At 42.3% G+C, this 227,236-nt stretch overlaps 2 protein-coding genes across 8 annotated transcripts; both read left to right on the top strand.

Annotated features, from left to right (window-relative positions):
* The first annotated feature begins 17,755 nt into the window (after window positions 1-17,755).
* TEAD1 (TEA domain transcription factor 1) lies at window positions 17,756-181,691 on the top strand. 7 transcript variants are annotated; one of them, XM_054826606.1, is made up of 15 exons: window positions 17,756-18,078; window positions 18,696-18,830; window positions 72,926-73,179; window positions 132,504-132,568; window positions 135,346-135,408; window positions 135,497-135,559; window positions 144,474-144,485; window positions 145,688-145,822; window positions 146,010-146,056; window positions 146,647-146,708; window positions 148,927-149,051; window positions 161,438-161,611; window positions 172,971-173,111; window positions 174,685-174,837; window positions 175,832-181,691. In XM_054826606.1, the coding sequence occupies exons 3-15, from the start codon at window positions 73,032-73,034 to the stop codon at window positions 175,943-175,945; spliced, it is 1,302 nt and encodes a 433-aa protein (XP_054682581.1). In that variant the 5' UTR covers window positions 17,756-18,078; window positions 18,696-18,830; window positions 72,926-73,031; the 3' UTR covers window positions 175,946-181,691. The 7 variants fall into 7 exon arrangements, with proteins under 7 accessions (XP_054682581.1, XP_054682583.1, XP_054682582.1 ...); XM_054826608.1 differs by lacking the exon at window positions 135,346-135,408 and having other exon boundaries at window positions 17,799-18,078; XM_054826607.1 differs by lacking the exon at window positions 144,474-144,485 and having other exon boundaries at window positions 17,799-18,078.
* Window positions 181,692-222,258: 40,567 nt separating this feature from the next.
* RASSF10 (Ras association domain family member 10) lies at window positions 222,259-225,949 on the top strand. Its single transcript, XM_054828851.1, has one exon. The coding sequence runs from the start codon at window positions 222,750-222,752 to the stop codon at window positions 224,094-224,096; it is 1,347 nt and encodes a 448-aa protein (XP_054684826.1). The 5' UTR covers window positions 222,259-222,749; the 3' UTR covers window positions 224,097-225,949.
* The last annotated feature ends 1,287 nt before the right edge of the window (window positions 225,950-227,236 follow it).

Here is a 227,236-nt window from a genome sequence, read left to right as displayed (position 1 = left end):
GTTTGAAGTTAGCCCTCCAACTGGTCACAAAGCCAGAAATAAAGCCCATGTTTCTGCAGGTTCCACCAGCATGTTTCACAATTAGGCTGAGTTTTTTCTAATATCAACTGCTAAGAAATGCAGTAAGACCTATTTCTTTGTGATTTCAATAAACCAGCCACGTGACTCCTTGGGGAGGAAATGCACAGTGCAAAATTACGGACTGCAGAACTGTGTTACTCCAGTCACCCAGACCGCAGCTCTAACCAAGGGCTGCTTCATTGACTCCAGGGAAGGGAAATGCTAGCTCTAGTCCAGTTCCTTTGGGACAGTTATCTCTAGCATGAATGTGGCACTACAAAAGGCTGACACTAATGCATACGCAAATTGAAGGGTTTTTTTCATCATCGAAACTTGGGAGCAGGGCTACACTGGCACTGTAGAGGTATCTGGTATTGCAGGGGGTGACAGAGCTTGATTGAGCACCACAGGTAGCCCAGCCACAGCAACCCAAAACACCACGTGAGCTCGTTAACCTGCAAAGCAGCTTTGTGGGACAACAATGAAGTGACTCTTGTTACCCAAGCCAGATTGCTTGCCTGGCTCTTCTCTGCTGCAGTGTAGGTTGCAGTGAGGGCATTCCCATGTCTCTTCTGTGGGGCAGCATGAGGAAGTTTATTATAGAATCATAGAATGGTTTGGGTTGGAAGGCACCTCAAAGATCATCTAGTTCCAACCCCCCCTGCCATGGACAGGGACACCCTCCACGAGACCACGTTGCCCAAAGCCTCATCCAGCCTGGCCTTGAACACTTCCAGGGAGGGGGCCTCCACAACCTCTCTGGGCAACCTGTTCCAGTGCCTCACCACTCTAACAGTAAGGAATTTCTTTCTAACATCTAATCTAAATCGACCCTCCTTCAGCTTAAACCCACTACCCCTTGTCCCCTACACTCGCTCATAAACAGTCCCTCACCATCTTTCCTGTAGGCCCCCTTCAGGTACTGGAAGGCTGCAATTAGATCTCCCCGAAGCTGCCTTTTCTCCAGGATGAACAATCCCAACTCTCTCAGCCTGTCCTCATAGGAGAGGTGCTCCAGCCCTCCCTCTGATCAGCTTCGTGGCCCTCCTCTGGACCCTCTCCAACAGCTCCATGTCTCTGTTGTGCTGGGGCCCCCAGAGCTGGATGCAGTACTCCAGGTGGGGTCTCACAAGGGTGGAGTAGAGGGGCAGGATCACCTCCCTCGACCTGCTGGTCACACCTCTTTTGATGCAGCCCAGGACACAGTTGGCTTTCTGGGCTGCAAGCGCACACTGCCAGCTCTTGTTGAGCTTCTCATCAATCAATACCCCCAAGTCCCTCTCCTCAGGGCTGCTTTCAATCCATTCCTTGCCCAGCCTATAGTCATGCTGGGGATTGCACCAACCCAGGTGCAGGACCTTGCACTTGGCCTTGTTGAACTTCATGCGGTTCGCACAGGTCCACCTCTCCAGCTTGTCAAGGTCCCTCTGGATGGCATCCCTTCCCTCCAGCATGTCGACCACACCGCACAGCTTGGTGTCTTCGGCAAACTTGCTGAGAGTGCACTCGATCCCGCTGTCCATGTCACCGACAAAGATGTTGAACAGTGCCAGTCCCAGTACCGAACCCTGAGGAACACCACTCGTCACCGTTCTCCACTTGGACATTGAGCCGTCGACCACAACTCTTTGAGTGCGACCGTCCAGCCAATTCCTTATCCACCACGTGGTCCATCCATCAAATCCATGTCTCTCCAATTGAGAGGCAAGGATGTCATGTGGGACAGTGTCAAATGCCTTGCAGAAGTCCAGGTAGATGATGTCAGTTGCCCTTCCCTTGTCCACCAATGCTGTAACCCCATCATAGAAGGCCACCAAGTTTGTCAGGCACAATTTGCCCTTAGTGAAGCCGTGCTGGCTGTCACCAATCGCCTCCTTATTTTCCATGTGCCTGAGCGTAGTCTCCAGGAGGGTCTGCTCCATAATCTTGCCAGGCACGGAGGTGAGACTGACCGGCCTGTAGTTCCCTGGGTCTTCCTTTTTACCCTTCTTAAAAATGGGGGTTATGTTCCCCCTCTTCCAGTCAGCGGGAACTTTGCCAGACTGCCAGGACTTCTCAAATATGATGGCGAGTGGCCTGGCCACTTCATCCGCCAGTTCCCTCGAGACCCGTGGATGCATCTCATCAGGTCCCATGGACTTGTGCACCTTCAGGTTCCTTAGATATTCTCAAACCTGATCTTCTCCTACAGTGGGCAGTTTTGCATTCTCCCAGTCGCTGCCTTTGCCTTCTGTGGCCTGGGCAGTGTGGCTCAAGGATTTGCCAGTGAAGACTGAGGGACAGAAGTCGTTGAGTACCTCAGCCTTCTCCATATCCTGGGTAACCAGGTCACCCGTTTCATTCTGGAGGGGACCCACATTTTCCCTCGTCCTCCTCTTATCACTAACATACCTATAGAAGCTTTTCTTGTTGTCCTTGACATCCCTGGCCAGACTAATTTCTATGAGGGCTTTGGCTTTCCTAACCTGTTCCCTGGCTGCTCGGCCAGTTTCTCTGTATTCTTCCCAGGCTACCTGCCCTTGCTTCCACCCTCTGTAGGCTTTCTTTTTTTGTTTGACTTTGCCCAGGAGCTCCTTGTTCATCCACGGGGGCCTCTTGGTGGTTTTGCTTGACTTCCTCTTTGTTGGGATGCATCGCTCCTGAGCTTGGAGGAGTTGACCCTTGAATATTAGCCAGCTGTCTTGGGCCCCTCTTCCTTCCAGGGCTTTGTCCCATGGTACTCTACCAAGCAGATCCCTGAAGAGGCCAAAGTCTGCTCTGCTGAAGTCCAGGGTAGTGAGCTTGCTGCGTGCCCTCCTCGCTGCCCTGAGGATCCTGAATTCCACCATTTCGTGGTCACTGCAGCCAAGGCTGCCCTTGAGCTTGATGTCCCCTACCAGGCCCTCCTTATCTGTGAGAATAAGGTCCAGCATGGCATCTCTCCTCGGGGGCTCCTCTGTCACTTGGAGGACAAAGTTGTCATTGACACATTCCAGGAACTTCTGGATTGCTTGCGCTCAGCTGCATTGTCCCTCCAACAGATGTCAGGGTGGTTAAAGTCCCCCATAAGGACCAGGGCTTGTGAGTGTGAGGCTGCTCCTATCTGCCTATAGAGGGCTTCATCTGCTCAGTCTCCCTGGTCAGGTGGCCTGTAGCAGACCCCCACTATGATGTCCCCTGCCTCAGCCCTCCCTTTAATCCTGACCCACAGGCTCTCAGTGGGCTCCTCATCCATCCCCAGGTGGAGCTCCATGCACTCCAGCTGGTCATTGACATAGAGGGCGATGCCCCCTCCTTGCCTGCCCTGCCTGTCCTTCCTAAAGAGCCTGTAACAGCTTGGGTTTGAAATTGGCCACTTCCATGGGGAAGGAGCAGGAGAGCTGTGGATTAACACTTGACATTGATTATGGTTCTAGATGTTATAACTGTTAAATCTGGAGTTTCACTGAGAGGCATCATGAGGGTCCCTTCCCAACAATTGTTGCTGTGAAAGAAATAAGGGTGTGAAACAAATAGGGCTACTATGCTCAGAAACAAAGGTAACAGCCTCATTTTAAAAGTAACATCTTTTGAGAAAAAAACCCCAGTCTTCCATCTAGACAGAGCAGGACTTGAAGCAGTTTTGGGGAATTTATGGATGAAAGGGTGAAGTTTTAATTACATTTTTAAAAAGCACAAAAGTTGGATGTCCTCATAATCACAGTTCACAATTCAGCCGGGCTGGATAGTTTGGGGGAGCAAGAAGGGAATATATGTTTACACTGTAGCAAATATAAAAGAAGCAATCTTAACTAAATTATGTGTGATACCTTTTCTGTTTTCTTTTCTTTGGTATGTTGTTAGGAAATGGACCAATTTCAGGAATGTAGTTTTTAATTTTCACTACTACAGTGGGTAAACTGATAGCCTGTGCAAAAATATGGAGTAACATTCTGGGGATAAGACCAGACCACACTGACTGACACAAGAAATTGTCTCTTTAGAAAACATAAACCTTTAGAACTGCAGAACTGTGAGTGATTTAAAAAAAAAAATCAGAGTCTAGCCCTGCACTGAGGTAGGATCAGATGCTCCCAGACCAACCTGGCATATGCACATCCTAACGTCTCCAAAACTTCCCATGAAGGAAGCTTCTCTGGCTCCCCAGTTGGTCTGTTCTGGTGTCTCACCATTATAATGCAACATAACATAACATACCATAACATAGATTCAGAACGTGGCTGTTATAGTAGGGACAAATTTGAACTGCCATGACAATGTAAAGGATTGCTAAAGTGAGTTTCACATTAGGTTTAACTTAAACTTTAGGACTTTTTTATATTGCCAGAGCAATATGAACAGCCCACTAATGTATTTGAAAGTGAGGCGCTCAGTTTCTGGTGATCTTTCTATGGCTGTAGACTAGGAAAGCTCCCTAGGACAATTATGGTATTGGCTGCATAAAGAAAAGTAGATCATATACTTCATCTCTTCTCTGATAGTGTTGTACAGTGCCAAAATTTGAATTGTCTGGAAGCAATAAAAAAAAGAACTGCATTGATAACAAGAAAGGGTGCAAGATTCTGAAACCATCTGTCACATATTTTAACACATATACAATAGACCTTTGATGCAATTTAATAGTTTTTTCCTATGCTTTGTGTATTCCATCTTCCTCAATTTAACATCGAAGGAGAGCTTTCGTATACACCTATGTCACTGCCTTGTGTGGTACATCCCATGTCCAGATGATACATCCCATGTCCAGGTGAAGCTGTACAAGATACCCGAAAAGGTAAGCCTGCAACTCTCATCATCTGCATTTCTTCCTACCCTCTCAAGAAGAGTAAAACTCTGCAGGAGACAACAGATTGCATTCCCTCTTTCTTTTGCTGAAAACAGTACAGCTCTTTTCCATTTCTTTCCCTACTTGAAATCACCTGTTGATCTCCAGACAGCTCCAGACCTGCATCGCACACATTTGCAGAGCAGCCCTGCAGCTTCCCCTCCTCCATGACCCCATATGCTGGAAGCAGCTGGTCGGTCTGATCTGTGATCTATTAACCAGCTGCACTTGGCACACAGAGTTATGGAGGAGAGGAGAGAGGCTGCAGGTGAGGGTGTGCCTCTGAGCATAGCCCCAAGCTGAAAGAAAGGCACGCTCTTCAGCTGCAGCACAATACTGGGTGGCCTCCGCTTGCACGTGACTTGCACGCAGTGTCTCGCTCAACACAGCAGCAAAAGCTGAGGGGCCTGAAAATCTGTTTTGTTGCGTGATGTGCCATAATTGACAGGAAGGTATCTGGTCTTCTTCTAGAATGCCTATTTTTAAGGATGTTTTCTTGCTCTCTGAATTGAATAAACCAGTTTTGCAATCTGCTACCGGCCCCACCCTGCCTAACGCTGGCTAGTTAACCTGTAACAGATTGCAAAACTGGTTTGAGTCACACAGTGAAGAAAGAGACATAAATTGGATTTTTTAATAGTTTAACTCTCCTTTTCACCAATAACATAAGCCATCAGTTGTTCATACTGATGCCATAGAAGAAGCATGACACGTGTCACCCAGTCATTCCTTTGCCACACTGTAACAGTTCCTTTCATGGTTTTGGAGATTAAAAACTATGTAAGCAGGAGTAAAAGTCCCTTCCCAGTGCTGCAGCCTGGATGTCTAATTCATATTCTGTATGTAAGATTCACATATATGCCATGAAGAGCTCTGACATAACTGAGCAACTGATATGCATTACCTTGCTAAGCCACTGTAACTGGCTTGTGTGTCTGAGCCAATGTTGGAATGAAATGCAGGTAAATATCTCACCTCCTTCAAACCTGGGCAGCAGAACAAACCCATGTCTCAAAGAAATAGTTTTTAGTTACTGTTTGCCACTGGCCTGAATTCATGAGACACCTACAGGCTAGGTAACAGTCACCTAGGAAAAAAAAAAACAGAACAAAAAGGTACAGACAATGTTTTATACATGCAGAATGTTTATACTGATATATTACTAAACCAACTTGATCTCACGCAAGTTTATTTTCCCCGTTCTTTTGCTCTAATGCATGGTCAGAAGGAGCATGCACACTTAGCCTACTCATATAAAATGTAAAGTCAATGAACACTCCTCCTGAGCAGGTGGCCCTTCCAACCAGCTTTAGATTTCCCATTCCTTCTGGCCCATTTTCAACCTTTAATTCTTTTATTGCAAAAGGGAACAGAGTGAGCAGGAGTTATAATGCAGCGATATCGTAATGGCTAATTCCAGTCCAGATATCGCCAACAAGTAAATTTTGCCCAGGCTATGCCAAGGCAACAAAATTGATGAAGCCCACTTACGTGTTTGAGAAGGTATACTGGTGTCCATGCTTCTGGTTTTGTGGAAAGGAGAGATGATGTGTCATTTCAGTTCCCAGTTTGGAGGGATACATCCACTTAATGGCTTGCCCAGAAAAGCTGGAACAGACTCTGAAGGAGAACCTACTGCTCTCTGACTGAGCTGCCTCCTGCTAGACAGTGCTTTTTCCCTGGGGCTTGGAGGGTTGTATTTATCTCAGGCAGAGATGGACATTAAACTCAAATTCCTTCAGTCCTGAGTGGTCTGAAGCTTTGGTGGACTTTGCTACTAGGGAAGGACAGTGAGTAGCAATGTCACCGTCTTCCTCTCATTGCTGTAAAGCATGGAGACCAGCTGCCAGTTTGAAAAGCGAGAGCAGAGACAGCCACCCTCAGCAGAGGCAGCTAGGGTCTGAATTGCAAGAGAACACCTCCTGTTATGCCAAACAAGGTGTCTTCATGCTGACAGGGGGCAGACCTCTAACTCCTTTCCTAAGGATTTTCCTTTTAGCTAGTTCTAGGTACTTCTAACTTACCTGTGGTGAATCTTAGGCACCTGGCTTTTCCCATGCATTGTCCATTGCATCTAACATGAAAGCAAACCCATAAGGCATGAACTGCAACACTGAATGTTGGGGAAGTTTATCCTTAAGAGCATCTGGGCTGGGGTCACCTATGCCAGTATGGGGAAAACATTTTAGGAAGGAAGGAAGGAAGGAAGGAAGGAAGGAAGGAAGGAAGGAAGGAAGGAAGGAAGGAAGGAAAAGACAATATCATGAACAAAAGTTCTTGCACTGTGTTTTTGTTCAGGTAATTTTTTGTGCAAATGGTATGACTCAAATGAGCGGAGGGCTGAAAGAGTCTTTTTGTGCTGAGGGGCTGGCAGGTGGTGGTGTACTAGCAGAGTTCAGCCATGTACCACTACTCTTTGCTAGTACGGACAAGATTAGATGAAGAAACACTGCCCAAGGAAGAGGTTACAGGCTTCTAATTTTGTCTAACTACTACCCAGTGTTTCTTCTTTATTTGCCTTCGGCAGTTAGAAGTGACTCAAAAGCCTTCACCTGCCTCTAAGTATTATTATTAATAAATCAAACTACTTCCCTTTGTATATGCTTGGAAGTTTACCATTGGTGAATGCTCTACTGTGCTAAGAATGCAGCCGTTCTGAGTTTCAGTTCTTTCCAACAGTTACTGATGTCAGTTCTGAAATACCTCTGTCTTATAAGCCATTTAATTGCTTATTTGAAAAATTCACAGAAGCTCAGCTGGACCCCGATTTTCAGTGAACCTCAGTTCTGTACCCACAAGGAATTCAGATGATCTGTGACACAATGTTAAGTGACTAAATTAAAAAGATGACTTTTTAAAACTATTGATTGTACCTGACAGACATTTGGGTTACTAATATCTTAAGGCACAAAAGTTGTAATTATTTGCTTTAAAGTGTTTTGGAAGTTAACTTGTGGACAAGTTGGGAGCTTGGCTCTTCAGCTGTACCAGAGACCAAAAAGTTGCAAGAACTAACCGAGCTGGGGAGAGGATTTTTATATGTAAATAAAAAAGAAAAAAGAATTACTGGAAAGCAGTGTGGTAGATGTGTTTGCATTAGGGAAGTGTGATGTGCTAGAGGCGTAAAGAGCAGTTAAAAAATTGGATGGTACTGAGTTCTGCTGTTACCTTAGCTACTGTGAGGATTGCTTTGACTTCCCATCACAATTTCCAGTTGGTAAAAAAGAAGTATTAATGCTTAGGGCACAGGGGTGGTGTGAGGATCAACTGCTTAGTGTTTATAAAGTGCTTTGAAAATGATAAATGTTATGTAAATCAGGAAATGCTGACAGACATCATCCATCTGGGACTGATTGTGAAAAATAAATTAACTAATTTCTTCAGGATCTAGAGGGTAAAAGAAGCACATAAAACATACAAGGCTGTGCAGGTGATAGAGTAACTGCATTTGTGAGGTCACCTCAGATGAAATCATATGTGAAATAAGGTCAGGATTCTCTATGTTTATGATAAGCATTTGCCCATTACATCATCTCATTGTTTGGCACGCTTCTACCCAACTATTTAATGACCATTTACAGGACCTCTGATTCACAGTTCCTTATGTGTCCCACTTACCTGTGACACCTACTGTGGGCAGAGCACTTTGCCCTGTGTGTTGTGTGGCACACAGCCCTGAGCTGTGAACACTTACTGACTAGCGTGACTTGCAGTCGTCCCTGTCTTCCTTCTGCCAACGCCTGTTCGTTAAGACTGTACAGCTGTTCCCCTACCTTTGGGAGGCATTGCTTCTCCTGCAAGCTACCTGTTTGAGGTGGTCCTCCATTTCCATGGACCATCTCAAACACTGGCAACGTGTCCTGGCTGCCTCTCTATGGGATGTAACGCATCATGAGCATATGAACAGAAAAAAACAGAATGAAGAGAGCATTTGCAATCGGGATTAAGCCTCACAGCATCTAGTCCATCCACTGGAGCTTGCAAAGCTGCAAAACTCTGAATTTTAAGAGCATTAAACAGTTAGTTTAATTTCAAGTAAGTAACACTGTCAGTTCCGTTAGTGTTTGTCATTACTGGAACATGACCGAGAAGAAGCAGTGAGAGAAGAGACAGTCCAATATGAAAATTAACAGTGGAGATCCTATACTGATAGGCTAGAGCACCAGCTAGCCTCAGTGGCTCCTGCATCTTCAGATGACTTTTCTTTTTCCTGTTTCCAAAACTGTCTTCCTAAATACGAGCTAGATGAAAAGTATCTGTGGTTCCCCCTGGGAAGGATGAGGAAAGGTCAGGATTTACATGGTGATATTTACTACTATGAATTCTGTAATGGCCGTTCCAGAAACTTGATTCAGCAGTTCTCATATCTGTGAACTGAGTCCATCTAACTACATACCCATACACCATTATGATTTCCCAGCAGCTTTAGGTAACTTTTTCTTCTTTCATTACCCAACCAACTGCAAATGACTGTAATTTTCCTACCAAAAAGCCATGTAAGCCTGGCCTTCAAGGATTAGTTGCAGTATGGAATGCATTACCTTTCTTTAGATTTCCTTTTATACTCATTTCAACATCCAAATAGTCAAGTTTAACAGGAAACACTCTTCTGAGTCCCTTTCCTTCACCTCTCCTCTCTGGCTTCCTCCCTTCAGAAGCAGAAAGACTGAATCCTGCTAGGTTTGCATCGCTTTGGAAATAGTGCTGTGCTCTCTGAGCCCCCCAGTTCTGCCCTGAACAATCCCTGAGCTTTGCAGGTGGAACAAGTTTCTGTATTATACCAGAAGAATATGCACTGGGAAAATAATGAGGCAAGAGGAATTCAGGTACTTTTTGCGGGTCACATTATACAGATGACATAGAAGACAGCATGACAAGACAACGTATCTCTTCCAACTTTTTCTTTTTTTAGCAACATCACCCTTAACACCTCTGCAAAGTTCAGACTTTCTCACTTTGTTTTTCTCCCAATTTTATTTATCACGTGTGATTCTACCTGCATTATGAATGGTGAAATGGGAAAATCAGTGTATAATAAGGGTAACTATAATCTAGTTGGGCCTTCAGTGTGCAATCTGCCCTGCCTGCCTTGATCATATCCCAGCTATCCCTTCCACTTCAGATGAAGTCTGGGTTTGTGTTTATTGAACTTCCAATGATACTTTGGACTCTGTATGGATAAGGAGTGTTAAACAATTCTTCCTTGTCTGGAACAGTTTGTTTTCGCTTTAGATGCTATCACTTGTGGTTCATTGGTTTTGGTAGCCTTTCCCAATATCTGGCAAATTCTCCCTTAGCATGTGGTTTTCCAGGGATTAGGTAAAGCGGCAGCCAGGGGAGCTGATGCACATTGCCCTTGGTGTGACAGAGGAAGCAGCCTTTGCACTCCTGACATGGGGCCGAGGAGCTTCAGCAGTAAATGCAGCTTAGCTTTCCACCAGTGGCTCCATGTCACCCGAGTGTCTGCTTACGCCCTAAGTTGATTATAAGCAGATAGGTCCAACTGCTGCACTGATTTGCACCTTTTGCAGTCTCAGCAAAGTCAATTGTGACAGTGGAATTTGTCATATTGCAGAAGGCGTTGCTATCTCTGGTGAAGCTGCCTGGCACTTTCTCTAGTGAAATTTCTCTAATTTCATAGAATCATAGAATCGTTTTGGTTGGAAAAGACCTTTAAGATCATCGAATCCAACCATTAGCCTAACACTGCCAAGTCCAACCACTAAACCATGTCTCTTAGCACCACATCTACACGTCTTTTAAATACCTCCAGGGATGGTGACTCAACCACTTCCCTGGGCAGCCTGTTCCAGTGCTTGATAACCCTTTTGGTGAAGAAAATTTTTCCTGATATCCAATTTAAACCTGCCCTGGCACAACTTGAGGCCATTTCCTCTTGTCCTATTAATTGTTACTTGGGAGAAGAGACCAACACCCACCTCGTTACAACCTCCTTTGAGGTAGTTGTAGAGAGTGATAAGGTCTCCCCTCAGCCTTCTTTTCTCCAGGCTAAACGACCCCAGTTTCCTCCACCGTTCCTCATCAGACTTGTTCTCTAGACCCTTCACCAGCTTCGTTGCCCTTCTTTGGACACGCTCCAGTACCTCAATGTCTTTCTTGTAGTGAGGGGCCCAAAACTGAACACAGTACTCAAGGTGCAGCCTCACAAGTGCCAAGTACAGGGGGACGATCACTTTCCTGGTCCTGCTGGCCACACTGTTTCTGATACAAGCCAGGCTGCTGTTGGCCTTCTTGGCCACCTGGGCACACTGCTGGCGCATATTCAGCCGCTGTTGACCGATACCCCGAGGTCCTTTTCCGCTGGGCAGCTTTCCAGCCGCTCTTCCCCAAGCCTGTAGCGTTGCCTGGGGTTGTTGTGACCCAAGTGCAGGACCCAGCAGTTGGCCTTGTCGAACCTCATAAAGTTGGACTTGGCCCATCGATCCAGCCTACCCAGATCCACGTGTTAAGATGGTATAACAACTCCCATGTTTGCTGCTGCTCTTTGAAATTTGGCTGTCAGGTTGGTTAATGACTTTACCATCCCACAACATGCTTCTTTCCTTACAAATTGTGTGGAAAGATCCTAGACCAGGCCTAGCAGGGAGCCGGGTCTGTGAGACCCACTGCCTTTGTGGTGGTGGCAAAGTGGCCACGGGATAGTTTGGAAGCAGCAGCATTCCAGGGGACAAAGGCAAGGCCTGCCCATGAAAGGACACGCCGTAGCCTCTGAGGTGGAGGCAGGCAATGGAGGGCTGGCCGGGCTGCCACAGGGGTGTGCTGAGACAAACTGACGCCATTTTGTTTCTGTGTCCTTCTCAGTGACTGGAAAAGGCCTACTTAGAAATAATTCATTTTGGAAAAAAGAAAGTCTGGCCCCTGTCTCTCCCTGTAGAAGCCACATGTGGAGTCATTTTGGTGAGCTAAACGAATGCTTGTGAATGACCTTGTACAACAGACAGCAAATGGTGCTGTTAAGTGCTTTGAATTATTCCTTGGATGTAGATTTTGAGCATGATCCAAAGGAAGCCTCTAATGTTACTTAGGTGGTTAAGACAAACATTAAGGTGTCTTTTACTATTACTATCATTATTGCTATTTTTATTGCTGTTACTATATTATTCAGGTGTCTAGATAAATACTGAGATTTCCAGAATATGTAGCCACCTAAAAACCATTGAAATCAAAGGAAATTAGGCATTTAGGTACTGAAGAGGATTAAAAATACCTACACCTAACTTCAAGCAGCTAAATGCCATTAGAAGTCTGGGCCAAAGCGAAGGGAGGGAACAAAATATGCCATTTACATATTAAGCAGATTGACAAGTGCTCAGAAATCTGAAATTTTGATGAATCAAAGAGAAGAGATTCTTAGGGAATTCAAATAGGGGGGTTTGTTCTACTTTTTCCCTAGCAGAAAATGATGGTAACACAATAAAATTTGTAGTGAAAAATATTTTTAAAAGCCCAACCACCCAAGTGGTTTTCACAGCAATTTGTTTCAATCAGTGGTGTTAAGAATTATTGCTATCAGTAGAAGGAATAGGCTGCTGTGCTTATATTGTTTGCTCTAAAGCAGGACAAGAGCCACACCATTTTGATGTTAGTGATTTCATCAATGGGAGAAATACACAGCCCTAGACTCTGGTCATGTAATTTTAGAAAGCTCTCAATTCACCTTTAGAAATAAACAACCAGAATTGACTGAAATTACATAGTTCCACTACGTGTACTATTTTAACTCAGTTGGGCTGTGAGGCCGTGGTTCATGTCGTGGCTTCCTCTTGACTCAATTATTGTAATTCATTATTAAACTATTATTTGTTTTCATTCTTTACACTGTCTGCTGCTTTACAAAGCTCAGCAGCTAGATTTATAATATGGAGAGCTCTGTTCCATTACATTACAGCTTCCTCATAGTATTTTTGTTGGCATGTTCAACTACATATTGATTTGGGTATTTCATGCTTTGCACACTATAGATTAACCCTAATCTACATACTGCTTTTAAGTATTTCCTAAGATTAGCGGTTTTCCTAATCTGAACTGCAATCCGAATTCAAAGTTGTAACATTCTTTCAGTGCTTGTAACCAAAATGGTGTATCCAAGCATTGTTGAGCTTTGAGGTTCATTCCAAGTCCAAAATGGGCTCTGGATCTAGAATTTGCAAAGTCCGTCTTGTTTTCATCTGCCAATACTCTCTAGACAGATGAGAGTTTACTTATTCCTAGAGTAAGCTAAGAATTCTGTTTACCCTGTATCTTTGGGTACCTTTTCATCTCTGGGAGACTTAAAAGCATCATCTGTCTTTAGGTGGCTGGGATGAAACATGTAAGTTATGTGCCCTGTACCTGGCATAGCTAACAGCAAAGGGAAAGGGAACGCCCCCTACTATTGGCGGTCTCATTAATGAAGACAAAAGTGGTTCCTATCTGTAAACCACAATCCAGCCTCCATCTTATCTTTAAGTATGGTCACATTGCTTCTGCACCAGTCTCAATAAGACTTGCACTGAAAGTAATATTTTACTGACAAATGTAAGACTTGATACTATTACAGACCTTTATTCTCTGATCGTATATTCTTTTGCTTGTTCTTTCTACCCTTCCTTACCTTACTCCTTTCATCGTAGAGCTAATTCTCTTTCCTCACTGCCTTCTGTTTCTAGTACTTCCTATTTTTATTCTCATAAACTACAGTCTCCCTTGCTCTCCCAGCTGGTTTCCCTTCAGCTGTTTTTTCTTCCCCATTGATTCCTTTTCTTCTGCAGGTTTCCCTTTCTCCATTTTTATCCTCCTTTATTAACTTTTTATTCTTCCTGCTTTCCTTCTGTAGTCACAAATATTTCTCTCACTTTCCCTTCTCTTCTGTTTTCTGTGTCTCTTCTCTTTCCTCAGTCTCTTTCCCTGAAGAGAGGTGTCCATCTCTTGAATCTCATTCTTTCTCTTTCTTGATATATTTTCCCATATTCCCCACTTGTATGTCTCCTTTCTAGCTGAGATAAGCATTTGTCCCCAGGAATTGCCCCTGTCTGGGCTTGTCCCAATGCCCCTTTGTTTTCTTCAGCTTTTGCAATTCTCAGCACACCTGTGTGCCTGAAGAAGCCATTCATCAATAAACACAGGGTAGGCAGTTCATCAGACCAATTTCTCTGTGTATGAATGTGTCTCACATGTTCCTTCCTTCTTCATCCACAGGGCCTCCAAAGCAGCCTACCCTTGCATGAAGGCAGTGGCTGAACTAACAGGCTGGATGATACTAATGTCTTTCCTCATCCTCACCTTATGTCACAATGCACAGACCTCTCTCTCCCCAGTACACAGTTTTTTTCTGTCAGAAATTCATTGAGATTCCAGGTATGTATTTTTTGAAGTGACTGCTAATATGGTATGGTAGACATGGCATGACATGGCATGACATAGCATGACGTGACATGACAGCCTACAGGATATATGAGCCAAGAGGCAAGAAAGATCAACACTTGCAGAGTTTCCCTACCTCTGTGTTCAGGGGCTATTGGTTGTATCTGGAGCTTGCTGGCCCACAGACCAATGCTCAGCAAGTGCCATGATTTAGTCACCATACTAGTTTGCTGTTCATCTTGGCCTCAGTTTAATCAGTATAGTTGCCTGTGAGCAAGATATTGTCAGGACAGCATTTCAGCCTTGAGTTGGAAACTGTAGATGGTGGATGAACTTTTACATTGTGCTAATGGAAGATCTCCAGTCTTCCCCAAGTATTTGTTTTTGAGACCTCACTGCCTGTGAAGACCACTAATGTACAAAATTTCAGAACCTGAGGAATAATCAGAATTTAGTGAGCTTTCCCTGCTGCTCGCAGTTAACAGCAAAATGTGCAGGCATCGGGTAAATTTAATTATTCTTCCTGAAAGAGTTCTGAATGGCAAAAGAGCTACTGAACTCTCTGTCTGCAGATACAGGCAAACCGCTTGTGCTGGGTCCTCCACAGGCTGCACCAAGGTCAGTGCAGAAGGAGGGGGAGGAGGTGCTCCAGGTGCCAGAGCAGAGATCCCCCTGCAGCCCGTGGTGAAGGCCATGGTGAAGCAGGCTGTCCCCCTGCAGCCCATGGAGGAAGGATGAGGGGGTGTAGAGCTTCCACCTGCAGCCCGTGGAGGACCCCACGCTGGAGCAGGTGGAGGCACCTGAAGGAAGCTGCGGCCTGTGGGAAGCCCACGCTGGAGCAAGTTCCTGGCCGGACCGGTGGACCCGTGAAGAGGGGAGCCCGCGCCAGGGCAGGTTTGCTGGCAGGACTTGTGACCTTGTGGGGGATCCCACGCTGGAGCAGTCTGCTCCTGAAGGTCTGCACCCCGTGAGAGGGACTCCATGTTGGAGCAGGGGAACGATGAGAGGAGTCCTCCCCCTGAGGATGAAGAAGCAGCAGAAACAACATGCGATGAACTGACCGTAACCCCCATTCCCCGTCCCCCTGTGCTGCTGAGGGGGGGGAAGGTTGAAGCCGGGAGTGAAGTTGAGCCCGGGAAGATGGGAGGGGTGGGAGGAGGTGTTTTAAGAGTTGATTTTATTTCTCATTCCTCTACTCTGTTTTGCCTAGTAATAAATTAGATGAATTCCCTCTCTAAGTTCGGTCTGTTTTGCTCGTGACAACAATTAGTGAGTGATCTCTCCCTGTCCTTATCTCGACCCACAAGCGTTTCATTATGCCTTTTCTCCCCTGTCTAGTGAATGAGGGGAGTGAGAGAGCGGCTCTGGTGGGCACCTGGCCTTCAGCCAGGGTCAACCCACCACACCACTACAGCCTGGTTTAAGTTTGATTCATGTTCATCCACAACCATGGGTGTAGAAGTAACCCCCTTTTTTCTTTTCCACTAGGAGAGCATAATCCTGCAAATATTTCTTCACTTTCATTTGTGAGAGCTGCTATAGGTAAGAAGTTTTCAAACTCTATTTATCCATTATCTAGAAATTTCCTGTTCTCCCTCCCTGTGTACAGAGCTAAGATACCTTTTGGGCCCTGCACAGGCAGAAAAGTTAGTCAGTAGTCTTGGTACTTTCTCTGCAAGTCTTATGGGAAAAAAAAATCCCATTCATTTAAAGTCGTTTCACATTTCTGTGCATGCAGTGAACACAGCAGAGTGAGTGCAGGTCTAGTGACTAAAAAATCTATGGCGTAGAGTCTAGGGGGCGATGGTTTTTCCCCATTTTTCTGTTCTGGCTTTGGAAAAGAGTTGGTAAACTTTGGGTACACTCAAGAGACTATGGCTTTCGTATAGGCATCTGCAGAGTGATTGAATTTTATGAACTGTGCAGGCACTTAGACCCTTATTAGACAATATTACTAGGGCTATTTGGAAAAGAAGAAGGGAAGAGAGAAGAAATTCTATGTGTGTAAGAAGGAGTTCCTTATAGCCTACTTTGGGAAAGAAATTTTTCAGCCAGTGTGGAATGGTGTGGGGAAAAATAGCCTAAAATATGTTCATTTTTGCATTCTCCCAATCCTTTGACCAACACCTGCTCAAACTTTAGCTCCATTTGATATTCTTCCTTGTTGTATGCCATTTCTGTAGGATTGAGTTTTAGTGGATTTCAGGCAGTATCATTCGTGTGATCAGCAGGAACATTGCATCCTCTGCTTGCACTGCCTATCATACACAGTCTGTGCTTGCTCCACAAAGGTAAAACCAGTCACAGGCTCTGTGAGAATTGCAACATGAGCTTTAAGTGACTCGTTTTCAAGAGGCTCCTGGGTCAGTCACAGGCTCAAATGGTGACTGTTACCAGCATGGCTGTCTTACAAGATTGGTACTGGGAAAGCACCGGGACAAGCATGTTTCTGGCATTCAGAGAGAGAGATGTGCTCAGCGTCTTTTCTTAATGTCGTACACAAGTAATATACAGGGCATTTATTGTGAATTCTACCAGCACGACATGAAGTACATGTGATGTGAGCATGTTAATGCTATCTGATTGCACCAACATGTGGTTCTTCTGAGGTTATAATGTGATTTTCCTGATACCTCCAAAAGTGGTAGCCCTGCTGGGCAAACTTTCAAAGGTGGATAGAAATGTATGTTTGCACATCAAAATAGGCAATTTATTTCACAAACAGGCACTGAGGTGTCCAGTTATCCACGTTACTTATGCAAATACAAGTTTTCAGGAGCACAACAGCTGTGCCTGCCTTGTAATTATTTCCATAAGGTAGCGGATTGTTAACTGAAGGAGACATGCCTTATGATAATGCTTGGGGAGCGTTTCTGGGGGATGGGTTGTGCCAGTACCAGAAGGGTAGTCTAACGGCACTTAGGCTCACAACTAGAGTGGTGCAAAACTTGCATTGTGAAATCTGAAGTTTTGTGAGAAAGGTCATGACCTGGATTCAGAGTGAAGACTGTGGACCCCTGGGCCATGCCATGTCCACATTGATGTGGGATGTGATGTGTATAAAGCCTTCCCGCTCACCCTGTTCCAGGACTCTGTTGGGCCCTGGGTGCTGCGGGTAGCCTCCTGGGCGCATATCTGCATTTCCTGGGGACTGGCAGCAGTTTGTTTGCACAGGGCTCTGCGGTGCACCCAGGGGTTGGATGAGCACGTGGGTAAGCTGGGCTCCCTGGGAGAGCCTGCCCATCAACGAGGGCCCGGGACCCAAGGTCCTGTGGCCCATTGCAGACCCCATCGCAACTCCATATTCTGCAACCCTGTTGCAGATCCCCATTGCACGGCACTTGCAGACCCCGTTGCGGGACCCCGTTGCACAGCACCGCAGACGCCCGACAAGCGGGTGGCAGCGGTGCAGTGCCCCAAGCTCCCCTTCCCCTCCCGCTGGGCCCCCTCCCGCGGGCTCCCCTATGAGGTCAGCGCGGCGCAGAGGCCCCGCCCGCCGCCCCGCCCGCCCGCGGCCGCAGGGGGCGGCGGGCCGCGCTCCGCCCCGCGGCCGCCCCGCTCCCGCGTTCATTTCATTCCTCCCCTCATTCCGCGCATTCCTCGCATCGCTGGCGCCGCGCAGCCCGGCCGGGAGCCCGGCCCGCCCCGCCGCCGGCCGGGCAGCAACTCATCCTCCGAAGGCTCCGTCCGCCGGCCCGCGGCAACCTACCGCCGCGGTATAAATAGCCAAGCGGCGGATTAAAAATAGGCGCGGGGCCATAAATAGCCGGGGCGGCCCGGGGGCGGCGGGCGAAGTTTGCCGTCGGAGTGCGGCGCGCTGGCGGTGCGCGGAGGGGGGCCGCAGCGCGGAGGTAAGAGGGGGCCGAGGGCGCGCATGCCGCGCCGCCGGCGCTTTGTGCGGTGGGGCGGGGGGTCGGTCCCGGCCGGGGTCGGCCCGGGGGGCCGGCGCCCCCGCAGGTGCCGGGGCAGGCGGGAGAGGGGCCGCGGCAGGGGAACAAGTTGTTTCCCGCGGAGTTTCTGCCGCTGCGGGGCCGCGGCCGGAGCTGCAACAGGCGGCTGCTGCCCGCCCCGCGCCGCTCCGCTCCCCCTCGCCGCCGCCGCCGCTGCTCGCACTTAGTTGCCTGAGTCACTGCTCTGCAGCCGGGCGCGCACACACACGCGCGCACACACACACACACACACACGCGCTCTCTCTCTCTCTCTCTCACACACGCGCGCACCGATCCTTGGCATTTTTCACATTTTTTTCCACGGGGAAGCAAGAAGTTAGGAGCAGTCCTGGGCTCGCCGCAGACGCTCGCAGCCCTCAGGAGCAATCCCCCGGCGGTGCGGGCTGCCGAGCGGCCCGGCCTGGCTCGGAGCTCTGCTCGGTGCGCTGCCCCGAGTTTTGCTTTCCATCCCCCTTTTATTTTCCTCTAAAAGATGAAAGAAGGAATGTCCTTTTTCGCTGCTTCTTCTCCTTCTCCAGAGCTGCCGCTGCTGCTGGTTAATTGCACATTCAAGTGGAAAATTTTCGGGAGTCAGCAGAAACATTGTATCCAAAAAAGACAAAGTCGCAGTTACAACAACACCGAGGAGATTGTCCCTGGAAAACTTCCTTTCGGTAGGAACCATAGGGTTTTTTTACTTATCCGTAACGTTTTAAAGAGATCTATTCTACAGATGTCCACAGTGCTGATGCGGAGGGCCGGTGGCAGCCTTTGTTCACAGAAGGAACGTTTTCAAAGGAAGTACACTTCTAAGGGGGAGGGAAAAAGTTATACAGTACGGCTTTTGTAACAAAATTAAAACAAAGCGGCCCCCTCCAAAAAGCTAAATACAAACAATGAGGAGAAATAAAGCTACGGGGGGGAAAAAATCTCTCTTTTTACCAAGTAAAAAAGTTTGTGCTCCTAACTGGTTGAACATAATCCTAGTCATGATTTTTCTCCTCTTGAAATCTGTTTTAAGTTGAATGGTGTTACAGTATAAAAATATTTATGAAACAATGAAATACCAGCCACCCATGTTTCTCAGGAGAGTTGTTAACTTATTAGAAACAAGTGCCTGCCTTTGATATGAAGAAATGAAAAGTGACCTCCAGAAGTGCCGGAAAGTTAGGGAGCAGTTCTGCTCTACGTTCTTTGAATGTAAATGGCTCCCAATATTTTTTAACTGTTCGTGGTTGAACACCATCTGGGAAAGAAAGGCCGAGAAACATCAGATTGTACTGGCATCTTCTGACGTAAAATAGTGTATTAAGAAATGTAAGCTGAAATGGCAGAGCCTCAGGGAAAAAAGGTACCTCTACCACTGTAGTCCTGTCTAACAGAAGCATATTTGCTTTCCCTTAGCGCTGATAAAGTTTAAAAACGCAATATTGCCAGTTAGCGGTTTTACAGAGATATCTAACCTAGATAATGGCAAAGTTTGGAGCTGTACTGATAAAATACTGTTTTCTCTAACTGAATGTTCAGTTATTATGCAGTACATCTAATATGGAAATCTCTGTGGGAATGCCTCTTACAGGAAAATTCATGTAAATAACTAAGTGCTACCTGCAATTGAATATGAAAACAAAAATGATTATAATTACATTAGGACTTAATTTAAAATTATGTAGGATTCTTCTTATAACCCTAGATTGGTAATGTGTGTCTGTAATGTATGATATATTTGTCTCTATAAATAGTTGGGGAATACCATTACAGGGATATTAGATTGTACTGATGGTTAGATGATGCTATCAAAAATGACATAGACCTGTATATTAAATTACTTCTGGGGGCGGGAGGGAAGCTTGCATGTTTGTTTGTATATATGTGTGTGTGTATATATATTTATATGCATATTTATATACACATATGCATGCTTTATTTGGGAATAGAAATACAGGAATTAATACAGTGAATGTTCTTAAAAGACAAAATTGAAGATTTTCTATTTAAGTCACATTTTGAACTTGCAGATTTTTAAAATCAACTTTTTGAAATTATTTTCATTAAGGGTAAACTTCTGTTTATCATCTTCATGGTAAAACACATCTCTTCGCACTGCACTGACTTTTAATTAGGTCATAAGGCGTTTTGTACACCAGTAGGGATAATTCTACATTTTGTTTGCTGCAGGCTTTTATGAACTGACCAAGCAGAAATTTTAGATGCAAAGGATTTATTTCAATTTTTCTTCTTGGTAATCTAGAAAAACCTTTGGAAAGTACTTTATTGCCAAACATGTTAGGTGTATTTTGAGCATCGATTTTACATACGCAGTTTTGGTGAAGTAAATATTATTAGCCTTCACACTCAGGAGAGAGTAACAACAGCTCTTGAGATTCAAATTATGGTTTTATATTCTGTATAGTTTCTTAGTGCTGAGTGGGATGTATGCAAGCAGTGAAGCAGAGGAAAAATTTTGATTTGACAGGAGTCTTAATAAAGACAGCCTCTGCTTAAAGGAGTTTTAATTAAACAGCTAAAAAAGAACAACAGAAACTTAATTATGAGCTAGACCCGCCATGAATCTCCAGCTGAGCAATGATAGCGTATCGTGATGTGTGGAGATGCATGAGCATACGTGTAACATGTTTGGTATAATTTGTAACTAGTGATTTTTTTTTTAATTGTTGTTGCTGGACGGTGTAGTGGTTTTGGATATTGTTAAAGTGGTTTTTAGGCTTGCTTTGTCCATGCCTGAAAAAGTTAAGCTCAGTGAAGTCACATGTAGAGGAAAAATGCTTTCTTCCTTCTTTTTTTTTAAGCTACCTTTGTATATCATATTGTAAACAAACTTTCAAGATATAGTACAGGCAAAAGAGTAAGAAAGACTTCTGAACCTAGAGGGAAATTCTGGTGCCTTTCACATAATAAAAAGTGGAAGGTAAAAATATATAATTGTGTATTATGATATAGCTGTCAATTTTCAATCTATAAAGTAGGATGGCTACACTGTTGGAACAATTTCAGTAGAAGTAATCTGATTTTATTGGAAAGTGCCTAAGACTGTTTCCAAAACACAAAGATCTTGTGTAGAGTTCTGCGTGTGTGTGTGAGAGAAGGTTACCTTCAAACATTACGTTTTGAATGCATGGTTTCTGACTGTATATAGACACGCATACATCACTTTCTTTATCTGGTATTTCTTTGTGATGTTAATATTAATGCTATATCTTTCCAGAGATGCTTTAAAAACTGTCTTTTTGAAGTGATTCCATTTATTTAAGAAGAAAAGGTTTGCTAGATCCAATTGTTACTCAGGTTAAAGTGACTGGGATGACTCATAGGAATAAACGTTCACTGGATCAAATACTAAGATACAGCATATGCTTTATGTGCATGGTTAGTGTGATATTTGATGTCTAAAGAAGGACATAGGTGCTATTCTGTGTCTTTGATTAAAAAGTATCAGATTTGGCACACATGCTTTTTCAAATTTTTGTACGGGGCTTATGTTCTACTTTGCTTGTAATCTGCATGAAACTTGCAGGCAAATTTCTATTAAAAGTTGGTTGCTCATTCCATTTCTGCTCTTATTCACAGTATGTGCAAATATGAGGTGAGGGCTGATTTTTAAAAAGCCGATCTAAATTCAGGTTAATTCCATTGACTTCATATGGCCTCTTTCTGTATTACGTTGGCTGTAATGAGGGTGCAAACTGGCCCTTTAAACATAATTTTGAAATCCACAGTTCATCAGAGGGATCTACCTTTGCATGAGAGAAATAGTAGTTACTTATTTCTGGGATTTGAGATTTAATTACTGTTTTGTCACCATGTAGCACTTTGCCATTAGTGCTTGCCTCAAGTAGGAATGTTTTATATTCTTAAACTACAGCCATTTACTATTAAAAAAAAATAATTTAAGTGAGTCTCAACAAAATTTTAGACCCTGCAAGACGTAAATCATCTCCCTGAAAGAAACGGCTGTTTGAGGTTTTGTGGCAGTTTATGCGAGTACTGTATAATTTAAATTGTATCCTGTGATATATGAACGGATTAATGGCATTATTTATTGTAAAGCCAACCAACTCTAAGCCACGCTGAAGACACATTTTTAGAAGAAAAATCTCTGCAATAAATTCCCACTTTATGATCATATCTTGCTCTCTGTTCTTGCACAAAACTCCTTTTGACTTTTGCAAGTGGAACAAGGATGGAATAATATTTCCTGGAATAATTTTGTGTTTGGTTTTAATGATTGCTCATTTCCAAAACATAAGAGAGTGAAAAGTTGCAGAGTGAAAAGTTGCAGACTTCAGTCCTTTGAGGCACCAACTTCAAATCTGTTCCTCAGATCTGTTGCATAAAATTCAGCTAGGAGTTTTCCAATTTAATACCTGAAACCTTTCTTGGTTTTGTATGAAAACCTGATCCCGCTGCAATCACTGTGAGTTTTATCTTGTTACTGGTAGTCAAAATTTCTTTCTGTGTTGATGCAGATTCAGCAACTTTTATACTGTATCAGGTTATTAAAGTTCCACCAGAATTATACTAATTTTAAAATACAGAGATTGAAGAAGTGGAGGGAAGAGAAAGAAGGCAATGAGCCTGTATAAAAATTTGGCTCCTAACAGCTAATTTGAGATATTCTACACAGGAAGTATATGAATGTCTCAGAGTAACCTGTCATGCACTACATGCCCTTATTTGTTAGACAAATTTTTGTACATACGTCAAGAACACGATGAAAATCTGCAGAGTGTGTAAAGGGTTTATAGATGCTTGCCTGGTTGGTGCAGGGCTGCAACCCCATTTCCTAGTCCCTCCAGCTTGTGACTGGGTTTGTCAGAGGCTGCACAGGCAGCCCATTTTAGTTTGGCTCCCGTCCAGTTGAAGGTATCACCTACAACTTTTTGTTCTTTGTCTTCTAGTCATTGTTTACTGGAACAACGTGATTACTCCCTCTGCATCCTGTTGCACCTTTCCAAATGGCCTTCTTAGATTTCTAGCTCTTATTAGCTTTTCGCTAAACTTTCGAGTCGGAGATAGTCTGTGCGGCAGCAGAAGCATATGAGCACAAAATACAAGTTTATTTGCTAGCAGGTCAGAAGGTAGAATGTGAAAGCTCAGTGTGCTTGGAGGGGGAAGGGGAGGAAAGTTTAGGATTATGTGTAAAACTATTAAAATGCTATTGACTGGGAATCTAAAACAATGACGAGTGCTGTTGTTTTTACAGATACATGAACTGAAAACTGCTGCTAATGATGGGAAATGTTAATTATGTGAGAACATATTGAACTTATATTCTCTGGCATGAACTTTTTTAAATGCATCAACTGTGCTGCCTTTTATGCGCACAGCTTTCTAATTATCATAATTCAGTACAGCTCTGGCTTTTGGAAAGAGTTCAAGTGCAATCTCAACTTAACATGAAAGGAGGTTTTTTTTTTTTTAACTGAGAATGTTCAAGAACAATTTGAAAAGATAATCTAAAAATGCTACGTACTTAGCTGGGTATAAGTCAGAAAATAAATATGTTCCCATAACTGTCTATCAAAACAGAACAGATTATTAGAACAGAAAGTTATCTATTTTTCTCATTATGTCTTTCATACTCCTACAGAACACAACTAAACCCACATTTTCATAATTGAATACCATAGACAGATCTACTATATATTGATTGACAGTAGTTTTTGTCAATTTTTGAAATGATTGAGTGGATTACTCTGTTGTTCTTAAAAGATTTTTCCTGAAATAGTATGCAAGTAACAAAGATTTCCTTTTCTTAAATAAAGCAAGAAGACAACTTTCATGATTTTTTTTTTTTTGTATTAACTGATTGTGTTTCTGTAACATATTAAAGTCGCATTGTAAATCTTCCTTATCTGTCAGTATTCACACCTTGTCTTCGTGGAGCTTGAGGGGGTTGTAAATATCAGGTCCTTCTAAAGCTTTCAAAAACATTTTTTGTGTTTTTTTAACAAAAAAGTAACAATTTTTTTTTTCATTTAACTTGTACTCTAAATTATCCTTTCACAGATTTTTTTTTTTTCCTATGTGATCAAATTGTTAGTTTCCACACCCCCCCCCCCCTATTTTACTCAGCTTCTATCTTAAAAAGACTCGGATTATTTTTTTTTCATACTTGTCTTTTCCTTTACTACAGTACATGCTACATTTCTAAAATGCAAAGAAAGCCCCAGTGAAATAAAATGACTTCATTTGAGCTGGCACTTAAGAGCAGAATTCACTTCCATAGTGCTGAAATAAAAGAAGCCAAGTGTTTTAAATAGCCACTCCCCTAGGCCAGAGTGTTTTTAGAAAAGCTCATTGTCTAGATTTGAGCTGTAGCAGTATGCCTGCCTCTGTTAAATCTCCTGATCCAGACAGCTCGATTTCTAAAGTTGACATCTGGTTTACTCTTTGTTCACCTGTTTAAAAAAAATGCAAATAGGCAAGTGTGCCATTGCCCTAGAGCTCTGCAAAAAAAATAAAAATGCTGTTGACAGTTTGTCAAATAGTGCTTCCAGTCTAAGACTGCAGTAGCCTATTGTTATGCCAGCAACAGGCAACAGAAGTTGTGGCACCATATGGCTAGTATATCCTTCAGATAAGCTATCTGTTAATTTAGCTTATCAGTAGCATTTTGATATGCTTCATGTTTGAATCACCAACCAGTATGGCCTTGGGTATTTTTGGTGCCAAATTATTCCTTAACATTATAGACATCGCAGTTATTCCCTTGGTGGAATCTCTCTCCATTCATTCACCTCATGGTGCCCTGAACAATGGTGCTTGTTTTTGGAATTAGCTGGCATGTTTTTTTACATGGTTGTCTTTCTGATGGGAGATTATAATTCAGGAGTGACATTTCGGTTTTGAGGGGAGAAAATGTCAGAACAGACTTTAGGAGAAAAGGTAAATTCATAGAGGTTTAATGGATTAAAGCCTCTGTTATGTGTATCTCAATTAAAAAATATATAGTGTTTGGAGGCATTAATTTATGGGAGAAAGGAAATTTTGTTCATATTTAATCCACCACCACCACCATGCATACATACTTTTTGTCCTAAAGGTGGTTTACAGTTTAAAATAAAAGGCAAAACTCTGTAAACGGTTTCATTTTCCACATCCCTGATTTTTACCGTTATTCTTTCAAAAAAAATTAACCTTTGAAAAGAATTGTGTCCCTATATCTGCTGTCAGCTGATCTTTGAAGAATTTTACTTTTTTATTTCTGCTTTTGCACGATCAACTGAAAGCCTTGTAGAACACTTGAAGATTCAATGGAAGTTTCCTCATCTTCACTCCCCACCCCTGACTTTCTTTGGCCATAATTATTTTGTCGCAGGAAAGGTCTCAAACCATAAATACAGTCTTCCATTCAGTGCCGCAGTGATGTCTTTAGGGTCGGATCTGTCTGCATTGCTCTCTGACCTTGTAGCACATTCCTCTGTGTCTTCTGCCCTACAGGCTATGTCTTGCTGTTCCTTACAGGGCAGCGCATCTGCCTCTGGTTGCATGGACCCTCCTCTTTCCTCAGATATGCACTTACTTGCTCTGGGGCAGCACTTGATTGAGCTCTCCTTCCTTTGGACCATGGTGGCTTTTTCTTTACCTCCTTTTGCTATCTATATTGCCAGGCCCTCCTTATCCTGTATCTTCTGCTGCTGCCCATGGTCTCTTTGCCCATCCCAGTCACCATGCTGCTTCTACTCCTTCCTCATTCTGGCTATTGGAAAGAAAGGACCACTTGTGCTTGTACAATGCCTTTCATGTCCAGGATCATTAATGACAAATAAAAGAACGAGATTCTCTCTCCAAGAATGTTACAATCATCTTCTAAATCTGTTTGCTGACACCAATTTTTTAGTAATGAAAGGAGGTCAAAGAGAAGAAGATTTTTCTCCTCTCCTTTCGGAACAGAGTAATATGATGGTCTGGGACAGCGGCCATTCTTTAATGGCCCACTGAAGTCCACCCAGAGAAACTGCATGGAAAAATGCAGGAGCTAGCAGAGCACCTAGAGGCCAGCCAGGTGAGTGGTGAAGTGAGAGGTGATGCTCCCACCTTACCGCTGTGCTCAAGTTGACATGGATACCTGCAGAAAATGAGAAAGGTTTTCTGCACTTGGCTTGGCATCTAAGACTGCTAACAAGAGGCTTTTAGTTTCTTTGCAGGGACATGAAATCCTAGTGTCTGTCTACTCAGAGCTGGTTTGGGGATCACCTCAAATTTTAAATCTGTTTCAAATTCAGATTTAGAGTTCAGGTCGACGATGTGACTTGGATGCAGTTGGGTGATAACAGCATTTTTTCTCTTTTGGCTCATGCAGATTAGACCTGTGATATCTCATTCTGGTGTGATGGGGGGAAGGTAAATGAAGGGGGGGGGAAGGAGAGGTATTGAGGTTTCGTTCTCTGTAAGGCATGTGCACATCTTCCCTATAAGTAATTTCTAAGTGCTTAACGGTGAAAGGCAATTTTCAGTCCACTAATGTATCTAGTTCTCACCCATAATGAGTATGGTTGTCTTTGAACCGATGGGGCCATTAAAACAAACAAATCTATGTTTATTTAGTACAGTAAGATGCATCTCTCATATGGTTGTGGGTTGTTTTGTTTTTTTTTTTTTGATTAAACTTCAGAGCCTGTGAAGTTTTACTAGATTTGGTATTTGATTGACTTGCCTTTACTAGTGTTTTGTTGGTTCCAGTTATTGTTTTGTGATAGGAAATCCATAGCTCCAAATAATGTGCATTTTGCTCTTTAAATTGACTATTATTTATGCATAGTGATTTCTTGCTCTGCTTCTTGGCATATTTACTATATGCTTACTGACCAGTTGTAGATAAGCAGTTGAAGGGGCACATTTGCAAGACAATTTTAAAATATGCAGCTTCCTATACCAATTCACTTTAGCCTCTAGCATTAGTAATATTTTTTGTTGGTGAAACAATGACCCATAAATAACTTTATCTTCCAAAATCTCTAAAAATAATACAAAGAAGTCCAAAGGGTAGTAGAATTATCATAGTTCTTGGTTGCTTGGAAAATTAACTAATATTCTGGCCTCTGAGATTTTGGAAACAAATTAAAGAACTCTTTTAGGTAGCAGGCTGCTTTTAATGGTTCTTCTGTATTAAGGAAAGTACAGTATTGTAGGTTATTTATTTCTGGGCATGCAGTACAGGGTGAAGAGCCTGCAATTCAGCTAGCAATGCCTCTGTGCCCTGAGGTAAACTCTATTTCACAAAGGGAATTTTGATTATGGTCTACTGCTCTGTAGCATAGTGGAGGCTTCAAGAGGCAAGTGGTAAATGCTACCAAAGAAAAGCTGGATTGGAGCCACTGACGTCATCTAAGTAAATCTGCTGTAGGACTATAGCCATAAAATGACTGCCAGCCACTGAGCGCACTTTGGCCTTTTCTTGTCAACTGTTTTAACTGCTGGGTTTTTTTTTTTTTTTTCCTCCAAGCAACATGGATTTTGTTTTCTTTTTTTGTGCTAGCTGTGCACATGCTGAAATATAGAAATGCTAACATCTCTTCCCACCTGCCCGCCCCCCCCAACACTGTACATAGCATCTGAGTAGCTGCAATTTGCAGTTGAAAAATTAAAAAGTAAACCAGTACTTTTCCATACATGAGCCTCACAGAATTAAGCTTCTATCTCAAGCTATTTTTTAGATGCAAGAGCCTGGCGGTTCAAGTTACAGCATACTGATGAGATTTGTGTTGTGGGCAAAAAGCATTTTGATGCACTGGAGGGCATGCTTCCCTCTGGAAGAAGTAAACGTGTAAAAATGGCTGGTTGTGAATTCTGAATTAGCACAAAACGCATGTGTGTTTGAGCGCTTACAATCCAGTGTTAGTCATTGCTTTATGATTGACCTCTGAGGCTTCAGTCACCCCCGAAACAAAACTTTCCTGTTGTTTCAAACACCCAAATGTATTGTTACTAGCCGATCTTTTGATGCTACTTTTTATATACACCACGTGCATTAACAATAGTAGCTCTAGGATTCATTGATTAATATGTAGCAGTAGATACATGTGTGCCTAAGGGTATATCTAAAAATGCAATTGCTATCCCACCTGTCCTCCCCTTGAAGTTCAGCGCTCAGGATTGCAACAAAAGTACTTGGGTTTTTGACACTGGATTTTGAATTCATTGTCAACATTCTCTTTAAATGAATTTCCAGGAAGCTTAACATACTATTTTTTTTTAACAGAGAGTGCACTGTAAAACACATTTATAATTATTAGCCAGTGTGTCCTGTGACAATATTTGTTTACTTGATTTATGTACTTTTTTTTTACTTTAAAATAAAAATTAAGCATCGCTGTTTTTGAAGTTTGAGTCTCATGATCAGAAATATATTAAACCCAGTATCTTATCCATGAATCATTAGATGAGTCAGTTCCTGAAACCACTACAAGCCTCACAGTTCTTGGCTACGACTGAAAGCAGGAAATCCAGGCTTCAATAACTTCCTTTCCCAGTACTGGCTATAGCAGTGTTAGTGGTTAGTATATGCTGCTTTTGTAAGCAATAGGAAGATGTATGTCTGAGGAACAAAGGCACTCAAGTCAATTTGCTGAAACTGTTTATAATTTGTGGTCTTGATTTGAATGTCAGGATATATTGGCATATACTACATTTTGTGCTACAGTACATTTTCCAGCAGTGATATTCAGAATATGAAATAGGGGGAACGTATTATGGCACAATTCTTGGACAAAGCCCATCTAATCAGTTTACCAGAAAACAGGAAGATATTTTAGTGATATCATCCAACTCCTGAAGAGTAATGGGAACGAGAACTGAACACAGTTCAGTTATAGGAGTAAATTTAAAATGTTTATTTAGCAGTTACTTTGTTTTATGCTTGTGCAACAAACTATTTTTATTCTGTTTCAGTGCTCCAAAAGGGCTTGAAAAAAACCCAACCCAAACTTGGAACTTGTAAAATAAAAACACATGATTTGTTTTTCAGTCTCCTTTTTTGTAGTGAAAACTGTTTGCCTCCTCATAATCAAGGACACATTGATTGTCTCTGTGTCAGTGGAGCATTGTTTGCTGCAGAATCTGTCTCTTTAAACGTGGAGTGCCTGTACACTATGACATTTGTGCAAGAGGATGCACTATTTACATTTTTGAGCTAACTGGGTCAGATTCAGGTTTGGTACAATGTTGATCTTAATGTGTTTACACCTGGAAAGTATTCAACCCTTTATGTTTTTCTTAAATATTATGAAAGATAGTTTGGTATCTTGTACTTATAATTTGGTTAACTAATTAGCAGCACATAAAAGCCAAACCTACCACCTTTAATTATTCTTTTTGTTCTTCCCTCCAAACAATCATTTTTTCATAACAAACTGGGAAGAACACAAGTATTGAGAGCAATAAATTAGTGAGGCACTGCATTAAAAAGCTACTTTTGACAGCATTGGTTAAACTGTATATGCAGTATTGATTAAAAACACAGTGCTCTTCATTTAAACAGGCAGAATGGTTATTGCACATTAGGCAACAACATCTTTTGTATTAGATAATACGTGAAATTGCTTTAATAAAGCAAACTACAAGTTGGATTCTTTCTTAGCTGGTGGAGTTCACTGTTGGTAAACTGACTTCACTGTAACTAATGGCCACTTAAAGAGTGTTGGAGCCAAACGGCTGTCATCTCATGCTGATGTCCAGTGTGGTGCTGCTCGAGTCTTGTGTTTGTTAGGCAGTACAGGAAGATGATCGGGCTGGGGAAAAGGGAGGGAACACAGGCCTCCTTGAAGGCAGCCAAGTGCTGAGATCCTTTTTGTGTGGAGACCCACATCCATAATAGAGGCTTTTCCCACTCCTTCCTCTGCCTGTGCAACTCCATCCTCATGGAGTTGACCCAGAGAGGGTCAATCCCTTGCTCAGACAATGAAGTCTTTGAAGGACTGTTTTGAGTTAGAGGTGAGGTTGCCCTTGAGGGAGAGGCAGAGACTCTTCTCTCCTGGTTGACAGGTTTGTGTCAGCACAGTTTTCATGGTCACTTTTCTGATAGCCCATGCCAACTGCTCTTTTTTCCCACAGTAGGGCTGGTAGCATCCATCCAGGGACAGGACACCAGATGTGTTTCGTTATAATGGAGCTGTGCCTGAGGTGGGTTGCTGGGACTTTTGGCGCAGCAGCAAGCACCCAAGCAAGCTGCTTTGTTGACTGAGGGGGATTGGGATTTCTCACAGAATATGTAATGGGATGCTATTGAGTCATGAAGGTGCAGATAGCATTTAAAAAAATGTAAACAGAGTAACTGGTCCATAACTGCAATTCTCACAGCACCAACACCTCTGGAACAGGAAGTTTGTAAAGATCTCAGCTGTGGATACTAAACTGCCCCAAGTACCTGCTGCTCTGCTTCTGAAGGCAAGTCTACATCAGGCAAGGGGGCTCAGCACAGAGTCGTGTCACAGGCAAGCAGAGATCTGTGTCATCAAGCTTCTGCAGTGCAAAGCATCACTGGGCTTAGCACAGTGTAGCTAACTATACAGCTAGGCTGTTTTGGAGGCATGCTGGCTTGTCTCGCCCTTCCTTCTCTGTCATGTTTAAGAAAAAGGAGCAGCCTTTGAAAGAAGGGCTAGATGCTTACGTCCAGGAAGGAGGCTCCTGGGGAAGCATGCATTATTTCTTCCTTTCTCTTGGCTAGTTTAAGTGGTGCTTTATTCACAGATGCTGTGCTACAGCGCCAGCTGTTTGTGTACACAGGACAAGAAGCATCCCTCAGGTGTGTCCCCTCTGCTATGGGGAGCCAGATGCTGATGCTTTAGGGATTGCAGCGTTCAGCATCACACCACCTATTGTGGATTTAACATACTGCATTGTAATTAACTTCTTGTAATAACAATAATTACAATAATTAACTTACTGAAATAACAAGGATGTTCTTCATGCTGCTTCTGCATGCTGCTTTTGGGACAGAAAACTTTCTTCTTTCTTGTTTTCTGTTTAAGGGAAAATTTAAGCACTTTAGCAGCAGAGAATAGCAGCAAATTTTCACAGGATCCAAGCGTACGTAAAAGGCATTGTTCATGTTTGTGACCATATGAAGTGCAATTTTCTATTAATTAATCTTAAACAACTGATTGTTTAAGGACAAAGAAACAAAACCTTCAAGTGGAATAAGCATCTAAAAGTTTAGAAGCAGGTTATAGTTGTGCTTGATTTCATTTATTTCACTTGCAAATAAATGTAAATCATCTAATATTGTTTTCCTAATTGAACAGTCCTGAATATGAGAATTGTAATACATAAGATCTGGAGATACATTTTGATCAAGTTCATACACTTTAAATGTGTATGAACTGAACATCTTTGTGTTACTATCGATCAGAGAGATGTCCTGTTGCTCTAATGTGGATTTTGGTTTGGGATTAGAGACCTGGGGCTTTGAATTGCTTGCTGTCTGTAGACCAAGTCGTCAGTAGCTAGTGATTGATTCATTAATTAAAATCAATTTAAATGGATTTGTAAGCCTCATGTAACAGATTATCTTATTAACAGCATGAGAAAGGTACTGTGATCTGCAAGGAATGTGTTGCTTTAGACAAAATATAGCATGATTTTTATGGGAGAATTTACTGAATTGCTGTTGCTGTAAGTGATCTATGTAAATGGAAGAGCCTTGCTTAAATACTGCATTAAACAGACTCTTCCTGTTGAACATGGTTTTGGTTTTGTTTTTTTTTTGTGAGCCTCCTCCAAAAGACTTGACTTTAATCTTAATGTGTGTGTGTGCATGCATGTGCCTGTGTTTGTGTACATATTCACAGTCACAGAGACATGTTAAGCATTGTTGAGCTTCTGATATATTCTGATCTTGGAGATTCTTATTTTTTCCTGTAATATCTCCCTCAATTTTAAAATATCCACAACAAGAAAATTAATTTTCTAAATTACTGAAAACAAAATGACGGAAAGAACATCTAATACTGTTTAATCCACGCTCCGCCTGCTCAGCAGTACTGTCTGGAGGAGATACTTTGGACAGCTGGAGGGGCCATGCGGGCAGAGGGGACTTCTGCCAGAAGTGAAAGTGTTGAAGAGATGGTGATAAAAGCTTTCCTGGCTGGGAGGGCGGGGGCTCATCTGTCATCTTTGCATTTGTTTTGTAACATCAATATGTATAGCAAGGCATTCCAGGCATCTCTATATATTATTATGCTCTGTGATCAGGCCTCAAGAATATCTAAGCCAAGGTGTCAGCAAAACCAATGCAAACTTTGAATTTATTTTCAAACAGAGCAGGGTTGTTGCCTCCAAATCATAGCCTTGCACACAACTTTTCAATAATCTCAGTAATGCGTGTACTCTCCAATCTGATTTGTAACCCAGGCTCCTACAGGAAAGGAGATTTTAAATTGTGCATCCTACATTGTACCATCACTTTACATGTTTCTTCTCTAGTTTGTACTCTCTGTGCATTTGCGTTTAGGGAGCAAACTGAATTTAATTATGAGATCCCTTTTTCATTACAATGAAGCTAGTTTCACTTAACGTTTCGTCTGCTGTATTGTAGAAATGGAAGGATCTATGAAGACAGGCAGTACTAAATTGTTGATATCAACTGAAAAATTTTAATGAACTTCTTAAAAACTACAAAACAAACCCACTACCATCATATCGCTCTGAATTGCCCCAGACACATAATCCATTCAATGTGTAGGCAATTCTTCAAAGCCAAGCATTGTTGATCAGTTTTATTTGCTAGATAATATTACTGTCATTGGCAGTATAAGTTACAAATCTTCAACCAAAGAAGGCCTGAAACTGGATCAACACAGTAAACCCAATTGTAACTGGGTTTTGGTGAAATTAAATGCATTGCCTGAGATGTGTAGAATTTGCCATGGTAGAAAGCTTTTTCATTGTTTGTAGGAAATTGAACAAGATGTTTGGGAGATGTGATATTATTTTAAAATAAGTGTAATACCTTACTCATTTAACTTGCAAGAAAGCTTGGTGGTTACCTCCAGTTTACTCCATAGTTATCTGTTGATATTCTTTGGATTTTGACTTTGGAGGACGGGTGATTCACCTCACCATGCATGTGGGCATGTTGCCAGCCTGCTGCTTACTAATGGCTCCAGTAAGAAATTTGGGGGACGACTCAGAAGTGCACAAGGACAGTGCAAACTACCAAAATAGCAGCTCTTGGGGCCCCTCAGTGCACGCGTACACCTTCCAAAAAGTCCATGCCACCTGCCATCCAGTCCCTTTCCTTCTGTGAGCCCGCAGCTGGTGCAGATGTGTTAGTGTGGAGGTTCGTGGCTGTGTCCTGCTAGGTCACTTGAGTCTGGGAACTTGGAAGCTAGCATTGAAATCCTGGGCGTGACAAGTTATTTCATCCTGGACGCAGTCCTTGAATCCAAGGAGAAAGTCTTCTTGCCCTGACTTACATTAACTCTTATATTCGTGTGCCAAATGGAAATCAGAGTAGTCATGCAATAATTATTTTTTTTTTTTAATGAATGCTTTGGTTTGGAAAGGAGCAAGGAGACTCTTGAACTTAGCAGAAATGTGCTGACTGGTAGCATTTTATTAAAAATGAGAGAAGAGAGTAAGGCAGGACATAAGCAGGATGTAGCCCGCTCAAAGTGGCAAACTTGCAGAGAGGTAACTCCAACGTAGAATACATAGGATATGACGCTAGACCTGTCTTCTAGCATTGAAAAGTATATGGAACTGTAGTCCTTTCCTTCAGCTGCTTCATCTTGCACATCCAATTCCTCAGTTGTAGAACCACAATTTCAATTAATTTACTTTCTTCAGTTGAATTTCTACCATCGGGCTGTGGCTAAATGGAAAAGGACATTGTTGGTGAATAGCTTTTAAATAGCATACAGCATAACCCTGCCATTATGACTTCAGGGAATGTTTTCCATTCTGTGTTTGTCTATAATGTGAATCTTAGTAACATTTGTCTTGTATTAAGGCTGCAAAGTTTTTTGTATGTATGTTGCAAACCTTGTGAAATGTTTTTTATTCTTGCAAATTATACATAGTTTAGTTGGCTCAACTATCTCTTTTGTAAGCACATGTTTTTTTATAATAAGACATAGTTATGGGGCAGTGTTGTACAAAATGCAATTGAGTTGTACAGTAATAAAATTTCCATGGTGTTCTGTGAAGGTCAGTGGTATGCAATTAATTGCTGGACTGATGATGGGTGCTGGGTAGGAAGTGCTGCTGCCCTAGATACTAAATATAATAATTAAGCTCAGGGGTTTGTATTAAAAGCACGGAAAATACATGAGACTGTTGTTAACACAGAATTTGTGCTGATATTTGTTTTAACAATACTCTGGTAGATGTAGGTTCGTGCCTTAACATTACACTTGCAATTTATAGTTTGCATCTTCAAGGAAAGTGTCTGTTCTGAAGCTTGGAGGGTCCAAATTAAGAGAACTGGGTACTTAAGTTGTTGCTAAATTTTTTGGTGCTTGGTAAGCCAGTCTCACTAAAGAAAGTTTCTAGTTCTCTGGATAGAGCTGTGTGCCTTTGAAGGCTTCCAGAGGGAGATCCTGGCCATCCACTCTGTGCCTGAATTGAGGTGGATGGCATCTCCCTTGTCTGAACAGGGAAAAGTAGGAGTTTACTTGGGTGGGGGTAAGGCTGTCATTAGGTGTGGAAATTCAGGTGTGGATTTGAGCACCTCGTTCTTTTGAATGCCTAGATTGTCTCTGCCTGTTTTATACTGTAGCTGCCCTTGCCCGGCCTAATGGAAGTATGGAAGTATCACTGGGCAAAGAAGAAGGGAAAGCTTTGCAGAATGAGGAACAATGTATACTTGAAAGGTGCCTATTTTAATTGCACCCGCAAACTCTTTGGTTTTTCAGGCTCAGCAAGGTATTTCTCTTTTACTTTACTGTATTTAGAAAAATTGTAAGAAACAGTCAAAATGTTAGTGTTTATTTTCCCCCTGTGAATGTAGCCTGCCAGATCCCATTGTATTTAATTCTGCTGCCATGCCATGAGGCTGACTTAGACAACTGAAGAGCATTTAAAATATACTGTGTGGTAGATTCCAGTGCGTGAAACTCTCATAGCGCACTTGTTATGGTGTGATGCAAACAAGGCATAATTGTGAGGAGCACAGACTGAATATTCTGCTGGAATAGGCCAGATTGAACACAAAATGTCATAACTGTGAAGACTGGGGGTAAATCTTGGCTCCAAATAAGTCAAAGTCATAAATGAATGGAGTCTCTTCCACTTACATTTATACCTTTATTCACAAAGAGTCTTTTAGAGCAGCCTTCACTCACTGGCAAACAGAGTAAAGAAATTAAGGAAAATTCAGATTAATATTTGTCAGTTCAATGTCTCTTCTCAATTTCAATCGTGCAGATTTACCCTCTTTAGACAAACTGCCAGAGATGATAATTGCTCTTGTTTCTCCCCTGATTTTAAATGTGCACATTTTATACGAGGATCAGTTGGTATTAATATAAAAAGACCAGTCTGCCTTGGTTTACTCCATCTTTGTAAGAGCCGTGTCTTGGAAATAGGAGAATGGTTCCCCATGGAATGCTGCTGCTGTTGAAGGCACTGAAAGGTGGTGTGAATCTGTGTGGCTAAGTGCTGTGGAAAATCATGAATTAACATTTCAACATAGGGTGCAGAAGCATTCATAGATACTTCAGTGGAGCAAAAACTTTTAAAGTGATGTTTTAGAGGATTTACCATTCCCCCTGTAGGCTAAACTTCAGTAAATAAAACTGCTGTAGATTCAAAATAGAAAGCTTAAAAATATTTTGCAACATATAAATATAGCATATACCAATTCTTACTAACCCATTTTTAAAGTCATTGGATTAGAGCTCTTCTAATCTGGTGATTTTAACATGCCTGGGGATTTTTTTACTGCTTCTGGGAAGAAAAGTGATCATGTGATTAAGGCACAAGTCAAGGGGCAGAGATTTGCATTTGGTTTCTGGGGCACAGTTGAGTGAGGAAGCTGGGAGAAGTGTTCATTGCTCATATTACTAGTTGGGGGCAGTTGGGGAAAAATCAGAGAAAAATCCATCCCATTGCATTGGGTGTGTGAGTTAATATTTGCAAAGTCCTTTTATATACCTATGTGAGAAGTGCTGTCAGTATAAGTGATTGTCTCCGAGATACAGATTTCCCTACTTCTTTGCTTTACACAATTTTCTGTAATTGGCTTGGAGTGGTGAGATTGAGTGTAATTAAGTCTCATAATTAATTAATATGAGAAAGCCTACGCAAAAGCAGAATAAGTATTTCAGATTTCATGATTTGTTCCCTTCTGTAAAATTGTAGTAATAATACCTTGTTACTTAATGCTGTAAGCAATAATTGGGTAATAGTTATAAAGTGCTTTATTATGAAAATGTATGTAAAGAACCATTTTTAAGCAGTGAAACCAATGCAGAAGCCTCAGTCCTTGCAGAAAAGCTGATTCTCCTCTGAAGTAACATGCTGAAACTGGTATATCCCAGGACCAGAAGAAAGTATCAAGCCAGTATTTAAGGCTGCTCACAGAATGATCACAGCTTTTTGAAATATTCTTGCTGAGGACTTGTCTTTTTTTAAAATTTAAATAACAGTTAAAAAATCCTTACTTAGAGGAGCAATAACAGTGATTTAGACTTCCCACTACGCTAACAGTCACCAAACAGGCAAAACAATCATATACATAATTTAGGAAATAAAATCTCTGAGCGTGTTTTATGATGAACTGTTAATAGACTGCTTTCATCATGCTCAGCAATTCCAGACCCGTGAGGATAAGGCAAGTTACAGGACCCCCTGGATACCTTTCTGAGAATGACCTGCCAGCAGCATTTCTTCTTTTGCATTTGTAAGATTGAGTACAGGCATTGATCTGGGCATTCACTCTGCTGATTAGACACCAAATGTACACCGAGGACTGCCTCCACGTATCCCTCCAGCAGCCCGTGTGGAGGAAAAATCACCTGTGCTGCCTGTTTGGCAGACATGTCCACTGGTGAACAAAATGAGGATTGAGTCAAAACCAGCTGCCCTGATGGCACCAAGGACAGCAAGCAAAGATCAATAGGTCTCTGCTGGCTGGTGCATTTCTGGGAATAATGCTTGGACTAGGGATGGGCCATCAAAAAGTTCATTCTGATCGCTCCCTGGAAAGGTACCGAAAACCATGAAACTGAAAGCTGAAGATTTTCAGTGAGACCGCAAATGATACGGCTCCTGTGCCAAGCAAATGCAGGCAGTTCAAAGCTGTGCCCAGACCATACTTTTATCAGGTCTCTGGCTTCACTGTACCAGCTGTGCAAAACTGAAGAAGTGCAGGGAGCAACCCTGGAGGAGGAAGGATGAACCTTAAGTAATTAGCCTTCCAACTGCGCAGCAAACCGTATTTGTGCCTGGCAGGAGGCCAGGCCACCAATACTACGAGTGAGGATCTGGTGAATGAAGCTTGCTTGCAAGTGGTCTATGACAGCCTTGCCTGAGTGGCTCTTGGAGGTGTTCCCTGACGGATCACTCATGGGACTTGTCAGACAGTGGTGAAGCAGTTCACTTTGTAACTCCCAGCACTCTGGTCGTATCCGAAGTTAAGTGAGGTGGTGATACGTTTGCCTATTGCTAACCTCAGAAAGAAGCCTCCAGAACTGACTTAGTATGGGGAATATAGGAAGGGTATTTCAGAATATGCCTCCTGTAGATGTAGTACTACTGATATTTAACTGGTATAAATGTAAGTTTTGGAAATGCATAATCTTGTATGATGTTTGGCAGAGAAATGTAGTATTCTTTTTTTATTGTTAGCTACATCCTTTTCCTGTGAAAGCTTATGAGAATGTTTTCATACTTAACATGTTTCCTCTCCTCACTATAGTTCATCTGCCAATCTGACCCTCCCAAGGAACGTTAGCTGGCTCTGATCATCAAATAGACAAGGGGAGTGTCATCAGGAAAAGAGCAGGCAAATTTAAGGTCTAACCCTTTCTGTAGAACAGGGTTTGGCTCTGTGTGATGCAGAAGGTGAGAGTCAAAGGCCATCTGTGTATCTCTGCACTGCTGTAATAGACATCAGATAAATACACTGTCCCTTTTGTAAACTACTTAAGAGAACTTCAGAGCGAACTGTTGTTTATAATGAAGCAGTGGCAGCTGCTGCATAGCTAACTCTGCAGTTGAATTGCCATAGTATATGAGCCTGGTGCTGTGCCCCTCATAAAACTGCCCTGAAAGAAAGTCATATTTATCTCAAAAGTGGCAGACTTGGCATGATGCTCTGGTAACTTTTTTCCTAGCAAACCTGAAGTGAAGCTTCACCCCAGCTCCGCTAGATTTGAGGTCACCTAACTTCCTTTTGAGAGAGGCTGACAGAAAGAAGAGGTGGGGAGAGAGGATTACATATAGTTTTTTAGATCCCCCTGGCACATTTCCACTATCCCACATGAAAGATCTTTTTAAAATCACAGTGAAGTTTGGAATATATTTAATAATTAAATTAAGATTGTTCCTATTCAGTTTTGGCTTTGCTGAGTTTAACGCAGGAGTCAAATAACTACTGGAGACATAAGAAAAACAAATGCTTGGCACTTCTCCCTGCAAGGCTGAATATGAGTCAGTATCTAAGAAGGCTTCTCAATGGAAAATGAGAAAATAATCTTAATAAAAAATTCAAATTATTCAGATGAGCTGCTTTTAAATTACGCCCATAAATATAGTAGTTGCCACAATGAGAAACTTCTCCAAACACTTTTTGGCAGACATTAACTTCAAAATAAAGACTGAGAGATAATTACTATTATTATTCTTATTACTACTACTGCTGTCATTTTGGTTTGTGCTGTATTAGCATTAAGAGACCCAAATGAGCATCCAAAATCCTCTGTTCCAGACTCTGCTCTACTGTAAAGACATATTCCCAGCTCAGGAAAACTTAGTTTTTAAATGCACAAGACCAGGCACAAGATAGGGTCTCCCGCAAGGGAAGTTAGGAGTCTTGCTGAAGCACTACAAGAACTTATGGCAAGACCAGGGTTTAATCCTGATCTGCTAAATTCCAATCCAGACTTCTAACTAAAAGTTGCATCCCTCATGTAAGCCTTTTGAATTCCTCTACCGGGATAAGGCTTTACATTTCTGCAATATCAAGATAAGGTATCGCCATCTTAGAAAGGTTGTACTGGACTCCAATTAAATAGTTCTTCAGAAGGAGGTCATGAGACATCAGGATGGTTCCTGATTGTTTTCTTTTGTTTCCCTTTTCCTTCCCCCTCCCCCCTTTATTATTTTTTTAATAACATCCACCAGTTTAATTTTTATTTCCTTTTCTGAGAGACTGCACCTCCCTCTCACAACTTGTGGCAAATCGTGGAGTGTGGAGGTGCAGCATCCAGAACCAAAAGAGGAAATGTGCTGATTTTGGCAGTGGACCAAAATGAGCTAATTTCTTTGCTATTGGAAGTTTGTGCACTTTTCTGGCAGGCAGCACAGTTGAAAATATGATTGCTTAGTTCATAGCATGTCTTCATTGAAAAAAATGCTTGCCAGATACTTAAATGTTTTATTCAAATCCCTTGTAGTAGCAGAGCATACCTGATAGGCATAGGCAGCTGGATAGCCTGGTCAGAGGGAGTAAGAGTGGGACGATTGGATTTAGAGGGCAGAGGAAATGGGACAAACTGTCCTGGCTTTGTGGATGAGATCTGATGCTTTCAGGGCTCTGCAGGTGCATGTGAGAGAGGAGCAGCATAATGGAACACCTGTGACCTTGCACCTGGGGCTCATGTGCCATCTCACCAGGTTTTGGAAATGTTCCCTACCTCCCTGTGGTGCATGGTCTGGCATTCCAGCAGCTGGGCTGTTGGTGAGCCATCGCCCAACGTGAAACTCTGCAAGGAACTGTTCTTTCATCAGAGCACTACTGCCTCCCTCTCCCCAAATGAAGCCTGAGACCATGGAAACTTCTGGTGAGTGGTGCAGGTGTATCACTAAATGAGATTATTGTAGGGATGTGCTTTGGCTTTGGCTTGCCCAGAAGCTCTGGTGGGAATGAAAACTGCCAGTGGAAAAGGACACGGGAGCCTGATAGACTGATCTAAAGCTGGCCTGCAAGAAAAATGGGAATTACTCAGAATTCACATTGAAGAGTCAGGTAAAAATTAAGTCTTCACTTCTTAAGTTAAAAAAATCGTGAAAGTGGTTAATTATTCCAGGAAAAGAAAGTAATAAAAATCTGCATGGAAAAATGGCTATCTAGATTTGAATGTTGATAACGTGATTGTATCAGAGGTACAGATGTACGTATACATTATAGTCTCCTAGAAATATGTCATCTTCCCAGAAGAACCTGACTGCAAATCACAGAAATCTTCTTTTACTACTTTCCACCCCTCTTGAAAATGTTTCGGGTGTGTCTTGTGCATCAGAAGAGGATGAGATTGTTGTTTGAAGGTTTGGCCTTGGAGAACATAAGGGCCACTGAAATAGTTTGGCAAAGGAGTTGAGCAACAGCAAATGGCCTATTTCCCTTCACCAGGTTAACTGTGTAAGAGCTTTCTTTCACCCAGCATGATTGATTCTCTTTTTTGATTGATTTTGTGAGGATACAACTTTTGGCAACCCACTAACTATTTTGATTACTTTTGGAGACTGAAAATAAAGTGACAAAAGCAAATCTGCTGCAAACCTGCAGAAATATTGATGGACCATTATCTTGCAAGGAGCTCTTTATGGGTAGACTCCCAGAATCTACTTGAAATACTTGAGAACTGCTGCATCATGTTGAACAAGTAGTCTATAATTAAATTGTATCAGGCTCTTCCTGGTAAAGACACTGCAATAAGACATTGCTGCTTTTGGGACATGAAACAGCTTTGTCATGATATCTATTCTGCTGTAGATACAAAGGTTTGCATTCCAATAATAGCTTCTTAAAGGTTGGTTAGATTAGATGTTAGCTGTTTAATTGTACAATTTTAGGTGTAACTGTAAATAGATAAAAATCTCAGCTAGGGACGCAGACATTAGAAATAACAAAGAAACATAACCCTGCTCAAAACTGCTTTCAGGTTAACTGAGAGTGATGATGAATTTGTAAACTATACAGAAGCACCATATTTAAATAAGTACTTTATCATGTTCCATGCACCATATGATATAGCTATGCGATGTTTTTAAAAGGCAAAAATCAGATTATCTTTCACTGTGTCACCAGATGGTGTGTAATGGGCAACAGAATTACAGATTATGAGACATAACTTTCACTCCTAGGTAACCTGACTGACAAAACCTTTGTGCCTTATAAAAACAAGATACTCAGGGACTGAGTGGATGGCAGAATTATCTTTTCCTACCTGTAAAAACTCCCCTTGACCAGGAAACAAGTTTATACGTGTTGTCAGAGAAAGAAACGTGCAATCAAATGAAAGTATTTCTACCTCACTCTTATTACTGTTTGCATTTTTTAACATTAAAACCAAAATTGTTTTAAAAAAGGCGCTCTCCCTATGAACGTAGTGAAATTTCATTAATTGCTGTAACTTGAACCTGGCTGATGTTCTTTGTATAAATGTACGCTAGAAATAAACTTGGGGGAAAAAAAAAGTAATCTTAAAATTGAAGGCCAAGCTGTAAGTGATTTGGAAAGGTTTCTGGTTACCTGCATGTACTGGTGTAAGTTTTGATTTAGCAGAAGCACTCACAAGGAAGGTGCAAGCCAGAGTCGGTACTCTGGAAACAGGGAAGCAGAGTGGAAGGGCCGGAGCAGCTGGTGGTTCCTCCTCCTTCTCTGGGTCCACTCACAAAGTGGCCAGGTCCTGCTTTGGAGTCAGGAGAATTGCCAGCAGTCAAGGGTTTGAAATGCCAGTATGTTGGATTTCAGCCTCCACATCTGGTTCAGAGAGTGGGCACTACCTGCCTGACCCCCAGGTAAAGTGGTGCAGTAAATCTGACACCACCAGTCCCCTGACAGCAGTGGGAAACGCAGATTTATGCCTTTGTTTTCTGGCAGCCAGGAGGCCTAGGAATAGGCACATTTTTGAAATGCATGCAAATTTAAATTCTGAAGAGATACATTTGGTTGCCAGAGAAGAGCTGCCTGCCCAGAGAACTGGCAGCACTGTGCCTTTAAATTGATGCATTCACATTAAAGAGAGACATTTAAATAATGCAAAGGGGTAAACCAGCTTGAGTTATGTGTGGTTTTAGCTGGGTGACTCTTACTGCCTTTTATGGAAATCTCTCATCTGAAGTCCTGCACAATTATCCCCAAGGGCAAGTATTAACCCCATAAAAGAAAGGATATCTACAGTTACACATCAGACATTACGTATCTGTGTGATGGCTGTGGTTGACTTTGGCCAAAGATGGTGCTTTATTAGAGCCGATGCTGGTAGCTGGATAACGGGAGGCTGGGCTGGCTTCCTTTATTCATGAAAGAGAGGGAAACTCTTCAGGCAGAGTGATTAATCCATAGTGCTAATTAAGCACTCACATCATTCTACAGTAATAAGGTGCTGTTCATAAAGGAAGGAAAAAAATAAAGGACCTGTAGAGGCCTCCTTTTTGAAGGCCGTAAGCCTGGCTGTGCTCTGGTGGGGCAGAGGGGGCCCAACGAGGCTCCTACGTGTTTCTCTGCAGAGCCGGGGCCAAGTGTGGCCTCTGTTCGGTGGGTGCAGAGTCGCAGTCCCAGGGCTCTTTGTCACCTCCCTATCACTGGTGCTGCCATTGCTACACGAGGATAACATCCTTGCCACCCTGCACGTCTCTCCGGCTGGGAGGGCACAAGTCGGAGCTCGGATGCTCCCATGGTGGCTGGCAAGGTTTGATCTATGCTTTGGTGGGGCCTTTGGGGCTTATGGAAGGGGCCGTATAAACCCATGGTTAGTAAAGCAGGCTTGCAAGGAAGTTGTTTATTGATTGAACCACTGTATAGAGCAGTAAGTTAGCATGGCATTATCTGATGCGTGGCTGCCCGTAGCCAGAGCTGCCAAACCTTCCTTGGATTTATTAATCAGGTGATGTCATGAGTCTGGGCCAGTACGTCTGCACTGGCCTTGGTGCCTGTCAAAACCAATCTCTGGAAAAAAAATAATACATGTGCAATGGGAGTAGTGAGCCACAGTCTGCTGTAAAGTGTGCATCCGCGTCTTTGGTCACACTGTTCTACCCCTCAGGACAAATGCTGGCCTCTGCAAACCTAGTTTGGAGCTTGTTTGGAAGCCGCTGTGTCCACATGCGTAATACCACGTAACAGCTACTAACCTCAGATAGCAGCAGTGTGCTTTCCTGAGGTAGGATGAGAAGAAAAATACTGTCTCTGGTTGAAGATACAAAGTGAAACTTAAGGAGGGACGAAGCTGGAAGGGAGCCCTGGCTGAGACCTAGCCAGAACATCTCAGTCACGGTAATGCCCTGCCGCACCTGGGAGGGAGCTTAACAACTGCCCGACCAAAACACAGCGGGTAAAAGTCTCTGCAGAGGGATCGTTGAGGCTTCGGAGAGATGGGAGGTGCTGGCCTTTGGGTATCAGCCATACTTAGCTTCCAGAGCAGTCAGTGCCTTGCTTTTTGCTATGGCTTTTCTCAGTCCTGGGGTTAGAGGCCAAAAAAATAGAGCAGCAGTAACACTGCAGGTCATTTTGAACCCTCGCATTTTATGTTAACTCACTCTCTGTTCTCATTAATTAAGAAGTTGCTTTCTATGATACACTGAGCTCGATCTCCCTCTTCCATTCTTTTTTTCTGTCTTCTTTCTCCACAAATTTCATTTTTCAGGAGGTAAAACCAGATAGAAATATGTAATTACAAAAAAAAAAATCTTCGAACTTATAAAATGCAGGTTGCTTAAATTATGCAGTTAAAGGATAAAGAAAATCACAGAGCAATTTTAACAAATTGCTTTTAACTGGATTGCACAAACAAACCTCTCATAAGGAATCTTAGAAAGGTGTGTTTGAGGGTGTAATCTTAGCTTGTGGCTAAGTAGAGTTAAACTTGTTTTTCAAGTTGGTTGTGTATAACTTTCTCATGCTAAAGATGGTGAGCATTCCAGAAGGAAAACAGTTCATCTGTAGCAGGGGTTTGATGGTAAATGTTGATTATTTCCAGTAATTCTGGCCCCCAGTCCATGTACAGTACTTTATACAGTGACTTTCCTATTGATCTGCATTCTCATTGGCTGAGTTCTAAAATACACGTGTGTATATATTTTTATGAAATAGCCTTGATGTTTGCAGCAAGTAGTGCAGTTTTCAAATGAACCTGAATATACCAGACCGGACACAGTCCACTCACACTTCCAAATATACTTGCCTTTCTTGTCAGATGCAAACCAATTTGTAAATTTTGCATGTGTGAAATACTGTCATACCCCAAATTCCCTTTTTTAGTGAACATTGCTACCCCAGTCTTGGGTTCCAAAGACCTATGAAGTTTCCAAACAGCTTTGTAGGATGGTCAACAGGCTTACTCTAACTTTTACATTTTTTTTTCCAGCATATACCATTTTTGTTGGTATTCATGTAGTATATGCAAACTAATGTAAATAGTAGAAGAATTACAATGTATGTATGTAAGAAAGCATGATACCTGCAAAACCTTTCTGTACAACAGCCAAGCGTATGTACATAAGAGAACTGTTGATCCTCTATTACAGTTTAATTTGTTAATGAAACAAGATGGACTGAGCTCCTACTACACCTCTTTGAATGTTTGAGGCTAGGCACAATTAATTTATTTGTACTGTCTGTGTAGGCGTATGCCAGCTAATGTACTGTAAGAGCTTTTATCTTTATGTTCATAATGAAGAGGGGCAGGTTTTTGGCAACTAGACAAGGATTTTCTGATGACTCATCCTCTCTGGATTGTAAAACACTTTCTTGTAAAATCAAAAAAGAAAAGTAGTTCCTATTAGAAGTGGGCTCAGCCAGAGTAGTTTGTCCTTCTCAATCAAGGTACGAAACAGGAAGAAGAAAGACTTACTGCTTTCATTTATTTTAATTGTAATTGGACCTCTGCTGAAAAATAAATCATGTTATTTGAGAGGATGTTCTCATATAAGGTATTAAAGCACCCTGGAGTAAATATGTTGTAGGTTACATTGTCAAATACCTTAGTTTATGCCCCTATGTCATTATACTGGTCTTTTGATCACCTTGGCAATGCATTGGACTTTTAGCTAAGTTGGAGTGGGCCTCCTTCAACAGTAAGTTGTACTGCTTGGCTTGTGCTATTCATCTCCCTTGCTATCTAGGAAGAAATGTAGAGTCCAGGATTTGATAGAAGCTGGAATGGGAGTTGGGTGTGAGTATCTGAGTGCAGAGCTAAATCCATTTCAGTATAATACTTAGTATTGCTTTCTATTTAAATGACACATTAGTTAATGCCAGTATTGGGTAATCAGAGAGTATGCTCCATGTTTCTGATAGTGGGGGGAAAGTATGAACATGGACTATTCTAGGGACCCTAGTACTAAACCAAATAAGAATAATTGGAATGCATGAGTAATCTACTTTATTTAGGTTTGAAGAGAGAAATCCTGCTTTTAATGAAAAATTATCATCACTATTTACCTCATAGTAGCTGTGCATGTTTTTATGCGTGCACACTCCTGTAAACACGTCCCCTCATGCGTTTGCTTTCTCTCTCTGTGGGAGAAACCAGAGGGTTTGGGCAGCAGAGGGATATCCATTCATGAACTTCCTCAGTCGTCCTTTGCACTCCATCACAATGCTTTTCCTGAATGACTTCTTGGGTGATGAAGCTACTGCTCCCTCTTATTAAGGTGATGTTTATGCAATCCAGAGTGGATTAATTCAAATCCTTGATTTTAATCACAATTTAAATCAACAAGCAGAGCACTTTGATTTAAATAATTAAGCATAATCTTGTTTTGCATTTTTGCTTTCCAGTTACTTTCCTAAACAAAGGCTCAGTTTTATTGGTCAATATCATTTGCTAACCAGAGCTGTTTGTTGTACACAATTGGGTTTCTCTAAATACGTGTGTACTGCTTACATACATTTAATCACATTCTTAAGTTTTACATTCTGCTTATGTTAGAAATAGTGAATCATATTTCTTAGAAATAATAGGTCTTTTTAATCTCATGTGATTCATGTGTAGCAAAATGTTGTCATTTGAATTAAATTAAAATACACAAAAGTGACATTTCAAGACTGCTTTGGTGGTTTAACTAGGTTTGATGTTCTGGCATACAAGGCAAAAAATTGTATTGGAACATGTTGTGCTAAAACAACTGATCTGTTACACAAAACTAATATCTACAGTTAGTGCGTTGTGCCGATTGTTTCTGGACATCAGGTACTTCAAGTTTTTTGAACTACTTAAGTAGTCTGTCATTTCACATCTCAATTTTATTCATGAATGGAAAGAGGAAAACATACTTTCCTCTTTTCTGAACTCCTAATTGTTTTCCTAACTTACAGTGAATTAATTATAAACTGAACTAGCTGAAAATGGAGAAAACTGTTGCTGTAACTGTTGCAGAACAAAAATACCATTGGAAAAAAACAGGGTAAAGCTTCAACAAAGTGTTTTAGATGCTTAGGCAGTCAAAGCTGTCCATTCAGTGGTTTCGCTTTCTCCAGAAAAATTAACAGATTGAACAGTGACACACATACAGCTTCAATATAAGATAAAATCACCTGAATGTTTTTCAAAAACTTAGAATAAGATAAAATGTAATATAGGTTATCATAACTTAATGGTTTTATTTAGAAATACAAAAAATGCACTCAATAGAAGGATCTGTATTTTAACAATATATATTTAAACTTCTTTTTAATACAGGTTTTTATATTCATGGTGGAACACTCCTCATCTGTCACTTAAAATTAAGGTTCTTGTCGTACGTACCTTCACACCTATCTAAATTTCATGACATTTTTGGCAACAGATTGCTGACTGTGACAGTCAATCTTACTTTAATGTTTTGCTCATTAGAAGCATCATGGTCTGTATTCTTAAATTAGTGCCAGTGAGTTGTAGGTGGAGTCACAGAACAAAAGATTAAAGGATTATATATTCTTAGCCACTATACTGGAGCACGTGAATTAGTGGGTCATAGCTACCACATAGATGTTAACACCTCCATTCACAGAATAAGAAGGGTGATTGAAGGATTTGACACAAAGTATTTAAATTGTAAATTTAGATCCATTTTGCTCTAAATGGGAGAACTACAGCCACATCTAGATAACATGCACTCCAAAACATTATTTAAATGTTCTCTTTCACTGGTTACTCATAAGAGGACTGTTAAGACAGCAAGTCTGTAATACTGCACGTGGGAATTTCAGTATTTAGTGTCATTGGGGAAGCTGCACAGCAGAGGTGGGAGCTCGCTCAGTTTAAGATGTCTGAATTTCCTTCTGTTTCTTTTCTAATTGTAGATTTTTCTCCTCTGATAGTGTAACTAGGGAGTGGGAGGTTGATTAAATTTAATTCCAATTTATCTGGGTTCAGTCATGTTATCTCTTAAAATGTGTCTCTAAAGGTTAACAGTCCTTTGGCATTTTCATCTTTGCTTTCCTACCCTGAAGGAAAACTTAGTGGCTTGAATGTCTAGGAAGTTGAAGATAGCTGGTTGTATTTTTCCATATCTACACAGTGATATTATATCTGGATTCTTATCTGCTCCTGGAAAATTTTTTAGGCTTAATGTTTAATTTCCATATGCTTAAAAGGGAAAGTTGTTAAATCCCAAGGGTTCCATTTCGCTTTGCCTCCAGGCAACTTATCAGTCAAGAAAAGGTCCAAAGTGCTGCACAACCCCATTTTGTGTTTTGCTTCCTGCCCCACGCAGTGTGGAATAAAAGCTCACCACAAAAGGGAGCATTGAGGGTGCATGTGGTGTCTTTGTGGTGAGGTTGAGGGGGACAGTGACAGATGCACGTGAGGATGCTGACGCTGCCTGTGCTGGCTCTGCCCGTGCACCCGTCCCTGTTGTGGCTCTGCCTGGGGTCTGCTGGGTAAAGTCTCCTTCTGTGACACTCTACTACAATCAAGGGTTAAGCCTTAGTGGTCCCACCAACTGTGAGCTTCCAGTAAGTGAAATTATCCACTGAAACACTACCTGGAACTTGATACCCCAATATCTTTATCAGAGACAACCTGGGGCTTCACCCTGTAGTGGACTGTGCTTTCCAGTTTGTGAGTTTTGCAGAAATACCAGACACCTGTAAAATATTTTCAATAGATTTTTACCTGTAAGGGGTTTTCTTTTACCTGAAAAGAAAAGGCAAATGAACTGAGTTTGGGGGGTGTTTTTTCCTCTCCGAGATGAGAGGATCTGGTTTCTTTCATGATGATTTTTTTAAGTAGAATTCCAGCAGTCTTCTATAGAAGACAAAGTATTTCTGGAATGCAACACCTGCACAAAGAAAATGAATTACCATGTGCCAAAATCGTTCAGTAAATGCTGTGTTGTGTGGGTAACTTGACAAAAGTTTTGCAGCAAACCATAAACATCTGCAAAACATTTGAAAATCTGGCTCAGACTTGGGGCTGCTTGAATTCTATGGCATTTGTAATAATTTACTGTTCCACAATATGTAATTATTTGTGTGCACCTTAGGACTAATTTTCTTGGCAAGAGTAGAAAAAGGCCTATTTTATTAAATATGGAAGAAGGACTGATATTCTTTACCTGTACAACTCCAGGATCCATCTTTTACTTCTGGAATGCATTTACTTGTCCCTCTGCACTTGACTACGCGGCATGGATAGAAATGGGAAAAGGGGCAGCAAGTCCAGCCCAAACTGTGGACATATGTTGCTTTTTTTTTTCCCTTGGGGAAGCACTGAAAGGATTGAAGTCATTCAGCTAGCTTTGTTCAGCTGAGCTGAACTTTGAAAAAAACACACCATGTGTGCTTTTAGTGAACTCTGGGCCTAATCCTAAATCTTTTGAGTTCAGTGACAGGTTAGAGTGTCCAAGAAGTGAATCATCGGCTGTACGCTAGCTGCAGCTACGACGCTGTGCGGGGCATTGTCCTCCTCAGCCCGCTCGTGTGAATAAGTATGTACGGTCTCACGCGGGAGTTTTGGCCTGGGCAGGTTCAGCAATGCGTAGTGCAAAAAGACCAAAAGAGCTGATGCTTTTCTGCTGGGGAGAGCACACAGATAGGTGGTTTCATCGCTTCCCGAAGTGCCTGGTATCTACACTTGGTGCCAGATTTCTAAAGACCTCCGCTTCCTGGAAGGCACCTAAATAAGGGTCAGACTTTGAAAAGAGCTTAGCACCCAGCCTGCCTAGCTTTTCAGAAAATCTGGCACCGAGTGTCGGTGCTGAGCCTCTGTGGAGATGCTAGGAAGAACGCTGCCTTCCCACATGCCGCGCCTGGATAGTGCCGCTAGCTTTGCAGGGCTGGCAAAACATTGTTAAAGGGAACAAAAGCAACAGGGAAAAGAACCCCCCCAACTCTGTTTTAACAGATCCTGGGGGGGGAGGGTCCTTTCCCTTTTTAAAGATTCAGTTCAGGCATTGTCAAAAGAAATAAATAAAGCAACATCATTTAAAAGCTTTTGGAACAATAGTCTCTTCCACTTCCCTCCCTCATTGTAGAGCCCTGGGCCCAGCTTTTGTTTATTTTGTGCTGCCAGCCTCATGGTGCCTGATTGGTTGGTGTCTGATTTCATTCCTATGGGTGATGTCAAAAGCTGACCCAGAAGTTCTCGGCAAGTTTGCTTTTAGCTTTTAGTTGTTGTTTTTGTGCGTGTATCCGTGTGCACAAGAGTACTTTTCAGTCCTGGGAGGATTCTGTTACAGGCTGAATATTATTCAGCTGCAAAACTAATAAGGAATAATATTTGTGTCAGGAACTGCACGGCTTGTTTCCTACAAATGCTAGGAATAGCAGGCCATTCAGGCACTGTGAAATTATGGAAGTTGTAATTAATATTAGTTATAGTTCTAGTATTGCCATAAGACATAAAAGGAAATTCAAAATCTGTATGAGAATTTTATAACACATAACTGAAAATTGGGATGATTAGTTAGAAAGGCTGATTTCACATTCATATGTAACACTACTACCAATTTTCTTTTCATAGCTGTACTAGAACTGTAACGCTAATCTTTATTTAATATCATTTTTATCAGTTGTCAGACTGACAATTTAAATAGCAGGTTCGCACAGAGGAGTGCATACCACTGACAACAATATTCAGTATTTATTTTTATAGAAAAATAAGCAGTGTTTAAGGGGGTTTTTTGTGCTCTATCTGCAAATGCTCCTATCTGTGTTAAACTTTGTTTTCCATTTCTCTGGCCTTAACACTTGGGTATTTTCCTTCAGCAGCCTCTGACCCTCTCCTGTGTTTCTCTTTGTTAGATAAGTAAAAGATGAGTGTTACTTTATAAGGACATAGTTTAATACCCTTGTCCTCTGTTAGAGTACAGTCAAGTTGCTTGTATAAACATGAACAGTTTTGCTTACTTTTCAATTTATTCAAATGCCAATGTAAGGTTCTTGAGTCGTGTGTGCGCCCCCCCCCCCCCGTCTTTTCACCTCTTTGTCCCCTTGCCTCTAGGGAACTGTGTTGTACAACATCTTACGCACATGTAGTAGGAGCGTGTAACTAGTTCCATAGGGAGGTTATATTGGTGCTTCGTATTGCACAAGGTGTGTTTAACCTCTCCCATTACAGAAAATACTATGTTACAGTCTGGAAGAACATTGTAAAATTACCTTCTCTGTCTCTCTCTCCATATATATGTACATGGTTTTGGCAAAGGTTCGTTGCTGTGTCAGATTACACAGCAAAATACTGTTAATCAGAGTTTTACTTAAAGAAAATGAAACATCCCTCCAGCTCTGCAATTCTGCATCCAGCAAAACATCCCTCACTTGCCTGCTCATGGTCTTTTTTTGAATTGTCAAGGCAAACAGAATTCTTGCTCTGAGTTTCCTTGGAAGCAGGATGCTTAGAGAAATTTGGGTGCTTCAGAAATACTCCAGTATACAGAAGAAATGCAAGGCTTAAGTGCTTTCCACCTAAAGATAACTCATTGTACAGATTCAAACATGTTATTTCAATGCCTGTAGCTTTATGTTCATAAAGGATGCCATTCATTTAGGGAAGTCTGTACAAAGCCCACCAAGGCGTCCAAGGGCTTAGACTCCAGAAGTTGGCCAGTGGATTGCATTGCATAGTTGTTGTGTCTCCTTTCCCCTGGTTGGGAGCCGCTTGCGTACAGGGCCTGGGGCTGGCCTTGCCGCTCGCCCCGGTGCCTGCTGGGCCCAGCTCCAGCGTGCGTCCCAGCTTTGCTTCCCAGGTGCTCCGTTGTTTTACGAGTGGCTACTTTGAGAGATGACCTCCCTCATCTCCCCTGGCCAAAAGCAAACACTACAGTACAAGTGACATAAGCTTTAACAAAGAATTTGTTAGCTGATGGTGCCCCCAGTTCTGGTGGAAATGTTAAGAAGGAAAAATCATTTTATCTGCATTCTGAATCTGTTTTAAATACTATGCTTTTTATGATTTCCATATGATTCTTGGGGATTTTAACATCAAAAGACCCAGATTATCTTAATTGGTGTAAGAGGTTGGAAAAGTTTTCTTCATGCTAGACTTAAATAGGGTTCCTGCTTGGCTGCTTTTGCACTGGCTTAGTCCTTTTGTGACATGAAAGCCAGTTGCAGTTAAGCAGATTCCCCTTTTTTTGTTTAATAAACTGAAATAACTATACTGTTAAGTATTAAAATGCAGAAACATTGTGCATTTTTAAAGCTTCCAGAAATAGCCTACAATGCATTGCAGAAATTAGTGAAGCCATACTTGTAATGAAAAACATTTGGTAATGGACTCTGGATCAGTTAGTAGGCTGATTTACTGCCTGTCCTGTGTTTTCCCTCCTCTCCGTAAACTATCACTTACAGATAGGAACAGCGAGGATTTTTTGGAAACTTTTTTGAGGAGAGAGGAAAACCCCTTAGATTTAAAAGTGCAGTAAATAGCTTTGTATGGTTTTGCTCCCAATAATTACTTTCCCTGTTTAGCAGAAAACCACCCTTTTATCTTGAGGGTAGTTTTCCTACAGAGAAAGATCACGCCTGGGTCGCTGCTCCCGTACAATGGGCGTATCTTCACCGCACAGATGGCTGCGCTCGGGGTTGGTACCTGGCCTGCGCTCAGCCACCACCTGGTGCCGGGAGTATTCCCGCCACAAAACCCTGCCAGCCCCTCGCCCCCTCCCTGGGATTGAGTGCCAGGCTCTGGAGGTGTACCCCGTGCTGTGGGGTGTGCTGTGCTGGCAAAATGTCCAAAATAGCCAGAGAGGAGTCCAGATCTGCCGCATCCCTCTGTATTTTGGCTCCATGGCTTTGCACCTTGAACAATGACCGCATGCTCCTCTGCGAGGTGGATTAGAAATCTTCCCTCCGATAGCTTGATGTCTGGGCATAAATGTCCATTTGAGAGGTCATAATTTCTATTTACGTCCTGATGCGTTATTGGGTAAACACGTGAGGTAAAAGTATGCTCTGCTGTTTCAGCAGATGCTAAGAGTCTACGATGCAGATTTTTTCCCTTTATCCCTTTTTTACACTCTGCCGTACTTGCTGAAGGCGGTTTGAATAAACTATATTTAGCCTGCTCACTACTAGCAACATCCTCTTGAAAAACTGGGCACCAGAACTTGTTTTGGGGCTGAAAACATTGCTTTGCTCCCAATATATTTCTTTGTGGTTTTGAATAAAATTGCAAGCAAAAGAATAGAACAAAAAAAAAGAAGATGGGGCGGTCAAGACAGGCATCTACGCATGCAGGTTAGATTTGCAGCATTTAAATAACTACTCATTTTGTTGTGCTCTAGCTTCTAAGCTATCTCTGTAAAACATTTACTTGTTTGGCTCTAATCGCACCCTTCACTAAAAGTTTGCTTTGCACATGAAACAAAGCCATCGTTAAGACTGTAATGAAGCCATTAGTTAGTGTGCATTTTTAAAAAAAGCAAAAGCCAAAATTAAGTTAAACATTCAAACATCAATCAAGAAGGAAAATAATAGTAGTGTTTCTAATGTGGGAATCTCAGTGCAAATCTTAAATAGAATCTGCAGTGTTCTCTGCAGATTTTAACTGATTTTGGCTTCTGTGACCACAGGTGTGAGGTCACAGCAGCCTCCTGATGTGTCAGACAAGAGACAGTTTTTATTATCTGCATACTGTTCTTTTTATTTCTGATTTCCATCTTGTGGTGCGTAGTTACTGGACTATTTCTGCAATTAGCTAGGTATTTACTTGCATATTTGAAACTTGCTTTTTCATTCCCCCTCTTTCACACGAAAGTAAATCATTGAAAGGAAAAGAGTACCAGATAGAAATAGATAATTTATATAGCAGAAAAAATAAATATAAAATAGAATCCTACAGTCCTTTATGCAACAACCATCTTCAAGAATGGAAAAAAGAGTGGAGTGGAAAAGCAATTGGAATTTATGTGAAACTCTCAGTGGGCTCATAGACACAGATAAAGATTCAGTGCTAAATGCCTGGAAAGAACATTTCCTAATTTTTGCCCAAAGAACAGTTGTTTGTAGAACTTACAGCATTAAAATTGTGGGAGAAAGACACGAGAAAGATGAGAAAGGAGAAGATACAGGGATACACACATTCTGATTTTGGCATATTTTTTATAGAAAAAGTTTTTAACAGCAAAATACCATGCACACAGTTCCAAGTCCCTGGGAAAGAAATCTTAAGTTTTGCTGAGAGACAGAAAAGACTGACACAATTTCAGAACTCTTAGTGAGCTTATAAAGCATGCCGGGGAAAGTCCCTCATGCAAATCATTCATAATCACGTCTGTCCAATTGTAAAAGCCAAACTCTCTGAAAATCAGAACAACTTTGTTGGAATAGGATGTAGAAATAAAATATTCTGTGCTCCACAGTGCGTATGAAGTCACTGACAACATCTGACACTTTCTTCACTTTGCAGGATTAAATTTATCATATTTTCCAGTTGTGCATGAATGTGTGTATGTATTTTTTTTTTCTTTTGTTCCTTAATATTCCTGTGAAATCAGTCCATGTATTAAGCAAAACCTTTACATGTTGCCAACGCTGTGTGCCTCGATAGCCACTTCCTGGCTTAAGTGGAGGTGTGGTGTGTCCGATACTAAGGCCATTCATATGGGCTATTGTATGTGTCTTGGGCTGCTTTTCAAAAGTGTTGTATCATCCATTGAATTCACACTGAAACTGGTAGGAATCATTCAGGATTGACTATCCCTGACCCACAACGCCTAGTGACAGACATCTCGCGTTCAAATTCTTCCACTGTTATACAGTTTGTGCTCAGTTAGCCCTGACTCACTGCTGGTAGTCCTTTACAAGCTTCATTACCTGAATGAGAAGAGAGAGGAGGCCAGGCATGTGATACGGCAAGCCAAGGTGCCCTTCCCCTACTTGGAGTATGCTGAAAGCCTGAGAAACCCAGAGGGGAAGGTTTTTTTGCCAGCTCCTAACTGATGTAGCGGAGGGTGCAGGGCAACAAGAACCCACTTGTGGCTCCCTCGATCTGCATCACCAGGTCCCACTGTGCAGCTCCGCTTTATGGTTTTGGTGAGAAATCCCTCTTAGCTCACAGCTACTGAAGTTACACCACCTCTGGATCAGTCCTGGTGATGAGCTGGACTGCCACGAGCTGGCTTGTGTGTTGCAGCAGGAGCCTCCCAGACAATCTAGTTCACAAGCACAATGTGGGAGATAGGAAACACCCTTCTTATCTTTGAGATTTCACCCTCTGTTTCTGGTGCTGATGGGCTGTGCAGCCAAGTCTGTTTGGTGTCACCAACCCCCATGTACTCACTGTCCTCTCCCTTAGCCTGCTAGAATATCTGAAATAATTTGTAAAATGGAATAGAAGATTCAAGGATGGCTTGAGGATTTTTTTCAAAATTTACCATAAATTTACTGTAGTAAAGTCTCAAGCCATTCTCAGATCTTCCGTTTTCTACATCAGTTGTCTAACCCTGATGTAACCTAGGAGGAGGGACCTATAATTCAAACTATTATTCTGTCTTTAAAGGGTGTAAACTTTTTTTTTTTCCTCTGCATAGTGTCTAGGAAGGGGTGTAATCTGGACATTCAGCTGTCTCCTCCTCAAATTTCTTCTTTAGCTGATCCACGGTGGTTTCTCTGAGGGAGGATCATCAGGATATTCAGAGACATTCAGAGTTTCTGCAGTCCCTCTACGTCATTCTTGGGAGTCTGGCTCTGCTCTTGTGAGTCTGTGTCTGCAGTGTGGGAAGCAGGACACGTGTAGGCAGGGGCTTCTGGAGCGGTCAGATCTTCCTATGTGAACCTTCATGCATTTGAGAGCATTAGAGAGTGAAAACCAGAAGAATTTGGTCATTGCAGTATCCGTAGCTGGCATAGAGGTGTTGTAGCTGTACTTCTCCTGGAGAAAGATCTCTCCTGGCAACGTCTGATATAGAGCGCTCTCATTGCATAGGGAAGGGTCAGAGTAACCTTAGGTGTCTTAACTGTAGAAAGCAGGCAAAGATAGCCTGGGGAGGCCTTGGAAATTAGGGAGCCATAAAGACCTTTGCTCCTGTTCTATGAGTTGTTTGTGAATTTACTAGTGGGAACAAAATGAATCTTAAGCCCAGGACTCTGAGCTGATGCAGTCATTCCCACAGTGTGGTGCAATAAATAACCCTTCTTCTACATGGACATGGCTAGTAATCAGTAGCTTGCTAGGTACTTCTGGCTTCCTAAAACAGCTGCACGCACTTGTGGGAATCTAAACTTTACATAGCCATTTTCTGTCAAATCTGGGAAGCGGTGCCTGTGATTCTGCACCTCACATAAGCAAACTCAGTTCTTGCCCTTGAGGGGTGGTGAGTTCCCTGTGATACCAGTTGGCTTCAGTGGAACATGTGGCGCTTGGCACCTACTGCACTTGTAGGTTGGTTGGTATTTGCGAAGAAGGGCGAGCGTGAGGTTCAGGGCAAGAGGCCCCCCTAGGGCCCTGGGAAGGACTCAACAAGCCTCTGCTCCTACAGGACAGTTTGCAGAGTGAAAGTCCAAATCTTCTTGTAAAGCAGTAGGAAATGCAGCAGATGCAGTCTCAGCATGACAATCTTCTAAATCTGAATCACAGCTTGTAAGTCTCTGGTGCTCTTCAGTCCTGAGATATGGCCTCCAAGAGGTCTGAATGCAGACAACCTGCTCCAGTCACCTCAATGAGTTGAGAGCTGTGTTTGCCACCTAGGAAGCAAGGTTCAGCTGCAGTCTAGGAGATACAAGGGTCCTTGCTCGCTTGGGCCCACTGCTGAAGCCACAGCCACGCCAGTCTCTTTGTAGTGTAGTAGTCTGTTCCTTAATGTTTTGGCTTTTCATGGAAGCTGGTCCCCCACATACTGTTGTTATCTCCAGGCCAGCCCCCAGTGCTTTCCTACATGATGGCTGTTGAGGGAGTCCTCAAATGGCAGTGTGCAGCTCATACCCAGCTGCACAGAGCCTGGTGCCTCTCGTATGGTCTGTATACTGTGCCACCGCAGCAAGGATGGGTGCGATGTTTCAATGTGTATAAAATAGATAAGGCCACACCTTCCTGGTGAATTGCCAGTATAGTCCTCAGGTGGACAAACTTTATCAGTTATGGCTTCAAAATCCTTTCTTGTGGAGATCTGTAACACTCACCTGTAACTTTTATGACATCCCAGCTGGATTAATATGAAGTTACAGAGGCAGCTAATTTACAGTGGACTTAGGAATGACACCTAAAAATGTGAGGAAGTGCAAAACGCCATCAGATGCTTGTGCTGGGCTTACATATTAAGTTATTTGGTGAATAGACATGGATTTAAACACATGCTTATGTGTAAGTATGAGTGTGACTTACTTGAACAAAGCTAAATTTCCCATTTGCTTCCTGCAAAATCTCCATACCTGTAAAGCCCTGGATCTCCTCGGACCTTATTATGTGTCTTGGAAGTGGCCACTGTCACCACAGTGTACAAGATTGACTAGGATATGCCCGCAGCCTAGCTTATGGTACCTGATTGATGTGTAATTGTTTCTATCTGGTTAAAAATTGTTACCTGAGTTAAATTTCCTGATGAAAAGCAGAACAGCTCATAATGTTCACCCGCCATCTGCTGTCATTTATAATTAGACTGTAAACTCCTCAGAGCAAGAACTTGCTGTCCTTCTGTACTCCTACAGTGCCAAACACACTGGGGTCTTGATATTAGTTGAGTTGCCATTAATAATAAATAGAGAGTAAAAGGAGAATGTGTAAATGCATTCAAACGTGTAGCGATGCTTTTAAGTATAATTGTTATCGCTGCAAATCTCTGTGTGGTTGGCAGCTGGGCTGCACTGGAAGTGCAGAGTCCCTGTAATTGGAATTTGCACATTTTACTGGTCTGTCAGAGCCTGCCTTTGATGGGTAGTGTCTGGAGTACCTATAAAGAAAGACCCAGGGGCAGGGCTACTCGGAAGTAAAGACAAGCCTTCAGCTCCCTTTCTGAGAGACTTAAAAATGCTCAAGCTCATTACATTAGGATATGGCTCAAGGTTAAGTAACTTTTCAGTAATTAATACATAAACATAGGGCTACAATTTCATCCTCTGCTCTGCCTTTTTGAATCCCTGTGTAACACTGAAGAGGCAGCTCTCCGCTGGATGGGGCACAGGGCTGAACAAGCCCACAGAGTTCAAGCATGCCCTATGCCTGCACCCAGGTCTCCTTCACATCTGTACCACTGTGGAGCAGTCTTACGGGGAAGGAGCTGAGAGCAGGCTCCCTCGGTTTTCTTCATTATTTTACCTACTAATGTCATTTTGTCGGTCCTCAGTGTTCGCTTGTTCTCTGCTTTGTTTTGATCTGGTTTTCATTATTTACTTGGAGTGGTTTGTATTTTGGATCATATTTGTGCTACTAAGGTTCTCTGGTGCCAGTTTTAACAGCAGCAATACTGATTTTGAGAACGGGATATTTGGGGCTTGTGACTATATTTATGTAACTCAAGCAATTATTACGTACGGTGGTTAGTGTTGTAAATACCGGAGGCGGGTAAATTCCATAGAATCTGTGGGAGAGTTACTGGTGTGCTGTAATGACTTCTGATGGTGGAATCTAAACTGAGAATTTTTAAGCTCTTCTAAATTTGAACCTCTAGCCTTCGGGTTTGGGTTCCCCTCCACTTCCAGGAAAATTGTTCCCTTCAGTTCTGGGCATTGTATTCTTGTTGTGAGAATTCTTTTAATTTCACATTCCCAGAAAAATTTTGTTTTAGTTTGGATCAGCTGCAGGAATAGGTGGAATATGTAGAGTGAGAGTAAGAATCATTTGGTAGGTACAGCTGTGAAACAGAAATAAATCAAGGTGGCAGAAAGGTGAGCTAGAGAGGGAAAGAAAATGGAAGAGTTTGCTATTGTAAATCCACATGGCTAGTAAATCCAACTGTCGAATTGCAGCTGCAGTGTCAGAAAATATGAATTACATTCTGTTTTAAAAAGAAAAGCGTATTAGTAAACCAGCGTGTAATACAACATCTTCCATGGATAACAGATATAAAACCACTTTTGAGCACAAATGTATTCATTTTAGAAGTAACATTCTTGTTGATCTAAAATCTCATACACTTACATACTATCGTATCTATCTGTGGTGCAATGACATTGAGCCAGAAAATGCTGTTCAAAAAATAATTCAAACGTGAAAAATAAATGTCCTTGGCTCTAAGTCATAATGTTTCTCTACCAAGAGCCAAGCTTACTTCTATTGTAATGTTCATCAGCATATTTTTTTAATGCTTTCAAATAAAATAAATTAAAAAAAAGTCATTTGAGGAAACCAACTGCTAGTCTGAGAAGGAAAGCCAAAATACTTTTTTTCTGGGTCATTTCCTGGCTCATTCCCTTTCTGGGTCATTTTTTGCCTGGGTCACTCTCTTCATCTTCTTCATATTCATTTAATAATAATAACAAAAATACTCAAATGAAATACATTTGCTTAGGATTTCCAAGGATTTAACTGGCAGTAAGTAGAAAAAGGCCTGCTTGGTTTTGAAGGCACTGGATCACAGCCTGACCGAGCTTCTCAACAAAGAGGATATGGCAAATGGTAAAGCATAGGAAAGTTTAAAGAATCATATAGCAAGACAATGACTAGGCAGGAGAAGAATCAAGGGAACTCTAATCCTTTTCTTGAAGTGTCAGATTCACTAGGAACACCATTAGGTAGTTCAAGATTGATAGTCAGATCTCCCAGAGACTTGCCATTTTGACATTTGCTTACCGTGCAAGTCCAGAATTTGTTCTAGCTTAAAGAGTGGTCTACCCTTCAAGCACTGGAAAGCCTTTAATTTAAAAAGAAAAAAGTGCAGGGTTTAATGGTGTTTTGTGGTGGTGAATTAAATTGCGAAATTTGAAGTCCTGGCTATCAACATGAAACCACCCTTAGCCTCTAATTTGAAATGTTTTGGAAAAGCCATGCTACAAGTGTTCAGTTTTCCCTACAACAAAAGCATCCATTGAGTTAAAGGAATTTTTGTGTATAGATGACATTATAAAAACAGAGGTAATTTTGAAGAGCAAATATGAATTAACATAATTAAAAAGTATAAATAATTGTGTCTGTCTTTTTCTGAGCTTGACAAAACATTTTGGTATAGAACTGTGTGCATGCATGAGTATTAACTGTTCTCTATAAACAGATGTTGATACTGTCTAACCTTTGGATACTAAATAATGCTTGTGTTAGAGGCATTTTATTTATGCCAGACAGTGCAACTTTCAGCTGGTTTTAGGGAGGTATTCTTAACCACTGTGGACAAGAGACACTTTTCTTTTGTCATTGATGAAGTTATTGAAATTTTATTGCATACTCTCCTTCATGTGGGGAATCTGTAGAATTTAATATATTTTCATATTACTACAAAACCATCTCCTGAACACCTCAATTAGGATGGTAAATCTATATCAAAAGCATTGAGAAACCACCTTCTATCTCCTTCAGAGACCTTGCATTCTAAATAACAGCATTATTCTGGGAAGGTATTTCTGCCCACGGTCAGAGAGCTGAGCTGGACGCTGCAATGCTTGTGCCGTTTCAGGAGTAGCATGTGCAATGTGTGGCTGACACAACCGCTTCAGGTCTTCCTGAACCTGAGATCAAAGTCTTATGGAGAACACATACAGTAAAATTAGTTACGGTAGGCAGGACCAGCACCCTGGTGACAGCACTGGTCCTCCAGCTTAGATGTGCCTGTGGATTCTCTGCGAGCAGCTTGGCTAGTTGCTGCCTTGCCACGCAGGAGCAGGTGCTGAGAGGAAAAGCCAGTGTGCTCTGGCCACAGGAGCCCGACCAGGCACGTGGCCTTCACGCGTGAGTGACAGAACAGCCATGGGCTTGCAGCACACAGGTGTCTGAGGGCACAGTGGCAGCTCCGGCTCTGGAAAAAGGAGAAAACATGAGCCAATTGCTGGGGCGATTGCCCGTGCAGAGAGAACCAAAATGAGCCTTGCAAGGGTACGCTCTCCTTTTCTGTCCCTCCTGCTGAACAGAGGAGGACTGACAGACGAGAAGGTGGTGGAGGGTCTTGACTGAGAAGCAGTAAGGGCCAGCGCATGTCCATGCGTTTCCTTCCTGTTTTTCTAATATACTCTGGGTTTCTCTCATTGCTTTGAACAGGTTCCTTTTTGCAAGGCTTTCAGTTCATGCTCATTTCCCATCCCACATGTGGCAGGAACAGACATTAGTCCCAGTCACGAGTGAGCAGTGAAAATCCCCAGCACAGACCTCCACATGTGGGGTCAGATGAATCTGACACTCCCTTTCCAAGAAACAACTCCAGCTGCCATGTGGCAGAAGGGTGACTCAGGTGGGGGAAAATGGCAGGGGTCTGCCAAGGTTTGGCATGGACCTGCTCCCACACGCCCAGCCAGCTCAGGGAGATCCTGGTGTTATGGTCTCTGCCTCACCAGGAGGCATGCATACCTTTATCAGAGCAGCTTGTGAGAGGCACTTGTGCCCACTGATGGAGCTAGAAGAAAGAAGTGAAGCCTTGGACAGGCAAGCCATTCTTCAGGCAGAGTGAGAGGCAGGTGATGATTGCCCGTGAAACTGTGAACGGTGAGTGGAGGGGAGGAAAGGGTGCTGTGGCAGAAATGACAGTGCACTGTGAAATGGGTATTTCTGTTAAATTCAAGATTTTTAAAGTCCAGTAGAATTATGAGGATTAGTTCCTAGGCTTGTACTTTTTGTTTGGGTTTTTATGTATGTTTTGTTTTCTGCTGCCTGGATTGCGCCATCTTTTCTTTTAACTCTGCCGGTGTCCAGTGAATTCACAATCCTAATGGTTGCCAGCAAAGTTATTTTCGTGGAAAATTGACACCTCCTGAAGCAGGATTAAACTACAGTGAACAAGGACTTGAAATAGACTGGAAACGTAAGTCGGAGCTTAAGACAGAAATTGCTTCCTCAACAGGCAATAACTACTAGAAAAGTGTAAAATAACTACATAACTATTATACTGAGTTTTGAAAGTGCTATAGCCAGTTATTGTAGGTTTTACTTATGTTTAGCAATTAAAGATTGCCACAGTTTGGGATTGTTTCAGTATCTCAGCAGGAGAGTCTTTCCTACTCCCTTGTAGAAGATGTAACTCCTGCTGCATAAAAGCATCCTTACCTCTCAGGAGAATCTTATTTCAGGTGTCAGAAATAAATTTACTATTATGGACAAAATGTATGCTATAGATCTGTCATTATCTATATGAGACAGTCATACCGACAAAGTAAAGCTGATGCCAATGCATTCACTACCTGTGGAAGGAAAGGTGTTGGAGATAAGTGTGAGATGGAAGAAAGAAGTTGGAGTGTAGAAGTGCTGCAATAGTAATTCTCATTTCCTTACATTGGAGGCTTCCTTTGTACTACACAGATAAACAACTCAGACTTAAAATTTAATTTGGCAGGTAATTTGCCCATAACACTACTGCTAGCAGTTGGAAAACAAAGTAAGTTAAAATATTTTTATTTGACAGCTAGTGCACTTGCAAACAAAATTGTTGCTTTGATTTTTCTCTATACACAAAAACACAAGGTGGGGTTTCCAGTTTTGGCTTGTGATGAAGACAAGCCACTAGACATGTTTTGACTAGTCGACATGGACCCCAAGTCCTATCTGATCTCACATGCTGGTTTCTGAAATCTCTTTCTGTTTAGAGTTGGTGAGAACAAGGCCAGAAACCTGGGATTAAATCCCAGCCCTGCTGAGGGACATGGTGCTGTGATTTTCACCCGTTCCTTTTTTTTTTGGTCTTGCTATTCTGTGTCCTGTCTTGAGAAAACCACAGCCTTTCCCAAAGTGAGCCTCCCAGTATTATCACTCCTCTGTTTCCAGGCTCCTCCAGGGCTGATTAGGCAGGGCCTTTTTCCAGCCAAAACAATTGCTAATGGAGATGTGAGGAGCTTCATTAAACTTGGAGTGATTATTCATATGTATAAAATGGCTCTGTGTTGGCAGAATCAGAGCCCAGGGCGGTAGCTCAACTAGTAACACCAAAGCAGAATAAAACTGTTTTCTCCTGGTTTTGCCTGGTACCAAATGGGCACATTCAGGTGAGCACAAAGCATTCACAACCTTCTCTAGCAGCTTTAGAGTAATAGAGCTTATAGATGGTGTTTGGCAGAGTTTCTTAATTTGTAACATGAATTTTAGCTAAATTTTAGCTCTTTCAATGGATGTTTGAGAAAGTATGTGTGTGTGTGTGCTTGCACTTACGCGAAGGAGTGTTTGTATAACATCTGCAAAGCAGAGAACAAGTGGGCTGAAGGATGAAAGTTGCCAGGGCTGGATTCCAGAGGTGGCTTTGGCCAATTGGGTGTTGCAGTTGTTAGTCCAAAACTTGCCTTTCTCCTGCTTCATAAAAGAAGGATCCTTCTTCAGCTGGGTATAGGGAAAGGGTTAATCTTGTGGCTATTTCTTGTTTAAACAAATGCACCTGAGTAAATGAATGAACCTTTTACTTTACTGTGCCTTTTTTGTACCTTTTTAACAGAATACTTAAATCATTATATAAAATATTTTTTATATAGACAAAAGTTTTATGTTACATATGAACCAGTCAGACGTTGGACCACCCTTCAAATAGCGTTGGTTTTCCCTTTCCTGACTGAACTTACATAAAGTTGTTCAAGCAGGTGGTTTTCTGTCCCTTTTCCCACCTCACTCAGAGCCGTTAGAGGGAACACTCATGTTTCTGCAGCCATTTGGAAAAAACCCTTTCATCCTCAAAACAAGTTAAAGAAAAAAAAAAATCTAATATTGGAGTAGAGACACCAGTTATTCATATGCCAGGGATAAAATAAGAAAGCTATAAGCATCAAGGTTTGGATCTGGTTTTGCAAATGTCCGTCTGACATGGCAACCCCAATAAAATTGGGGAGGCTTAAGGAATCGGGGGAGCAAAAGGTTTCAGGGCTACATCTGGACAGAACAACTTGCTGCCAGATCTGTCATGTGTGAGCAGAGGATCATACGTGGTCCCAGCAAGAAGCTAGTAACACACCAGAAATCAAGCATGTACCTAATTGTATTATTTATAGTACTTGGTATGTGGTATTGATAGTTTGTCTGTTGGGGTAAAAAAGAACTAGTCATGCTCAGGGATGCTGTGGGAAGGCAGTTACAACAAACTGCAAAGAAGATATTATCTGTTGGCACATATGAAAATCACTGACTGCGTTTACATTATTCACATACTCTCAGGTAGATGGGACTGAAACACCATTAGATGTACAAGATGGCTAGCTCCGAAGGCAGTCGGTGTTTGTGTCTGTATCCAGGTCCGGATGCCAAAGTTACGTGTATGGAGGGATAGGGAGAGGTGGACATCACTGGAGCTGAAGGAAGGCCACTGTCTGTTTTCTTTGGGCTTTTATACTGTAATTCATAATTTGTGGAGTCACTGGGAAGGCACAGAGACTGTGCAGGCTAAACCCCTGCTTCAGCCTCCACTGGGTGACTGAACTTAAGCATTCAAGGAAGAGACAGTTGTTAGATGTAAGCAAGAACTGCAGCTATTTTTGTGTCCCTTTTTCCAATCTTGTATGTAAAAAAAGCCCATTGTCCTGATAGCTACATATAGTAGTTTTTATTTTCTGTTTGCATGTGTTGGCAGTGGAGTGAATTATAGTGAACTGCCAAACTGTTCTGTAAACACGCCCCAAGCAAAGCAGTGGCTGCAGACCTTGCCCTGAGGGACTATACTGTGGCCTCTACTTACAGGTCTTGGGGCTGGGGAGTGTTTCTTACAGCCATTTCACCTGCCCTGGGAGCAGAGCCCCCCAGGTGTGGGCAGACGCCCCTCGGTCACAGAGCATTTTTCTAAAAGCTGAATAATTGGCAAATAGGTGAAATATTAATAATCCTCATTTCACAATGTAGCAGCTCTTGCCATAGAAAAGTCACAGCTGGAGTACATCTGGGGTAAGCACGCCATGGCATTACACTGGTAATAGATGTTGCCGTTGCCATTCACAAGCCATCCCTGTTGTGTGACAGTAGGTGCAGGCTCAGCTCCTGCTGCAGAGCACAGCAGCTGGGTTGTTGCACAGTTGCCTCCTGCAGTTGCAGGAAGAATGGCTTCTCCTTCTGAGAGCCGGTAAATATTTTATCCTTTCCTTTGCTTCATGTTGGTAATTAGCAAAAGCAAGTCAGACACGATGCTTGCTATTCTTCATTCCACTGAGTGCCAAGTCATATGTAGAATAATCTTTGTTGGTTACCACCACAATGCAGTATTTGAGCGGGGTTAAATCCCAGGAACACCCTTAGAATTGAAACCAGCTGGGCATAAATGAGTGCTAGCACCTAGGATGAATGCGACTGCTTCAGTATCACACGAAGAAGGAATTGCTTCTCAAACAGCTGTGACCGTAATGAGACACGGATTCACAACTGGTACGTTAGGGTTCACCTACCCAGTGATAAGTTGGTAATCAGTGCAGACCATGGACCACGAGTAAGTAATGTGTAGTGCCTTACAAAGCACTTTGCATGCTGGATTGCTGGGCACTAGCTAGATGTTGTGGATGGTTTGAAGCTGTAGCTGCTCGCAGAAGGCGTCCTGGTGAGCCAGCACAAAGCTGATGGAGCCCGCAAGTGTGGTGTAGTCACAGTCAGAATCCAGTTGTTTCCCCACCGAGAAGATGAACCATTTTATTAATTGCATGAAATTAAAACTAATGGAAAAGAAAATAGGGTTGGAGTCAATGACTCAGCATCTGTACAACAATAATTATACATAAACAAAAGCAGCTTTTGGAAAAAAAAATTAGGGCCTCAGAGTGGTACGAAATACTCTTTTCAGTTGCATAAAGAGTACAGAGGGACGAAAGCTGTTTGTGAAGGGAAGAATTCCCATGTATTAACATCAGCCCACTCTTCACTGAGTAATCTGTTTCTATAAGCAAAAAATGAGCAATTCAAGGAGAATGCATGGTTTCTTTTTAGAAATAGTTCATATAATCCTGATTTCACATTTGGGCCTATATGCTGCCTACTCTTGCAGATCTAAGTAATTCTTTGTTCAGTAAGTTTCCTCACAGTTTGTGAAAATACACATGTAAGTCTTCTCAGATGAGCAGAATACAGAGTTATATTTGAAGGAAACTCACTTTACTGATGTTAAGTTACATGTTTTTGGTATTTTATACACTGGCATGGCACTGTCTGTCTTCCTGCTACTTTTATGCATACCCTAAGTGCGGTAGTTGAAGGGAAGAAAGTAACGCCTGAATTCACTCACTGTGTAATGCGCTCACTTCAGAAAAAACATTGTGCTGCTTTTCACAGGTGCTCTCTAGCTGTAGCTGAACTGATCATGTTATTCCTCTGCAGATCCCAAAGACAAATCTGAAGTCAGTAGCTTGCAGTTAGTAAATAGGTTGAATCCCAAGTGAGAAATGGTAACTTGAATCCTAGGAGAACAGAACTAGTATATATGAATGATAGGAAGTACATGGAAGCATCATTACCTGCAACTATTTGGTTTGCCAAAAAGCACAGCATCAGAATTTCTCCTTGAAGCGTTCATGCAGTCAGAGAAAAACTCTTTTTATTTCATTTCAATGGCAAAAGTGAATGGCTGAATTAGTCTGGCTGAATTTTAAAGGAATACTTTATCCTACAAATGGGTGGCTTCTCTCTCCTGGTGCTCTTTCTTCTTAGAGGGAATAATTGCTGATAAGTAGACCTTGTAACAAAAACACAATATAAAGTCATTTTAACCTAATAATTTTGCCATTGGATGCTCCGTAGATGATTTAAATTTTTATTCTCTGTACTGTGTTATATCCTTTCCTCATAAAACTAAATTATATATAAAATGGCTTGAAAATATATATATATAGTATTTTCCTGAAAGTAATGCCATTTGAAAACCTCGAAGAATCAGAAAAATCCATACATGCTTACACATTACAGCTACAGAATCCAGAGTATGACTTTGTTTTTAAATAAAAAGTGGGGTTTTTTTAAAGGCTTGAGCATATCTCTTGATTTGCATAAGCACTGCAAAGATACTTTTACTGGCAAAGTAGAAACTTTAGCTTGTTTTTTATTGGAAAAAATAAAGTTTAACAAAAGCTCCACTTTTAATACTTAACAATGCCATATGCTGCTTTAGATCGGGAGAAGGCTCCTATCTGGCATTTTTTCTAGGGGTGCTCTGTTAGGGAGAGTCAGCAGCAGTTTTCTGTATGCCCTTGGAGATGCTATGACTCCCGTTGATTTCCTCCTTCAGGAGTAAATCCAGCCGTCATGGAGACCTGCAGAATTCTGTACTGATAGCAATAGCAGCACTGTTTTATTGTAGTTTGGAGTTACACTGACTTTCTATTAGGGATAATATAAAATCCTAGTAAAATTCAAGCTTTCCAACAATTCCACATTTACTTTAATCAGTGCAGAGAGAGCTTGAGAAATCCAGATGGGTATGGCGTGTTGGGCAGTTTGACAGATATCTGGAAGGAGAACAGGGTAGCTGGGGACGAGGCAGCCTCATCTCTCAAGACTCCCAGGGAGACCATCAGCAGGAGAAGCAGCCCTCTTCTCCCCAGGCTGACAGTTTGCTCTCCCTCCCCATCCTGCCTGTCTTGATGAGTTACTTCACAGGTGGCTTTTGCCAGTGATGTTCACCCAGCAGACTGCCCAGCAGCTGTGCAAGGAAAACATGCAGAGCGAAGGAACACGTAACTTCATGGGCATTGGTGGTAGGAAGCCTGCCTTCCCCTGGATTCCTGCCCTGCAGCTGACAAAGCTGTCTGATCACTAGGACATCTATGAAGTCTCTTGGGTTCTCCCATGGGTAGTCAAGGCTGTGCTCCCACTGCAGGTTTCCCTCTGTCTTGGCTGCTGAGTCTCATGACATCATCTAGTTTGTTGCTCTACCTCAGACAGGGCTAAGCATAGCTGCATCATTCCTGAGAAACATTTGTGTCACCTGTTCCTAACAACACCTCTCCCCCCAGCAGTGCCCCAGTACCCCAAACTGTGATTGCTTCTGGTGTGCGACTGTAGGGTCAGAACTGTCTTCCAAATGCCCAGCCATGGTTTTCTTGCTGCAACTTAAGTTCTTGCTTCTTGTCCTGTCCTTGGTAGAAATGGCCAAGAGCTGCTTCTCTGCTTTGCTGTTACCTTTTCCTTATTTGAAACTGGTTATCTTCTCACATCAGTCTTCTCTAAATTTAAACAAACCTAATTCCTTTCCTGGTAGGTCATGTTTTCTAGATCTGATAACTTTCTTCCTCTGGATTCTCTCCAGCAGTTCTTTCCTGAAGCCTTAGTGTTCCAGCTGTGGATTTGCACTGCTGAACAAAGCAGAAGGAAAATCCCATGGGCCTGTAACTTTTCAAGCCTTGAGAGAAAATTTGCCATCTGCAAATTTAGAATTAGTTGGTTTTTACTCATCTGCTCATTATCGTCTTGATGTTTATGAAAAGCTTGTTGGATTCTTGGTCCCATTGTTTTTATATAACTGAAGCTAAGATGACGTTCACAAACTAAAAATAAAATGTATTCTTAAAAGTGTAATTTACCACTTTAACACTCGAAATCTTTACCTCAAGAATTAAGATTTTTCAGAAAAAGACCTGTTTTAGAAATATTGGGCTGTTTGTAAGAATTATTTGGTAGCCTTCTGCAGCCATTCATAACCAGTAGATCAGTGTGGGTAACTACACTGATGCTTTCTCACCTGCAAATTCTTGCAGGTGTCATTGCAGGTTATCTCAGAACTATCTGCACTTGATCCCCTTCAAGCAGATAGAATTTAGAAAACTGGGGAGACATAATCATTTTTTCTCATACTTCTTTCAGAACCAAGATGTGGTTTTAGTCGTTCTCATGTTCCCGCACCGATACCTGCAGAGTATTAATCCTCTTCCAGTGGTTATGTACATATACAACTGATACCTCAGTGAAGGCACCATTTGGCACCCATACACTGAAATTCAAGAAAGTAAATTAATTGAACAGAGAAAACGGTTTAACTTTTGCAGGATGTTGTAAAGTTAAGATTCAGCTTCAATGACTCTTGGAAGACAATGTGTCCACGTTCGTTCATTGTGCAGGTATTGAAGGATATGAAACATATCAAGGCCTTAAATCTGCACTTGTCCTACACTCCTGTGAAGAGCTATTGATCTCAGTTGTTGGTCTGTGAGCAGCAACTTTCTGGGCAAGTCCAGGTTTGCCTTGCTCATAAAGTGAAGGCATATGAGCATGCTTTATGCAAGCAAAGAAATCATTCCCTTGATAAGGTGTTGCAGACTATAATTTGGTTTTAGTTAAATTCATTGGTTTGATCAGCTCTGACAATAGGTATCCTTGTTTCTCTGAGTTTTTAAAGTAACTTTTCAAGTTACTCTAACAAGTGAACATAATGAAAATAAGTCATATCTTGTACCTCATGAAGCTGTATTGAATGGATTAGCTATAAAACATATTTATAAAATCCAGTATTGTCCCTAATACCTTCTCCATTCCTAAATGGAAAACGTTGCGTTGTTTGAGGGGGGAACATACCTTCGTCATGCATAGAAAAAGTGTCTTAATAACTACATGAGAAAACCAGATATACTTAGAATTGACTTAACTGGAGAGAGTAGAAAGCAACTGCAAAAAAGATGCATTCAGGTTTGCAACTAAGAGAGCTTTATGCACAGGGGAAGCTGTCTTGAAATAAATTTGAGAGAGAGAAACTGGTGTTAAAAGGGAAACTGAAGGGAGACCTCCTAAGCTGCAGCAAGTGTGCTTTGGACACTTGGAAAGTACAAAAAGGTTAGCCAAAATCTGGTTTTGGTTTTTGAGGATATTTTTTATTATTATTATTTTATTTTTTTAGGTTTTGAGGTTTTTTTGGTTGGTTTTCTGGGTAGTGTTAAGGTGTTTTAATTTTGTCAACAGAAAGTACAAGCAGGAAATTGGTTCTCTAAAAGTTAACATGATAAAAAGCAAATACAGAACTCTTCAACTTGATCTGTCATGTGTGCAAGCTCTGCTTTTGAGGAGTGGAGTGGGTTAATTGCCTCCAGGAGATTAACTCTTCCTCCACTGAAAGTTGGTATTGTAAGATTTGGAGTTTGCTAATATATGGAAGGCTTGCCTGTTTTTATTTTTAATTTTTTATAAATTTAAATTGGACTGTAAGTCCACATTTTTCACATGAGATGGCTCATTAGAAAAGTGCAACAAAGCTCATCTTTTGACAGCTTGTATTTTTGATAATCACGTTGAACTCCAGCATAACAGGTCTGAAATTTTTCATCACAGTTGGGTCCTTAGAATTCAAGCTAAAGAGGAGGTGGAATTGCCTTTTGATACGTAGAGCTGAGCTGGAAGTGATTAACTGAGTAGCTCATTATTTTCCTGAAATAAGAGGGAGCCATTTAGTCATCATAATACAAGGGGTTTTGCTCCTTGGTCCTCTAGCTTGATCTGCAGCGTCAGCATTCACCAAAATGGAAATCACTAAAAGCAACCTTCAGTACAAGAGGGTTTTTTTCCAGCAGGTTGCTCCCCACCCCTATTGTACAGATGTTCTGGAAGAAACACTTGGTTGTCTTGCATTTCAGAGGGTGGAATAGTAGCTACTAATGCCTGAAGATAATATCCAAGTAGGGAAAAAGGAATGGGAAGGGAGATAGCACAGTAGTGAAAATTCACCAGTAAACACAATGCAAGATCTAACATGAATATCAAGTAACATTAATTACTTTAGAGCCTCTCTGTTTTCCTTGTGTGCATTTTAATTATTATTTCAGCATAATGTAATAACAAGGGCTGGTTTATAGGACGATACTAAGACTTGAGGCTATGACTGTGGCAGATTTTGTAAGCAGAGGGTGGCTGGGCTGAGCAAAAGATCCCCGTGGCTGTGCTGTGTGTTGCATGCCGTCATGCCCGGGATCAAGGAGGGGAAGGATTCCCTCCCTGAGTCACCTTTGAAGAACTGACCCAGCAAACAGTCCCACTCGGTCCTGTCTTCTGGTGAAATACTAAACCGTGGATTCGATCACGTGAGGCCAATAAAATCTCCAGTAGCCATTTTTCCCTGCACTGTGGCAGTAAAACTGAAACCCCCCTAATTATCCCAGTCAACATTCAATTACCTCTCATTTACCTGAAATTCCCCCTGCATTTGAAAGCTTAAGTGGACATGATTGTTTTTGTCAGTTCTTTCCCAGTATTGGCGTGTTTATGTTTTTGCTAAACCTTGCATACAATGGTCAAATCTTGCAAAGATTGAATCAACCCTTTGGCCTTCTGAGAATTCTGAAGGATGTTTCATAAAGGTTTACATCTCCCTTTCTGTGATGAGACTTGAAAAATACTGTACATTTTGGACTTCCCAGACAATAAGTGGTATATTCGGCCAGACTTCCCACTCACTTATCAATTGCGTGTGGTTCCCTGTGAATCCATCTGCTCCCTCATTATCAGTTATTAAAAGTTTGAGACACTGATAAGCCTTGAGATTACTGGTGGGTAGGCACTAACATTTTCATAAGCTGTGCTGCATATTCGAACCGATGTGAAGTTAAGAAATGCCTCTTTGTAGAAACAGACGTGAGGAAGGAAAATGGGAGTCCATTGTGCATGTACTGATCCCTCTGAGCTCCTGTTAGAGCCTGGAGAAGTGGAAATACCCCATACTTTGGACATCAGACTGGTAACATTGGTTAGTGAGCCTGAGAGACTACTCCCCGTTTCCCCAGTTTCAGGTCTGGTTTTTTTTTTTTGCAAGGCGCTGTAGCCTCTGAGGGACCGGACTATCAGGTTTTGGTTATCTCTGGTGATTGGTTGATTGGCTAGGTGAGGTGAGGGCTGCTGTAAATATTTCTTCTTTCAGGGAGTTCTCCAGCCCATTGCTGTTTCATCAGAGCTGTCGTGGCATCCGATGTATGGCCTCCCCTTCTATCTCTGCGGGGTGAATGCTGTTCTGCCGCTTGTCACCTGTTATTTTACGATATATTGAGACCCCACTGAGGCATATCAGCATGAGGATGGAGGTGCGCAGAAGGGGAAGCTCCTCTCTTCTGCATGCGGAAAGGGCCTACTTTCGTCTCCCCCAGTAGAATAAAAATGTTGCAGTTTAGGGTTTTTTGAGTGTTTAGCCAACTAACTGGATTTTTAAGTGTATGTGCAGCTCATGCATGCATGTTTGAACACTCCCATCCACTTAGATCAGTTAGAGTCACCAAACTTCTTCGTTTTTCAAAATAAAACTGCATTATGCCTAGACATGTTGAGCCAAATCTGTTCCTGGTGTTATTTCACTGACTTCCCGAAGAATTACACCAGAGATGAATTTGGTCTGGTATAGCAGCTTTTTTGCCTGGAGCAAGCCTTTATAGCAGAGTTGTATTTCTCTCAAAAATATAAAAGGAACACTGACAGATCTGCAGCTCTGGTGGTGTGAGCAGGTGCAGCTATATTAAATTATTTCTTATTAAATTGATTCAGCAACTTGAAGCTTGTAATTTTTGTTCTGCTATGGTTCTGTGACAGAGACCTTTTAAAACAGGCAAAGTATATATCTTTTCTTGTAATTCCTTTCTGTGGTATTACAATTTGAAAGATTTCTGTTTGTATGTAGCTCAGATTCTGATTGTATTATTTATTTGGGTAAGATCTGAAAATTACAGCCTTTTCCAGTTAATCGCATTGAGCTGTGTCATTGCTAGTGTAATTCCATTTACTCCACTGACATCCGGATGAATGTGAGCAATAGGTTTTTGCGTTTGTTTTTAGATTTAAGTGGTTTTAGGCTCTGGTGGTCGCTTTGGCATAAATTGGTGTGCTTCCCTTCCAGCCAGTGGAAGTATGCTGATTCCCCCCACCTGAGGATCTGGCCCGTTATTTTAACGGTGCAAATCTTCAGCAGATGAAATGTGTCATGTGCTGCAGAGTTTTCCCCATTATTAAGACCCACTTTGACTATCTGTGAAAAATAACCTGATGCTCTGTGCCTTGACGTAATTGTACACAGAAAATATGCGGTAAAGAATTCCCCTTTTGACAACCTTATTGCTCCACCTCTGCTGATTTGAGGTAGAACAGTTATTAATTTTTTACTTTTCCTGTGTACTTCCCATGCTTGTCTGATTGCCATTACTGCTCAGCTGCTGTTATCATTCTATCAAAAGTAGATAGAAATGTTTGCCTGAAGTTCCATGTCTTTAATGCCTTTTGGGATTGTTTGTTTGTTTGTTTTGTAGGTATATTTCTTTTAAGACTCCAGGCTTAGGCTTGGAGACCCCAGCCATCACCATTGAGCCCAGCAGCTGGAGCGGCAGCGAGAGTCCTGCCGAAGATATTGAAAGAATGAGTGATTCTGCAGATAAACCTATTGACAATGATGCAGAAGGTGTCTGGAGCCCTGACATTGAACAGAGCTTTCAGGAGGCTCTAGCTATCTATCCACCATGTGGGAGGAGGAAAATCATCTTATCAGATGAAGGCAAAATGTATGGTAAGTGGTACATATTTAGCCTTTGGAAATAATTGTCCCAGTCAGAACTGTAAAGCCCGGCTTGTTTTTATGCAAAGTCCTTGGCTCTGATTGTGGTACTTTTGGAGTAAATCTTGAAGAAATCTGTGAAGTTGAGGGAGCTCAGCTGGGCTGACGCGTTGCTCAGGACTGTCTGAACCAGCGCCTTCACCACTGGCACTAGGAAGCAATACTGATGCAGAATTGTGTCTTTAATGAATGCTGTGCTGTGGCTGAATGGAAATGTTTAAAAGAAGCTTTTAAATGTGTCACTCCTTGAGCATAAAAAAAACCTTTAAGCATTTTTATTTTTCAATAAATGATGCAGAAAGAGAACTGGGAAATACAGTCTGCATGATCACATTGCAGAATATGCAATATTAAATTGCAAAGTGATAAAGTTCTTGTTGCGTTCAGAAGCCTCGATGAAAGAAGCAAGTTAGGGGTGCTTTTGTGCCTTTTTCTTTTTTTTTTTCTTCTTTTCTTTCCCCTTCCCTCCATGCAAACGGCTATAAATCAGATGACGTGCTGACAGCATTCCATAAATATACTCTCCGCGGAGGGATACTGACGTCTGCACGCACTATCCGAGGCTCCATAGCTTTCGTCCCGCTCGTCCGAGCTCTCGCTCCGTCCCTTTTTCTTTTCCATTTTGCAAACTCCTCTTTGCGGGCGGCGGAGCCCTTGCTGCGTCTTCTCGTTCTGCGGGAGCCGCTGTGCCTTGAGGAGGGAGGACACTTACAGGCGACCTTGCCCGCCCCTACCTGGCCGGGCTGTCCCCCGGCAGGGCGGGGGGAAAGCGGCGGGGAGCGGCCGGCCCGGGGGCGCAGCCCCGAGCAGATGGTGCTGCAGCTGCCACCAGCTGTGCCCCCGCACCTCCCCCCCCCGCCTGAGGTCATGGAAAGAGGGACACTGCTGCTGCCGGCGGCGGTGCGGGGGGTCAGGGCAGGCAGGACCCGCCCCCCTCCGGCTCCCCTCGCAGCTGCCATGTGACCCTGGCGGCCGCACGAAACGTCGAGTCTGGAAGAAGAGAGTTGTGGTGAAGCATCTCAGCTGCCCTTCGCAGAAAGTTGCCGGGCCCCGGTTTCCTGCCTGGGTGTTTGCTTTTTTTCCCCCCTCTCTCTTCCCCCCCTCCCCTTCTCTCCCTGCACAAGGGAATATAATTTCTCTTGTCCTCTCCTTCTCACCCGTTTCCGCCTATTTTGATTGCATTTCGCTGTTGTTATTTTCCTTTGGAAAGGGGAGATGATTTGCTTAATTAGAAGGTTGTGCTCTTCCTAGGAGGACATAAGCATGTATATACAAACAAGCTCATTGTGTATTTATGCTCAAAAGCTCTACTTAGGCTTGAACAGCCTCATCAGCCAAAATAAGGGTGGCTGCATTTTTTTAAATTGGGATCCCTGCAACCACAGTAATCACCCCTGAAATCTGATTTTTGGTGTTTTGGAGTGTTCTTTGTGCCATTGTATAAATTAAAGAAATTAACATATTTATCCATTCATTTTGACAATCACTGATTTAATTTAATGGTTCTCTAATCCTGAATGTTAACATTTGTTAAATTATATATGTAGAAAACTATTTATGCATATCTAATTACTGATTAATACTGCTAACTAGTAACACCATAAGCATATATGCACATTTCATATATTTATGCTCATCCTAAATCAACTATGGTTTCTTTTCAATTGAAAGAGGAGATATGCATGCATGATGCTGAAAACTTGACTTAAAGTGTTGCCCTGATTGGGAAGGAAAAAATGTGTTAGGAAGTGCAGGGTACTGTATGAGCAGAATTTACATCCTGACTTTGCAGTGGATGAACTCATGTTTTCATTCTTCAAGCTGAGTAACTGCTTTGTAGTGTTTGAGGATTTATTGAAACCATGCTAGGTTTCTGAGGACTTTCTAATAGAGTCTTATGGCCCTGAGAGCATAATTGTTCTCCAAGGATTTTGAAATCAAAACAGTGTAAGTGTTTTAGATTCTGTGTGGCATAATGAAAATAATTTAATGCCTTTTAGTGGCATACCAAGTTTATTTCACTTACAAGAGAGACATTGCAATATCACTAAGCTTCCACAGTGTTGGGGGATATTGTAATGTGTCAGTAATTCATGAACCGTGTAAGACAAAAGGTCAAGAGAGCACCATTTCATTTTTGAACTGAAATTACCTTTAGATATAGGCACTAGAACAAATATGATCTTTATGGAGGCAAATATAATGATCACTGTGTGTGGATTAAGTTAAGCAATTGTAGTTTTTTTGTCTTTGGAGAGATACTTTGAGAAGAGCAGAGATTTTGCTTGAAGAAATATTTTAAGTCTCTGCCTTTCATTTAATGAGAGCTTTGTGACATTCATGTGTAAGCAGAAGCCAGAGTTTCTTCACTGTTCTTTGTGGTGGTCTAAAATCGTCCTTAAAAGTGGCGTTTCTAAGAGGGCTGTGTACAGGCTCCTGGGCAGTTGGCTCTGGGGGACCCAGAGGATTGCTCGAGCAGGACTGGGGGCCTTGGCATCCAGGGGGCGTGCGGGGTGGGTGGCTGAGGGGCGCCTGCCCGCAGTGCCACCTGGGCAGCAACAGCGTGGCCCGTGCTGGCAGAGCAGTACCAAGGGACATCTGTGACCTCTCTGGGCAGCTTGGACTGCTTCAGCTGTTCCTCTACAGCTGCAGTCTTGGATAAAGGAGGGAAAGGGAGGGGAGGGCCTTTTCCTCTCCCCTTGCCTTCCGAAAAAAGTAACTTAGGGCACCAGAGGAGGAGGAGAACAAAAGACTTTCCATCCTACCCCCACAGAAAAGGGTTGCAGGGCCCTGTGGCTGGGGAGGGGGAAGTCTTGACTCTTTTTCGGCCCTGTCTGTATGAACAAAGTTGTGACCTGTGCAAGGCTGGGAGCATTTCAGGGTGCTGCTGACCCTGCTGCCAGTACAGGGTTATGGCTCCTTGAAGAAACCATCAGAAAACAAAATAAAAGCTTAATGAAACTCTTGTTTTTAAATTTATAGGAAATGATTGGGTAAGAAGCAGCAAAGACACTCATTTTGGTTCACAGGGGCAAATTCCAGGAATCATAGTTTGGAAATTCTTGAGAGAAAGGGAGTGTGCTGTAAGGCTAAGGGACCAGTGATAAGGTTTCTGCAGGAAAGCACTATCTGCCACTGCTTTCCCCCCTTCCTCTGTGCGTGTGTGGTTGTGGTGGTCTTACAGTTTTGGTTTTCCTCCTAGTACAGTATTGACTAGTGGTAAATAAATTAAAAAAAAGATGAAGGGGAATAAATACAAAAGCGTGAAGGAGGGTATAGGAACACATCTATGAATTGATGCTCGCTCTCTTTGTGGAAGCAGTTGAGTGTAGCCCATGGAGGAAAGACTTGACTCAGATTTTCATTCGTCTTGCAAGGTATTGGCAAGAATTTTTTTCACCTGTGCTGTTTCAAAAGAAGTATTGCTAAAACGCAAAGATCATCTACTAGTGCGAAGCAGGACACCTTATAATTTGTCATCCCTCTCAGAGATCAGTTACGATGAATTTCTGTGTCCTTGTTTATCCAGCACATAGTAAAACTCTAGCCCATTAGAGGGCATTGGCTGTCCTGTATTTGTGCTTTGTTCCAATTGTTGGTCTTTTACTGCTGACAGTTTAGTTACTCGTAGCAATTCCTGTGAACTCACTTATTGGCAGGATATTTGCCTGTGCTTGTCTTTGCTCCTGGGAGAGTGTTTTGGAAAAGATTACAAGAATGAAAGCTGCTGTGAAATGCAGCCCTACTTTTATCCCTGGTGTAACACTGAAGTCACCGGAGTTACCACGGGAATGGATCTGGCCCCATGTGCATGTTTTCATCTCTTTTTTGAAATTTAGCTATAGCAAGATGTAACTTTAGTGCAGCTCCAGGGACAATGCCAAAGTAACATAAGTTGCTAACAAGTGTAGTAACGCCTGCAGACATGTTACTATCAGCATTGCTAGCTTAGCCCCAAGGTAGCAAAGATGGCTTTTGCCTTTAAGACAAAAAATAGTTTGTTCTTAATTTTTGAGACCTGTAAATAGCTCTTCAATTATGAATGAAATTAGTCATCATGATTTGCATCGGAGGTATACATCTCTGCAACAAAACTACTTAAGAGTGTATTAATGATTATTTAAAAAGGAAGTTTTGTAGTGTGGTTAGTTTTACAGAGAAGAATGAGTACTAATTAACAAGAGAAGGTGCATAGCAGCCTTTCAGAACTGTTGTATATGTTTATTAGGTCATGCATAAAATCTCTTGGCCTGCATTACCATGACAGTAAAGGGAAAATGATACTTTCATAAAAAATTCTGCTCAGATGATAGAATTTTTGTACAATGAGTAATAATAGTCTTCGTTTCCAAAGCACCTTGTATAAATTGAATATTAGAATTGAACTTTGAACTAGTACATCAGCAAAAGAAATCCTGTTCTGTAGGCTTGTGTGATTCTGTAGCTAACTGCTATTATTAGGTGTCTTTCTGGGTTTCTGTTAGGAAACTGCAAGGTAACTAGCTTTATGAAGAATACAGTAACGTGTTACAAATTATTTTTACTATTGCTTTTAATTTTAAAAGTTCCATGCAAGTTACTGCCTCTATAAAGACATCACTACCTTATAAAGTTTCCACAGTATTAAATATATTTGAATGCGAATAAGGTATTTGGAGTGATGAAATACCAGATGTGAAGTATCAGGTTGCATGTTTATTCATCTGTTATTGCAATCATTGCACAAAGATACACTCTCGTGTTTTTTTATTTTTTTCTTTTTGGTCTCACAGCAACATACACAAAATGCACTGGAGATAGGACTCCTATTATGAAAGTTACTATTTGGGTTTCTTAGATTGTAAACAAATCTGTCTAGAAACATTCTTGCAATCCTGTGATTGCTTACTGTATTACGTCATGGCACAGTGCATGCATGAAGGCAGGCTGCAGGCGTGTGCTGAGCAATCAGTTAAAAGTGAAGAAAATGAAGGTCCAAAGATACAGTGTCTGTTTCAAAAGTTACTACTTAAATTACTCAGATTATGAACAAATCTACCCATAAACATTTTTGCAATCCAGTGATATTCTTGCAACATCAGGCTTGCAAGGAGGCAATCTGCTTTTGTGAGCTGAGCAGTAGGCACTGCTGTCATTAGAAATGAAGGGTATTGGGCTTACTTGTCGAGGATTTCTGGAATGTGGGGGAACACAGTTTAATCTTTCTGTTTGGGCTTTCAAGAGTAAATTGTCAATGGTTTGGGATGAAGTGGAAGAGTCTTCACAAGACGGAGAATCTTTCTTTTTTCCCTCTGCCGTAAGCTGCCATGCCCAAGGGAAAATCTAAGTGGGACTGTAAGAGCTGTGCATGATAAGGGTATCAGCTCCTACCTGGGGAGCAGGCAGAAGAGTGTGGGAAGCACCACATCTGAAAGTATGAGTAATATTGTGCAAGGTCATACATGGCACAGTGATCAATATTCCATTTGGCTGTGTTGGGTCAAAAGAATGATGTATACCAAAGGAAATGGGAAGTTATACTTGAAAGTTTTGCTGAAAAATTATGCATCAAAAAGAGCAGGATATCCTTTGGAAATGCTTTTTAGCACTTTGGGTTTTGTCCTCTCTCTATATGGATGACTGAAGAGAACATACTTAGTAGAGAGGAACTCACAGAAAGTTGTTTATAGCCTAATTATGGGAAACAACATCAAGTAAACTGTATGGATGCTGCCCAAGTCTTCCAGTGTTTAGTAGGTACCCTTGTAAAAAGGAGTTACTAGCAACATTAGTTCTTGCCTGGAACTACAGGAAACTACAGGGGCAGGTTCACATCAGGCATTTGACCACTTAAGAGTCATTTAATGGCTAGTCCTATTCAAATGGCTACACTAAACAGAGTAAGAGGATGTTTTTCGTTTATGACATTGTTCCTTTAGTAAAACCCTTGTTTAGAAATGACGCATGTTATCATGAGAGCACTGAAGTGACGCAACCTCACTAGAACATCCAGGATACATTTAGGTGATTGTCTAGTATGATTTATATTAGCTCATTTTTTCTCCCAGCACTGATTTCACAAGATGAACTTGTGATACTGTAATTGCAGAAGGCATAGTTTTGCAGCCTTAAGAAATAGGGTTGTCACACTAAGAGGTAGTTAAATCAGCCTTGATCAGGCTGATGTGGTGTGTTAGTTGGTTGCACAGTACAGAGCAAAGGTAGTTGCAAATCCTTCATGTAGATAGCATAAAAGAAAATGCACTCATTTATTTGACCTCATTCCTTGCAGAACTGGGATCCCTCCTAGAAGCATATCAGGGTAAACACCTTCTGGTTCAGACAACCTGGGGACAACTTGTGTTAGACAAGTAAAGCCAACATAGAATGGTTTGGGTTAGAAGGATGGGCAGGGACACTCTCCACTAGACCAGGTTGCTCAAAGCCTCATCCAACCTGGCCTTGAACACTTCCAGGGATGGGCCATCCACAGCTTCTCTGGGCAACCCGTTCCAGTGCCTCACCACCCTCATTAGGAAGAATTTTTTCCTAATATCTAATTCTACTCTCCTTCAGTTTAAGGCCATTAACCCTTGTCCTATCATGCTCTTGGGGGTTATGATGGGCTGTCCGGTTTGGATTCCTCTTCATGAGACCACTATGAGATTATGGTAGAAGTGTTTCCTTTCTCATGAACTTCAAATACGAGCTGAATTATCTCACACAATCATAGCAGCAGTCCATTGACTCACATCCCCAGTAAAGTGCTTAAAGTGGGGATGTTGAAGATGAGTTATATTCATGTTAGACACGCCTGTTCTGGGCATCCTTATGGAAGCAGAAGAGGTAAAAAACCATAGAAACTGTTGTTTTATAAAGAGAGAGACTTGGGCAGTGCAGAGAACGTCTTACATGACCAGTAACAGAAAAAAATTGATCAAACATTGACCCCTTAACCACCAGCAGCAGCACCACCACAGCCAGCACCATCACCATGGCTTGCACCAGCATCCAAAAGCTGCTGGAATCGGAGACTCCTAGCTGGCTGTTCAAGCCAGGCAGAGCTGGGGCCAGTGAAATGAGTAGTGAAAGCCAGGCATCTGAACCATGTTGGGAGGGAAACTTCATCCTAATGTTCCCCCTCTCCCCTAGTGTATTTGCTCAGTGTGGGTGTGATCACAAGTAACACTACAAGGAACAAGGGGCAGTGGCAGCACAAAGAACTTTTTACAGCATCTTTGGTTTTCTGGGGACATGTTGTCTCCTGAGAAGTGGGCTTATATCCCAGCCCACACCTCACGGGAGTGAGCTGGGGCTAACTGTTGGAGAGTAAATGCTGTGGCTGTTGTGACGTGAGTCTTACACAATTCACTGAGGGCCATGCTATTCAAAATTAGTATGTGTCTTAACTGTGTCCTACAGGGATTTCCTCACGGATGCATGCAGGATTTTTTTTGTGATGCCGTTGAAAAGTTGTAGTCATACCACTGTATGAATATTTTCCTATCCTATAAGCAATTTAATGTGGGACAATTGGTCTGGAACATGAGAGGGAAACACTTCAGAATCTGGGCTTCCACATGACCGTATAGTTTAAAGAATTGGACGCTGCTGGATTAACAGTTTACAGACTTTCAGTAGAAGTAATGATTTAGCTAATAGAAAAAGCCTCCTCTGAAGCTTTTTTGGTTTTGTTCTAGGTGTACTAAAATTGTTACATTGGATGATTAAAGGACATGTTTTTGTAAGCAAAAATAACGTGAATTGGCAAGGAGGAGAGAGAGGAATGCAAACGTGCTAATGCTATCTCATGAATGCTCTTTTAAACATAGGAAACTAGCATGGCTTGTTAGACCTATTGCAAAAGGGACAACAGTGCATCCCAAATTCATGATGAAATTGAAACCCTGAGAGAGCAGTGCACACTGTGGAAGTTGCTGGGATGTCAGTCAAACACCATTACAATTTTACCTACAGAGGACTCGAATAAGCACTGTTAATAGAAACCATGGTCAACACGCACATTCTGTGGTGTGAGAAGTCAGCATCACTATTGCAACTGCTTAATTACAGCCTTCATACAACAGCCATCTCCAACTAGCTCAAGCCTCCTGAGGATTATCCTGGATGTAGGCAGATTTCATGCTTTTATTGAAATCTCCTTTCTATCTTGTTTTTAAAACAAAAAAGAAAAAAAAAGAGAAATCCAGAGATTGGGCTGTCATGCACCCACACAATCTGATAGAGTTTAGTAACTTGGCACAGAATTAAAGTTAGCACAAAATCTGGCCTGCCTCTGTAAGGGGGCAAGAAGCTTGCCAGAGGTATGTATGAGCCATGAAAAAAAATCAGATCATCAACCCAGTTCCTTGTTGGGTTGCCCTCCTTGGAGTGGATAGACAGGGGACCCAACAGGCAGCGATGGATTTGGCTTGGGCTGAATCTTCATTTGTCTGTAGGCAACAGTATCAGACTTGATATCTGACAGTTTTGGGGAGGGCAGCACAGAATCTATGCCTGGGGGCATATTCCAGTAATCTGTGTGGAAGTAGGTGAGCTAGATTAAACTCCATTTGCAGATAAGGAACGAAATGCTTTTTCAGCATGCCTAATCATTGCAGCAAAGCTAAAACATTTCAAGCTTATTTGCCGTAAGCTGCTTGACTTTTGCTTACTTATACCTTAACATCAACTGGTGTTTGTTTAGCATGGAAAAGAAAATCATTACTTAAATAAAAACAGTTTAAATTGCCTTTTATGGCATGCTAGCAATGCAAATGAGTAGGGAACACAGATGAAAAAAGCATCTTCAGCCACTTGGATTCAGCATCAGTTTTATCCCTAAACTAACAGGTAACGCTACTATCTTAGACACTGGGAAAAAGAAAATGTTAACCGAAATGATTCCAATTCTATGTGGTTGGGGACAGCAGGCTTACTGTTCTTTATGGGTATTGTTGACAACTGTAGATAAGTAGTAAAATAATTTTCCATACTGAAAGTAGTCTGAATCATTTTAACAGGTGACTTCATGTGATTTGGTAACTTCAGCATTTAATTCTTTGAACAAGAATTGCATTTTCATCTGTTTAGTTCTTCCTTGGATAGACTGTCAGCAATAAACCTTTCAGTACAATTAATGGTGAAATAAGTGCTTACTAATAGCTACATACATATATGCACACATATATGTGCAAATATGTGTGTGTGAATATAATGCATTCCCTTCCAGCCAATTAAAATGTATTTAAGAGACCTAAGAAGGAGATCTACACACAACGAACTGGCTGGGACCTTCCTTCTTTGCTTTGGTGACTGAATGCAACCCACTGTGAGAGCAATCTGCAAAGAAATATTATGATTCATATTCTTAGTAATTATTAGATAAGTATGTAGGCATATATTTAGATAAGTGAGATATGCAGGCATATATTGTCTCTTACATATTTAGACTGCATGGTGTATTTTTAGTTATGAGAGGTCTAATCACCAGAGGCTGTGAAAGTGCTGAGGAGAATTACTGTAAGGGATAGCATACGGAGGAGTGACCCGCAGAGTTTTCCATCCTGCGAGGCAGTGAAAAAAGACTATTGGGGCTATATAGCTGGGTTGCCAGAGGAGTGTCATTAGCAGGTGGGACCTTCAGAAACCCCTTTGGCCTGGCCTGGCTGCCCCAAAGGCTACGGATCTCTCTCAGCCCCCGTTTGGTAGCAGTTGTCCCGAGTTACAGCCTCCCACTGACCTCTGTGAGTGTGACATGCACATAGCTGGTGGGGACAGGGTGGACTCTGACGTACAAGGTTAGCAAAGCGGGAAATAATACGAAAGATGCATTAGAACTGGAAATACTGAGCAAAGATAAAAATGAGGTAAAATAGCCACGAAAAACCCACTTCTATTAAAATTACAAGACAGGAAGTTTTACAAGCTGCCTTTACCCCAATGAAGAAAAGAAGTCTAGAGAGATTAAATAACTTGTCCAATGTCATCAAGAGTTTTATAGCAGAGCTGGGAATTGAACCCCCTTTCCCCCAGTGCCATCTACGTTTTAATGCTGAAGGGCCTCCTTTCACAGTTTATCCAGTGACCCTTAGGGAGCTTAGGGCAACTGTGGCAAAACTGTGTTTCCTGCACCACATCCTGAGCACTGGGAGAGCAGGCCGCATCTTCTGAAAAGTACAATCTCTGCATAATGTGACCACAGGATGCCTTGCACCTCTAATAAGGGAGTTGGCTAAATGCCATTTTATTATTATTAGACATTTGTTTAACATAGTCGTTCCTTGAAACCAAACAAGAAGAAGTCCTTGCAGTGCTATATACCGCGTACAAATAATGGACAGCTATAAATAATCTTAACATTTATATGAACAAGAGAAAGTGGATGGGAGAGTGAAACAATATTTAGCCCCGTGTCGATGCTCCATGAGCTGATGTGAAATGTGGCCCTTCCACAGAGTAATATAGAGGCTGGTGAAAATAAGGCGATTTAATTTGTTCATAACATCATTATTCAAGAAACAAAAAAGTATATAGCCTTATCCAGAGACGTAATCCAACAGGTCTTTACTCTGTGCCAAGCAAAAATTCTGCTATTTAATTACCGATTTAGAAAATATCTTGGGCTCAATTTCCTCCTCAGTTAAACTGTTATAAATCTAATAGAGTTCTTAAAGATTTATGGCAGTGTAACTGAAGGCAGAATTGGGTCCCTTATGTTTAAAACTTAGTTTGCCACATAAGTAATAATTTCTGTTTTCTAGGCAAGAGTTTAAGAATCTTGCAGACCTCTGTTTCTGTAAAAGAAATATGAACTACAGTAGTGTGGGTGAGTGATTAATGCTGGAGGGGATGTCTAGGGGCAATCTGAATTGGCTGGTGTGGAAAATCCATGTGCAATTCAGATTTAGGATCTGTTTGCAGATGCCTTATATTTTAAAATGTCAGAAAACTCCCAAACCTTAGACCTTTGTGTAGTAAATTAATATACTGCTTGTTCAGTGTGCAGCAAGCTTTGCTGAAGTAATAGCCTCATATGAGGTGTGAACTCATCCCGTTCCCCTTAGTAAGGACTTAACTTCGAAATTGATTGTGACCCTTTAAATCCTAACAGTATCTAAATCACTAAAAAAATCTCTGATTTTATTTAAATCATATATGTAATGACTTAAAAAGGAAAAACGTTGCCTTATTTATCCAGGCCTAAAGAAATATCGTGTTAGCACAGATGTATTTTATCCTTCGGCTTTTCATCTCTAATGGAAGGGGCTTTCTAATAAGCGACTGGCTCTTTATTGGTTTTCTCCACTTTCACTTAGGAAAAGAGGTCAACTATTTAAGTCTTTGCCTGAAAAGCAACTCAGGATCTGCCCATATACCTTACGGAGGTGTCTGGTCCGACCCAAGCACAGCCTGTGCAGCTCTTGCCCACCGGCAAGGCTTGTCAGGTCTCTGTGAATGCCCTGGCCCTCAGGTTTGCAGGGGGATGCTGTGCCCCAGTTTCCCCAGTAACACACTGGGACTCCATAAGCTGGAACTATGCTGCTCTGGGGTTTATGTCACTTTTGACAAGTTGATGCTTTTTCTAGAGTACTGTCGGCCTACAGTTCATTATAGAAATAGTAAAGAATACATCCCAATATATAAGCCCTTTAAAATAATGTAATTCAATGTCTGTTCAGAATAGCCCATTTTAATGTAAATAAAATATTTAGGTCCAAGGTATATTTCTAAGAACTTTGTTTAAGAAGGAATTGAAGAATTAATTATTCTAAGCTTTCCAAGCATTGTAAGCTCATATTTTTTAAGATGCAAGAGAGAATAATAGATTAGGTACATTATGTTGTCTTATAAGTGGTTTTTCAATGGCATTTTTTACTAACTGTGAAAACAGTAACTCTGAACATAAATCATTGCAATGTTTAATACAGTCCTGACTTGATGCATTGATTCATGATACCTGTGACTTCGAAGTATGGATTTTGTTTGTTTTTTAAATACTGATAGATCATTAATTACCTAAAAAATAGTTCAAATTTAAAGAAATAAACCACCCCGTTGTCATTTCTTGAGGTATTTTGCAACCTAAGCAAAGGCTGAGGTATTCCAGATATGATAGATGTGCAGATTGCATAAGACGTTATGCATTGCTCACTCTAAGATACAAAGTCCTGTCTGCCCTTAAACCCTTTGTTCTCTTGGCTGAATGCAGTTAATTAGCAACCGTCTCCATAGCAACTGCCTCATAGTCCAAAAACATTGTCTCGTTTTTGCAGTTTAGCTTATCACACTGTTTACCTGAAGGGCTTTTCACTGCGTTGAGTCTCATTTGAGTTGGCTGCATGCCTGCTCACGGAAGTGAATTGTCAAGATAGAAAAACACCATGGCAGCAAGATGCTGAACAGGGCCCTGTGTGTGAAAGCAAAAACATTTAAAAAGTTCTGTGGAAACAAAAGTTGAAGTTTGCAATGTTTTACATCCAGGTTTAAAGCATGTGACTTGCCAGGAATACCGTGCAATTTAAAATGCTGCTTTACTTCTGGGCCTTTTTTGCTGCATCTTGCAGCCCACCCCACACATTGTTCCCTTACCTGTAACACACTTTCAAGCCCGTGAGCCTCGCAGGCACAGACCTTTGTCTAGGTTCGTGAGGAAACTTGTCTCCCTCCAAACCTGGGCTGTTTCAGGCAGCTCCAGCTTGGTCATTAAGAGGATATTGCTGTACACTGGTCAACTGTGTTGAACATTGTAGTGCTATGCATTTTCCTTTACATTAACATCTTTTCAAGGGAAATCTGTCAGTGTTGGTTCCATATGATAAATTAATTGGGAAGTGAAGGAGAAGAACTACTGTGGTCATATAAATAAAAGTACTCTGGAGATTTAGGCTTATTTATATTAGCCATCAAAAATGGTGTTAAAATACCTGCCATGTATTCATATGACTCAGACAGTTACAATAGGCATGGATTTGTACTAATGCAACTTTGTCATTTTATTCCAAGCAGACCAGGAGCCAGAGCTTGTTGTTCAGCCACGCCTGTACGCACTGACCTCCCTTCTCTTTTCCAGTGACAGTTTCACCTGGCAAGGGTCATTCTCCTTTTTAGCCCCAAATGGCATGTGGGGCTGCTGCATCTTGATAAAAAGGCTTCATTCAAAATGATGTACTTGAAACAGTCGTGCCATAGATTTGAGAAGGTGTTTTGGGCTCTTTCAGGATAAAAAGCAGGATGCGTGCAAACCCTGCCAGTATTGCTGGTGTACTCCATTATTCGTATAGAGCTTCTGGTTGATAGAGGGTTATTCTCTGTTCATGTTAATGTCTCGCTCATACTATTCCACATTCACTATCATTATTAGTAGTATTTGAATTATAGCAGTGCTGAAAGTCTGCAGGCAGGATAAAGGCTCTATTGTAGTAGGTCTTGTGCACACAAGATGAGACAATCTCTGCTCCGGCTGTTTACAGTCTGTTTTAAGACCAGTAGCATAAGTGGGTTTATCATATGAATAGCAGGGAGGGAGAGAAAATGCTAAAAATGATAGGAAATCTATGGCTACATGGCTCATTTAGGTATCTCTGAGACATTCAATGTTTGTTACATTTGTTACTGTAGAGTAGAAACTAAATAAAATGCTTTTCTTTTTCCCAGTGGGCAGTTGCTGCTGCTCATCTCCACAGCCAGCATTGCAGCTATAGGGCACTGTGAGGAAGCCGGAGGGCTTGGGGCAGGAAGAGGCAGTGGGTAGAGCAACTTTTGGAGGCACTGGACCAAAGGGTAGGCAAGGTTGGTGACGCAAGGACTGCTGAAGGGGGGAACAATTCAACGTGATAAATAGCCTCACTGTTTATCAGGAGCAAGCTGTCTGCACCCTTCAGTCTACCACAGGGCATTACACAGGTTTGTTTCCCATGCTATCCGACTGTGGGACTGATCTACTTGAAACAACAGATACTTGAAGGCAATCCCCCCATAACTCCAAGTGCGTAAGATTGTTTGCTCGCATTCACAGATCTTACACAAACTCACTTTGGATGGAAACCACAGAGAGTGGTTTCTGACTTTTAAAAAGGCGTTTAGCATTGTCAGCACCTTTGAATCTATGGATCAGTTCTCCAGAAGCCAGACTTGCTAGGTACCTGTAGGGGTCCAGAAATGGAAAACTCTAATGGCCTGAAAATGCCTGCTTAGAACTTGACGTTATTTAATTAGCTCAAAGTAGAACTTGGCAGATGGCAAAACAGTGTAAAGGACCTCCCTTTTTAAAAATATGGGCCACATCCTCAGCTTGTGTAAACTGGCAGAACTCCACTGAAATAGATGTTCAGCTTCTGTCAATTAGTGGGAAAGAGGAAAAAATTCTGGAAACAGGAAAAACAGTTATAACGCCACATAAATTATCAATGGGGTTCAGGTACAGAAATTGTTTTTAACATTTTAAAGACTGATCCATTTCCAGAGTAACTGTATCCTTTACAGTCTTGTTTTTGTTGATGTGCAGTCTTTCTCTAAATGAGAAAGAATTCGGCTTGCTTTCCCAGATCTGCATTAAGTCTACAGAGCTTGCAGCAGTGAAATGTACTGTATGCTTGTTTTTGCAAGTCATTCACTTATGAAAGACAGACATCAATAATTCATTCTAATAAAGCCAGTCTCTAAAGTTGTGTAAATTCACCTATTATGTGATAACCTTAACCAACCTCAACTAAGTTTTTTGGAACTAGAGAGATACTTGATTGAAAGTTGTGAGCTCACCTCAGTCTTTTCCAGGGAAAATTCTTGCTGAGATGAAAGCTCCCATATGTTTAAAAGCTGTTGCATTCTTACATTTTAATGTTTCCCATTAATTGCTTGGGTTTTTTTGTTTTTAATTGGAAACATGAAAACAAAGCCTGAACAACAAAGCTGACTGCTCACTTACCCTGTTGTATGGTATCAACCTGACAGATTCATTAAATCTATAAAAATACCAGATCAGAATTGGAAGTGAATTGAACTTGTGAAAGCAACGTAGTCTTTGCAATCTGCTTTCAAACTGGCTTTTCTGTACCTGCTCATTTTTCTTTGAATTAAACCATCCGTGTAATTTAAGAAGATACTGCAGGTTAACCCCATGCTATAGTATATTGTAAGGCTTCAAAGTTCACTGACTCCAAGCTGCAGATTAACTGCAGAAATAAAAGCAGTAAGAAGTAAGCTAACTTTAAATACAGCAGTAAGAGGGATTTGAGATATTGTTACAGGTTGCTAAACTTGGGCCATGCAAACAGTTGTGAAGTCACATTTCTGGGGCGGGTGCTGAGCTATGTGTGGGCAGCTTGTCTCTGCACCCACCCACCAGGGCATGTGGTGATTTAGCCAGTACGTGAAGGAGGAGAAAGTGGGAGAGAGATCGTGTCTGGTGATGCGCAACAGCCACCATTGCTGCGTGGGTACGGCCAGGCCAGACTGCACTCTGGTCTGCCAGAGCTGGGCGGTTGCCTTTTTAATTTTTTATTTTTATTTATGATTTCATATAATCACGTGATGTTTCATAAGTTCTTCACATTCCATATATCATGTGATTTATGATCTGTTATGATTTATTTTATTTATGATGCCGCCACCTGCAGCATCATTGCTGCCAGGAGCCCTGGTCCCACCATGGGCACCTGGGCACCCCGTCCTGGCAGCTGGAGTAAGGTGCCACCTCCCCAGCCCCCAGCAGGAGCGGGGGCTCACTGCCCTGTGATGGTGACTCATGCCCCAGCCATTCTTGGAATTGCTGCCCCCTCCCGCCTTGTGGACCACCTTTGCCTCCAGGAAGTTATTTTCTCAGCAGTGGACATGTGCAAGACCTGCTGTGGCCAGTCTGTTCGTCATGAGCTGGTGACAAGTCTTCTAACCACCAGCAAAGGGTTGGAGTGGGCAGCCACGGACGGTGGCTTTCCAACCTGTGCTGGTGCTTGACTCCAGGATAGCCAAGCAGTGGGCCTTTCTCATGCAGGACCAAGGGGGAAAGGCAGGCCACCCTTCTCCTCGCCCATTCGTGACAGAAGTCACCAAGAGCAGAGTCCAGCTCTGTGCCTCTAGCAGGCTTCTTCTGTCTTTCCCATCAAGGAGGATTCATATATCCCCTATTAATGAATTACAAACCTTAGTAAATGGTTCGAGAGCACTATTTAGTGGCTGGAGGGCTCTGCTGTTTATGAAACCACCCATTAAAAAGAACGTATTTTGCTGGTGTATCCTGTGAATTAGAGAAGGTTTGATGAGTGCCGGCATGTGTGCAAGCTGGGAGACAGACACATGACATTTTTGTGAGAAGAGTAATATGACAGGTTGGCCTGTAGTATGCCTGCTATCGAAACATCTGAAATTACCTGAAAATTCATGGTTAAATGAGTAGACTTGCAATGCTATGTGTAATTCCAGGTCTCATTATTTTTGCAGTACTAGACTTCATAACATGCAGTGCAAAATACTCGCAATTGTCAAATTGCTTGTGAGAATTGGAAGTTGTACTGGACAATCGAATGAATTGGTGGGCTGGCTACCACAGGCAAAACTTGATTTCTAAGCTTGTGTAGATTAAACTATAATAGATAACCTAAGGTCATAGATATACACCCTAATAAGAGCTTTCTTTGAAGAAAATTGTCTTGCAGGTTGTTAAGAATGATGCTAAAATACAGAACAAAATTCTCTGGACAAAAATGTGATAGCAGGTTACACATACAAAGCCAGATTCACCCGTACAGCTCCACTGGAGTTTCTTCAGCACAGATGAGGTGAGATTCTGGTCTGAAAACCAGCTCCTCTGGGAAACTGCATCATGAAAAATCTGGCCCATAGCCACTGCAGTCAGGAGAGTGCTGACAAGGATTATTTTTTTGCATATATTCTTACTGTCCGTTTTGGGATGTCACAAGCCAAGATTTCACGTTGTACTGAAAATTGGCAGGGTGCTTATTCTATTTCACATATTGAATATAAGTAAAAGACCACTCTCAGGCAAAACTGTGTGGTAATGGAAGGTTGAACTGAGGTCATGGGTTATTTTTAATGGCATTCCCTCCAAATGAAGGTTGTGGATGTGAGGGTGCTGCATGCATGAGAAACCTAGCCTGCTCTGCACAATTTTCCCGGTGGTCCTGTTGTCCGGGTAGCTGCTGCTCTGCCGGAGGTCTCTTCAGGCAGCTGGGGCTGAACACCTGTGCCATGCATGGGTTAGTCTGAATACCCCTGGAGAACCCATACAAAATCAGTAACTTGTTGAAAATGGAGGCTCAAATTAATTTCTGGCCAAAGGAATAATTGTTCATTATTATATGAGTTAAAAATTCTGTTCAGGGCTCTGATATACTACCTTAAATATAAAGCCACTATGCCTAATAAATAGGGGTGTGCGTGTGTGTGTGTGTCTGTATGCGCCTGACCACTTTGTGTGTGTTTTAACATAATGGATTTTATTAGGAGCTCTGGGAGAAATCAGCAAGGAAGAAGCATGTGACCAGTGAGTTTATTTTACAGCATTGCCCTCTCGATTCATAATCTAAGATACTAAGACTGTGGTGGAGGCTGAAATGCAGTGGCGTGTTGAGACAAAAAGCAAATCCCCAGGTCTGTGAGTGTGGTGAACCTGGGACAGGAGGGGCTGGTACCCGGGGGACAAATGAAAGCCCAGGAGAGACATAGTTTTTGTGTCTGGGTTTTCTGCACTGGTGCCTCGCTTAGAGGGAAATGCAGGCCTATGTGTAGAAACAGAGCAAGGCTGTACCAGTCTAGTGAAAACTTGTAATACTGATATGTACAGTTTAAATACCTGAGTTCAGTTCTCCATGGCATGGGCAGCTCCACAGATTTCTGGGTCATCAGTGGGATTTTAGGCTTCGTGAAAATTTTCTGAAAGGGTGTTCAAAGGGAAGATTTTACGCCTTCAGAACAAGACTGTCCTCTTCAGCTTCCTGGCGTACCTATGGCAGCATGCCGGTCACCTCTTTCCGTGGCAAGGCATCCATGCTAGGCAGCTTGGAACATCAGCGCCAGCAGCAAGGTAAGAGGGGTGCCTGCAGAAAGCCCTGCAGCAGCTGATGGATCACATCTCTCACTTGTGGGGAGCGGTGAGGGCAAAGGCTTGCGGAGTTTGGATGGCAGGGCTTTAACAGAAGCAGTCAGGGCAGGTTAAACAGGAACAGCTGCTTTGTCAGGTGTGGAACATAGGAACAAACTGAAAAAATCCACTGCAGAAATAAAGAAATGGGGAACTGGAGGAGGAAGTTTCAGAAGGTGAGGTGAATTTGGTTTTTGTCTCTGTTTCTGTGCTGTAAGTAGAAAACAGGGAGTGAAATGGCCATGAGAGAAATGTAAAGCATTTGGTGCTTAAGCAATGGAAATTTGGTGTGAGGGTTCTTGACTCTAGGTTGGTACTAAACAGACAGAGGGAAAGATGTCCATAACGTACAAAGTTACTAGGTAAAGAAACATCAGTGTATTTGTAAGCAGTGGAGTCCTTCATATATATAAACTAAGATATAAACAGATTTTTTTTTATGCGCTATATTTCTTAACACTTTAAGTCACAGTGAATATTTGTGATAACAGCCAGATTCAGACCCAAAAGGCAAAATATACAAAACTGGTTGCTTAAATCTCAACCTCTAAATCAATACAGGCAAGAACTGAAAAGGACCTGCCTGTCAGAGATGCTCACAGCGAGTTGCTGTGCCACCTCAGTAACCAGAACTTTACAAATAACCGCTACATACAGGATTGTAGCTGAGGATACTTCACATCCCAAACGCCACCCAGAAAACTTCCAGGCAACTAATGCTAGACAAGTTCTTGCATACTTTGCTGAACTGCAGTCTATCAAAATTAAACACTTTTGGTGAGCTCCTAGTTTCATTGAAATCTGCAGACTTTGAAGGAGGTTTCTTGTGTACGTGTAAAAATCGAGTGATGTTTGGTGTGTGCTTGAAGGGGGCTTGTTTTTGTAGCTGAGATTAGTGAAAACTCATCAGTGTCTTCAGTGGGATTTGAGCTTCTCCAACTCCTCCTGAACCCATTTATATCAATTGAAAAACTTCTCTTGACTTCTGAGAGCATAAGGGGTGGTCCTCAGAGCAAGCTTTTGAACACTTACAGTAATATATTCTTTACTCTTATGTGTATTAAGGTAGCATGTAAGAAACACAGAGTAGAGTAGAGATCACTACCGTCCAAGACTGTTCAGCTGAACCATCTTTGAACTGGCAGGAGTGGAGCGGAGGCATCAGGAGCCCGTGCTGCCGTCAGTCCTTGCTCAGGCCAGACCCCCTTTTCTTGGGACCTGCAGAAGGACTGGAGTGAACAAGGGAATTTTTGCTCATCTTGGGAAAGGAAAGCAAGCAACTTTATTAGAACTGTCTGTTTTAAAGATAATAGGTTTATATAATTACTTTGTTGCACAGGTGTTGTTTTTTTTTAAATCCTTCAACTGTAGTTCCTATAATTATGACTCTGAAGTTCAGTCAAGTTACTTTTGAATAGGTGCTCCCAAAGAAAATAAGTCTATTGCTGCTAGTGATGTTGACGAGGTAAAGTGTTCTATCACTTTGCACATTTTTATTAAGCAGTGGGTTGAAAGGCAGCATAATTTGAAAGCCCTGTCATATCTTTGATAAATGCTTTCTAACATTGCTGTGTTTTGCCCACTTATGACAGAACCCATTAGAATGACATATATTTCAGCTGTCGTCAGTTTGGATCTACATGCGCTCCAGGAAAAAAAAAGTGTTTCCTCGAGGAAAAGACCTGTGCTGTGGGAGGGGAAGACGCTTCAGTATAGGCTTTGGGTGGCGGGCCACACATGACAGACCCCCACAGGATCTTTTTGCCTTGTTTTTGGGCATGGACTTTTTTGTTCTATAGCCATGGCAGAAGTAGGAGGCAATTAGCCCTGCTGGCCCGCCAGTTGGACCTGCTGCAGTGTATTTATTCATTTATTTAATCTTTTTTTTTAATCTAGCGCAGTGAGGTTCTGCTCTTGGATTTGAAATGGAGGGTGCTACTCAATATAAATAATAATCAGATATGTATGTAACAGGCTTCTTAATGCTAACATTCAGTTTAATGCAGCATTTTTTATGAATAATTTCCACAGCTCCTCTAGCAAGGAGAATTTATGTACCAGGTTTCTTTTGGCAAATATAGAAGCTGACTGAATTTAAATATAGGCATTATTTGAAACTAGAGTGCCAGCTGCAAGACCCTATGTTGTGTCTACTATTGTGTAAAAATTATAATGGTAGTTAAAACAACATTATTTTCCCCTCAAAATTATTAATTTCAAAATTCCTAATAATACCTATTTGTCACTTTTGGGGGAAGACAGACAGGAACCCCACTGTTTCTCCCCTGTGTAGTCAATTTATTATGGTAAAGAGCTTTTTACATAAGAAAAAAAATCAAATACACTTACGAATAAAACTAGAGCAGGTTTAAAGACTAAAACTAATTATTGTCAGAAACTGGATTTAATAAATGAAATTGGTTGGTTAAAAAATAAAACGGATTTTGCCGCTTTAATTATTAGCAAAAAATACAGTGTGAAATGCCATCATAACTAGAGTTGACGGTAAATTCAGCTCTGGATCAGACTTCACATTGCTTGAAGTAAAACAGAGATATTACTCTGACTAATTTTGCATTGTAATAATTATTTAATGCTCACAATGAAGCCTTGTCCTTAGGGTTTTATGCTTTAGTTGTTTCTTACCCACGCCTTGGAGTTATTAAGTCCAGACAAAGCTGCCATTTGTAGAAATGACATAATGTATATCAGTGTGTGTCAATGAAAAACATCAAAAATAGGCATTTTCTGGTATAATACATTAACTGCATGAAATCTGGAACAGTTCCTCCTTCATCTTTGGAAGTTTCTTAAAGCTGTACATAAGCCAAAAATAAATTTCTTTAAGTACCAATGGCTGTCATTTCAAAATTTAACAAATCTTAATTTTTAGAGAAGTAGAACTGCTCCATTTGTGTTCTGTCACATGCTTTCAGTTAATTCCAAACTCCTCCTTTTCATATTTAGGACACTTATTTCATCCTATTGATCAGCAAGCGCTTTGGAACGATTGCCTTTTTATTTTAGTGAAAATGCTTATATTTTGCATTTCAGTACAAAAGCGTTTGCTTGCTGCTGTGATGTTTAGTGTTAGACATCTTTTACAAGCCTGTAATGAAGGGCTTAATGCAGTATGGAAACTGAATTTTGAGTGGTTGGGGTGTTTCTTAATGTCAAGACTGCACGATTAGACCTAAACACTGTGTGTATCCCGCTGATCATGTGATGGGAGTAAATGACAAGACTGATTTCAATACATGTGTGAAAATTCAGAAGTCCCAATGCTCAAGTTAGATGTTGATGGTACAACACTAGTGCTTTGGGCCCTAGCTGGGGGCCTGAACGTTTTATGGCCAAGGTAATTTCGGTCTGAATAATTTCATTTGAAGTCGAGGTCAGAATCTTTCCTTCCTGAGGGTGGGAAAAGCCACGTGGGAGTTACCAGTAATAATGCAGGGAAAATCATGTACCCACGTGAAATAACGTCATGGGCTGTTTCTTGCCCTTGGGCGGTAAGTCCTTGCCCTTGGAAAAGAGCCAGATGCTCACATCGTGTAAATCAGCATGATTCTCACTGGCATGCATGAGCGCGTGCTCGTTTACACCACATGAGGATGTAAGATCTTTTTTCTTCAAGCTCCTTCTAGTTGTGTTTCTTGACATATACTTAGATATCATCTAAGTGCCGACACTGTCAAATATTGTATTGAATATCAAAAGGCTTCTCCATCTCAGATGGCAACTGTGAGACTGAACAAGAGTAGTGTGAAATTGTCCTTAGGCTGTTGCAAGCTCTGTGCGTGGATGTAATCTGTACATGCAGAACAAATACATATGACCTTTTCTGTACTAAATTCTTGTAATTATGAAAGCTATGTGACTCATGAAGTTTAGCACTGTGGCCAATATTTAATAACTGAATTATAGATGATCACACAAAAGATGCACTAATTTGAAGAAAATCTTCTTTTCACAAATACATGTAAGGTAGTATTAATATGCAAAAAACCTCCAAACAAACAAACGCAACCTATAGCCTGTCAGTGACTTACTTATTTTTGTAGCATTAGTCTTAAAACTACCTCAGTAAACTGGGCTGAAAGAGGAAAATCCACAGATGTTATTTAAAAACACCAGTTCTAAGGACATAAATGTTGCATGTTTTTATGAAGTTCACAAAAGAAATCCATTCATTGGCCTCTTCCGTGGGAGTTACCCGTCTGCATGTTCTGTTTAAAATATTTCTGTGTACTCCTATCACACCATTTTTAATATAATATTACCATGGAGGTGAGTCCTTAATTTTAACTGTTCAATTTTCGCTATCCTTAGCTAATTATAAGGACCCTGTACTACTTTCCTGCACAAGATGCTCCTAATAGGAATGCTTGCTCTGACAAATTGTCATTAATCTGTCAATAATGAGATTTTTCCATTTTATGCTTAGATGTAAGCTCTTTGGGGAAAGGATCATCTCTTTGCTCTCTATTTGTACAGTGCTTAGCACAGTGGGGTTTGGGTCTGTGATGGGGCCCCCTGGTCCCTCTGTGACATGTACCACTCCTGTAAATAATTGTGTTTGATGTGGAGTAAGATGAGAGGAATTCTTTGTGTGAGGAAGACAGTTCTTTAAAACCTAAACAGCCAGATGAAATGCTGGATTTTTTTTCTCCTTGAGGGGCCTGTACTTTTCTCCTTACAGCGTACAGCTGGCTGCTGGCACAGACAGGCACGGCGGGGCCTCGTGCACTGCGAGCACAGCCCTGGCGGGAGAGCGTGGACAGAGCCAGCCCGCCCTGGGACACCGCCGTGCTCTTTCGCAGGCACGCAGGAGCCGGACGCCAACCAGCAGTCCTGGGAGCGGGGGTTATTTTCAGGGCCAGGGTGGCGTTGGTTGACTCTCCTTGCCTCAGCATGCCAGCGAAGTTCATAACATTTACGCAGATTTTTCTGGCCGGCAGACACCCGCCCAGAAAGGTGATCGCTCTGCGCCAGGCAGCTGTTCCCCGGCGCCCTCCCAGTGCCCCCGCACGCTTTTCAGTGCTGCCGGCACGGACCCGCTCCCACAGCGACATGCTGGAAAGCTGAGAATGGTGTGGCCTCCCACAGCCCCAGGAACTTGAAGATGCCTGTGAAAGAGCAGCCAGCCTGGTGCGTTCAAACAAGGTAGACCCACATTTATGAGTCCAGGAAGTCATGGGCTTTGAAAGGAGCTGGTTTTCTTACACAGAGCTGTGACTTGGACCCAACCCCGGCGGCACAGTGAGTTTGGTAGGCACAGGAGAGTCTGAGAGCGCTCCTCGAAATGGGGAGAGCTGACAGTCAGGGTTAGGTAGCCGTTAACAGCCGGCATTATGTCATGTCTGCGCTACTGCTGCCAGGACAGGTTGCTGTTGGAAAATAACTTAAAAGTTCAGAAAAGTGAAAAGAAAAAAACAATACAAAAAACCACAAAGAAAACCCCCAACAGTCGGGCTCATTTGCAATCACAGAGAAAGATGTATTTGCTTTAAATTACTCAAAGATTAAAAGTGCTGATAATGGAAAAAATCTTACCTATGGCACTTTCAGTTAACTGAGAAAAGTTCAGCCAGCGATTAAACTGCTGAGAGGGAGGAGAGCACAGATTGCATTTCAAAGGAAAATTCAAGAAATGCATTAACGATTATTAATGTGTGTTATTGTTAAAATAATCATATTTATTATGGTCTAGCCTAGGGAGAACCAGTAAAAATGGAAGCCTTGTTCCGGAGACTGCAGAAACATGCACACAGTAGGTGGTCCCTGGCCTGAAGAGCCTGCAGTCTAAATAGTCGTAGATGGAGTGGATAAAGCACCAGCCCGGTTAAGGAAAGAACAGCAAGAAACACTTGGTTTACATCTGCTTTGCAAGGGCCTGGATAATATCTGTTGCTCGGTTCTCCTTCCAGTGTTTGCTATAGATATGTGAGGGCTTCTGTATGATCCTGATTTAAAAACAAACAAACACCCAGATGTGAAAAGTAGGGAGTTACTGATTTATTGCTGGTATTGGCTCTCATAGACATAGTGGAGGCCAAGGATGGGAGACAGGATAACGTGATTGCCATTGCAGCATGAGCCACAGACTTGGTTCCCCACTGCTTTGCCTTAATAACAAAAGAATTTTACACCCACTTGCACAGATATAAACATCACCCATGATTAAAAGCAGCAGTTGTTTAGTTGTCACTCAAATATTTTTAATTGTGTTCTGCCTATTTTAATAAGCCAATTCTGCTTGGACGCTTGTGTCCAGGAATGCTCGCTGTAGTAAAGGGTTACAAATTTCATCAGTGATACCAGTTTCCTAGGTAGAATAGTAATAGTATACTGTTTTGACATGCAACCAGACAAAACCAAACCAAACTGGTATTAGGGCAGTCTTCCCTGTGCATCCACCCATGCCTGCCATTACAAGCAGCTGTTTTTTCCTTGTCTTACAAATTGACATTTCTAAGTATGTATTCCCCTTGTGTTTTTGTTATGCAATCACGATCAGTGACCCCTAATAAAGAATAAATTTGGTGGAAAGCATTTTGAAAAGCTTGGGCTGGAGGTGCATCCCTGTGACTCTTTTAGGCTTGTGTACACTAGGAGAGGTTTGCTAGTCCAGCTGTGCTGATGAGCCCTCCACAGGGAATGCAGGTTGTTCTGGCAAAAGAGGGCATTTGCCACTGCCTGATACTTGTTCTTTAGACAAGATGTAGCTGCTGTCGGGCTGCTTTTCTAGATGGTTATGGCTTCACTAGATTCAATTGTGGGTCCAGTTTAGTTATACAAAGTTGAGGTTTCTCCCTCCTCCCCCACAGCCCATTCCCCAACCCCTTGATCTATTGCCAGGGCTTCACAGCACTGGCCATGCTAACCTGGAAACCAAGATGATGTGTCAGCATGGCACAAAAAATATAATATTTATAAGCAGGAAGCTCCTTGCTTCAGGGTGTGCTTCTGTGGCAGCTCAGTTCCAGCAGACTGTTTCAGTTGCTTTGTGAGCATAAGGCCAAGTACACAGTTAGTGATGGTGCTAACACAGCCGTACAGAAAAAGTGCAGCAGGGAGGTCTGGTGAGTTCTGCATGAGGAATATACCCCAGTCACACACACTCAGAGAGAGCTGTGGCTTATGAAGTTCTGTCCTTTGTTTTGCTTTGGTGCTGAGGAGCTGCCTTTACCTGCAGAGGGACATAGCTATGCTGGCTGGGGCATTGCACAAGAAAATTAGGAGGCTCTTCCACCCTCCCCACCTGGTAAGGAGGGGAGGAAAACCAGCCCTGTAGCCCCTGCTTTCTCCTTTGTGCTACGATTGCACTATAGATGGCAGAGGCCCCTTACCCTGGCTTTGTCTTCTTTGACTTACAATTCAGCCAGCTCTAATTATTAAAAAATAAACAAGCCCTGTAACTGCTTAAGATCCTTAAATCCCCTAAATGACAGGGAAATAGCCCCTGAACACCACCGAAATAGTCTCTTCTATGTCCGCCTATCCTGGCAGCAGATACAAATCATCATTAGTGGGTCACTCTGACACAGATCCCTTAATGTAACTGCTACGTTACATTAACAAGCAAGTCAACAATAATATTAGCAATAAATGAGAAATTAAATTCCTAGTCATTCATCCCTCTGGGTTTCCCAGTGTGTCTCTTGTGTTTTTCTTGTTTTGATCCTAAGCATTTTGAAACAAGAAGTGTCTTTATTTTGTGTCTTGTGGCGTGATCCCAGCCCATTAAAATGGATGACAGTACTGCTGTTGACTTGTTAGCAATTATTGTAGGGAAGAGCACATGGTGTGATTCAGAAATTAATAATAACCATATACACTAATTTTAAAGAGGGGATGTCAAATTGAACGTTCCTGCTAAACGGATTTTAATTCAAACTGTTTTTTCCAACAGTTTTTCTAACAAAACAGATAAAAAACTAATTTGCATTGAATTGGAATACTTTTACTTCTCTGGACCAAGACTGGTAGTGAGGGAGTCACCACTGCTAAGCAACAATAAAAGATGATGTTTTGTACACACTAAGAAAACTCTAAATGTGAGTGCTCCAAAGCAGAACTGGAGTTTTTGGCTGCTAATTTTAATGGAAGATGTGGCTAGACCCTCAAATGCCTTGACAGCCAAAATATTTAAATTGTTGTGCCTGTGTTTTCTGTTGATATATGTAGACTGGAGCATTGTTTTGTTTGGGTTTTTTTGAGATTACAGCAGTAGCTTAGTTCCAGTATGTGCTGGAAAATTGCTTATTGGACTCTGCTGATTAGAAATCACTGATTATGGGATATTATCTGTAGTGCTTTTATGATGAAGACTATTAAAGACTCAACTGAAACCACAACCTCATTCCTTTCAGAATTAATGCTCAGAGTAAACCTGTCTTGTTCCTGAAAGGTTAGTCTTGAGTGCACTAATTCTTTGTTTCTGTCTTGCCAAACATATTTATTCACTGAATTGCACTGGTGGCCTGAGCATTTCTAATTTTACTGCCTCTACATCCAAAGTGAATCTGCAGTACCTTGTAGCTACAGCTGGTACAGATTGCATGTAATCAATTATGCAACATTAAGTATTGCAAATATAACAAGGCAAGAAAGGGGGAAACTCAATGCTGAGCGCTGTCCTGGCACATGCCTATAATTAAACATCCATAAACCTTCCAGAAAAGGGAGTGAGGTGCTCAGTCCTGCAGTGAAGGCTGGGGTCAGGCCTGCACATGGAGACTCACAGCACTACTGGGGCATAGGCTGGGTGCCTCTGCTCTGTGCACCTCCGAGGTTTGGCTCGCTGGGAGCAAGTGGGCCACTGTTCCCTTCTCACCCTCCTCTGTGTACGTCCAGGAGCTCACAAGGATGGTTCTGTCCCTCAGTCTCCAAAGACAATTCTGATGGTGGTGTTTATTTAATTGTCATTTGGGATGGCTACTTTGTTACTGGATGTGTCTGTGTTCTCATTGATTTGAAATATCATCCTTATTTAATGGCTTGATGGTTGTCGGTGTGCACTTGGAATAAAGCATCCACAGTGGTGATGCTGTATGGCTGCCTGGGGTGGGAAGTCTTGACAGTCTCCTTCCCTTTCCCTGCAGTGCTCTGGAGATGGACTGAAAGGTGTTCAGGCCTGACTGAGCACCATCACCCATTTTGTCTTCTCGTGCTTCTGGGACAGACAGCAGAATAACTCCACAGGACTAATCCCATTAAATGTAATGTGTGAAGTTAAGTAAATAGGGAAAAATAATAATACTACTACTAATAATAATGAAAAAAACCCCCAACAAGTCAAAAGCAGGAATTGGTTTTAATTACTACCAAGTCAGTAAAACTGGATCTGTAGGTACAAAATAGAACTGTAGAATGGAATACCTGGGTCATTAATTAAAACAAGTCACATGTGCACATAAATATTTTGGGGAGGCTCTTTCAGACTTGGCTCCTGAACCATAGAGCTGGAAGGAAGCAAATTTCCTTTAAGAAGGATCCAGTGGTAATCCTGGGCAATGCAGGTCCTTCTTCAGTACTATGACTCTGTAGCATGTGAGATACAAGGGAAGATCAGATATTTATGTGGATAGTAAGAACGTGCAACTATGTTAGAGGAAATAAATATTTTATAAGGAATATAAACTTATATTTTTCGTGTTACAAACTGGGCATAAGCTGTGGGCAAGTTATTCTGTCATGTTTTTGAATCTTATTTGGAAAATCTAAAGCTCGTAACTGACAGAAACAGGGTACGAAACTAGGTGAGTTACTGATTGAGGCAGGATTTCTTACATTTCCAAGGGACTACATGATATCAAATGCTAAAAGTGTTGCCATATTCTTCCATTGTAGAGTTTAGGGGATTTTGTTTGGATTGTTCTCTTTCACCAGACTTTCTCTCAGTGTAAACTTTTTTGCGGCTTCCTTAGATCTACCCACAAGTCTAAATAATATAAAATAAATATTTATAATCTTTAGATATGTAGATTGTAAGTATCATATTTAGTCTCTGCACTGCAGCCTTTCTACCAAAGAGCTGTTATCCTATGTATTTTTCCCCAACATATGGGCTCAATCATTTTCTTTTCCATAACTCAGGCCAGTCAGTCTCACCTCTGTGCCTGGCAAGATCATGGAACAGACCCTCCTGGAGACTGTGCTCAGGCACATGGAAAATAAGGAGGCGATTGGTGACAGCCAACACAGCTTCACTAGGGGCAAATCGTGCCTGACAAATTTGGTGGCCTTCTATGATGGGGTTACAGCGTCCGTGGATAAGGGAAGGGCAGCTGACATCATCTACCTGGACTTGTGCAAGGCATTTGACACTGTCCCGCACGACATCCTTGTCTCTCAATTGGAGAGACATGGATTTGATGGATGGACCACGCGGTGGATAAGGAATTGGCTGGACGGTCGCACTCAAAGAGTTGTGGTCGACGGCTCAATGTCCAAGTGGAGAACGGTGACGAGTGGTGTTCCTCGGGGTTCGGTACTGGGACTGGCACTGTTCAACATCTTTGTCGGTGACATGGACAGCGGGATCGAGTGCACCCTCAGCAAGTTTGCCGAAGACACCAAGCTGTGTGGTGTGGTCGACATGCTGGAGGGAAGGGATGCCATCCAGAGGGACCTTGACAGGCTGGAGAGGTGGACCCGTGTGAACCGCATGAAGTTCAACAAGGCCAAGTGCAAGGTCCTCCATTGTGGGTTGGTGCAATCCCCAGCATGACTATAGGCTGGGCAAGGAATGGATTGAAAGCAGCCCTGAGGAGAGGGACTTGGGGGTATTGATTGATGAGAAGCTCAACATGAGCTGCAGTGTGCGCTTGCAGCCCAGAAAGCCAACTGTGTCCTGGGCTGCATCAAAAGAGGTGTGACCAGCAGGTCAAGGGAGGTGATCCTGCCCCTCTACTCGGCTCTTGCGAGACCCCACCTGGAGTACTGCATCCAGCTCTGGGGGCCCCAGTACAACAGAGACATGGAGCTGTTGGAGAGGGTCCAGAGGAGGGCCACGAAGCTGATCGGAGGGCTGGAGCACCTCTCCTGTGTGGACAGGCTGAGAGAGTTGGGATTGTTCAGCCTGGAGAAAAGGCGGCTTCGGGGAGATCTAATTGCAGCCTTCCAGTACCTGAAGGGGGCCTACAGGAAAGATGGTGAGGGACTGTTTATGAGCGAGTGTAGTGACAGGACAAGGGGTAATGGGTTTCAGCTGAAGGAGGGTCGATTTAGATTAGATGTTAGAAAGAAATTCTTTACTGTTAGAGTGGTGAGGCACTGGAACAGGTTGCCCAGAGAGGTTGTGGAGGCCCCCTCCCTGGAAGTGTTCAAGGCCAGGCTGGATGAGGCTTTGGGCAACGTGGTCTAGTGGAGGGTGTCCCTGCCCATGGCAGGGGGGTTGGAACTAGATGATCTTTGAGATCCCTTCCAACCCAAACCATTCTATGATTCTGTAACTCCAACATTTACCTTTGAGTATCACATTAGGTTTTGAACTAGTTGAATCCATCTAAATGCCATTGCTAAAATACTGATAACTCTGTTGTCTTCTAGGTTTTAGCATTGCTGTTGCAGTGAGGTCAGCATAATATTTTCCCTGTAGGTCATAGCTCGCTGACCAGTGTGGAAATTTATGAATTGCTGGAATTGTGATGTCAGGTAGTAATAAATTCAAGCAAATGTGAAATTTTCATTCTTTCAATCAGAATTTTTCCAGTTTATGATCTACAAAGTTAGGCAGGGCTAGTTAGGAGCAATAAAATGGTTAAATCTATAGGAATATATTGACTTTGTCTCTTGTCCAGTGATTCCATCTTCATGGGTGATCCTTTGCAACAGCAGCCTCAAGCCTTCCATTATGGGCATCTCATAAAATTTATCACTCAGGTTTGTAACGTTTTGTTTCAGTATAATTGCTGATCTACTCTGGTCTTGCTTAAATTTACTGACCCTTTCTTACAGCTCTTCCAACTTTTCAAGGAGTCATAAAAAATTGCACATAGGTCAGCTACTGTGAGAAAATAGTTGAAGTTTGTTAGTATTTGCCCTAAAAACACAGGCATGATGTCTCTTACAGGGTTTTGGCCATATTCTTCGTGCGGTGTTTGGGGGTTCATAGCTAGTTCAGCTATGAACCCTGTGGTTCTTGGGTTTACCTCCATATTAAGATGCATCCTCACAAGCAAGTATTAATCTCTCTCATGCCTCAGGTCCAAAACAGTGAACCACGCTCGAGCATACACGTGTGAATTTAAAGCATGGGAAATGAGCATCAGATTATGTGTAAGTGGTTTTGAATATATACAGAAAATTCCTGAGCAGTTAGTCGTACCGTAGAGGGCAGTTTGAGTCAAACTTGTTTTGTCCCCTTAACTCCCGTTCGGCTGTTTGTTAAAGCACTGAACAGCAGTGTTACTCAGCATGTGGTCTGTGGATGTCTGGAGGTCCATAAAACATCAAAAGATACTGTGAGAGGACTACACATTTCAAAAACTGAAACAATCCAGTCCATGCTAATGTTCCCATACTTGCAAGTAAGCATAAAAATGTGAGGAAATAAAAGTGGCAAGTGATTATTTGATTTTAGCCTTAAATTTTATTAGGTGATAGAAGTGAGAATCTTTGTGGCAGCATTGCACAAAGTGCTCCAGGATTTTTTTCAAGAAGTCTGGCTTTTCCTTGGTGCTGCAGGATTGAGGTTGCTGTGTCTGGAAGCCAGGGCAGCCTTGCATACTCTGTGCACTTCAGTTCCTCCTCTCAAAAAGGAAAGCAGCAGACCTGGATAAGATTCAAAGATGGTAACAAGGAGGATCAAAGAATTTCCCTATGAACAGTTTCAGCACAAGCAGTGACTCAGTGGACTGCACCTCTTCAGTCCAGAAGAGGCGTCTCGAGGGGGATAGGGTCGAAGTCTGCAAAATCGAGTTGCACAGAGAAGGTGAATGAGGAGCAGCTGCTCACTGCTTCTTTTGCAGCAATTTAAAGTTTAGGTGAGAGGGTCAAAACAAACAAAAGGTGATAACTCTTGATACAAGATCTAGTTGGCTATGAAGATACAGTGGAAGCTAAATGCTTACGTAGGGTCAGAAAGCAAACAGACAGGAGAAAAATCCCATTGTATATCCAGAGGCACTGCTTCTGGCTCAGGCAAGTTACTTGAATTTGGGAGAACTCTCTTGAGCTGTCCCCACATTCACCCTCCTTTACTCAGGGGGGAGATGCTGACCTAACTGGACTTTGGCCAAGTCCATCACCCTATCTCCCATGTCCAGGACCATATTGCTCTTCTGTGTTTTTTCTTGTACAACTGGTGGTCTCCTTGCTGTTCTGCTCCTCGTTGTCCACCTGTGTGTCTTTCTTCAGGATCCTCACGCTTCTCAGTGCTTTTCTCCCAGTCCAGACTTCCTCTGTTTGTTAGAGATTAGAGAGGGTGATGCTGGGGCACGTTCCCTGTCCTTGGAGGTTGTGGTGTGTTTTAGAGGAAATTCGTTTTTTCATAGAGAAGCAGCACTCTGTATAGATGTCAATAGGGCTCTGGCAGCGTTTGAATTGCTTTGATTTGCCTGCCCCTACGTGTGCCAAAATTTATTTAAAAAGAGGAAAATACTGGTTACTTTATATGGCACAGCTGTCAGGCTATTCTTACCTCTCTGCTGTGCCTTTCGCCTACCCATTACATCTACCTGTTGTCTCTGATTTTCTGTGCTAAGCAAGCTCTTTGAGAAACTGTGGTTTTAAACAGCCAGTACCTTGGAATTGAGACCTCAGAGTAACTGCAAATATTGTAAATAATAGATAATATTATAGCTGTGTAATTATAATGCAATACTAATTCCTTTTAAGAGTGCCTTTGTGTCAACCTGAGAGTGTGCTGTGATTAGAGCAGTTCATTTTGGAACTGCTGTGTCATCAGCAGTTTAAGATGATGTTTACAATAAAAGGAAACACAACCATGAAACAAACTGGCAATTATTGTATATGCTAATTTTTGCCTTCTATTTACAGTAGACTGACTGCAGTATTGATCTTAGTATTTGCAAACCATTTGTTTTGGGCTCAGTTTTGTCTTTTTTGCCGAGAGTACCCTCAAGACCATTCATATGAATGCCATTATGTGCAACCAAAGCACAATTACCAGACGCCTGTGAAGGGAGATGCTGTATATTGTATGGTCTAATGGTTTGTTACCTAGCTGAAGCACTGAAAATATGATTGTCTTGCAGTACTCTAAGCGTTATTTTTCTTTATACTATAACTGCACAGTCAGAAGGAGGAGGTGGTCTCCAGCTGAACAACTCACCGTTGCAGAAAAGAGAATGGGTTTATATTACAGAAAAGATAAAGGAAGCCAGAAGGGTTTGATGATCCAGAGTCACAACACATCAGCCACCTTCCTGTTGGAGGGGCTGCTTATTCAGTAGAGGTCGTGCAGAGCTGGACTGACACTACAGCCTCCTCCGCTCAGCAGCAGCAGGAGAACAGTGGCAAAGTCGCGTTGCTGGAGCGAGTGCCTGCAGAAAGACTTTACTTCAGTCTCTGCTGCAGGTCTGTTAGAGTAAGCGCAGCAATTATGGTCTGGAGCAGGACCTCTTAGGAGCTATTTTGAGATTTCACCTATGTTTCTATATGCAGAAGTTCGTTTTTTCCCCCATAAATTCATAGAGGCTTTTGAGAACTGGCCTGTTGCATTCCTGGGGCAAGAAAGGACGATGGGACTTGTCAAAAAAGGTATTGTGGCCTCCTCAAAAGGGTGGTTGCTGCTCATCAGAGGCCCAGCAAGATAAAACCAGCCTTAGCAAATCAAAGATCTGCAGGGAACATCTCTGCAAACACAACCATAAAATTTGCTGTAGTGTGGTGCTTGGAAAACATGCTTGTCTGGTTTATCTTACTTTTCACCTGACGTTGGCCCTCACAGCAGCTGAGAGGTGGCAAAATCTCATCTGTCTCGAAAATTAGAATGTGCTTTGCTGTGACTTGCAATTGATCCGATTAGCTAAGTACGTTTAGGGTTTATAATTAAATTTGAAAAGCTGTGTTCTTCAGTGAATGATATTGCACCTTTAATTATGGATTTTTTTCCCCAGGGATTTTACTTATGCAAAGTTCATTTTAAGCAAGAAGTCACCTCTTCTGTATAAAAATAAAATCTGCATGAGTGCAAAAGCAATTGGACATATTTCTGTGAATAAGTCTAAGGAGACAACTTCATTGCCTTAGATTGACTTAGAATAGATTTCACTGATTTACTCTGATCTAACATAAAAATATAATGTTTATTATGCTAAGCCTAAATCATGCAGGCTATACACATCTGTCTTACAGAACATCATCAATATGATGTGGCAATTCTACATCTTCATCAACATCATGGAATAATTTGCAACACATTTTTTTAAATCTGACACTGCCTTGTGAATAAAATAAGTATCAAGCAGCATTTGCATACTGAGTGCTTTTGTTCAGTGTATCTGCTTGACTAGAACTATGCAGGGTTCAGAATCAGTTATGCAGGAGCATGAGTAACTTCTCAATGGTTTCAAAACCAGTCTCCTTTTCTTTCTTTAAGCAGAGTTTAGGATGCACTAGGTTCCATTTTGACCTCGCATGCTAGATTTGAATTGTAAATAATCAGATACATTTTTATGACTATTCTAATTAAATGTATGATATAAAATTGATCACAAAATGATTGTGTTTAGTTTTGTATTGTTATTTAGTTGCAATGATCTTCCTGGTTCTGGTGTCTTTTCTGAAGTGATGATCAGTCAGGATTATCGTGGCCCTCCATTTTGGCTAACAGCAGCACCACGTCCAAGCAAAACATGAACAGGTCATGGTAAAATACTGATCTCTACTTCACAGCACTATGGGAGAGAAATTCTAGTTGAAGAAAGAATGTAGAGAGTTGTGATTCTGCTTTTCAAAACATATAATTTTGGAAAGAAAAGATTTAAATCTTTGAGTATATTTTTTACATGGCAGAAATATCATAGAAAGGTTTGAGTTGGAAGGGACTTTTAAGATCATCTGCCATGAGCAGGGACATCCTCCACTAGACCAGGTTGCCCAAAGCCCCATCCAACCCGGCCTCACCACCCTCACAGTGAAGAATTTCTTCCTAATACCTAATCTAAATCTATTCTACCCTCCTTCAGCTTAAAGCCATTACCCTTTGTCCTGTCACTCCATGCCCTTGTAAATAGTCCCTCTCTAGATTTCTCGTAGGCCCCCTTTAGGTACTGGAAGGCGGCTGTAAGATCTCCCCGAAGCCACCTTTTCTCCAGGCTGAACAACCCCAACTCTCTCAGCCTGTCTTCACAGGAGAGGTGCTCCAGCCCTCTCATCATCTTTGTGGCCCTCCTCTGGACTTTCTCCAACAGCTCAATGTCTTTCTTGTACTGGGGAATCTAGAGCAGGATGCAGTACTCCAGATGGGGTCTCACAAGAGCAGAGTAGAGGGGGACAATCATCTCCTTTGCCCTGCTGGTCCAGCTTCTTTTGATGCAGCCTAGGACACGGTTGGCTTTCTGGGCTGCAAGCACACATTGCCAGGTCATGTTGAGCCAATATACCAATACCAATATACTGGTAACATGATAGAAACAATAGTAATAGTAACAAATATGGTAAATATTAGATTATGTGTAGCAACACACTTGAGAATCTTGCCTTTATTTTCTTTGTAAATATTATGTAAATAGTTATTACAATGAGGGGAGCTGCTCTCCCAGCTCACCCTAGGGTGAGGGGTGATCACCTCATGTCCTCTTAAGGCACAGTTGAGGGCTGGTGTGCCACGCTCTGGCCTTGGAGAGAAATCCTGCTTCCTGCTTTTTCTGTTCCCTAGACTCCTTATTCTATAAACGCCCTACTAAGATGTTGTAGCAAGATCTAGATGGATCATGTTGATATCAGAGGAGCTGAAAAGAAGTTGGTCTGTAAGGCTGGTTGACAAGGAAGGAGAAATCTCGTTATGAGTGTTCTGAGTCATTGCAACGTTAGAGTCATAAAATGGGGGATGGGAGGAGAGTCAGGCCTCAGGTACGTTAAAGATCAGTGAACACTAAAGACAAGTTAAAGACAAGAACATTAATTGCAGGTCAGATTTAAGTTCTTGTGTCAAATGTATGGCTGACTGTATAGGTCAATATCTTTTGTTAGTGTAGGGCTTGAAGCTTCAGCAAGGATGTAAGGAAAGGAAAAACACAGGGTCACTTTTTTGTGAGCAAACTGTTGCTAAGTGCTTTGAATTCAATGAACTTAAACCAATGTAAAATCAGATGCAACATGTAAATATTTCCTCCTGTGGTGTGATCCTCAAACCCTGCCTTTATTCCAGAAAAAAAATGTCTGAATTGAATCATGTGCAAGAATTTGACTGAATTGAATCATGGCATTGCTGGTGACTTCAGGAGCAGTCACTCATTTGTGGGGCAGGGACAGCTGAGACCCTGAGGTGAAATCCTATCTTGAAGTCCATGGGGATGCCTGGCCAGATACTGTTTCTTGTTGGTGGTGTCAGAAAGCAGAGGGTATGACGTTCATGGGCTCACTGGTTTGTTATCTTCTTTCTCATTTGCTTAATTTATCTAGCCAAGACCTGGAAATTAATTTCTAGCTTGACCAAAATCATAGATCCTGTTTACTGGGTAGACAACTGCTGGTTCCCCCTTAACTTACGTTTGTGGGGATTTTAAGTTATGTGTCTAAAATCTGTGGAATCTGATAAATATTTTAGAGCCAATTCTCCTCAGACAGACCCCAGTTTTACATCAGTTTGACTTTGTTGCCCTGTTTGGTGAAATTACTCCGTATTTAAACCAGAAGAACAGATATGAGAAGCTCAGTGACTGTGTGGAAACTTACTTAGAATTATTTTCCTGCTGTATGGTTTTTCCTAGATTTTCAGAATTTTCAATAGGGCTTTTCATATGGAAAATAAGGATATATTCTATTTTTTCATATAATTATTCATATAATTATTTCTGGAGGAAAAAAATAACATTTCAAAGATATCATGAGCCTTGTGTTTTTAGACTTATTTAATATCCAGCTTTATATAGCTCGTTCTTAATTAATAGCGAGTTCTGTTATGTTTGAGATCTAAGAGCAGTGTTTGAAATCAGAGTTTGCAGAATGGGCTCTGACATAAAATTTCTCCCTTTTATCAGCAGCAGAATTGATTGATGCCTTTGCTTAGCAGAAAGATTGCCAGAATACAAAGATAGCACGTTTCTTGCTCTGCTTGAAGTGCATCTCATGCCATTTTGCTTTTAAGAATATAGTTCAGAAGACTGTAAATGGTAGAGCCCTTAAATCCGTCACCTTGGGCCAGGTACAGCAGAGGTATTCTCCTTACGTTTCTGTGGCAGACAACCCTCCCCTCGCACCGCAGGGAACTTTCATGTAGATCCAGTGCTAGAGTTTCCCTCCAGCCTGGTGAATTTTACTGGGTCAGAACCAGAAAGTCAGTGAAAAAAATCATGCTGCAAAAGAAATCAGATGGAGGTACTGAGTGGTATATCAGTTTCAGTCTGACAAGATTGACTTTGTTTACTCCAGTTTCTGTCCGACTGTGGAAACCCCAACTCAAAGGTTGTTACAAAGGAAGTTAAAGAATATAATTTCTAGATGGAACAAAAATGCCACGTTGTGAAGATGAAAATCTGTTGCTGCGTGCAGGGAGAGGAGGCATTCTGACAGGTCTGTGAGCTGGCGGCAGAAGGTGGACCAGCCCCGCTTCTGTACTGTCTCACTAAGTCCATAGATGGTAGAGAAAAATATTAACAATAGCTGAACTTAAAGCTGGTTTGCTATTCTGCTGCCAATATATCCTACTGTTGGACACACAAGTACTGAAATTATGCATTCTTGGTCCCGTGGCGTCTGGCTGGAACAATTGCGGCGCTTGTTCAGTGACCGGCACGTTGTTAGACAGCAGAGTCTTTTAATGCAGTCAGCTGAGCTGTATGTCCGCACTGTTCTTTATGCACTTTATTTTATAGTTGCGCACACAGAAGACGATTGAATCAATTAGCTCCTTGTCTTGTGAACAGGGCACAGCTTTCCAGAAGAGCAGCAAGGGTGTGTCGGAGAGTGAGACAAGCTGGAGATTTCTCTTGGGCAGTGCGTGGGCTGGTTTCAAGTTACTCCGTATTTTATTGTCTCCTATTTGCTGAACCTTGGTTTCAAATAATTGTGCTTATTCACTGCGCTTCTTAAAGGTGTAGTTTCTTCGAGCTCCCCCAGTCCAACACAAGTACCTGTACGCTGTATCCTCCATAAAGCCAGCTAATGGTTTTCACCTGAGGGTGTGTACAGAGAGTCAAAAACACACGTTGTTACTGATACATAGCGCATAGATAGAGGGGTTAGGCAAGAAACAAAATCTATTGGATGTGTGTCTTGGATTAAAGGGTTTATCTGCCCTTTAAATAAATATTCTTCAAAGAACAACTACATCATTACTATGATGAGTTCTTTCTCTTATTTTTGGTAATTAATAGGGGCCAATTTAGTAGGAAGCACTGCGATGTTTTGCATTCCCATAGTTTATCATACTTGTTTTATACTGATAGCGTATCTGTGTACTTTGGATCTGATGCTTTGTGGTGTGGAGCACCCCTCATGTTGTGTTAAATGTACATCGAGAAAAAGGTCTTCTTGACAAACTTATTGCGCAAATCAGACAAAGCTGCAGTGAGTTAGACCTTGATAATAGATTAGCTGGGCCAACCCTAAAATAGGGAAATCCACTTCAATGATATTTTTTTTTTTTTATTTCATTTGGCTTGGCACCCTCGTTTTCCCATGAAAAGACTGAGAAAGAAGAAATATCTCCTACTTCATCTGCAGCATCTAATGTAAAGCTTTTAAAGGGTTTGCAGTTTCTTGAAGTTCAAGTACTCTTTATTATTTTGACCTGTATCAGTGAAGGCTGCAACTATTATTTCAAAACAGCAGCTAGAGAGATGTTGCTAATAACTTTCTGTAGCAGTGGATTCACAGGTTGACCATATGCTGAGCAAGGATCATTTCCCTGCTCTGAGATCCTTTGGATGAAAGGCACTCCAGTCAGGTGAACTATTTTTCCAATATTGTAATTATTGTTATCTTCAGAATTAAAGAACAGCCAACAAAGAACATTAAAAAACGATATTTCTATCCCTGACAACTGTGAAAGAGGAGCTTCTCCTACCTCTTCACTCGTCTGTGCCCATGACCTGAAGTCCAAACACTGAGGATGATATAAAAAATTCCTATACCAGCCAAACATATAGAGAAATGTATTCATGTTTGAAGCATAGGTGCTTCCTTTAGGCATATGTGTTTCAAAACTGTTTTGTTGTGTTTCCTCTTTTTAATTAACCATCAGGGCTTTCTTTTTGTTTTCCTAATAAAAATTGCTTTAGTTTTGTAACATGAAAAATGGTTCATATATGGTTGAAATAATGGACTTAAAGAGTTGGATGTCTATCATGGAAGTAGTTTTCCCTGTCACACCTGTTTTTTCCCCAGGTACAATAATGTTACTTGCCAGCTTTCTGCTTCCAAATCCCAGAGATTTGGCTGTGCCCTGTCTAAACTTTCATTTTAAGGGTTTGTTTCCCTAACTCAAATTTAAGTGTATTATCCAAACCCTGATTGTCAGGGTAGCTGGAGATTTCTTTTTGTGAAACAATAATAAGATGTAAGGGTGCATTTGATACCTTCGTGTTAAAACTAAAGAATATGATGCCAACGCTTTAGGTCCTGCTACAGGCATCTTTAAACCCAGCACTGATAAATGAAATCAATTTGTAAGGTCACTTTTTTCTTTCTTGTTTAATTGGTAAAGGATCACTTAATTATCGTAAGGTTCTTCCGTATGAGACAGAATAAATGTGAAGTTGTACCAAAGATGTCAAGCTGCATTCCTGGTGAGGCTTTCCTAAAGCGATCAAGGTTTCTTCTGCTTCTTGCACTAATCATTAATAACTATGCTGTTGTCACAGCTCAAAAACTTTCCTATTGACACTTCAATCATTTTTAAAGATCTTGAATGTTCGGCATGTATTAAAGTAACCTTTTGCACTCTATTAAAATTTAAGAACTGCTAGATTTTTAGTGAATGCCCAAGCAACTGGATCATGAAAGCATTACCTTGTGCCAAGGGCATGATGCAGAGCACTGATTTCTTTTTAACAAATAATAAGAAGTTTGACTTTTCATTTACACATTCTGCCAATTGCTAACAAGTTTCCATCTTGTTCAAACACTGGATTGATCCTAAGAAATTGAAAATATTGATTTAACCCTCTGCCTGATTTGTGCTGTGGGCACCTGCTAGTACAGTCTTAGCACATTACAATTGCTTGGCCGTAATTCCTCAGGGGACCACTAATAACTACCACATTTGTCTTTTCATCTTCTGAAATTATGCTAGCAGTTGTCCAAGTCAATTGTGATTCATTTGATACTGCTCTCCTTCAAGACATATTGCAACCAAATAGACTTGCTCACCAGTAATATATCTGATGACATAGTTAGTTCTAGTTAATTGACAGAATGATTCAAGCTTTTATAGATGGCATTAATTGGTCCCTGGTGTCTATGCAATAATTGACCAGACAGTGTAGGCTACATTAGCTTCTCATCCAGTCAGAACAGTGGTAAGATGAGGTAAATGTGGTACAAATGATAAAATGGCTATATTTTAAATCAAACATTTATAAACTATAGAAGTGGGAGATTGTGGCATCAAGAGGGTCTGAATAATGGGAATACATAAATGTCCACATTCGAGGGTTGTGTTTTCGTTTTTTTTTCCCCCACCCAATTAACACATGTGGTAAGTGACATTTAGATGCCTTAATGGACTCTGTTTGAATCGTGGTTTAACGTGTAAAGCAAAGTAGATGGAACGGCTGCTTGTGGTGTTTCAGCTTCTGTGTGTTCATGTGGTACAATTTTATACCTGATGTTAAGTGTTAGAAGGAAGATAAAGGTGGGACAGCCCCTTGCATTTACAGAAGGTCCTTAATTTACAGTAGGTCCTTAATTTATTTTAGTTTTCCCTCAAAGAGAAAGAGATGACTTGTGGAAGTATTTTGGCATATTCAGGGTATATAAGAAATGCAGAGTCTGTACTTAAATAAAAAGTGTAATTTGTTAGAAAAAGTGAGATAAATAAGAAAAGTGATGTCAATAAAATACTAACTTGCCACAGCCATTCTTGAAGAGGAATCATCCAGTGATTTATCACCTCCTACTCTTCTTATTCTCTGTTTTGTGTAAGAAAACCAGAAAGATAAGCAAGGCATGTCTTCTCTCAAGCTTATAGGAATGTAACTGAAAAGTGTCATAGAATCATAGTATATCTTGAATTGGAATTGACCCATAAGGATCAAGTCCAACTCAGGGATCATCCAGTCCAACTCCTTGCTTCTCACAGTAATACCTAAAACTAAACCATATGAGTTGAAGTAAGTAACAGTACTGGTACCGAGGTGTTTTTGAGTTTGGGCTGGTTCAGGGGTATTTGTGTTACAGGCCTGTCGCATGGTTTATGGTCTGCCTAGCAACTGGGGCTCTGTTACAGGTGTAGATTTTTACGTTATACAAGAAGAAAATATTAAATATACATCGACTGAAAAATAAAAGAATTTGTGGAAGGTTCCTTCTGTCAGTATATTTTCTGGTGCATTGCCCAATTTAGTTTTTAGTGCCTCAACATGGGACCTTCTTTGTAGCTTGTTTTAAATCTAAAAGGTATTTACTTGCTTAATATTTAAACTTTGCTCTGTTGAGATCATCCTTCTGTGTATATTCTCACGTATCAAGTACAAAAAAAAATCTTTCTGCTTCTTTTCTGTCTTTATGCAACTCACATGTCTTCCTTCATGCTGTAGATTGCAGCACTCTTGCCTGTGCCCATGAAGTAGTCCCTGGCCCCCTGTGCTGCTCTCCCCCCTCTGTTTATCAGCCCCTTTCACTCCCACCCGCGGCGGGTATGTCCTGCTGTGCGATCCCCCCATGAGTGCAATGTAGTGCTGGAGCTGGCCCGCAAACCTCTCCACATACAATACCCACAGCCCTCTAGATTACAGCCTTCTGAAGCACACGAGAAGCACTTTTACTGTGATTTGTAGGAAATGAGTATGTCAATAACAGGTAGGTTGAGCTGCTTAGGGAGTAGTCTCTGCCCATAATACAGAGATTGCTGTATTCATAGAGAATGCCAACCGTCATCAGCTTTGATCACTTTATTCACTTGTTAGACCCCTTTTCTCTACCCTATCCCTTTTGCTTAAATCTTTCTGAATTGCAAAGTCGTTCACAACATAGATCATGCATTCCTTCAATGTCTAGCTCTTAGAGAGTACTACCAAGAACAAACAATAAAAACACTCGTTGCCCTGCTTTAATTTTTATGAATTGCTGAATGTCCTGAGCTCCCACTGATTTCAGTCTACTAGTGGGAATTGAGCACGTTTAGAGATTGCTGGGAGACTCTGCCTTTACATCATGTACATGCTGATTGCAATGTCTCCACTTCGGTGTAACTTCTTCACAAATCAATCCTCCCAATCTACTAGTAATTTACTGCTCTTCCAGATGCCTTCAGCATGCTGGTATTTTGGGGGGGACTGAAACCTGCATTTGTATTGCAGGTTGAGTGGATTGATACAGGAAAAATGATAAAATCTCGACCAAAGAAAGTTATCTGGAAATGGGTCCATTTCTTGTGAAATGGGTCCATTTCTCTGTTCTTACATTCGGATGAGACTGTTCCTAGATGAAGTGGTATAATTTCTTTGTTCCTGAAAAAAGTGTTGCGTGTTTATACTTGAGGCCTGTTCCTACATGGCTCAGTAGGTATTTCTGCCTTACAGATGTAAGCATATACCATCCTTTGGTTTAGTGTAATCTTCTTGTGAATACAAGAGGTGTTATATTTCCATAGGTCACTTTAAGATTATGATCCTTCAAAGTACCCATTTTGTGCAAAGGGGTGTTATTTCTGGATAAAGAACCCTGCCCACTGGTTAGGTCAAATTTTAATGTAACGTGTTATTGGATGCATTGGATTTTATGCTGTAGAAAGCAATGCCGATCGGGCCAATGATTTCTGCTGAGCCCAGTATTGAATGCTAGATGGTTTTACTTCCCATATTTTAGGAAAAAGACAAAACATTTTTATACACTTTTTAAAAAGTGTATTTTATTTTATGACAGCAATTAAAAAAGCCCATGTATTTAAAATCAAGCTCTTCACCATATACACACCTTAAGATGCTGCTGACAACAACTTCAATGAAACCTTTCAAATTCCAAGGAACCCAATTGAAAATAGGAAAGTGCGTAGACGGGAGAGAGACCCTACGAGCACCTTGCTGGGGAAAGGCTGAGCGTAGCCCTTGGGAGGCAAGGCAGCAGGATCCATGCAAAAGCTCACTGTCAGGACCCAGAGCCACAGGAAACCAGGCCTCCTTGGTTCTGCTGCTTGCACAAATACTTGTTCAAACCTACTGTTGGCAGCAATGCAAGGACAACTCTTAATTTAAGAGGTAATGCTGGCAGGGTGGACTATGGGCAGGGGATAACAGTTGGCAGCTCTTCAGCAAAGACAGAGACTAAGAAAAGGTGTTTTAAAGTGAGAGACCTTGATCCTGCCACAGCATGGTCCTGTGCCTCCCCTGCACAGCGTGTGTATGTACACCATCAAGTGCCTGCCTGGTAGGTGTAGGTGAGTCCGACAGCATTCTCTCTTGTGCAGATACCTGGGTATTTACACCCCTCTCTTGAGAGGCAGGCAGGAGCTTTAGGGGTCTTGCTTGGGAAGGTACAGAAAAAAGATGGACAGAGATCTGATTTCTGTGGAGATTCACTTTCTCAGATGCACAAGTCGAAGTCTTTCCAGTGCTCAGAGAATCAGCAAATAATTCAGGCATAAAAGTTTGTGAACTAATTTTTAGAGCTCCTGAGGCTGTTTTGCTCATATTCACCCTTGAAAGACTTTACTTACACACATAGAAACGTCTGATATTTTTGTTTTTTTAATCTGGAGAATAAAAGAGAGCCCTTTGTCCAGGTAAGAATGAATGGGAAAAGATGCAAACAAAAGCCTGCCGTAATGGCAGATGTTACAATAGAAAATAAATACTCGGATGGAAAGATCTGAGTTACTGAATTTTAAAAACTTTTATAAATTGGCCTACATTCTAATTGAAGTCTTTAATTAATCTAGTGGAAATGAAATGATAGAGGAGAAGCCAGAGTGATCATTTTAAAAGCAGTGTAATAACACTTTTGTTTTCAATGTATTTACTTGGGTTTTTAACAAGACTGGAGTATCAAGCACTGACAGGTGCAGCAGGCACTCTGGATGAGTTTCTTTAGCTAGAAGAGAGTGCTGTGAAGACTCAGGCGGTTCAGCTTCAATCATGATATTACAGCAAGACAATGATTTGCCCTGTATGGATTTGAAAGGGGTTTGTCCATATTGACTTAAGTTTATGGAAATAATTGCGTTGGCTGTTTTCTGTTTCATCAAACCTGCACACTCTGCACTTGTGTCTTCAGCTATTTGCAGCAGTTGCTGTAGCAGAGATTCAGTTCTTCTCTCCTGAAGTATTAATGTGGAGCATGAGAGTTTCTGAGGGACTATTTTTGTTACTCAGATCTATGTTTCTTTCAGAAAATGCTATAGTGTAACTGCAAGCCAAGTGTCTGATGTGATTAAGAAAACATAGTTTCAGGGATTTGCTTTAATGCTTCTAAGAGAGTCCTTTTCATATCTGAGGATTATGTTGTATATACCCTCTTTGGGAGGACCATAGGAAAGGTTTGAAGACCTGGAAACTGCTTCTTGAGATAATGGACAAAAGCTTACATGATAAAACTGGCGTACAGTCATTTCAGTTGGCATTGGCATTGCACTCTCCTCAGCCTTCATTCTGCTAAGCGTACCTCAGAAACGGGTGCTGCTGTGTGCCTGTGGCCCTACAGAAGCAGGGAAGTTCTCCAGCTGGATGGAGGGATGCTGGCATGTCCCTGTTTCCTTAATAGAGTTTCTGTTTCATTCTGGGTTTTGAGCAAAAACTGTTTTTCTTGCTCCCACTCAAGATCTTGTTGCTGGTGTGCTTCTAGATATGAGACCAAAGGGACAACCCTGCTTTGGACTCAACATCTCCCATTTAGTTTTCATCTTCAGCAAAAGAATCAAGTTAACATCATTTCCCAAAACACCTGCTTTGAGACTGTGGCTTTCACTGAAAATAAAAAATCAGTAAGGACTATACAGCATCAGCCTTCTGATGGTTCCACCTCTGTCCTCTTTTCAAGACCATTGTGCTGGACCTTGGCATCAATTCTGTGTTTCCTTTTTTAAAAAAAACAAATCCAGCTGGGAACAAATGTTCACTTATAACATTTTCTAGCTTTGATTCTCCTACCATTCTCCTGGTAAGAGTTGGAAAGGTCATTAATTGCAAGGCATTCTTTTGCACCCATTCCCACTTGAAAGCCTCACACCTTAACATACAGCAATCCCAGATAGCCATAAGAGAGATCGTTCTGCTTCAAGCTTGCAGAAGCTATCCTGGAGGGGGTCTTTGCCTTTGAATGTCCTTTTGGCACTGGGTTGCCATCTCTGTGAACACACTGCCAGATGGTGAGGGTGGTCTCCTGCACAGGAAGCTGTCCCTGGTGCTCACTGGTATCCATATAGCGGTACAGGTCCCTCGGCTGTCTGCTGGTGCGACAAGCTGTATTTACAGGTACAGGAGAAACCTGAACATGTTTTTCCATTTATCTTCTGTGTTCCTTTTAAATCTCTGTTTTCACATTCATAGCTGTTCTGAGAAATGTCATGGCAGCAGTTCTTCCACTCCTTTGACTGACTTTCTACAAGTGAAATGTTACTGTTTGGCAGAGCCAGGTTTTCTCACTGACAGGGTGCAGTGTGCTGTGGGGATGCAGCCCAAACTATTACTGTCGACATCAGTATAATCAGTATTAGGCCCCTGGAGAGTGCTACAGTACAGTCTCCCATCTGGCTTAAAAAGAAAGGAAAAGAAAAAAAATCCCCATCTCTTAAGTCCAGGCAAGGGGGCCACACATGTTTTAATGACAGATACTTTTTAAAGCTTGTTTGCGTTTGGGTGATAATGTACTTTAGTATAGTAGGGGAAATGAGAAACTTCGCACATGGCATCTGGAAATCCTTGTGGCTCACTACCCTCCTTGACAGCAATAACGTGGCTATAAATTTCCCCCAACAGAAAACATATAACTGCATCAGCCATACCAGAAACAACCTTTCATTTTATTTTAAATGAATGTGTTGTTTTAAATCTCAACTTTTTAATAGCTTCATATAAATATTTGTGAGCCTCTGAGGTAAGTATATTTTTACTTCTTGTTCTTATGTCATAGAATCATAGAACCATTTAGGTTGGAAAAGATCCTTAAGATTATTGAGTCCAACCATTAACCTAACACTACCAAGTCCACCAGTCCTTATGGAAAATCAGCCTGTGGCTCAATTTAGTGTCTAGAGGGGTGAGTACTGATATATTCATATGCATCTCACAAAAGATGAAAGAGATGTCACTCTTGCAAGCGCTCTTGATAAGTCTCTGCAGCACTAATTTAATCTCTTCATGCATATGTTATAGCTATGCCTGATGTCAGGTAAAATTTCTTTGGCTGACCCAATGACCATTTCTTTATGTCTTTTATTAGCAAAAAACTAGTGTGTGCTAAAATGTTGATACTAGTGCGATTGCCAGGTTCAGAGTGGATTTGCCAGTTGCCTGAGTGAAAATGCCTTCGTGACCAATACATATACTATAAAAAGATCAAAATGTAGTAGAGTGCTTGGAAGTTTGTAGAACTAAGAAATTTGGTGCCAGGTGGACTTGGCAGAAGTTTAGGTACAGTATAGTACTCTGTACACTGCTTGTGTTTTAGCAAAGCACTGGATGACTATTTCTGTGCTTGCATAGGCAGAAACTTGTGAATTAAGGAGGGGGATGCCGATCACATTGCCACTGATCTGAAATACCCTTTTGCCAAGGAACTCATCTGAATTCATACCAGTGTCAGAGGATTGAAACCAACTATACAGTATTTAACACTTTAAAACCCTTTTTCATTTGTCGGTCTCAGCTGCGCACTGGTGAAGCTCAGGACCACTCCCTCACTCGATACTGCAGTTCTCCATGTGACCAGATGCATCCATCCGGCCACTGGCCAAGTTGGAAGTAAGATGCAGGAGTCTTGTGCAGGGCTTTGCCCATTAGGAAGTAGCACCTGCAAAATAACCTTCCCGTGGTGTGTGTTCATTAGGGTAGAGTCTGTACGGTATGGGCTGGGCAGAAGGACAGTGATCTTTAAAACTGAACCAATATGGGATTGAGGGTTATTCTGGAAACAACTGTGGAAGCGGAAGGATTGGTATTACTTGTCCTTAACTGTTTGAGAAGAGAGGGGGGGAGAGAGAGAGAAAGAGAAAGCGCATACATTGAAAGAGTAGAGAGAAAAGTGCATAAAGAGCCATCGTTCAAAAGAAAAATTAAATTATTTTATGCGTCAGCGACTACAGTTTACCATATCAGCAGGTTAGACTAAACAGATGATAAAGTCACATGAGCAAACTGAGAGCTTGGTAGGGGTAGAAATCTCTTAAGTGACGTTAATAAATGTTGAGTGCAATTCCAGATCTGTGTGCATTTAAACCTTCCTTCATTGCTGCATGAGGCTGCCATGCTTATAGCTCCTGCCAGTGCACCCGTTATGGGTCTGTGATGTTAGCTGTGGAAACTGCACCAGGACGTGTCATCCCTGTCCATGTCCTACTGCCAGCCCTGGGCCCACAGCCCCCAGCGAGACATGGTGGAGCTGAGAAGCAAAGTCCTTCTGCTCCTCGTGACATGTCCATTGTTGCTGTCAGGACTAGAAGCCACTGGCAGCTGAGGCTGGCCAGTATGATAACCGTGCTGGCATGGATGCGGGTGGAGGGGAGGTGCATCAGGTAGAAAGTGGGATTGGTCTTTCACACACCTTTTTCACCATGATTTTTAGAGAACTAACCTCTGTAACAGGCAAAAACTGTGAAGAGAGTATAGGGACTCAACAAGGAAACACAGCAGAGCTGCAGCTAGAAGCCCAGTCTCCTCTCCCAGTCCCACATCAACAGTACTCAACCATGAAACAACCTGGCTGTAAAGTTTCTAATGCATCAAGCCTAAAGAAAGTGAGATTAAGAATTACGCAGGAAACTGTGTCTGCACTCCATTACTCATTTATCCAAAACAAACAAAGCAAAGGTTTCCAAATGTACACTTTTTGGATAAATGCTATGTAAAGTAAAGGCATGAGCTGGGAAGCAAAAGAAAGTAGTGATTTACTATAGAAACAAATAAGTGGTAAAAAGATTAAAAATAACTGTAATTTTCTTTTGGTTCTCTGGCTTGTCCTACCCCTTAAAATTGTTTTTAAAAGAGCCCTCCCATAATCCTAAGCAACCACTTTAAGTAAAATAGTTTATAATGAAAATTACAAATGTTAGGACTCTGATGCATTTGGTGGATACACAAAGCAAAATTTTCTTACGATTCTCCAAGATAATCCTGCAGATTTTGAAAGGCACAAATGGGTGTTTTCAATAATAATGAAATCAGCAACACAGTATTTACACTGCTTGGGACGTGCTGTGGACTGCTGGAGGCCATGGAACCTGGGGCAGAGGGGCAGGAAGAGCCAGGCAGGTATTTTTCACTCTGATGAATGAATAGGTTATAAGGAACACTTCCAAATTTAAACAAAATATATTATGGTGCGGTATTATTTGATCACTCAGCTCTTCATTGCTGTCTCTCGTAGCTGAGCTTCAAAATAAGCAGTGGTATCTTCTGTTCTTTAACAGCCTGTTGTGCTCTCATACCTGAGTTAAGGATGACATTAAGGTTTCTTTTTCTCCCCTTGGGCTGGTGTCCTGGGGATCCGTCAGAAGTGCAGGGATATTGTTCTCCTCCACTGTAGCTCGAACATCAGTGATCCAGATGGGATCAACAGGGAGGCAGGAATGGGCAACTGATCTGGACAGGTTCATATCACATCTGGAAGTATGGACAGGTCTTTCTTTAGGCTAAAAAAAGAGTAAAGGAGTCCCAATTTGCAGGATGTTTTGCGACTAGGTTTGCAAGAAATAACTTACCCTGTAGCTCAAGTATGTTGTGGGTCTCTCTTGTGGGTTTGTAATTGGAGCAAAATATTTATTGTACTGTAGCTAGAACGACATTGTTAGCTATAAAATCTCCACAAAATGTTACTCTGTGCTTGTGAAATAACTTGGAAACCAAGGTTAGTGTTGGATGTATCCCAAGCTCTTTCATATGCCGGTCAAACGTTTCTCCACTTAGCCCATCTGCTGTCAGAAGCTGTCATCTAACACAAACTGAGTCCAAATACCCTGGACATAATGCAAATTTAAATACCTCTTTACACCTGCTGTGAAAATAAAGCATCTTAACTGCATGGGACACAGACACCAAATAATTCATAAGCTAAATAAACAGTTTTTGCAGAGCTGCACGAAATGCCAGTGCAGGGTCTGTGGAGCTGAAAATGAAGACAGCTCATGGGGCACTCCCTCGCCTGCAGATGAACACCCCTTCCTGGGAGCTGTACGGTGGGACCCCATCCCTGGCTGCAGGCTCTGGCATTGACCTGTTTTATACAGCCTCTGGATCTGGCCAGAACCCTCATCACTGAGTGAGAGAAGTGACCTGCTCTCTTAAAATCTCATTATAGGAAATGCTGAGTTGAGAAATCATGTCACAGCTTTTCCCTTTTGTAATGTCATCAGTGGAAGAAATTTACCTCCTTAATGCCTCAGCTTTGCTTTCTATTAATGCTGTTGTGGGGCACAGTGGAATATATCACCAGTCTGACTGTAGCCCACCATTAAAACAGGCGAGGAGTTCTAACACATATTTGGCAGTACACAGACATGTTTTTTAAAATGTACTGGATTTTCTGGAGGCTTCTTGCTGTTTGCAAATTGGATGAGTGAGCCTTGCAAAAAGGGGGACCTCCATTTCTTTTACAACTCTTGTTTGAATGACAAATCTTGGTTGCTCTCTGCAGGAGTGAGGGGAGACGGTCCATGGACATTTCTGGACTTTCTACATCTGTTTGCCTGTTTGTGTGCACTGACTTGTTCATACAGATTTCTTTCACAGTTAGATTGTATAAACAATATAATGCTATTCTGTAAGGTGAGTCTTTCATTATGTTACTTTGTGCAGCCATTTCTGAGTCTTTTAAGCGCCATCACTGTGTGCAATATGAATCCAGTCAAAAGAAACATGCAGTATTTCAAGCATCTGCCTCTTACAGTTTTTGAGTCATAGGCCCATACTCAGAACCTCAGTGAAGCATCAATACACAAAGTAATTTTTTGGTCTTTTTGATCATCTCTCTCTGAACTTAAAACACTTTTTTGGGTATATGCAGCCTAGAAACATGTAAGCATTAAGATATACATACAGTTTAAAGTGGTTAGAACATTGTAGCTGTGCAATGTTTTAATATTAAACATGGGGGAAAAAGGATATTGTTGTAGTGATAGTTAAAGTGGATTTCTTAAAGAGTAAACAACAGAAAGCAAACTGGCATCCAAAATTTCTCCTCTGCAAATGAGCGTTACTTAAACAATCGTAATTCATTTAAAAATGAACTTCATTTTGCCTAAGAGAACAAACAGAACTGAAGCCACCTACTGAGAAATTCTATTTTGCTAATTTTTATCTATTATAATGCAAATAATGGTTTTAATCCCCTTAACTCATCCATCATGCATGACAGGTCAGCCAGCCCATTGTCTGTGTATTTGAAGGATTCCTGTCCATATCAGACTTTCTGTCAGTACTGTTGGGCAAGTCGTCGTCTTCTTTCTGAACTGCTTGTGTTGCTGAAAAATTGCAACTACCTTGGAAAACAGCACAGCGATTACACATGCATGTGGAAGTCACACAGGATCTTCGCAGATAGGTTACTAAGAGTTCCTATCATAGCAGGAGGAAAAAAAAAGAATGTCAGATTAAGGACATCTAGGTTTTTGTATAATCTACTAAACGTCCGTAGCTGATCCAGAGAGATGGCAAAGGTCAAGTTTGGGGATTTTTTTTTTTTCCTATGGGGATTTCTTTGTATATTCTGAAGCCTAAAATTTGCTGTTTGTTTTGAAATGCATTTTTGGTTGCAGTAAAATAGAGTTTATAGTAAGTAGAAAATAATGTAATTACAAGGGAGCAAAAAATTTCCATATATTTTTGTAACATTTAAATTTTAATTAAATGGGGCTTAGAGTAAATTGTAAAAACCTTCTTTTGTTGAGACAACTGACACTGACAAAATATTAATTAATGAATATTCAGAGACATCTCTGGATCACTCCTCTCTTTGAAATATGTTCTGTCTGTGTTTTTAAAAACTCAGAGGAAGAAAATTAATAAACATTGCTTATGTGGAATATTTCCCAGTATGAAGACCTGCCAAACAGAATCCAATGCATTGCATTAGTGTCAATGAAGACTTTTGAACCAGATGTGTCTATGGGTCTTTGTTGTTGTTTTCTTTAAAACTAAAGCTGGGATAAAACCCAAAAGGTTAAGACTTGACATGAGGAGAATATCTTTCCATGCTACTATTAGGTCATTTCCTTTTTGCTGTATAAATTAAATTGTGGTATTGCTTCAATCTGGGATCATTTTATTGTTGTTGTTTTTAATACAATACACAAAAAGTTCTTTTCTTTGGAAGTATCATTATGATATAACTTCAATGAGTCATTGTAATTGTTCACTCATTAGCATCCAAAGGGATTATTTCAGTTATTTTGTTTCTTGGATCTTTTCTTTTCCCTGTCCTCTTGGGCAACCCAGTTACAGTACACTTTGCAAACAGTTAATTTGTGTATAATAATACTTAAGTGGCTTATTGTAATCCTGTGTGTGTGTGTGTTTGCATACACACACACCACTCCGGCAGCCCTTTTAACCCATTTTAGAAGCCCTGCAGTCTTTGTCTCCGGCCGGTCCTGTCCTGGGATGGCCACTTTTCTGCGTGGTCTCTGCCTAAATTCAGAGCCAGAGCCTTGGCTCTTGAAGGACTCGCTGCAGAGTTAAGCAAGGAGCTCCAGCAGTTCTAAGACACTGAGTTATATTTTTTTTTGCCCCCACCCCGTTCCCTGGGGGACTGTGGGGACCTGCCTGCATCCTTGGCTGTGGGTGAGCTGGGCAGCCCCGGCCCCCCAACAAGTGCCCGTACAGAGAGATGGAAATCCTGTGCTTGATGCAGTTTTGAGGCTGATCATTTTCGCTACAAAGCAAGTAAAAAGCAGCTCCCGTTCTCTTCCACAGGGCCGGAGGAGTTACCTCCTGCTTTATATTCCCATTATTAAAGGCTGCCTAAACTGAGTGGTCCCACAGATTTGCAGATTTGGGCTAGGGAATAGTAAATTTCCTAGATAGGATTTCCCCTCTTTAAGGCATTACATATACTGCTGCTTAAAGAGGAAAAAGAGAAAAAAAAGGTGGAGGGGGATCAAGGGAGTGTTTGCATTGGTTCACTTGGCAATTAGAATTACGTAAGTGAAAAATTGCCTTGAACTTGCCCGAAGGGCTATAATAAATAACATCCTGCATAACTAGTAAATAAATTGTGCTCTATGGTTTTAAATGAAATGACTGTGTTTGTTTTTAGGGTTGTTGGTTGGGTGTTTTTCAGAATTGTAACAGTTGTAATACAAATAGGCTTATGTTTCTGTAATTGTGGTAAACATATTTTAAAAATCACTGTTTGATCAACTGTAAATATTACCAGTTCAGAGGTTAAATGCTGTTGTTGAAGTCATTCAGGGAAATCCAGCAGAAGTGTAAATATGGCAGAAAAAGCTAAACAATATGGCAAAGGAATATTTGCTGATTTAAGAGTGCAGGATCAACACCAATATTTTTCCAGTGATGCTAAACCTCTTGTAACTGCTAAATTGGATTTGTAGTATTGAAGTATCAGCTGCTGTTGGACAAGCCCATAAAGGCCGGATGGCTGGCCTTTTGTAGGCAGGGCTTAAAGGACGATTGATATGTTTTAGCACTTTTGGGATTATTGTGATTAGGAGGAAGCCATTCTGAATGATAGAGAAAAGGGTGTAAAAAACACAGTCCACAGCTGGTAAGCAGCATGTGTTTGCTGTAAGGAGAGGTCACGACTAGTTGATCCTGCTGGTTCTGGCATTGATTGACAGTCAAGAAAACTTGATATTATGAAGCAGACCCTTATTTTTTCTCCCCCCCCCCCCCCCCTTTTTTTTCCTTAAAGAAATGATGCTTCTGTTGTGTAAAGCCAAAGTATTTTGAAAATCTGGAACACTCACCGCTTGTAAGCTAAATGTTCAGAGACACAGCTGCAAATTTGGAGTTGTTAAAATATCATCTAGAAATTAGTATTCAACCCGTATCTGTGAGAACAGTAAATAGGAGTTACCGAATTAGCTCTGGTGTCACTGTGTTTGCCTTTTTCATATGTGTTAGTCTTAACTAAAACCCTCTTTTCCATATAGTAGAAAATTTATGCTAAGTATGTGGAAATTTCAAGTTTGCTGAACTTGTTAACTATTATGCCTCTGGTATATCTAAGATATTTAGTGAGGAATAAAAAGTGTGAAAAATATTTCACCATCTGGAAAACAGTTTTGTCATTTTATTTCTATTAAACACCTGCCCCAGAAAACATGTAGGCTATTTCATCTTATCTCCACTACCCACTTGGAAACGTAACGCATCTTTTTTTTTTTTGTGAGCAGCCATCCGAAAGCTCGCAAATGCACATTTAAATAGTTGGATCTCTGACTCTTTTTAGTGGGGCTGTACCTCTTTCAAAATTTGAGTTTAGCATACCACACAGGAAAGAACACAAGCTTGCCAACTCCCGCTGAGCGTTTTTTCAAGCCTGTGAAAAGAATGAATTATTCAGCAGTAAGCATGCTTACAGCTGGCCATTTGGGAGCTTTGATGTGCGAATCAGGCGGTTGCATGAATGCCCTTATTGTCATGTTATGTGTACACAGTGTGTGAATTATTGAAAATAGTGAGGCCTGAGCCTCATCTGGTAGAGATTACAGTGCAGGCATGCTGGGTGAAGGTCTGTAATTGAAAATCCCCAGATGCTGTTTATTTGGCCTGCGTCACGTGGCCTTCTGCAGAAAGCTTGTCTGAACAAAATGCTGCCCGCTTGGGAAGCGCCGCCCAGCCCCCTCCGAAGCCCTTGCAAAACCCAGTGTGCGGACGACTTAAACACCTGCCCATAATATTTTTAAAAGCTTAAATTAGATTTGCCTATAACGTTTAAATAGAGGATGCCTTACTTAGGGGTTTAAACTGCTTAGCCAGTTGTTGACTTGCAGAGCTCTTTTATCTACAAGAGGCTTTTTGTTAGCCAATTTAGCTTTAAAGCATCTTCAGAAAGCGGCACTGGCACCTTCTAGGCGAGCTCGCCCAAAGCCAGATATTCTGCCAGCAAAATGGAGCAGAAAAGCACTGGGGCCAAGCATGGCAGCAGAGCGGCTCTTCCTCCATGGGCTGTGAGCCCAACCGCCCAAGGGTCCCGTGGCCACCTTCTGACAGAGGAAAGTGTTCAAACCGGCCCATCCCTGCTGATGACGTCCACGCACAGACCCCTGCAGTGTCGGGTGGGATCCGTATCGGGCCTGTGCTCAGCCGTGAGACAAAGGGCTTTGTGCTACTCACTGTGACTGTCCCAAGAGAGCACTCGCCTGAGGTGCAGCAAGCTGTCAGCAGTCTCCTTGTCGAGCAAAATTCCTGCTAGCTCTCCAAATTTGGCCCCTGGGCACATGTGGAGCACTTTGAAATCACCAGGCCATGGTAGCAGCTTCAAGCAGAGGCGACCTGTAATGGAGTTTACCACAACCAGCTGAAAAGCTTTGCTGTGGTGAAAATATGGCCGTGAGCATGACTTGGGAGATGAAATGTTTGTGCAGGTCTGTCCCCAGACTTTATGCTCAGGATGTGAAATACCTGCTTCAAGCCACACTCCTGTAGAACTTTGAGGAATTCATAGTATGCCATTATCTGAAAAGAATAGGCTTTTTTACTTGGTTGTTACTTGAATTATTTTGCTGAGTATGAAAACTTTTTAAAATCAGCTGTTCATTTTCAAATTGCTAACCAGCTTGATTTCCCACACTTGCCTATTTTTATCACATTCGGATGGTGCCTATTACTGGGAGCTGGGAGGGTGGAGGTTTAATTTGTGTCATTAATGTTCTAAATGAAGACACCCACCCACCATGCGGCCAGTGGCTCCGCAGGGATGTGATGCGCTAGCTCACTGCCCTGTTGCTGGCGGAGACTGGGTTTGAGAAGCCATGCCTGTGGCTGGGACCTGGCAAAAGGGACCTGGCATGGCTGGAGATATGTCCACAGCTCGTGTAGGTCGTGGTAGAGCTGCCTGGTGGCTCCTGTGCAGAGGCGGTGGTGCCGGTTTTGGCCCATTAAGGGGTTGCCAGTTATGCCCTCCTCACCCAGGGGATGATTTTCACCTTCAGGGGCCTTGACCATGCTGGGTGAGTGGGGCCAAACCCACCCTCAGCACCAAGGGTGGCACCTGGGAGCCTTGTGGAGACCTTTGTGGAGGGTGATGCTTGGCTGCTTGAGGCTGGTTTTGGAAATAGCATTAGTGGGGGAGGCTTCCCTGCACAAGGGCCCTCTGTTAGAGCAACAACTGCCTCCCCTGGGGAGAGGCGGGCGGGAGCCTCCCCACTTAGCAGCTGCTTCTACTTATTTTGAACAAGAAGAGCAGAAATGTCAGTCCTCCGTGCTGCCTGTGAGGTGTCTGGGATCACCACACACTCCCTTGTTTTGGGTGATGCTCCTCAGGGATTGGGCAGAAGTTTGGGAAGGCAGAGGGAGCCTGTGTCCCGCTGGTTGGCAGGAGCAGGGCTGCCCTAGGGGCCTGCCTGTTCCCCCAGAGGGGCTGCAGTGAGGCTTTGGCACCCTGCGAATCCTTGCAGGTTTTCTAACATCTGCACTGTTTTCTAGCTGAACCCCCTTTTTACTTTCTGCCATGATAAAAAAGATGCTCTGCTGTGTAAAATCCCTCTTCCTCACCATCAGTCCAGGGAGAATGATGCTTTGCAATTGCCCTGACAGTACATAAAGGCATGACAGATAAAGCCTGAATTTAAAAGGGAGAAAAAAAATGCAAGAAGCAGCCTATATAAAATATTTGTTGTGGTCCTCTCCTGATCTTTTCAAGATCCTTGGAAAAGATACCTGTGCTGTGAAGATATTTTATCTGACCGCGCACTTCCCCATGCCTCTCTTTGGTACCTGAACCAAAACATTCAAAGTAGGAGACTGTCATAGCGGAAGACAAGAAGAAGGAGCTGAACACTTACAGTTCATAAACCTGACCTCTTCTCTTCTACCAGACAATTTCCCAGATATATATGACAGAGGGAGAGAGAGAGGGTGTGTATGGAAAGTATTTCCACAGCCAAGCTCTTCTTAGAGAAAAACAGATCTATTTATTAATGAGCATTTTTGATCCTCAGGTTTCTAATGGCCAATTAAAGAAGTTCCTTGAACCTCCTTTTGTTTCAGACTCTTCTCATTCCCAAGAACAGGAAAAATTGTTTTTAGGATTATTAAGCCTTCCTTTCTTTAAAATCCTCTCTGGGTCTTAGTTGATGGGGAGATAAGATCTTTTCTGTTAGTATCCCTCAGAAAAGAAGAGCCATCAGTGTTTGGTAGATAAACATAACGGCTGTAAACTTTTAGTTGGGATGTCTATCTTGTATATGTCAGGCAGTACTTATGTTTGTGTTTGTGGCTTTTTGGTAGTCCAAAAAAGAAGTTATGTCTTTTCAGATCTTTGTGGCTGGGCAGAAGGTATTTAGCGTGCCTCATGAGGCTACAGTATCTCCTGCTCTGGCTAAACCTGATGCATGTTTCTTTGCTGTGTTGAAAACATGGCTGCAAGGAAAACATTAGGCTGTTGCCTCAGCCACTTTGCATGGTTCCTTGTAGAGTTCCTCCTCCCTGCAAGTTAAGTCAAATTATTCTGCCTTGTTGACTCTTCTCGAGCTAGGCTCCAGCTAGACTTCACCTTAAGGGGAAGTGATCACTTTGCAAAAGCACAATCTTGTTAGTCATACCCCTGCCTGGCTAGATAGTGGCTAGAGACACACACACACACCCCCCCACACACACCCCGACACCCCGCCTTGATTTAAGCCAAAGCACTTCATGGATGGGCTGGGGCTCAACTGGAGACAGCACTTGACTGGTATTTTGAATAATACAGTCTAGACTTTCAGTGCTTGGTGTTTTTTATAAAGCTGCTTTTCCTGTCAAGTGGCTGCCTGGGAATCTGAGCTTTCCTTTAAAAATAGTTTTTTAGCTCTCTTGACTGAGAAGAAAACTGTGAAACCATGAGAAGGTTTAACCCTTCCTCAGCTACAACTGAGGGTAGCATAGGACTGCCTTAATGGGTAACGGGTGACTGAAGTGACCTGTGCTGTGACCATGTACCTGAAACATCTTCAGTACAGATGGGGGGACAAGAGACAGCAACACATCCTTTACATCACCTTATAGAGTCATTGACCTTGCAGACTCACCAACTGCTTATAAGGACAACCTGACAATGCTTTTGCACTAAAAAACTATTCTGGTTGCTTAATTCATGCACATACTTAAAGATACACAAAAAAGGTACTTTTTGGAGGGCGGACATTCCCCAATTAAATCAAAATGTGCATTTAGAAATACGAATATGTTCATATCACCTATCCTGCCAGTGACTATAGGAATATGGTGATCTCTGAATCTCACTGGATTGCAGAGGGCTGCTCTTGCAGGCTGCCACCCCTTTGGGGTCTCCGTTGGCAGGTGGTGAAATGCATCTTCCTGGTTTTCTTTTAATTTTTGTGTACCTCCTTACTGTCTGCTAGCCAAGTACTCATTAAAGGGACACTGCAGAGGCATGAAAAGCACAAAGCAAGAAGGTTTTGGAAAACTCTTGTCCAAAGCACATTTAGTGTGATGTGCCATCGTCGTATACCTTTTCCTCTTCCTTCTCGTTGCCGTGGCCTCAGGCTCTTGACCACTGTTGGTTCCTTTTCCCAAACTGTATAATATTTTCCCACTGTAGAACTTTTCCATCTAATATTAATGAAGAATAGAGCACCTCCATTTCTGTCCATGCCCAACACCTGCAAGTGAATTTGCAGTCCTGTCACTGTGAGGTAGCTGCTGTTACAGCATAAGGACATAGGGGAACAGCCACCACTATGGAAACTAATTCTCCATATTTGAAGTGAACTGTTTGGATTATGAGAAAGAACATGAGCATAGAGAGAGACAGAGATTGAGCATTCCTTAGTTTCACCCCATGAACACAAAGGCTCTTGTTCGCTGCAAATGGCAAGTTCCTTGTGGGCACAACAGGCTGCAGAACTTCTGTCCGGCCAAAAGATGAGGTCTTTGCATGAAATGAGGTAACTAGCTGCTCCTCTGTTTGCATATGGAAATCCCTCATTTGTGTGCAGAAATGCTGCTTGTTTGTGTAACTCTTTGCTCACACAAAATTTACCTCTTGAAGTTTGTCCTGAAGAGACCTGCGGAAGAGTTACAAACCTCATGTCACCATTAGAGTGGCACATTGTGGGAAAACTGGCACACGGTCCAGACCAAAACAAAAAGGGAATCAGAGAAAACACAGCTCTACTCTGAAGCATGTTATTTCATATTCTAGTACCCATTTAGCAAACAAATCATGGAAAAGACAGGAACCATGAGACATTTGTTACAAAGGGTGTAAAATAAGGCTCAGAGGGGGAGACAGAAATAAAAAAGAAAAAGGTCTAGTTTGACTAATTGTGTTCAGTCTTCCAGTCAACAAAATGCCCTTCAGACACAGGCAGGCTACTTCTAAACTTGCCTGTCTCTCCCCCACAACATAAAACTGAAAGAGTTTGAGTCCCTGGCTGATACAATAACTTTCTGCACTCCCCAGCTATGTACTCATCCACTTTAAAATAACTTGGTGGGTGACAAGTTATTTTCTTAACTTCCCCATTTTCAGCTTGCTGCTAAATCAATTTTCTCATTTTCTACACACAGACTGCTTATCCCCTGTGCTGAATGCAAATAACTCCATAACTTAGGACTTGTCGAACAAGTATATTTAAGTTATTACAACTCATGGAGAAGTAACATAATATGCAGTGAAAATAAACAAGGCACCACATAAAACTGTGTTATCTTCCATGTCAGCAATATTTAGGAAGGAAATAATTTGGAAAGAAATTGTTAGTTTGTATTAGGTAGCATAATGTGTGACTGAAGAAGAGTCAAATAGCCATTTTAGAAACTTGGAAATACTTTACATTTCCAAGAGAAATAGAGCTCTGAATAACAAACCACCGTGTTGATCAGCCCCACTGCAGCAGGAACTTAGGCACCGCAGGGTGACCACTCTTGTGTGTAGAGTTAAGGGTGTGATTGATAACCTGCTGAACTGGGACACTGATTTCCATCAGTGGAGGAGGCAGAGTGCTTCCTGACAGGAAGGACAGATTTTGCTATCCTCCTCATAGAATTAAAACTTGGAGAAAAGCTGATGTGAAACCGTAACATCTGGGTGATTGGCACTTCGGCTTGGGTGGCACACGACCTTCTCAAGGGCAGCTGCTCCTCCTAGCAGGGGGCTGGAGGGCAATCACCCCCCTGGTGCGGTTGGAAACAAAACCAGAGGAGTCCAGACCCATGTCAGCCCCCAACATAGGGAGTTCTCCAGCAAGAGGTCATCCTGGGCACCATAGCTGGCCAAGGAGGTGCCTCTGCCTGCAAACAGCTGCAGGACTTCAGGGCAAAAACACTGAACCTGTAGCCCTCTGCATAGTTCTTGTGGCCCATACGATGTCTGTTAAGGAGAGGGAAGACAAATGCTGGTGAACAGTGAGAAATATCCATAAATAGTTTGCAAAGGACAAGTAGAGTAGGTGTAAGAAAACATAAGCCTCATATGCATGGAGCTCATAGGTTTAAATGTGGTATTTCTATGGTGTTTGTGGATGTGATGCTGCTTGTCCCTTATAATGAATTTTTCTTTGTTTCAGGTAGGAATGAATTGATAGCCAGATACATCAAACTTAGAACAGGGAAGACACGGACCAGGAAGCAGGTAAAATAACCCAGTTGGGAAGTATGCATGTCAGTGAATGACAAAACATGGCATTTTTGGCTGTGGTGGCTGTCTGTGCTTCAGCTCTGATGAGATGATGTATTGACTTCACTGTTCAGATTAAATACATGCTGTTTAGAAAATATTTAAAACTCCATTTTTTTATGTTGTGCATCATTTCAGTGGTGGTTTGAGGATGCATTTTTATTAACCTATGTGTACATGAAGCTATTATCCCCCATATTTGCAGAAAAAAATATTCAAAAGTTGAAGCAGAAGCACAAAGCATTGTGCCTTGTTTCTCTATAAGGACAATTACAAAATATGATTATTTTGAGATGGTGAATATGGAACTTCTAAAAGTCCGGCCAATTTGCCTGTATAACAGAGGTTATGATCCTTGGATATGAGAGATAAATAAATAAAAACTATCTGGCAGGACTGATCATAATCACGCTCTCAGTTCATGGGCAGTACTTGCTACAGGATGAAAAAATAAAAAAAAAATTCCCCTAAGAGCCTTCAGGCTCCTGGTCTGTGACCGCAGTAACATTTCATTCGTCAGAGAGTCAGAATAAACCTCTAACCAGCCTTAAGTCTTTTTCAGATGATTATCACATAACCATTAACTTATCTCATATGACTAAATCCTTTAATTTATAATATCCACGGTGATCAGCAGCCTCACAAAAGGCACACGCTCTGTAGTTTATGCGGTGGTTACTAAACCCTTGCACTGTTTCAAAATGCTTTGCAGAGTCCCCCTCGCTTTCTCTAACATCAAGTGCAAGATTCCCCTTCTCCCCATCCACATGCGTGACAAAGGGGAAGGCAAAGGCTCGTACACTTGCATGCTATGTGTGTTTTGTAGTGCAGGGAAAGGTGATGCTGAGTCGGCACACACAAAGATGGCCTGCTGCCAGTGCTCAGATTTAAAGCACTTTGAACTGGGTGATGTTTTGCCCTGGGTGGTGTCCTTTGTCAGTTAGGAAGAAAACATATGTACCAGGGATGAAAAAAGACATGGGAAAGGAGAGGAACTGCAGCGCATGGAGAAGGAACAAACAAAAGATTGGCAAAGAAATCTGAAACAAAGTCCCAAGTTCTGCCCTGCTATGCCCATGCGAGCTCCAAGAGTTGGGAGTTACACTGGGATCTTAAAATTGCATCAGGAGTCAAAATGCAGACCTTGGGGTTAGATCCTTGGCCAGCATGTGCTGGTAGAGCTGCGGTGAAACCAAGAGGGCTGTGGTGGCTTACATGTGGTGATGTTCTTCCTCCAAAATTGTACATCCCTCTATAGCAATTCATAAATCACTTTAGACTGAGTGTTTAGAAAAGCTTGATTGTTGTTACTTTTGAGTTTCAACTGAGCAACTAAACGTTAGGATTGTGCTTCTTGTATAACCTTTAACACCACTAATATCCCACTGAAAGCAAAACAAATGAACACGTGTGAAAACTTGATTTATGTATTTGACTACAAAATTGCTTAGTAAGCAACAGTATAACTCTGAATTACTGCAAACTGGTTCCTGAGCTGCTTCCTGAAGAAGTCTCCGAAGGTGGCCTTCAGGGGCTATGCTCATTTATGCATTACTATTTCCTTCCCTACTGAAAATACAGGCTTTTTGGTACTATTGTCATGGAATATTCTTATAGAGGGAAGAAATCAAGCTTTGTTTCTCCTTTTCTTTTGCTTTGTTTTTTCCCAGACAGGAATTGTAACTAACTTAGGAAAAATGTACACCACCTGATATGGTATGCCCTGGGTCAGACAAGAATAAGAGGTTTCTCTTTAGCAGTTTTAACCATCACTGCAGGTTTTAAACCTTCACACAGAGGGCTGTAGGTTGCTGAGCACTACCGAGCAATGCTGGGCAGCATCATTAAACCCTCATCATCAATAGCATGGATGATGTGCCTGAGTAAACAGGAATGTGAATCCGGGCCCGGACCCTTCACTGCACAGGCAACAACATCTGACCGATAACTGGTCTAGTGCAGGGCTCAGTTTACACAAATTTCTTATCAAAATGTAATGACAATGGGCCAAACCTGGACATCACTCAAGCTGCTGTCAAGTTACTGGTCCCCACTTACATGAGTGTTTTGTGGGCAGACTTGATGCTGAGGTTACCGAGGAAGCCAGCACAGGTTCAGGGACATGTGTTGTGCCAGCATTTTATCATTTATACCAGAATTTAAAGCATTTCAGTGGGGTCAAAATGCAGCCTGAGGCTCCTCATTGGAGCTGGAGAACACAATAAATAATGGATAAAACTTCTCGGTGCCAAGTTATGTCTGGAGCCTAGTGGCAAATGGTCAGAGTGGGCATCTGCATCCCCAGCAGATGGGGTAGAAATCCTGTCGGCTCACCGTGCAAGAGCGCAGGGCCTGGCCATGGATGGGATCCGTACCAAAGCACATGGGCTGCATCCAACTGCGAACTGTGTCTTGTGTCTTGTAGCTGAATGCACAACCTGGTGGGTTACACTTTATTTGGTTTGTTTTTTTTTTTGTTGGGTTTTTTTTTCCTTAATCAAGTCACTGCAGTGATGACCTGTATTGTTAAGCCTCGGTGCTAAGAGCTTGGTATCTGGCTGGGAATGTGGTATCTTTAACAGCAGAACTTACTGAAGATGCAAATAATTTTCTCCCCTCAGAAAAGTTATTTTTTTTAAAGGAAAAAAAATAGACATTTTAAATTTGATTTGCTTTTTGTTTTTCTTTTGTTTGTTGTTTTTTTTCCCCCCCTATAAACCTGAACAATGTAGGTGTCTAGTCACATACAGGTCTTAGCAAGAAAGAAAGTTCGAGAAATTCAAGCCGCCATTAAGGTACGTTTGGCTTGCCCAGTTGTAGGGGGCTTTTCATCTCCATGGTTACAGGCTTTTCCTTTGTTTCCTCCCTTCCCCTACCCTGCAGGTGTCTAGTCACATTCAGGTTCTTGCCAGAAGGAAATCTCGTGATTTTCATTCCAAGCTGAAGGTATGCGCTTTTCTGCTTTTGGGCTTGTGGTTGCTATGCCTGTCCCTTCCTCCTCCCCGCGGTGATGGGCGAGCGCCTGGTGCTGCCGTGCCTGTAACCTCGTTTTCCTGCATGTGGTAGCTGTCTGTGTCTCTTTGTGTTTAATCTCCGGTTTCTGCACTAGCATCTACATTAAAAACGTTGTTTTAACACTGTCCAAATGCAAAGTGAACTACTCTTTGTAACAGCTCAGCACCTAAACCTGATTTTTAACCCCTTAGTCTATTTTTTTTTTTTAACAGCTGAGTGCTAGGAGTGTATTTAAATACACAGGGTTTTTATGCAGTTGCGTAGACGCTTTTTCTTTTTTGCTTTTTCCAGAGGGGTAATTGGGGTAATTGTTTTCCATTCCCAAATGTTTTTTGTCTGTGCTTTTGAAATGCTATCAAGAATACTTAAAATAGATTGTTTATTCCAACTGCCAGAGAGCACAGCTTATCAAGATTGCTCTAACTATAAGGTGTTACTAGAGTACAATCTAGTATCACCTCAAGTTATGTATTATTTACAAGATTCCCTGAAATTTTATTTTTTAAAGTAAAATATTGGCATTTAATCTTTGGAGACCCTCAGTCAGAGTCCTGTTCAGGGAATATTAAATATGTTTGCTTAATCTGACGTGATGAATTGTACATGTCCCTGTTTTCCCTGCTTTCCATAAAATATATACTAAGGCTAAAAAGAAACTCTTGGAAATGCTTAATAGGGGTTTCTTGGATTGCTTGTTTTTTCAAGTTTTCCAGCGAAGATCTTGAGACCCTTTTTGTTTTGTTTTCACATTACTTAAAAGTGGAAGAGGGGGTTTTGCTGTTGATTTTTTTCTTTTTAATAAAAAGCGAAGGAACTCGTAAATCTTTTACTTCCCACCTTTTTTCTTTTTGTCGATATTTTTTTTCCCCCCAGACGAGAACAAATCACGTTTTTGTTCTAGCTGAAAAGCAAAATGTTTCAGAAAGTAATTTCACAATACTGAGCGGTGAGCACTGCGGATGCTTACCACGATCCTGGAACTGCAGCGTATAAATAACAGCCTGGCTTTGTAACAGGCCTCCTTGACAGAAGCACTGGGTTTTTCATCCGCAGTGGGCAGCATGCTGGCAAGCTTGTATGGCTGTTGGTGGCTGGCTTTTTAGCTGCACTGGCTGAGCAGTTGGGGTTCATAAAGAACGACTAAGACAACTTAAACATACTGCTTTTTAACCGAGGGTGCAATAATACAGAGATATGTAGCATTTTAAGCTTAAATTGTCAATCCTTGATGCCTAAAATTCAGTATGTAAATAGGTGGCCTTACTTTCAGAGGTGCTCAGCACCAGCAGCTCTCAGGGAGTTTTACAGGTCTGGTGAGGGCTCAGGGCTACAAAAATCAGGAGCCCACTTAGATACCAAAATACAGGCCTAGGAGCCTCACAAAAATACTGGATTTACTGTTCTAAAATATTTCCCTTTCTGAATGCCCAAAATAGCTTAAAATATGAAGACACTTATAAAGCAAAAAAATATTTTTAAGTACTTCACCTGCTGTCTGATTTTTATTGAAGCTTTCCAAAGAAGAAAGAAGCTAGCTAAACCCTAATAATATTTGAGACCTCTAGTCTAGATGCCATTTGCAGTAAATAGAGATCCAGAGGGATTTTTCATTTTAAGGAGTCACCTGAAGAAGGAAAGATCTGTTAGGGCAACAAAATACTTTGTAAGGGCTTCAGACTTTGCTGCCCTTTCCCATCCGTTGGTGGGTTGCAGCTTCCCTGGAGCTGAGTAGAACGTGGGGGAGCTGCCATTTTGGTGCAAGGAATTAATTGCTTCAGGAAGAGACTCCCACCTCCACCCCCCCCCCCCAACACTCTGCAGAGGCATTTGCTTCAACTCTGTATGACTACACAGTGAGGACAGAGTGCACATTGGTGACAGACATTTGCTGGCCCCTGGCCTTGCTGCCCTCCAGGCATCACTGATGGCAAAAGCTGCCCAGCCCTTCCCCAGCAGATCTTGCTAGCCAGTGAGTCCCAGGCTGCTCCTCCTGCCCTGCCTGGATACTCATGCTGCCCCCAGGATTTAGCTTCCCCAGGAGCCTCGACACAGCTCTGGTGACTTCTCCATGGCCCTCAGCCTAAGAGGTGCCCAGAAAGGGCAGAGGAACCAGAGTCTCCTCGTCTTCCTCCTCTTTTTCTTGCCATTGTTGGTCTCAGCGAATGAGGTGCCATGGCACAACATCTGCCCCTTTGCACAAGCCCCTTCTGGAGAAGTTGCAGCCTCCCACAGACCTTTTTCTCCCCACATGGAAGAGATGAAACTTTGATTGAAGCAAGAGGGTGCTGAGAAAGAGAGCCCTCGCTTTTTGTGCCAGGGAGCTGCAATTACTCCCTGGAAGTGGGAGAAGCTGCTAGTTTTGGACCTGCGATGGAATCTTGCTCCTTTAGATGTTTTGTTAGCGCTACTGCTTGTTTTCTTATTATTCCTGTATTGAACCATCTGTATGGTCCAATGTCCTTTGAAAACTGCCTGAGAAAGATATCACTGATGTGAAAGGAAGACAAGATGAATACATTTTGGCATCTATGAGTGCCCACTGTTTCAACGGGGGCCAGTTGGCAGCAGCCTGGACTGCCCTATCAACCTTCTCAGGAAGATGATAAAATCATAGAATGGTTTGGGTTGGAAGGGACCTCTAGTTCCAACCCCCCTGCTATGGACAGGGACACCCTCCACTAGACCATGTTGCCCAAAGCCTCATCCAACCTGGCCTTGAACACTTCCAGGGAGGGGGCCTCCACAACCTCTCTGGGCAACCTGTTCCAGTGCCTCACCACTCTAACAGTAAAGAATTTCTTTCTAACATCTAATCTAAATCGACCCTCCTTCAGCTGAAACCCATTACCCCTTGTCCTGTCACTACACTCCCTCATAAACAGTCCCTCACCATCTTTCCTGTAGGCCCCTTCAGGTACTGGAAGGCCGCAATTAGATCTCCCCGAAGCCGCCTTTTCTCCAGGCTGAACAATCCCAACTCTCTCAGCCTGTCCTCATAGGAGAGGTGCTCCAGCCCTCCATGATGGGCTCTTGTTCTTCTGGAATGGGTGCTGCCCGCATTTCCTGGTGAAGGGGCGACCAAGAAGATAGCCAAGGGAAGCACTGCTTCCAACCCAGGTCAATCTCGCCCTTTTAACAATGAGCTGGCACTTGCAATTACTCTGTAAAACCTGTGATTGGTGGCATCCAGGGGAGCAGTTACTACTTAAAAAACCCTCATGCATCTGATGTCGTTTCCTACCTACAGCGTGAGGGGAAGTCATTCTGTGGATTAATGCAGAAATCCTTCATGCCAGTCCATAGCTACGAGTTCAGTCAGCTCTGACCCGAGGTCATCTCCACCTCCCATATTTCTTTCTCTTCACCACCACACATCCTTCCTGTGCACCTCCCACGCGTACACGAGGCATGGTATTGCAGAGAAGCTGGTCGTTCCCTGTGTGCCAGCACTGCTTTAGCTGAAATAATCATGGGCAGGCTCTTGAGGATTGCAGGGGCACAGCGTGGAGGCTCTTGTTCTCTAGCAGACGTCCGTTGCTAGCAGTTTTCTTCATAATGCCTTTTCTTATCAATCTTTCGGGATGTGGCTGATCTGTCCCGTTAACCTCAGTTCCTGGTCATATGCTTTGATGAAGGGTACAACAAATAACTCTTGTTCCCCAAGTACCTACTGAGTTTATTTTATACCAAGAGATCTTTCTGTCTCACCTTGGTCTGAATCCTGCTCATGGCGAGGAGAGGACTTGCGCAAATCTTCTTGTGTTTATCTTCTGCAAAAATCCAAATGGATGGAAGGAGTTCCAAGCTATCTGCACCCATGGCATTGGATAGAGTATTACTGAAGCTTACCTAATAGATTGAAATCTCACCTGCATGCCATAAAGTCTTCTTGGTCCAGGAAAGTCCCTTTTCTTTGATGATAAGTGCCTACAGTTGCTCTGGATGGATGGGTCATTAGCCTGCAAGAAAGAGAAGTTTTGCCCATAAATGCTATTGCTGCATTTTAAGACCAGCAGTAGAAAATGTCCTATGAGCCCTTCCAGGGATGTTGTAAATTTTAATTCTTTTTACAGCAGGAAAGTACTCCTATTTTAGAGATTTTAATCTTAATTTTCTGAGGTTATTAAAATCTTCCTGAAGTTAGAGAAATTTCATCTCATGAAAATGGAAAGAGAGGCTGAGATAAAGCTGTCCTTGGAGACAGATCTGAAGACAGCTCCTGTTTGTGACATTTCCTCTTACGCAGAGACTAGAGGAGGCAAAGCAGAATTTTTACGCTCTAATGTTGTATTTCCGTGTCAAATATACCAGTCCATAGTGTTAGGTTTCAGCATTTCCCACCTTTGCACTGACAGGGAGCCAAAGTCACCTCTGTCTATTCAGCAGAAAAGATGGATTGGAAGTTGTGCATAAATAGAGAGTAAAGGTCTTCACAGCAGGATATACATCTATTTTAGACTTTCATTTCAGATATTTTTTTCATAGTGCAAGATTAATTAGACAGAGACAAAAAGAAGCATTAAAATGCCTACAGTTCACACGTATTACATGTTTTAAAATCCATTATTCTACATTCCGCATTGAGGAATAAAAAGAAAATATTGTTGTCAATTATAAAATGCTAAAGATAGCTCTATACTTTTTAAATGAACAATGATAAAAGCCTTGAAAAATTCCCTTTGATGTGAATGGAGTCTTCAGCATTTTGAAATACAATAAGATGGATTAATTGCTACTCATTAGGCAGCAAGTTGGGACAGCTTTGAATGCGCATTCTCTTCTTGGCATTAGCTATTGCCTGGCTGAAATAGCCAGCTTTTGTATTTACTCCTGTCTTCTCTAATAATAAGCAAATTGGAGATCAGGGCTAGAAACACTGAAGTGCTCTCTATCTTTTGTCCAGAACAATTGTATATTTTCATGATTTGTTTATCTTTTTTGAGCTACAGCTAATTATTGCAAAGGTTATTTGAATCAATATGAGATCTGAGCAGAAATAACATCTGCAAAATTGCTTATTAGGAATCTATTTTATGTTAGTGTTACTGTAATATCCATTTTGTGAGCAAATTGTTGTTTCTTCTCTTACATTTTTTTTTTCCTTACAAAAAAAGTTTTGTATTTTAAATATTGGTACAGATTTTAGGGTTTCTTGAATTAATCCTGTGTTCTGTTGTGCTTACTTTTCCTCATACTGTCTTAGATTTTTTTTTTCCCAAAGTCATAGATAACATGGTATTCAAAGCACCATTTATCATTCTAGGATAACAGTTTTTATTTTTTGCTGTAGAACTTGTTTGAGCTGATTGATTGAATTATTCTTCTGTTTATGTTGGATTAAAAGAAAGTCAAGCACAAATCCTTTTGTGCTTGTCATGTATAACTCTTGTTTCATGTGGGGCTTTTATAGATATTAAGATTTATAATTGGATGATACTGGGGAATTTTTATTATCTGATTTAACTATGTATTTTACATTCCAAAACTAATGGGTGAAAAGTAAGCCTCAAGGGCCTGATTCATTAAAAGTTATATAGTCTCCTTCCATTAGATTCTTAGCACTTATACCTTCCAAAAACAAAGTGTTTCCAACTGCAGCCAGAAGCAGTTGGCTAAAGCATGAGGCAGATCCTGAACTCCATTACGGTGATGATATTTTAGGGGTTTAGTGGAACTAGACCAGATTTCCACTGATTGTACTCTAAATCCACCTCGGTAACATTCATTTCTAATTACATACCACAGCACCGAAGACTTATAAGGGGAGGGGAAGGCAGCAATCTAAGAGTGCAGTCTGTTACTTATACAGTGTCATTCCTGGGCAGCAGCAATCCCATCAGAGCTCATAAATTAAGTAGGGTCAAGCCAGGTCAGGGCCGGATGGGACCTATCCAAGGAATACCTTAAGCTTTAGCAGGATTTAATGATTCAGTAGGCGATACTGTCCCTGCAAGCCTCTGCCGAACCTCAGCACGGGACTCTGCAGCACGCTGGGCCAAACTTTTATTTTACATACATCAGTGTAAACCTCATTGACCCAAAAGGATTTATTCCAGCTTTACGCGGCAGTGCAAGTGAGAGCAAAACCAAACCCTTTCTGTCTTGGACGAGATAGGAAATCAAAGTCTTAACTATTTGCAGTCATTAAAAATCCCACAACGTTCCTGTTTAGAGTAGGGGTGTTAACCCATTTGTCCTGGCCAAATTCCAGCCTGGGTAATTACTGTAATCTGCCTGTTTAAATTACCCCTGCCGTTTTAATTGGATATATTACTTCTCTTGCTGCCTAAACTGTGATGTAATACCATTGTGTGTTATTAATCAGTTACCAAGTTTCATCCCAGAAGCGGCTGTGTTGCAGTGATAGGTAGAAAGACTCATTCCCTCCTGGTTACAAGTGCTCTCCATTACAGTGTAAAAAAACCCCAACATATACTTGTTTTTTTAAGTGGCAGACAAGCTAATATTTCAATTTAAATAAACAGCTTTAAAATGTGGTTTTCCCATTTGTTTTTTAAGACTATGAAGTCTGCCTGATTATACAAGCATAGGCCACCACCCTGCAGCTCTCTAAAACATTCCTGGAGCTGAAGGTGCTCTTTTGCCAATGGAAGTCAGGACCCCTTATGTATTTGTGTTTGATTTTGAATTTAATTTCTTCATGTTTGAATGTGAAGTTACAGTTACTTTGAGAAAAACTGACCTTCCAACTATGCAGAGGTTCCTAAGCCTACAAAAGGTGAAACTTCCCATTGTGTGTTGGCCTGAGTCTGTTGATGTCCAGTGGAGCTGGCAGATTTGTCACGACTGGGAAACTTCGTAGGAGTCATTGAAACTCCTAAAGACTAGCCCTATTGCAGGGGCTGTATTTCTGAGATGTCATCCTAAACATGTAATCAGTCAAAGAGGATGAGATGAATGGCCACCACAAAACGCAGAACATTCTAGGGTGAAAAGCAGCAATTGGTAAGAAGGAAGGCACATCCCTTCTCATCATGAAACAAAATCCCTGTCACTGTTCCTAAAATTCAGGATCATCAGACTTATTGCTAATGGAGGCTAAGAGCTCCACAGGACAGTCTTAAGTGTCCCTCCTTCTGTGAACAGAATGTCTTGAAGGAGGTGTAGATCTTCAGAAATTTTTCTTTAATTCATCTGTTTTGGTGGGATTTACCTGCTGTAACTTGCCATCTAGAAGTTGGGTGTCCAGGCTCCTATTCTAGTCCTTGGGCAGCGATAACATTACAGAAAGTAATGCACTCCAGTTGGTTTGGTTATCTGGTGAGCAAGAAACGTATCGTCTCCTGTAGGTGCTTGCTGCAGTAACAATAGCAGGGGGTTAGCCAGCTGCCTCAGACTGGAGACTTTAGATGGCTAAAGTGAGGCAAGATGAACTATGTCATAGATATCTAATTTACCTTGGGCTCATGCAGCTCCCAGGTCTGGACTCTTATATCCTTAACAAAGCTTTTACTTTTAAATTCTCCTTTAGTTTAGATCCACCTAATAGCAAGGCCATTGTAGCAGCAGAAGAGTATGAGTTTGGGAACTTGGCAGAAGCACAGACACTGGCTGCACCTTTATGTGGTGGTGCTGGCATGGCTGGCTGCAGCCAGGAGGCAGTGCAGGAGAGGAACCTGTAGTGCCACAGCGGTTCTGGAGAATAACAAGGTAGTTGCAAAAGCAGCGCTCACGTAGTTTTGGAGGTTACTAGGACCCAGAGGCACACATGTCTCTTGAATCATGCATTTCACACACAGGATATCGATCCCCTATATGTTCAGTTTTGTTATGATTCAGCAGACTACGAGTGAGACTTGCATGGTTTGGCATTTCCAAGCCAGCCCACCTAACAAAAAAAGGGAGGAAAAGGAACAGAAAATTCTGGCGAGGCTAGCATCTCCATATTGCTTAAGGACGTCTCCTCATTTTCATGTTTTCATAGTGGAGGGTCCTTTTTACTGTGCAGGAGGGTAGAGGGGTTGGCTTTCTGGAGAGCTGTGTGAATCTCAGGATACTGCCACCTCTTAATGCCCACCAAAGCGTTTTTTAGCCCAGTGGTCTGCAGACATCCAAAGGCAGCCAGTAAAACATGATGTGCACAAACCTCCTGTGCACAGCCTCCTACTCTGGGGCAGGCAGAGGTGAGTGCCAGAGCTGACTTTCAGCTCTTACCCAGCGAATTGGTTGTGGTTGTATGGGAAAGCTACAAGGTGGAGAAACGACCAGGTTTTGTTCACGCACTGATGGCTAGCATGTCCCCCCACCTGCCACCCACCACACAGCAACAGGGCACAAGCTGCTCTGCAGAAGCACTGCCAGCTGTGGCGAGACAGTCCCGAGGCTTAGACGGCTCAGAAAGCAGCAAATGGTGCCACTGTGCAGGAGGCAGCGCAGGTGAATCTTCAGGTGTTGATGCTGCTGCAGGCAGCGCCGCACTTCAGGCTCGCATCCTGCGAGGTGCGGAGGGGTACGCTGCTAGAGCAGCTACTCCCCTGCTCCACCTGCCGCTCTCCCGGGCTGCATCCCACAGAGGCACCCGCAAGGGCTCCTTGCACAGCTCAGGGAAACGAGCTTGGCCACAATCCCCTTCATTCAGTATAAGCAGCTTTCACACAGGGAGGTGGGGGTATTCCTCCCCAGTGTTTTGCTGTTGGGTTTTTATCCTTTTTTTTTTTCCTTTTAATGAATCAGTCCCTAGGTGAAAATAATGCATTTGTTTAAAGCTGATATTTAATGTTGAGCAAACTGCTCTTCCTTTGTCTCTTACTATTTTGTTCATATTTTGCTAAGAATCTGCTATTCTACACAAGCATTTTAATAAACTGTTTGTTGTTGTATCCAGGTAACAAGCATGGTAAGTATTTTAACTAAACCAAGTATTATGTACCTTAGCTGTGCTTGGCAGAATTTTTGGCTAGCTTTTCCTGTACTTTCAGCCTGTGCTGTTTCTAAAGGAGCTATTCAAAGGAAGAAACTGCTCACCTATAGTACTACTACGTACAAGCTTTAGAGGGAGCATATGTGCAAAGTCATATATCATATATAAAAGCATGCATCTCTTGCCAGCATGCTTGCCACTTTGCTTGTAAAATAAAACTAGAAAAAAACAAAAAAAAAATCCTTGCCTAATACTGCTTGTGTTCCTTCATTCTAAGTCACGTACCTAAATATTAGCACTTATTAATACAGTACTTCTGGATGAGGAACCCCACTTTACCAGATAGTAACAGTCTGTTGTTTACTTATTTTACCTGACCTAAGATATCCACTTAGTTAACCCTGTTGCATTAAGAGGCTTTCCTTTTCTATTCTGTGATCATACATGATTGGCAGTGACTAGGACTCCAAGCACTGCTCTAATACAAGTAATCGATAACAACCCATCTTTTCCTAAACTTGTTCCTGTATGCTTGAAAACAGCGGAAATTTTATGGCTGATGATTGTTTTCTTTGGGAACACTGTAAATCAGTAAAATACTGCAATTGGAAGTTTAAAATGTTATTTACATTTTTGTGATCTAACTTTTAAAATACTTGCTGTAAAACTGAATCCAAAACGTTTCTAAACCTGTAAGCATGAAGAAAAAAAATCTGTCATTGTTTGCGAGTCAGTCGCAGTTCTGTGTTCTCATTTTACAGTGTAATATGAAAGGCAAACTTCTCTTAGATTTAAATGATAGAGCTCAAATCTCAGTGCTCCCTGTCCTGCAGGCAGAGCCTTAGCAGCAGACCGTGTTTAGTCCAGCCTGATTTAAAATCAGCAGAATTTGCCCAGATAAACAAGTGGGCAGTAGTTTGCTCTCCCAGAACTTCCTGCGTGTTGGCAGAGCAGACTGTGAGAATTCAGGTCTACCATGCATGTCTGAGAGGAGGTTTTGCCTTGAGGTAGTTTGAGTGTTAGCCTCCGTGCTGTATTTTTTTTTCCTGCATGGTTTGCTATTTTTGCATTTTCTGTGTGGCTTTTTAAGTTTTTAGTTATGTGCTTGTAGCTGCAGTTATTTAACATCATTTGTTGTGCCAAATGTTTTAAGACTCCGTGTAATTGTCATATTAAAGGATCAGACAGCAAAGGACAAAGCACTCCAGCACATGGCAGCAATGTCATCAGCTCAGATAGTCTCAGCTACTGCTATTCACAACAAGCTGGGCCTGCCAGGAATTCCCCGTCCTACATTTCCTGGGGCACCTGGGGTAAGTTGTTAGCCGAGTCCCAAAAAAATCCCTGTATTCTCTAACAATGTTCAGTAGAAAACTGAGGCTGAATGAATGGATTAATGCTTTCAGTTGTGTTTGCAAAAGGAATTATGCTTGTTCAGAAATATCCAAAATCTTTCAACAAAGAAAACAATTGTGGGTCTGTTTGTTTTTCCTCTTTCAGTTTTGGCCGGGCATGATTCAAACGGGGCAGCCTGGATCCTCGCAAGAGTAAGTCTGAAAATTAAAATATGCTTCTATATGCAGTGTGGGGCTGGCTTGTGCACTTTGCTGCCAGAGGACATTGATCAGGCAAGAATTTGCAAATTTTTCTAAAAAGGAGGAAAAGATAGTTCCAGGGAAAGGAAGAGCCTTTACAGTGGTGTGAACTCACATTGAAAAAGTTATAAGGCATCCCAGACCTCAGAGCTGAGGCTGAATACCTAATGGACAAATTCCTTTTTCTCGCATTGCATGGTGAGATGCAATGATAATGCCAGGGAAGCAGCTGGTAAGGTTTTGCCTGTGAGTAAGTTTCCAGCACAAATACTTCCATCCTCTTTTAAATATATGAGCAATACTGGAGGCAAGGGGGACGTATTTTCGCGGATGAGCTTCTCGCTTTAAGATATTGGGTGCAGTTCTCATCCGCCCCCCCTTCTATTATCTCTTTACTGTCTGTCTGTTAAATATGGTATTTGAGGAAGAGATATGTTTGTGGGTAAAGATCATTAACCATATATTTTCTTATACTATGTGTCTCTAATGGAATTTACTGTGGATGGTGTGATGTATGATTTTTGTGTAACTCTTTATTCCAGCGTAAAGCCATTCGTTCAGCAGGCCTATCCTATACAGCCATCAGTCACAGCTCCCATTTCAGGTAATTCTTCCATTTATACTCTCCTTTAAAAAGACTTAAATTGTGTACTGAATGTGATGTATTCATTCCTGAGATGGAGAGAGCCACTACTCCATATCTAATGCTTCTTGTAGACAAACCAAACATTAGTCCCAATGTCCTATTATCTGGTTATGTATGAGTAAAAATCATTGGGTTTGGAGGGGTTTGGTGTTTTTTTTTACATTTTAGGTAGGAAGCAGTAATACATATGCAAAGAGTTGTGATATGTGATCTCCAATCAGCATTCTATATTGTAGGAAAACGCTTTGTAGAAAATGAGTAATAGGATGCATGTTTCTTTTTTAATAGCTAAATCTCACTTCCATCTGTAACAAGAATAGAATCATAAAATGGTTTGGGTCGGAAGGGACCTCAAAGACTATCTAGTTCCAACCCCCCTGCCATGAGCAGGGACACCCTCCACTAGACCAAGTTGCCCAAAGCCCCATCCATCCTGGCCTTGCACACTTCCAGGGGTGGGGCATCCACAGTTCCTCTGGGCAACCTGTTCCAGTGCCTCACCGCCCTCACGGTGAAGAATTTCTTCCTTAATTAATAAGCTTTAATTTATTTTAAACTGAGGCTAAAGACTCTTCCAAAACCATATATGTTTAGCCTTAAGTATGAAACATCTCTGTGTATCTCGTGGATAACTTGTTCCCCTCCTGAATGTCCTGCTCTGCCTGGTACCACTTTGATAAGTACCTAATGTTTATTCTGACTTCCATTGCTCAAATTGATCAAACCTTTCCCATGACTACTTCCCTACTCCTTTCCCAAGTTGGTTTCATGGCTAATTTCGGGAAAGATCATTATTTCTTTGCAGATGATAACTAATTTTACCTCTCCCTTGCCAAATGACACCATGCTTCTGACTCAGTTTTAACTGCAGTTTCCTGACTCTTACGCAGTTTTTTATGATTTTCTAACTTGCTGCTATTTAATGCTTAAAACTAAGGCTATCTTTCTGCATCACTGATTGTTTCCTTTTTTTTTTTATAATTCTGATTTATAACACTGTTTTTTAAGGCAGACATTTTGAATCATCTTCTTTTATTCTTCCATGTTTTGTCTCAGAATAGGATTATAAGTATTTCTAAATCAGTCAAAACTCATGCATGAGTTTTTGCTTCGTTAGAATTCCTGTTCATGTCTAACCAGTCACGTTTGTAATTCCCTATTTCATACAAGCCTCACACCTTGAAGGCTAAATGTGAGGCTTGGAGTCAGGTACCATACTCCCATTACGGGATATGGATACTCTACCTGTGACCTCTCCCTGGTTCTCAACCTAGTTCAGGATTATCTGTGTTTGCTAACCTTTGGTGCCTCTCCCCTGCCTTCCTTGTGCCTGTGTCTCTCCCCAAGATCAGTTTTGTCTTTGAGCTGCTGCCTTTCCCTTCTTCTTTTGCTGTTTTGTTTCCTTCTCATCTAATTTTCCACAATGAGGAGCAAGAGGTAGCATTTATTCCTTCTCTTGAGGTGAATTAGAGATGGTGGTTAACATCCCTTCTCTCTCTAGATCATGTCATTCCCTCTTTATTATCAATTTAAAACCTCCTTTTTCTTTTTAGGGTATGATTCAGCTCTCTACAGTAATTATTTATTATTATCTGTAATATAATGCTGCCTAAAAGCTCCAAAAGAAGTGAAAGACCCAATGTGCAAATACATAGTGAGAGACAGTTCCTGCCTTGGAAACCTTATACTCTAAATAGAAGTGGGGAATTGAGAGTGCAGAAGAAATAGGCAAAAAGAGAGGTGATTTACTTGTAACATGTGGCACATTAGGAGCCAGAAATGGAGGCCAGTTCTCTTGACTCCCAAGGCAGTAATATCTCCTGTGAGTCTTGCTGCCAGTTTCTGAGGAAGGGTCAGCTGTAAGTCTATGTGAAGTCTCAATAAATCTCCATAACCTAGTATATAATTTAAACAAAAATTCTACAGTGAGTTACAGCCCCAAGGAAACAAAGAAGTAGATCTTTTATTTGCACCATTATTAGCTTGCTGGGTTGGAACCTCTTTTTCTACTTATTGTTCTATGTTTTTCCAATTTTAAATCATTCTGAATTAATTATTTGCTAAAATTAATACAAACATCCAAGAGCTACATGCATAATTCCCAATTATATTTAATTCAGAAAATATAAACTGAGGAATTTTCAACTTCTTCATGAAAATGATTCCTTTATTTTAGGATTTGAGCCTACATCAGCTCCAGCTCCCTCAGTCCCTGCGTGGCAGGGCCGATCGATTGGTACGACCAAGCTCAGGCTGGTGGAGTTTTCGGCCTTCCTTGAACAGCAGAGGGATCCCGAATCAGTAAGTTTTGCCATCGTGTCCGCTAATCTTCAGCTTTTCTCTGTTGCTCCCCACTGTCTGAGGATGCTTTCCAGGGTTAAGCCTGATGAATACACCTGGTGTTTCTGCATTTGCTACTGCTCAGTGTAATATTCCTTTCAGAGTAGTGCTGTATTTTCCTTTCTTGCCCTCCTTTTTCCTATTTGCAGAAGTGAGAGGCCTCTCTGAAAGCAGGTGTGGTTCACTACGGCGCCTGTCTCACTGTTGACCTAGTTTAGTGGTTGTACCAAATTGCATTGTGGTTTTGGCAATAATTCAGTACTTAAAGTTTAATTTAAAGCCTAATCTATTTCCTAACAAAAACAAAATTAAGGAGCTGCATAGAAACTATGCATATTATTTTAAATATCTGACATTTAGGATAGACTCTATCAGAATTGTCCTTTTTGGTTCCAGCTTCCCAAGCATGTACCATTTAACTGTTATCACTTTTTTTTTCTTTTTTAATTTTTATTGAGGTTACCTATCTAAATGTCCAATCATTCAGTCTTCCTTGATCTTTAATTGTGTCTTAGGGACCAATCCAAGGTTTGGATTTTACTTGGATTTTTGTTTTAGGAAGTTTTTGGTTTTGTTTTCATTTTTAGTCTGCATACTACACCTGCAAGGATAGTTTATGAAGTTGGCTGTAATGTTTCATTTACTCCAGTAAGCCTCAAACCTGAATATTAATCATCACACATTTACCAAGAACATTTGTTAGTAGCTGAGCACTGTTTCTTCTGCATCACAAATAAATCAAAAGGACTTCTTTCAGCTCGAAAACCTGAGAATTTTTACAGAGATAATTTCTGAAAAGCAAATACTGTCATGAATGGGTGATATAGACCGACCATTCTTGTTCAGATTCCTGGTAAAATATGGTAGCTTGGAGCAGAGAGAAGCTATCGCTTGCTCTTTATAATTCAGCGCTGGAAACCATAGCATTTATGGGCTCTGGCCAGAGGTGTTATCCAGAGAGTGTTTACCCAGTATAATGGAGATTGGAGACATAGCCCAGAAACCTTACAACAGAGGAATGCTCCTGGCGGAGAAACATCCCAATGAAAATATACCATATCTCAGCTATTCATATACTAAATATGTGGCAGTGTGTTGGTTTGCTAAATGTCACGTTTTGAATTAACTTTGAGGGAGGCAATGTTTGGCAGCAGGTACAGTTATCTGAGCACTTACATGATTTTTAGATACTGCATGGTTTCCTTGGAATCCCTCTGCCTTCCCCTGGTCCTGATTCCCACGCTTTCCCAGCAATCCTGGCTCTGCTGGGCTAAAGCTTCATCTTGGTGTCCTCCAGACTAATCCACAGCTGGAACACCGCCTCCATCCCCAGCCCCGAGTTCATCCAGATGGCTGTTTGTATTTTTGATGCAGAAACACAACGTCCAGGTTTTCTCATCAGGCAGCCTTATCGATATGCAGCTTTCGGAGTCCGTGGCTTGCTGACCCCATGTACCATATCCTGCTGATTTATGGGCTCTGCCATATTCAGATTGCTGCACACTAGGATGTTATGCGTGTGCCTCGAGGTTATCGGGAAAACAGGATGTGGCCATGTAACGATCAGCGTTACTGTGCTGTATGTGAATGAAATGGCATTTCAGTGTATTTTGATTTATTGGTTTGCTAGTATACCACTTAATTATCCTTTTGCCATAGGTTTTTATAACGCAAAACTGTTTGCAAAACCAATGGGCTTATATGGTGTAGAGCCTCTGTGTATCTGTGTGGCTTTATATAAAAGAGAGTGAACAACAGTTCAGGAACTAAGTAACTTGTATGTCTTTCCCTCTAAGAAAAATCTCCCTTAAACCAAGTACACTCTTAACAGATAACATGTGGTTGCCTGTCACACCACTAGTGTCTGCGACATGAAACCAGCTGAGTGACGTGAATATATCTGCAACGTGACCAACAGACTGAAAATGAGAAGATGCTGCTTTGGCAGAGGAAGGAGCTGTGGGTCCCGCTCTGCCGTGGTGGCACGGCTCGGACCTGGTTGTGCTCACACACGGTGTGTGGGCTGGCAGCTTGGGGACGTGTTGGGGTCTCATTTTTCAGGCAGGTGCAGGCTCTGGGGAATGCAACGCATCCACTTGCATTGCAGAGAAAGAGCGGGGGCCTGAATAGGAACATGGTTACCCAGGACAGTCCCATAAATACTGTAAAGCCTTTGTTGGAGTAAACTAATATTATTTGGAATTCCTGAGGGTGCAGCGAGGCCCACCAGAGCTTGTCCCAGCTTGTGAACATACTGCTGACAAACTCACCTTTTAAATGTAGAGCATTTATGCAGGAGGGGTACTAGAGAAGCAAGAGCATCGAGCATCGAACTACCCAGACTTGTTTTGAAAAAAAAAAACCAGTTTCTTGTGTGCAGTAACATTGCGAAAATGAGACATGAAGAAAAATCAATTCCCAGTCATGCATTAATCCCAATTTAGATCATTCTTTACACCCATGCCACAAACACAGTGGGGCAGCGCTGTGCAAGGGCAACCAGCCGGGTGGGCACTGTGGGGAGCCAAGGGATGAACCCCCATGGGCAACGTGTCACCACCACTGCCTGCCAAAGGGGAGTCAGGAGAGGGGGAAGCATTGTTTAGATAAAGTTAAGTAAATTTGATTATTTGAATCTTAAAACAAGGGGATAGAAAAAAAAAACCCAAGGCAGCATGACCAGTTCCCAGGGCAAATGCAGAAGGACATTTGCTGCAGAGGTACTGGTGCACACCTGTCTGCAGGGACAGCTCTGAGGGGCCCTGCCTCCTGCCAGCCTTCCTCGTCTGCAGTGCACAGACTTTTCCAGCAAGCACCAAAGTCCTCCTTGGAGATAAGAGCCAACCCCCAGCTTCATTTAGTGCTATTGAAGAAAATATGAATTCTACCTGAGGTTTTGTACATCTTTCTTTGTGTTGATACAACATTTTATTGCAGATACGGTTTGTGCAGCATAGAAAGGAAGAGGTTTTATTACTTTTTAAATAACAAAATCATCAAGCCAGGCAAGATGTCTGTTTTGCACAATGTGCGTATGAAGTCGTGTAGGCATGTGCTGTGGTTGCAGCGTATCCTGTATGCCTTTGTGCCTTTGCTGACCTCAGAAATGAATACACGTATACACTGCTACATGAAAGCCATGTAAGAGTTCTCGTATATCTTCTGAAAAAAGATAGTTATATGTTACTACACTTCTGACTTTTTACAGAAAATGGCATAAAGTAGTATTTTGATCAAATGTGTTTCCAAATTTTATGTAAAAAAAAAAAAGATCCTTCTTACCTCTCTCCCTCAACTCAAAACCAGGCCAGAAAGCCTCATAGTAGTGGGGACAAATAGACCAGTTCCACCTTAAAATGTAACCTGGAAGTTTATTGAAAAAGGCTTATTTGACATGGCACCAGGGGCCAGGACTTGATGATCCTGGGAGGCCCCTTGCTGTCTATATTCCTGTACAGCGATTAGACATTTAGGTCTGTCTGCCGGTGGTGACTCCCAGCGACTTCAATGGGGCTGTGCATTGGCACAAAGGTCCACCCACAGGGAATGCATTGTAGGAGTGGGGCCTTAAACATTTCTGGGGATCTTCCAATGGCAATTGGTGTTTAAAAGTACAAAAGCCCCTCAATGTCAGGCAGTTATGTTAATTTAGAGTGGGCATTCTGGTGGGTCGGGAAATGTGCTCCTGTGCTTCGTAGAGTGGAGGGCTGTTGACTTTTTTCCCTTGCCTAGCCACAAAATTGTTCCATTTACAAAAGAAAAAAATTATAGAAAGGAAACAATAAGCAACCCTCACTGTAACTCTGCATGGCAGAAGATAGCCTGGGAGACATAAGATGGCACAGTTGCAAAATCTTGGAATACTGACTCTGCAGTTAAGGATGGGTAAAATTACTCCTCCTTTTATATGAAAATCAATTCAGTTTACAAATGTCAAGTTGTATTTTCCTTCTGTGGCATTTTGTGCTCAAGTGCAGTTCCTAAATGGTGCATAGAAGCTGCCCTTGTAGGTCCAAGCACCAGCGTTTTAGTTACCTTTAATTATATCTACCCTATATAACTATATTATCAATGGATTAACAAGTTTATTTACCCATCTGCTGCTTTCAAGACAGATTTTCCTTAATGGAGGCTTTCCATTTTTACTGTAGTGCTTCTGTGAAAGTTCAGGGCAAATGCTTAAACCAAGTAATCCCATGTTCTCTAAAAAATATAAACTGAGTATGTAAGCAGATTAGAAGGGAGCTAAGCAATTGACTGTTACACACGTAGCTATAAAATTCAAAGACTATAACACTGAAATGATAATAATTCCAATTATTTTATAATATATATTATATATATTGCTTGCTTTCCAATCAGGGAAAAAACCCTGCCACCAGCCAACAAAAAAAGCCCTTTCTTCTCTTCCTCTTCGAGGTTTCTCACTCTTGCTGCCACATTCATTTCAACTGCAAGCACTTCAGACAGTTTTACATCTAAAATATCTATATGGGGCTATAAAGAACATGGCTGATGGGCATTTTCAGTATTAATCCACCTATCTAAACTGTCAGATTGTGCTAGGTCCAAATTTCAAAATGTATTTTTAAAAGTGGTGAGGAAATAAAATATTCTTTATGTTTTAATTCAGGTTTTATTGTTGTTGTAAAAGGGCTTTGTGAGCCCAGGGAGAATTGTGCCTGAGAACCAGCAAGTAAAAGCAATTGCTCAAGCGCCATAAAAACAGCCTGCCATCATTAGTCAAACGCAGTAAAATTCACCAAAGTTAACCAAACCACCTAAGTGATGAAAAATAAATGAGAATTTTCCAAAAGAAGCCCTCCATCTTTGAACAATATCCATTGTTACAAGCATTGTTTATCCTTTCCGTATTCCCTGTAAACAGCATAAAAAGCATTTCAGCATTTCAGTCATGAAGTCCTTGGTTTAGCACCTTTGTGATGTGAAAGGATGAGGAAGGAAGCAAACCAATATTTGGATGAATGTCTTGGTGTGGCAGAGTTAGGATTTGAGGTCATTTTAATCTAAAATCAGACAAAGTTTAACTAAATGCAAGGGTCATTTATTTTGCAGTGCTGGAGAGCTACGTGCTGGTCCTGGGAAGCTAATGTCATACTCTGTAAAGTGTTCATATTCAGGTGTCTGTAGTCAGAAATGCCAAGAAACCACTTTAAGGGGGTCCAGTATTGACACAGGCTCCAGTCTTGAAACTGTGGCATCGCAGAAGAGCTCCCGGCTGGTGGCAATCCCAGGGGACCACATGGAGATGTGGCAGGAGGTCTGGGCCAGCTCCCCCAGCCCAGCTGTAGGGTCAGGACATGGGCTCTTCCAGGCAGGGTCCTGAGGTGAAAATACGATGGAGTGGGTAGAGAGACCGACCACAATTTATTCTTCAAAGTCAGCCCACAGTAAGCGCTGAGGACAGACAGAAAGACTCCTGGGGCACAACTGTGCTCTCGCTGCTGCCTTCACACGCACTCTCTCCCTTTTCTCAAAACCCACCATTGCTGCTGGAAATTTCCCAGAAAATTAAAAGTGCTGCTTTGGCATAACTGAAGAGTTGCGCCGGCGCCAGCAGCCATGGTAGCTCCCTCTGCCGGACCCTGCGCCATGGCCGGTGCCCCAGCCCACACTCACACAGCCCAGGCGCTGAAAACAGCCAGGGTGGGGGTAGCTGCCTGACGTTATACAGGGCACCGGGTCTGACCAGGGAAACGTGAAATCAGGGAGGAGGGAAGGAGCGAGAGAGTGAGGTTGTGGGGTAGCTGGAGCAGCGCCCGGGCACACAGCCCCTGCGATGAGCCCAGGAGAGCCATAAAATCAGGGGGGTCAGCACAGTGGGGGGCCCTCTGCCTCCCACAGCCTTGCACAGCACTGTGCTGTTCCCGCAGGGAGGAGGAGTGGGGGGATGCGTGGGTTGGGCTGGCATTGGCAGTGCAGAGGGCTGTGGCTTCGCATCTCCCCCACACTGCCTGCCCTGCCTGTGTGCTGAACCCCAAACATCCACCCTCACGCTCGCCCCAAGGGGCTTTGTGCATGGCCATGCCTCTGCCCTGCATTTTCCTATCTCGTTCCACTGCAACTTCCCCCACCCCTACAGGCCCCCCCCCCCCCCCCCCCCCAAATTGCTTAGCTGGGCTGCAAAGTCAAGCTCTCAGAAGATGGGAAATGTCCTTGTGTGTCTGCTCTACAGTGCAGCAGTTAATTACATGCTCACTGCTTCATTCAGTGTAGATGTAGATGGCCCTTCTTCGATAAGCAACTATTCAGTAGTTTGTTTTCTTCTGTTGTTGAAATGTGTGGCCTCGTGCCCTGCTCGCTGTGCACTGTCTAACCTCTCCTCCAAACGGAATTAATAATTCCTCCCATTTGCATTTCGCAGATGTATTAGTGCAGTCATTTTTTAGATGAAGAGGCATTATTACTCACATTTGACAAACCAAGAAGTTCAGGTGCAAAAGAATGAATGGGCCACTGATTTTGAGGGTCCACTTTCATTTGTCATGAGCCTGATTTTGCAGAATACTTAGCGTTATTGAGAGCTTCCTATGTTCAGGCATAATTTTCCCATCTGAGCACTCAACACTTCTGGAATTGGGACTGCAGGGTCTCAAATCAGACAGGCCAGAACTGAAGGATGCATCTTCAGTGTGGCAGGAAAGCTGATGAAAATGATGTGTGAGCACCTTGCCCAACCAGCAAGTCCCAGTTTCACACTGGGACTTCTGCGGCAGTAGGTGGGAAGTGCTGGGCCACATTAATGTGTCAGGGCTGGGGACTGCCCTCACTCGTCACCTCCCTCTCCACTTCTACAACCATAAAGTAACCAAAGATCTCCTTTTACTTCACATTCCTGATTCAATCCCTGAGCAGATCCAGGCAGGAGTCTGAATGGGTGGAGGTCCTTGAAAGAGTAGGGAGGCCATGCAGGTGTATGATAGCATACCAGCACAGAAAGGTTGATTGATGTTTCACATGAAAGTGTTAAAACCTTAATAAAAGGAGTTGGTACAGACTCTAGTTATAGCATTAAAATGTTATAAATACAACTCCCAATCTGCTTCAGTGGAGGATAACAGCAAAAGGAATTAAATATTCAATTACTAGTGTTTTGGTAGAAATAAGAAAAATTGTTGGCAGACCAAGTGATTTTCTTACATCAGCAGGAAATTAAAGAGCGTCAGATTTACAAGATACAGCGAGGCAGCAGAGCTGAGGCTGGGTAGGGTACAGGTTAGAGCTGCGCGTAGACTCCTGATATACTAGTGATCATTTTTAATCAGTCCACCCACCTGGTTCCTTTTTCCTCCAAAAGCGCAGTTGCTGCACAGGCAGTGGTACGTTTTTAAAAGACGGGTTGGACTGGTCTGTGGAGGTACAGAGGGAATCACTGCACACTGCCAGGCACTTGAGCAGTGCTGGTTTCTCTCTCATTTCAGCCAAAACTCAGGCTGTCCCACCTGCCTTCCACTCACCTGTCCCTCTGAGCTGCGGCAGTAGTCCTTGTGACCTGCAGTACAGAATATATTCGGTCCAAAGAGAGCAGAGAAGCTCTCTCTGTCTCAGGGAGAGAGAAGACCTGCAGCAGAGTCTTTTTAATGTACTTCTCCTTTGGGTGGTGGAGTTCCTTTGGGCTCGCAAGACTATGATCTGTTCAAGTTGGTTGCCAGCCTCTCCCCATGGTATTTTCTCGTACGGATTTGTTGCTGCAAGTAATGGTATAGACGGCCTCACCCTTGTGGTTGTTATGCTTGAAATTTGCAGGAACTTACAGATCTCATGAAGCAGCCCAGCTAGCAAGGTGCTGTTATTGGGCCACGCAGGGCAGACAAGGCAGCGGAGTGCTGCCACCTCCCTGTCCTGCTCAACTGTCCCATGAGTCTGCAAGATCCAGTGAGCCACCAGCTCGCTGTCCCGCTGCAGGGCCAGGGTTGTTTGGCAGAGGAGTTTGCACCACCCGTGCCTGTGCAGGGACGACTCCCAGGTGTGAATGCAATTCAGAGGGGTGAAATCATGGCTGTGTCCCTGCGTGCAGCAGGAGGGTGCAGCCTTTTTGCATTGAGGGTGCTGTGCCCATGAGCAAGGTCATCCCAGCAAGAAGCAGCTGCTGTGCAACCTTCCACCTTGTTCCGCATCCATGTCACCCAGCCTCGGCAGGGCCCTGAGAGCTGCTCGCCCCAACATGCTGCTCAGTATGGTTATGTAGGGCCACGCAGCCCCAGTGGACAGGAGCAGCAAGGGATCAGGTACCCCAACAGCTCTGCATGCCCCGCTCACTCGCAGCAGGAGCGTGAAAGGGTTGGCTTCACTGCCACGAGCATCTTGGCCACCACTGTTTAATAAAATCTTGGTCCTATACCGGCTTGTCAAGGCTTGGCGTTAGCTCCACAGGTGTGGGGAAGCACAGAGATGCAGCAGAGAGAGCTGTAGCAATTTGCAAACCTGCGTTTCATGGACCAGAAAGGCTGTTGCCTTAGAATATAAAAGCAAAATTGGTGAGGAGCTGTTACAAATACATATGCTGGCTGATAAAACAAATGTAGGTGATTTGTCTTTGTTCTGCACCAGCTTAAATACTTGCATCCCCTGCCATTGGCAATTTGTCTTGGTTCTTTTAAATTCCTAAGTGGATTATAATTTTTCTCGTGGTATTATTTGACAACAGTCATATTTCATGGCTTTACTGCATTCTTTGGATAGTTAGAATTTTTTTAAGGAACGGAGCTCAGTAAGAGGCGGCCATCTCCAGGGCACGTCATGTAATGCAGATGCTGAAGATGTAGCTGAAAATGTTCTTTGTATATTTATGTAGTTTTTATCCTCAGAAAACACACGATTTGACCTATGGTAGTTTACAGCGTCTAATGCATGTTATTATCCCAATGCTGGATGCAAGTCCTTTAAATGCTGTAGCATAAGTAAATTCCTCAGCACCTAATGTACTTCAGTGACTCTGGAATATTTAGTCTAAAATAACAGTGAATTCTAAATATAATGAGGATGTTTCAAAGCTTTTCAGATACTGATGGGCTCAAAAATACAGACATAAAACTTAGTGTCTTTGCTTATACCTATGCATAAATTCCTGTGATGGAGTATATTTGTATAAAAAAGATAGGGATCATTTCAGCATCCATTTACCTAGCTCTTAATATTATATTAGTGTTTGTTAGTTCGTATAAATATGCCATATCTAATTAGGTTAGTAATGATTGTACTTAGCATAGGAATTGCAGCAACATAAGGAGAAAATAATCACACATTGCAATATCAAAATAAACATTTCTGTCCTAAGAATGTTATCAGGTGATGTCATACCATCTGTCCTACTGTACCCGCTCGGAAATTTTGCTGCAGCAGCATCTGGTGCTTTGGCGAGCTGCACAGACAACTGTGGTAGCTTTACAGCTGCCTTTAACTTTGCTTTTATATTTAAACAGTATTAAGACTTCATGCTCCATGTTCCTATAAATGTGTTTGCTTTTACTAAAGTTTGGATACTGAGCAATTTGTATATTTTCCTGGTTTGCAGAATAATGTACAGTGTGTGAATTGTCTTGGGAATTTGCAGGTGCCAAACTGTAAAATACAGCTCTCCCTTCCTCTTTCACTCCAGAGCCACCTTTGGGCCTGGGAGAGAGACACCCTTTTGGGAAGGACACTTTCCTGGGCACAGGAGAACCTGAGCCCTCAGTTCTGTTCCTACCAAAATGTGGTTATTTGTACAACCTGGAACAACTCCAGCAGAGAAGAGTGAGAGAAAACAATCCCCAAATAAATAATAACCTGGTCGCTAACGGTGGGAACGATTTTTCAAGCCCTTGCTCTGAACGAGGGAGAGCAGAGGTATGCTTTGGGACTTCTCACATCCCCAGGGAGAGCAAAACGGCTGGGCCCTCTTAGGCAGGCTACAGGGGTGCTAAGGGAAGCAAAATGTTTCCGTTTATTTTTTCAGAGAAGGCTGAAGCACTTACCTCTACTGGGGAATTCTCATCATTCTCCTTGAAAAATGGAGATGTTTGCCTGATCACAGATAGGCTTCCGTTCATAGCTACGTTTGGTGACCCAGCCCATGCCCTGTCCTCCTGCACTTCACCCCGGTAGCTTAGGAAAGCAACAGGAGCAGGTTTCTGGACTCCCTTTCTTGTGTTCCTGGCAGTTCCCACGTACATAAGGCACTAGTACATTTTACTGAGATCTAAGTTTTTCAGTAGACAGCGAGATACAGAAGAAACGTTCAGCATGACTTTTACTTATTTACTCACAGTAGTGCAAGATAAATACATGACAACAGTGACAAAAAAACCCAAAAGTTTGAGCTATATTATTTCTCATATTATTTTCCATTTTTTGTTTTGTTAGTTTTGTCATGTTCGAATGTCTCTTTAGTCCACTCTTGCCACTACTGCATAAAGTAGCATGCTAAATCTGACCACGGACACTGTTCTGGTAGGCACTCATGGTTGCTAACCAGTACAACGATTTCCTGCGTCATGTGTAAATGATCAGTGTGCAGGCTAGACCAGTGCCGGGTGAGGGCTAGCTGGCACACGTTCATGGGCATACTCACTCCTGCCTGCATGCATTCAGCTCCCCGCTGCCCATTTATTTCTCTGCCATGCCTGTTTTCCTCTTCAAGGTAGAAACAGCTTCTCTGGATGAGCTCTGCCCCTTTTGGGCTCCACATGCACTAACTAAAGGCTGGGCAAGTTTTCCGCTTGTGCACAGAAGGAGCTGTGATGGCATTATTTTGAAAGAGGGCTGCAAGGAAAATCCCTGGAACCAGTGCTCTCAGACTTGGACTTGCTTGTGCAAACACCTTAATAAAGTGTTACGCTCTCCTTTTTCCTTCCACAAAATTAAAAAAGAAATACAACCCTGTAAAAAGCATGGAACATATCTCCGTTTTGGCCCCATACACAGATGAGTGTTCTCTGATTCTAAATTCAGATTTCACTGTGCTAGATGATTTTTAAATAGATTTCAATTTAATTTCCTAAGTGCAGAAATATAGCCAGTCCATTTTCTTTTCCCCAGAGATTTGGACATCTGCTAGGGAAGACTCTGCTTACACCGAAGGAAGGCTCTGAGTGGATGTTCAATTAATTTAGATTTGTCATTTCAATTTGTTGATTCGGCAGGTATATTGTAAACAAAATAGCTTAAATGAGGTCTGCTTTGGGGTTTTAAATATTTTATTTGTGCTTAGCTTTTGGGAATTGCTCCTTATATACAGCATCTGTTCAATATGACAGGGTTTTCTAGTGTTCATTGACTGCATGTCAGCTTTCCTTTAACTGAGTTAGCAAAATGTTTTGTGATCTGCATGGTTAAAAACTCCAATGTTTAATCCTGCCATTCTCGAGCTCCTTCACTCTGCTCATATGACACTGTGAGCTGCTGATCGACTAGCAGAGGGTATTCAGGGTTCGTCCTTCCGCTTTCATTTTGGGTGCTGAAAGGTGCTCTTGTCTTGGGGAAACGGCAGCCCCTAAAAGACCACATTGGACTCAGTAGGGGCTGCTGTGGACTTCACTGGGCCGTGGATTTCCCCCAGGCAGGAAAGGGGTTGCTGAGGTGATTCCCATGATTATAATGAGGTGTGATGGGATGAAGTTAATAAATAGGAAATTGAAGTTGAATGTGTTTTGGCAGAGATGGTCAGCTGTAGAGCTAGCTCCTGAGAGAAGTGGTAAAAGTTTGGCTTTTTAATATTACATAGATCAAAATACTGGAGGACATACAATGAAGACCATTTCTATCGTAACAGCAACACAGAGTAACTAGCCTTCTCGCTATTGTCATTCCGGGGTTAAAAGAAAATCCCTTCCATCTCTTTTAGTTAAGCGGCATTAGCATATGCTATAGATAGAGCTTTAGGGGTTTAATCGACAAACAAGAGGTATATATGTGTGGGCTTTGTAGCACTAGCAGAAATTCAGGCTCTGAGGACACGCAACATTAAAAGGCATGGTTTAAAGAGGTAGAAATAGGCTCTCCTTGTGAGTATATTCATCTTATTATGCTCTGCAAAGGACTCTCTATCACCGTGCTGCCGCTGGATCTTTCAGTGTAAATTACTCCCTTGAAGATGACCATGTTTTGTGGTTTGCAGTAGGGACACAGGTTTTTTGATGTTGACCCTTGTTCACAAGGGGCTACGACACAATCACTAAAGTTGTTCGTGGAAATCATACTGCAGAAAATCATAGTCCCAGGAGTAATGTGCGAGTCATTTAATCCATCAAAGCGCGCTACCCTCCACAGGAGCACATGCAGACCCATGCCATAATATACCTCTGTTCTTTTTGTACAGCACTGATTTTCCTGTTTCTTTCTTGCAGTACAATAAACACCTCTTCGTACACATTGGACACGCTAACCATTCTTACAGTGACCCATTGCTTGAATCGGTGGACATTCGTCAGATTTATGACAAATTTCCTGAAAAGAAGGGCGGTCTAAAGGAACTGTTTGGGAAGGGGCCCCAAAACGCTTTCTTCCTCGTAAAATTCTGGGTGAGTAAGACATGATGTGGAGAAACTCTCTTGTTGATAAGGCCTGTGTATTTAGGTATTTAGGTATTTAGCACTCTTGAGAAAATTGTGGAAATTGCTTCTGTCGCCATTTAAAAGCGGAAAGCTGTACATCCTTCAGGTAGGATGCTGGCCCAAAGCTACTCTTGTTGACAGCTCCACAAGAAGTCTGTGTTGCAGGTGACATGCAGAGGCAGATGTGTGCCTCAACTGTGCTTGACACAGCTGCAGGGCGGGAGCGAACAGGTAAGGAGAGCCCTTGTTTGTAAATGGGGAACTGCCATCTAGTGGTCCAAGACAAATCAGGGAAGCCATAGAAATGGAGGCTGCTTTTTCGTGTTTCAGATGTTGAACTCTTGCCAAATGCAAATAGTACGAGTCCTGCCATCAGTCCACACTTATGCAGATAGGACCAAGAAGGATTTGAACTGAGTGTGCAGCAGGATGACTGTGAGCCTGGGAGGGTTCCAGGGTTTTTCTTAAACATTTTTTGGTTGCTAGAGCACATTTGCTTTCCCCTTGCCTTTTTGATAGTCATCCATGGGACTCTGCTCCGAAAGTTATCTCTGTTCATATCAGTTGTGAGCAAGAGTGAAAAAAGAATTTGAATGGAAGGCTGAGATGTTGTATATTGATCTAGTTTTGATAAATTTCATTCATGCATCAGACTTTTCTTATTGCATTTACAAAATCTCATGTTAGTGATGCTATAGGTTCATCCAAAAGGATCATCAACTCTCCAGGCTGGACCTTATGCTTACACTAACGCTCTTTCTATTCATTAATTTGTTGGAGTATTTTCTGTGGTATACTTTTCACAGCAACAATTATTATCTAAACATTTTAAATTTGTCTTTTAAAACCTCAGTGAAAGGGACATATTCAGGGTCTAATTACAGGGTGGACAGGCTGATGCTGAAACCAGAAAAGGTTGATCTGGAATCACTGCTTATGATCAGATTTCCTGGTGTTTATTGCTTTCAGTTAAAGTTTATCTATGTGACCTGAAATACTCTCCAGTTTGTACATACCCACGAGTTTCTGTGGCACCAGATTTGGAACTGGAAACTGGGAATGAAGGAGACTCTTTTCTCAAATCTGGGTGTAGAAGGGATAAACAACTGAGCAGGAGCTGTGCTGGACTGCAGAGGAAATCCATTGAGAAATTCATGGGGCTTAAAACTAGGCGTGGGAGCTGTAGACCAAACATGTGAGGGCTGCCTGAGCAAAGAGGCCAGGAACAGGAGGTGGCAGAGAACTGGGAGCTGAAACACACCAGGCACCAGGAACCTGGAAAAGGCAGGTGAGAATGCAGGGTCAAAAAGAGGGAGGTAGTGGGAAGAGGGAACACTTGGGATGTAGGGATAAAGGCACACAGCAGAGACAGGTATGTAAGAGGTGGGAACAGGGCAAGCATGAGGGCAGAGGAAATCTGGCTGCAGAGGAATAGGGCTTGGAGGTTAAGGGTCTGTGACCACTAAATATATTTCCTTGCAAAACCTGGGGTTAAACTGAGGCCCGTCATTTCACCAATCCACTTTGCATAATAAATACTTGCAAAATCCACTGGTAAAATGAATGTCACCTCACTTGCCTGTTCTCGGTTCCCACAGAGAATGAGAAACCTCAGACTTTATATTAGACATGGAAAGAGCAGAGATTTGTGATGTGGTCATTGATATGTGTGTTGTATGTTCTGCTTTTTCTCCATGTGGAAACTGATTTTCAAGCATGCTGAATGCTCAAAGATGTATCTAAAGCCAGTAGAGATCTTCTCTGGATGATTAAGGTCTGTGTTGCACTCGTGATTTTGAAAATTCAAGTGCCAGCCTTCTCTGCTTGATCTCCTATAAGCAGTGCACACCTTTAACACTCTTGCCTCAGTTTCCCATCTGTAATATGGGATGATGCCATCCCTTCACCTCAGGTGGTCATTGAGAAATCAAACTCATGGCTGTTTATAAAGAATCAAGATAATGCCATGAAGAAAATGTTTATAAAATTAATAATTCTGTGTTCTGCACATGTTTTGAGTAGTGTGCGGGAAATAGGGACTGAGCCACACTGAATAAGGAAGACAGAGAAATATTGTATAGGTGCTCAGAGGGTGAGTGAGCAGTCGGGGAGCTAAGGACTGTTTCATGGTGCAGTTCAGCAATCATGATATGCAGGCAACTTCGACCCAACATTTCCTAACCTCACTGTGCCTTCCTACATAACGGTCTTTTAGTACAATTTTGTGTTGTATTAACTTAGAGATTAAAAAACATACAGTGCTAACATCCTGCTGAGTTATATATTAAAAATGTGGAGAGAATGCCTTCCTGAGCCATAACCTTAAAACAGGCCAGTGGATTTTCTCTGTCATCAAGTGAGTGAGGCAGAGGGAAGGTGCCGGAGGCAGTGTTTGGGTGTAGCGAGAGCCACAATGAATGCCCTTCTAGTAATAAACTTCATACCAGTGCCCCTCAGCTAGAAATATGTATAGGAAAAACAGAAGGTGGCTGTGTAATTAGTCATGAGAATTAGATCCTAAACTGTCAGCTCACTGTCCTTAATTTCTTTCACCCCAATAGGACATTTCTTCATAAAAAAGGTCGTTGTTCCCATTTTTATGGGGAGTGTTGAGAATCTGTTCTAAACAGTCCTATATTATCAGTGTAAAGCTGGCAAAGATTGCTGACAGTCTTTTTGACCCTATTAGTAACTTCAAGTTAATTAATATGAAAATAGATTAATTTATGTTTTCTTGTCCTTTTCTTTTAAATTAAATATCCACATCTGAATCAGTATCCACTCTCTCCTTATCATCTGCTACCTCCTCCTACTCTCAAAGTCAACTTCTCCCAGGTTCTGTTCACATTGTGTGGTTATTGCTTACTCACAATACTCTCTCTCACCCTTTATTTAACCATTTCCCCTTCCCATCCTTTCTGTTGTCTTCTCCCTTCGTTACCATTTAACCATCGATAGTTTGCTCAGCGCTGTAAGTGCACTGAGTGCACCCTAGCATTAGTGTCCAGTGACAGTCCACATTCTGGTGGAATTTGATTGTAACGTGAGTAAAAGACGAATATAAATTTTTGTTAGGTAAGTAAGTACAGGTGAGAAAGCACTGCAGGAGAATCAATAAAAGAAAAGCGGGGACTATGGGTGAAAGGAGTCAAGGGAAACCAGAGAAGGAAAGCAGGCAGGTGTCGTGACATGTGGAAGCTTGAAAGCAAAGGTGAGGATTTGATGCCAGAAGGGATGGTGACCCTGTAAACGGATTTAAAGAGAAGTCAGCATGTTGCTGGAGGCAGCAAAAAGGGTATTTTGTTTAGACATTAAATCTAGCATGGAAAGGAAAGATGGGAAATGGGAAGACCAGACCCAAGCACTCACATTGAGGATGACTAAGACAGAAAGTGGCTTAGCTCTGGTAGCCGGGAAGAGTACTCCTCTTGCCCTTTCCCATTTAGTTCTGCTTGAGGCTTCTCAGCACCGTGGTTTTCTCTGTGATAAAGGTAATAAGGTTTGATTACAAAAAAGTGGGAGGGGAAGATCTGAGATCTTGCAAGAAGACATTTGGCAATTGTGGAGTTGACTTTGCAAAGCATCACAGGTATGGACTACGAAGCAAAGTGTTGCTTTACTTTGCGGAGGTTTATTGGTTCATACAGATTGTATCTCCTGTGAAATACAGCCTGCTGCTGGGAATGGATGAGCTTCTGGCCTTAGTCCTGGTGACACATCTGGACATCACACTTTTGGGCCTCTTCCTACCTAACAGTGCAGGTGGTATAAAAGGGAGAGACTTCTCCTTTTGCACTGCCTCAACCAACCGTCACAGCCCTGCGAAGCAATTTCCAGGTCCTTGTCTTGCACCTTGAATGCAGTGACCCTTTGCTGCTGTTTATCCCAGGTAGTCACTGGGAACCAGAGTTCAGGGAAGTCACCCCAGAGACGGGCTTTTACAGTAATAGATAGAAGGAGCTTTACTTGGTATGTTGTACGCTCAGTACAATGAGTAAATAAGGAACAACGTACTAACGCTGTGGCACAGGAAATTTGTGTGACAACAGTACAAAACCGGAGATTACAGGGATATAAAATGAAAACAAAAATAAAGGCTCCTAAATAAATGTAAATGTTATTAGCTAGAACACTGACGAGGAATTCAGACAAGGCTGCAGAACATCTGCAGATGAAACCTTTCCCTGAGTGCATGTTGAGTGCACAATCCTGCTTCTGGTACCTTAGTTACTAACAAAAGAAGTCCACTCTGTGTAAAACAATCAGGTATGATTCATGCCTTCTAATCTTAATCAGAGTAAGGTTAGTTTGTTGGTTAGTTTGTATTTGAACTGTTTTTGTAATTTGAGACAAGCCCCAAAGTTTTCTGGTCTTTGAAGTTCTGATTAGCCTATCTAAAAGCTAAGTCAACACGTGTTGCCTCTGTTGGTTTCTTTTATTGGTTGAAGTTCTACTCCTATTGATATATTATGCCATCCCCACTGACTATTCACTACTATTCTTAAATTATCTAATACTAAATAATACATTTAGACCTCCTGAAAAAGTTCAAGCTAAATGATAGACTGCACCTCTAGCTTTACCCCAAAGTGTCTGCCTAAAATATTATTGCTGGCCTTGCCGCCTTGGCCCCCCAGTGCTGATTGCCCGGTGCTCTGCCTCCCCAGCTCTCCACTTTCTCCTGCAGGAGATTGACGGTAAGTCTGTCCCACTCACGCCACCTCCCTTTGGAATCCAGTATCGCTCAGCCACATCTCCCGTACCTTCATTTTGAGTCTGCTGTTACAATCACAGACATCTCCATTGACTCTGGCAAGGGAATTGCTCTAGGAAGGCACAGCGCATCATCTCCCATTATGCCCCTGCTAGGTTTGTTAGCTCTGTAACTTGCCTCTGTCTAGCGCTAGTTCATCTGGCAAACGCTTTTCACTACTAGGAGCACCTTTAACGTTAATTCAGCAGTACGTGTCTGTCCGCTGCAGCCTAGACTAAATTCTTCTGGTTTAGCTAATTTTTTCTCTCTCAAGTTTTGCCTCACCCCCCCCCAACAGCAGATTCTGAGGCAGGGATTCACTTTTTGCATGACTTCTCTATGTAAGCTACAGTATCATGCAGTGGGTCCATGCCTCTGTTGGGATCCTTAGTGCTGGGGTAAACACACCTTGCAATAATGTGGCCATGGGGTTTGGGTGTCTGATGCTGCCAAACACTCTGCGCCAAGCCTGAGCTCTGACTTCTGCAGCTACAGGAACAGTTATGGGAAGCAAATAGATCTGAAAGGCGGAGGGATGGTTTCTAACTAGTGACAGAAGGAAAAAACCAGCTGATATAAATTAATATTGGGCTGTCGAGCTTTCCACTAAGCTGATCCGCTGGCTTAATTTTAAATGTTTGCAGTAGCTTGAACTATTCTTCAAACCGGGGAAAGCTTAGTCAGAGCCCACTGCAACTCTGAAATAAAGACCCAAACTCATCTGAAGATGCATGGATGATATTAATTGATGTTTAAAATGAATGCCTCTATTTGCAGGAATCTGCAATGCAAACTAGGAGTTTTAGAAAGTAATGCATATTATAATTAGGGCAAGCTTTTAAAGATGCTTTGAAGTCCTAAACATTTTTGAAATTCAAATGTGGGATGGAAATAAAGGAATCTACACAATAAAGGGGCATTAAAATATGTCCCCCCAAAATTTCACTGTTTGATAGATGTAAATATATGCCATAATTAGTGGTAAGTAACATGAGGAGGATGGTTAAGTTTATTCCTATTCTTATTCAAAACAGCTGTGGCATGAAAAATAATGCTCCTTCTCTTTGTGATACACTGGAACAAACAATTTACCCATGTAATCAGTGTTCAGAAATGGCTTGCGCCTGTGGTCTCCTCCCACCCCCTCCTGAATTTATCCCCATGTGCCTCCAGCCGTCTTAAAAGGTGCAGAGATTCTTTGTGCCCTTCATTCATTCACACACACACAATTGTGGCTACTGCCTTTTTTTTTTTTCCTTTCTGTTTTTTACATGTAATTTATATTGCACAATCTAGACTCTTGGATTTCCCTCCACACACACAGACACACACATGCACACTCGCCAGCTTTGACTGGCAAATGATCTGCAGCTCACAAATGGGATCTGTAATGTGAATGGGTCTATGGCCAGCATGCAAATGTATGCAAAACAAATTAGATATGGAAGAAAGCAGACATCTATTTTCTTTTCCCCATCACAACCCTCTCGGCGCAGGGAGCTCACGTGGTGCCTGTGGAGGACCCCTTTGCAAATTGATGCAAGGGCATTAGCGCTTGAGGCTGGATAATGAGTGGAAGGGGCCGAGCAGCTGGGAAGCCAGAGCAGCTTGGCCTGTCCATCACAAGCCCAACCATGTGGCAGACCTGGACACAATTCCTGAGCTGCAGCGTAACGCGCGGTGAAACGTGCCAACCACCCAGATGCTCCCGTTGGAAAAAATTGCTTCACAATTTGGAATCTCTGCTCTTTGATCACTCTTTGGAGAGGAGGAGGGGAGGCATGATGCAGTCATATGAGTAACACACCTCCCTGTAGTCAGCAGTTGTTAAAACCTATATGTTGTTAATAAGTGACCTTATGTGCTTAATGTTAACTACTGAATGCCAGGGTAAATTGTTCTGGCCCTCCCCAGATCCCACTGTTTCCAGTAGGTGCTGTTTTCCTTCTACTCAGCAGGAAGGATTTAGACTCTTCTCAGCGATTTTTGCTGGAGTTGCTTTTTTGTTAGCCAGAGCTGTTATTATTACACAAGCGCTCTGCCCTCTGCCTTTAACACAGAGCCCGAGAGCTCTTCTGAAGTGAATGTGAAGAATAATTTTTCCTTTTTGTTCAATTTTTACTCTTTATTTTGGTTGCAGTCCGCTCTGTGTTGGTGCTTGCTCTGGCACACTGGCAGTGGCTTCTCTATGCAGCCCGTCAAACAGTCAGTGCTCTTAATATGTAATATTTTCAGTGCTACCCATTGACAAGCTATGCTTTATTAATGAATTAATCATACTCTTACACAACCACTGTAGATAGGGTGCCAGAAGGCTGAGTGCCTCTCCCGCCTCCGAATGCATTCAGCTAATATAAATCTCAGCTCTTAGAAATAAATCAAAATTAGAGTTTTAATCTTGAAATTTAAAAAAATATATATATTCCATTTGTATTTTTAAGTTGTTGGGGGGTTTTTCCTAAATTGTATTGATCTTGTATTTTTAAATTCAATGCATAAATGGACTCTTGTTCATCACACGTGATCATACCATAATATTTGAATATGCTATTTGAAATCATGCCAATATATTTGAAATAACCATTCAAAAGGTTATTTATCTGTATATGCTACAATAGTGCTCACCGACCCTAATTCCTGGAGCCATGGTTCAGAGCACAGTTGCATGAAAAGCTGTATGGAAGGGAAAGCTGGTTTACAGCCCAGGAAGACTTGCAATCTGAGTCTGAAATGCAAGAGAACAGCTAGAGACAGAGTACCAAGGAAATAAAGAGACCAAGCTGGTTGCACCATGTGAGGCTGCAAGCACAGCACTCCAGAAGCTCGACTGTTGTCACGTTTTTCACAGGGATCATTGAAAAAGGAAATTATAAGGAGAGGGTTAATTGAGGTTAATAAGATAAATTCCTATATTTCAATTTTGCTATTATTATACTTATCTAGTCTTGCCTCTTCTGTAATATGGCAGTGAACCTCACTAAGTAATGTCTGCCTCCAGACAATAAGCCTACTTGAACTATCTCTGTGAGTTAGATATTTAGCTTGGTTAAAAAAGACCCAAGTAATGGTGAGTCCACACGTTTGAAAGTGATGCCAGCATCTCATTGCCATCAGGGTTACCAGCCCCTGCCTTGTTTCTCAGTTAGCTTTTGCATAGCTTTAGCTTTCTGTCTTTTAATGTCCTTTTCTGCAAGATTTAATCAATCAGAAGACTCTTCCTCATGTAGCAACTTGTAGGCTATGACAAAGTCGTGGAAAAACTTCCCTTGGAAAAAGTAAGTAGATGGAGTTTCATTAGTCATTCACTACAAAGGATGTTTTCCAGACCTGAAATCATTCTTGTAAGTCTTTTCTGAATACTTTCCAATTTTCCAACATCCTTTCTAAAATGTAGACACAAAACCTGGAATCAATACTGTAGTAAGGAGCCTGCTAAAACTGAATACCAGGGTAACACATAACCTTATTCCTCCTCAAAGCTACATCTACAACTCTCAGTGCTCATTTTTAGCACAGCCTTTTTATTCTTTTTTTGTTGTTGTTGTTAGTCTCATAACCTTTTGGGAGGGTGAGGAGTGGGAATCCCCTGAATTTGAATTGTGACCCACTTTCATCTGTTAGAGAAATACAATTTTGCTTTCATGTGTATGTGTTTAGAGGAAGCCCTTCCTACTTAAGCCATATAATTAGCATAACAATATCATTAGCAAGTCTTTCACCATCATTTTGTAAACAAAGTTTTGTTTTTTACTAGAAGTTATAGTCTTTCTTTCTTTTCTAAAGGTATTCAACATGGAACAAAGTTTTTAACACCTGGTTCAGAATATTTCCTTGACACGACAATCCCCTCTTCGCAATGATACGCACTCCTTCTGGTATTCACGTAGTTGCCCTCTAGTGAAAAAATTGAACCCAGACTGAGAGGCAAGATTTGTTATAGTACATGAGAACAGACGAAATTCTTTCAGTATTAAAAGAGGCTTTGGTGAAGCTTTCATTTAAGAGCATTTGCCATTGCCAACTCTTACGATTTTTTTATGTCGGTGTTACCCTTTTTGGAGGAGTCTTAAAGCTTCAGCTTGCAGCAGTTTGTAATTAGTTGAACATGAAAATTCTGTCTTTCCTTGAAACCACCTTTATTGTGTGCTAGACTCAAAAAAACCCAAATAGCAAATAAAGATAATTCACATCTGTATTACCATCATGGGGTTTTTGCAACAATGTTGTGATTGCATAAGACTAAATCATGACATTCAAGTGATAATTTCAAGCATTCCTCACTCAAACATCAGGGCCCCAGTGTGTATTTTTTGTGTACGCGGGACCCCATGTGATGTCAGCAAGAGTTGGAAGAGCTGTGGGAGTGATCAACAGGGTGCTGGTGGCCACATGTGTTACTTTTCCAGGTTAAGTGTCAGCATGTAAATGCGACAAGTAGATTCTTTTTCTTTCAGTGGGCTTCAAAATCAGAAGGCAGCCGATAAAAAGTTATTCTTATTTTTTAACTTTATAAACAGTTGTTATTCCAGCTTGCAATGTAAGGTCTATGCAGTTGGCCTTTTCAACAACATGAAATTGTGAGGAGCATTTTAGTTCTGATTTATTAAGTATTTTGTCCCTATCTGAAAGGAAAAAAAATATGTTTTGATGGTAAAATTGTAATTGTGGTAGCAGCAGGAATAACCACTTTTTAAGAGATTACTATTATTATTGTTGTCATTGTTGTTACTATTGTTAACAACAACGCTACAACTGTTTTATCAGAAATCCCTGTTCTTCAGAAATTCCAGTGGAGCAGCTGTGGCATGGCTGATGGCTCCTACAGTTTGTCACATTTAGATGTTTGTCGTGTTTCGATTGCAAGCCAGCTGTGATCACAAATTGCTTATTTACTATTAGCTTAGAACAATTTCTTACAGCTCACTGTGAACACGCTGCTTTAGATGTACATTAAACATTAACTGCTGACCTCATGCAAAACATGTGCAAGAAACAAGGTGTAATAGCGATAGGATTTCTTTCTGTTATGCAAAATACGTGACTATAGGGCTGTTTGTGTTGCTGTGTGGAAAGCTCAGGAGACTTCTCCACTGATTAATTTACCAAAGCCAGCCTGAAGTAATCTTAGACCTATGTCTTCTCTGTACCACAAACTAGCTCAGTATGTGCTATTATCAGCACATTGCCTCAGAATGTTGTACCACAAATAAGGACTGTAGACACTAAGTAGAATTAATGAGTTCTTGCCTAGTTAAAAATTAAATAGCAGTTACAAATGACCTGAACTATATTGAAGGCAGGATTATAAATGGTCCACGCTAACTAGTAAATAAACATACCTGTAAACTGTTTTTTTAACAAGTGTCAAGGTAGACATGAAAGTATCTGTCAAATATTTTGTTACATTTCTATATTAGCAATAAAAACAAGCAGAGCATGACTTGCGAGTGAAACAGCTGCAAAAGTGCACTTCCCTGCTAAAATGCTCATCTCTGAGTAAGTTAAAAATTCAGACGATTCTTAGATGTTATGCTGCAGTAGCTGATCAGCTATTTCCACATAAAAAGAAAACCCTGCCCACTCTCTCCTTGGGCACCAAAGATGTCAGCAGAGCTAATGCCTGAATCAACAAATCCAGCTGCGGCTATCCCTAGACTCTGCCTGTGTCCATATTAGCGCTCTTTTAAGTTGAGGGCTTTTGAAAATGAATTCATGATGACAAAGAGCACAGTGGCAGAACAGCTTCAGTGCTGCTGGGGAGGCCGGATTCAGCATGTGACCTGTGCTGTTGCTTTGTCACCAAATTAATCATGCTGTGCACAGAACATGGATTTGGATATAAATAATTAAAGGTAGCACTGTTCCGCATTTGATCCTGCAAGTCTCACTCTCTGTTGCTAGATATCAAAGGCAGCTGGGCAGTTACTGAGGCTGCAGAGAAATACTGAAAGAAATCAAATACTTTCAGTAATATTTTATTGGTGCGGTACCACACAGCTCATGTGAAGCCTGAGTTGCGTCATACAGCCCTGTGAAGTCAAGTATTTTGCTGAATCAGGGCCATATGGCTTGACAGAGCCTTATCAGAGATCGATTCCCGTGTTGCGCAGCTGTCTCCCTTTGCCATGAGGATTTTGTTGCTTTAAGAAAGGAAAAAAGGAAGAGGAGAAAGTGTACGCTGGCCCCTCAGGAGCAGGATGGCTCAGTCGAGTTGGAGGCCACAGGGCAGGTTCCCTCCAGAGGAGTCAGCGCTGGAGCCAGGCTCCTCGCAGGGGATCATTCCCTTTGCTCCAGGGACTTCATCAGCTATCTGCCAGACAAGCACGTCACCTGTAGCCCAGAGAAATAGCGTTGTCTTCGTTGTTTAAAGTTTGAAAAAATTGCCACTTCCCTAAGGTTTTTACTGCAACAATTAGGCAGGTACTTTCCTGACAGACTGTGACTGTTGTCACTGTAAAACTCTCTCCTCTCTCCCTTATTTCTGAAAAGAACAGTGAGCTAATTACAGCTTATGCTACTGACATTGTCAAATGAAAAATAAAATCTTCAACATCTATTACTTTTTCCCAACAGGCTGATTTAAACTGCAACATTCAAGATGACACAGGAGCGTTTTATGGAGTCACTAGTCAGTACGAGAGCTCAGAAAACATGACAATCACCTGTTCCACCAAAGTCTGCTCATTTGGAAAGCAAGTAGTAGAAAAAGTAGAGGTGAGTGTTGTGATGGGATGTGTGGGGTGATTCTCTGGTTCCCTTTCACTTTAATTAGGGTTTTCTCTCGCTTGTCTTTACTTTGCTCTTACCTGTCTTTTCCTTCCTTCCTTCCTTCCTTCCTTCCTTCCTTCCTTCCTTCCTTCCTTCCTTCCTTCCTTCCTTCCTTCCTTCCTTCCTTCCTTCCTTCCTTCCTTCCTTCCTTCCTTCCTTCCTTCCTTCCTTCCTTTTTCCTTTCCCAGCAGTGTTTGGGTTCATTTTAAATCACTCTGTGAATGGTGACACTACAGTTAAGTAAAATCCTAGTTACCTGTTGCTCTGGAGACCCTCCTCCACCCTGCCTGTGGCACCCTTGGGTGAGGAACCTTCAGCTGACACCAGCACCGCCTCCTCCATCACCTGGCAGGAAAGAGCTGAAGCAAAACCGCTTTTGTTCCCATTTCCAAACAGTTGGCCAGCCACACGGCCTCTTTGGAGCCATACTACAGTGACGAGCTACCCTCTGTCATCTAGATTTTTTTAATTTTTTTTTAAGATTTTAAAGCCATGGATGGTGTACTATGTTTCACCTATAGCCACGCTTCTTTTATCTTACTTTATGCACAGAAAGGCATGCTTTCCCCAGTCACCAGCAGCTTTTAAATACAAAGTTAAAGATTTTTCTGAACATGTGAGGCCCTTTATTTATTTTTAACTTTTTTTTTTTCCAAGCACAGAACTGTACGGCATGGTCGGGTGGCTAATTGGTTTATAATACAGTGGTACTGCAGCTATTTAACTTCTTCTGCATACTAAGCCCCACATCTGTTATCTGCAGTATAGTTTTTGTACGGGAATTTTAGCCTAGAGCTGCAGGTTGAGCCTTTATAGATGTCCTGGTCACTATCATGTCCTTCTTGTACTAAATATGTTCTCTGTGCTTGGTGACCATAAAAAAGTTTTGCATCATTTCCATTATTCCAAGCTTAGAAAAAGCCAAAGAAAAAAAACCCCACAAGCCACTCAGTAGCTCATCTGAGCAATTGGCAGCTGGGCAGCAGGAGTCCAAGAGTCACAGCCCCTTGTGAGCCCCGGCGATCTAAATCAGTCTGGTTTTCTTCCGACTGTAGACTTGCATCTTTCTGTAATTCATAAATTGCCTATTAAATCATGCAATAATATAGCTATGTTTATATGTGTATATTTATGCATACATACGCTTATTTTTGCTGTTCCCTTTGCAGACTACTGTAAAATCATCTTACCACAAGGTTTTCTGCTTAATTCATTTTTACTTGACTTGAGCTTACCTTTGTGTAATGCTCATCTGTTCAGTGTTTTAATTCACGAGTTAGAGAACAAGTAGGGATATTATAACTTTTAATAATTAAGTGCCCTTGAATTTTTAGCAAGGCATTGCATAGCTTGGGCAGGGAGTTAGCAAGTAGCGGGGGGGGGGTGTCAGAGACACTTTCTCTTTTTTTTTTCTGTCTATGCAAAGAAAGAAAAAAAGCAGAATTAGTGTTCCCTTTTTGTTATTTCTGAATTATCTTATTCTAAATGAGGTTTTGGGTGGTTTTTTTTTTTTTTTTAGACTGAATATGCAAGGTTTGAGAATGGCCGATTTGTGTACAGAATAAATCGCTCTCCAATGTGTGAATATATGATCAACTTCATACACAAGCTGAAGCATTTACCAGAGAAATACATGATGAACAGTGTGTTGGAAAATTTTACGATTTTATTGGTATGGACTCACTTTTTATTCTTCCATTTCTAAAATACTCTCAGGCTTTGTATGGCTTGCTTAACTTGTAATATTTAGAACCAGTTTCCGAATCCCTTAGTCATGTTGCTTACTAAACAAATCATCCCATTGACTTCAGAGTAATACTCTTGGCATTGCGCACTATAGACACTAAGGATGAAAAGGCTAAGCTGGCTGAGAACGTGAACAAACATCTTTGTTACTTTCCAAAAATTCAGCTTACTGCTCTTTTTTTTCATGCAAGCCTCTATGTGGTGTTTGTAGCAAGCCTGAGGCAGTAACTTTGAACCATCCCGTTCACCCAATGTGTTCTTACTGAGATGCCGGTTAAAATACTGCAGATGTCAGTGGTGTTAATTAGTTCTTGGGCCGGGAAAGCATGCAGTAATGGATACACCCAACAGGTGCTCTAAAGCATGAAGAATGGTCCCCATAGCGGCCCTTAGGCCAGTTTCACCCCATTGCCCAGCTTGCTTTTGCTGTGGCTTTGGGGTGGCGCTTCAGCCAAGCACGGAGCCATGCGCCGCTGCTGCTACCGCAGGATTCACGCAGGACCAAGGGCTGGTGGCACAGGCAAGAGGGAGGGTGGTGAGCAGCCACATGCACCCCCTCAGCTGCCTTCTGGCAAGTGAGCACAAGGGATGGGGGGGTGCGCTTGGGGCCCTTTGCTGAAGCAGGGCACAGTTCGAGGAAGGCTGAGCTGAGAGCGCATGATTCTGGCTCATGGTCAAGCAGCCAGGGTGGGATGAATCTGTGTCCTCCGCTGGGCGCTACAGCCACGCTGCTCAGCCCCAGAGCACAGTGCATGGGCACCGCCACAGAGGTCAGTTTAACTTGCCAAAGAGAGAGCGAGAAGACACACATTTAAATGGGCACCCTAAAGACTGTCTACATTAAGCCAGCCATTTCTTGTTTTGGCCCTGGTGTTTCCAAGTTTGTAATACACTGTTGCCCTCTTCCTTCCCCCAAACAGGTTGTAACAAACAGGGATACACAAGAAACCCTGCTCTGCATGGCTTGTGTATTTGAAGTGTCGAACAGCGAACATGGAGCACAGCATCATATCTACAGGCTTGTAAAGGACTGAGCAGTTATTTATATATACACTTCATTTCACTTCTTTATCAAAACACAGACTGTAAACCTCAACACTAAGTGGCAGTGCCTCTGGCCCAACTTTCACCCACATTTTTCTAAATCCTGTTCTAGTGAAGTCATTTTTAATGTGTTCATATATAATTGTAGCTGTGAAATTCTGGTACAGTTGTAAAAATTATTTCTAAAACTAAGTGTTCTTCAAATTTGTAAACCACAGTTCTTTGGGAAGACTGTATTTAAGAACCTAATGCCTCTGTCTGTGGAGGCCTATTTTTAATTCTGATAGAAAAATGTATGACAGAGCATTTGCCATGGGGAAAAACTGACAGCATTTATAAAAATTTATTTTGGGTTTTTTTCCAACATGAAATACTTGTTTTACGATGCAAGTGAAATTGAAATGAATCTTTAGCTATAACTGTAAATGAGTACACAAAGTTAATAATCTTTATAGAATTATCTTTGTAACTAATTAGGGTGGAAGATATGGACGAATGTAATTCACTAAATTATTTTTTAAAATGAAACGTTTTTCTGTTTGAAACCAAATGAAAAATATAGCCTTAAGAAATGCCTGATAGAAACAAACAGGTCCTAAAAATTAGGCAAATTTTGTATTTTTTTCTCAACGCTAAAACTAATCTTCTAATCCATTAAACTTTCAAACAGGTATTGCAGAGAAAGAAAACATCATCCCTTACCCCTAACATATCTAGTGTATTTTAAAAGAGTATAAAGTTGTATTGTACTAATATGAAAATTTGATTATTTAATGAAAAAGATGGCTCATTTTGCAATAAGTAGGTAAATACTGAAGATTTAGACTCGGATTATATGTAGTCTTGTGTGTGCAGTTATATTTTATATGGACAACTACGTTTTCTAATAAGTTGAGTGAAAAACTTGCAACTCTGAAATTAACAGATGAATGGAAACAACTGACATTGCGACAGCATTGAGTAATTCGTAACCTGAAAGCAAAACGCTAATGTGTTTAAAAGAATACGTACACCTCTGAAAGGATCAACAGCTTTAATATCTATGAGGCGCTAGAAAATCACAACCAACATCAGGCAAAGATGATGGGAAAGGGGAGGGGTTTTTTTTTTTTTCCCCCCTCCTTTTCCTCTTTATCACGGTGCTCTTACACCTCTCCCAGTTGTCTCTCCAGTTCCAACTGGCGAAGACCTTATATGAAACAAACACATACATACCACATGGGGTCTGACGTCCTTTTGCGTTCATCCTTCTGATCTATTCAGGGAAGACTCCAGAAGTGAAGTACAGCTGGAGATATTTTAATACTGTAAGGTTTCAAACTGTGGCTGCGGGTGTGAGTGATAGTCTGAGATACGCACAGGTGAGAGAAGTAGTGTCGTTCCTCCTGGCCGCACCAGAGAGCGTTGCTCAGTTTCTTCTGCTGTGCAAACAGCGCTGCCCCACAGTTGCCCAAGCAGCAGCAGTTGTTTCAGCAAGTGCTGGGCCAGCAGCAGGCTCTCACGCAAAACATTTGTCAGAAAGGCTGAGGACTGCCCAGCCAAGCACAAGCCACCTTAAAGATCAGTCATGAGGTCTCGGCAAAGAGCATTCTTGGAAAGGTCTTCTGCAGTCCTGAATCAGAGAAGTTAACACTGAGCAGGTCCATCCTCCCTGCCCTTTACTGATGTGTGCCCAGGCACAATTTAAGTCTAAAATTTACTCCCAGGCACAGTGCTGTAGTCTTCAAAAAAAATCCAGTCCTAATTTTTGAATATTGTATGTCTGCATAGTACCTTCTGTTAGAACCACCCGCTGTTGAATTATCTAGACTAGAATATAGCCTAGACAGGGTAGCGGGTTGCTGCGTGTCTGCGTCAGACCGGGTTGATCCTTAATGCTGGTCAGGACTCGGGTTAGAGGATGATACAAACATCACTGAGGGGAAAGGAGACTGCTTACAATCCTTAGCCTGTCTCTCATCGAATGCTTGTAGGTAGATGATTGCTGTGATGTCTAGCTGTTACCTGCTTGTGGATATTAGGGCTGATGATCTTTCAGTTTGTGTTCCATGAACTGAACAGAGAAATATGTCCATGGTAAGGTCTCTTTTAACACTCATTTTTAACACTAACAATCACATCAGGAAAAGCACTGCATTGTAACAGCCTAACGGTAGCCCTTTATTCTAAGCACTTGGTGTTACAAGTCAAAAACTACTTTTTTTGCTTTATTTTGTTCTAAAGTTGTCTTTTATTTAGGGTTTGAATTGTGGTTTTGGTGATTTTATTTTTTTTAAATAACAAGCAAACTCTTTGAGGCATATAAAGCATGTAAGTGAATTCGCAAAACCAGGTACAGTTTTTTTTTAATAGAATCTGGCACACTACATATGCCATAACTATAGGGTATAAAAAGTCACAATGTTTATTGGTGTTCACATATGTAATATTAGGGAAACTACTTCCATTGTCTTTTCTTTACACTTCTGTAAATGATCCATACCCTGTATATGTTAATTCTTAAAAGCCTTAATCCTTCAACTGTTCGGTGTGGGGTGTGTAGTCCAACAGGCTGCCTGTAAACTGTGAGCTCTTTTGTAAGCTGGAAGTACTTATCTTGTTACTGTTACTTTTTTGTAGGAACCTTTTAATTGAGAGCTGCCAAAGCATTACAATATGCAGTGCCTTAGCATTATATTAGAAGTACCTTTAGCCTCTTAACATAAATTTTATATATTGTTTTATTAATTGGTTCCATTTTTTAAAAATATCTGTATTTTTTCCCACAGAAACGCTCTTTGACTGCCTGGTCTAAACCAACCTTCTGTACAAGTCAGTCCCACTACTACGCAGTTAAATGTCTATACCAAAAGGAAAGGTTACAGATTCTTAGTTCTCCATGAAAAGTGAATTGTATTAATAAATGCTGCCTTTTTAAATTTCATGACCAAATAATTAATTGTGACTCTTCTGCACTCTAGCATGAAAGTGCCTTTGGTTTGAAATTCCAGCTTAGAAAAGTGCTGCCATAATAATGACAATTTGTAGAGAGACCAAAAATATTTAGTTATCACCGTAATGCCTTTGGTTTATTGGAATAAGTTGAATCTACAGGCTTCTATTCACAAAAGAGCACCATTTAGAGCAAAGTAATTTTGCTAACGATCAGCCTGCTGAAGAGTAATCTACTGTTTGCCATTTCTGACAGCATTGCAAACCAGCAACTGATTTGTCTGTGATATAAAAATGAAAATTATTCATATTGATATTCTCTTCATCCAGTCATGCATCTGCATAATGAGAGATCCATATACTGCAGAATTTCAGACAGTGGACAAATGTGACTTTATTGTTCTCCTCTGATAATATTTTGGTATCTGTGAAGATTTTTTTTTTGTTTAGACAGAAGATTTTGTTTACAAAGTTGTGCATGCTGAAAGTCAGATGCATAAACCAAGATGAAAATGGAGAACAGACAATAGCTAGGGTAAATGCAATTGCGTGGGTTTAAGCATTGAAATGTTGAGTGTGAGCATTGTGGATGAAGGTGCTGTTAGATAAACTCTGGCTAGCATGATTCAAAACACAGGGTTGTTTTGTTTTGTTTTTCTCCCAGATGATGTCTTGGAAAAAAAAAAAAGCTCCTCTTAATAATGTGTCTGTATTTGATACCTTCTGTGAACGGGGGCCAATACTGTACACTACAACTAAAATTGATGGGACGAGGAGCAAGATTTTAAGAAAACTATGTTAGAAAGAACAGATATCAGCAAAACCAAAAGCTGTCAGAGGGATTATATAGTTGTGAATACAATTTTAACTTGATTTTTAAAGTATTTGATGAAAACTAAGATTAACTTTTTATATATAGAAATATTGTGACACTGTGTGGTAAATATTGTGATAATTCAAGTTCCCTGTCTCTAAAATATTATTTTTGTTATTCCTTCAAGGTCTAAATCTCACTTACCTCTATAAGACAAGTAATCCTGTTGAACTCAATGAGACTGAGGTAGGGCAAAGACACTTTCGCCCCACAAGTAGAGCATATATTTTCAGTTATTACCAAACATTTCAGCTGTACTAGTAAATATTTGTGACAGATTACACTTCTGTCTCATTAAAATATTAAAATAAGCATAATGGTACCATTTGGGGCTGTTAAAAATTACTACTAACAAATGTAGTTTTACTTACTTGAATTCCAGAATGATTTTATGTAGGTACTGCACCACTATTTTGAAGGAATTGCAGACATAATGCCTGTTTCTCACTTTCCCTTTCTACTGCAGCTACAGCTCATTAAGTTTGGCAGTAGCTCCTTCCGTTAAAACCTCCACGGTATAGGCTATTGGAAATAATGAAGGGTGTACATTAATGTTGAATGTAAGTAACTGGCCAGTTCAAGGCAGATACAACATTTGACGTACTAATCCATATCTATTTATTTTTTCCACTGCAAGTCCCAGGGCATACTCGCTTCCTGAAGCAGTTCCCCTCACAGTTTTCCTGGGTCACTCAATCACTCATATGAGAAACTTTTTGTCTACCCTTTCCTTAACCCATACTGATACACGTACCCAGTCACACAGCAGATGTGAGTAATAGAATCCAGTTTTGTACTTTTCTCAGGATGATCTCTTTTCCCCTCCTTATCTTACATGACGAGATGTTTAGCCCCCTAAAAAAGATTGTCAAAGTACAAGAAACACTTTGGACATCTTAATCTTTTAACTTTTCAGGTCATTCTTGCTGAGATCATGTATTAGTTTTAGTGTGTAAATTAAATCTTAAATGCACTCAGTTGACTAAAAGGAGATGGATCCCTCTTACCTCCTTACAGAATATGTGTTTTTGTTTTTGTTTTGTTTTGTTTTCTGGGCCTCTGATTCAGGCTCATGACTGCAGACAAAAAATACAATATGTGCCTGAAAAAAAAAAAAAGACAAAAGAATTTTATAACATTGAAAACCTGAATAGCCTTTAATTCTTCAGTACATTTTATGTAAAACAGGTTGGGGTTTTGTTTTGGGGTTTTTTTGCCATGTGCATTTGTTCACATTTGTAAATGACTTAATGGAATTCTCACTTTATGTTTATTTGTGTAATGTGTATAAAATGGGTTTGTGACTTAAGCATATTCATATATGGTCAGTGGTTACTTTAATATTGTACTGCTGCTGGTAACTTTTGATGTAGAACTTGCCTTTTGATGATAAAGTACCTCTAGGTTAGACAGGGAGGGAAGGCTCTTTGAAAAAAGTGAATGTTCTCCAATGTTTTCTTAACATATTTGCAGAAGCTTTCAAAAGGAGTTTCAGTCAAACCTCTTGGCAGTACAGTATTCTTGTATTTGTTATTGTCTGTGTGTAGGTACTGGTACCTTTTTTTGTTTAAAATGTTTTAAGTGTTGGCTTTAAAGTGAATTTATCTTTAGTATGATAGTAATATGAAAATTATAGGTTTTGTGTGCAGAGAATTTTTTTATAAAGTGCTTTGTAAAAAAAAAAAATGTATTCTAGCTTTCGCGGTACATATGTGTGATAACTTTAATATCCATGACAGTTAAGTGCAATTATTTCATCACTCTAAAAATGCTATTTTTGTGTCGGTTACTGCAGGTGTTTTCATGTCTTTGCAAAGTGACACATTTTGATGCCTTCTTGATAAAGTGGTAGAATTTTTGTAGCTTTCTAGAAACTTTGTATTCATACAGTATCGATTGAAAATAAAGAAAATGAAAGTGTTTTGTGCATTTATCTTAATCTCTTACATCAATCTCTTTTTAATGTTGGGTGCAACTTTCAAAAGCGTTTTCCAAAGTAGCACAAGGCCAGATCTGCAGTAATATCTGTGTACCTCCCTAAAGGTGCAATGGAGACCCAGCAGGATTTACAAAAACCTGTAGGGATGGCACTCAAGGCTGGCACATCTGGAAGCCATGTTCAACAAATATATGTTCTGGCATTTTATCAGCAAGAAAGGTGACTACCCTTAGCTGTGTGTCTTCCTAAAGGAACCATGGTGGATTTTTGTGAAACATCATTTAAACCATACTTTTTTAAAAGGAAAAGCCCTGTCCCCCTTTCTTCCAGAAGCAGGAATGACCTATTCAAAATCTTATGTAATAAATTATGTCAAATACATCGCTAACTTGGCAATGAGAACTGACTGAGGAACACAGTAGTTATCTGAGGTTGAGGTGTTTCTTCCAGAAGGTCACTGAGCTCTGTGGGAACTGAGGTCCTAAAAATGTGATGTTTTTCAAGAGACTGATCTCTAGTTTTTCTTAAACCACTTCCCCTCAGCTGGCAGCTGTACCTGGTATGATCAGAGAATGAAACAGGATCAAGTTACTTGCCGCATTCATGAAGTGAAACCACCTAGCTAGGGGAAAAAAAAGGCAAGAAAAAGAGAATAAGAAGAATATCCTGGATCAACTGAAATCAATGGGAACATGACCAGGACTTGGCAGAGGAAAAAAAAAAAGTACATCTGGCTCATCTTCTGCTTCAAAAGGAGAGCAGTGGCTTTTGAATAAACCACATGCCCCTCCCACACACCCCACTTCTTTTGGGTGGCAGATGTTCCACTGCCATTTTTAAAATGCCAGCAGAGCACCCCCCACGTGCAAGATGAATGGGTTGAGAACAACGCACAGACACGGGCCTGTTTTGACCCTGTTTTCTCTTCTTTGTTCCCCATTAAGTATAAGGCTTCAGCCCTTTGAAGTGGGTTAGCTGTTTCAGAAGCAACCTGCTTCTTAATTAAGTTCTGCTTCTTAATTAATTTAGGTTAAAAACCCATAAATCTTCCACCTTTGGGAAAAATGTCATGCAGCGTTTCAGGTTGGAGTCCCCATATAACGTCACACCATTAGTTTATTAACAAGCTGCCCTCAGCAGAAGCAGCGGCCTCTCCCTGACTAAGCACAGTCTGGTTTATGCAAACATGGCAGCGTGGGGAGGGAACGAAGACAACAGACCAGTTACTCCGTGCCGTTTTATGAGGTGCAGAATGGTGAGCTCTATGCAGTCCATGCACTTTTCTGTGGATTTTTTTTTTAAAAGATGCAGCCTACTTGACACTACAAATACAGAATACACATAATGCTTACAAACCCAAGAGGAAAAGGAGGGTTTGGAGCTAAGCAGCGTGTTAGCAGTAGTTCCCCCACACAGCTCTAGCTGTTCCTCCCAACCCTGACCTTTCACAGCCATACTATTGTTGTCTGGGGCCCTTCAAGAAGAAACAGCTGAACAATCTGTTACACCGAACAGCAGTAGCTTTGCAATGTTCATAAATAATTACCTACCTTGTAGAGAAGTGTGACACTTAATTGGTTAATGGTTGTAAATTGTTATATGATTGCTGCTGTTTTGTGAGAGCTAGAGCTGTGCTGCAGACACTAGAAACTTGGTGAAGGTGGGAAGGGTAGGAGGGAGTGGGTAGAGAGACTGTACTGGGAGTGGAGGGAAAAGGAAAAATTGTAGAAACCCTGAGTGCAGGTGGCTGTGAAAAAAGCAGTAGCAAGGTATTGCTTTTCAAAGAAAATCAAAAGCTGAGGACAGGAGAAAATAGGAAGAAAGGAGGGAAAGGAACATTTGAAGACCACCACAACCAACAAAGTCGTTCATCAGAAGAAGGAGGGAGAAGCAAGACTAAGAAAAAGGCTACAAAAAAACCAGACAAACATTCACCTTCTAGGTCAGGGAATAGAATTGCCTTTTTTTTTTCCCCCCTCCCATATTGCTTCTTATTAGCCCTTTCCAGTTTTGGTACGTATCCTCTTTAAGCTTAAGGGAAAGGGCTGCTGTAGGCCTCCATTCTTGTGTGCCTCACTGTGGAGAATCAACAAAGCCCAAAAATCTCAGCAGCAAGGCCCCCTATAGCCTCCCTGATAGATGAAGAGCTGTCAGTTTGGTTTTGGTTGGAAAGCAGTGAGCATGAGCTATAGCCGGAAGAGTACCTGAAACAATCAGCTGAGCAAAGACACTTGAGTACAAGTGACTGGTCTCAATTTGTCCAGCACTGGTGATTTCTCAAGCCACCTTCCTTCCATATATGTGTGGTTTAGGGTGCGTGCACAGAGTTCATTATAGGTTTAGGTTGATGAATTTCAAAAATGTTGTTTTCCATGCTCCTCACTCTATCCTAGAGGTGACAGCATAAACAGCTAACCCTGATGTTATTAAATTGGAGCAGAAAGAGAAAAAAAAAAACCAAAACAAAAGTTTTTTCATAAGTCTGCTTCCAAACTTCTTTATCAGCTGTTAGAGAAGTCCACACACAGGGACCAGTTTTGGAGCCTTAGGCATTATAGCTTTCCCTAACTGGTAAAGTCAGTGTCCCTCTATGATGGGGGTTGGGGCCATCAGAGCAAGTGGTGCAGGAGCCGTGATTAACGTGTACACGTCCCTTTTCAATCCTCTCACACAGTTCAAAGAGGGGATTAGTTCACTACTCGTGCTTACCTTGCACTGCACCTTACTGCTTTGCTTTCTGGACCTCCAGCAAAGACAGAATATGGCAGCAGCTTTCAGACATACTCTCTGAACAGAGTGCTGAGCTGTATGTGCAGCTGACTTTGGCAATGGATTAACAAACTACAAACGGATTTCTTTTTTCTGCCTGAAGCACAATTAGCCATATTTAAAGATCCTTCTCTTGTTTTGGTTTTTTTTTTGTTAGCAGAGCCCAAAGAATAAGATTTCTTTCCAGACTTTTAGAAATTCCTTTCTGCTAAGATCATATATTCTCTACAGTGTTATCAGAGAATTTATTTTTTTCCAAGACTTGTCTTTTCTTATCCTTTCACCTGTGATGTTGAACTTCCTAGTGAGCATTACACTTGGCAAAATGTACAAGAACAGCATTCAGGTTATAACCATTCCCTTCAGTACACTGTGAGAACACTTCCTTTTTGATGCAGCTCTATGTTAATTGGAGGGGATGGAGGGGACATTACCTGTGTCTTCACGTGTTTGGCCTTTCCATTAGTTTTAAACTGAACCCACATATGACAAACTCAGCCAATGAAGTACTAGATTCAATCACATTGCACACATATTGCACCATTCCACAGCACAGACAATTTGATGGCTTCATTGTAAAATATACGTACTGGTTTTACTATGATTATATTGCATTTTTAAGAGGTTTTAAGCTAACCTTTATCATCAGAACACCATGATGGGTGGAAACTCAACAGTGCAGTCACCTCCAGAGTTTACAGCAATAAAGTGGGAGACAGAACACTAGTCTCAGCAGGGTTTGTGCTCCCCTATCTCCCCCAATGATCTCCTGTTTTGAGGGAGGTGGTGGTGAGTAATGTTTGGGAGGTGCCCCAAAACTTTCCCGCGATAGGCTCTGGATAAGTGCGAAGGAGCAGGTTGATGTGGTGCAGCGATGAGCATACTCCAAACCTTTTAGTTTTCCTGCCCACTTTCACCTGTTTCCCAGCCAACAAAAGGACACAATGTCATGTGGACAGTGCACTAATACATGAACACGGGGGTCTCGAGATCTGACACCCCCCCATTTTTGCAGAATTTTTCTCCAACTGCTCCCTTCTCTGAAAGGCTATTACTTGAGACTCACAATTCCTCTTCACTCTGGTTGAGGCTCCGCAGGGCATGCAGAGCACTCAGACACAACTATGGCATCAGCTTAGCATTTTTTTTCCATGCAAACAAAACATCTTCCCATTAAGAACATCACTGCTGGAAGTGGTACAAAGGTAATAGCCACTCTGAGAGAGCAAGTCTAAAGGCTCAGAGCCACTGAGAGGAACCAAACAGGGCAGCCCCAGGCAGTCAGGCAGGCTCTCTCCATGTGGCCTGCTCTAGGGTAATGTGGTTCCTCAGCAAAGGAGGAGGTGGGAAGAGAACTGTCTACCCCTGCAAACTGTAGCACCAAGGGAACAGGTAAGAGCACAGCGGAGAAAGTTAGCTTGAAGGTACCCAAATACTAAGGGAAGGAAGCATTAGCCATGAGGATTAGCCATGATTTGAAGATGAAGCTGATGAAGCAGGAGATAGGGTAAAGGCTGTTTCAGAGAACTGCAGAGGAGAAGGCTTTTCCACTACCTCTGGTCAGACACATAAAAGAGCAGGGACAAAAGTCGGTGTTAATCAGCTGGAGGCAGCTGGAAAAGTATCAAAGAAAGAGAAATTAACTCAGAGGACAAGACTGAGGAAAGCATACAGGGTGCTCATTAATATGAATTAGTATGAATATGGCCAATAACCTGGTAGGGAACCACTGAGTGGTGGAAGGGGTGAAGAACATCAGACAATGCCCAAAATACTGAAAGAACAGGTGCAGAGCTCTGCGTGTTCAAGTGGCTGGATAGTTGTGAGTGACCATTGCCAACATCAGAAGTTACTGCACAAATGAGGCTTTCTCGGGTGTGCCTGAGACACATGGGAAAGCTGTGGATGCAGCAGTAGACAGATTTACAGATAAGAAAGATCTGGGATGAGATGGAGAATTCAAGATCAGGGCTGCCCACAGGTTCCACAGGAGGGAGGCAGATGGGAGGTCGAGGGGAGCAAGGAGATAAAAGCCATGGAGATAGAGCTGCACAGTACCGACCTGTGAAGTGGTCTGTCAGCTCCAACAACTAGCTCTTCCTTACTAGAACAGTGTGTGGTGGTAGGAGACAGCATGGTGTGCTTTTGTCTGCAAAATGGGGAACAGGGAAGTCGTGAGACTAACGGCTCTCCAAACACACACTCGTGGCTGAAAAAACAAGACGTCATCTGGAGCTCATTTTCGGCTGCCTGTTGACAAGACAGACAAGTATTTGTGCGTAAGAGATGGTCACGATAACAAAGGAGATCTGTGGATACTGATACCTGTACAATATAATTTAGAAATTTGTGCAGTGTGGATGGTTTGTTACCTTTGTAGTCCCCAAACAACAGGCATGTAATCATGTAATGGGGGGTGTTCAGTTTCTTTAACAAACAACAACAAAAAAATCTGTATAATATTTAAGCTTTCTGTTCAAAGGTTAAACACAAAGATGCTGCTCAGCCATTAGAAAAGTACCTGATGAGAAGCTGGGACTCTGGGCTCAGAGTACGTGCTGCTCAGCTCTGCTGAAAACTAGGAAACAGTCTTGGTGCTGAGAGTGTGCACAGCCCCATATCATGTAGGAAATGCCAGGCATACAGAGGCCATGCTAAGAGGCAAAAGAGTAGAAACCTCTCTGCCAGTAAGTGAACAAAAAAGCTTGAAAGTCTGTCCAAGAGACAACCCAAGATGTCTTTAAAAGAAACATTCATTCTTACTCCCTTTCATTTCAAGATTGTATCAATCTGTACAATAACTGGATTTAAGCCTCCATACTATAACAAAGTCAGGTTTTGTGCTTATACAAAGTATCACTTTGTGCTACTAACATCTGACAAAGTCCCTCAGCCAGGAGCCCGGGAGGCTCATGCATATTCCAAATTTTCTCCTCAGACCCTCCACCAAAGTGGCCCAAATCTTTGGGGATGCCCAAGAGAAGGATATGGCCCTAAGACAACAGCTAGATCTTGAAGGATTCTGGTGCTTACTGCTGCAACGCAGTCTAATGTAGAGCATGGAATGGCAGTGAGTCTCATCAGGCTTTGCTGTAGTCATTTCATGACTACAGCATGTCTCAATCTGTTTACCTGCAAGTACTAGGTATAATCAGGTTAGATAAGACCATTACCATGGTACGTAACCTTTGGACTTTGGCTTGAGGCTTCTACTTTCCCTTCTGGAGAGATCATGTCATATTTCACTGTCTATTTTATTTCTTTCTCCTTTATTAGAGTCGTGTTCAGTACCCTACACAGATTGATTTTCCTGGAGGCACAAACAAGCAGATAGAATCTAGAGGACGCTTAAATAAAGGGAATCATTTTAAATGGTCTTTGAATTAATAAATATATATAAAGATAAATAAGAAATATAGAGATATATAGGACATATAGGTAGTACAAACAAATCATGATCCATCTGTCCACTGTGCTCTGTTTATGTGTGCACTCAATGCTAGGATATCCTGGAAAGCAATAGCTCTCTGTTCTTCATCTTTCTGGATGCACTTGTGATCCCAGCTGGGACACAGGAAATTTTCCACGATCTCAAGTGAGTGAAGGCTGGATCTCTAGGTAATATATTGTGCCTAATAGGAAGAGTTTACTCTAAAAGAATACCTAAAAGGCAAGTCTACCTTCTCAACTAACTGAATTTAAGCTGACAGAATATGCACTTCTACTGTAGCAGCTACTAATTAGCACAAGAGAAAAGAACTACCAATTTAAACATTCTGGTGACCTGCAGGCAGAGGGGGTCACTGTTGTTTTTTAACAGAAACTTCTCACCTTACTTCCCCCCTCCCGTATTCCTGCCAGCCTGACCTTTCTTTGATCTGCTGTAAATCTTGAAGGTCATCTCCCTTCTACTTTCTGGATCTGTGTTCAGAAAGAACAACTGCAGCACTCATCATGAATAACTATGAAACAACTCCTTCTGAGTCTGCTTTGGAGATGGGTTGATCCCTTCCTGCCTAATTAACAGAATACGGAGTGGGACCCTCAGCACAAGGTGAGCAGGATTTGGTAAGATATTTGGTTTTCTCAGTCTTCTCTAGCGCACAGTCTGAATACGTAATGTAGAAATTTATTCATAAAATAGGCACCAAAGTGGAAAGATTTGATCTACCTAAACAACTACTACAAAAAAATACCTGCTTGTCTTCCTCCCCTTTCTCACTATGGTCTGGTTCAGAAACACAGTTTGGTACTTGAGAATAGCCTGTACCTACTACCTCAGTCTATATGTATTTTTAGGGACCTACTAATGTATAAGCAAATGTCATACATTGTGTTTTCCATTCTCTTCCAAAGCTGTCCCCTGGACCAACAGCATCCTACCTGTTACTTTCAGTTGCTAAATCAATTCAACATTGGCCCAAATCTCTGTTGAAAGGAAGGAAAACTGTACCAGTTACCACAACATATTGACTTCTGTCAATGTTAACAAAGTTAACGTTAAAAAAAAAAACAACCACCAACCAAACCCTCTAGTTTTTAGATCTATTTCAGGTTGATTGTTTATTTCTTTGTATTTCTTCACATCATTGCCAATAGAGTCAGCCATGTATTCTCTTAGCTTGGTTCCAAATTCTCTATCGCCTGGCCTACATGATACCCTATGTCACATGGCACATAAAATAACAGAGGCTCTCTCTCCTGGAGACCTCTATGTACCTCTGGAGTAGTTCAAACAGAAATTTAAAGCACCAATTTAGTTCCAGACTTGCTTCCAACTACTGTTAAAGGTAGGTCACTGGAGGAATCAGACTTGGATTTTAGTCAGTCAGACTATCTTTGTATCCCTCGAAAGAAGATCAAGGCCAAACGCTGCAGATACTGGCCTTGCAAGAGATGCTCAGTGGCTTTGCCAGTCTGGGAATACAGCTGTGCTGTGATACACTGGCATGAAATGGTTTAAAAGCTGAGTGAGGCACCTCAATTGAATTACACAGTTCAAGGAAAACTAAGACTACTAAGCATATAGAAACCATCTGACTCTCCACAGAAAAGTTATTACTCAAAAGGCTTTTGTGCTCTCCAAACAATCTGATCTCTAGTTACTGCAAAATTGTTTGCCTTCTCTCTTTGAACTGAATTTCAATGTGTCCTTGCATGAAGAACATAATGAAGTACATGCCTATGGCAAGTACTGTTTAAAGCACTGTCCTTTATTCCTAGAGACATTTCCAGGAAATGCAAAGCACCTCTGGCTTTATCACAGTCTCTCTCTTCTGTGTCACTTTTTGCTCAGGGGATGACACTTGGCTAGACAGGATTTAGCACAAACACAACCCGGCAGATCTCCCCCACTCAGGCAGGCAGGTGAGAGTCGTGCCTTGCTGGAAGGCAGACACGACAGGGCCTGTAACCTGAAGGCAGCACAGAGCATTTTAGAATTGTGAGGCATAAATCCAAAGATCAATTCCTTCACCTCCCAAAGGTGTGCCTTTGAACAGGCAAAGATAAACACCAAAGAGACAGATCCCACTGTTGGTGTCAATGCTATAGAAATGTAACTGTCCAAGTTATAGAACAAAAGCTGATGGGGATTGGTATTCCTGTTCAAAAATCTCACCCTCAGGGAAGTGGGACATTTGAAAGCGATTATCAGGCACACAGCTCATTCTGGGGGTGGCTGGTGACTCACCCCGGGCATTTCTTGTGGCACCTGAACATAGCATTACAAGCAAAATATGAAGTGGCGCTTTTTTGTCTCTTTCTGAAATGCTGTCCAGGAAGGGCCCCTCATGTTACACACCTTCCAAATTGCTGGCTGGTTAGATACAGAAAAAGCCCAGTGGTACCAGGCCACTCAAGACAGAGTGGCAACAGCATGGAGCAGCTTGCGTAAGGGGCCAGGCTCTCATTAGCATCTCTTAGTCACACGTGTGAGATCTCTGCCACTCCACCCTGAGGCCCAGGGAGGCATCACTGTTTTTCCAGCTCTGCCTTTACTGAATAACTCGGCTAATAGCATCAGATGAAGTAGTGATTTTCTGATGTTTGGCCAAGCTGTTAACATTGTCATTCTAGCACATTTTAACAAGTATAGACAGGTCTGGGCATTAGTCATATTTCTACAGGCAGGTTTTTTTCTTTGTCTCTTTTTTTCTTTTCTATCTTACCCATTTTACTGGGCTTCAAAGCCCTCAGTGGAAACAGATGTGTGAATGTTATAAAATTATGTTGCTAAATCAGGGCTTTTTTCTGACTTTATACAAGTTGTATGTCAAAAGACACTACAAGTAGGAGGGCCAACTGCTTTGCATTGAGAAAAGCTCCATGTATATACAACTTATTCTACAGGCTACAATCTCCAAATGGATGCTAGTGGTTTTGGTGGTACATCTGAAAGTACAAGCTTTTCAATACTTTATCACATCTTCACTGGTCAACAGATGGCCCTAGCATCATTAACTGTATCATGGAGATGACTTTATGATATGTGAATACCTCGGAAGCATGTATTTATTTTCCTGGGGCTCCTCTGAGCAGAAGTTCAGCCTGCAATCCTCAGCAAGTCTGTGACACTCAAAGGTTTGTTTCAGTGAAGTTCACAGCATGAAAGCCTTATATGCCTCCCAGACTTGAATTAAAGGGTGGTACACAAAGAGTTTCTGAAGAAACTCCTGCAGTGAGCGCTGTTTCTTAGCAAAGTATTGGGCCATTACTCTACCTTGCCTATAGCAGCTGTTTAAGAAGTGCTTCAAGTAACGTAAGAAAGTATCCCGTTTCTTCCCTTTGTGCAAGTCAGACTGACTCACAGTCTGGGATGGGCTTGTTATGTGCAAAGCAAATACAAATAAAAATCATTAAGGAATGGGAATCATTAGATATGGACAATAGAGCTGTGAAGCTTGTTACCAGCACCCATCACTCCTGGTATGTGACTGATTCCTGCCGAGGAGCCCAGACGCTGTACAGGGGCTGTACGGCTCCAAGACGGCAGCTGAGCACAGTGCGTCCTTGCCCGCAGTCCGCCTGCTCCTTTGTGGCCCAACAGGCTGCAGCAAACATGACAGCAGGGCTTGCACTCGTCAGAGCAACAGATTGCAAAGCATCCGGCGATACCGGGGCCACGCTTATGTGGCAAAATGTGCTATGATACGAAGAGGCGAGCTGCCTGCTGCACTACGGCAAAGCAGATTGCATAGCATTAGCACTGGTGACAACAGGGCACTCATTGTGTGGGACAACAAGTCACACAGAGAATGTGCAAATGTGATTGGTTGGGCCCACTTAACATATGCACAGCAGAGTGACATATGGCAATTGGTGACTTTCCTGCTGCAGATGCTGAAAGGCTTTGTTTCGGTACAGTGCGTGGTGCAGATCCAGTACAGCATTCCCCCTTTGGTGAGGAGCAGCCTGAGTGCCAGCAGCGCTCTCCCCCACCTCCAGGCACCACAGACTTCTGGTGCCGTGAGTGCTTCTAGCTGTGCTGAGCAGACTCTCTGTTACTGAAACCCTTCCCATCAGCCAGAGCCTGGGGCATGCTGAGAAATATGTGTAATGTAAAAACATGATGGAGATGGACTCCCATTTGAACTCCTTGTGCCCTTTGCATTTGGGTTTCAATTCACATAAATTCACATATATATATATATCACATCACAGCCTGAAACAAACTGTATCTAAAAGTGTTTACTTTTTCATTAGAACCTTTGTTTTCAAAAGTTTCTCTCTATTAATGATATAAACAGATAAGTAGATTATGATAAATAGTGACAAATAGATTTTTTTTTTTACTCTGTTAAGCAAAAGTTTACATGGACGTTAAAAAAGACAAAGCAAAATTATCTTTTCCTGGCTGTGGAACTGAGACAAAATGGAAAAAAAGGTTCTATCAGCTTGCTCATGCAGGAAAAACATGGAAGAAGATTTTGAAATCCTGGCACAGGTTGTAGCTGTGCTCACCTGTGCAGAGCCATGAGATGAGCACAGTCTGTTAACTACAGTACCAGACTAGGGCAGAGATACAGAGATCTATTCTCCTCTCTGCCACTGATCACCTGTGTGATCACTGGCAAATCACTTCAGCTCAACATGCCTCAGAAATAAAGATATGATACTCATCCCAGTGCACTGCTTTGCAACTGTCTGCTGACTGTAGAACGGAAGACAAGATAGGAGCTGATTTTACAGCACTGAATCATTTCACATGGGCCACATTCCCCATCCACCAAGTAACAGCATCCACCAAGCTGAGGGCACAGGGGTCAAAATTTTTTCATCTTATTCCCTATTGCTGGCGTTATCAGTCTTTGCTCACTTGTCATTTTATGTGTTGCTATGGTGAAGAGGAATCAAAATCTACATAGATTTAAAACACTTTGTATACAGACACACAGTCAGGGGCCAAGCGACCAAAGCCAGATGATAACTAAATTCCACCTCCTGCCATGGGATGGGGGTTGATACAAACTCTGTCCTTCCCAGATTTCTGCTTGACCAGACCACAAGATGCAGAACCAGACTGGGACATGGAGTTGGCAGCCACTGCCGCCTCCCATAAGAGAGCAGCTTGAGAGCTGCCCAGTTGAGAGCAGTTTTCTTTGCTTTATGCTCCTTTTGTTTTTTAAGAGCTAGTGAAGGAAATATGTTGTTTCAAAGTGAGGCTGTGCAGTAGCCATACTCTAAGTCAAGCGACTTAACATAAGTTGCTACTATCGTGTTGCAGGAGCAAGAGGCGAAGCAACAACCATGAGTGCTGAGAACACTTTGAGTATAACTGGCTTTGCAACTGCAAATCTCCACTGTATCCAGGCTGCCCAGAGATCACCAGAGGGCTGGGCTATGCTGGCTCTATGATCCTCAAACTAATTTGTCACTGTGGTCCTCAGTGGATCCCTGAGTTGCTGTATTTCCATGCAGAAATACGAGCACGTGCGGTAAGTCTGACTAGTTCTGACTGCATCATATTTACTCTGCAAGCACCGACCATCTGTGCAGCAACTGTCCAATACATCCAATGCTGCATCAGACCCTCTGAACCTGTACTGCGGTGTTGGTGCACACACTTGCAGTGCTTGGCCAATACCTCTGGCTGACTGGCTCATCACTCAAAACTACTGATTCACCTACTCTGTTGTAACGAAATCCCAGACAAACAGCCTCAATTCTCAAACCTGGCCTGGAAAACAGTCCTGCTGGGGAACAACACAAGATATATTCAGGGAAAACTGGATTTTCAGTAGTCCTATCTCTATGGGACTGACAGCAACCTGAAGGGATCACATCAACTTACATGGAGCGGGAATATGGAAGAAGAGTTTTACCTTGAGACTAGCTCCCTCTGCAGCCTGATTTTCAGCACCTAGAACATGGCATGTCTTTTTAGACAAATATTTGTTTAACTGCTATTCACAGCTGGAAAAACCTTCTGGGAATGAATGGAGTCAGCCTGGGAAATTTGTGCTCCCTATCCTTATCAGGTTATTAGCTTGTCTCATGCTTTCCAGTATCATAATGACAGTGGACAACTATCCCAGACTGAAAAGCAGTCGGATTTGCAATTTAAAATTATGTCACTGGAAGTAATGTCACATCACCGGATAAGGTGGTAAAAAAAGAGGTAATTTCTGAATTTCCTGGAATAACGGAGAGCAGAATCTGGCCCCAGCAAACGGACCATGCAGACTTTCTGCAGCACTTCACATTTCTTCCCTCTGGCAGGTAAAAACCATTCTCAGTAGGCACTTCCCCAGTGTGGTGACAGGAGAGTTAAGCGTGGCTGCCTCACGGCAGTGCGGGAGGGGAGCGGAGCTGAGCGATCGCAGCCGCGCAGCCCCCGCACCTCCGCGGCCCCGCAGCGACACCCAGCGGCCCCCGTGGCCCCGGGCCGGCAGCGGCTGCCGGGGGCTCTCGGGGGGCTCCGCACCGCTTCAGGGGCGGGCGTGCATCAACCCCCGGCAAACACAGCCCGGGGACCCTGCGGCGGCACTGCTAAGGGAAGGAGCCGGCCGTCTCCAGCTCCTTCCTTCACCGTTTGCGAGGCTGGACGGCGCACGGCACTGCCTACCCCGCGCCTGCTCCTCACCGTACAACCTTCTGTCAAGGTCTGCAAGGGAGCTGCCATCCCTGGAAAGGTTTAAATTGCAATCGGACACTCATCTAATAAACATGCTCTCATTGACATGCAGGGTGAGCACGAAGCAGGACTTAAGCCAGGGAAATTCCACAATTTATATTATACAGGAAATCAGATTAGATTATCACTGTGCATCCTTCGGGGCTTAAACCTGTGAATCTGCTGGCAGGTTAATAGCTTCTCTATCTCCCCTCATGAGAGTAAAAATCCCAGGTCTTTCAGCCACACAGGGAGGTTAAGTGCTCACTCTTTTTATTACACAAGACACCATACCCGCTGGCCACCTTCCTCAGTTCTCATCTGCCTGGCACCTGGTACAAATTACACTGCTACAAGAGGTAGTTAACAAACTCCCTAGAAGTGCAGTTGTGCTTCATCAGCCAGGTCAACAGGCAGGAGGCATCTCCCTGTGTCAGTGCTTTTCTGCCCCAAAAGCCACCACATCCAGTAGCATCATTTGTGTTGAGCATAAGCTACAGCTGATATGTGATTGGGTTAGTGCAAGCCATTTGCTGAGCCAGTGAGCAGAAAGCACCATGAAGAAACATTGCTCTGCTAAATCTGTGATGCATCAGCGCATAATGGAGCTCAGAGCTGCAGGCATTGCCAAGGCAGACTCTGACTTTACCACGGTTTCACTGAAAACAGATGAATGCAGTATTGTCAACTTCAGCCAGCCAGCAACCATGTCACGCACCCAAAAGTCATGTGATAGAATTTTTTAAAAGCACAATTTCAAAGAAAATTTTGCTTTTACCTTTTGGTGTTTCCAGTCCGCTGTACTCAAGAGAATGGAGAATATCCCTTTTTATATTTATAATCATAAGACCTCTAGACATCTCACACAATGCCCCAGGTCTGGCTCTTAGGCCAGCACTAAATATTGAGCCATATCATAAAACTGTGGGAATTGTCAGCACTGAATAGAGGGCACATTTACAGAGACAAATAACCCCATGCAGGCAGACACAAATAACCCCTTTCTTTGCTGGACAGCAGCCAGTTTATTGGCAAGTGCCTCTTCCAAGCTCTAGACTCAGTGCTGAGAGCCAGAGCGAGCATCAGCCCAAAGCAATAGGCAAATTATGTCAATTCGACCAATACAGCTAGAGCATTTAAAAGGAGACAGCACATTTACTTGACTGTGTGAAGTGTTCACAATACTTGTAAAGTTCAGGGCTCATGTATGCCTACAATATAGAGACCTTATTTTTCTTTGTTTAATATCTTCAGGATTTGTGCCTGGCTATTTCACAGCCACTCCTGGAGGCTGAAGGGATGGATTGTTATTATATATAGAAACCTTTAGCTAGCTAAGAGTCAGAAAAAAACCCTGAGTAATTGTTCTGAATGTTCAAAACACAGTCCACCTAGTGAAAAGGCTGCATCATGTCTCCCACAAAAGGAACAACTACCTGGTAGCATAAATTGCTTGTTTGCTTTAGAAAAATAAGACCCAAACTATAAAATACAAAGACTAGTCCTGAACACGTCATGTCTTTATCTCCTGCCAGCTATTAGTTTTGTAAATGGGCTTAAGCAGCCACACCTTATTCTCTCACATAGATCTCCTCACATCTCTTTCATCTGCAGATGCACTTATTAAATTTAGGTGAACACACACCTTTTCAGTGCCTCCCACTGGAGTAAAAGCTCATTAACAACATCGTGACAATAAAAGTTTGCGCAGACTACCTTTTCCAGGCACAGAGAAAGACTAACAAAAGGGTAAGGCAAACAGTTATCCTGGGGTAACCACTGGCTAGAGACCAAGCTGAACCTGGCCACCAAGCTGCAAATTGGTACAAGCAAACTCAAAGTAATCTGTCCAAGTTTGGCAATTAAAAACTGCAAATAGACAGTTAGGAGATTCCAGTATAGGCTTCCCATGCCGCAGCTACTTGCCAGAAGATCCCATCCTCCTATAGTCCACCCTCAAAGGACAGTTGGAAGGAGGCCTGACCATCTGGAGAAATTGTTCATGATGTTATGTGACATCAAAAAGCAAAGCAAACAACCTGGCAAAATATTAGCCTGCTATCATGCTAATTCCCATTTGTTTTCTCTTTTGTCTCTTGTGGAGCTGCATATGAGCCTCTGAAAACTGAGAGATAAAGCTTCAAGTTTGGTTCCTCCAAAGGCACCATCCCTGGCTACAGGTTGTCAACTGGGGATTCTCAGCCACCTGGCTTCATTGCTTGATTTGCTCCAAGGACAAGCCCATCTGCTGGCTTCTGTGGCCAGCCTTCTCCTGCCATGACTGCCTCATCTCTAGCACACAGAAGACACGCACCTGGGCTGGCAGCACGTTTGTAAATCTTCAGACAGTGTGCTACCATGCAGCTCTGCCATACGGCAGGATGCATGTAACTGACATTTGTGGATATGGTGAGAAGCAGCAATTAAACTTCTTGGACCTCCAAATACTGTGTATATATGGGGCCGAGATGTGGGGCAGTTCAAGCAGCTTAATTGCATATCTTTGACAATAATAACTATCCACAGTCTTTATTAACAGCCTTGGCCTCTCCTGCAGACTGATAAACTCCACATGGGAAAACACCTGCAATGCTCCTAGTGCACACTTCCAGCTTCCCCTTCCTACTTCTGCTACCAATTTTCTTTTCTCCCAGCTATCATCATTCTATGCAACACAAAATAGGAGACTAATATATCACAAGCCTAAATGCATTGTGGTCCAGACTGAAAAGTGTTGCTAAAAGCTTAAACAGCACATTTGTAAGCAATTTAAATATGGAAAGACACAATCTAATGTTATGAAAAAATAATCTACCACTTTAATGCTTTTGCAAGATTTCCATGGAATTACGATATCATCTCAGGTAAGAATCTTACCATGTAGATGGCAGAATTCAAACCAGCTTATGCTAGAAGATCAGTTTTCAAAGAAAATGTTTTGTTCATGATGTGCTTCAAGTGAATCATAAAACTCATGTCCCTCCCTGCTCACATGTGAGCGTATGATTACCTTTCTGTTAACAGGCACCTGAACCTGTTAATACTTTGGAGTGCATCCTTGAAACAGAAAAATAATTATATCCAGAAATTCCAGGGGCCAGAGTTTTCAGGTCCCGTGTTATTTCCTTGTTTCCTTATTATCCCAGCCTCATTCTTTGAAGTTTATGTATCCTTTATTGCTTGTGAACCTTTTGAAGGGATCCTTCTGTTCTGCAAACAGTTTATCTTCTTTATTTGCAGACAGAGCAACAGACCACCTTCAACAGAGTATGTATGCTTATTCTTCTAAACATATCAGTAATTATTTTGCTATTTTAATACATAGATAGATTCAAATAAAATCATTAGGTTTGGACTTTGAGTCTGCATTACAGTTCCACTGCTCTCAAGACAGAGAGGCTAAATCCAGACATGGATACAAATATCCAAATAATCTTACATTTGGGTCTGAAGTTCATTATTTTGATTTCAGGTGTATTTTGATTTAGAGCTTTGATGTGCTTCAGAATAAAACTGAACTGCCAGCTGAAAAATGCTCTACAACAAAACAGAAGACTAAACAATCCCCTGAATAAATGTCATGAGTGAATTCTGAGTGTGTTTTTAGGAACTGCTCCACTGCTTGCAGCCATGCCCTCCAGTGTACTACAACCATGTTAGATCACAAGGATTTTTTCCCCCATAATCTGACATAAGAATGTACTGCAAAACAGGCAAAGGATTTTGCAAGTATGACTTCAGACTACTACCTAAGATGCAAATTCATATTTCCAAATCAGTTATGTTTCCTGCCAGGTCCTACCAAATCAAAATAGAGCTGACAGAGTAGAGCAGTAGTAAACAGAAAAGACACTCAGCACTTGAATGAAAAATGCAAAGGAGCTTCAAAAGAAAAAGGAAGGAACAGTAGGGCATCAATCTCTTGCCTTTCCCCAGGGCTTCTTTGCATCTCCTTATTTTATTGACACTATCATCTCTTTCTGTTTTCTTAAAGCTCAGCTGTGGTGCGAGGCAGGTTCAGCAGTAATGTCAATCCAGTGAAGTAAACTAAGCAGTTGTAGCAGGATTGGCCTGCGGCCACTGATTTCAATGGGGGCTGCTGGATGCTCAGCATGACTGACAGTTAAGCTCTTTGTGGATCAAAAATCAGAATAATTTTGTTCCATCTGGCATTTTTCATGATCCCCACTGTGCCAAATATTGCAGTCACAACACCTCACTTTTTAAAAATCACCCCTCAGCTAAAGGCACAAAAGTTTAACAAGCACTTCAACAAGTAAAATGGTAGCAACAACCAACTTCTTGCATATTACGATTCTTTGGTAATTGGATAGAGACTCCATAAACAAACCTACTTTTTTCAGGGAGTGACTACAACTGCTCTTTGAGGTACTTCATTCTTAGATCTCCAAATCACTGGTAACTAGAAAATGTAGATGAGTGTCGAGCTGCTAAACTCTTTTCTAGGTCTTTTCTAGTTCTCAAAGCAAAAGATCTGCTGGAGGTCAAACAAGTTAAACTCCAAAGATGACCTAAAGAAAGTAGAAAATAGCAGAAGTAGAAACGAAGGCAAAAAACATGGCTTGACAGATGGAAAAACTGAAGAGTGACAGAAACTGAAGGAAAGAAAGAGAAAAGAAGCTAAGCTGAAGGAAATAAAGTTTTAGACTATAAACATAAGAATTGCTGGACTTCACAGTAGGATACAGCCCAGTATCCTGCCTCAACAGTGCTGAATGGCAGATGGAAGAGTAAGAGAATGGAAGAAGCCTGTTGTCCTTTTTCCCTGACAAAGTCTTTCAGCTTTCAGAGGTATACAGGGTAACACTTTCTGGAACCAGAGATGGTAACATTTGTGTTTAATAGCTTTCGCTGGAGCTTACTTCTGTGAATGGGTCTAGTCTGAATCCTGGTAAACCTTTGGCATCAACAACACCCTCTGGCAGTAAGGCTCAGTCTACCTACATTGTGTATGAAGTATCTCTTTATTTCTTTCAGATTTGCCACCTATTTCTTGAACTATGCAAAATAGTAACTGATGCTTTCCTAGTCACATTCTTTACTCCTTGCATGATTTTTACACTTTTTCTATCTCACTCCCAGTCAGTTGTCTTTTTCTGTCTTAAAAACCACGTCATGCTCAACACAGAAGGTGGTCCATATCTTTTACTACCCTATCTGCCTTTACCTTTTCTAGCTCTACTATTTTTCTTTGGAGGTATAATCATGCCAATGACACAGTGGTAGAGGTAAGGGAACCTGGATTTATTTCTGCAAATTCCTTTGAATTCTTCTGAAAGCACCTCCTTGAAAGCAAATGGTAAAATATTTAGCAAATCTCTGCACTTGTATGTTTCTAGAAGTGTTTTCAGAAGCGTGATGACCTCCTCCCCATACCACATACAACTGACAGAGCCTGGAATAAGCATCAGATCCCAAGAGTGTATAAACAAAAGCATGAATGTTAACATAGAAATGATCTTATTGTGGGCTCTGTGTCTTATTGCATATGAGTATTGTACAATACAGTGAGCACTGTGGAGTGCTCATTGCACAAACACTGTACTGTCATCTGTGTGAAGTTAGCTTTTTTATTGAATTATTTGGGGCAAAAAACAAACCCTGTCAAGGTAAGTGTGTGGTTAAAAAAAAGTGCCAAGTTGAAGACATTTCCAAGTTAGAAGGAAAATACTGAAAATTCAGAAATAGAAAAAAATGGGAAGAGTCTGGAAAAAGAAAATTATCTCCAGATGGAAGACATGGGGATGCCAAAAGTCTTGAAGACTTTTTATTTTAATCCCAATTCCCTAAACATTTGATGTTGTTTATAACACAAAATTGCTTGTATTGTTTGTATGTTACTGCCTGATTTCTAAAGTGATGAAACAAGCTGTGGAAGCCACAGCAGGGTTCCCTTTTAAACATTAAATCAATGCACTACATCTGTTGAAATCCTGGAGAGCCCAAGGCAGCAATGCCAAATTCCAGAGTCTGTACTCAGCAGGAGTCGTGTGGTAAACGTCTGCATTTAGGTTCAAAGTTTGGCTTATTAGCTGTCATCCTCTGAAAACTCTTTGGAGGCTGTTCAGTCAAAGTGCTGGAACTGAGAGTTCTCCCCTCCCACCTCCAGCAACATTTCTTATACAGTAGAGGCCGTGAAAAGCCTTGGACCATACAGGGGAGGACAGTGAGGGGAACTCATCTGAGCCCCATGATTACTTCAGGACTTGATAAAGGCACTGTCCCAAGATGGTGTTTTAATGTTTTTTCAGAGAAAAGTTTTCCACCTTTTTCTCTGTGGTGAAAGATGGGAAGTTCTCTGAGCTGACCAAAATGTACTGACACAGAAAACTTCAATGGAGTTAAGGAGTCATGAAAAGCTCCCAACACCCACATACAGATATGCCTAATGTTCAAAACAAACAAGTTAAGAATTTACTTTACTAAACTCTTCAAAAGCCTGATGTCTGTCTGTCCTCCCACTGTTTATGCACACAGGAATCAATCAAGTTGGGAACAGAAAGCCTACCAAAATACCATCAAAGGTCTGTGCAACACTACGTTCAGCCCCAGTGACTCTGGGGCTGCTCCCGCTACTGCAAACTCAGACCTCTCCAGCAACACACTTAAGCATATTCATTTCATATATCTGCTTAGATGCAATTAAATCCTCAGATTTGAGCCTCATGGTAAAAATACTCTGTCCCCTCTGCAAATTGTCTGGGGAGCACATAAAGAGAAGGGTTAAAAGGACATTTCCCGGTTTCTAACCCTGAGATGCTGCAAGTTTTCAGTGGGCGACATCCCTTGACATGCTGCAGCCTGCCTGTCTATCTCAGCGTCTTTGTTTCTAGAATGGAAATGATTCCTGCTTGTCAAGTGGGGGCGTTGAAAGAATGTATTTGCTATTCATTCCTCTGTTCCTGGAATTAATAGTAAAAAGCATGTCAGAAGGAGTTCTTGCCTAATGACTGTGATGCAGCACTGTTTTTTTCTGAGGTAGTGACGATGAGAGTCAATAGCACAAAGCAGTGAGGATGACATGCATACTCCTACACACTGGACCCTCAGTTTAAAATGACTGTATAGTCCACTGTATGGTTTGCCAGACATCTCATATGATATTGCATTTTCTTACTCTAATGTGAAATCCTAAATCTGACCTGAAATGTCAAACAGGACACATTTTTCTTTTGTTTTCATAGCAACCGTCTGCTTTTCTGGATACTGTTTCCTGGCTTGCCAGGAATCTGGCAAAGCAGCCACTGCAAACACACGTATGCAGGGATAAAGTGCACAGACTGGTCAGCTGATGTCTATCGGTCTTTTGGCTCACCTAAACAGCTCTGCACAGGTGACCCATTCGCAAGCAATTTGCCTGCCTGCAACTGTAGAGGCGCTGCATCCAGAGCTTCCAAAAACTTTGCAGTAAGCATGCCTAAGGTATTACAGAGAAAAATTTGGCTCAGGGTTAAATCTAACTTAATATGAGGTGTTGGAACATGGTTGTACCACTTTTACTGCTTGTGTCCAAGTGTTACAGACAGAAGATTTCATCCTAAGAAGCTGTGAAACTGAGAATGATTTGGTGCGTGAAGGGCAATTAGTTAAATACAAGCTGCTACAGTGGGGCAAAAGAGTGAATGCGGTGCCTGGACGTTGAAATGGAGGAACCTTGCCTAGAAGTATACTACTACTACATTTGGTATTACTACAACAACTGTATGGTACCTAGTTCCAGTGCTAAGAAGTGAAGAAAGATCAGCTGATATACTGAAGACAGTGGAGAGCTGTGAGAATGATTAAAAGGGCTGAGAAAAGATGCTTTAGTTTCTCATATGAAGATAACAAGAAATATAAAAAGATCCAATTATGAGAACCAACCCCTACAATATTCACACTAGAAATACGTAACATTTTGCAAAAAAAACCCCAAACAAACCTTTGGAAAAGCATACCAAGATTTATGACAGATTTTACCTCATTACAAATCTTAAATTCAAAACTGGTTGCATTTGCTAAAAGAGATCCTCTAGTTCAAATAAATTAAGATACTGAATTCTGATGATCTGCTTAAATGGGAAGCTAAAATCTATGGTTAGAATTGTCTTTTCTGGTCTGATCTATGAACACAGCCTTTTCATAATGGGTTGGTTTTGAACCCTTCTTTCCTAATTCTGCTGCTTTTCAGATGTGAACAAATTGAGTCTCCAAATTTGCAGCTGAAACCATTGAGATTTTGCTTAAAAAAAAACCAAACCAAAAAAACCCCCAAAAACCCAACAAAAAGCAAACCCCCCCTCAAACCCCACAGAAAACAAAACCCCCACAAACTGTTCATTTCTGCCAATATTCACCTCCTAAGGAAGAAAATTACATTTCAAAATAGTGCAGACATTACCAGTGGTATCTCTGACAAAAAACTAACAGTATTCACTTATGGAGAGGATATCCTTTAATCCCCTCATCAGCCTCATTCAATAATTCAGCTAGCTAATCTCTTCCCTAATTTACTCAGGACTGTCCAACTGGATTGATCCCACTGGTTGGATTTCTCACTTGGCCTGCAACAGGATAGAAGACTGTACCACAAGGAGATCAGGTCTCTATCAGGTTGTCTGTTTCTCAAGAGAAGGCAAAAAAAGGTGATTTGCCCAGATAAACTGTAATTCTGTGCAGCAGTATCAATTCAGACACAATGAAACTGTGTCTGCCTTAAGACACAACCTAAGCAATTCCCTTGCATGGAATTACAGTTGCCTGCATGAAGGCATAATTTGGTTCTCAGGTTAACACTTCAATGCATTAAGATTTTTTATGTAAAATAAAGCTTAATCTAATTCTACTTTCCATAGTATAATTTACTCAGTATGATCAAATGTGTGTTGCATAATAAAAATACACACACATGCACTGCATAGCACTATTCAGTTCTTAGTATCCTGCTACGTTCTATATGCTGGTATTCTTACGTAGTGTGATGTCTATATTTAATGGGACCCTGTGAACAAGCACTACCCTGAGACCAAAGATGCCCAGCTGGTACCTGGAGGCCACACTCTCAGTTCTCCTCCTCCTGCTGGTCATAATGCCACTCACTATTATCTGAATTGAAAGCAAAGATGCAACTGCTTCAAAAGGGGAAGTTCTGCCTTTGTACTACCTAATGCAGGGAACTGAAGAGATGACACATGTGTGCATTTCATACAGGTGTTTTTGATATGGGGACAGACTATATTCAAAGTATCAAAGTCTTCCCAAAACAAATGCCCTGATCAACCAAATTATTCAATCTAACAGAAGATGACCAGTTTTTTTACAGGATGCCTCCATGTACGTTCTTGACTGATATATTTTTCAAAATTTAAAAATACAGACAGTCTTAATGGCAGCTGTAACTTTGAAAACTCATGCTGAAACCTCTGGTTTCTTTGTCATTAAAGAGAGAGAACCAGCACAAGCTGTGCTTATTAGACTTTTCTCTACTGACACTAAGCCAATGGAACTTATACTCAGTCTTGTAACCTTTGTGCCTTGAATACCATGCAAAGGGTGGGTGGCTTTTTTGGCAGAGCAGATTGGTAAACCTGTGATGCAAATATTTTGACTGCTTAGTCACTCCAGCTCCAATTCTTGTGAGAAGAGGTTCTAGAGATTGATCTGTGTGTTCTGGCAGGTGGAGAGAAGAAGGGGTTGGGAACAAGAAAAAAAAAAAAAAAGATTGCTTACCAGTAATAGGAATTAATTAGTTAATGTTTATAAAGCACTTTGAGATGAAAAGCAGTACGTGAGCCTAAATACAATTAAATAATTGAAGCTCTCCGAGTGGGGGGATCATGGAATATCAGCAGGGATTTTTGTTGTCTGTGTGTCTGACTATTAAGCTTCTTTTGCTTATATCTGACCATTTGTGAAATAATCATGAAAAAACACCCAAGAGAGTAACTAGCAAAACCAGTGAATCAGAACTGCTGATAAGACCATAGGCACAACAGCGTGGGAGTTCTGCCTCAAATACAAAGGTCCTTCAGGTTAAATATACTGTAAAGTTCACAGGAAAAACACTCACGCACCAGGGGACGAAATTCTGACCTCACATTAATGTCAGTTCCTAAAAACTCCACCAGCCCTGAAGTACATCACTGCAAATCTCATTGGAATATTCACTAAAGAAATTACTGACACTACAGTATGTGCCACAGAGGAATAAAGCAAGTACAGCACCAATAGTCCTTGCAATTGCTTCAGACACCTGTAAAATATCAACAATATCTAGAACCAAAATTTACAAATCATCTAGCAAAGACTGCAGCTCTGAACAATAAACAATGTGCACTTGCAAAGAAATCTTGTTGCACAAACAAACTTCACTTTTCCTGGATTGCAAAATTAGTGGATGCAGAGAGTATGACAGGCTTTTGCTTTGGGGATTTTATTTAGCCATTTGCTACAGCAGCTCCCTGTCGTACTCAGTTCAAACTGCCTCAGACATAAGCAGTCACAGGATGGAAAATTGGCAGAAGCTCTATAAACAAAGGATAACAATCAGCAGCAAAGTGTTAGAGGAGGTGAGAAAATCTAATGGAGCACCACAGGGACTGCTAGTGCCTGTCTCATTTAGAAAATCTAAATAAAATTAATAGAAGTATCAAGCAGTAAAAGGGCCAGTTAAAGGAAGGGGCATTCCCTGACCATGTGGAGTACTACACCTTAATAGTTACCACAAAATTTGCTCAGTTCTGTGTTTCTCCACCACATATGAAATATGAGAAGTAAATTTTACTTAACAGAGAGTCCACTGGCAAGTGTCATATACTGCCACAAAATAAGATGGATTTGGAGGCAAATGAAAGTCTATGTGCCTGAAGGAAATAACTGACACCATAAATAATCAATGTGAGAGAAAAATTCCAGTATTTGGAAGGGGTACTAGAGTACGAGTCTTTGATTGCAGACAGTAAGTCACTTGATACATCTTTGCATGTCTCAATACATATTGTTTTCCGAGTTAAGACCCTAAGTAGGGGTATTTAGAAAGTTGCATTTGATTTGAAGGAGTAAGGAAAACCTCATCTCCTCTGTAACAAAAGAAAGATTTTTCTAATGCTTGTCCATTAAATACTTCTAAGAAGCATCCTAATGGCACTTTGCTATACCCAGCTTTAACACAGATATACTGTATAAGGGAGAAATCTTAAAACTTCCTTTGAATCCTATTATATAGGACTCCCTAGGGACACTGAACTTGGAGCTACATAAAAATGATTGCCCCTATACTAGATGTCAGACAGGCTAAGGAGTATGAATGATAGTGTTCCTTGACATTCTGATGTCAGAGCTCTTGATTACTACTGTAGCTAAAGTCCATCTCTGGCCTTAATAAGCTACTATGGTAAATTTTTAAGAATCATCAAATCATTTAGGTTGGAAAAGACCTTTAAGATCATTGAGTCCAACCGTTACCCTAGCACTGCCAAGTCCACCACTAAACCATGTCCCTAAGCACCACTTCTACACGTCTTTGAAATACCTCCAGGGATGGTGACTCAACCGCTTCCCTGGGCAGCCTGTTCCAGTGCTTGACAACCTTTTCAGTGAAGACATTTTTCCCAATATCCAATCTAAACCTCCCCTGGCACAACTTGAGGCCATTTCCTCTTGTCTTATTACTTGTTACTTGGGAGAAGAGACCGACACCCACCTGGCTACAACCTCCTTTCAGGTAGTTGCAGAGAGCAATATGGTGTCCCCTCAGCCTCCTTTTCTGCAGGCTAAACAACCCCAGTTCCCTCCACCATTCCTCATCAGACTTGTTCTCTAGACCCTTCACCAGCTTCATTGCCCTTCTTTGGACATGCTCCAGCTCCTCAATGTCCTTCTTGTAGTGAGGGGTCCAAAACCGAACGCAGTACTCAAGGTGTGGCTGCAGATGGAGGGGAGAAAACCAAACAGTTGGAGGCTGCTTGTGCAAAAAACATGAAGTGCAAATATTACTGTGAAAGACACTTTCTGAAACCTTTGCCCATCCCATATGAATACCTCTTTAGGCACTCCTCCTTTCCAGAACATGAGTGTTGACTGCAAGATGACTCTTATCATCCAGCTCCTGGCACAAATGGTTGTGATGGCTAATGGAGGGAAATGATCGCACCACCTTCAGAAGTAAGAGATTTCATTAGGAGAGTAAAATCACTTCCTTTAACCACTGTGAGTTATATAAGAAGCATAGAGTTCAGTTTCAACACACAGAAAATGCCCACTGATGGGGCATTTGGCTTCCTGTCAAAATATTTGATCACATTCTTAATTTTAAATATGTAATTCACTAATTTCAAGAGCCTACTTTGATTTAAAGGTGACACCTTACTAAATGAGAATCAGCTTACCATCACTCTACAACTGTACTTATCATCCTCATAGCAAAAGACAAAGTAAATTACTGGAAATGAGAAATTAATTTACCTCACTTCTCTACTTTCATGAATGCATTCTCTTTTGCAACCATATTTACCACAATTACTTAGTTTTCCTCTTTTTACATTCCATGTAATTTTATTTCATCTCATTACCAGTAAGATTTATGCAAATCTATCCCCTGCCAGTGTGTGATTGTGTACTGTGGAGCTGTGGGAACCTACAGCTGATTTGCTGAGATCTCACCCTGGTGCTGAGATCTGGCAGAGCTGGGCTCCAGTGCTGTAATGACTATCTTGATCTCTCCTTGTTCCATGCAGCCCTGTAGCCAGTTACCTATCTTTACAAGGTCTCAAAATAAACTTCTTTGGTGAAGAGGTAAGAGTTCAGATCAAAACATGCAGACTACGCTTTTTTAGTTAACTCTTGTGCTAGCTTACCAAACTATTATCTGATGCCAGAAGGTTATCTGGTTTGTGCTACAGGTTTCTTTTCAGTAATATAAAGATACACTGAAGACAAAACGTGGCTTTTGACTACCATAGCTTTCTCCAGGCTGGGTTACGGAGGAAAACTCTAGCATAATAAAAAGCCTCCCATGCCAGCATGATCCCTGTTGGAGCCCTGCGATGAGAGACTGGCTCTGGAACTCCTCTGCGACCTCACAGCACAAGCAGGAGCTGCTCTTGTCAAGTCTTCTCTTTTCTTGTGTATCGGCTGATTCTCTGTCTTTCTCAGCCCCTGAAAATGAAGTCAAACACGCAGCATTCTGAGAAGATTTGGGCAATCTGCTAGAAAAAACTATTCTGGGGGAAAACCATCATGCTGGGAAACTATTTTTCCTGTTGCTTTTGCACAACCTGTAATTGTTGTAAAGATTCAGATTCACACAGGCTCAGCTGAAGGCAAAGTGGGCAAACCTGTGCTCTGGCCATGCAGAAGTAGGCAAAACGCACGCTAAGGTAAACCACAGCATCCTGGGCAAGGGTTTAGATATGCAGGAGGCTTTTCTGCTGGCGAACCTGAAACAGAGCACCCCGATTTTAAGGAGGAGACCGACCGCTTTTTATCCAAGTGAAAGCGAGAGCCACGCAGAAGCACTGGTGAAGATCAAGGCGCCTTTGCCGGCTGGAGCCCAAATCCCGACCAACGCAAATCCACTCCCGCCGCCCGCTTCAGCAGCGCCACGTTTCCTCCGGGGAAGCTTAGGCCAGGCCCGGGCGACACCTCCGACAGCTGCCGCCCCGCTGCCCGCCCGGCAGGCAGCACCCCTCGGCACCAAGCCCTGAGGTGACCGCGGCCTCTGCCCCGGCACGCGCCCCTGCCCAGCCCCACAGCTCTCCAACGGCCGCCGCGCGCGCCGGCAGAGGGCGGCAGAGACCGGGGAGCGGCGGCGCAGGAGCCGGGGCGCAGGCAAGCAGCCCCGGGCTCGGCGCAGCGCTGCCACCGCCGCGGCGTGGAGGGCCCCGCAGCCGGCGAGGGGTGCTGCCCCACGCACCTCTCTGCCCTGGGCACAGCTGCAGGAGCGGGAAGACGCCGGGAGCCGTCCCACCCAGTGACCAGCAAGTGCGTTCTAAGCCGCTCAGCACTTGCGTGGGTCAGCGAAGTGGCAGGTCGTGACAGACTTCTGTCGTGCCGCCTGGAAACCCTCCCTGACGGTGGGAGAGTACAGACAGACACAGAATACAGGTACAGTAGGTGCGACTCCAGCAGTCTGCACACAGCAACTTAGCCAGGGCATTACAGCCTTCACACTCTGCGAAGGCAGACAGCATCAGTTAGTGACCGTATGGAGGTGGGCAAGTAGCTGCAGACCGGAGACACAAAACTCTGGCAGGAATCTGAAATTAGAGACACGGTCCTGTGTGCATCCAGCAATCTACAGCCGGTGCTGCTGAGGAAATCAGTAATATCAAAAGGAGCGTGACCAAGTTAAAGCTTTGTGGGGCACCAAGTCCCACATCTCCTGGGAAGGTAGTTCCCATACACCTCTGCAAGGAATATATTTCACCAAGCTAGCGAAATTCCCTCCGAGCAGAAACTCAGAAGAACCTGTTGGCTAATGGTGGTAGAAGTGGCTGGAGAACTGCAGCAACCAGAGCTGGTGCCTACAGCCATGGGGAGGAGACATGTGGATGCCACCCACACTGGTGTGGTGCTAGGAGCTTGCCTCAGGCCTGGCTGGGAGACAACTAGAAAATTAGTGGGAGTAAGGTACTTTTGGACCCATGCCAGCATAGTCTGTGATACAGAATTCAAAACATTTCATATACTTTGAAACACAGACCTCAGAATTGATGTGTTAATTCCATAATGGCAGGAGGAACCAGACTCCCAGTGACTGCACTGGGCTTTGGAGCAGGCTCAGCAAGAGGTCGATATCATCTAGAAGTCATGGAGTGATATTGTTCTCTCCAACACTGTGTGAACTTGTTTTGACACCTGAAATGGAATGGATCACTGCCTATTTTTAACCCATAGTAAGCCAATGAGAAAAAAAAACCCAAAACAATAAAAAACAGCAGGCGTATTGGTATATGGCAGAAGGAGCTGAACAATGTAGAGCAAAGTGGGATGAATGTGCCAGGTCAAACAGAGTGGAAGGGAGGAAGGGGGAAATCCTTCCCCCCCAGTACAATGCCTGCTAGGAAGGGGATCCTGTTACTTCACTGTGAGCCTAAATCTCAGGGCCCAAATTTTACCAATTTTGAGTAGATATAAAATGTTGAAGAAATGCCATTTCTTAGCAAAACTGTAATTGTAAGAAGCAACACCATACATGCAGGCTTATGATACAATTTTCACCTTGTCTAGAGCATATCAAAACCATCTGTGGGACAGCATTGTCCAACCCAGTGGGAACTGGAAGTGCTCACCAGCCCAAACACACAGTTACAAGATCAGCTCTTTGACAGGAAAATGCTGCAATCATGTGGGCAGGATCTCTTAAAGAATTTTCCTTTCAAATAGTGGGGATCTTCTCTCTCAAGGAGTGAAACTTCGGTGAAGGGGAAATGATTGAAGAAGTTTCTGGGTTTGAGATTTGCTTCTTGCCTCCACTATGTCCCTCAGTCCTACGGAGACAGTCACTAAATCTGCTTCAACTTTCCAGTTCCTGTAGTCTATAAATCAGCCAGAACTCCTCTTGACCTTGGTGGGAGGTTTGCATGATGAAAGCCAGCAGAAGAGAGACAGGAATGAAAAATCACATACAAGAGCCTTCCTTTTCTTTCTTTTTTTTTTATTTAAAGAAAAGTATTTCTAGCAATGAGAAATCTTTTCTACTCCTAAGGGCAAACTTTGGAAGCAAAATAACTGTTACATGTGTATATCCTATTATTTGTTAACAGGTTTCACACAAGTTACTTGCTCAAATCACTTTGAAAACATTTCCTTTAATATAGGAACACAGGAGATAGATTAAAAGCATGCAAGTCTCCTGCTGAATGCCAGAGGCTCTGGAACACTGAACTCAGCACTTTGTAAAATTATCTCCCTTCAAAAGAATTTTCTACTGTACTGGTTGAAAAGGAAAAGAGAGGCAGAAGCCAAGTAATGCCAGAGAGAATTCAAGTCAATTCCATTAGACATCCATATTCATCCTGCATCCTGCTCACACCACCCTCCACTCATCAAACTCAGGTTTCAAACACAGCTGGCCACACCTAGCTGCGGGCTGGACAACTGCAGTGCATCAGCTATGGAAGGTGCTAGAGCGCCATGGAAATAGGCTATTAAAGGGCAACAGTGCCCAAAGGAATAGTTGTGGGAGTCATTGCCTCCTCATGAGTTGGCCCGCACCAGCTTGTCACAGCCGGCAGTGGTGCAGTGAGGGCAGCAGTAGGAAAGGTGGTGGCACCTCTGGCTTCAGGGCACAAAGCAGACCCTCTGTGCTCTGCACTGGGGCTGCCAGCTCAACGCCTCCCAACTCGGGCAACTCCAACACTGAAAAGCTGGTGGCACAAGTGAGACTTAGAAGTCCAGAGCCAGTATATTTTCAAACTTGCCTGGTCTATTTCTGCATCTTTGTTCTCTCTCTGTAAAACAGGAGTGTAGTTGCTCTCTTTCCCCAGTATACCTTTAACTAGTCCCAGTCCTAAAGAGTATACATGTCTAACTATGTGCCTATACAGTAACCAGCCTGACAGGACCCTGGCCCTGGCTGTGACCTTTCTAGAGCTCTATTTACCTGAAGGCTCCAACCCGCCATTTGGAAACCACAATTAGCCCTGTGAATAAGGAAAACTATATATAACAGAAAGTTTGGGAAAATTACTCTCCAAGTTCTTCACTCAGGTTTCATTTCAATCCTTGGATTAAAAATTTTCACACAAATTGACTCTCATTAAAGATGGTGAGAGCTCTGTGGATATCTAGACATTTCTATCACACCGATCATTGTTATACCAGGGCACCAGCTGCAGGTAGGCTCCATTTCTCAGGATTTAGTCTAGTGTACTTTAAGAACTTCACTGTCAAATACCCCGATATAGGATTTCAGCTTCCTTTCAACTTTTAGCCAAAAGGCTTCATATCACTAACTTGGGCCGCGGTTTGAGTAAGCATGTGTTCTAATAAGGGAAAGATGAGCTGAACTTGTCCTAGGCTATGAAGATTGGAGGATTGTGCCATATAGCTCTGAGCATCTCCAGCTTCCCTTGAAGCCTGTGGCAGCAACCCAAGATCTCTCTGGATCAAGCCTTCACTCATTCAGAAGGTAATTCTCCTGGGATTTTCAGTAAGGTCTATTTTTCAATCCTGACACTGCTTCTACGCTACTAATGTTAGAGTTTCTGCCAAATATGCAAGGCTTCCCTTCCTGTCCTCTATTTCTTTCTTTAAAAAAACCCAAACAAACCAAAACAAAAACACAAGAAACCCCCACCAACAAAAAACCCCAAACAAACAAAAAAAACCACCCCACAGTGATGGGTTCAGTTTTCCATTTTTTTTTTTGTAATTGATTGGTTTGCTTTGTTATTTTTATATAGCACTTTTCATAGTAGGAGTGGTTCAGTGGAGCTAGATCACGCATAGCAGTGGTCAAGAAGGATGTCAGGAGACTGGATACCCAAAGCACAGAGCTATAAGCAGTAAGCAGCTTGACAAGCCTGAGACTGTGTCTATGAGTAGTACACTGAATACTGACAGGTTCCTTAGGAAAAACAGACCTCAAGCTGTCAAGAGTGCTAAAACTCTAAGATGGAGAAAAGTCACTTAACTTTTCATGCTCAAAGGTTGTCTTCCCTTCCTTGTATCTGTGTTAAGAAACACTGCCAAAAGCAATGACTGATGCTGGTACAAGTAGGATAGAAATGAAATGGAGGAATAAAAGACTGAAAAGAATAGAGGACTTGTCATAACAATGTGGGATTGAAAATCCGTAGTTAAGGTGGTTTTTTTTCAATCCAAATAGTATCAGTTTATACAGTGCCTTCTACTTAAAAACAAGTAGCTGACAAAGTTTTAGAGTTAAAAGTGCATTTTATAATGATAAATTAAATCAAGCTAAGTTTCCTTGCTAAAACGAAGTACATAGGATTCAAAGGTTGCTATGAATTACGACAACAAGAAACTGTAGGCAATACAGCTTCAGAAAGGTGTCTGGACCAAATCTTAAGCTGACATAAGTCATCATAGCTTTAAAAAGTTAATTGACTTTAAGCTACTAAAAATCTGATTTATGATGAATATTCCTAGTAGAAGTAACAGACTCATTTGTGTTCTGCATATAAAACACCCAAATTAACTTTATTTATTATTATATGTACTAATTAGTGATACATAAGTCTCAAGCCCTCGCTGGATCTAAAATATATATGCTCCATTATAACAGCAGCCTTTTCAGCTGGTAAATATTAAATCATTAAAAAATTATGACTCTTAAGTCATTAAAAGCCAGTTAACAGGAAACACTGTAAATGTGGCCTGCTGGTGTTATTTTTCCCACTGAATAGTCAGCTTTTGACAACTGACTTTACAAGCACACAGCAGAAATGCATGCAAGGCATCTGGAGTAATCAACCGCCAGCAGAACCTACACCCACCCCAGAAGCCCCATGAGACTCCCTGAGAATTGTTTATAAAGGATAAGACTGGAGGGTCTTTACAATAACAAGAGAATTACAATGCAGCAGCCCACTGCAGCACAAGCAGCTGATGACGGATGGAGTATCATTCTTTCCTGAGTGACAAGTAAATGAGGCAGATACAATCTCACTTTTAATACAGTTGTCAATTTGTAAGCTAACCTGAAAAATCTCTAGTGCAAAAAGCACAGCATTATACAGAAAGGCAGGCACATTAATAATCAGTCTTTTCACTTGTTGCATGTAACACCTGTGTGGTTTTGTGAGGATTCAGGCCTTCCAAAAACTTGGTTGCCACTACATGGACGCAGGCTCTAGATACGGTCCCCATCTCTGCCAGGATCATTCGCTGTATTTTACAGTGCTGTGTCAATTCTTGTTTTTATCAATGTTGCTGTCACTTCCTTTAAAACAAAACTCTAGAAGCTGCCAGATCCAACTGATTTTCTTGACATCCCCTGAATTTTTCTTTTCTTATTTTCCTTGCACTGCACTTGCTGTCATCTCTCCATTGCTTTCATTACGATTTAATACTTATAGCTTAGCTAGGGATCATACCATCTTATTAAGCTGAGAAAAAGGATAAAGCAAAAATCATAAGGATAAAGCAAAATCATTTTTTTTATAGCAATGTAAGAAGGTTGTGGAGGCCCCATCCCTGGAAGTGTTCAAGGCCAGGCTGGATGAGGCTTTGAGCAACGTGCTCTACTGGAGGGTGTCCCTGCCTGTAGCAGGGGGGTTGGAACTAGATGATCTTTGAGGTCCCTTCCAACCCAAACCATTCTATGATTATATGATTCTATAAGTGCTAAACAATTCAGGTGTCTCCTACAATGTTATTTTTCAGGTCTGTGCTGGGCCATCCTGAGGGAAACAGAGCATTTCCTTAGATCACACCATCTTCCTGGGACTCTGAGGAAAGTGATGCTTCAAAGATTAACACACCCTATTTCCCTACTGCATGCACCCAATTCCAGGGCTTTTTCCACATTACTTTAACCTAGGTTCCTTTCTCACATTGCATATAATCACTCAAATTTTTCCACCAGCTTAAGCTGCATCTCATTTTATTTTCTGTCCATGGAACCCATCCAGGACATATCTGCTCAAGGGAAAGAACAGCATCATTGAAATCATCTTGCTTTCAAAAAAGACTTCTGGCCTCCAGACCAAATCCAGCTGCCACTGTTAATGTCAGAATGGGGTCAGGGGCCATGTGAATATACACAGTCTATATCCAGCTTCATATTCTCTTTAAGTCCTTTTGCATTATCTTTTGTTGAAACAATTTTTAAAGCATCCTTATTTATTCATCTATGAATTTTATTTACTCACTTGAACTACTCACAAAGGTTTGAGTTAGGCTAGTATTATGATGATCTACCAAGAATAGGGAAGAGAAATGTTTAGAAATGGGTCAAAGATACAAATATCTTAGGGTAATAATACAAAAGTTCAGAAGTAAGGCTTTGGGAATGTTTTCTGCAAAGAGTTAGAAAGATCACAACTGGACAGAATGAGGCTGGAGAATGTAATAATCTCACAGTTTTAATTCAGTAAGGATTTCATGATACTTGAAAAGTAAATTACACTTCTTGCATATGGATTCATAGCTACGTATTTAAACCTTTATCTGAATATAAGTCTGTGCTATAGAAGCTGAAATCAACTACTGATCCTACAAACAGAACAGGCAAAACATTGCCTGTTAAGTACATTTATAGGACAGACTTCAAAATCAAACAATTTAATGGTAATAGCGGAAATACTGAAAGTTCTGTTCATTCCAACACTGAGAATTCCTTTGTCCTCATTCTAATCTGCCAAAACATCTTACTGCAATGATACATCCTGATTTTACCATCTCGCACTTCAGGGTGGTTTCTGACACTTTTAGAAAGCTCCCTGCAATGTATTTCACTGAAAAAAGGATGTCACTAAATCTAAACACAAAAGAGATCCATACACAATATGTAGGTAAAGCCTAAGTTCGCACACAAAACTTATGATTCTTACAAATTTGAGTGAATGTGTTTGTAAGGTGGCAGAATGAGAATACACACTTCATAGTCGCAGACAAGAATCTACGTCACTAACTGCTCTCCAGCTCAAATAATATATAATTAAATTCAAACCCTCTCTTTGTACCTACAAGAATTGCCTTACAGAAACGTAGTGCATACAGTATACCTGTGAGCACATGCGAGTCAGACATGCTTGCCAAAATGTAATGCCAAGGTTGATCTCTTTCTTCACGGCAGTTATGTTGAGGAACCATATCACTCACATTGCCAGAATGAAAACAGATGTTTGCTTCATGCCTAACTAATGTTTCCAACTATCAGGACTCTAGGGCAAGCTCCCAGCGAAACCTGTCAAGAGTTTTGTCATTGATCTCAGCAGACAGAGAGCAGCTCCTCTACCTGGTCTGTACAGAAAAAAACAACAGGAGAACTTTTCACTCATCATCACCCCCATTAAGGCCAGAAAGCTCAAGTCTGTCCCATACATATAAAACTCACCTGAAAAAGAGGTCAGCTGAGTGCCTATGTGGGAAACGCTGTATCATCTGTGTTACTGAGGCCACAGTGCTTACTTACTTGGAAAGAAGCGAAGGTATACTCTAATGGATATTCACAAGTGTGTTGGGTTTGCGTGGCAAGGTTTTGGTAGCGGGGGGGGGGGGGGGAGCTACAGGGGTGGCTTCTGTGAGAAGCTGCTAGAAGCTCCCCCTGTGTCTGACAGAGCCAATGCCAGCCGGCTCCAAGACGGGCCCGCTGCTTGCCAAGGCCAAGCCAATCAGCGCCTCTGTGATAACATATTTAAGAAGGGCAAAAAACAGTTAGAGAGAGAGCGCTTTTGCAGCCGCAGAGAGGAGTGAGAAGATGTAAGAAACTCTGCAGACACCAAGGTCAGTGCAGATGGAGGGGGAGGAGGAGCTCCAGGCGCCGGAGCAGAGATCCCCCTGCAGCCCGTGGTGAAGGCCATGGTGAAGCAGGCTGTCCCCCTGCAGCCCATGGAGGAAGGATGAGGGGGTGTAGAGATTCCACCTGCAGCCCGTGGAGGACCCCACGCCAGAGCAGGTGGAGGCACCTGAAGGAGGCTGTGGCCCGTGGGAAGCCCACGCTGGAGCAAGTTCCTGGCCGGACCGGTGGACCCGTGCAGAGGGGAGCCCACGCCAGGGCAGGTTTGCTGGCAGGACTTGTGACCCCATGGGGGACTAACGCTGGAGCAGTCTGCTTCTGAAGGTCTGCACTCCATGGGAGAGACTCACGCTGGAGAAGTTTGTGAAGAACTATCTCCCCTGAGAGGGACTCCATGTTGGAGCAGGGGAATGATGAAAGAAGTCCTCCTCCTGAAGATGAAAAAGTGGCAGAAACGTGTGATCAACAGACCGCAACCCCCATTCCCCATCCCCCTGTGCCGCTGAGGGGGGAGGAGGTTGAAGCTGGGAAGATGGGAGGGGTGGGGGGAGGCATTTTAAGATTCAATTTTATTTCTCATTCCTGTATTGTTTTGCTTAGTAATAAATTAGATGAATTTCCTCTCTAAGTTCAGTCTGTTTTGCTTGTGACGATAATGAGTGAGTGATCTCCCCCTGTCCTTGTCTCGACCCACAAGCTTTTCGTTATACTTTTTCTCCCCTGTCTAGTGAACAAGGGGACTGATAGAGTGGCTCTGGTGGGCACCTGGCCCTCAGCCAGGGTCAACCCACCACAACAAGTTAGTAGGGAAAAAAAAGAATCAGCAAGAATATTTTAGCCCTAAAGTAGTTGAAAGCCTTCCTGATAAACCTCAATAAGATAATGAATGGCCTAGTACATCAGTTTTGAGCTTAACTGTCAAATCTGAAGAAACAACCACGATGAGAGTTTCAGGCCTTTTTTCAAGGGGTAAGAGAACTGTTTAATGTAAAAGCAAAGAAGCTACAAGTGCTAAATAATTAAAATTTTCCTATTTGCACTGAGGATGTCTGCTGAGGAAAGGAATGTCACTACACCTAATTCTTGATTCCTTTTTTGATCAATGAAGACTGAGTATTCAAGCTAAGACTAAGCTATCAGAGTAGTACTATGCCACATTCAAATACGTTTAACACATTTTGGAGAAGGAAGGTTACAGCCATAATGTGAGTCTGATCTTTCTCATATCTTCCCCCAAAGCATACTAGTGCATCTCCACTGACCTAGAATCAAAGCTTTGTATATCTCTTATGCACATTATAAGGAAAAAAGTTGTTTTCTGCTCTGTTCAATTATTTTTGCTGGTCTTCATTTGTGCTAAATAGCATTCAGTAAGAAAAGAAAATCTGAAGCATAACATGTAAAGGGACAGGGATTCTTTTTAATCCTAAGAGTCATAGGCACATAACAAACATAAACAAGTTGTTAAAGACTCGGTTCAAAGATGAGAAGTTGGAAATTGGTATTCTTAGTACTGATCTTTGCTGTGCCCCTAACCTGCTACATGACATTGGTTAAGCCTCCAAGGCAGGGATAGTCTCTTCCCATTTACATTGCATCTAGCCCATCAAGACTTCCAGGCTGTACTGTAATATAAATATACATTATCATAATTTTCTTTAATGGTAGTCTATAGACATACCTGCATTTTCAAAGCACTGCAGAGGGATTTACCCATGCAGCCCCCACTAATTTCACTGGAAGACAGTTTCCTCCTGATGTACCCATTTGTAGTTTGGGTGTGTGCACATTAAAAAAGGACAAGTTGGATAAAGTAGTCAAAGCAGTGTAACCCAGCATCGGCAGCTATTATTCAAACAGACCACACCACAGTCTTCCCAAATGGATCACACAAGCATGTAAGTATCACTAGCAATATGTAGCAAAGAATTACTCCTGATTGCATATGTCAACTGTACTGGTTGTACACCGGGCACTCAGGAGCAAGACAGTACACAGCAGCCACAAGAAACTGAAGGAAGCGGATCAAGAGTTCACAAAGCTATTGCTTATGGAGGCAGATCAAGAGTTCATTACTCTTCTTACAAGTCATCTTTATCAAAAGTGCCGTTCCTTCAGTAGCTTCAACAGAAAACCTGAAAGTAAGAAGCTTTCTCTCATGTCTAAAGCTGTTCAGATACAGACTGAACAACTTTCTTTCAAATGAAAGTCTAAGTCTACAAACTGTTTTGACTAAAGTCTGAATACTCTTGCTAATAGGTAGTTTTTCAAGCACTTCATTCTATGCACAATAACTAGGGATGATTTGGTTATTCACAACATGATTTGGTTATTCAGCTTTATACTTTCAGGAAAAACAAGGTACAAAAGGAAAAAGCACCCGTGAGATAGTGACCTGTAAGCTCAAGTAGCCCCTTCCACTATTCATATATCTGTACAGGTAAGCAAGCATTGCAGAAATCTGTAACGTTACCAATCAAATTATGTCCTAGGACTTAAACAATGTTTGCTGCAACAAATGTTAGAAAGCAACAGGTATAAAGGACCAACAGCTAAACCTCACAAAATAAGATTGCCAGGAACACAGGAAAAGGAGCCGGGAAAGCAGCATTGCTGTTCAGCATCACAACAAAGAATAACTTCTTCAGACGGTGATGGCTCAATAGATTACCAGTTGCAGCCTGCCTTTACTCATCTCACCTAGACTGTATTCTTTTGAACTGTAACCTCAGGAAAAATAAGTAAATTGTCCTGAGAGTGATCTAAAAAGTAAAAGCAACTTTACTGTGGAAAAAAAGAAAAATACCCTGAATCTGAATCCCTACACTTTTTCCATTTTAAATGCTTTTGAAATAAATTAATTCTGTGTCTCAAATACAGTTTTCTAAGACTTCCTCCACTTTCCTGCTATATGAATTATGGAAGCAGGAAATGCATTTTTATTTATTTGGTTTAGATTCAAAGTATTCAAGATAAAGTCTTGCATCATTTTATTTATTAAAAATATCAGGGCTACAATTTCATTCTGGTAGCTCAGCTCAGAAAAAAAAAAAAGAATAAAAAAAGAAACAGACACCTCACTATTCAACCCTCTAATGGGAATTGCTGTTCTTATCACAAAAGACTTGGTAATTTACTTGCACAACTCAATGAAAAGGAAGGAAGAGAAAGAACACCATGTGAAATGCCAGAATACAGCTGATTTCCCATCACTTGCCCTTGTAATTCTTCTGCAGCAGGTAAAAATAAACTAGTCTATACCTCAGCTTGGGCTTTTCAATACAGCCTAAAATGTTAACCTCATAAATCTCCTTTTGGGGATTAGGCAGCTGTTAAGAGTATCATCAACTTTGAATTTTTGCAATTAATAAAACAAACCAAAGTAACGTATGCCATGCAGTGATGTTCTGGATAGGATTCTGTCAAGGAAGTTTGTGCGTCAGAGACAGAGCGGGCTGACAGCTGTGCATTGATACAGCAGTACAGAAACAACCTCCGGATTACAGAAGATCACGTTTATTACATTTTAAGCTTTAAATTGTGTGGTATGTTTGTTTCAGAAATTATAGAAGACCTCATATATCACTGCTCTATGGGGAAGGGAGTGAAGAGAGGAACAACTGTCCTTCCTTCCAATTTGATATTTTAATGACACAGCCTATCTGCATGTCACTGTTGAGGCTTGTAGGTCTGCAGGCACAGTCAACTGAGGGAGGAGATTTGCCTTCACCAGGCAGGAGATGTCTGAAGTAGCCTGTAATGCCACTGCCTCCTATTGCCTCACCGGAGATACAGAATATATTGTCTGCTGAGTTTGCACTTTCATTTTATCACCATCTGTAATTGTTGAACTAATGCATACTTCCTCATCTCCCTTTCTCATGGAACAATTAAAAGAAGGAGAAGGAGAGGAAGGAGGCAGAGCACTAGACAGTCAAGTTTAGTGACTAATGGCACCAGAGTGAAGAAACCTGATGTGCTTTGTGACACTGCTGCTGCCTTGCTATATAACCTTAGGCGAGGCACTTGACTCCTTTATGCCATAGCATTCTTATCTGTAAAAATGAGATAACACCACCTTCCTCTGCAGGATGCTTTAAGATCCTTGGAGGAAAGGCAAAGGGTTGCTTGCATTCAGTGACCTTTTGGGATTCAGCAAGGCAGGGCCCAAACTTTCCTTCAGAGATGTGCTTATGTGCTTAAGCTCTCAAACTTCTGAAGCTTTGGTGGCAGTTTCCTGAGTCTGCAGACAGCTTGAAACAAAATTCCTCAGGGCTAAACTTGAGATCTAACAATGTAAATTTCTAATGCCAGCTTTTTAACCATGAATCATATACATAATCATCTGATAGGCTTATCCTACCCAAGTCAAGGGTTTGTCTCCATAATCTTAATCTTACTGCCTCCAACCAAACTGCCAATATCTTCGTTCTCTCTCTGGCAACGCTGCCTTGGGGGCTCCACTGGGGAGGCAGACCCAGTTTTCCATACACAGAGATGTGGTCAAGGGAAGATGGAATGATCACCTTCCAATTTCATTGCACAAAGCCAGGCTTGGATGCTGGATAGATACAGGCTGCCAGACAAGTTGGAGCAGCTTGACCTGTGGGGAGCATAAGATGTCTCTTCACATCACACCCTGCTCTTCCTGTATTGTTCTTTGCAAGAACAAAGTAGGTACAGACATTCCCATAGGAAATACATGTAAAATGAGATCAAAACTAAATGAGAAAGACAAAGAACCACCCGTAAAGGAGTCAGACAATTTCTCACTGCTTCATTTTGCCTTTTGCTGCACCTGATTCTGCAAAAGACAACAAGGAATTCCCAAGTTTCTGCCAGCCTGATAACAGCAAGAGTTTTCCTACTCTCCTTGAGTTTTTTTATCTGGGGCCTTTCAAAGGCAAAGTTGAATCGTACATCCCATTCCCATTCAATGCCCTATCATTCTGGGGCAGTGTGTGCTGTCAGGTTTGTCCCCGAGTCCTTAGGACCCCCTTTGCCAAGACCATTGTGTTCTCTTATAGGACCACCATTCCCGGGTCCACCTTCCTCTGCCCTGGAGCGAATGATGCTTTTAGGCATAATCCACGCATTGGACAAAAAGATCGCGTACCTCAGGAATGATCTTCCATCAGCAAACGCTTCCCTCTACACGAAGAAAGCATAGCGATCTAGCACTTTTGACACGCTATGAGAGCAAAATGACTTCCTCCTGAAACTGGCAGTGATGGACTTTACCGTTGGACAGGAGTAGACAACTTTAACCTAAGGCGGCTGGGGTCAGGAAGGAAGTTCAGCCTATTACCAGCACCCCTATCTTGCGTGTCCTTATTGCAACATGCAGTGGCCACCTCAGTTTGGAATCATTTAACCTGCAATAATACAGGAAAAGGACGTTAGCAGCAGGCACGTGATCCGCGTGATCTTCAGCTCCAGGAACGCTCGCATTCAGTGGTCCCTCAGCCCACTTCCTCACGGGACAGGAGGCTGCACGGCAGAAACCACCATCATAATTAGCCGCCTTACGCAGCCAGAGCAGAAGGCAGGCCGTCTTCCCCAGGACTATTCCTTCCAGGTAAATACAGGAAAAGCTAGCGCAGCAGCTGCCCACACTGAGCCTGTGTACTTTAAGGGAAAGGAGGACACTAGGCTGCAGAATCGTTAACTATTCTGTGTGCTTCAACTCTACTGTTTCAAACAGCAGAACTACAGTAGTTAGGCTACAATACCGTAACTCTGTTCTGTTACACTGACTGGGACACGAACCATATTCACGCAAAAATCCTCGCCACATGGTGTGCTAATTTTATTGGCTCTAAAAATCCCCCAGAAGGTACGGATCAGCCTTCAGGTTTTAGAGAGCTGACCCCCTTTACCCATTTAATACTTTCTAGCCATGCAGAAAAGCATAGGTCCGTGAATGCCCACAATGCAATCGCAACACGAAAATCAGTGCCACAACCCTGCGTTTTATTACCATTTTTTACATCTCCTCATTTTAATCCGCACTCGGAGACCGATCCTGTTCCCATCAAAGTACGCAGCAAGCTCCCATTAAAATCTGGCTCAGCTAGTATTTTAATAACACTTAGACATTCCCATCCTTTGCATATTTCATCTGCGAAGTGCTTTACAAACATGAATTTCCTAATTACAGGCGGATGATTTACTAAAACTGGAAATTCCTCACTAGTTCTGGCTTTCACTTTGAAGCTCCAGGATTCGCTCCTGTCCCTCGGCAGTTTGGAAGATCCCTCGACGCCGCTCGTTCGCGGCAGAGGCAGGGCAGAGAGGAAGATACAGAGACGACGGCGACCCGCCTTGAAGTTTCCGCGCCGGCGGATTTCGGCGCAGAGTGCCGGGGCGGCGCTGCCCGCGGGCCGGCGGCCACCGCCGGGGCGTGAGCCGCGGGGGGCGCCCACGTGGTGGGAGAGGAAAACCCGGCGGCAGCGGCGGCGGGACCCGGCAGAGCGCGGGGCGGCGGACGGGAGCCGCGCCGGGCTCCGCGCCGCACCGGGCCGGGCCCCTCCCGGCGGACCGCCGCGCCGCACCGGGCAGGAAGGGGTGGAGCGGCCGGCGGAGCGCACGGGCGGGGTGCCGCGGGCGGGGAGGCATCCCGGCCATGCTGAAGGCGGGCGGGCGGGCGGCGCCGCACCTCCCCTGAGCGCTCCCCATGGAGCGGCTGCCCGGCCAGCCCTGAGCCGGCGGCCCCGGCCGCCCGCCCGCAGCCGCCCCCGATGGAGCCCGAGGAGCGGAAGATCTCGGTGTGGATCTGCCAGGAGGAGAAGCTGATCTCCGGGCTCTCCCGGCGGACCACCTGCTCGGACGTGGTGCGGGTGTTGCTGGAGGACAGCCACCACCGGCGGCAGCGGCCGGCGCTGCCCGAGCCCGGCGGCGGGATGCTGTCGGGGCCGCCGCACTCCTACTGCATCGTGGAGAAGTGGCGCGGCTTCGAGCGGATCCTGCCCAACAAGACGAAGATCCTGCGGCTCTGGGTGGCGTGGGGGGACGAGCAGGAGAACGTGCGCTTCGTGCTGGTGCGCAGCGAGGCCTCGCTGCCCAACGCGGGGCCGCGCAGCGCTGAGGCGCGGGTGGTGCTCAGCAAGGAGCGCCCCGGCCACGGCCTGGGGGCGGCCCGCGCCAGCCTGGCGCTCACGCAGGAGCGGCAGCGGCGGGTGGTGAGGAAAGCCTTCCGCAAGCTGGCCAAGATCAACAAGAAGCGGCAGCAGCCGCTGGCCCGGGAGGTCTCGTCGGCGGAGAGGATGGAGACGTTGGTGCACCTGGTGCTCTCGCAGGACCACACCATCCGGCAGCAGATCCAGCGCCTCCGCGAGCTGGACCGGGAGATCGACAGGTACGAGGCCAAGATCCACCTGGACCGCATGAAGCGGCACGGCGTCAACTACGTGCAGGACACCTACCTGGTGGGGGCCGGCGGCGGGGAGCCGGAGCCGGGCCGGGAGCCCCAGCCCGCCGCCGGCCGCCCCGAGGAGGACTACGCCAGGAAGTGCGAGGAGGTGCTGCAGCTGCAGGAGCAGCGGGCGCAGCAGGAGGAGCTGCTGGAGCACCTGGCCGCCGAGATCCAGGAGGAGCTCAACGAGCGCTGGATGAAGCGGCGACGGGAGGAGCTGGAGCTGGCGGCGGGGCCCGGCCTGGCCGAGACGGACTGCGACACTACGGAGCTGAGCGGCGGCGGCGAGGGCGAGCTGCACCTGGAGCACGAGCGGGTGAAGACCCAGCTGAGCACCAGCCTCTACATCGGCCTCAAGCTGAGCACGGACCTGGAGGCCGTCAAAACCGACCTGGACTACACGCAGCGGGCGTGGGAGGACAAGGAGCGGGAGCTGCAGCGCCTGCTGGAGACGCTGGGCACCCTCGACGTGGCGGAGGCGCCGGCGGAGCCGCGCGGGGCAGCGGGCGGGGGGCGGCCGGCGGCGGGGGGCGGCGGCGCGGCCGGCTGGGTGGAGCAGGCGCGGGCGCTGCGCAAGGACCGCGCCGAGAACGACGAGGACTCGGACACGGGGCTGAGCTCCATGCACAGCCAGGACTCGGACTCGGTGCCCGTCTGCGAGTCCCTCGTCTAGCCGCCCGCCGCCCAGCCGGGCCCCGCAGCGCCAGGAATAGAGGGCGGGCTCCGGCCCGGCTCGCAGCGGAACCGGGCACGGTAGAGGCTCTGCCCGGTGCCCCGTCGGCCGCCCGGGCAGCGCGGCACAAGCTCGCCGTCGGTGCGGGGCTCGGCGGGGACGGGGCGGGTGGAGCGAGGCTGCCGGGGCAGAGGGGGGGGTGTAGGACTGCGGGCAGGTGGGGGGAGGCCAGAAAACTCCCGGTGCAGGAAGCAGTCACACAGAGGAAACATTTTAATTTTAGCTCTTGAGTTTAAACTTGTTCTAACTAGTCATCCGCGGGTAGCGTTTAGGCTGGCTCGCCGGTACTTTTATCTAAGGAAGAGAGACCCGCAGCGTGTTTGTGTTTCATTCACGTCTGGGATTGCTCGCTCCTTAAATCCTGCCGCCTGCTTCCCTCCGAAGGGTTTCTCGCTGGGCCTTTTAATCCTATGGTTCCCCACACTGTCCCCACTGTAGCATAGGCTACTTCAGATAATCTCTTTGCGAGTAAAATGCCAGGACGTGCTCTCCATAGGGTAAATCAGTTATCTCCCTCACAGTTTCTCAGCATTGCAAGTCAGAGGGTGGGTTATACTGGCTGTCATTTACAAATACACCCGGCTCCTCTACAGGCAAAAAGTCACTGAGACTAAAGCTGCTGCTCATTTAAAAACTGCGGAGGAGAAGAGGTGTCAATACTACTGAAGCTGACACTGGGACCTCCCAGGGCGCAAGCTTTTGGAAAGTACTGCAGTTCCTTTTGGCAACAAAAAGGGGTGATAAATCACCTCTTTAAAAAAAAAAAAAACCACAAACCAACCACAAACCAAAAACCCCTCCAAAAACCAACAAACTAAACCAAAATACAGACTAACGTATTAACTCTGCTCTGCGTAGTGCTTTTTCTTATGCATAGATAAGAGTGCTTTGTTCAAAGGTGTACTAAGAAATCTAATAGTATCAATGTTCATTTGACAGTCATTGAAAGTAATTAGCAGTGCCTGTATGTACACGGCCTTCAACTACATTTTTTCAGTAGGCTAGCTGATATTTGGCTGAGCTGGATTGTAGATGAACAAAGTACAGAATCAGCTTGAGCTACTGTTTTTAATAATATAGTTCGTATGAGGCCAAGAGATACAAGGATAAAAGCATGACTCAAGCCCTACCTGCACTACAGCTTAATCTTTTCAGTTATTCCAATAAAAAAAATACAGCATCAGCTGTAACATGCATTTCACTTAACTGCCAAATCTTCCTCTGTAGTTTAACACTTACTGAAAATATATGATCTGCTCTTACAATAAGAGACATTAAGAATTCCTATATTCCAGAATAATTGCAGAAACAGTTTAAGCAGTGAGAGACCAGAGAATGTTTAGTCAGGTCTGAATAAGTGTGAACTTTTTAAAACTTTTGAGATTATTATTTATGTAAGGCTATTTATGAAAGTTTTCATTTAACAATAAGAAAGTATAAAAAGGGGTGCACCAATAGACCAGTTCTTTACTTTTGATAAAAACCTCACAGCTTCCTCACCCAAAGACCGGGTTCCACTCTTTCACAGCGTTCTTGCTGGTCAGAATTCTGTTGGACAACAGAACAATGGACTCTGTAACCGGTCAGTTTGAAAGCAGTCGGAGAAATACTGTCTGTGGATTTGTTGAGGCTGTACAATTCCCTATATGCTATCATTCTTGATAAATGTTACTCCACTGAATGGGTCTCAGTTATAACAAACTGTGGTTTATTTTAAACACTGATTATATAATTGTTTTTCATATTTTAGTCAACATTGGAAAATATTTAAGAACCTATTTTTAGAGCTAATAAAACCCTTAAGACTAAATCAGTGTTCCAAATTGAGTGTGATTTAAAAAAAATATAAATATATATATATCAGGTCTGGGATTTTGTTGTGTTATCTTGTGGTGTCATTTACTCTCTGGCGAAGTGAGTAGAAAGATAGACCAAGTCAGACCTCTCTGGTCTGTCTCATGCCAGCACTGTCCCCTTGCTTTCTGATGGCACAAGGGGCTCCCTCAGGTACCAGTAACAGAGTGTGGTTCCTCAGATCAGTCACTGCAGGGGTAGCGTAGCGGCATTTAGAAGTGGTGGCATGTGTCCAGAGTGAGGAATTTCACCCCAGTCTGCTATTAAAAATACTTACGTGGAAGTAGAGCTGAAGAATAAGTTGGGGAGTGGGAGAGTCACATTGTTGCACTGCATTATATTAACCAGTGCGGATGTAATGGGTGGGTGATGCAAGTATCTGTTGATAGCTTCTCTGGTGACTGATGTAAGCAATAAACCTGAAATTGCTTTACGTAAGTTCTCCCATTAGCCACACCAAGCAAATAAAAAGCAAGCACATTATAGAAATAAGCTGCAACAGGCTGTACATCATTATGCTATTGATAGAGGCGTCAGGCATTTTGTGAAACATAAGGTGAAGAAAGCCAGGAAATTCAAAGTTATAAAGCAAAGTCTATCTACTCATTCTCAGCTGGGAAAAACCTTAGAACTAGGACAAAACTACTTTTGTTCTAGGTTGCTCAGGGGCACCATGCAACGCTTGCTCTTGGCCTGTCAGTACCCCAGATAGTGATGCAGTAGATGGTGACCCTGCTGAGCTGCTGGCCCCTGCCCCATGAGGACAAGGGTGAGAACACTGCAGGTGGCACTGTAGTCTCAAGATTTTGGTGGGAGCTGCAGTGACTTCCTACAAGCACATACTTTAATGTGCTCCTGTATTGTGCAGGTGAAATTGGCTATACTCATTTAATAGTTAAGCAGTTACAAACACAATGGCAGTGGGCTCAGTTTTGTTCCTACACACAGACTGAATTCAAACATCTTCACAAATCCCTATATCTCTCAAACCATTATTAAAACAATAGCCTACAAGAGGAAATCACTGTTTGCATTGGACCAGGTACTTCTCCCTTCCCATCCTCTTCTGGACTTACATATCCTCACTTAGATAATAGAGACAAGCCACAGAGTGCTTGGCTTTGACAGGGAATTTGGCTCTGGAGTTTTGCCAGGCACATAGCCAAGGGGTTAGGAGAGCTGATTCAGAATCACAGGTAGAAGGGCAGGATTTTTATCTCCTTTCC

This window comes from Grus americana, chromosome 5 (assembly GCF_028858705.1).
Source record: "Grus americana isolate bGruAme1 chromosome 5, bGruAme1.mat, whole genome shotgun sequence".
NCBI classification, from domain to species: Eukaryota; Metazoa; Chordata; class Aves; order Gruiformes; family Gruidae; genus Grus; species Grus americana.
This window is presented reverse-complemented; position numbering and strand designations above follow the sequence as displayed.

Excerpts from the sequence above, each read along its gene's own strand:
- TEAD1 (XM_054826606.1), top strand. The coding sequence starts at position 73,032 with ATGAGTGATTCTGCAGATAAACCTATTGACAATGATGCAGAAGGTGTC. Across the intron at positions 149,052-161,437 it reads AGCAGAGGGATCCCGAATCA|TACAATAAACACCTCTTCGT; the intron begins GTAAGTTTTGCC and ends TCTTTCTTGCAG. Across the intron at positions 174,838-175,831 it reads AAAATTTTACGATTTTATTG|GTTGTAACAAACAGGGATAC; the intron begins GTATGGACTCAC and ends TCCCCCAAACAG.
- RASSF10 (XM_054828851.1), top strand. The coding sequence starts at position 222,750 with ATGGAGCCCGAGGAGCGGAAGATCTCGGTGTGGATCTGCCAGGAGGAG.